Source organism: Struthio camelus, chromosome 1, assembly GCF_040807025.1.
Source record: "Struthio camelus isolate bStrCam1 chromosome 1, bStrCam1.hap1, whole genome shotgun sequence".
NCBI lineage: Eukaryota > Metazoa > Chordata > Aves > Struthioniformes > Struthionidae > Struthio > Struthio camelus.
The window spans coordinates 172,458,877-172,747,234 of NC_090942.1; the positions used below are offsets into that span (position 1 = coordinate 172,458,877).

The 288,358-nt window shown below is 37.3% G+C and overlaps 1 long non-coding RNA gene across 1 annotated transcript; it reads right to left on the bottom strand.

Moving 5' to 3' along the window:
• Window positions 1–13,038: 13,038 nt before the first annotated feature.
• Window positions 13,039–157,760, bottom strand: LOC138065814 (uncharacterized). The gene is made up of 3 exons (XR_011138882.1): window positions 157,685–157,760; window positions 139,150–139,231; window positions 13,039–13,173 (listed from the first exon to the last, which is right to left on the bottom strand). It is a non-coding gene; the product is annotated as an uncharacterized lncRNA (long non-coding RNA).
• Window positions 157,761–288,358: the final 130,598 nt, after the last annotated feature.

Sequence of the window (288,358 nt, forward strand, 5' to 3'; positions counted from 1 at the left end):
AGAATGAGAAGAAATTCATCAGGAAGTAACTGAATGTTATGGTAAAAGGAGTGTCATCGTAAGAGAGAAAAATGGGAATAGACACCTGACACTGTAGATTAATTCATAACACCATAGAATCAATCACTGAGATCTGTAAAGTACCTTAGACAGGGCTGATGTCAGCACCAGCAGATTAACACCTCATGTAGTCAGTTGTTGACAATGTTATTTTACAGAATAAAAATGGTAGGAAGACATCGTGTTACTCAGTATCTCAGCTCTTATTTATTCATGTCCTGCTTTCATTTCATGGGCATGCATGTATGACTTTATTTCGATTTGGTATTCTAATACATTTTTTCCATTCCCTTTCGTACTGTCATATACTTTACTAAAGCTTTTCTAGGAAATGTTTTCAATCTTGGTCCATTTTTTTCTTCCGGCAAACCAGTGTTTCTGCTAGCATAATAAACAGAAGGTTTCCATTTCAGCGTGTTTTCCACACCTCAGCAGATACTCTCTGCAGTTAAGTCATCTGGACAAATGAAATGAGCTCATACTTCTTGTGAAAAGGTGGCTGAACCTCTCCCTAACTTGCAGGTTATTCATTTTCAAGATTTTAACGTATGAAGAATTTCCCCTATGCAGCTTCAAAATTGTTTTATAGTGCAGTTGTTTTCCCTTTAAAAAATGTTTTCAGCCCTTCTCTCTTCCTCAATAGACATGGGAAAAAGTTGAGCAATTCAAAAAGAAAATCCAGAACACATTTCATGACTTTTTTATTTTATGAAGTGCTATAGGAACTAGTTCAGTGCAAATCAAAACACTGCACTGATATTCAAAGACAATCTGAAGATTTTTTGTGCATGTATTTAAGACAATTCACAGTGAGCTATAAATTGCAGTGTCTTAAAAGTCTTTTTTCCGATTCCTTTTTTTTTTTGTTTTATGCAGTCAAAAACTTTAAATGACTTAATGCATTATCATATGAATTGTGATTTTCTACAAGGCTTATCTTTTTTTTATTTCCATACTTCATACTTTCTTTAATGAGGATACTTAAGTGAGAACATTTTTGCACTCTAATCTTCTGATTTTATGAAATCACCATACCAAACAGAGAGATAGTGGTTTAAATATTTTGAGTAAGACTGAAAGAAGAAGCAGTTTTCCAGGTATACTTTGACTACTTTGTGGAGGGCAGGAGGAAGTGATGAAAACGCAAGGGAAGTGTCAGGGGTTTTAAGGAAAATTGACATTTCTTGATTAAAACTACTGATATCATGAAGCAGTGGTGTGTAGGTTTTGTCGTTTTTTTTTTTTTTTCCTCTTATGATCTTCTTACTCATTTTAAAGTTGTGAAGAGCTTTTGGAACAGATATCTTTTTAAGGCACGCCTATTTGTTATAAACAGTGACTTACAAAAATATCCAAGATATCCTGCTGGATGAAGACTAGCCATAAAGGCATAACGCTCTGTTCAGTCTAATTTCTCTTGCTTGTCCACACTGAATTGTATCCTACCACTAAGTTTTATCCTTATTGTATGTGCAATGCATGCCATGAAAGGGTCTTGACATAATGGAACTCTCTTTGAACTACCACTATATATATATTTTTAGTTATTAATGTGTAATGCTTAGGTAAAGAAAGGAATAAAGAAGGAAGACAATTTATTCAAAGATGAAAAAGATATTCTTCTGATCAACTGTATTCCTTCACTGTTGTCTTGAAAATTTTGGTGAAATCTCAACTGTTTTGAAAGAGCTCCTGGTTCAAGTATATCTACTTTAGCCAGGACTAAAATGGCTAACATTTAATTCGTTATTATTGTGCAGTCCTTCCAACCTGAATTACTAATTTCTGTAAATCTAGTATTTACTTCTCAGTGACATCTCAATGTTACCAGCATGCAGATATTTTGCATACAAATACTACTGCTACTCTTCTCACTACTTCTGTTTTGATTTGTTTCTGCTTAGTTTCTGATATTTTGCTCTAAGACACTTTCTGTGAGTTATCATTTCAACAGTACCTTGTACAATATTTGTAATATCTCACCTGCTTGACATCTGTGTCTGTAGTATTCGTTTAGTGCATGTGTACAGTCCAGAGAAGTAACTACCTGAAACTATATTTCTTTTACTGTTGTGTATAGCTTGGGAAGAGATAGGACGGTGATTTTAGTAGCAGTTCTAAGTCTGCTAAAGCTGACCAAACACTTATATGCTGCATATGAAAGATATGACATTCAAATATAATTTTCTTCTCAATATACCTAGACATGAATGCTATGAGTAGAGTGTCAATGATTTTCACTTTTTCAGTTTTGTTTTTCTTTTTAGCACAATGCAAATGCAATGAAGCCATTCAGCAAACTACGGCAATGTTGTGTCACCATTACAAACTCTGAAAGCTCTGTCTTCCTACTGGTCATGGTAACCAAAGGTACTGTTAAAACTACTCCAATGCTTTAAATTTCACTGGGTAAGTGACCTTTAAAGTCTGGATCCTGAAAACTGAAATTATTTCTGGTTTGATTTCCATATAGATAATCTCATTGATGGCACACTGAAGCACTGAGAGCCATCATTATATTAAAATATTGTAATCATGTTCTAACATTGTGTTCAAACTAACAAAACTTCTCAATACTTTTGTAAAGGTTCCACAGAAGTGAATGTAACAGACTTGTTCCTATAACTTCATGGGAATGGGAACTCCTTTATAATAGGAGTGAAGGTAAAAATAATGAACAATATTTTTGTGGATTTTTTTACTCGTTCTGTTGTAAATAACTTATTGCAAATTCTTTTGCTTTAATGTCTTGCTTATGAGTTCAGAAGCTTGTCTTTCTCTGTGATTGTATTCCTTTAACAGCCGCAGCTGCTGTAGGTCACCTTCAGCAGAAATTGAAGACTTTTACTCGGTTTAAATAAATTAGCAGGTACCAATGGCCCATTGCCCTATCTTACTCTTTAGCCTGAAATTTGCCAGGGCTACTAAATTCATATATATGAATCTTTACTTCACTAGATTTACTTTACTGAATTCCTACACTATGAGGTACATTTGAGTAGTATAAAACCGGAAAGGAGGAAATATCTCTCACCCAAAGAAGAAAAATGTTCACAACACATTTCAGTAGCTTTAAACATTTTACTAAATTAGAAGAATTTGTAGGTAGTTCTTTAGAGCTGCCATATTCATCTTATACCTTCTGCATTTTTAATTGCTGCTCTTCAAGATAAGTAGGTTAGGAAGAAATGCTCTGAGATTGCCTCCAAGCCCGCTTTTGGTTCTACCAGTCTCTCTTAAATTCTCATAATCATGTTCCAAAAAGCTTTGTCCTAAGAAGGGACGAATATCAAAAAAGAAGTACAGTGAAGTATTGTGTGGTTTTTAGGACAGTGCAGTTTCCTCCAGCTCTGAATGTTCAGCCTGTTTCACTGACTATCACAGGCAAAAGTAACAGATTAATTCAATTTTATTCCATCCCCTTCCACAACAGAGACAGTTCTGCACAAAGGAGTCATTGTCAGACAAAGAGTAACACTATGCTTATGTAGTTTTGTTACTGTTTGCTTGTCATTTGAAAGCCAAACTCTTCAGAGTATGCATGAAATCCTATCTCCTTGCAAGTCAGAGAGAAAACTCCCACTGATTTTATTGGAGTTACAATTTCACTCAAGGATTCAGGCTAGTGCTTCCCGAAAGACCTTTAACAGGTCCATAGCCCTAAAAGTCTCCTTTGCTTGTGTCAGAACACCAGAAAAACAGCCTGGTGACTGCTGTCTCAAAGGGAGGAAGGCGTGTGGGGGCTTTTCAGTAGTAGTAGTTGATGCTCCCATCCCTTACAACAGGAACAGCACAACTGGCTCTGGAACTCACCTCTGACTTTCAAATCCAGTCCCAGCTCTTCTTCCAATATCTTTCTTTTCTGCAGCAGTAGAAACTGGCATGTGCCCGAGCTTTTCATCTTTCCAGTGAAAAAAAGCCTAAACTTGGCCTAAATGAGCACTCAGGGTCACAGATCTATCTGGTGATAAATGTAAACACACCAGCCAGGTGAAGGAAGACAGAACACCTCTCTTCACTGCAGATCTTTGGTGATGTCTGATGTGACTTTCTCCAGGTAGATGAAAGCAAGCTGTTGCGTGACTGTCAGGTTTTTCCACGTACATTTTGTGGAGCACGAGGTCTTGCCGAAATGTGTTTGCAATCTGTTATCGAAATTAGACTTTCGGTGTCCTCTGATTTATTTCTTTAGATTATAAAATACTTTAAAAATAATTATATTTGTGCAATGCCTATGCATTTAAACATTAGTAGACATTCCTCAAACCCCCAATGTGCATGACTGTAGTGAAACATGAAAAATAAAACATTAATAGGACTATTTCAGGCATTATGTGTACTAATGAATTAAAAAAAAATCTTACTTTACAGATGCATTTCTTTTCTCCACAATTAGAAATATACTGACCAGAGACCCTACTTGGAAGAGCTTGTCTCAGTCACAGGACTCATTTGCTACAGCCTTCATTTCAAATGATTCCTTAACCTCTAAAAATGATTGAGTTGAACCCCATACATAAGCACATTTAAAAGCCATAACCTACTCATTAGTGGGGGGACTAAAAAGAAAAAAAAAATCAAAGAAAGCCTAAGTGAAGATTGGTTTTGCATGCACTTGCTCACCACATGTATCTGAGAGTTACAATGCTACAGTTGAGAATAATTGCTGAAGAGGAAAGAAAAGTACGGAGGGCTGAGCTGAACTCTGTGAAGTTCAAGCACACAAGCCCTCTCAGCTCCAGAAGCAAAGTGACATTTTCTGACTTTGGTGGAAATTTGCATAATGTGGAAAAGCTTGCTTCTTATCTTCACATAGTCATATTTGTTCTGGAAGGATCAGTTTTCAAGTAGCATTTCAAAAATATATGCAAAAAAGGGCTGCTCTTGAACTTCTGTAATGCCATATCCATTTGGAATACACATCAGGAGACTGTTAAACCTCTGACTCTCCTATACACTACTTATATTACAATAACTGACTTCTTAAATAGTTACCACAGACAAACCATTAAACTAAGTTTAGAAAAAAATAAATCATTCAAGAAATCAACTGAATGTTTGGAAACAAGGTCACACTGTGCATTTACATGTTTCTGGCATCATGTTTATTGGAAAAAACTTCTATTTCAGAAAGGACAGGGATGGGTCAGGTAGACAAAGCTGTTTTAATGGTATCTGTGTTTGTTTTTCTAGTAGAACATATGGCTTTTTATCTCTCCATGTGGATTCTGCAAAGAATCAAGATGACTCAGTTGCAGATATGATCAGCAATCGTAGATATCTCAGAGACCTGAAATAGTCCTATTAATGTTTTATTTTTCATGTTTCACTACAGTCATGCACATTGGGGGTTTGAGGAATGTCTACTAATGTTTAAATTGTTTTATTAACACCAAAAATAAGTAGAATTTTGCTGAATTGATACAAGATTTTCAGAAGCTAATATAGAGGTAAGAACAACCTTATTTTTGTTTTTTCCTCCCCCCCCCTCCCTTTAAAGTGGAAAACGGAGTATTTATCTTATTTCCCAAAAAGTCATTAATCTAATTTCTCTAATTCTCTTCAAGCATTACTCTAAGAAGAACTGAGGCCAGGGAGACTCTCAGACATTAAGACATTTTCAGGTATTCTGCTTTCTGACATCTATGTTATTTTAAGCTTTAGGCCTTGATACTTCTCTAATGCAGTTTCCTAGTTGTAAACTTGGGAGAGTATTTTACTTCTTCCAGTATTTCTTCCAGTATTATGAGAATAAATAACCTAGAAAGGAATTCTGATGCTTCAATAGTGAGAACAATGTAGATACCTAAGTTGGCACAAGTAGTTCTGAGTTGTAAGTTACTTTACTGGAGATAAACTAAAGGATTCAGTATTACGTACCAGATATCACAAGACTTCTCTGCAATGACACTTGACAAAGTACCCTCATATGGGTTCACACATTTCATCTATGATACAATAAACTCTGAAATAGCATGCAATCACTTAACATTCACTCAAATTACTGTACACTGTGACTAAAGTTTCTAAACAAAAATGAAAGTTTTTCGCCAGATTTCTCACACCCTGCCATTTCTTATTATTCTGATTAGACAAATTAAGTTTCATTTTGTTACCTGAACATTTTGTACTAAAGAATTTGAATAAAAAGATTTAATTTTGAAGCTACCTATGAAACATCACGGACAAGATAAGGCACAGGCTTCTTTTGCTTCCCTGACTTTGTATAGTTGTTTTTGGCAAGATGAAATACATGAAAGGAAACATGTGCTGTCATCATTACCGAGCAAGCTCTGATGGGCTTAGCTTGAGGTTAACATTAGACAAATCTCCCTGAATATTACAGCTTTCTTTCTATATCCAATTCTCAATTCAGTAAGTATTTTTTCTCCCTCTCTCCCTTCCTCCAAATTGATGTAAACAGAAACAGATTTTGTTGAAAGACCGATACATTCTTTTCTTTAGTTTTCATATATTTCTCCCAAATAGCAAAAATAAACAAAACCCTTTTACATTTTCTTCAATTTTTGATATAAAATTCTACTTTCTATGTTTAGGGGCTCTTTTTCACATATAAAGGCAGACTTCTCCTGATCCTTTCCTTGATAATAATCTTTTTTAGCAATTAATAGTACTATACTACTACCATATCAATGCAGCTTTTCATTTTTGCACACAGTTTCAGTTTCTTACACATAGAAAAACATTATATTAATACATTTTTTTTTTTCAAAATGTGAATGAAGCAGCTCTATTTCACAGAAATGATGCTATAGAAATTCAGTCTATTTGTTCTGTGCCAGCGCTGGGTCAGATATAGTTGCCATAGACAGATCTCCATCCGTTCATCATAGAATGAGTCTGGAAATAAGCTCACATGCTGGTGAGTGGTGCAGTACCATTTCAAGGCAGTCCCTGTACATCAAGGTCAGGAATCTACATGTACATGTCACACCTTTTATTCAGTCTGCGTTGACACGTTGCTTTATGTAGAAACTTAACTACAGGGTAGGAAATGTGATGTGGTTTGGGAACATGATGGGAGACACATCTGTACCTGAGAACCCAGAAGCATCTCTGTTCCCAGTAATACAGTAATATGCAGCCAGAAGAGATTAAAAAGTAAGTCAACTGAGAATAGTTACATAAACCTTCTTTAACAGGTTAATTGAAAAGGGGCTGAAAATATACAAGATTTTAAAACTAAGAAAGGGAAACAAGCAAATGAAGAAATAAACTCTGAGAAAAGTGACTTTTGGAAGTCAGCCTCCATAGAGAAGATAAGAATAGAAACATTCCTGCCTTTTTTAAAGAAGATTATCAGAGGTCTGCAGTTTGCATTTGGGAGAGAGAGAATGATGTAATCATATGCTGATGCATAGTTTGTACATATGTCTGTGAATAACCTAGAGGCATATGTTAGGTGGGACTCAAGATTAGGACATTTAACTGTAATATAAATCTTTACATGTAAGTTAATCTCAGTTGCCTCAACGTAGATGTCTAGTGCCATCTTTTCTGCTTGAGAGTATCCCACCTATCTTCCAGCTGCCATTTCAAAGAGGGTAAGTTTCCTGAAGTCTTGTGCCATATCTGCCAACCTGTGCAGATGACACTAAATATGTACATGTGGACAAATTAATAAAGCCCGTAATTGGTACAGGCAATGGGAGCTCAAAAGCTATGCAGCTGACCAAATGAAGTTTCTAACTTGAGGTGACATTAGCAGCTTTCAAGGTTATATTGAAAGTATTGAGTAAAGGCTTGATTTAGGTATGCACATACAGGCACCTTGTACCCTCTGAAATATTCTAGGGACTCGGACAGATGCATAGGGCTGGCAGATGCTATCGAAGACCTGCAGAAAAACCATATTTTTCTGTATGGGTTATCAGTGGCAACTGATAGCCAAAGATAAGATTTGAGGATATCTCAAACTGTATTGGCCTACTGTCTGTGGGAAAATTAACAGTCGCAGATCTCTGCTGAGTGCAATAGAAACTTAAGTGGCTTATATATACAGACATCAGCATAGAGAATTGTAGGTGTGGGTGATTATTTGTACAAACTGAATCCCAACTGTTGTGATTAAAGCAAACAAACAGTAAGTAGGAGTGTGGTGAATAATTTACATCCTCCAGTATACCAACTTTCCCATTTAATTTTCTTTCCTCTGAAATTCCCTTAATGCTCATAGAGTCCATCTTGTTTCCAGCTAGTTTTTCTGTTAGGGCTTGATTCAGTTACCTACTCCTAACTGTTTACAGCACTTAGGATGTCAATGGGTAAATATTTCCCACTCAAAAGGACTTCCTTGTACATGCCAGATGTTCCAACCTTTACAACTATTGTTTTGTTATCACTGTTTCTGTTTCTTAAAAAGTAAGAAAGAAAACAAGCTTTCACACAGTTGATATGTTTCTTTTCACTTTATACATGATGAATGCAAGCAATATTCTTAACTGATATTTCTGGGGTAAGAAAATGTGGTGGTTAACATATCAATGACCTGACTCTCATTTTCATTAAGTTAATACATACCTCTGTATTAGTGTTCACAGAATCACAAAATGGCTGAGGTTGGAAGGGATCTCTGGAGATCATCTAGTCCAACCCCTTCCTCAAGCACGGTCCTCTAGAGCACGTTGCCCAGCATCGTGTCCAGGCCAGTTCTGAATATCTCCAGCAAAGGAGACTGCACATCCCCTCTGGGCAACCTGTTCCAATGCTCAGTTACCCGCACAGTGAAGAAGTTTTTCCTCATGTTCAGACGGAACTTCCTGTGGTTCAGTTTGTGCCCGTTGCCTCTTGTCCTGTCGCTGGGCACCACAAAGAAGAGTCTGGCCCCATCCTCTCGACACCCTCCCTTCAGATGCTTATACACATTGATAAGATCACCTCTCAGTCTTCCTTTCTCCAGGCTGAACAGGCCCAGCTCTCTCAGCCTTTCTTCAGAGGAGAGATGCTCCAGACCCCGCAGCAGCTTTGTAGCCCTTTGTAGCTGGACTCTCTCCAAGAGCTCCATGTCTCCCTCGTACTGGGGAGCCCAGCACTGGACACAGGACTCCAGGTGAGGCCTCCCCAGGGCTGAGGAGAGGGGCAGGATCACCTCCCTCCACCTGCTGGTAACACTCTGCCTCATGCACCCCAGGATCCCCTTGGCCTTCTTGGCCACAAGGGCACACTGCTGCCTCATGCTCCACTTGTTGTCCACCAGCACTCCCAGGGCCTTCTCCGCAGAGCTACTTTCCAGCAGGTCAACCCCCAGCCTGTCCTGGTGCAGGGGGTTATTCCTCCCCATGTGCAGGACCCTGCACTTGCCTTTGTGGAACTTCAGGAGGTTCCTCTCCGCCCAGCTCTCCAGGATGTCCAGTTCCCTCCAAACGGCAGCACAGCCTTCTAGTGTGGAGGCCACTCCTCTCAGTTTTGATTTGTGTCATCAGCAAACTTGCTGAGGGTGCACTCTGTCCCTTCCTCCAGGTCATTGATGAATATATTGAACAAGACTGGACCCAGGACTGACCCCTGGGGGACACCACTAGCCACAGGCCTCCAACTAGACTCTGCGCCATTCACCACAACCCTCTGAGCTCGGCCATCCAGCCACTTCTCAAGCCCCCTCACTCTCCACTCATCCTGCCCACACTCCCTGAGCTTCCCTACGAGGATGGGATGGGAGACACATCCCATAAATTGCTGAAGTCCACGTAGACAACATCCACTGCTCTGCCCTCATCTACCCAGCCTGTCATCCCATCAGAGAAGGCTACCAGGTTGGTCAAGCATGATTTCCCTTTGGTGAATCCATGCTGACTACTCCCAATCTTATCCTTGACATGCTTAGTGAGGACCTGCAGGATGAGCTGTTCCATCACCTTTCCAGGGATGGAGGTGAGGCTGACAGTCCTGTAGTTTCCTGGCTCCTCCTTCTTGCTCTTTTTGAAGACTGGCGTGACATTGGCTTTCTTCCAGTCCTCAGGCACCTCTCCTGATCTCCAGGACCTTTCCAAGATGATGGAGAGTGGCCTAGCGATAACATCCGCCAGCTCCCTCAGCTCTTGCAGGTGCATCCCTTCGGGGCCCATGGACTTGTGGATGTCGAGTTTGGACAAAAGATCTCTCACCCGATCCTCCTCCACCAAGGGAGAGTCTTCCTTTCTCCAGCCTTCCTCTCTTGTCTCCAAGGTCTGGAATTCCTCAGGACTGGCCTTAGCAGTGAAGACGGAAGCAAAGAAGGCATTCAGCAACTCTGCCTTCTCTGTATCCTTTGTTATCAGGGCACCCGCCCCATTCAGCAGGGGGCCCACATTTTCCCTAGTCTTCCTTTTGCTATTGATGTATTGGAAGAAGCCCTTCTTGTTGTCCTTGACATCCCTTGCTAGATTTAATTCCCAGTGGGCCTTAGCCTTCCTTGTCGCGTCCCTGCACGCTCTGACAACGTCCCTGTATTCCTCCCAAGTGGCCTGTCCCCTTTTCCACATTCTGTAGACTTCCTTCTTCTGTTGAGTTTTGCCAGGAGTTCCTTGCTCATCCATGCAGGTCTCCTGCCCGCTTTGCTGGACTTCTTCCTCAGAGGGATGCACCGATCTCGAGCCTGGAGGAAGTGACGCTTGAATATTAACCAGATTTCTTGGACACCCCTTTCCTTTTAAGGCCCTACTGTTGTCCCAAAGAAGGGTTCTTTCACCCGGTGTGCTATGAGCCAAAAGCACACAGAGTCGAGATTTTTGTTTAATTCATTTCTGCACAGAGATGGGTACTAGGTGGTAATTACACAAAGCTAGCACACCTCATTGCTGCACAGCTTACACTTTATACAGTTTAAGCAACTAAATTAAGTCATCCTTATTCTTATTGGTTCTGTTAGGTCTCATCTTCATTTAAAGTCACAGTATCCTCTTTTTCTACTATGCATGCTCTATAGGGATAGGGCTTCGATCAGCAGAGGGCTTCCCTGCTTGTAGGTGGGTTTTTTATTATGATAATTAGGATAGTTCACCCATAGTTCAAGTAGTTCTTTCCTGTTTATCAGCTGTTTTTGTTCTCTTCAGGTTTATTTGGGTACTTCCTTATCTGGTTGCCTTATAGTGTTGTCTTGCTCCTTTCTTCAGGGCCTTATTTTGTTAACTACCTGTGAAAGACTGAATAATACCCTAATCTCCTTCCCCCTCCCCACACCTTCAATACTACCCCCTGAGATTCCTCCAAGAAGGTCCCTGAAGAGGCCAGAGTTTGCTCTCCTGAAGTCCAGGGCTGCGATCCTACTTATTGCCCTCCTTCCTCCTCACAGGATCCTGAACTCCACCATCTTATTGTCACTACAGCCAAGGCTGCCCCCAACCTTCACATCTCCAACTAGACCTTCTCTGTTCGTTAGTACAAGGTCTAGCAGTGCACCTCTCCTCGTTGGCGTCTCCACCACCTGAGTCAAGAAGTTATCATCAATCCTCTGCAGGAACCTCTTTGACTGTTTGTGCCTGGCTGTGCTGTCTTTCCAGCAGATGTCAGGGTGGTTGAAGTCTCCCATGAGAACCAGGGCCTGTGATCGTGAGGCTACTTCCAGATGTCTGTAGAAGATCTCATCGATGACTTCCTCCTGATCAGGTGGCCTGTAGTAAACCCCCACAACAATGTCACCCATATTAGCCTGCCCTTTAATCCTTACCCACAGGCTCTCAAATTGCTCTTCCTCCATCCCGAGGCAGAGCTCCATACATTCTAGCTGCTCCCTCACATAAAGAGCAACTCCACCACCTCGCCTTCCTGGCCTCTCTTTCCTAAAAAGCACATAGCCATCCAGGACAGCATCCCAGTCATGTGAGCTATCCCACCATGTCTCTGTCACTGCAATGAGATCATGGTCCTGCGACCGCACACAGATCTCTAACTCTTCCTGCTTATTCCCCATGCTGCGTGCATCGGTGTACAGGCATTTCAGAGAGCCAGTCAAGCACGCAAGCTTCCCAGGAGAGGTGCAAGAGGATCCTCCATAGCCATGTTCCATGCTGTCTCCCCTGGCTGCATGCACCCGCTGGAGGCATCCTGACTTGAGCGGTGTTTTACTGAGTATCGTGTCACTATACCATTCCCTTTCCCCATCTTGCCTAGTTTAAAGCCCTCCTTACCAGGCTGGCCAATCTGTTGGCAAAGACACGCGTGCCCCGCTTGGTGAGGTGGATCCCATCTCTCTCCATCAGCTGTCAATCTTTAGACAGGGTCCCGCGGTCATAGAAAACAAAACCAACACCAACACCAGTGGCGCAGCCAGTTGTTAACTTGGAAAATCTGTCTACTCCTCCTCCCATCCTTTCCCCTCACAGGCAGGATTCAGGAGATCGATTTAGGTGTTGAATTCACTTAAATGAAATGAAACAGTTCTAGGGTTAATTCACACTGTGAAATTATTGAAATAAAAATGAATCCTTAGGTTTTCACCACCGTATACTTCTGCTGAGTCCTGACTACAGTTACACATTACATGGCAGTCTAGAGGAAGTTACTGAAATTCTACACAGTGAACCTGTGGGAAGAATGATACTCAGTATTTCAAGAACCATTTTAGGATTTTTGTTCTTGGCATGCTATGTAGACGGAAAGAGAGGGAGCACGATGCAGGTCGGTTTACTGTTTGGATAGCTGCATGCTTGAAGTTGAATGTATGCTTAAGAACATTTCTAATTTTACTGCTTTGATTTCCAAACCATGGGGAGCTGAGCAAATGGAGCTTTGTGGACACTTCACTCTCTCCTATAAATTCAGAAGGATTATTTTGGGCTGCAAGGCTGATAACCTAGCATTCTAAAGATTTTTCTAGAATTCTATCAGTTTCTATAGCAAATTCCCATAAAATAGAAGGGAAAGATGTTTTTTTATTTAAAAAAGGTATAAAGATAAACTTTAGAGCTCTGCATTTGTAGAGCATCCATTTTATTAAAATAAAATAAAAAAAAAAAAAAACAAGACAAAAACAATGACACTTTACTGTGCAGTAGCAATTTGTACTAAAATTCTGTCATGCTTCCAGCTTCAGGGAAGTTGCTGGTGGACCTCTTTCTCAGGTCAGCATGATCCTTTCTCTCCATGGAAATTGCACTGAGTTGTAATGCTGTTTTCCTGAAAATGAAAAGAAACTATATAAGAAATGTTTAGGGACTGAAAGTGTTTTAGAAAGTAAGATCTTTTTAATATCTTCAAAATAATGAAATATTTATCCTCTAGTATATTTAACATTTAGAATAAATATATGACAAAGCTATAAAGAGCATGTTTTAGTTAGTGCAACCAAGTCTGTGTATCCCTAGGGCCATCTTTAATGTAAGCAAATTAAATGAACTTAGAACCTTTCTGAAAAGCCCTCTGCATAAATACAGTCTGATTCACATTACCTGTGAAAGGAGAGCCCTTTGCTGAGGAAAGATGTGATTATGGTCTTAACAAGGGAAATATAAAAAGTTAATTCGCTCCACTGTCATTCACCATAATTACTATATTGCTGTCTGAGTAGTTTGACAGAAGAGTGCAAGATCAGTAAAGATGGCAGGGTCTCATCCTAAGTTTCAGTAAAACTCCCATAAAGCAGGAGATAGATTCACTTTTATAGCAAAAAAATCTAATATCTGACTTATGCCTTCATCTACAGGATAAAAGCAAATATAGAAGACACAATGATATGAAAAAAACCCAGATTTTTAGCTTGGATAAAATTGCTCTGTAGAAGCCTGAATGTGTACACAGCTGTTATTACACTCCATGTTACTTTGTAAAAATCTGTGATACATTAGCCACACAATAGAGGTTGCTAAGAAACTGAGGATCAACTCCTTTGTTATAAGGGAAGCTTATTTGAAACCACCAGAAAAGAAGGCTTATCAGCTTTTTAAAAAAATCAGGGAGGGTAAAGGAAACTTAGACCATAAGTATGTTGTACATACAGACAGGCACAGCAGCTGTGTTTTAAAACGTTGATAGACATGTCATTCACATACTTCATTACAGAGTGGAGTCCTAAGGAGCTATTACAGCATTGTACTGTGTGTTCAGAGGGATGGAAAAATATACTTAACTTATTTTCCTATTTTAATATTTTTGTAAAATTCTCTTTACAAGGCTGAAAAGCTCTCCTAAGCAGAAGAAATATAAGATTAAAATGAAGGAAGGGTTTTCTTTTAGGAGCTTAAAACATTGATTTTCAAAATATAAAAATGGAACTGTTAAAGAAGCTCAGCATCAGCATGACAAACAGATTTTTTTTTCTTTTTCTTGTTTTTAGTTGTTACTACTACCTCCAAGAGCTCTCTACTCACAGGCTGAAATAGCATCATCCATTCAGAGAAAGCTTGGTTTAATAAATTTTGTGACAATCAGGAGGCCAGAAACACCTGTGTTGTTATGCTCTCTTTGCCAACGACTTGCTGTGTGGCCTTCAGCCACTTCAGTGCTTCATATCTCAATTTCATTACCTGAAAAATGGGAGGAATAATAGCTACCTATGTCACAAGCCTGTAGCCAGATTGGTTAGCCAATTTTTAAACAGTTCCTTGAACGGTTAGAGTGCTAGGTCTTGCCAGTTCTTGGTTTAGGAGGTGGAGTTGGGTTGTTTCATTTTACATGAATTCTGGAAGTGCCTTTATAGAAGTAACTGATGTATCTGTAAGCAGAACAGACATCCTGAAAGGCTGCAAGTGCTGACTGAGTTGACAGGGTAACCTAGTCAGGCTAATGTCAAATTTGGGGATGGATGCAAGAACAGAGCCACACTCCTCAGTGACATGTAATCTAAAATTTACTTACTGAATGGGATGCATGTAGCAGGTGGTAGTGATTTCTGTTCCAAGATTTATTTTTTTACAATACATGCTGCACATTCACACAAGTCAAGGTCCAACACCCCTGGTCCATCCTAGTTCAGCATCATGGATCCAGGGGAACAGGATATTTACCCTGACCGTTTGATGTGTACCACCCCTGCCTGGAGGCCTAGCCCCTATGTGGAAGGGATCTGCCTTGGACACCGTGTCAGAAATCAGTGGATGGGTTCCTCACTAGCAGCTACTGCCTTTACTTTCTATGTTACATTGCAGCATAAACCACCAATGGCCTCTCTAGTCTCGTCACACTGGCTCATTTTCTTTTACTTTGTCCATATATGCCAATTCAATGGTTGTCAGCATAGTTTCTGTCACCCTATATCTCATGCCCTGAGTGTGTTATACAAGGTTTGAAGTTATCAACAGCTATATAACAGAGTTCAAAACTTGCTTGTTTTTCAACTCATACCAGATTAATCCAGTCACTTAGAGCTGGGCAGATGTAGTCAAGGCCTCACTTATCCGAGCAGTGCTTTCACATAGGCTGTTACGCTTGACAAGCTTCTTGTAAGAGTCAACATACGTCCAGTGATTCTACAATCAAATTAGAGATGTGTACCTGCTAAAGATCTTTTGAGGAGATAAGCAGATTCCTTTCTTCATACCATACCGATGCCTGACTGCTCTTCTACTGCAGATCATGGTCACCTAAATTTACCATTTTATAAGGCATAGTCTACCTATGATTTGCATGTCTAAACTGCTGTTACAGGCAATCGCGGTTTAGCATAGGATGCTGTTGCCTAAACATAGTCATCTCTTGCCCTTTTAAATCCTCAAAGTATCCTCCTCCAACTGCTATCTGGACAAATGCAAGTCTTCCTTAGGTCTCCTCTAGCATCTCAAATGTTACCCAGTTCCTTTCTGTGAGCAACTGGGTCATGTCCCAAATCAATATAATCAATGGAATATGATGAACAGTTCTACTCTCCTCAAATTTGACAGATTTGGCCAGCAGAATAGCTCCCCAGACTCTACTTTCCAGTCCAATCCAATCCAATTTATTGACTAGATTAAGTGAGGCTTAGCTTAGGGGATCTCAAATTGGATGTTTCCTATACTTAAAAGAATGGTAATGAAGCTTCTTATGGTCAGCTCAATAAAAGAGTAAAGTCTATATTCCAACTACCTTTCCTAGTGATGAAATTATTTTTTGTAACATCTTAAGTAGAGTTAGATTTTTGTACTTCCAAGAAATACAATTTTCTGTTTCCCAACTGATAGTTTTAATAGTATTATGAAAATTAGCTATTTTATTTTATTTTTTAGCTATATAGTGATGTTGATACTGTCAGTGGCCTCTCCATATCCATTTCTTTTTGTCTGCTTGTGTCAAGAAATTGACAACTTTTATTTGAGAAGCAAATACACAGTTTCTATATCAGGCTGTTGTTGTATTCCCAAAACACTTAAATGTCTGCTTCCATTCACCATATAACTATTCTTACTGTAGCATCTGGGATATTTCACGTGCATGATTTTAGGCATTTTTAAGTATACCATCTAACCAGAAACTATGTGTATTCACTCTGATCCTAATAAGGAAGAGTGTCTTTATAAGGGTCAGCTTCACCTTTGTTCTGAATAGGTGTTTTAATGTTGGTAATGTTAAGCTTACCAAAACCTGATCAAAATTTTCTCAATGTATTTACTGCTTTCACTGAACTCTGTATTTCAGCTCCCCTAAAACTATTGGCAACACTTTCCATTGCTTAAAATAGTGGAGGAACACCACCAACATCCATTAATGCAATTCTTATTATTATTATTATCTTATTATTATTATTATTATTATTATCTTATTATTCTTATCCTTATGTATCTGCAGAAACCTAGGAGAGCCTCTCCTTGACATGAGACTTTAAATTGAACTGAGAGAGGTTAAAGTCATCCATACACTGTTTCACAAAAAAATAACATTGAACTTTGGAGTTTAACTGCTGTTGATAGCTAAAGTGAGACAAACAGTAAAACAACATTTTACATTGCATTTGCAAACTATAATATCACCCAGGGCCAGCCACTTGAGGTGTTGTTTTTGCACTGCTCACAGAAATAACTTCTACAGGAATTGTAAATAATCTGTTATTTTGTTTAAGGAAAGGTACTTACCAATATAAAGCCAATTCCATAGTTCTAAATAACCATATCTTCCAAAACATTCTAATGCAGAAGCGTCTCCATCTACCTGTACTATAGTCTTTGCTTCATTTCACATCTTTACTGCTTGGATTAAAATTCCATCTCAAAGCCAAAAAGCTATGCGCAAGAATTAGCTCATTACTTTAAGCAAAGCATGTACTGACAAAACCACCTGTCTTTCTGCAGATAGCTTGCATGTTTGCTGTAGTTCCCCAGATCATTCTCTGTATTGAAACTGCAACATTTGCCCTTCTTTAGTCATCAGGGACTTCCTCTGATCTTCAAGATCTTTGAGAGAGGGTAGAGATGGTAGATGGTTCACATTATATTAGTCAGCTCTTTCAGCACTCATGCGTATTTCATCTGGCCCCATGCACTTATGTGGGTCAAGATTTCTTAAGAGATCCCTGACCCAATCTTCTTCCACTATGGCTGGTCTGTCTTTTCCTTGAACCTTCTGTCTAGCCAAAAAGGCCGAGGATAACTTGTCAGTGCAGACTGAGGCAAAAGAGACACTAAGTACTTCAGCCTTATCACTAAATCACTCACCCACAGTTTTTGTGTTTATTCTTTTACTGCTCTTGTAGCAGAAGCAGCACCTGTTTTTGCCCATGATGTCCATTGCCATTCTTAACTCTAGAGGATCTCTGGCTTTCACTGCATGCTGGGCATTTTTTCTGTAGTCCTCCTTTGCAGCCTATTTTCACTTCTGCCATCTGTATTACTTCATTTCGGATTGGACTTCAGTTGCAAGCCCCTTCTTGAGCCAAGTTGGTGTCCATATGTCTCTCTCTCTCTCTCTCTCTCTCTCTCTCTCTCTCTCTCTCTCTCTCTCTCTCTCTCTCTCTCTGTATATATATGTATGTGTGTGTGCATGTGTTTATATACACACATGCATATGCAGATATACATATATATATCTATCTATGTCTATATATACATACTTGCTTGTTTGTTTATTTTTCTTTTCCACTTCAGTGTAGGGTACCGGGATGGAATATTGCTGTGTTTGGAGGATGCTGTCCAACTTTGGAGGACCTGCCAACTTTACTGAACTCCAGTACTCTTCAGAGCTGCCGCCCACAGGATCCCTGTGGCCCAGTTACCTGAAGTATGCTTGCCTAAGTCCAGGATCTGTACTGTGCTGCTCTCCTTTCTCACTCCACTCAGGATCTGGGAATATACTGTTCCATAATAACTACAAACAAGGCTGCTATTGATTATCACTTCTTCAATCAGTTCTTCCTTGTTTGCAAGCAGCAGATCCAGGAAAGTGTCATCCCTGGTTAGCCCATCTAACATATCTGTTAAAAAGTTATTACTAACATCCTCTAGAAACCTGCTGGATTGCCTGTTTTGCATTGTGTTGCCTTCCAGGGGATGTCAGGGAGGTTAAAGTCTCCACTAAGAATCAGAATCTGTGATCTGGAGATTTCTTCAAGTTGCTTCCAGAAGACTTCATCTGCTTCACAGTCTTCATCCAATGGTCTGTAACAGGTTTATACTGTGATGTTACCCTTACTGACCTTTTCTCTGATGTGATCCACAGGCTCTCAACCAACCTGTCATCAGTCTCATAATGAGCTTTATATATGCAAGCAGCTCCTTCCCCATCCTCCTTCCTACCTGTCTTTCTGTTACATCACAGGAGCTGTATCACCACATCATAGTTATTCCAGCAGTGTCACAGTTCTGCATGCATATATGAGGCTTCAGCTTCTCCCGTTTTTTTCCCAGGCTGCGTGCATTTGGATGCTGATACTTGAGGTGGGCCCCCTCCAGCCTGTTCTATCCTTCATAAGATCTCTCTTGTTCCCATCACCCTGCCCAGCATACTCTTGTCCTACCTTCCCTCATTTACGTGTAAGCTGTTATCACCATTTGCTGATGTGCCTAATTTAAAGCCCTCCTTACCAGGCTAACCAGCTCTGTTGGCAAAAGTACTTTTAGTGCACTTTGTCAAATAGCTCTAATGTCTTGACAGCAGTCCTTGTACCTCAGGAAGAGGCCTATAGTCACAAAAGCCAAAGTATTGCCTGTGACATCAGCCATATAACCAGTTACTAACTCTCAGGATTCATCCACTCCTACCTGAGTCTTTCCCCTTCATCCATATGATCAAGGAGCAAACCAGATTTGCTCCTAGTGCTCTGTAGTCACTCTAGATTTGCTCCAGATCTCCCTTGGCAGTGTCACTGGTGGCACATAGATGAGCAAATGGCCTGCATGAGCCTCGACAACCTCTATGAAACATCCTCGATCTAAACCCCAGCAAGCAACAAACCGTCTATGGCAGCAGGTCTGTTTGGCAGATGAGTGCCACCTTCTGCTGCAGAACAGAGTGTCAAAACACTATCACCTGCTACTTCCTCCTGGCGCTTGGGTCCATTCAGGCCCAGTTGTTTCTGAAGTCTCTGTTAATGGAACCTGTTCTCCTTCCTTGGCTAATAGGATGCTGTCCTGCTTCTGTAAATTCAGAGTTGAAGGCAAAGAGGAGACTTTCTCCTGCTCCCAAAAGTCACGTGCTCCCAGATATCCCTATCTTGGTATTCCTTTTGCAAACTCACCTTCAACAAGTGAAGCCACCTTCACCCCCTGCCCTTCACCCCAGACATGAGCAGCCTCCCTGCCACCCACACTCTGCCTGGCCCACAGCCTCTGATGTGCCAGGGTGCTTCCTCCAGCCAGCAGTGAATTCAAAGCCCTGGAAGGCATCACCACCACTGCTGGGTGGTCCCACCCTGTCTGGAGCAGAGCTTCTGGGTCCCATTTGCACCCGCTGCCAGGCAAAGTGCACCCCAGCCAGTCCAGGTCCCCATTAGCTGCCTGTGTCTACTGAGCTCTGGGCGCTGCAGTCCTACTCACCAGCTACAGGGGTGCTCCCATGGGCAGGGAACAACAGATCACTCCCTTGTCAGCAGACCACTATTTAATAAACTTGTTTACACCAAAGATGATTTAAACACTTTGTTTTGTTTTGTTTCGTTTCGTTTTTTTCAGTATTTCCTAATACACTAACTAGAGAATATTATTGATTGCCTTTTTTTATTGATATTTTATCTTAACTTCAGAAATATTTGAGCTTATGCTTTTTTTATACCGAGAAGATCATGGATATGAAAATGTTAACAGCAAATAATTAGACTCAGGGCAGATACGTGCACTTCATAAAATTAGAAGTGGTGACTATTTTAAAGGATGTAGAAAAGAGGTCAGGGGGGCTTTGAAGGATCTTGTTTCCTCTCTCAGTTTTACAGGATTATTCTGGCACAGTTTCTAAAGATGACTAAAGTAAATCTTGCTGTTAGCATACAATTTCCTAGCAAATTGATTATTATTCTTTTCAATTTTCAGTGACGTAGGTAGGAGTTTCTGTTTTTAATCTTCCTGCAATCTCCATTTTTAAGACCCTATTTTCCACTGCTTACAAATTTTCCAAGCCTTAAAAATTTGGAGTGAAATAGCCCATGCATACTGCCTCCTCCTGATAAATATTTAAGAAAGTTTCAGTTAAACACTTCAAATACTTTTTTTTTTTTTTTTTTTTTTCCCCAGAAAGGGGTATGGGGGAAAATGTAGTAGCTTGCTCAAATGAAAACAAATTAAAATAAATAAATAAATTAATTAATTAAAGCAAAAACTCAAACAGCTTTCATTTGACTTCTTGAGAAACATGAATGTCTTCACTGTTAATTGTCCAGAATGTTCATCTTGATATCTTTCACATGCTTTTTATTACCTAGTTAATACCATCAAAGTGTAACAACTAGGAAAATTTAGTTGTGTGTATTCAGAGTCATGTTAGAGTACTACAGCTAAATTTTGAAATTGTAAACTGCATTGAACATGCACTACTTCTTTTTTTTATATTGATTGATCTGAGCATATACCTTTCTCTGAGAGTGATTAGGCAATCACTATCCCAGTAATTCAAGCAGTAAGGAAAATTTTCCTGAAATCATTCATCCTGAATGCACAATTTAACTCAGAAGCTGTTGTTTTATGCTCTTTCTGATTCCCCCGCTAGTATCCAGAGAAAAAGAAGGAGAAAGAAAAAAAATCTTAATTAAATCCAACAACTAAGGGAGAAATGAGATCATCATTAAGAAATGTGACTGAAGTGGAAGACTGAATCTTATATTAATTGAATTTTAACTTAGTTTTATGCTTCATAACCAGTTTCTTTCGTATTTTAACTGTTCTTTCATATTTTAACTCTGATAAAGAAGAATATTAAAACATGTGTTTTGAATCTTATAATTATTTCCAGAAAGCTCACTGAAAATACTTTGTTGCTTTAAACAAAACAGTAAGCAAAGACGTACGTGTTCAATGCTTTTTAGGTTGGGTTCTTCTATTTCCCCGGGAGTACCTAAAATGTATTTACTTATTTATTTATATTTTCATTACTTACAGTGAAAGATTGCATATTTTGCATGTTTAGTTAGGCACAAACAGTAGAGTTACGTTAAACACCTTAGTCCTACAAATGCTTACAAGTTCATGAGCGTATGTGTAAAGTGGAAAACATAGACTGACGCAGACCGCCTGTTGTTTCCAGCATTTTTAAGATTTTTCAGATACGTCACATAATATGATGTGTAGTTTCTAAAAGCTTCAATCTGATTTGATCAGTTTAATATTAGCAACTTAATCAATAAGAAATCTTCAAATAAAAATGATTATCTCATCCTATAGTAAATAATGTAGGGTTTCCTATCTAGATAATATCACTTTTGGTGATCTTCTAAATTATGTAACACAAGCCTACTATTTTGTGTGGAGCAAGAATTCTGTCCTTGACAGACTGTAAGTCAGGAATTCTTAGCAGTGAAGGAAAACAAAGAACTGATAAAATCAATATTCAATTTGCCTAGGTTATCTCAAAGGGAACATACAGCTTAATGAGGTTTGGAACGGTTAGGTCTCCATAATGGCTATTATGGAACTCCAACACTTGTGAGGTTAGAAGATATTCTCCAAACTATAGTTTAAAAAGGGTTAAAACTATGAATGAAAATTACTTTCTGAGATTACCTATTAAATATTAATTAAATTAAATTAAATTAAATTAAGCATTAAACAATTAAAGCGTAATGGAAAATTGGATAGTGTAGTGCCTCAGTCAAACTAGAACTAAGATTTTTTTTCTTTTTTATCACAAATATCATTAAAAATACACTGTGTGAACAAAATATGTTCTTAAGTGTAGAAAAGTACAAAGGATCAAGAGTTGCTAAAAAGAACAAAAAGTCTGAACACCGGCACATCTAACTGTTCTTTCTTGGAGGCTGGGAGTACGCTGCTCCGTTCATATTAAAAAATTTAACAAGGGACAACAAATATTAAATTTCTGCTCAACAGACAGAAATGACTTTTGTGCATAACCTGCTGTGTTCTATCTTTAAACAGTACAAGCTCATGCCTTCCAGATGAGATATGACAGCAAAGTTCACAGTGTTCAGTAAAGATCAAATTGGTACACTTTTAAGAGACAAAGTTCCAGACTGAGTGTGGTTAAAGTTTGCTGTGAGCCAGTAATATAGATTAGGGTTATTGTTCTTTCAGCGTCTTTGAGACCCTCACTGGCTTCCAGTGAAATCAGTGGAAAAAAGTCCTGACTGACTTGATGCATCTTTGAGCTCTTAGATTCCTGCTCCATCTTGTAAAGTCAGGTAATAGCATTATAGAAAAGGTCAATCACATACATTTTACCCATGCAGCCAGTAGCTTTGCAAGTGAAGGTAATTATTTGCATAGCTAGGGTTTCTCAGATGGGTAATAAGGATAAAAAGATAAAAAAGGTACATATCCGCAGTTTCTTTTTAAAAATGAATGTATTTATATCTCTTCAGCAGCAGCAGCTGAGAGTTTGGCGATACTACTCCTTACAAGTTGCACTTATTATTTAGATTTGTGATAAAGAAGAGACGGCAGATTTACCTGCTTTGATTGTTAGTTCTAAAAGACAACGCTTAATTAATGATTGTTCATTTATTATATGCTGACTAGTGAAAGAGACGTTAAATACATTAATTCGGTATACTATACTATAGATAAACTGGTATCAGGTAAACATACAGTACATCTGACTTTTGTAAAAAAATTTCTAGTGTTGAGAAAAAACATATTTATAGGCATGTTATAGATATGGGCCTTGGACAGAATCCTAACTCTGAATATCCCTGAGCTTCAGATTTGTAATATAAATTATTGAAATATTATTATGATAACCATGATACCAGAACATAAATTACAAAATACAAGAGATTTCAGATTTATTTTAGCTTTGCTACAAACTCAAAACTCAAAACACAGGTTTAGAACTGTAATTAAAGTACATGAGAAAATAAACAGAGGTAAACGCTTATTTCTGAAGTGCAGAAGAACGGAGAATGCAAAAGGTATTGTGAAGAAACATGAAGGTATGAAAAATCTCTGGCTGTTAGCTTTATATGATGTAATGAATAAAATCATTCTCTTTTTAAAATGCCTTAATTTTTCAAATTCTTAAACATCTCTACAATATAATCATCATTAACAGGAAATGTCACAGCAAAGATAGTGATGACCTCTCTCTTTCATGGAGAAATAGTGGAAATAGTTCAAGATTTTCATTGTCAATGGCATTCTTTTGATTTCTTCTCTGTAACCTAGAAGAGCACTTCCTAAGAACATTATGCTGGATGACAGTATTCTATTTATTCTTCTGCTTTTATAGGATCATTTGGGGATAGTGTAAGACAAAAAATGGAAACAAGCAGCATAGGAACTATCCTTTAGCATACTTGTAAGATAACCTTAAGCATTTCTTTTTATCTTCACCTTTCTTTATAGTGACAAATATATGATAAAATAGTCTGCAAAAACACCTGCTTCAGATCATTTCAAAAGCTGCAGACAGCTAGAAATATTAGGATGACTCCCCTGACCCAAAGAGAAGGGCAAAGTGCAGCTGTGCAAGCAAATAATATTTTTTCTGTTCAAAAAGCATTTAAATCAGTCAGCTATTTGAATCACTCCATGGACGTGACCCTGAAACAAAGAAAGTAAGGGAAGTTTTATTTTGATGATCACTGTTTATTAGCTTTTGTTACAATATTACCATCATTACACTTCTGCTTTATTTTACATTATAATCTTTTTAAATTATTATTTTTTTAAATAATTGTGTACTAATCTAGGTTGCAGGAAATAAAATGCACAGCAGAGCAAATAATTTTTCCAGCAAGCACAGCTTTTTTCCCTCTAAGAACGGTTTTATTTCTCAAATAAGTGCTATGTCATCCTTTATCTGAGTTTTCAGGACAGAATATATATTAACAAAAAGTTTGTTTCTTTTCCAAGACATAGAATTTCAAAGGAGTAAAAGTAGGGACAACTTTGAAAATGGTTTATAACATGCAAATCTGAATTTATATTTTAATTTGGGATCACTGGTGTATGATGTGTTTCTCTATTTATTTCAGATAAATTTGTATTACTCAGGATAGTGAGAGTATGAGAGACACAACATTGATCATAAAAAGCTGCACATAAGCTTCCAGCATTTTCAATTACCGCTTTCAAGTCATTGAAATGTGATGGTGAATATTCTATTAAGGGCATATAAAAAAAATTACATACCAAGCAGTATGCCTATTTGCTCATTGAAAGAACAAATTACATAAAAAAGTGTAATTTTTTTTTTTTAATAGAGAGAAAGCTCACCATGGAAGGAAGACTTATAGAAGAATATATTGCCAGGTAAAGAATATATTACCAGGTAAAAACTAATGGCCTTTAAAAATTAAACCAGAAAATAAATTCATCACGGAATTTCATGGTTTTTATGTTGCATGTATATGGTGTTGGCCCATTTATCGATGTGAAATTACTATGCATCACCGTTAAACATATGATTGCTTTTCTGCTGAATAAACCAAGGCAATTAATATGGCATTTCTGACAGCTTTTTACGTTATATTTTTCATAGCAGCAGTGTGTGCATGGATGCACTATAGCTGACCTGGCATAAAGTTATACTGGTGCAGACTAATAACAACTGGTCTGACATCTACCAACCTATGATGATTTCACTGCACACGTAGTACAAATTTGAATAAGCTGGTGAACTGGTGATTTGGTGAACTGCACCAGCTCCGGGTATAACACATAAAAAGGAACATATCCCTTTTGTTCCATGTGTTGTCACTAAAACCTATTTTGTTCGACATTCAAGGCTGCGCTCCTGTAGTGACCAGTAACTGACTATTGCGATTTGTCTTTGTATTTTGGGATCTCTGTTATCATCCTATGTGTGGACTCTTCAACCCCGCATTTTAATCAAGAGCCACAAACAGTTTTCTCCACACTTGATATTACTGTCAGTTAGAGCTAAACTCAAACAACTTTAGGAAATAGTCACTTCACTGTTAGACAATCACTATGTGGCCAAAATAAGCTAAAATCAGCTCACACCATGGCAAGGCCTGGTAAGTCCTGAGGCCTTCGCTAGTGGGTTAATGTGAAGTCTTTGACCTTTCATGAGCAATGGCAAAAATCAAATTTATTTGGCTATATTATCAAAAACATACAGTTCATTTTTAGAGTCAATATCCTAACCTTTAATCAGAATGAGGATTTGAAAGATAGTTAGCTTGAGGAACTTTTTAGAGCACTTCCTCAATGTTAGATATGCAGGGGGATGTGAACATGGCTCCCTAAGTTAAATATTCCTCAACAGATATATATCTCAATTTCAATCTGCTTGTTAAAATGGAATATGCACAAAATATTTCCAGATAAGATGACTGAACTTTCCTATTTATCCCTCTTCTTCTTTCCTTGTTACTATACATAATAGTGTTGACATGTTATTAATAAGATGATATGATGTGATTATTTATAGTGGAAGAAGGTGAATGCCAAAGACCCTTTTACTTCTGCATCTTTTGTTCCTGTGTTGAATTTGACAAAGTCATTCTAGATTTAGGAATGTGCAGAGATAAATTACTGACAGACAAGGAAAGAGGAATCACCTCATGCTTAAGTCCACACAGATACCTAATCCTACTAAATGCTTTAATAAGGTGATATATGCAAGTATATCACTTTCCACTATTTTCTATGCTTTCAAAAATATGAAAGGAATATATAATTTAGTATGCATATATGAATTCAGAATAAGCATATCAATCTTCTAATTGTGGTAGAGCGTATGGCAGGATCAAATGAAGAGATTTATGTAGTGAGTATACTGATTTTTCAGTAGTTAGATAGTTTGATTTTTCCCTAAATTAAACTATCATAAAGATTTTGTATTCATCCTTATTCTCTTATCTCCCTTTCTAAATTCTCTTCTCTATAGTAACATTGTGAGATTTTTTTTTTTTGTTTATAAATAACTTTGGTGTTCCTTCCAAAATTTCTGCTCACATGCCATTGTAGCTGCTGAAGTAATTTTACTCTGGCATTTACTTAAACCCTGTAAATGTGTTATTTTCCTTTCATCTTCACAATCAATAACTTGTTAAATTATGCAATTTGAATTTTTGCTTTAACTTTTGCTCATCAATCATTCCTTCTAGCATCTTAATAATTTGTATTGATTAAGAGTCTGACTTTTACTTGTCTGTAATATGGGGCAGGATTCCAGATTGCACAAATCCAAACTTAAAGGTGTGCAGCTCCAGATGGTAGACAACTAAATTTAGGCGTTTACAATCTGGAGCTGAATTCTATTTCAGTTTTGGCTGAGTATCTGGAAGATCAGAATATAATCTTGATTGATTTCTGAGGTTGTTTAGCATCTAAAATTAATTTTTTGTTCTCCTTTTTTTTTTCAGGAAGGAATAAATGAATGTTAATCCTAAACTGAATGTTCTTCTCATACCAAAATCAACTGACCCTTGGGATATATTTACAGTTCATTAATGCAAAGTATCAGTGTATCAGAGAACGAGAGCTAATAGTCAGAACCAATTAGCTGAGTTCTGAAAAGGTTAATTCACTTTGTTTATCCTGGTTTTTAGAGTAAAATGTAATGACTTTGCACCTAAACCTATACAATATTTCTATCTTCTTCCTACTTAGTTGAGGAATGTACTCATGGATAAAGAAGATGCATACTGGGGACCAATTTCCTGGTTAATATCTATTCTAATCTATAGATTTGCCTATCCTCCTTTCAGGGGAGTTAGCCAGGGAGTTAAACAGGGCAGACTTTGAGCACACGTTCAGGGAGCCTTGAATCTTGCATAAAGCAGTACAATCACAGTCACTTCCATTTGAAATCATAGATGCAGGAAATGGATTATCCTTTTCATTGGACCATTTATCCTGAAAGTAGGGTGTCAGGTTCAGTGATTTTGTTAGCCAAAACAATCTTTTCACTGCTAGTACCCTATCTGAACTTAACATATTCTAGATCGAGTCATTTTTCTCCACTTGTCCTGCTGATTAGTCAGATGACTCTGCACAGCTAAGGATCCCAGACCGGCAGGTGCAGAAGCAGAACAAGTGGAAAACAGCATGACTCTTCTGTCTAGCGGGCAGCACGTCATCTGGGAGATAGAATAAGGCTCTTTTGCCTGGTTTATCTGTGTTTTGCTTTTAATATAACATGCATAAACACAACTGTGAGCAGGACTCAGATCCTTTCATCTTACTTCTTACCAAGTGACTTAACCACTTAGGATGTCCCCTGCTATTATAGTCTTTTCCTAAATACCTTTTACTCGATACTTTTACTTTCACTATAGGGAAAATATTGAGATAAATGAATCCTTTCTGCAAGCCTCTACGACAGTCCTTATGAACAATAATTTGAGGAAATTTTTCTTAATTATTATGGGTGCAGTTTCCCACATACTTTTCCACCACACAACGCAGTAAATCTATTATTTCCTCCAGTTAGGGCTGAGACAGCCGCCGTAGTGAAAAAGTACAAAGGCCAGAGATGGATATAAGCCCCTTACTGTAGTGGTCATTTTAGCAGGGCATCTGAAAAGAGGACAAGTGAGCATGGTCAAAGGGATTTATCTTTAAGACAATGAATATATTCACAATTTGCAGAATTAAGAAAATGCATAACTTTTTGCAGACTCATGGACTTTCTCCTTCAGGAAATCTAAATGCAACTTACTGGACTTCTTTAGAATACCTTATTTGCCACTGCACAGGAGACAAATCCTGATGTATTCCAGCTCAGCCAGGTATATGCAGATTTTCTCCAAAACAATTTTCTTAAGAATGGTAATGAAAAAACCATAACACAGAATAAAAATCATATAAAGGGAAAAACATTCATTCAGGAATAAGTGCAAATTAGTCCTAAAGTAACATGCTGTCGTAGAACGCTATAGATAAGGTGATTTTTTTTTTTTTTTTAGTAGAACATCTTTCATTCAGAATGCAGTTTCTTCTGCTTTTAAATGATCAGTGGAAACACACTATTTTGATTATTATTTTTAGGATTCCTTTTATGACTAAAATATTATGAATGTACGTGAATTGTTGATGAGAACAAAATGAAACATTTTATGAATGTTTTACTTTAATAATTAGAATTTAACCTTTTGACCTACTCTATGACTAAACCACATTGTGACGTCTCAGAATTTTCTCAGAATTCTAACTCGCAGATCGACCTTAATGTCATACTTCTTGTTTTCTCTTCAGATAGTATAATGAAGCCAGAAGCTTTCTGTGACATTTCATACTGAATGCATAAATGTATCAAAGTTAATTTCCAATACTAATTATGTGTCTGATAAAGTGAACCTATACCTAGGTTTCAAAAACCTACTGATCATATTTCTTCTTGTCAGTAAATTCTGTATAAAATGCATTAACTTCCAGGTTTTAAGCTACATAGATTGCAAGATTTTAAACATGGAAATAATAATTTTAAAAAAGGGTTCAAATGCTATATCTTGAGCTTAGCTGAACTAATTTTCTAATTACTATTGCAAGATTTTCAGTGATTTGTTAGACCCTAGTACTTCAAAGACTCTGGCTTTCAATAAACCTGATAGAATTATAAATTCAATCTTTTGTTTAAGATCTGTTCCTAAATATAAGTCCAATAGATGTGAGGTTTCCTAAACTTTTTGTGATGCTAAAAGCAAAAATAAACTCAAGTATTTATTGGAAATTTCTGTCTTATCAAATACAACAAATACAAGGAGACCTTGACTAAAAGCTGTATGACTGAATGACACATTAGGATGCAATATTTATTAGCAACATTAGAGAACGCAAGCAAACAGAAGGTCAATCCTCTTTCAGTGACCTGATATCACACACACAAAGACACAGTTATTACTCCTTCACTTCTTCAGAAAGGCCTAGGCTAGGAATAAGGACTGCATATAACTGACTGCAGTACTATTCTTCATTTTAAACTGCAAATGTGATGCTAGTTATGCAAGTGTTTTTGGTGTCATATCTCATCTGATTGTTCAGCTCACCTCTAATGTTGTGAAGTTCCTTAAATATAAGCTAACATGGAGTTTTTAGGGGGAACTCTTTAACATAAATCACTACAAAATATAAAGGCAACTGGCCAACATATGTCAGAGACAAAATATCATGCATGCAAAACTTTCTTTGTACTGTGAAACTAGTTGTGCCTTAGGTAAAATGTGTTAGATTCTGTCTGAAATATTGATGATGAATAACAGTCATAGTGCAAAGATCAGAGCTACTCTGAATTTTTGCTTTCTCTGCAACAATATCATTAAACTTATGAAAATAAGCTGATGAGTTTCTCTGTGCTTCTGACTTTTTCATGTTTATGGTGATTATTGGTTATTTGGAAAATGATGCAACAGCTGTTGCTTTTGGGGGGTTATTATTATTATTTTCATTAAATATTTATATATGATAGTATTATCATAGCAAACTTTAAAATCTTGTGCTAGCTTAGATTTCAATTGATTTCTGTTGGAAGAATCGGATTAGAAGGGGTGAAATCTTCCAATTTTGTTAGCTAAAATAACGCAATATCATAAATATTGAGTATTAAAATTATCATTTTTGTCACTTTTTTTTTTTTGCTGTTCTATGAGATATACTTGTAGTTAAACAATAGTTGATTGAATTAAAGAAATAACCTTAAGAAGAATGCCGCTTCCTAGTGGACATCCTTAATCAGAAAAGCTCGACATCACAGTTTCTCCATGCTTTCTTTCTAGCAAAATGAACTATTCATTTTCTCCAAAAAACTGTCAGAGCCGCAATACGAGGGGCAGAGAGCACTGTGTTTTAAACATATTGATAGTACAGTTATAAGAAAATGGAAGGGAGGAACCCCACCTACCTACTTTAAAGGATTAAATCATAGGGATTCCTTACTATTGGAAATTCTTTAAATATCATGCTTTCTACCGTAATTTATCTATTGAAAAAGAGGAATGGAGAGCTTTATACTCTCTTTCTTTGCAAAGTTTGCTCTGAGGATGCCTGCTGGAAAACCTCTGTCTGTAAATTTAGTTGAAGAGATCCTATTTTAGGCAAGATACGAACAAAAAATAGAACAACTGAGGTCCATCAGTTTGGGGAGACTCTTGAATATTCCCAACTGTAAGGGCTTGATTTAGTTGCCTAAATATAGATGCTTAGGCTTTTAAAAGTCATAAGGTGTCCATCTGGCTTCCAGCTGCCAGTTTGGAAAGGGACATTTCTGCTGGTTGTCTGCTATCATGTCTACTTCCCTCATGCAGATGTCTCAGATCCTACAAGGTTTCTCAAATGACAGTGGAAGCTGAAGTTTAAGCAACTATATAAACCCTCAAATGTCTGAGAAACATTTAAATCCATCTAAAGTTGAGGAGCAGCTGGTGGTAGGCTTGTAGGACTGCAAATTTTAGTTTAAGCATTTTTATATTCTAAGTTGATGTTTTCCTTCATTGTATTACTTTCACAATAGGGAATTACTGAAAGCACAAAAAAGACAAAACTCTGATGTCTCTTCCGAATCCTAGCTCCAGGCTGACCAGTCAGAGGAAAAGTAATGAACTTGCACCTGTAACACTTGATCAGATGGCAGCTGGCATCTTAAATATTTGTAATAGCTGTAGGAAACTTTACGATACTTAGTGAAACTTAGGGATTTTAACAGTTAACTTCTAGCAAGTATCTACTAAGAATATGAAAATCACAGTCTCAAACTAGAACAGCTTTCCATAGGAATGGTAAAAGCGAATTGTAAAAGCCATTATGTAAAAGCCAATTGTGCACCAAATTTCAAGCCCCTATCCTATGACTTGGTGCTGTAGCAGCATTACAAAGAATAGATTTTCAGAATTCCTGTTAACATTCAAAAATACTGTATTTTCCTAAGTTTCATGCAGTAGCTGAAGTAGTTTTTGCCAGAAGTTAAAAATATGCCCAGCATCATCAAAATTTCAGCTTGAGATGTTTCTTAATTTAATTGGTTAAAGTTTGAATAAGTCATAAGCACCTGAAAACCAGTCCTAAAATCAAAGTTTCAGGGAACCTTGAGAACAGGGTCTAATAGACCTGCCTATAACAGAGCAGAATAGAACAGACAAGCCGGAACAGCACAGTTCCTTCACGGCAGGCACCTTTGAATTGATAAACTCTGTGTATAAATCCCACATTAAACAAAATCCACATTAACTCAGCAGGGAGTTTGACGCAGAGTCTATTTGTGTCAATTAAGTCAATGGGACTAACTGCTAGACTAAAACTGTTAGGATTTGGCCTGAAAGGTAGAGTAAAAGAGAAACATTTCAGTGAACAAGAATCAATCCATCAGCATACTTTCTAATAATAAAAAGAAGTTCTCAGTTGTCTCATCAGTGAACTTTACCTGTTTCACCCATTCCCAGCAGTTGGTTTTTCCCCAGTTTAAAATTTATTTTCAAATTGATTCACACTATCTTTTGATGGTATAAAGCTAATTTGTAGACAAGAAAAATCAGAGAAAGGCTTTTTATTGACTTGAGGTGCAGCTAGAACCTGTTCATGTATCAGGTCAAGACAAATATCGCTAAAGAAATGTTTCAGAAACATGGATCCTGAAAGATAGCTTCATAATATTTCTACCGATAAATATTTCCTGCATGTATATCACAACAATAGGTCCCAAATTCATAGATATTATTTACTGGCAAAAAATATTTTATTCTCTCTGATTTGAATTTCAATTATTATTTATTATTATTCTGTGGAAAAGGCTCCCCCTTATTCTCTTCCATGGCTCTCTTCTCATAGTTTCGATGTAGGACGATTGTTAAAATATAAAGCCGTTAATTTCATGATTTCCTCCCATTCAGACCCAAGCCTTAAGAATCTAGGAGAAATGGTACTGACTTAAAGCTGAAAGGATGACAGAGCAATACATTAAAAGCCTAAATAATCTCTGCAAATTAGGACTGCGTGGCCCCTCCATTTCTGTTTATTATAACAATAAATGGCAACTATTTTCTCAGTGACAATGAAATTAATAGTAATTGTTTTGTATCACAGAATAAAAATGGAAAATAGCTCTATTTATTTTTGAATTCTTTGATTGCACAACTCATCACTTGATGTTCATTTTTCTAGGACAGTTAGATAGGTACTAGAAGAGATAAAACACTAAGTAACCTGGAGCAGGTTTGCAGTCAGGGTTGAAGAAGTTCGGGTTATTAACATGTATCAAGTATAGGAATGCTCAGTGGATGAAGGAAAGGGATTTAAAGGCATAGCTTTGGCTATTTTTTTGCTGATAGAGCTGGAAATAAGATGTTCCCACATTATTCCATTATATTGTATGCTGTTTTGTGCTCTGGAATTCTTTTATGTTCCTGTAGTAAACACAGCTACTCATTTTCTGAGCAAATTTACTGATGATAATCACTACCCGGAGTCATCCTGGTTTTAGGTACTATGTCCTAGTTCTTGAGTTTTGTCCCCTTGTAGCTATTGTTCTATTTTGTCTCTTATTTTCATAAATGTTTGTACTTGGCCATAGCTGTGAAATAATCAATCACAGCTGTGGCAGACTGCTGTAAATATTAGTCTACTTCAGCATTACTGTAGAGGTGATCAACAATATTTGATGTAACTTCAGCCCACCTGCTTTGCACATTCTGTTCCCAGCAGTCCTCTGGCAGCCATTCTTTGTAAAGAGGTTCCAAGCATTACATTTCATTAAACTAAGGGAAAGTTTTTAGATTGTTTGGTTTTAAATATTTGTAGAAAACAGCAATGTGGGGAGTGGGGAAGAATGGCAAAAAGTACATCCATTTTTTGAGAAATTATTAAGAAGAAAATTCTGCAAGAAATATAACTCTCAATCCCCTAATATTCATGCAAAAAGTGAGATTGCCACTCATACCAAAAACACTGGAACATCAAAAGGCTCTGCTATGGTAAATCTATGTACTTATTCATTCAGTGAGTGATTCAGTTTTGTCTGCACCACTTAGAAATTTTGAACCGATTCTGGTAAATTGATAAATGAAAGTGAACTTGACATTATGAAAGAAATATTGTCCACTTCATTCCACACTAACCTTAAAATGTTTTTTTGCGCCATATTGGATCATATATCTTGCGAAGAAACTAGAATTAAGTTGAAAGAAGCAATATCCCTGAGTCCCAGACATGCACTTGTATATAAGCGTACCAAAATCTGATAAATCTTTGGCATTTTTGTGCAATACTTCAGTCCAAATGGATTGATGTCAGTAACTTCAATAAAATTAATGGAATTTGCCAATATACCTGAGAAAACACTGATAACAGTTATGGGTTTTTTTAATGTCAACGTTGAAGAAAAATATATCAAAAAGTAGTTTTTACTGCTCTCTGTTTCATTAAGATCCACACAAAGGAGAGATAACTTAGAGAGCTCGCTTCATCTGGAAAGGTAACATTTGTGGCAGTGTGAAAGCTGTCAAAGGACAAGAGCAAGCATCTTAGCAACTAATGAAGAGTTTAGACCAATCATATGACACCTAATTGTATGAAGAATTTCCACAGATTTTTTAGTAACCGATGACAAATATATGCTTATGAAAATATATAACTGCTATTAAAGTACATGTCCAAGACCAAGAAGAGAAGGATTTGGATGAGTTTGCCCTGTTTTGCTATAATGTTCTGGAATGTCCTTGAATATAAAATATTAGCTGCCCAACATAGGTTCTGGTTGCTGGATGCATCTTCCAAATTTACCACAGTTTGAAATCATTTTTCATGTCTGTTGTAATATTCTTCATATCTCAAGAAAAATGCCTTGCAACTCTTCTGAAAGTTTGGCTGTGGTTTCCTCATAATCAGCATATAGTTTTCAGTTCACAAACCAGAATAAGAAAATTGTAATGAAGATTTCCCAAATATAAGAAATGCAGTTGAAGAACAAAGATAGGAGAGATTCATCAGGCTTATAGTGAGTGGAAAGTTGAGAGGAAACTATCTACAATGGTTCTGTTGACATCAGAGATCAATGACATAGCTCTCATGTTTATACCACTTATTTGGAAAGAATGGACTTACCAGAAGTGTATGACATTTTCTATTGTGACCTCCTAAACCTTAAGAGCAATAAGACTGAAGCACTGATGAAGTTTTAGAGGCCTTCCTTCTGGTGTTCTAGAACGACAAAATTTCACGTAAGAATATTTTACCTATATTTGAGTTTGTGGTATCTCTGCATGAAATTGACGTTAAATTCTTTCCATTTTTGTTTCATTTTCTTTCTAAATTATTATTATTCACAAATTTCAGCATCCAGAAGTTGACACCTTTACCCAAAAGAAATGGACAACCATATAAGATGCATGTTTCATGGTGTTCACAAGTATTTAGCTGTAGAAAGATCAGCAAAGGAGAAAGAAAGAAATCAATGTATATTGATTTATATCAGACAAGACTCCAGGAGATTGTCCTGATTAGCTTAACTTCCTATGAATTCCTAGGGAGATGAACTGGGAAACCTGAGAAGTTGATATTCCTCACTTTTCCTTCATGGAACAAAAATAAAGTGAGGGAAAGTACTTTTGTACTATGACCTTTCTAATCACTCCAACTTGCACTGTTTCTCAGATATATTTTCCCTTTTACATGCTATTAGTATTGCTTGCTCGCCACCTATTACTCTATCTTCTGGCTCAACAGTAGAAAACTGTTAAATAAAATGTTCAAAAATTAAACTCCAACTTAATGGAATGATATCACAGAATGGTTGAGGTTGGAAGGGACCTCCAGAGATCTAGTCCAAACCTCCCTGCTCAAGCAGGGTCAGCTAGAACACATTGCACAGGACCCTGTCCGGATGGCTGTTAAATATCTCCATTAAAGGAGACTCCACGACCTCTCTGGGCAACCTGCTCCAGTGCTCTGTCACCCTCACAGTGAAGAAGTTTTTCCTCATGTTCAGATGGAACTGCCTGTGTTTCAGTTTGTGCCCGTTGCCTCTTGTCCTGTCGCTGAGCACCACTGAGAAGAGTCTGGCCCAAAAAAATAGATCTTGGTGATCTACGCTTTGATATCAATGGAAAGTGCAGGTATTCAACATCACTGGAATGCATCCCTGTGATCTGGTTGTTAGTGAGAGATAGGAAAAAGGAAAAAAATCAGGCAAAGACTACGTTAATCAGAGTTCCAAGGCAGGTTAGAATTACCCAGATATTTTCAATATGAAGGTTACAAATGTGGAGCATTCATACATCTCTACACAACCTAGCATTTTTTGCAATATTAATAGACATGAGTAAAACAGTAAATGATGGTGTTTTCTTACGATATGATGGTGTCTCTCTGCATTCCCTTAATGTTTGATATTTTGACAAAGAAAATAGTGACAGTCACTGCAAGGCAGTATGTCTAGATTTCAGAGAAACAAGACATTAGGAAAAGAGTAAACAAAATGTAGGGAATTTGTGTATTTGCACATTTTGTTGGGGTCTTGAGGCAAATCATGTCTTAAACTTACTAAACACAAATGGGATCTGTGAGGCAGAAAAATAAATTGGGACATAGGAAACCGTGTCATAGGTGACTGCAAATGTCAGGTGACAGTGCATGTAAAGAATGCAAAACAATGGCAGAACATGCAGTAAATTTGTAGCTTATATGTTTGAATTTCCTTTCCAGATTTATGAGTGAACTTATATTTATTTATTTCTCTATGTAGTTATCTGTTGAAAAAAAAAAACATGGATACCAATTTGTCCTAATCCCAGAAAGGCAACATTGGGACATAGGCACACTTAAAATACATATACATAGCATCAATACACTACTATTCATCTACTGAACAGTTGCACTGTTTGCAACACTTAAGAAAATGAAAAAAGAGTGAGTTGGACATTTCGGGTCAAATTTTCCAAAATTATTTGCAACCATGTGAAACTTAAGATTTCAGGTATGCTATAGCAGAGATCATTCATATCAAAAAAAAAAAAAAAAAAAAAAAAAAAGAGAGATGCAAAGTAAAGATAATCACAAACTTTGTGTTGGAATGATTTTCCAGTGGACCACATTTCCCTTAACAAGAATTTTTTTGATTTTCTGCAGAGGAATATAAAAATAAAAATAAACTTTAAAATCTGAAACATTTTGCATGGCAGTAAAAAAAAAAAAAAATCTGATCAGCCTAGGCTTAACATTGTCAAAAGTTTGTTCCTTTTAAAATAAAATTAAGTAAAACTATTTAAGGATTACGATTGGAAGAAGGAGAAATTCCAGGAAATGAAAAACAAAAATGTTCTTTACGCACTTACAAGCTCCACATAATAATATAGTACTATGTGTAGATAATACTGCATATAGAGGAACATCAGAAGTATGCTGTCTAATGTAGACTCAATTTTGGATTTGCATACTTTATTCTTATCAAGAAGTTGAGTATTATATTCTGGGAAAAGAAAAGACAATATGAAATTCTTACCAAGAAATACTTTTCAATCACCCTGGAAATGTTTAAAGAAATTTAGAAATCAGAATATGTTAAGCAAATCAAGAAATCAGAACGAATAAGAGTGTAGAAAACTTAAATTCAGAATAATAAACAACAGTTAAGATGAGGTAGAAACGAGTAAGTGGACATGAAATGTAGAAGCCAGGAAAAAAAGAAAAAAACCTACAGAAGAGCAACTGAACTTATGCCCAATGTCACCAGATATTAAAACTTAGAGATGTTCAGAAATTGTATAGAAATTCAAAATGAATCAATTGGCTCAATAGCATCTCCCTACTGTGAAAAAATATTCCAGAATATCTTTGCTCTGTGAAGCCCAACCTGTGAAAAATTAATAAAATATATTTAAGGCAGGCATACCTGTTCCAAAAGCTTAATCTTGGAACACGTGAGCTTTGTGAGAAGCAGCATGTTTGTCAGACTTAGTAGTCATCATGTAATTAACACGTATTAGGGACAAAATGCATGTTCTAATTTGAATAAAAGCTTGTATTAACTTAAAAGAGAATAGAAATTCTTGTAGCAAAGTAGTTAAAAGAACTGACTTGCTTCCTAGGGTGAAAGATGGTTTGAGCGTTTCACCTAAATTGATGTGCTATTTCCTATGCCTTAAACATAATAGCTTCATGAAAAAGGTGGTATAGATTCATCCTAAACCACCACAGAGCTCTATGGATGTAAGATCTAACAAACTGCATGTCCAAAATCAAAGATCAGCTGAGCTCTGGCATTATTTCTTCAGTTTTTGTAGCTGCAGTATATACAGTGAGACATATAGAGGAAGACTTTGCAAAGTTGGCGCTGAATCACAGCGAAGAAATAGTGCTTGACTCTTAACGAAGGTTAAAATGTTCTATAAAATTTCTGTTTGAAGTTAGGTGTTCAGTTTCATATTCTTCTTGCATCATGTGAGCTACTATCTTCTTGGTAGCAGGGTGAGAGGAAAAATAAGCCAACAATTGTCATACTGTTATTAATTACGACTAATTCCAAACAAAAAGATTTTGTAACTGCATTTTGTCAATCTAGTTCTCTGTTTAAAGTGTAGAAGAACTGCTAGAGGAATGAGATTAAATTTACTTGATTACTTCTTATGAGTAGTTGTGGTTAATTTTAAAAGTTATGGCAGAAAGTGAATGGATAGCTACGAAGACACAAAGTACCACAGCATTGCATTGGAAATCAAAAGACCTGTGTGTTACTCTTCATTCTGTCTCCTGTTCCCAAGGCACTTAGCCTCTCTCTACTTCTTTTTCCTTAAAATGGGAATAATGATATTGCGGCCTTTTTGTGAAGTACTTTGTGATCTACACAAGAAAAGTGTTACATTAGGCTAACTTGTATTATTATGTTGCCTAAATTGCAACTGGTGTAGTTGCGGTTTTTAAACCTGTTCTAGTGACTAGTTAAACGCTTTTCATCTTCTTCTTCAGTAAAGATAGCTTTACTGGTACTTTTGTCATTACTATAATAAACTATACTTCTATGGCATAGAAACCGTACTTCTATGACATGGACAACTGCAGAATGTTTATAGCATATTTTCAGGTTTGTGGTGTATATGCACATACTTACACATGCATGCATGCATGTACACACACACACACGCACACACATGCATGCACATAAATGCTTGCATGCAAGTCTTGTGCCATCTTTTCAGGGTAATGTGCAGGAGTATCACCTATTCTTCATTTATTTTTCATTTTAAGGACAGATTCTTATACTCTTATTCATATTTAGTACTACTTCATCATTAGTCTTACACAACACCCACATACCATTTTGAAAATGTGCTACACTTTCTCAAGCGTGAAGCCATTTAAGTGACACTTTCATCTATTAGCAAAATGCTGTTTTAACATTATTTCTATTGCTTTCTGGAAATTAAACGTGGGAATAAGGAAATTGAATCACTAGTTAAAAATAGTTGAGGAACTTTGTGTTTTTGTTTTGTTTTATTTCAAATTTGTTGTGATTGTGTAGTTTAACTAGAAATTAACCAAAGTGTGGTAAGCAAGAATCTATCTGTTGCTTTATATGTCCCCAGAGTTTTCTTCAAAGTAAGAGCAAAGTGCTCCACTGCTCCATTTCAAACTGCTTAATAAGAAACAAACTTATAATGCTTCATTGCACTTAACTTTAGAAAAATGTCAGTTCTTCTGATGTGAAGCTCACATCAGTTCCATTACAGTGTATTTAGGCAGACAGAACACCAAAGCTATATTTTGGTTTTTTGCTGTTCTTCTTTTTCAGCTCTAAACTGTTTTAGCTAGTGAGAAGTGACGTAAACTTGCATTTGCGAGTACTTCGTTGACTTAGTCAATTGACTGTAGTGAATGTTACTTTTTTTTCCAACAATTTTAATAAATGGTAAGTGAATTATGCAGCCTTTTTTTTTTTTTTTGATAAATGCTGAAATACTGCCTAAAGTTTCTGTTGAATCTAAGTCATTATTAGAAGAAAAGTGATTTAAGGTCACAGTGTTTTCAGCTCCAACACCACCTCCCATCACAGTATCTATTATGTTGCTAAGTCTCCTGCAATCATTCATCAACATCATATTTGCATGCAGCTGTTTTAGAAGACAGATGGTCATCTGTTCATTTGCTGCAAAATTGATGTAACACTAATAAAATGCCTATTGATTTGAGATGGAAATGCATTTAGAGATTTGTGCAAATGCTCTTCACTGAATTTTCATATTTATCCTCTCTATCAGCTTGGAAGAGTAATGGATGGTAAGACTGAGTGCAGTCAACAGAGGCAGCGAACAGATGCAGCAGTTTGCGCAGCAGTGTCTGGGCTCTGCCTGGGCCTTTTGTGGGCCTTGTTGGAAGTTGTGGAGACTTTCTGGGGACCTCCAAGGAACTAGATGGTGCTTTCTGCTAGCAGGAAGGGAGAGCTAGGCAAGGACTCCTGCAGGGGACCTTGACTTAACTTCTCCTGGGAAGTTCTAGCTAGGTGGGGCTGCTGCTAACGAGCTCTCTGGGCTGCCCTGGTCAGAGGGAGTTGGGGCTTTTGTTTCAGGTGGCTCCTGACTGGGTGGGTCAAACACCCTTGTGAGTCACTGCTAGGCAGAGGCCTATATAAGAGCCAGGCCTGGAGCACAGCTCCCAGAGCGCAGCCAACAGAGGCAGCAAACAGATGCAGCAGTTTGTGCAGCAGGGTGCCAGAAGGCAAAGAAGGCACCTCTCCAGGGCATGGTCATGACATGCCGCAGAGCATGTTCCCCAGTGGCTGCGGGAGGTGCTGCATTGGCTGTGTCTGAGGCTTCAACCCAGACAGACCCTCAGACAGCAGATGCAGCTCTGCAGGTATCAGGCTGCAGGGAGGGCCTGGGGCCTCTCCGTGGGGCCTGGGCTGACAGACAGCTCTCCTGTGTGCGGTGTGCTGTGGTTGACCAGTTGCGTCACCAGATAAAGGAGCTGCAGGAGGAGGTTAGTAAGTTGCGTAGCATCTGAGAGGATGAGCAGGAGATTGACAGGGTATTCTTGGAGACTGTTCAGCTCCAGGAGTCCCCACCCACGACTGCAGTGGAGTTGTAGGAGGGCTCTGTACTGTGTGTAAAGGTGCATCATAACGCTTTTGAAGAGGGCTGGAAGCTGGTGACCTCTCGTAGAAGGAGAAAGGCTCTTGCTCCTCCTCAAGACTTACCCTTGAAGAACAAGTTTAGTGCCCTCCAAGCTGAGGAGAGGCAGGGCATGGCTCCAAGGGAGGCAACTGGCCTGGCAGACCCTGTGCCGTGCAGGAACCCCCGGAAGAAACGGCGAGTGATTGTTGTGGGTGACTCCCTGCTGCAGGGGACAGAGGCACCTATCTGCCGACCTGACCTCTTGTCCAGAGAGGTTTGCTGCCTGCCAGGGGCTCAAATAAGAGATGTCGTGGAAAGACTGCCGAGGCTTGTCCATTCATCGGACTACTACCCTCTGCTGCTCTTCCATGTGGGTGCAAACGACATGAAAGGCAAACTGGAAACCATCAAACAGGACTTCAGAGCTCTGGGAATGGTGGTCAAGGGTCTGGGAGCCCAGGTTGTTTTCTCCTCAATCTTGCCTGTGAGGGAAAAGGATGGGAGGAGGAGTAGATGAGTTTTCCAAGTTAACAGCTGGCTGCGCCGCTGGTGTTGGCAACAGGGCTTTGGTTTCTGTGACCACGGGACGCTGTTTGAAGATCAACAGCTGATGGGGAGAGATAGGATCCACCTTACCAAGCAGGGCATGCGTGTCTTTGCCAACAGATTGGCCAGCCTGGTAAGGAGGGCTTTAAACTAGGCAAGATAGCAGAAGGGGAATGGAATAGCGGCAGGAGAGTCAGTAAAACACCGCTCAAGTCAGGATGCCTCCAGCGGGTGCATGCAGCCAGGGGAGACAGCATGCAACGTGGCTATGGAGGATCCTCTTGCACCTCTTCTGGGAAGCCTGCGTGCTTGACTGGCTCTCTGAAATGCCTGTACACCGATGCACGCAGCATGGGGACTAAACAGGAAGAGTTAGAGATCTGTGTGTGGTCGCAGGGCCATGATCTCATTGCAGCGACAGAGACATGGTGGGATAGTTCACATGACTGGGATGCTGTCCTGGATGGCTATGTGCTTTTTAGGAAAGAGGCCAGGAAGGCGAGGTGGTGGAGTTGCCCTTTATGTGAGGGAGCAACTGAAATGTATGGAGGTTTGCCTAAGAATGGATGAAGAGCAAGTGGAGAGCTTATGGGTAAGGATTAAAGGGCAGGCTAACATGGGTGACACTGTTGTGGGGGTTTACTACAGGCCACCTGACCAGGAGGAAGTCATCGATGAGGCCTTCTACAGACATCTGGAAGTAGCCTCACGCTCACAGGCCCTGGTTCTCATGGGGACTTCAACCACCCCGACATCTGCTAGAAAGACAGCACAGCCAGGCACAAACAGTCAAAGAGGTTCCTGCAGAGGATTGATGATAATTTCTTGACCCAGGTGGTGGAGACGCCAATGAGGAGAGGTGCACTGCTAGACCTTGTACTAACGAACAGAGAAGGTCTAGTTGGAGATGTGAAGGTTGGGGGCAGCCTTGGCTGCAGGGACCATGAGATGGTGGAGTTCAGGATCCCGTGAGGAGGAAGGAGGGCAATAAGTAGGATCGCAGCCCTGGACTTCAGGAGAGCTGACTTTGGCCTCTTCAGGGACCTCCTTAGGGGAATCTCCTGGGGTAGGGCCCTAGAAGGAAGGGGGGTCCAAGAAATCTGGTTAATATTCAAGCGTCACCTCCTCCAGGCTCAGGATCAGTGCATCCCTCTGAGGAAGAAGTCCAGCAAAGTGGGCAGGAGACCTGCATGGATGAGCAAGGAACTCCTGGCAAAACTCCAGCAGAAGAAGGAAGTGTACAGAATGTGGAAGAGGGGACAGGCCACTTGGGAGGAATACAGGGACGTTGTCAGAGTGTGCACGGATGTGACAAGGAAGGCTGAGGCCCAGTTGGCATTAAATCTGGCAAGGGATGTCAAGGACAACAAGAAGGCCTTCTTCCAATACATCAATAGCAAAAGGAAGACTAGGGAAAATGTGGGCCCCCTGCTGAATGGGGCGAGTGCCCTGATAACAAAGGATATAGAGAAGGCAGAGTTATTGAATGCTGCCTTTGCTTCAGTCTTCACTGCTAAGGCCAGTCCTGAGGAATTCCAGACCTTGGAGACAAGAGAGGAAGTCTGGAGAAAGGAAGACTCTCCCTTGGTGGAGGAGGATCGGGTGAGAGATCTTTTGTCCAAACTTGACATCCATAAATCCATGGGCCCCAACGGGATGCACCCACGAGTGCTGAGGGAGCTGGCGGATGTTATTGCTAGGCCACTCTCCATCATCTTGGAAAGGTCCTGGAGATCAGGAGAGGTGCCTGAGGACTGGAAGAAAGCCAATGTCACGCCAGTCTTCAAAAAGAGCAAGAAGGAGGAGCCAGGAAACTACAGGACTGTCAGCCTCACCTCCATCCCTGGAAAGGTGATGGAACAGCTCATCCTGCAGGTCCTCACTAAGCATGTCAAGGATAAGATTGGGAGTAGTCAGCATGGATTCACCAAAGGGAAATCATGCTTGACCAACCTGGTAGCCTTCTGTGATGGAATGACAGGCTGGGTAGATGAGGGCAGAGCAGTGGATGTTGTCTACGTGGACTTCAGCAAGGCTTTGGACACTGTCTCCCATCCCATCCTCGTAGGTAAGCTCAGGGAGTGTGGGCAGGATGAGTGGAGAGTGAGGTGGCTTGAGAAGTGGCTGGATGGCCGAGCTCAGAGGGTTGTGGTGAATGGCGCAGAGTCTAGTTGGAGGCCTGTGGCTAGTGGTGTCCCCCAGGGGTCAGTCCTGGGTCCAGTCTTGTTCAATATATTCATCAATGACCTGGAGGAAGGGACAGAGTGCACCCTCAGCAAGTTTGCTGATGACACAAATCAAAACTGAGAGGAGTGGCCTCCACACTAGAAGGCTGTGCTGCCGTTTGGAGGGAACTGGACATCCTGGAGAGCTGGGCGGAGAGGAACCTCCTGAAGTTCCACAAAAGCAAGTGCAGGGTCCTGCACATGGGGAGGAATAACCCCCTGCACCAGGACAGGCTGGGGGTTGACCTGCTGGAAAGTAGCTCTGCGGAGAAGGCCCTGGGAGTGGTGGTGGACAACAAGTGGAGCATGAGGCAGCAGTGTGCCCTTGTGGCCAAGAAGGCCAGGGGTCTCCTGGGGTGCATGAGGCAGAGTGTTGCCAGCAGGTGGAGGGAGGTGATCCTGCCCCTCTCCTCAGCCCTGGGGAGGCCTCACCTGGAGTCCTGTGTCCAGTGCTGGGCTCCCCAGTACGAGAGAGACATGGAGCTCTTGGAGAGAGTCCAGCTACAAAGGGCTACAAAGCTGCTGCGGGGTCTGGAGCATCTCTCCTCTGAAGAAAGGCTGAGAGAGCTGGGCCTGTTCAGCCTGGAGAAAGGAAGACTGAGAGGTGATCTTATCAATGTGTATAAGCATCTGAAGGGAGGGTGTCGAGAGGATGGGGCCAGACTCTTCTTTGTGGTGCCCAGCAACAGGACAAGAGGCAACGGGCAGAAACTGAAGCACAGGAAGTTCCGTCTGAACATGAGGAAAAACTTCTTCACTGTGCGGGTGACTGAGCCCTGGAACAGGTTGCCCAGAGAGGTCGTGGTGTCTCCTTTGCTGGAGATATTCAAAACCCGTCTGGACACGATGCTGGGCAACGTGCTCTAGAGGACCCTGCTTGAGCAGGGAGGTTGGACTAGATGATCTCCAGAGGTCCCTTCCAACCTAAACGATTGGAAAAAGTATCACAATACTATGAAGTATCACAGTAGTGCTTTTTTTTTTTTTCTTAAAGAAAAGAAACTAATTTCCTAAGTGTCATTTTTCCATGAGAATTTTTCTTCCCCCCTCAAATACCTACCTTAAACTTCCTAGCCATGGTCTTTTCTTGGGGGTGGGGGGGAGGAGCAGAGAAGGGGAGGAGGTGTTATACCCTCCAACAAATCACTTGTTTCCTCTTTCCGCAGAGGTATGGGATGACCGCCACTGTAGGCTTCCTTCCTGGGAAAAGCAGCCTCTCACTACCACTCACCACACAGAGATGCAATGCTTTTTTTTTTGCAATGCTTTACAAAGCAAATGAAAACGAAAGAAAAAAAAAAAGCCTTTACCTGGTTGCACTCCTGTCTTTAGCCTTTCCCTCTGCACTGTCAGAAGGCTTAGTTGTCCCAATTTCCTGTCAAGATGCAGTCAGCAGCAAAGTGACGAGGTAGAGAGGCAGAATAGCAGCAAGGTAAGTGAAGCAGTGGTGTGCCCGGCCAAATCATTCGCGGGAGAACAGAAAGGGACAAAAAGTCATATTGTTACAGATATAGAATATATATAGTCCATACTGTTTAATAGCTTGTATATAGAGAGAATATAGTATATAGTATTTATGTGTATATGTTTATGTGCATGTGAATGTATATCTATATATGTATGCATATAGTTAGTGTATGTAGTAATGCAGTACTTAATAATGTTGATATTTTTGGTATACTGATATTAGTGTGCTGCATGACAGCTCTGGAGATTGAATAGCTTGATCATTTCTTTCAATCTCATTATATCCATCTCAGATCTGATTACCGGTCATCTGAATATGGCTGTTGGGTATGTGATGCTTAGTCTTGAAATATCCACCTTTGAAATGCTTGACCGCATGGTGAAATTAGTGAGCTGTAGCTGTAGATTCATACATTTTTTTTTCCTAATTTTTTTTTTTTCTAACTAAAAAGTTAGAAACCACAATGGTAAGAGTTGCAATGCATAACTTCAATGACATTGCTGGGTTGAAAGGAAGAACCCTGTATTTGGCTCGAAAATTAGCTTTTTCAAACTGTGACTTGCAGGTACATTGATATGACTATGAGTAAAATCAGTATTCTAGGAAGTTATAGCTTTATTTTTAAAATGAAAGAAAATTCAGAAAATAAAATGGATTGGGTTTTGGTTTTAGAGGCGCAAACCAGACTCATCCTATCTAATATTAGGCACATAAGAAAAGTACCTAAGCTAGAAATTAAATAGACAGTAAGGTAAAAGAATTGACATATATTGTCAATGGAGAGACAGGGGATTTTTGGAAGGTGATTTCAGTTTTTAAAAGGATTTAGAGTGTAAAAGGAATATAGACAAATGGAACAAGATGAAATTAATCTAGGTCAGGCTATATAAGCCGAGGCAACTGACTCAAGGACTCACATTCCCTGGATGGAAAGTTTCTGAAGACTTCATGATATTACTGTTCTGTGATGCCCCTCAACTTTGCAGCTTTGTTGCATTAGCCTCAGACCATTCCCATTGAGGTCTGTATGGAAAGATATCTGGAGCTTAAATAATATGCAATAACCATCCATGCTGACTCATTTCATGTTAATAATTGCAAAGGAACAAGTACTGGTGTGTGTAACTTTTTTTTTTGGTATTTATAATAGTCCCGTTTGTTTTTGCAAGCTGTGTTGCTTCTGGTCTTTGTGACATTAGCAAATAGATAAATTAACATTAGTACACATTCATGGCCTGCCTATGATTTAATTGCCAGATACATCATTACTGCAGCAAATTATGACATAGAAAAAATTATGAATTTTTTCCTGAAAATTTTCAGGCTGTTTCCAAAGTAAAATTTATTTTTCTTTCAAAAAATTTTGCTTTAGGTGTTTACTGCCTATGAGAACATCAACTTTTATTAAAAAAAGGAAGTGACTAATCCTGAAAATGTTCAGCCAGGGCCCAAAATATTTCAATTCGTTATTATTATTATTATCATCATCATCATCACCATCATCATTGTTTATCAAATAGTGCTAGAGGCTACAATGGAGCAAGTGCTTTAGGACTACCAAGCAAAACAAAAACCAAGTTGATGATAGCATCATGCCCTATCAAAGATTACAGTGCACTTTTATAATCTCCCTATCTTCTCTGCACATAATTGAATTTTAAATTTTCATCTACCTGTTCAGTGAAAGAATGAAACAATCTGCCTGTTCAGTGAAACCTTATACTTCCATTCTCTCTGGGGTAAGTTTTAGTTCCTACATACAGATGTAAGTGCCTTTTCAGATGACTTAGTATCTGAGAACAACCACATAAGGCTAAACTTTGATTTTTGTTCTTTTATCTATTGTTCAAAATAACCACAGAAAAGAGAATTTCTTGGTATTGGAAACTTCAGAAGTCACCATATAGTTTGTCTAATCAAATGCAATCAAAGGACAAATTTAAGAATAAGACAAATTTAAGGGCTAATTTTCACTGTAATTCAACTTTGAATATGAATTTTGAACAGTGTTTACAATTACAAACAAAAAGTGATAAGATATAGGAAAGGCTAATAATTAATCCCAAATGGATGACACTCCTACTTATAGATTGTAATACATCATGCCTGAATTATTTATAAAGATGAAGTCCAATATTTAGTAAACTCTAAAAACCTGCAGTCACCTTTATCCTCTCATACTAATTGAAACCAGATGTACTTATGGTACTATGTTGTAAGCTGAAAATTCAAAAATGTAAAGCAGAGTTGTAAATATCTACCTGAACAGTGTACTACCACCAGGATAGCCAATAATAATTTCCAGAAGACTAATAGGTCTACTAGATCTATTGCTGCTTGGAAAACAATTTAATCTGCGTGTATTGTATTTTTGTTGACAATGAAGACTCTGCATAGTGAAGCTGTGCACTAAATACTTACATGCTAAAGAATTTAAATATAGGACAATTTGCAGTAAGAAATGAGATCAGAGATTACTCAGGAACTGAAGAATGTCTAGCTGATGAATAATGAGTGAGCCATGCCTACATTAATCTGATCCTTTCTAGCTTTGCATATATTATAGAAAAGCACTGTGTAATAAAACACAGAAATAAACTAAACATGCTAAACATGTTTCTTGGAAAGGTCAGTAATGTTTAAAAAAGAATCAGTATTTTTTGGATAACAATTTATCCCACAATTTTTTCCACAATTTGTTATGTATTCCTCTTAACTACCTTTACAATACTCATGTGTTTCTCATGACTTCCCGAGGTCTTAGAAAGAAAAGTAGTAAAAGATGTGAATCCTCTCCTTGAGGAAGCATTGTTTACGTACACTTCCAGTGTTCCATCTTAATCAGATTACATATGTTAAATCATAATCCCGGTGACAGAAAGTGAGTGTTAACGCTTAACACAACTAAAACATTTAAGTAAAGAAAAGAAAAAAAAAAAAGGGAGTGTTTCAGAAAAATGAAAGACCTAGAGGACTCAACCCAGCAGATGGATAAATAAAGGATCCAGAGCAGTGCACGTTCTAACATATAGAACCAAATTATTGTTAGAAATAAGTCTGGGCATCTGGAACAGCTGAATGTTGAAGCAGGAGAAAACTCAACAGGGAGGATCAGCTGCACCAAGCAGTGAGAAGATCAGAACCCTGTAAAAGTCTTGGAACTGAGGCAGATTAAGTAACTGAGGAGAGAAAATCAAACAGATGGGTAGCTGGAAGGAGAATATCAAAGATTTCCTATACTACTGCAAATGAAGAGGGAGATGACTGTGCTAGGGAGAGTTGTCATGGATATATATTCTTAGAACATATTCATAAAATGTATTTTAAGGTATACTTCCAGATAGAAGTAGATTAGATTAATAATCCTTTGCAAACCAGCCACTGGGTCCATTCCTACTCTCTTGGGCTACTGTGACACACAAAATAACTTTGCCCTAAACAGACTGGTGGATTTGCCCAACAACAGCTGTTGGAAAGTTTATTACCCTTTTCTTCCTTCTGTTTGCTGTGCTTGAATGAAAAGGTGTTTTATTCTCATCAACCAGTAAAATGGATCTTTGATATTGCTGCAATCCAGCTTGATTAATAGCACCACTAAGACTACTCTCAATTATGTTGGAAATCAAGGTAGTTTTCATAAACCCAAGAATTAGGAAGTATAGTGATAGCTTTACATTTATTAATGTTAACATTTGCAATTTGATAGGATTTGTAGAAGTCAGGAAATGGAAATTATGGAAGGTGTGGTAGAGTGTTTTGAAAATGACTGCTCCAAGCATAAAAAAATCACAAAGATAGATACTTATCTGAATGCATAGGTGACACAGACTTAGTCAGTTGAAGAGGAGAGAGAGAAGATAGGATAACGGAACAGAAAAATGGTAATGATTTTAGAGTGAATATTATCTTGACATTGTCAGTTAAGACAATGCTAGTATCACTCTTAAATATTTCTGTGACTGTCTTTAGACCTCAGACTTGAGAGAGAAAAATTTGTATTTTCTATATAGTTTTTCTACTGACATTTCATTGTCTTTAAGACATGAAACAAATGAAATATTTTTGAAATACTGCCTGAGATTTTTTTTCACATTTCCGTGGGTACTCTTAGGCAAACAACCACATTCCATATGTGACAATATGCTTTGATATATTGAATTCAATTCAGCACAGAATTTCTCAGATTACAGAAACAGATGCAGACTCAAAACTGGGCAGGAAAAGAACCAATTTTATGAAATTTTATGAAAGTTTAGATGATTAGAAATGGAATTGGACTTTGCTTTCCAACATTTAAATACTGATGTCTAACATAGGTGTCCCTAGCTAACCTCCATGTCTGCTAACCTCCATGTCTAAGCCACATAACAATGGAAACTTGGGGGATTTGATTGCCTAAACGTAGGCTTGCAGTGGCATTTGAGATGCTCTAGGTTTTACCAAGGCATCTGCACAGGGCTAATAGATACAGTTTCCTGCCCAAGAGATACACCTCCTTCTAGAGAAATGTGGAAGGTAAAAAAAAATTCTCCACACTACCTACAATGGTGTTAGATGTCTATGTTTAGGCAACTGAACCCTACCTGTTGTCAACATAGTCAGGGAAGGGTCTAGAGAGATATTTAATAGAACAAATATAGGTATTCGTACTACTTCAAATTGACTTGAAAAGCTCTCCAGATATCCCTGAATATAATTCAGTCATTCAAACATAGGCATCTAGCACTATTTGAGTTGCTATAGGGAACTTTTCCTAGCCCCAGCTGCTGATCCAAAATTATGCGGATTTCCCATAGGTCCTGTGAGCTATGCACAAGTCCTATGCGGATATCTCAGAGGATATCTTGAAGATTTCCTACACTATAATGTTGATCCTTAAATGCCCGTAGTCAACAAAGAAGGCTTTATTGTTAAAACAAACAAAAAAAGAATAAAGTTATTGCAGGGAATAATGGAGACTGGTAGCTAGGAAGCAGAACTGACAGACTCCTCTCTGGAAGGCAAAGGTGTTATAAATAAAATTAAACTAAATAAAATAAATAAAGGTGTAATAGATAAAATTAAACTAAAGGTATTTTTAGTTGTAATTACTTTTTTAGCATGAGCATGGGTAACACTGAAACAATATACCTAATTGGTATACTTGTTTCGCTACTGCTAGAAGAGGTTACTTCAATATTAGATATATTTTACTTGATTTATATGAATATATGCTCTAATTCAGTCTGGTTATTGGACTTCAAACACAAATTAATTCAGATTTTCATTAGATAATGAAATTATTGTACAAATAATCAGACTAGGTCTTATGACACACATTTGGATTGGGATACTGGAACCAGTATAGTGTTTTTCAGAGTTCAAGGATTTTGGGGGTACTGTTAGAGAGCTAGAGGGCAGAGGCAACCAAATTTGATACATTTTCATCTGTAATTTATGTGGGAAACAGTATCTGCAGAAAATTTGGGGGCCTTTACCATCTTTTGGTATCTTAACAATTCTTAACGGATTCAAAGGCCTCATTATGCTTTAGCCACACAAACACAGACACACATGCATATTATCTCTTGAGTCAAGAACTAATTAATTTAACTAATAGGAAATAATCAGGATGGATCTAGTCTCTCAAGAAATCAGGTATCTGACCATCTGACTATGTCCAGGTACGACCCAGAAGCCTGACATCTTTCCCATCTTGTCCCTAGCTTACAAAACTTGAAAGAAGAAGAAACTAAACTTCAGTTGTATACAGTCCAGTCTGGCACTATAATTAATACCATATTAGACTTGTTCAGAAAAGAAAAAAAGGAGAGAAGGAGAGGAGAGGTAGAGGAGAGGAGAATGTGACTGAAGGTGAAGATCACAGAATAACAGAATGGCCAAGGTTGGAAGGGACCTCTGGAGATCATCTAGTCCAACCCCCTTCCTCAAGCAGGGTCCTCTAGAGCACGTTGCCCAGCATCGTGTCCAGGCCAGTTCTGAATATCTTCAGCAAAGGAGACTGCACAACCTCTCTGGGCAACCTGTTCCAATGCTCAGTCACCCTCACAGTGAAGAAGTTTTTCCTCATGTTCAGACGGAACTTCCTGTGCTTCAGTTTGTGCCCGTTGCCTCTTGTCCTGGATATAAAGATATAAAAATATAAGAGGGAATACAGTTTCAGTCTGAAAGTAGGATCAAGGATTGAAGGTTCCCAAACAGCAGAGCAGCACTTTTAGCGAAGTAACGACGCAAGAAGGAATCTATACTTACTCACTTCCATTGACGTATAATTGGAAAATTTTACCACTTTTACTACTTTGTGTATCACAACTCCTATTTTTACTGTGAAGGTACCTGAAGTAAAGGTGACAATTCAGCAATGAATGTTTCTTTTGCAAAACAGGGAGGAAGGTATCTGCAGGAATGCTATAAATATCCCACACGTTCCACATGAAGTACTCACTTAGTATCATTTCTGAAACACTTCAGAAAAGCACAAAAATCCCCTTTCATACAGTCTATCACTAACCAGGCACAAGCAAAAGACTTTCTGCAACTTTGAAAACACTTTCTCTCTAGTGAAGGTGTTGAAATGACAAGATTTAGGGCCATGTTGACCATTTGTGTCTATCCCAGGTGCTTATTATTACTGATAAGAAAAATTTGGTGTATGCCTTACAGGATAGTTTGTGCATATGCCATCTTTTGTGTACTATTTGAATTTGACAGTCTGTGATTTCCTAGACAGACAATAGGAATGTAAGAGGAAAGTTAGCTATTACTCACAGTCTGCTGTCAGTTTAAGCATTCACAACCTGTCACATCTTCTGAGAACTGAAGATGCAAATCACTGTCTCTGCAGCAGCTCAAAGAAATATGCCAGGTGGAATGTTTTCCTTTATATGCTTCAATTGCTTGAAAAGCAGCATAAATCTATTAATAAATGTGCATTACTATCACTAATGAGCTCCTGCATACCCTTGAGAAAATATAGAATATACATTGCTTAGAAATCTGCATTCACCTTAAAGGACACCTTCAAGCCTTCCCTGCTGAACCAGACAACAAAATATAATTAAATTATAGGACTATCTTACAAATTTACATTTTTCTAACTCAAAATTATATGGAATTTACCTGTTTCATTACATTTTCTCATTCACTGATTTTTCTCATTTCCACTTCAGCAGTGATTCGAAGATGAATTAGTAAGTGTTTTATATTTTGGCTTTATAATTCAAGGACCTTCCTAAGCTGCCCTTTTTCAAAGAAATTGTCACAAAGAGACATAAAAGGATATATATCTATTTATCTATCCCTTGATATATGTAAACATAGTCATACTTGTGTTTATGTTTCTTCAGATCAGACCTTTTTGATCCTTGTATAAACAGTACCTAACACAAAGTGCTCCCATTGATGTAAATGAGACTGTTCTTTTAACAAAACATAACCTCTAAGCAAGCTTTCTAGTTTAAAGCATAAAATAACAAAGTATGCACACTATTTTTCATTATTATTATCAATAATAAAAAAACACATTGTTCTATGTATATTTATGTTTTACAATTGTGTAACTTTGTGTAAAGTTTGTGTAACTTTACATTGTGTAACTTTGTAAAATGGTCTTTGATTTTATGAGGTATTAATCCACTAATAATGGTCACTACAATATCCCACACTTTAAGTCTGAGGAGCCTTTTCTTTGTCATCTAGGATCTGTCTGGCCATATGGCATTTCATAGATGAATTCTTAAAGCTGAAGGAAATAACAGATATTTTCAAAGATCTGTGACAACAGAGAAATATTTACTTTTCTCCGAAGGATATCTGCCATGCCACTTATGCTATCCAGAGTGAAGACCCTTTTATTTTATATTTAATTCTTCCAAATGCACCTTTTATAACATGGGTTTCACTGTTTTCGTTTGATCCTCTATCACCAGTCTTCCTCACCGTTTCTGAGAAGCTTAAGTTAGGCCCTCACCTTTGCACTTAGTTCTTTAACATGATTTGTACAGTTTTGCTAACAGGATTGTTACATTTTCTTTTCCTGGCTAAAAAGAATAACTTAGACTTCTTGATTGATAGGATTTGACATAAGCCCAGAAAAATCTTTCACTCCCATCTGTTTTCAAAAGTTTAGGTTGTGACAAAAAAAAAAAAAGGTTGTAATCTGTATGGTTGGTATGATGCTCTCGAATACCACAATGAAGTGAATAGGTGATGGACAAGGAAACAATTTAATATAAGCAGAATTAGCACAGCTTAACAAAACAATTAGGAGACTTTTCTTCATAAGCTTTCAACACAAAAGTTAAGATCAAACCTAAGAAAATAAGATTCCCTGAGTTTCAAAGAGAGATGGTTGTCTAGCTTTCTAAAGCTCTTTTGATAATTTTATTCTCATCTCACCAAATTTGAAGTGGACTTGCAATTTCAAAGTACTAATTAAAAGATTTTTGCATAGAAGAAATTAAAATTATATATTATTTTTATTATCTAATTTGATTTCATAACACTGAGAACTGCCAAGTACTTTTTGAGAGCATTTTGTAGACATATGGTGCAGTATGCTTGCACTATTGAATACCATCTGCTGTCTAGGCTTAAATGCACACTGATTTTACTTCTAATTCATAAAGAACATGAAGAATGGAAGTGACCCATGTACTGCAATTTGGCTCAGCCATTGGCAGGTGCGCATTTAAGGCATAAAACATATTTGTAATTATAAAGCAGCTATTCACAACTTCCCAGGTGGGTGAGTAACCATTAGTAACAAATAAATGCATGCCAACCCATTATACTCCCAACCACAGGACTGGGAAAATAAACTACAATGATGAAAAGGCAAGACATTCCTTTACTAATCCAGTATAACAGCTACATATTTCTCCTGCTAAATTTAAATCCAGTAATGATTTTGAAAAGTTTATTTAAAGTGTAAATGCAGCTTTGCAGTCACAGAGTCAGGAGCATCAATAAAGTTTAGTGAAGTTGTAACATATTTCATGATGCTATCACTACATTTCAGAGGTACGTTTGTCAAAGTGTTAGTGTTTCTAGCAACTGCACATTTCTGAACTTCATTGGTGCAATATTGGTCATAGGTCTGGAGGGGGACACTACATCATAACAATGGATAGAAACAATATGTTACTAAATATAAACTAAGGTCACAAACGAGACTGAAATTTTCCAAAAGCTTCTGTTCAACCCAATATTTTATTCACTTCCAGTGAACGTCGGGTGGAGTTACAGGATTACAGAATGTCCAAGGTTGGAAGGGACCTCTGGAGATCATCTAGTCCAACCCCCTTCCTCAAGCAGGGTCCTCTAGAGCACGTTGCCCAGCATCGTGTCCAGGCCAGTTCTGAATATCTCCAGCAAAGGAGACTGTACAACCTCTCTGGGCAACCTGTTCCAATGCTCAGTCACCCTCACAGGAAAGAAGTTTTTCCTCATGTTCAGACGGAACTTCCTGTGGTTCAGTTTGTGCCCGTTACCTCTTGTCCTGTCGCTGGGCACCACAAAGAAGAGTCTGGCCCCATCCTCTCGACACCCTCCCTTCAGATGCTTATACACATTGATAAGATCACCTCTCAGTCTTCCTTTCTCCAGGCTGAACAGGCCCAGCTCTCTCAGCCTTTCTTCAGAGGAGAGATGCTCCAGACCCCGCAGCAGCTTTGTAGCCCTTTGTAGCTGGACTCTCTCCAAGAGCTCCATGTCTCTCTCGTACTGGGGAGCCCAGCACTGGACACAGGACTCCAGGTGAGGCCTCCCCAGGGCTGAGGAGAGGGGCAGGATCACCTCCCTCCACCTGCTGGCAACACTCTGCCTCATGCACCCCAGGATCCCCTTGGCCTTCTTGGCCACAAGGGCACACTGCTGCCTCATGCTCCACTTGTTGTCCACCAGCACTCCCAGGGCCTTCTCCGCAGAGCTACTTTCCAGCAGGTCAACCCCCAGCCTATACTGGTGCAGGGGGTTATTCCTCCCCATGTGCAGGACCCTGCACTTGCCTTTGTGGAACTTCAGGAGGTTCCTCTCCGCCCAGCTCTCCAGGATGTCCAGTTCCCTCCAAACGGCAGCACAGCCTTCTAGTGTGGAGGCCACTCCTCTCAGTTTTGATTTGTGTCATCAGCAGACTTGCTGAGGGTGCACTCTCTCCTTTCCTCCAAGTCACTGATGGATACACTGAACAAGACTGGACCCAGGACTGACCCCTGGGGGACACCACTAGCCACAGGCCTCCAACTAGACTCTGCGCCATTCACCACAACCCTCTGAGCTCGGCCATCCAGCCACTTCTCAAGCCACCTCACTCTCCACTCATCCTGCCCACACTCCCTGAGCTTCCCTATGAGGATGGGATGGGAGACAGTGTCCAAAGCCTTGCTGAAGTCCACGTAGACAACATCCACTGCTCTGCCCTCATCTACCCAGCCTGTCATCCCATCAGAGAAGGCTATCAGATTGGTCAAGCATGATTTCCCTTTGGTGAATCCGTGCTGACTACTCCCGATCTTATCCTTGACATGCTTAGTGAGGACCTGCAGGATGAGCTGTTCCATCACCTTTCCAGGGATGGAGGTGAGGCTGACAGCCCTGTAGTTCCCTGGCTCCTCCTTCTTGCTCTTTTTGAAGACTGGCGTGACATTGGCTTTCTTCCAGTCCTCAGGCACCTCTCCTGATCTCCAGGACCTTTCCAAGATGATGGAGAGTGGCCTAGCAATAACATCCGCCAGCTCCCTCTTAGTCTTTTAAATTAGAAAATTTAGTCAGGATACAGTGCAGACGAGTTAATCCATTTCTTTGACCTTCAAAATTGATCCAGAATCAGTTTTAATGTCCCACATGGAATTTGTTATCAGAACTAGAGCAAGATTCTTTTTCAGAGCAGCAGTACAGCATGGAGGTCCATTTTTAATCACTCCTAGTAGGGCTGTTTCTCTCTGTATAATTATTTCTAATAATTTAGAGAAATTCAAAGGCTTTAAACCTCAGTCTCTGTATCACAAACAAATGCTATTACCAGCAGGCCGTCTGTTATTCTGGGCTGGCAGAAAGACATTATTCCAGAATTATTACTAGTACTACTACTGTTACTAAAAACTACAACAGAAACAAAAAAGCCACAACTGGCTAAACTAGGACAGAGAAGCATCTCCTGAAATATCAGAAAATTTCACCGAATAAGGAATTTATTTCCCAAAAGTGCTAATTTTCAATAATGGCCAGAAAGAATGCTTCTCAAACACATGATAATACAAGAACAAGAACTAAATTTACAAGATATTTAGTGCTTTTAAGTGATGTCAAAATAATCTGGGTACTTTTAGCATCTTAAAGAATAAGGCAGAAGGGATATACATTTGGGGGCAACTACTGTCAGGAAGCAGTAAGGGCGGGGGAGCCGGGTGCTGAGGATGCCACCAGTGGGAGCCATGGCATTTCCAGCAGGTGCTGCCCCTCAGTACTTGACAAGGAGAGCAGGGCAGGGGTAGAGAAAATGACCAGGGTCACCGAGAGTCCAGTGGCCACTGGGCAAGTCCACAGTGAGGAGGCAGATCCAGGGTCAGGACGAGAAGTTATGTGCCGGGGTCAGGCTCAGGATCCAAATCACTAGGGTAGCACCACTGTCTCAAACATGCTTTAAACTACTGATGTTTTGCACTTCTGGAAATTTAGCAAAACTGTCAGAGAATTTCAGGTTCCCTTGAGTTCTGGCAACAGGAACTAGGGAAGCATTAACCATGTGGATATATTTTACGCACCTATGAAACCCTATTTGTAGGGCTATACTTCTAGACATTCACTGCTAATTCCATGTATATCAATCTTTTTTTTTTTTTTTTTCTCTCTGTGAATAAGAGATATATTTAGGAAAAAATGTCAAAGACTACAGCTAAAAAGTTAAAATAAAATAACAAAAAAAAATTTAGCTCCATGTTAGAAAAGGTAGGATGTGAATTTAAAGCATGATGATCTGTGTAAGATCCCAGATATGTTTGCTGAAGGAAAGCTGGGTTTAAGTGAAGCCTAAGAAGCAATTTCTCATATCAGGCAAAAAAAAAAACCTTATATAATATTGTACAACCATAAGTCATTACTTACACAGACTCAAGACTGTGAGCCAGGATTAGTGGAATATTTGTATAAGGGTTGATCCTGTTCCCATTGAAACTAGCGATTTCAGTATAGCAAAATGAGAGTCTTATGTGTGATCCATCTACCAGTAAAGTAAAAGTAAATGCTCTTCTAAACAATAAACTGGGTTTAAACACAGGTGAGAGGGGCCAAAGAAATGTCTATAAATAGCATAGAGGTATAGCAAGTCAAGTCCAAAATGGTGTAGTTTTACATTTATCATTCAAGAATATTAATTACTCATAATATCAAAGAATAAAATTAAATCCTGCAATGTTACTGGCAGTCTGCTTGAATGGAGATTTTACAAGGAGAAAGAAAGGATTCTGCCTGGCTTCACAGCTTAGCTGGAGACAAATTTCTTTCAATTTGAACAAGCTGCACTTCCAAGTAACAAGTAAATAAGGGGAGCAAAGAATGATGTGTGTTAGAGAGGGAGAAAAATATCAATATCCTACCGAACCATATTTTAATCTGAATTCTCAGTTGCAGTAAAGAAATTGACCTCTTCATAGATCTCCAGTTGTTCTGCAGCACAATAATATAACAGGTTTCTAGTATATTAAAGATGTTTAATTGTTACTTTGAAATAGTCTATGCAACTAGCGCTTATGGTCTTTGTTGTAGCTCTCTACCAAGTCTTTGAAAAAGGCTAACGGAATCATAATTCAAAATAAACTGCCAAAAGAGACATTTTATATTTGAAGCTATCCTGAATAAACACTTATGCCAAATAATTTAAAGTCTTGCACACTTTAGTTTACAGAGTGAAATAGAGAGTGAATTTTACCCTTACTTTGATGAGAAAAAATCAACTTACAAAAAGTTATTGAAGTAAAAGACCAAGGTAGTAGAAATTAAAACCCTTACCATCATTTGAGCTGATTAACTTTAGAAAACAAAAGACATACAAAGTTTCAATGAAAAGCTCTTCTAACTAAAATCAGCTATACTTTAAGAGATATAATTTAAGATTTTTTTGTTGTCAATATTGAGATCCCAAAACACTGCTAGAGAATTAATGAAAAATTAAAACTCTAGGTAAAAAAAATTGATAAAGAAACTGATAATTTAGTGAAGGAATAGTAAGAACGGAGAGCATCAGAAATGTAATAAGACCTTGAAATAATAAAGCATTTATTAAATAAGTCTCAAATGAAGCTAGATTTAGGCATAGTGCACACTGTTGTGAAAAAAAAAAAAAAAAATCTTTCGAAAAGCAAAGAAAACATTTCTCTCATTTTCTACCAAATTCAGCCTACAAAAACAATTCTAGTCCTGTTGTCCTCAGCTTGCGGACTATGAATGTGCAACATACTTTGCTTGAAAATCTGCCTTAGAACTTAACTGTATAGCAATCAAATGCTCACCTTGAACAAAAATTGTCCTATGTCAGTCAAAATATGCTGTATAAACAACTACTTTCATTGATTTTTCACTATTTTTCTTTCTTCTTTTCTTCAAGAGCCTTTCTACTTTCCAATCACAAAAGAAAAAAGAAACACATTACTGTCCTTCACCTATAGATGTTGCAAAGGGCTGACTTTGACTTAAACTTATACTCACTTAACACCTTTATTCTCACAGAACACTGAAATAAATGTTATTCCTATCTCATGAAATATAGGCATAACTCCATCTTCATGCTTTCTTTATACAGGGGTGCAACTTATTCAGTTTTTTTTTTTTTTTTTTTTGCTTTTTGTCTTTTTTCAGTAATGGATTATAACTGCTCACTTCTAAGGTACTGTAAATGTGGGATCTATGTACCATGAACCATAAATGGAAAGTATAATGCATAATTGTTGCAAAAAAGGAGGTGATGGGGAGAGAGATCAAGATGAGGCCCATGCAGTTTTAATTATTGAAAATGAGACTTGAGAACATAATGAAAAATGCAACATTTTATTATAATAGTAGGACAGATTCTGTCCTACTGTCTTCTGTCAACAGTGCAGCTCTGTAGAGCAGACCCAGACAAAAAGACATTCCTGAAGCAGACTAGATGTTATGTCTGCATTAGCACAAAATAGAAGAGGCTCTGTAACATGAGACCCAGATGTCCACATCATATGGAATGGAGAGTGGTTACTCTTTGAACTAGTTGCTGTCTGGTCATGTAGACTGGATGTCTACTAAAGTCCAAAAGACACTGGAGGCATTTCTGGAACACTTCTTCCCGTATAGTTTTATTTAAAAGCAATCTGGTTTGCCCTTTCAGACACTAATCTGTGACATGAAGCAAAGTATGGTATGTGGGTAAAATATGAAGATTTAAAAAGTACTTTTCTAATTCAAACTAAAGCACTTCTACAGATTCCTATAGTAGGATGCATCTCACTTCACCTTTTCCATCATAAGGGTGAATGCTTAGTGTAAACACTTGTGTAGATTCCTTGCATAGTCAACTGTCAGCGGGTACCACCCGAAAATAGGTCACCAATTCCCATCCACATATAGGAAAGTTACGTGAAATCAATCCCACCCTGTGTTAAATAATTATCAAAATGCATGCATATCTTCTCCTCTAAGATAAAGATAGTTGCATTTGCTTGAATAATAGTAATGTATTTTCTTAGGATATGCTTACGGAAGTCCTGAGCTGACTTCTGCTTTTGGCAGAATAAGAATGTTCCAGAAGCACAAATAAGGGCTAATTTTAATTAAAAAATAAAACTAAACTATTACTAGTGTTTATTAGAAATAGATAAATCATTTTTCAAGAAATTAAGTAGCTAAATTTGTAACTATTGAATTCTTCTAAGTCATTATTTCTGTATATTGCAAGGGTCTAAGCAACATGTGGATATAAACCTGATTTTTTTGCATTTCAATTTAGGTCCTTAAACTGAGAAGCCTAAGTTAAATGAGTAGTACTCCACATTCATTTTACAGACCTTGGAAAGAGAAAAAATCTCCAGAGGGATACTCCATCTAAGATCCAAATTGCCTATTGGAGATGCTTCTTTCTCTTTATTGATTACATAAGGAGCTTTGGCACCTGCCTTAAGCTGCTAGTGCTAGGAAGGATGAATCTGAACAGCAGTAACTGCTAACATTCTATTAACTAAATTAATTATACTTCCTGATTTTGTTTTTATTTCTTATCTCTGGCTTTTTTTGATCACTGTTTTTCCTTTCTCATTGAAAAGACTTATTGTGCATATATGTTAATAATGATTCACTGGAAATCTCTTGATATTAATCAAGTAAAGAATTAGATATAGATATGTAAGTAAGTTTCATGGTTATTTGAAAAACTCCTGCCAATTCTTTGTCTACCAATAATGTAAGTACCTTTTCTGTAGTCTTTTCATTACATTTTTTTTTTTCCTGAAGCGCAATGCTAAGAAAATAGGGGTTTTGCCCTTTTTGCCTAGCATGGAGAGATATGGTACATCTTTCTCACAAAATTTGTTCTTTTTTTTTTTTTATTTTATTGATCTAAAGGTTAAGAATCTCCTAATACATTTTTTAGAGAAACTTCCCTTTTATAGCAGTCTAGATCATATTTTATAACAGGTTAGACTGTCTAATTAGTTAGAACTGATTGGGTCCTTTAAAGCCTGAATGCTCCTGTCTTTCATGTGGGCTTTGAAATTTGACTTTGTAGATCATAGTCTTCTGCTACTACTTTATCACTTTATCTTCGTCTTTCCTGACAGCCTTTCTGTTCAGCTCCTAGTCTTGCAACAGAAACCTACACTATGTAGTGTTTTAGGTACTCATCTACACAGTATCTGAACAATTCATTATGTTTAGTATTTTTATTCTCAAAACAGCCCATGAAGTATAAAATACTCTTAGTCTCATTTTCAAACAGTTAATTATCTTTAATGTTTTTATTCTTGAAATGTCTCATGGGGTATAAAGTACTCTTAGCCCCGTTTTCAAATAGTCAAGTGAGAGAAACATATTCACTGAGAACTAAAAAGCTAAATCCATCTGCCTAAATATAGGCATTCAGTGCCATTTAAGATACCTTGAAATATTCATTTCCACTTTCCTCTGACTTTCCAGAAAAGTTTGGGTCTCCTGTAGGTCCTGTGCCATGTCTAACAGTTCTGTGAAAATATCTCAGGTATCCTAAGGCAAGTTAAATAGAATTAAACAGTCTTTACTGCTAAGGCGCTGGCCTCAGGAATTCCAGACTGTGGAGACAAGAGACAAAGTATGGAGAAAGGAAGACTCTCCCTTGGTTGAGGAGGATCGGGTGAGAGATCTTTTGTCCAAACTTGACACGCACCAGTCCAAGGGCCCCAATGGAGGTGCCTGAGGACTGGAAGAAAGCCAGTGTCACGCCAGTCTTCAAAAAGGGCAAGAAGGAGGAGCCAGGGAACTACAGGGCTGTCAGCCTCACCTCCATCCCTGGAAAGGTGATGGAACAGCTCCTCCTGAAGGTCATCACTAAGCATGTCAAGGATAAGATCGGGAGTAGTCAGCACGGATTCACCAAAGGGAAATCATGCTTGACCAATCTGATAGCCTTCTCTGATGGGATGACAGGCTGGGTAGATGAGGGCAGAGCAGTGGATGTTGTCTACGTGGACTTCAGCAAGGCTTTGGACACTGTCTCCCATCCCATCCTCATAGGGAAGCTCAGGAAGTGTGGGCAGGATGAGTGGAGAGTGAGGGGGCTTGAGAAGTGGCTGGATGGCCGAGCTCAGAGGGTTGTGGTGAATGGCGCAGAGTCTAGTTGGAGGCCTGTAGCTAGTGGTGTCCCCCAGGGGTCAGTCCTGGGTCCAGTCTTGTTCAGTGTATCCATCAGTGACTTGGAGGAAAGGAGAGAGTGCACCCTCAGCAAGTCTGCTGATGATACAAATCAAAACTGAGAGGAGTGGCCTCCACACTAGAAGGCTGTGCTGCCGTTTGGAGGGAACTGGACATCCTGGAGAGCTGGGCGGAGAGGAACCTCCTGAAGTGCCACAAAGGCAAGTGCAGGGTCCTGCACATGGGGAGGAATAACCCCCTGCACCAGTATAGGCTGGGGGTTGACCTGCTGGAAAGTAGCTCTGCGGAGAAGGCCCTGGGAGTGCTGGTGGACAACAAGTGGAGCATGAGGCAGCAGTGTGCCCTTGTGGCCAAGAAGGCCAAGGGGATCCTGGGGTGCATGAGGCAGAGTGTTGCCAGCAGGTGGAGGGAGGTGATCCTGCCCCTCTCCTCAGCCCTGGGGAGGCCTCACCTGGAGTCCTGTGTCCAGTGCTGGGCTCCCCAGTACGAGAGAGACATGGAGCTCTTGGAGAGAGTCCAGCTACAAAGGGCTACAAAGCTGCTGCGGGGTCTGGAGCATCTCTCCTCTGAAGAAAGGCTGAGAGAGCTGGGCCTGTTCAGCCTGGAGAAAGGAAGACTGAGAGGTGATCTTATCAATGTGTATAAGCATCTGAAGGGAGGGTGTCGAGAGGATGGGGCCAGACTCTTCTTTGTGGTGCCCAGCAACAGGACAAGAGGCAACGGGCAGAAACTGAAGCACAGGAAGTTCCGTCTGAACATGAGGAAAAACTTCTTTCCTGTGAGGGTGACTGAGCATTGGAACAGGTTGCCCAGAGGGGATGTGGAGTCTCCTTTGCTGGAGATATTCAGAACTGGCCTGGACACGATGCTGGGCAACGTGCTCTAGAGGACCCTGCTTGAGGAAGGGGGTTGGACTAGATGATCTCCAGAGGTCCCTTCCAACCTTGGCCATTCTGTGATTCTGTGAAACATCTATATTTGGGTCAGTGAATCAAGCCCTAAAAGGTTGAAGGATGTTTTAAGACCAGAGGAGAGATTCAGTAAAAACTCCCTGTTTTAATATAAAGCTTGAAACATATCAGATACCTAATATTTATTGAGTTTTCCAGGTAGATGGTTTGCTTGTTTAACTGAGCAGTTAACTCATGCATTTTAGGCTCGAGAATCAGGCAATCCCAAGCTTAGATTATTCTGACGAGGTCCATTTTCTACTGAAGCCAAATTCAGGATGACTGAATGCAGCTTAACAAAAAGTATATAATGATGTATTTTGAATACTTGTCGACGGTTAAAGCACCTGGATGGCATACCTCCCCTAAATCTGAGGTAGTTTGAACTCATATCCTGAAAGAGTATCTGAGCCTCTAGACTAAAAGGATTCTACTATAGTAGCTTTCCTGTTAAACTTAAATCACTGTATAGTGATGAAGCAATAATCTTGGATTCAGGAAGCCTATGTTTCTATCTTTCTGATTACGGGAAGGATTCTAGTGCCTACTCCATCACCTGTTGAAGTGTTTTTTTTTTTTTTTGTTTATATTTTAAAACCACTTGCTACCAGTTTTCTTATGCTATGTTATAATATTATAAATATTTATGATCTAAATATAATTAGTACAGCAAATCTTCTGTCTCCTGAGTACCTTAATCGATCAACAATAGGCTCAATTAATTTGGTCTATTTTCCCAATAGGGCACATTTTCAAAAGTGCAAATTCCCTCTTTCCTTCCCTATCACCCTCCCAGAAAAACAGCTGCTTGGCATGTAGTGGAAGAACTCTTGTGAGAGCTAAGAATTGCATCTTTGAATACTCTGAATCCACAAGGTCATGGGAAAAAAAATCTAGCTACATTTCTTCCTGAGAGTTTAATGAGTAAATACTTAACAGGGGATAGTATTGCTTCTTCCTTTGGCTTTGTTTCTCTTCCTTTTAATTTTACTTTATTAATTTCTTAAGGTAGGCTTGACAACTATGTTGTGTGCAGAGTCAAGCTTTAAGCTAGGCATGTCTGCGGCACACCTACCAAAATTGTGTGATCTTTTGAGCAACTCAGGCTTAGACAAGACATAATTCAACAGTCTACTTGGGACTGGTAAATGGTAGTATTACTAGAAAAGTCTAGAGAAAGAGTTTTGGAAATATGGAGAAGAGACTATGCAGGGAAGGGGGTCTACCAAGGATTTTTGATAACTTCAAACATCTAAAATATTTCTAAGTTAGTTACTCCAGGCATCCTTCAGGGTTAATGGAAAGAAAAAGTTACCTCCAGAAGGCACTTATGTTGGATATTTGTTTTAGGAGAAAATAAATAACCTACTACTGGTACATTACACAATTCACAGCTGAACGTGCAACTCGCAGTTGTTGAGTTAGGGTAAGCATCTACTTCTATTTTAGATGTCTATGTCATTTTAGACACTCGTGACTCAGTAAAGTCTACATATGCCCAGCCTGACTCTAGTTCCACATGTATGTCCTACTTTTCTTCCTGAATATTTCAAAGTCCTGTTCTGGGAGACTTTTTATGAACGCAGTTTGTGTCTGCACAATAGCCAAAGAGAAAGTAGCAGTGAGAAGGCAGATTATAGGAGAACAGGTTAGGAAGACTTACAAGACCGTATTTCAGCAGCAGAGACCCAGCAGCAGCTGCAGCTGGTATAGAAGCTCTGAGATTGAAGGGTTTTGAAAGCAGAGGAAAGATGAGAAAGCCCAAAAGAAAAGACTGTGGGATAGGATTTAGACAAACCTTAGCAGAAGTGTAGATGCAGAAGGCAGAAAAAAAAAAAGGAGAATCAGAAAACAGTTTGGAGAGTAGAGTAGGAGGAAATGTATGAGAAAATGGAGTATTGAGTATTGTAGACTAAGGTAAGAAGGGGTAAGGGAATGAGTGAAAAAACAATGATACTTGCAGGACAGGGTAGATGATAGATAAGAAGGGGAAAAAAAACAACCATACTGCTAAAGACTGAGCACATCTTTGTACCATATACATTTTCTTTCTTAGTATAATCTCGGAATTCATATGCAATGAAGAGTTCCTCCTGAGTTTAATAGATAAAAAACAGTTTCATCATTGATGAAATTATTGCGTCATCTTCACAACACCATCTGAGAGAAGGATGCATTACTGTTATCGCGAGGCACTGCCTTCTCGCCCAGTAAGAAATGGGACTCAATTCTTACCTGCATTCTTGTTACTTTTTTTTTATCCAGTCAACATAAAGTAATTGGTAGGCCAGCAGGATTGACTACAAATTTTAAAGAAACTTTCTCATTGGCATAGAGATTCTGCATAGTAGCTAACTTCTACTTTTACTCTTCTTTCCACAGAGTTACTAGATAAAAGATTGTCTTTGCCTTCATGGCCAGAGGGAAAGTATAATAAGAAATCTTTCCATTCAAAAGTCTATTTTAATATGCTCTTAATAAATGAACAACTAACTACAATGAAAAACTGAATTTTACATGGTTTATGTAAAATAATGGTAAGAAAAGTATTTTGTCCTTACATTTCTCTCAGGCCTGTGCCGCTCATTTATCAAATAAGTCAGACAATATTATTTTTCATACATAGAATGTTAAATTAGAATTAATATGTATTCATTAACACCTATGTTAATATAGTGAGCTTTTTGACTACCAACACTAATTCACAATTTCTCTCCAGTACTTCAGATAGCAAAACATTACAAAAGATTTCATTATGGGAGTGACTTTTTAGAGATTCTAGACATTTCTAGAAATGCTAGAAATCTCTAGAAAAGTCATTACTCAGAATTTTTCCAGTAGTCTCTTTCTCCTTGGGAATTCATTACAGTCATCATGGAGATCTCTTTACTACTTTTGCAGCAGATATGCATTCCAACAGCAAGCAACATTAATGATGGTCATTTTCTGTAGAATATCTTACAAAGTCCTATTGAGTTAAAAACAAGTCTTATTTTCTACCTTTCACAGATCTATCCAATCCAACAAGATATTTATTTAATCATTTATTTTTACTATGTCACCACATGTACCCTCACTAATTTTCTCTCTTCCTGGGAAGAAGGTACTCATGATACATAGCCCAGTGAATTATATGCTGTTTGTGGCACATACTCTACCGAAACTGAACAAATATAAGCTATATATATTATAAAATCACTGTATGCATCATGTCTTGTTTGTCTATCAGATCTCAAATTTAGAACATTATCCAAAATAGTTTATATTAAGAACCTGATGCTGTTAGTGACTTTAAGAATTTCACTCTAAACAAGTCTTCATATTCTACCTGCATTTATTATCATGATAATGATACAATAACTTCTGTAATGTTTTCATAGTTGCACATCTCCCAAACCACAGTTTGATTTCACATAACCCTAACCCTAACCTGGAGACTGTACCAAAGAACAGTGCCAGTATGCAATGGAAGAAATAAAACATGAAATACCTGAGTATCTTTTGAAACATGTTATAAACTGAAATTTCAGTTTGCTGATTACCTTGATGCTGACCTTAGCTTCTCTCAGATGATCAGACTATTTAGAATTCTAACTCCTATGTGCTCTGAGTATTTAGAAAGTTATCTGGCTTCAGTCCTACTGTAGTCATCACTATGGGGTTTGTATTTTAAGTAGTAGAGTTTAAGCATGGGGAAAGTATTGTTCTACAGTGCCTCTTGAAGATAGAAGTATGAGGCATGTCTGTGATGAACAGCATTGTTTTCTACGTTGTTAATGATATAAAAAGGGAAAAGATTATTCCCTTTCATTTTTGTATTTTTAAGGCTTAGGTAGAATAAATATCTCCTGATAAATTTTAACTGTCATTGAATGTAGATTTTACTTGCTAATTTCATGCTGCTGTATTCTTATTTTAATATGGATACATATTGGGGTCCTTACGAGCTGAATCAAAGAAGAAATAGCTAATCTTGATTACATTTTTCTTCTTCAGTGATGCTGGAGGCTGAATCAGTCTTCAGCTTGTTTGAGTACCTTAACTTTTAGATCATAGTCAAACTTCCTTCTGTCTGCTCTCCTTCTGAGTCTGGGCTTGAAAATGGTCCAGCTTCAAGCAGCTGAGGTAGATGCAATTTTTTTTTGCATGGCCTGGTAGCTAAGATACCTTTTTAGCATGTAGAAGAAGATGTAGGTTCAACCTTCCTCAAGATGAGAAAACTCTAGGATCTAGTTCTTTCGCTTCTACTAATCTGCTATCTAAAATAGTCACAGACTTGACTTTAGTCCTAACCACATCAAATTTTTTGGTCAGCTCCAGTTGAAATATTGGCATTTATCTCTCCTGAATAGTCATGTGTGACTATGGTTAGATGTTCTGGAAGCTTTCAGGGTAAACAAGAAAATGTCCAATGAAATTAGATTCCTATAGATCTAGAAAGTCTTATAAAGAAGACAGATTGGATTATTGTTTTGGATTCAGTCATCTAAAACACACCTAAACTGGATGGAATTTAAGCAATTAGGAATCTCAGATTATTATGTAGTCAAGTTACTTTAGGTCAAAAATGCTGGCAGCTGGCCAAGTTGAAAAATCTGATAATAACTATATCTTTTTCATCTTTAACAGCTCATTGCAGAATAAGAAATGCAACTCCCTGCCGCAGGTGGTATTCACAGGTCGAGACCAATATTTGTTAAAGTAATAGTATACTTTTGTTCCATGCTTTCCGTTTACTGTGATGAAAGGAACAGATGATTGACGAACTTAAAAGAATACGGACTACACTCCCTCTTCCCTCAAACGGCTATATTGATAAAAGAAAATTCACACCCTTCAGACACTTTTTTGTTTAGCTCCTTAGAATAAATCAGGGAAAAGAGGTAATTTTGGTTTAAAGATAATTGAAACTGGCTGTCATATTACACAAAGCACAAGAATGCTGCTGGATACTGAGTGCAACCATGTAATTTCCTGAAAATAGGCCTTAAAGGATGTACTGTCAATCAATGTTTCATTTTCTTTATTTTACAAAAATTATCTTCATTCTTTTTTTTTTTTTTTTTTAGAGAGCAAATTTGTACCATATCCTTGATTCTTCCTACCCTCAAAAGGATATGGAGTATATCTTTTAAAAACAGACTAAGGGATATTGGTAAATCAGGGAAATTTATGTATCTTCATGAACTCCTTTCCTCACTCAGTCTCTCTCTTGTTTTCTCAGTTGTTATTGCATAATCTCACTCTAACTTAACAGGAGTTTAGCCTAAGTATAGAGGGATATTTTGTCTCATAGAAACCAGCATCACAGGCAAGTAAAGTGAAAGTCAGTGTCTGATGCCTTTGCACATGCACTAGTCCTTCATTCCATGAGTTGCCCTCTTGGGTTGGATTCATGTTACTCTACTTTGGCCACAGAATAGTTCAGCATCTATTCTAAGCTTTCTACCTAAACTTAGGGGAGAAAGAACAATCAGTGGAAAGAAGTACTTCCAGAGACAGAATCGCTCTATCTTAGGATAGACTGACTGAATTCTGGAGGAAAGAATTCATTTGCACTAATTTTGAACCTGTGAAAGCTGGATGTGTAACTTGAATTAGCATGTCAGTCTTCCATTATAGTTAATGGAGAAAAAAAGTGCAACTGAGTTGCCTAAAAGTAGGTGCCTACTGTAATTCTAAGTACTATAACACATTCTGGCTGGCCTCCAGTTTCTGTTTCAGAAAGGCATAGATTTCCTTTAAGTGCAATACATACAGCTTAGTCCCTTGCAGATGTATTAAACAGACTAAAGCATCTCAAATGACATTAGGCATTTATATCTAGGCAGCTGAATCCTATGTAAGCAATTTTTGCTTAGAATCTAGAGTGGCCGGTTTAGACTTTGATGGAACACCAAAGATTCCTATCTCTACTAACTCTTGGGGAAGATCAGACAACTAGATTAAATCAGAAAACTACATGACTAAAGCTACATGAACTGTACCTGAGCTACTTGATTAAATATTTCCTGTAGATGCATTCATATATATAATATGGAAATATATTTTCTGTTATGCCTATATCATATCTATAGTATTATGCATTATAGTTATTTTATCTAGAATAATACATTTTATGTATATAACAATATTATAGATAAATATAAATTATATATTATAGATAAAAGAGGCAGATATATCTATTGAGCATTGTGATTAAGATATTCAGAATAGATCCCTCTGCTTTTTTATCATATAACTAAACAATTTGTTTGACCTGAGATGAAGTTCAGGTCAGGCTTGGTGTTATATGGACTAATATGTCAAGTTAAATCCACATACCTCAGTCTTTCTTAGCAAGTGATATGATAAGCAGTCTGTAATAACTTCTTTGGTATTGGAAGAAAAATAAAATAAAATAAAATCAATGTTCCTACTTTAATAATTCAGTTGTCATTATGTAAGAGTTCAGATATTTTTTTTCAGAACTGAAAAGAAAGCTATGAATCTTTTTGTCCAGATTTTAGAAGTGATATATGCAACATGGGATTAAAATTTGAGGCTACATTTAATCCTTTCTCATGAATTAACAGAAACTCTTCTTTTATAAACTGGGTAAAAACTTTAGCACTGCCTAAGTAGAGACTCTGGAGGTTTTAGATATGATAACAGCAGTTTGCAGTTGTGTAGCTCTCTTATTCCTGATGGCTGATCCTGTTCTAATTGAATTATGATCTTAAATTGCACAGTAGCATCTAGTTTACTGCATTTTCTGAGTGTTTTCTTGGTGAAATACACATTTTTTTCTGATCAAAGAAAGGTGTCACTGCCCTGTGGACCCCACTTCCACCTGGGCCTGGGCCCTGACCCTGGCCCTGTTGCAGGGACCCTGTCTCTTCGTTTGGCACCTTGGCCCCTGCTGCGGTTTGGCCCCAGCTCCCACTGCTGCCACCAGGGGCCCCTGGCAGACCCAGCCTGCACCCAGAGGCTGCAGGACTTCACCCTGCTTAGTAAGGTCATCACCTGTGCTGGGGTTACCCTCAGTTCTCACTTTGTTACCCGTTGTGGAGCAGCCCTGCTCTTGGTGCTCTCTGCTAGAGGTCAAATCATAATTATGCAATGTATTTATAATGGAGTTAAAATAAATCTCTCTGGTCTCATTGCGTATGGCATACAATATACAGCATATTCATTGGCTAAGATGTAGAAAACAAAGTAAACAAAAATATGTCTTTCTGTAATTTATTTTCAAAATTTGGAGAGCAGAGTCATGAAAAAGAAACATTAATATCTATGATAATTCTTTTCAGAAGGACAATTTCAGAGAAGGCAGGAGAGTGACACTTCACCTCAAAGACTTTTTTTTTCTTACAGAGCTGTATACAAAGTTTTTTGCTAACAAACGAAACAAGAAAGCAAAAAGGACGCAAACTAAGAAATGCAGTTAATATTCCAGTCAGACGCTAGGCATTAGATGTGAAATGTGAGGTTTGCAGCTTACTGTGAGTGTCATCCTCCCTGCAGGAAGGTGAGGTGATCCCAGGCAACGGGCTTATGTCCTCCAAAAGAAGGAACTGACTCTTAAAACCAGGATGGCTGATCGAAACGAACTCTAGAAGTTGTAGAGGTTCCTCAGCAATGCCCTGAAAGATGCATTTCAGCAGACGAGCATCCAGGACACTAACACCATTGCTGCTGAGAAAGAGGCAAGGGAGGCACAGAAGCTTATCAAGGAAATGTATGAGGAGAGGAGCAACCTTGTCTCCAGGACAGCATATGCAATGTCGTGAAAAAAGGACTTCAAGGAGACTTGAGGGACGAACAATTCCAGTGCCAATGTTCTCCTCTGAGCAGTGATCATATATCCCTTTGCACAGATGATATCTACCAGAAGTCAGGAATATTCTGATTCCATTATCAAGCTCATACATAGTTAGGTTTATGACACCAGAAAGGTACGTGTCAGCCACATCCAAAAGTGAAGGACTTTTTTAAGCAACTGAACACTCAGACTAGTAAATAATAGAAGTGCTTGTTGAGCTGTCTATTTTCGGTAAAGCTAATGACGTCGTAGCATAATAGAAACTTTGTTGAAGAAAGAGGGTCTGTAGGGGTCTAGCGTATCAGGTTCAAAGCATTCTGGAAAGACAAGAGTTCCCTTTTCTGGTAGAAGAATGTTTCTATTTGTAAAAGGGCTCTTTAATATTCCGTGTCAACAACATTTGAATTGCTGTCCTAACTGGGAAAAACATAATATTAGAAATAATTTAGGAGCTAGCCAATGAGAATTGTAACAGGAACTGTGACACACTGAATTAAATCATCCAGGCTATGGAAGAAGGAAACATAGTGTCATGTGTTAATAAGCACCATGTAAGCAGGGCTAATTCCAAACGAAATAGGACATAGAGTAAATTTTTAGACAGTCCAAAGACAGCCCAAAAATGGAGCAGCTAGTCAGGCACCTGAAAATGCAAAAGTAATTATTGATTTGAACCTGATCAACGCTACTGATTCAAAAAAAAAAAAAAAAAAAGTCTGTTGTACTTAATTCAGGGAAAATAATTTAGATTACATTAAAATTTAGAAGCTTATAACGAAGTTGGTAAAGTAAATTTAGGAAAGAGTAAAATATTTGTAAATGTTAGGAACCTGGAGAAGATACCACATCAGAGGTTTGAAAACAGTACATACTGTTCTGGAAAAGTCTAAAGAACATATCAAGGAAGGTGCCCTGGCTAAATAGCAAGGAAAAAAAAGTTATTAAATTCAAGTTTTCAAAAAAATGATATTGTGCTAAAATGAGGAACATAGGATAGTAAAATCTGGCAGGTTAAATTTAAAAACACAGCAACTCAAGACAAAAAAGCACTGAGGAAGTACTAGAAGGATGCATGAATGTCAGTCAGTTCTTCTTCAAGCAGATGAGGTGAAAAAAGCTTGATGGGTTTTTTTATAGGGTCAATAGACAACCAAAACATGAGAAGAGTACTCAGAGAAGATAAAGACAGAGCAGAAAAGTGTAAAGATTTTTGCATTTTAGTTCACAGTGGAGAAGAGTTGGAAGGTTGCCCCATTGGGGCATCCCCTTTTCTTGGAGGAGTGGGGTGCACCATAGACACATCTGGAATTTTTACCACAGATTAAAATTATAAGAAAATGAAAATGTGGGAAGGAAGAGCTTTCCATAACTAAATGGCACTCATCCAAAATCCTAAAGGAAGTTAAGGCTGAAATAGCTGAATAACTGTGTCTTACAATCTCACTTTTAAAGTTGCCTCAGTACCAGAAGACTGGAAGATGGCAAATGTGATGACAGTCTGCTTAAAGGTTTACAGAGAAGAGCCAGGTAACTACAGACTGGTAAGAACATACATGTTATTGACTAAATTAACAGAATATTTTAAAACAGATAGGAATGGGAGCCTGAATAAATAATTACATTCTGAGGAAATGTCAAGATTGCATCAACAGAGGTAAATCACTTCTTGCAAACGTAGTGGAGTTCTTTGAAGAAGTCAGCAAACAAATAGACAACAAAGATCGCATTGAAAGAATTATCCTGGGCTTCCAAAAGGCTTTAAATATGCTTCTTGGGCTTCAGAGAGTTTCATCGCTCCTGAACCAGATATTTAAACAAATTATCTTTACTCCAGAATAACATTAGAACAAAGTATGGTTATTTCTTCATCTTTCTTTTGTTTCCCATGAGAAGAAAAGGAGTCTGCATCAGTCAAATGGGATTTGTAATAGAATCCAATAGTATTCTTACTTTAGTTCATCAAGTCTATGGGATGTGCCACACAGTGTACCTACCAGACAATAAATAAGTTTTGAAATATACTTGATTACAGGCAATAATTTGTCCCATCTACTAAAAAAAGTTAGATTCATTGCTCTCCAGAAGGATTTCATTAAGTGCATAGGAAGTGTAGGCTGGTAAAGGACTAAAGTTAGATCAGATTTATCCTCTTATTAGAGTTGGATGTCTGAATCAAATGGTAAAATCAACCATTTTAATGCTATTGCTTAAGAACGATAAGCAGAACCATAAACTAGAAAGCTGTAATCGATAAAATGTACAATAGGAGGACAATTAACTGAAATCTCCGTTGACTAAGAATTAGAGGTAAAAAATAAAAGCTAGGGCCTTTCAGAATGGCTACGGGGAAGCTAACAAAGAAATATCTTAAAAAAAATCAGGCATACAAAACTCTGATTAAAGAGAGCTAATCAGCTCAACATTATTCAGCATTCTTTATCAACAACATAGGTTGCCACTGGTGACAATATTTGCTGATGACGCAAGATAGATGAGTTAGTCCTGTCTTAGATGAATAACCTTGTGATGGCTAAAGATCACCTAAATGAATATGTACCTAAGGAACTGGAAGTTCTTTACTACTCTATTTTCTTTTGATAATAAGATGCCAACTATTAAGTCACTTCTGCATTTTGAAAATATTACTTATTTTTAAGATATGAAACACATCTATGGAAAATTCATGGATACCATAAAAAAATAGTTTGCTTAATGAATTGTCCTATGGCACTCAAAAGCAAAAAAGAAAACCTGGAGTATTACTTGAGTTCCTCTCACAAGATGACAAGAGAGCGTAAAGTAATTGCAGAGTATAATGATTATTACTGAGAAAATAATAAATTGAATTGATATGGTCACCTTTTTCATTTATCAAAAAAATGTAGACTGAGGAGTCTATGCAGTCCTGAAATGTAGTTCTCTTCAGATAGACTTTGAAACTAATGTTCTCATTGAATTTGGATTTTTAATTACCAGCTTGAGGCAGATTCCAGCTATTAAGTAGACAATGAAGGAACCAGAAGTTTAGTAGTTATTACTTAACCTGAGCAGCATTATTACTTAAAAGCCTGGAGACAAAAAAAATCAATACCCTAAGTAGAATCAATTGGAACATGCTATTTCTCTTGGGCTTATATTGTCATCAAGCACCTTTTGAATTAATAAAGAGGACTATTTTCTATTCAAAATACAATGTAAGTATCTATTCTTTCTTCATCAAATTTACAATAGAAATTCACATATTAATGTGAATTAATATGTGTGCATATCTATATGTGTATCTATATAGATATATATGTGTGTGTGTGTGTGTGTGTGTGTGAGCTTATTGGAAGGAAAAAAGTTTATTGGTTGACTTGTATTTGTTACGTATGTTTTTCAGGACAACTGTGAGGGATGGAAGTGAGCCACCAGCAATATTAACATTAAAAGCAGGAAAATTGAGAGATTGTCCATTCCTTGGATTGTCAGAGTGTTTGAACTGACATTTTTTGTCTTCTATTTTTTTTTCATTAAAATTGACAAATATATTTTCCCTGTGACCTATATAAATAGGTGCAGCAAACATTCCATGCATATCAAAGACTGAAAAAAATCTAAATTCCTGATTTTACTTTTCTAAAAAGGTATCTTCAAAACAGTAGTAATTTCATAATGTCATTCAATAGAAAAAGTAAGAGGTCTCAACATGTGAGAATAATGGAGCAGTCTTGTAAACCAGTTCTGTTTTTCAGATATGTCATTGAACTTCTGATATATGTTCTCCTGCTCCAAAGATGAGATACTCTGATTCATTGTTGAGATTATCTTTGCATTTTGAAGTTTCTTGGCTTAGGAAAGCTCAATTAATTCATTCTGTACAAATTTCCACATCTAGGTCTTTTGGGATCAGTTCTGTAAGAACAGTATAGAATTTTTAAAAGACATTAATCATTTTTAAAATTCTTTTCCTTGTTTATTTTTATTCTTTTTTTAAAGAAAAAGTTTATATTCTTATTAAGAAGAGAAAAGTCTGATCAGATTACTGGGAAAACAAAAGGGTTATGAGTCAGTAGATCAGATTTTATCATTTGTGTTTGTATGTGTTCAGTATTATCAGTTCATATTTGGAAGCCTGAATTAAGATACTTTGTCAGAGGATAGCTATGGTGATCTCACATCAACTTCAGTTGCATCTTAATTGTGAAATCCTTAAGCACTTTTCAGATGCCTTCTCATCTCTTTCTGGATACATAAGGTTGTACATTAGGGGTCTCCTGATTTCAGTCATCCTTATTTCCATAAGAAAAATTGCACATGAAAGGAAGAAGTGGCTGTGAAGTGGCTGTGATGTGCTCAAATACTTGGGTTGGAGGAATAGGACTGTGATATGTACCTCAAGGAATTTTTGAGTCACTGCTAAGACAATCTTAGTTCAGTTCGGCGTTAGCGGCACTACCGTTATTATAAGCAGATTACTCAATTTATAATAATGGCCTTTTCCCACATTGTTTACAGTAATCCCCATACACTGAGTGTGATTTGTCTTACCTAATTTTGGCCCCGGAAAAATTAGATTTTTAGGCTGAATTAGTCGTCTAATCTCCCTGTTTAATCAGTAAGGAGAGTTAAGTGTTTTCAGAGGGTGATTCATTCTATCACAAAATGATTGTCCAAAGGCAGGTGGGATGGCTTCCTCTCTGGAAGTTAATATGTCTGTCCAGTGACTAAAGAGAGTGCCTTAATCATTATCTCTTTTGAAGTTCTCTGAAAGGAGAGTCATTCCACCTAAATTAGATACTTAAATTACTAGGAATTAGCAGTAAGATGTCTATAGAAAATTTAAACTCACTAGCTTTAATTATCTAAAAAGCCAATGCCTGTTCTAGATTGGCATAAATTGCCCCTAGAGTTGTCTAATTCTCTCTGTTGGCACCAAAGGCAGGCCAGAGTGCCAGGTTGGACATCAAATCTGCAAAATGCTAAAGTTATATTAGAAATTCTCACCTGTACTAATTTTGAAAATATTGCAACCTATCAATTATTTTGTTCTATTTAAACACAACTATTAATTTTAGTGAATTAATATTTTCTACTGCACTGGTATTTTAAACCATAAGTTGATAAATATGTTAGCAAAACTCTTTGTAACTACCAACAGAATTCCAAATGTTCCAAATGGAGAATTAATCTGTAATTCTTTAAAGGAAAAAAAAAAGTAATTTCATCTCAACTCATGGGAAATCAAGATTGCCTGCAAGACCTAAAAGAAAAAGAAATATATTTTGCATAAAATAAACTAAAAGAAGTATGGTAAAATATACCATAAGATAAGACTGGATTCTTTCTTCCTGTATTTGTTTACACGATCAGTGACAATTGAGTGATGAAGGAAAAGATGATTTACACAAATGCATCTTTTTTGGTATTTTTGAAGAAAAGATGTTTTCCATTTAGTAACTATGAAAACAATAACCATTTTGTAATTTAAACCTGATTAGATTCAATCTGGAAGTAATTTATCTTTCTCAAGCAACAGGAGAAACAAGATGCAAGGAGCTGAAATCATCAACTGGTGTATCTGTAGAGCCCATCTGTACAACTTACTCCTCATGCTGAAGATAATCATATGGGAGTGTTTCAATTGCCTTGCAGTCAGTTCCAAACGTATACAACTAACCTGTCTTCATCTGAGGGGGATGTTTTAACCTACAGGTCATTTGTTAACATTTCGTTGTTATCATTTCAGACTTAATAAATAAATAAATTCCACACGGTCCCTGATAGGCCCCAGAAAAAAGTCCGCCTGCAGACAGGATTTTGCTCTAGTATAAGTTATTCTCTTTTGCAGCAAGGAAAGTGGCAGACAAACGATATGAAAGAGATTCAGTGCATCTGCCTTTAAAATTCTTCTAGTGGGCTTCCAATAGTACTTAGCTTACAGCCTTCCCTAACCACTCCCTCGCCTTTACACAGAGTAAAAATTGCAGCATAATCAAGGCTGAAATACTTATTCTTAACAGTAAGAAGGCAGTGCTGGTCAAGTGTCTTTATTTAGTAATAGATTCCAGATAAACATGTACTAATCTCAACTGGACAAATTGTTGATAATTGTACAATGGAAAGTAATTGTGTACTAGTCAAGACATTTACTTACTTGGTGGCTTAAAATATCCTTCCAGTTAAAATTTCATTTTCTATGAAAAATATATAGAATTTGTATGGGAAAATGCAGAGGAATGTCAAGAAGATCGGCGACGGAAGCTAGCCAGACCGTTCCGTGGGAAAAGGAGCATCAACAGGGCATGTTGACCCATAGTCACGCGGCTGAGCCTGTGCCAGTGTGGCACTGCACCTGGGCTTTGGATCGGAAGCAGCGATGAGCTCAATATGCTTGCTGTGCATGGATGTAGTCCATGAAAACCTCACGTAGTGCCCCCTCACCGGCGTTCCTTGCCTTGGACCGACGTCCAGCAGTGCCAGGGACTCTCCTGCTCCATCATTGTCTCGATCGGGAAATTGCTGGGGAACTCCCGCTCAGACACAGAGGTTTTAAACGCTCAGTATCGACCCTAGTGTGACTTGTGTTTGTGTATCTGTCCCTGCTGGAAGGAAGTCCAAGCGGTGCCTCCACCTTACCCTTACACAGTTGGATATTTATCTTAGAGTAAGAGAATGGGTTAAATGCTAAGAACCTGGCTATAATTATTTTGTATTTTTAGGGGGTGTACTTACATTTATGCAAACAACATTTGCATATACTGGTGAATTGTGGTAAGGAATGGAAGGAAAGAAGAGGAGGGAGACTTTTCTGAGTGAGATGGCTTCCCTCTGGACTACAGAGGGATCTGTTGAGTGTGCTCCTTGACTGCAGCTCTACAAAGCAGGATCTTCTAAACAGAAATCTCTAGTTCTTGCTTCAGTGCCTTTTGAGGTGTTTCATTAAAAATGGAATATTAACGGCAAAGAATGAGAGCTGCCTAGCTTATAGAGTATTTGGTAATTCCAGAGAACATGAGAGACAGTCAAAACTTCTCTCATAGAGCAGGAACACATTTTTCACACATATGATTTCCTTAATTTGCGGCTCACTTAGTAAAAGGAAAACGCTAATATTTTGGTCTCCTTTTTTTAGGATTTGTGACTAGCCTTCCCAGAAATGTTTTTTTTTTTTTCATCCAAAACCTAAATTCTGCTATATTTTTGACTAGTATTTTTTAAAAAATAGATTGGATAATTTAAATCATTCAATCCTACTGACATGCCTAAATCACAAACTTGAGATTTTTTTGTTTTTTGTTTTTGTTTTTTGTTTTTAATCTACTAGTGGACTAAAGATTTCCAGAAGAATATATTTTACTGATCAAAGACTTCTATCAGACATAACTGGTAAGAGAAATCCATGGGTTCACTGATACTAAGGAAAAAAAAAGATCAGCAACTATGCCCCATAATATAAAGACAATGTAAACAAGTTAACACTGCGTGTTTTAACTAATGAAGAAGTGAAATCAGAATATAAGATGTCAGTGAAATCACTTGGTTCCTGCATACTGGAGAGAAATAGATAAATCCCATATGTTGTGCTGTCTGATACTTCCTAGTGTAAGCGTAGTGGTATGCTAGGGATTTAAAAAAAAAAAAAAATGTTTGTAGAGTTTTCAACAGACAAAATTTGACCATTTCAATTATTACCTAAAATATATCCTTTTACATATACATATTCTTAATTTATAAATCTATGGGACCTTAAGATCTTCATGAGGACTCTACTTTAGAAAAAGTAATATGTGCAGCTTAAATATGGTTGTTTTTAACGTTTCTATTCAGCACTAGGTGGCACTAGTGAATTTAAAGTGTAATACAAATTTTCTTTTCTCTTTCGAATACAGGGAACACGTTACCTTTGTTCTATAATTAAAATCCGTCATACAGATTAATCAAATAATTTTACTTTTCCCTGACTGCAGTAGTAGAATGTCTCCTAAGGCCTATTACTATACTATCAAATAATAAAGAACATAAATGAAAGAATCAGTCAATTTACAATATATTGAGATACTCTCAATGAAATTCAAAAGCTTCTTTAATCTAAAAAACCAAAACATATGATGCTCTTTAAATGCTTGTTACAAGACTGTCAGTTGTTTAATGTATAAAATTAAAAACCTTTAGGACCCAAATTTAAACGTAGCCACTAACCTGCATAATGGAAACAGCAAGAACTTGATAGAATTCTCAGTGCTGAGTATCTGTAATTCAGACCCAATACACCAAGCCATCTTTGGCAGTTAGCTTTATACAAAGCTACTCTGCTGAAAATGAGCTTTGGGATGCATAATTTACATAAGCAAAATGAAATGGTAATGTAAAAATTAAAAACATAAAAATAAACAGACTATACCCTAAAACCCTTAAACATACTATGTATTCTAAAAGATAATTTCTCTTTGTATTCTATTATTTAGCAGGTGATTATATATACACATATAAAATATATATTTTTTTTCCCTTTGGAAGTAGTGCTTTGTGCTAAATGCTGCTGATATCTTAAGACACTTTTATTTGTAGCATTTATTTATGGATGTTCATTTTTTGGGCTATCCATTTATCTGTGCATATTTCAGTGGGACTTTCAAATAAATAAAACAGAGATAAAAGATCTTTGAATAGAGTTTTGGAAGAGGGAGAATTTCAAAGTGAAGGTTACATACACGGTTTTGTTTTCTGAAGTCCATGCATAAGAAATAACTTAAAGACACCTGAAGGCAAGTGCATACCTCAGAACCAGAATTTAAGAACTTAACTGCACAATAAGGCAAAGCATTCAACTGCTGGAGTTAGACAGGAGTAAACTTCTAAATCCGTACACTGTGTTTATAATGCCCTGTGGTTATTACAGGATAAGGTTAGTTCTCTATTAACTCAGCTTCTACTCACAATTGCTTTTCTTGGTCCTCTGGACTTTCATCCAAGGACATCTAACTTTCAGGTATCAACACCATACCAGTACTGTCATATTTCAGTCTCACTTTGTATGTAGATTACTGATCTCAGTATAACCTGCGCTCTATTATCTGCTGCCTGTTACTAAGTAAAGATCTTTCATTCCCTATAAAGAACTACATTTTATGCATAGAAGCTAGACACAGCTATGTCTCCAGATGAACATTAAGGTTCAGATGTAGTCAAAAACTGTCTTTTACAGTATAATATGTTAAAAATTATATTCTAAATCAAATAAATCAGTTTAAATACCCCAGAAGCAAAACAAAGCAGGCCAATCTCAGATAGTAAATAAACCAATGTTGATTAGTTATTCTTACATTATATTAGGATCATAATGGGTTTTCCATTAATCCCAGGAAAAATGCACTGTTGATGATTTCCATCATTAATTGCTTTTATTTATTCTTGCCTTTACTAAAACTTGTGAAGAAACACTCTTTTGAGAAATGAACCATTGCAAGCCTTGGGGCTTGGGCTTTCTCTATAAGATTATATCACATTTAGAACACAGTGAAAAGTGTCTTCTCCACTGGTCTGATATGCCTGCAATTCTTCTGAATCAAAAAAAAAAATTAATGTAATCACTTCTCAACAAGGTGTAGTAGTCTATACGGACCTCTAAATCAATATGGATAGGCTGCTTCCAGATTCTGGGCTTAGTCAGTCAAGTCTAGCTTAGGTATTTCTGCATTGCAAAGTAGGCATTGCTGTGGGAATCACAGACTGAAATAAGTTCTGACATATTTTCCATGTAATTATCTAAATTTTCAAATTCACATGGCAACAAAATGCATCATATATATGCTTCGACCTAAATACAAAAGGTAGCAATGAAAGATCAGGAAAGATTAAATTCAAGATATGCTGCTGTTACATGTCTTAGTTCAATATACCTCCTTTTTCCAGAATTTTAATCTTTTTTGGTAGAAGATGCAGGTTAGAATTCTTCGAAAGGTCTTTAATGAGCCAAATATTTTAACAATGTTAACAGCAGCCATATCATGCTATTACAAGTGTAGATATTTGTAACATTTTATAATAGATAGAATCCACTTAGATTTAATGAAATTGCATTTTCGTATAAACTACTTTTTTCTTGATACAGTTATAATCATATACTTTGTTAGAAATAGAGGGAGATAAAGCTCCCTCAGAAAATGTTGATACTCCCAAATCTGAGTAATAATTAAAACATATAGTGGATTTTTTTCCTGTTTTGATAATTACTCTTAAGAAGGAAGCATAGCTACATTTCTCAGGGAATGTCGTACTGCTACAGCATAATAGTAATGGCAACTGCTAGTATTCAGAGATGGTAAAAACCTTATAAAAACAAAATATACTTTTATACATATACATATACACATACATATGCATACACATATACATATACTTTTGTACATGTACACATGTACATATGTACATATATGTACATATACATATACATACATATATATGTTCACAGCAATTGCATAGGGAATAGATGGAAGCTGTTGAGAGATAAATAATTTTTGTAATGGGTACACTGATACAATCTAGGAAATTTAATTTCAAGTTTTTGCTCTGTCACATGTCATTTGCTAAAGAAGAAAGACAACAAACTTCTCAGTTATTTACACAGAAAATAAAAATAAGACAACAGAAAATAGCAATAACATATTTCCAGTCTTCAATGTTATGAGGAGAAAAGAAGAAAATGAGTTTTGAAGCGCTTAACAGATTAACACAATAACATTCCTGTGAGAAACCAAGCCCATATTCTACTAAGCATGAAGGTGGTAGCACAGAGATACAGTATCTAAGGAACTGGAAAGATTACGGTGGATTATCACTTCTTGTTGGAGCTACCTCAGATATTAAAGTAAATATGTATGCCTCTTCTAAAAGTGGTTTCAGAAGGGTGATGAAAAGGAGCGTTTTGGCAATATTATCTGTCCAGGTGGATAATTCCTACAAACTGGAAATTAAATTGACATAGGGGGAAAAAAAAAGACTTAATTTTGATATATATGTAAAAGCAGAGGGTTATTCATATCATTCAGCTAACCCAGTCATCTAGATTCCCTGTATAGCCAGAAAAATAAATATTTTCAAGGCTTAATTCTATTCTGATTTATTTTAGATGCACACATTAGGATGAGATGATTACAGAGGGACTAGCTAAAATGTATATATCTATACTTTAAATACGTTCACGTGGTCAGGTGTACTCCATTCTCAGAATTATCAGTATGAAAAAAAATAAAATGCTAAAGTGTTTTTCATAGTGTTTTGTTTTGTTTTGTTTTTCTTGAAGGAATATTCTTGAAGGAATATGCAGTTTTAAGGGACCGACATTTTGTCTAAAGGTACCAAACCTGAGAAAAAGTAATCTCTAATAATTTTCCTATATATGTATATTCATGAGTAAAATTTGCCCTAAATACATTCTGAAAGGAAAAATAATGTTTGTATGCATTTTAAAAAGGCAATTAAAATTAAAGAGTGAAAATGAATGAAATTAATATAATCTATTTTTTTTTTTTAATTCAGTTTTATCATACCAGTCATATCTTCTCAGGGGCGTCCAGCGACCAGAAAAGAGGCAACAGGCACAAACTGAAGCATAGAAAGTTCCATCTGAATCTGAGGAAGAACTACTTTGCTGTGAGGGTGACTGAGCACTGGACCAGGTTGCCCAAAGAGTCTGTGGAGTCTCCCTCTCTGGAGATATTCAAAACCTGCTTGGACGCGATCCTGTGCGACATGCTCTAGAGGACCCTGCTTGAGCAGGGGGATTGGACTAGATGATCTCCTAAGGTCCCTTCCAACCTCAGCCATTCTGTAATTCTGTGATATAATTCTACAAAAAATCTAAACTCTGATTGTCAGAGTAGTGATCCTGAAAGTTTGTGCTGAGCAAATTCCTACTCTATTAAGTCACACTTTCTATCGAATAGCCACAAAATTAAACCAGCAAAGCCTCCGTAAATGTTGAAAGACAACTAAGTTGTCCACTTGAATAAGATTCCATTGAAATAAAGAGGTTGTTAAAGCAATTGTAAGTTTGAAAGATTTTCTATGACTGAAAAGAAAACTGATGTAGACAATGTGTGACTAATTTCTCTCAAATAAATTAATTCATGCAACACAACAGCTACTGTTAAAGTTACATTAAATGGAATGCAAAATAATGCAATGATATTTGAGATCCTAATAAAGTTATGGTGAAAGAATCATTGATCATTGTCAACCTACAGCAGTTATGAATATCCATGAAGGATAAATTTTTCAATCATATTACTGAAAATGCCCGAAAATCAAATCTATATCAGAATATTATTGATATTTGCCTGCCACAGTGGGTAGAAATTTAATTTACATTCATTTAAAATGCACAGAATACCGACGTCCTAGCTGATTCGATTCGTATCAAACATATCTAACAAGATCTCTTACTCAGTTTTAAAAAGAGAGGAACAAATTTTTATTCAATGTGAGATTCTTCTGCAAGTAATAATCTAAGTATGGTGTATAAAATGTGAGATGAAATTTACAAGCTTGAAGAAAATGAAGTGCATTTTGCACAATATTTCAAAGAATCAATTTTACAGTAAAATGGTATTATTTTAGAAAATTTTCTGTGTACAAAATATCTGAGGACAGATTTTATCCTAAGTCATTAGTGAAGACAGGAGAGAGGAGGAACATAAACAAAAAATAAGCAAAACAAATAATCTATGTATATGTCTATGTATATAATCTATATGTCTATGTCCATATGATACTAGTTCCTCTATGTGCAAAAATGCCAGACCCATTCATTAAAAAATACAGCTGCTATCAACACCATTATTGTTATCCTCATTATATTTTCAGTATTTACCTTTGTCCTTTACATTTGAATGTCCTTTATAAGAGGGTGTAAATATTTGATAGATATCTATAGAAATGTGTATTATTTAATTTTAAAAGATCATAATTTCAAGAAAGACCAGAGTCACGACAAATACAGCTCATATCCTTAACTCCGTAGCCTGTTGCCCTATGGACTGTGATCTCTGGAAGAGTCTTAGATAAAGTGATTAATGGCTGCTGGTAGAGATGAACTTTGAAGTATAAACCTAAATTTCATCATATGAGTACAATCTTTTGAACTGAATGTCTTCTTGTTGTCAGAGTGCCATTTTTTGAACCTATGTTTTGGTAGACTTCATATCAATTTTGGCGTGCTCAATACAGGCTCTGATGTTATTGCTTATAGTGAGAATATCCATTTTTTCCAACAACAGCTCTAAAGAGATATTGATATGGTTATAACACACTTAACACATTCAGTATAGTATCATAAAATCGGGCAGATCCTTTATCCTAAGGAATTTAGATTCACAGGTTTATTTTTGAATATGAAATTTCATCATTCTCAATATAAAAAATGTAAATACAGATTCTCAAAATCTAAACATATAGTTGTTTGTATGACTAACTCCTGGCCTACCCGTATTCTGTTGTGACTCAAGTTTCTCTATGGCCTATGTTGTAAGCACCTAGGAACATAAGTAAGATAAAAAGGATGTACAGGTCAGTTAAGTGATTCTTACCAGTTGCTGCTGACAGATCAGTGCCACAAGATTTAAATGTACTACTATGCTATCCTTTTATAGGAGTATTATCTCCCCTTTAGCAAAATATGCACAGGGGCATGTGTTTCTACTCTTCTGCTGTCCCAAGGAGCAGTTCAATTATACATCTCCTCTGATACAGTACATAGCGAGGACTTTGATCATCCCTGTACACAGTGATGGAGAGTTGTAAAAAACTGATGAATAGTAGCACTGAAGTGAGGTACTTCCATTTCTCTGTTTACTACAGAACAGGTTTAGGTGCTTTCATCAAACTCTTCAGTGCTCACCAGATAAAGAAATTCTACAGCAAGAGAGTAAAAAACAGAAGGTGCCAAGGTGTGTCAGATCAGTATGCTGCCCACTCCCTGCTGGTTCACAAAATGAAGCGCCCGAGGGACTGGAGATTGGCATCATCCCGCTGAGTTAGGAGAACTTAAAACTAGATCTGATTTAAGTGTTTTAACAACTAAGATACTAGATTTATTACAGTAAGTTCTGTTTTAGCTCTACTTTTCGTGCTTCTGGCTATGTTTTGAGCTGAACTTAATGCTGTTTAAATGAATTAAGTGTTTTTAGACCATGCCTATCCTATCAAGATCCCCAAGTGAATTATACGCATTTTTCATACCTCTTTACTTATCCCTGACTCATAATAGATGTAGGCAGTAAGCATCTAGCATGAGCTATGATACTTCTAAACATGAAAGGGAGTATATGAGTAAGTGTTCAAGAAATGAAAGCAAGTGCCAATTAAATGTGAGTATCTCCAGAACCTAGCAGTCCTGCATAGTAGGTGGTCTGAATCATGTTTTTAAGCCTGTAGGTAAGTCCCCCCCCGCCCCCCCCAGTCTGTTTTAGGAATGCTAATAGACAATCTGAACATACCCTATGTGTTTGAAGATATGCTTCTAGCTATGTCAGCATTACCTTAGGTTTCATAAATTGACATCATTCAATCTGTGAGGTCTGAAGCAGTAGATATGCTATTAGCTTGCTTACCAGCTCAAGCTTTGATTGGCATTTCTGGATAATAAAGTAAACAGAAGCATGCTGTAATTTTGAAGGAAAATGGTGAGGCGTTTTATTTTATTTTATTTTATTTTTTGTCTGGCATTTCTCTGTATTTTCTATTGCGACCTTAAAACTGCAACCTTAAAGGAAATTTTTACTTAGGATGATTGCTATTCTTTTCTATTCAGATATCACATTAAAAAAAAACTTGCATTGCTCCTCAGCATGGCTGGCTACTCCAGTTCAAGACCCATGCCAATGAAACTGTATCAGTTTTGGTACCCGTGTTATTTCTTCATTATGACATACAGTCAAACCTCAAGAGAAAATATAGATTAAAGGGTAGAAGTAAATCAGCTAAATCTGGCTTAAGACAACACATAGAATAAACATGACCTTCAAAATAATGTTTTCCTCTTCTACGTATAGCCTGATGGATCCATCATAATTCATTTGCACATGAGTTTTTTTTTTTGTCATCAGTGGTTTCATAAAAGTGATCATTATTTACATTGAATTAGCTAAGAATTTTCAGGAGATCATCTTTTTGGAAGCTCACCCAGGGCGAATGATTTAAATCAATGACAATGGACACACTTTTAAGAAGAAGAAGAGGAGGAGGAGAAGGAAGAAGAAGAGGAGGATCAAATTTTCAGTCTAAGCAATACGACCCAAATTCAGTGAAAATATTGCAAAACTAGAATACCTGTTCCAAAGCTGTAGTTCATTTAATTTAGGAAAGAGTCACAAACGCTGTATTGTATAAATAGTTTATTTGAGAATTATGGAAATGAGAAGCTGTCTTGCTGAATATGTGTGTATGAAAAGGATTGACCTTACACCAGTGAAGACTTAATTACGTCTCCAATGTCCTGCAATATAACAAGATCCACAGTATGACAAGTTTTTGGAACATGATGGAGGAAAGTTGTTTTGTGGTTTGTAAAATAGAAGTAGCTATTTTAGACTTGATTTCAGTTTAAATGAGAAGGACCAATTGATAATCTAAAGCTGCAACGTAATTTTGGTGAAAGTGATCACAGAGAAAAAAGCTTGCTATTCTGAGTGAAGGAAGGAGTGAGAGCTGTTGAATAAAGATAACAGAGTTCAAAAAGTAGGCTTCAGCAAGCTCAGGGAACCAGGTAGCAGGGTCTCTTGGAAAGATAATCTAAAGGATAAAGGCATATAAGAGCTCTAGCAGATACTGAAAGAGTGCTAAAGACACAACAGCAAACTGCCACAGTGCAGAGAAAAGATAGGAGTCATTGTAAGAGACCATTATAGTTACGTGAGGATCTCTTTACAGACCTGAAATTCAGAAAGGACTTGTATAAGAATAGGATCAAGGGAGAGTGACTGAAGATGAGGGCAAAGAAATAGTAAGAGCAAGCAGAGCTTAGTTCAGAGGGCTGGATAAAGTGATGAAAGAGTTGTAATTAGCAAAAGAAATAAAAGATGACAAGAAAAGCTTCTGTTTACTATGAAGGAGAGGAAGGTTCCTCTGCTGAATGATAGAACAGAAAAAAAAAAAAAAAAACAGATGATACAGACAAGTTTGAAGATGGCAATGCCTTCTTTCTTCAGTGTTCATAAAAAAGGTTAGTTTGGGAAATAATTAAGATAGCAGGGAAGGAAAAAAAGAAGAAGAAAGAACAAGTCATATCAGATAGGCATTTTCAAGATAACAATGCTTTAAAAATATTGTAGGCACTTAAGAAGTTCTGACTCATTTTTTTCAAGATAAATTGGAGAATGAGACTATCCCAGAGAATTGAGAAATGCAAAAATGTAAACAAAGACAAATGACCTGGCACTTTAATATTTGTAAAGATACTGAACAAATTGTATAATTTAATTACAAATGTTTAGAAGGTTAAAGAAAAAGATGCAAAATGGATTTATCAAGAGAAAGATGAGTCAAAGAAAAACACATTGTGTGATACGAAGATGGAAGTCCTACTTCTTTAAAAATTGTCATAAAAATTAGTCATCAGACTGGTAGAGCATTTCAGTTGGGATCCCATAGGGTAGGTCCTTTGAGATGGTTTTATTAAATATTTCCAATAACAATCTCGATGATGGAGTAGAGGAAAGGCTTATAGAATTTGTGAATGACATCAGGCTGGCAGAGGTTGAACGTAAATCAGAAGATAAGATCAAAATTCAGCATGATAAATTGGGGATGTGGTTGATAATCAACAATCATAAATTTAATAAAATTGAAGTGAAAATTGCTGCATTAAGGAGGAGAAAATAAATTAATAAAGTTTAAATTGGAGATAACCCAAAGGCAAAGCATCAGTATTGGTGAGAAAAAATCACAGTGCAAAAACTGTTTGTTCATCAGCGTTCTGAAGGTAGTTTAGTTACCTTTTTTCAAAGCTAATGACATTAACTTGAATACTGCATTTACTTCTGGGCACTAAAATGTTGTCGTAAAAATTCCACATAATTAAAAAAAAAAAGGTCAAGTTGGAGAAAATCTAGAAGAGGGCACTAAGAGCACACAGAAGCTGGAAATGAGCCTTCAGTTATGGATCAAGAGTAGGTTTTAATCTACAAATTAGAAGACTAAAAGTAGGGGTGAAAGGAGATGTGGAATAGGATTTGATAACAGTATCTCAGCATGTAACAGGTTGTTAGAAAATAGGCCACTGATCAGTTGTGCTCCATAATCACTGAGGTAGGACTAGAACAAACAGATCGTGTACTCTTCCCTTTACCCCTATAAATAAGCTTGTGATGTTGCTGAAACAATAGCATATGGGAAATATACATGCTTATATCTTTCCATCTCTAATGGGAAAGATCTCCACATAGGTTCCTATCACCATCTACAGTTACACTGATAGTTACACAGCTCTTCATCCATCACTGAAGGCTAGAAACTATTTGTTGGAATGGTTATTTTTTTAAGAAAATTCGTCTTCCTTAGTTCATGTAGGTCTCTAGCTCTTAACATCCTATATACCTAATATATCATATTTTTCATCTGAAAATTTCTTGAAAAAAGGAAATGAATGCCAGAACATTTAATTCCTTGTCTTTCAAGCCAGAGGTAAGTATGTGCTTGCTGAAATGCTTCATTTGCTCTTAGCACAAATTGCTCTCTCCAGACTGTGTTCTGTCTCACCTTCTTGATATGTCTCCTTCCCCATTTCCTCTTGCTTTGGGTAAAGCTATTGGCACCCTTTACTTCAGTTAGCTGTGTTGGCTGCCGTGCTGAAGGGCAGAACCTGCAGCCACTTGTTCTATAAGGAAATGCTCAAATAAGCAGCCACAGCACAGTCTGTACTTCATTGTGCCAAACCTTGTGCTTCAGCAGGATGTACTCTAAGTCACAGCCTACATTAGTTTTCTCCTCCGTCTAGTGCACATGATTAGTGAGCTCTAAGCCCTTGACACAAAATTAGTACAAAATTAAAATGATAGTTTCCAAACATGTTCTTCCTAGATTTTCTGACTTTCCTCCTACGATGGTTCATTGCCACTTTTTCTTCATTTTCAGAAATCAAGCTTCTACTCTGAGAAGGGAATATTCCTATCTAAGTATTTTATAAAGAATGACTGAAACATTAAAGCTGGAAGAAATAATTACATGGAAAAAAAATAATTGCATGTACTTGCATTTTTCAACAACTATCAGCGTTAATTTAGTCAAATGTTCCTAAGATTTGAGTTATTTGAAAACATAAAATATATTTTTCTTCTGAGAGAAAATTATTTCTATTTTAGTTTTTCCATAACAAATTGGATTTGTCTGGAAAAGCCTGATTTCTTTTAAATATTACATTAAGCCCTTGTTTCTAAATCAAATGAACAGTAGGACTTGTTAGACTGAGACATATGTTATGAATTTTTGATTTGAACAAATAGTAGAATATTTAAAATATTTTAAAATATTTTACCTATAACAATTTAATATTTAATAATATCCATATATTTTAATAATTTATCATAATTGATAACATAATAGATTTATCTACAGTAATAGCAATTCTATATGTTAGTAATAAAGTATGCCTATTAAAACCTCAAGAGGAAAGAATTTTAGCTATAGAGACATGAAAATTCAATTAGAATTTATTTACTACCAAAATAAAAAAGTTGTCAAAGTTGAACTCTAACATTCCTCCAACCAGTCAAAACAGGGAAAAGCTTGACTTAAGGCAAAGCACTTGGAATATTTCTCAATTTGAACAGTAGCTCCGTGTTTGTCAGAAAACAGATGCCTGAACCGTTAGATGATTTTGACCAGGAAACCAGATGTCAATATTCTTTTCTGAAGAAAAAGATTTAAAGTAAGTAAGATGGAGAATAAGAGTGACATAACACTAATGATATTTTCAGGGCAGAGTGGGGATCCACCACAGGCCTCCTAGAGCTGCTTCTCTATTCCAGTGATGCGAAAGATGTACGGTGGGAGCCTGCTGGGGGAATGGAGGTTTCCCCTTAAGAGGTGAACCATTCCAGAGCCTTAGGGTGCTGTAGCTAGATCTCATCCTAAACCAAATTGATGGGTTTAAAATGGAAAGAAAAATAATATTCCTAATAGTCCATAATTGTAAAAAAGAACAGCAGAGCCTAAGGACAGCTGGGTTTAAATGTGGAGTTGCTCTAATTCATCCCAGTGACCTCCAGCCAAGCGAAGGTTCGAAGTAGGGGTAAATGCGACAAGATCATTTTCACCAACACTTTCCAAAATAATGCCAATTTCAACTTAAATACAGCCAAAGGTAAGATCCAGACAATGAGGATGGTAATAAAAGCCACTATTAGCAGTAGTGTTTAGAAACGGCAGACACCTTTAAAGTAAATGTAGCCTTTAGGTATGTAACAAAGTTATTTACAGAAGCCTCAGAAAACAATACAATTTAATGGTACTCGATTGCAAGGCAAAGCCAAATAATGTGTCTTTTTTCTTCTTCTTTTCTCCTTTCCATATACATGTGTAAGGCAATGATTTTGATAAGCTTTATAATTCTAATGAGATACATGTAATCAAAGTACACCTAGTACCTAGGTTATTGGGGAACCTCACAGTTTCATTTGCATAGAATAAACAAACACAATGCGGTAAAAACAAATTTACAAAAAAAATCTAAAATCTGTCAGATTTAACAATTTATGCACTTTAGAAATTATTATTTGTAGGAAAAAGTGTTATCATAAATACGTTGTCGCTCTGCAAGGAAAAGATATCAACTACGACTGATGTTTGACATTTATTTTGAATGAAACTCATTATACAAGACATTATTTTTACAAGTGTCGTGAAATTTCTCATAGGAAAGTAGAATGAAGTAAATTAATTTTAAGCAAAATGCTTCTAAAAGGTGCATACTTTTAAACCCAAAACTATTTATCTAGAAAACTGAGGCATCAGTTTCCTATCTGAAAGCAAGGTGAAGAACCTTCATATTGAGGTTAAAAAAAAAAAGGCTGAAAACAAACCAACCTGAACTGGACACCAGCTTCTGGAACCAGTAACTTACAAGTTTTCAGTTTAACACTGTACTAAAATAATGAATACTTGAGAGTGCTATCTCTTATTCTATTGCCCATCTCCTTACTGAAAAATGCAGAATGGTTTGTTCACTAAAGTAAGAGGAACTTTTCCTCAAGATGACCTAAATTTGAATATGCTTGGTGTAAACTGCAAGAAAAAAGAGGTTATACTTCCAACAGATAATTACAGTAATCAAAAAAGATGAAAGTACAATATATTTAATAAACAGTTCAACAACTGCTGGTGAAATGATTAGATCTTTCACCTTTGTCTCTTAACTACGTTAACATATTTAAAAAGCCAAATTCTACACTCAGCTTTCCTGGTATATCTTTAAAGAAATTAGCCATTTTCATTGAAAATTATGTCCAAATCTTTTTTTCAGTTCCAGCATAACTCCAAGGCCATAAGTAATTTCCATTGAAATTCATGTTAAATTAGTAACTGATTTCAGATCGTGCTCCTTCTGAGGCTAATCAAAGTTGTGTCTATTTGTAACAAGTCAAAATCTGTTCTGTATTTTTGCACTATTTGTTATTACTATTGAAAGAAAATTTGTTAGAGTAGTTCCGACTTGAATGAAGATAAACCATGCTACCATATGGATCCATGAAAAGCTAAGAAAATGGTCTCACAGGCTAACATGGAAAGAATTCTTCCCACAATTCCTAGTTACATAACTTGCTAGAATAAGGCTCACTGCTTTTAAAAACAGCTGGATTCATATGGAATGCACAGCAAATAACTTTGAAATCTCTTTGCTTCTTATATTTAGAATGGTCTTTTAGTTCTTATTTGTTTTGAAGTCAAGTAATGGAAGAGCAGTAGAGGCAGAAGTAGCGTTTCTGTGTTCAAGGAGTTTTTCAAAGAGCTGTTTTCTGTAGAGTTTCTATTAGAACTATTCTATTCATTCTATTAGAGTTTAATTTTCCAGGAAAAGTGGAAAACTGAGGCTTCAAGAAAATTAAGTTCCTCATCACCAAGGTTTTAGTCTAATCAAACTCTTATCCACTAAGCTTTCGATACTAAAAATATTTCATAAAAATATACTCTACTTTTAGTCCTTAGCCACATGGCGGTATGTAGAGGTGACTTTATATGTAAAAGACTCATAGAACTGTGAATTGCAGTCAGCATTTGTATTTAATAAAAAAGCTCTTTAGAAAGTTCAAAAGTCATATTTAACTGAACACTTCTTGAATTAACATTTTGAACCAACTATATAATTTATTTTATGAGGAATTTTTATTTTTTTTCTAGTTATGAGCAAAGATATAATAAGACATATATTTTCATCTAGCATTTTTGGGTTGGACTTCAATCTACAAGTTTGTTTAATGATTATGGGGGGTTGTTTTAGGCATTTTCCTTGAAGAATCTATGCTTCCTTTGTAAGCTATTTCATCAAAATGAGCTTTTTCCTTTCTTCTGGTAGAACTTATGCTGAATGGTGACCGTCTGTTTCACATGGCTTCTTTGAAATTTTATTTTATCTTCCTATAATGGAGATAGCATTGGTTATTAGTAGTTTGCAGTTCAGGATGATCATAACCCCCATCAGCTTTTTACTTCTCTTCTTGTCTTTTTTCAGATCTCAAAATGCCTCTTTTCAGGAAACTCATCTGGAGCACAAGCCTACATATGAAAGCTGAAAGAATTGACCTGCTCATTAGTGTTTGGTATCACTTTGTTCAACAGACTTGTTAGATGCCAGATCTGCAGCTCCTCCTCTCTGGGCCAGCAGAGACTTTATTATAATTAGCCTGTCTGATTTAGCAGCTTTGACAAGTTTCAGAGGGCATCATGTCCAATACACCATCAAAAGGATGATAGGTTCATTGTCAAGCAATTGAAGTTTAAAGTAGAAAGAAGCAGAGGTAATACTGAAAGATAAAACTTATGTTTTACCATGTCCTATTATCAGGATCTAAAATAGATACTCCTCACCACCTGAGATAGTAGTACTGATCGCTCTAGATGTAATGAGAGTATAAATATTCATAAATAAGAAAATGAAATGTTGAATTGTCACTAACATTTTTTGCCCACTGTGCTGTTTTAGTGCTTATATAAATATAAAATTTTTTGTTAAATCAACCAAGTGTGCTATTCTTGTGTGTGTACTAGGTTTGTATTCCAGTTGATAGTATGGCAGGGCCAGCTACCTTTCACAGGTTTTCTCCAAAGTAGTTAACATAACAATTCATTTGATTTTTATCAAAATAGTAAATCTTGGTATAAATATTTTGCTGCAAAATGTTTCTGTATATTAGCAATCATACCATGGTCCCTAGTTTCATGCTTATTTAATTTAATGATTCTTTTTGATGTTTATTTTCAAATTACATATTTTTCAAAATTTTAATTTTATCTTAACACCCTGAAAATCTTAGAAGAGATTCTTAATTATCTATTATTACTTTCAGATTGCAAGAAAGGTTGAAGTATCTACAGAACTAGTGGTTCTCAAATTCTGATTAAGCTTCACATGTGGCTATTATCTAGGGAAATGAAAGATTTAAACTAGAGATAGAAGAAAAGCTAACAAATTATTTCTTTTCTACATGATGATTTAAGGAAGAAGAAATCAGGTGACAGAACGTTTACTGAAGCAAGAAAAGATAAGGAAAAACATGAGCAGATGATAACCTGGGCACCTGTTCCTAAAATACCTTGGATGAGTGATGTATTAAAACTGAAACAAAAGAACACTGGAAGAGGTCAAACAAAAGAGAACTTCACAGAGATATGTCTAAAATAAGCAAACAAACAATTAATGCATTTTTCCACTGTGGACTTGGAATGAAAATTTGCAGTTTAAAAAGCGCATGATCTGTCTGATATTCAAAAATGTGGTATTGGTACTTTTAAGATTATAATTTGGAGGTCTATACAGAGGGAGATGAAAGCCGCCCTTTCAAGAACTACAAGAGCCTTGCAAAGTATTATGGGGATGGGCGTTTTTATTTTGTTTTGTTTTGTTTTTTGAAAAGAAAGATTTCTTTGCTTTTCAGAAATCTGAGATACCAAATATTGGGATTGTACCATATCTATTAAAAAAAAAAAAAACCTGGAAAAGTGAAAAGCAAATGGGAGTTATGATTGCCCTGAGTTACAAAATACAATTAAGAGACAGTATCTCTATTATAGGAAGATGGTATCAGGTGACTGATGGGACTTCTGATGACCAAGATATAAGACAAAGTTAATATACATTGTATTACAAATATCAATCATTTTTACAGAATACTGGCTGTATCAGATGGGATAATCTGAAAAAATATATCTGATGACTCAGAAAGTCTGGATTCAGTTCCTAGCTCTTTCAAAGACTTCTTACTTGACTTGCATTATTCTTAGGCTTTAACTCAAAAGTCAGTCATGTGCTCTATATAAACCACATAAAATATAAAATTATGCCTAGGCTGCAGTATATTGCTAGACTGAGCTTCAGCTTCTATCTTGTATGCACTCATTTAAAAAATAAAGATAGGAATACTTTCTGCCACCAAAAATTTGAATTGTATTCAGATACTGTAAGGGTGCAAATGTAGATGTAACACCTGCACAGATGTATTGGAATATATGAATGATATATAGGACCATAAACAACTAGTAATGATCAAGTGACGGGCATTGAAAAAGCACAACCTCAAGAGTTGGGAAAAGAGTACAGTCTGTCTGATATTAAAAATGTGGTATCGGCACCTTAAGATTATAGTTTGCAGCTAATTAAAAAAAAAAAAAAAAAAAAAAAAACAAGCTGAGGAATAGGATAAGGGGCCTGGAAAAGTAACCCACACCTGACTCCCAAGCATTGTGTAGCGTATAGGTCAAGGCAGTGGCCAAAGGGTGGGGCATGTCTAGAAACTTTGAAAGGACAATGTCTCTGTTGTCAACAGGCCCAGTCTAGCAGAGGGCATATTTATGCTTTGTCGTGCAAGATAAGAAAAATTTCCTTTCCGTTATTTATAAGGGATTTTCCAATATTTATATTTATATATTAATATTTATCTGTTCCTAGCCCCCTATTCTACTCAGTCCTTACATGTCCTGCTCAGTGTGGGATCTGTGGAAAGGAACAGATCCATCACTATTTCAGTCCCTCATACAGCATAGCCAAACCTGAAAGAGACCGAGAAAACAGAAAAAAGGTCTGGTGGAACGCAAGTGTACATGCCGATATGAATTTGTATAATGTGCCATTTGCAGGTAAGTAAACCTCCCTCTTTAAGTGAGTTTCGCGTGCACAGGCTAACAGTGGATAACTCAGAACAGTCACAATTCTACCATATGTCTGCCAAAGGATCACAGAGCCCCATCGTACAAATAGTGATTGCAGTGCTGCCCTGTTGAAAGCTGTGTCTTCTCTGAATGTTCAGGGAGAGCACAGATGAATGATATACATGGGGCACAAGCAATATCAAGGAATAGAGCATTGTAGTGGGCTAGGCACCCACCACATGTTCATGTTTTCTATCTGATACTCATGGTCCTGAATAGGATATTCATGGCTGTTTCATCTAGCCCACTCTTTGCAGTATGCTTTTGATCTGTGGACCATCTTTTAGTTTGATTAAAATACACCTATCACCTCTGCACAGTGTCCCTCATGATTCGGGTCTTAGTGAAGTACTTTCACGATTCACAACCTGTCATTTACAGATTGCAGCAAATGGAATTAACCTCCGACAGCACAATGGCTACACTGGAAGAAAGTAGTATAAAAGCAGTATCCATGAATATGTCTGTGAAGGAGTGAGCTTGCAGGCTCTCACCTCAGACTTGTCCAGAGTTAGCGATGTTGAGACAGGGATGTTGAAGTTTGGACACTAAGGAATATGCCTCACTTGCACATTTACCCTCCACAGTAATGGTATGAGCCCAGAATATCCAGCTAAGTGGCATGCCCTGAAAAAGGCAAGGGAATACATGTGGACTAATTTGAAGAAAAACTAGACATCATCTTCAAAGGGATCTCAATTCGGGTCTCGTAATTCCTCAGCCAGTGGGTACAGTGCAAACTTCTGGTTTATAAAGTAAGATACATCAAACTACACAATCACACAAATTGTGCAGCTAAACCATATCAAGCTGCTCATGTTTTCCCTTACCGTCACTGCAGATAATACAGTATTTGCGGATGGTGATTTATATCTTAACACAACAGGTTTTAAGATATACCTAATGAATGGTTTTATTTTTCTGTCTGGATTATAAATGGAACATTGTTCATTTGTCACATGTAGATATCTATATTGAGGCTAAGTTAGGTGAACTAAATTATAGCCACGGTCTTACTTCATAAGTGCACAAAACACTATTGTTGCTTTTTCTAAACTGAATTATCAATCTAGTGCTTTTATCTTCAATAATGTCTTAAGCCATTAGCCGACATTTTCTGCTGCTGCTTACACTTGAAATGTACATATGTTCATCTAATACACATTTAATTCTACATGAATGTACAATTTCCTTGTACTTTCAGGTATGAGACATCCTTTTCGGTGCAGTATAATTTTGCTAGCTTCACTCATTTAGCCTGTCTTTTTTCTTCTTCTTCGTTTTGGCCAAGGTGTTTGTCTCAGATTAAAATATTAGAAGACTTCATCTAAACAGCTAAAACACATCTCATGCTTTCTAGGAAGCAAGCAGTGGTAAATGCTTGGCATTTTTTTACATGTTTCACAGAGAAGCATTAGTCTGGAAAAACACGGGACATAGTTCATTTGTTGTGTGCAAATATCTATGCTGAGGCTAAGAAAGGAAAGCTTTCACACTCAAAGGCCTTCAGCCTTTTTCATAGCATTGCCTGAAAGCTTTATGAAGCTGAAAGTCAAGCTCTCAGCTTTGTCCTTCTTTATTTGAATTTGAAAGTCATCTAGTTTGTTAAGTAGCTGTTGCCCCCTTCCCTGCCACCAGCATTTCTGATTGTTGATTTTCTGTTTAAGCTGATTCAGCTTCCTGGATGTTAACACATTCCTGCATCTCAGGGATAATTTCACAAAGTTTCACTATTTTAGTGCTCATCGTTTCTAACTTATTTATATATTTATTTAGCTTACTTCCTTGGCAAATGTTATGTAATCTTTTTGTATCACATTTTGTATCACATTTTGTCCTCCTGTACACCTACAAAATGAGCGCTTCTCCAAAAGTGATTTTTGGCTTCTGCAACAGCTTCCTTCCTAATCCTCAATTTTCATATTCTAGAAATTTTCAGGTAAAAGTCAATCTCTCACCGAGCTGCAATTAGTCTTCAATAATCCCTTCCTGAAAAATTATTCTGAGATCTGTGACTCTGGGCTATAATAATATGGATAATTTTTTTGATGATTATGAGATAGTGTCTCAGTTTCACTATGATTTGCTTTCAACTCACTTACAGATGATTAATTCCATCAGTAGCTCTAGCCTCAAGAAGTCAGGACAGAGATCAGTCAGAGTACTGTCTCTTCCTTTGAGCTTCTAAGACTAGTTGAAGTTGACTACAATCTGGCCCAAAGTGTGTAAGTTCAGCAATGTGCTTGCTCAGAGCAGAATATGCTTTTGCAGTGAATCCCTGGTCAGCTTCACTTACCGCACTCTCAGTTGCACTTTTCAGTGGTACTAAAGTGCAGTAACTGGATTATATTTGTACGAAGCTGAACTACAAGATGTGTTTCAGGGCTGTAATGTATACACTCCACGTATTAGAGCGCATTCAGACTATGGGACAACGGTAGCGTTATTTCAGCATAAAAGCCATGCGATAAGTATGACGTGGACATCAAATCCTCAGCACTAGCTGCTTTGCTTTTTGGATGTGCGCCTGTTGGATGATATTACTTGTTAACATAGACAAAGCCTTTGATGGCCTTATTCCTTTTACATGAGTTCACAGTACCTAGTTTCCTCAAGCTTTAATTAACAGTTCTAAATGACAACTGACTGGAAGCCCCCAGTATGGGAAATTCTGAAGTACATAGACACGTGTGTGAGCATCTTTGTGCATGTGCATAAATATACACATGCACATTTGCACATAAAGTTCTGGATCAAAACAAACTAACATTTTGATTTTTTCTTATGCTATTAGATTAAGCGGGATTTCCTAAATGTTGTTTGGAGAAAAGTGAACTGATATTTCGGAGCTTTCCAGAATGAGCTGTTTCCCTCTCCCTTCACCCCATCATGTCCAGGGACTCTAAGGCTAAAACAACTAGGTCTACCATTCTTAAACAGAGAGATAAATCAGATCACAAGTGGACATAACCGACAAGGTCCTCCTAGACTGCCACTTGACCATTTTGGGAAAGGAAATTTAGAAATCTTACAGCCCCTCAATCCCAGTACCTATTCTTATGAGGGAAGAAGTCACATCAGATTGGCATTTGCTTTTGGGAAGCCATTTCACTGGCAAATTTTGAACAGTTCTGTTGTCAGTGCTCTGTTTCCATCTATGCAAAGATGCATTTATGAAATTCATCCCCCTTGTACATATTGATATGACAGGGCATCATGGCTCCAATGAAGCAGTAACAGAGTATCATGTCAGCAGTTTGACAGATCAAGGACTCCCCAAGGACTCTACAATGAAGAATACACCATTCACTTTTCTCTCACGTATGCATACTCATTTTAGCTTGCTCAAAGTTTCTTTTTAGTCTCTCTTAGAACTGTAATGATGTTACTGAAATTCAGTTTATACTGGGTAGATTTTAAGCTACCATTAAAATTAAAACAAGTTTTGTTTGGATCAAATATAATTTCAGAAAAAATAATGTAATACATTACTCTAGAGAATAGAACACTTGTGCTCTGAGTGACAATTTTCTTTTAAAAATAAAGCAGAAGTGAAGGCTGCAAATTGTGTTTACATATCATCAATAGTTTAATTTACGTCAATGAAAACATGCATCTTTAGAATTAGAGCTCTGACATTCAGCTAAACTCTGCCCTTGTTTCTCAGTAGGCAAACTCACTTTGTTAGGGATTGCTATCAAAGGCTATCACTTCAGGGATTCACATGCTCTCAAAGGCAGAGTTTACCCCTCTGTTCAGAGCTCTGATGTACCCAGTGCTGCAGAGAGCTCTCAACAGCATGTGAACTTAAACTGGCTGTGCCTCTGTGGGTGCAGGATCATACATTTTTAAATAGCTATAGAACACATGCAGAATGATAAGAAAAATACTAATGCCATAACTTTCAGAGATCTTGCCAACCCTACAGGGCAATTCTAGAAACAGAAGCTTTCCACCCTCAGTAGGTTTGTGTTCCTCACAATTACTGACTTGTAAGTTCCAGTTCATAGGATTCAAGCCTTGTGGTAAGATTGTTAGCCCACATTCATTAAAAGCTTTGAATTTTACACATTTTAGGGCAATCATAGCCTCATTGAATCCAGTCTTCACTGAAGTAAGTATCTGCTTCCTTGCTCTTATTATATGTAAGGGAATGACTGTTGGCTTAAGCTACATGCTAGACGTTCTAACACTCACGTTACTTACTTTTGCATTAAAAATACAGCTATCCTTAAACCGTTTAAAAACTGTGAAAGATGCAAGTTGGAAATGTGACTATAAAACTGTTGCCATAAAGTGTGCAATAATATACAACATAACACTCTAAGATATTATTAAATTGATTTCATGTAATATCATTACTGAATTATTATATTGTGAATACAGCTCTTTTTTAACAATATAATAAGATTTATGTGAAGCTAGCATTTAGCATACATATTAATTGGGCTGTGAATAGAAAAATGTTCCACAAAATACAATTGAAGCATTATATTCTTTTATTTTGGGTATTTTTTTCCTAGATGAGTTTATACCATGTCAGCAGGGATAATCTGTGAATATAAAATAAAGAAAAGAAAAAAGAAAAAAGAAAAAGAAAGGAAAGCTTATGGAGATTTCTGTGGGAGTTAATAAACTGAGGGGTAATGGTATTTGGGAATTAATGTATTACAAGCAAAATTCTATCCTCTATTTTTTTGATCTCTGAATGAATTCCTGCACTGTGGCTCTTTCTTATATATATGTTTAATTGGCATAAATTACATTCATTTTTATGGCTACTTGTAAGTTCTGTCAACAATCTAAAACTTTTCCTTACATAATTTCTTACCCATGGCATATTATTCCTTCATATAGAAAATAAATATTAAACATTTCTTACCCCCAAATCATATATTTATGCTGAATATTGTTTAATTATTTTTTCTACATTAGCTCTGAGAATTTTATCTGTGGAGCAATGTTATGCCCTTTCAGCCTTCCTATTCAACTTCGAGTGCAGCTAACAGAGGCAGGAGTTTGTACAGCACTGCCTGGGCTCTGCTTAGAGCTTTTGAGGGCCTTGTTGGAAGTTGGAGGGCTTTCTGGGGACCCTTGAGGAACTAGACAGTGCTTGCTGCTGACAGGAAAGAAGAGCTAGGCAAGGACTACTGCAAGAGACCTTAAGTTTTCCTCCTGTGAGAAGCTCTAGCTAGGTGTAGCAGCCACTAGCAAGCTCTCTTGGTTCCCCCTGATCAGAGGGGATTGGGTCCTTCGACCCATGCTGCCCTTGATTAGGGTGGGTCAAGCACCCTGTGAGTCACTGCTAGGCAGAGGCCTATATAAGAGCCAGGCCTGGAGCACAGCACCTAGAGTGCAGTGAACAGATAGGGCAGTTTGTGCAGTAGGGTGCAAGAACGCACCTTTGTTTCCAATACTAGTAGTGTACACTTCCTCAAATATGATTAGGACGTGCCGCAGACTGCGTTCCCCAGTAGCTGTTGGAGTCCCTGCATCAGCTGTGTCCAAAGCTTCAACCGAGACAGACCCTCTGACAGCAGATGCAGCTCTGCAGGTGTCAGGCTGCGGGGAGTGCCTGGGGCCTCTCCGTGGGGCCTGGGCTGACAGTCAGCTCTCCTGTGTGCGGTGTGCTGTGGTTGACCAGTTGCATCACCAGACAAAGGAGCTGCGGGAGGAAGTTAGTAGGCTGCGTAGCATCCAAGAAGATGAGCAGGAGATTGACAGGGTATTCTCGGAGACCGTGCAGCTCCAGGAGTTCCCACCCCCCAACTGCAGCGGAGTTGTCGGAGGGCTCTGTACCATGTGTAACAGTACATCATAAAATCGTTGGAGAAGGATGGAAACTGGTCCCTTCTCATAGGAGGAGAAAGGGTCTTGCTGCTCCTCAAGATCTGTCATTGAGGAACAAGTTTAGCGCCCTCCAGGCTGAGGAGGAGCTGGGCATGGCTCCAGGGGAAGCTACTGGCCTGGCAGACCCTGTGCCGTGCAGGAACACCCAGAAGAAGCGGCGAGTGATTGTTGTGGGTGACTCCCTGCTGCAGGGGACAGAGGCACCTATCTGCCGACCTGACCTCTTGTCCAGAGAGGTTTGATGCTTGTCAGGGGCTCGAATAAGAGATGTCATGGAAAGACAAGGCTTGTCCATGCATTGGACCATTACGCTCTACTGCTCTTCCATGTGGGCACTAATGACACCAAGGGCAAATTGGATACCATCAAACAGGGTTTGATGATATCCAATTATCATTGGATAATGATAATTGGCTCTGGGAATGGTGGTCAAGGGTCTGGGAGCCCAGGTTGTTTTCTCCTCAATCTTGCCTGTGAGGGGAAAGGATGGGAGGAGGAGTAGACGAGTTTTCCAAGTTAACAGCTGGCTGCGCCGCTGGTGTTGGCAACAGGGCTTTGGTCTCTATGACCGCAGGACCCTGTTTGAAGATCAACAGCTGATGGGGAGTGATGGGATCCACCTTACCAAGCGGGATCCACCTTACCAAGCCGATGGGGAGCGATGGGATCCACCTTACCAAGCGGGGCACGCGCGTCTTTGCCAACAGATTGGCCAGCCTGGTAAGGAGGGCTTTAAACTAGGCAGGATAGCAGAAGGGGAATAGTATAGTGACATGGTGTTCAGTAAAACACCACTCAAGTCAGGTTGTCTCCAGCAGGTGCATGCAGCCAGGGGAGACAGCATGGAACATGGCTATGGAGGATCCTCTTGCACCTCTCCTGGGAAGCTTGCATGCTTGACTGGCTCTCTGAAATGCCTGTACACCGATGCACGCAGCATGGGGAATAAACAGGAAGAGTTAGAGATCTGTGTGCGGTCGCAGGACCATGATCTCATTGCAGTGACAGAGACATGGTGGGATAGCTCACATGACTGGGATGCTGTCCTGGATGGCTATGTGCTTTTTAGGAAAGACAGGCCAGGAAGGCGAGGTGGTGGAGTTGCCCTTTATGTGAGGGAGCAACTAGAATGTATGGAGGTTTGCCTAAGAATGGATGAAGAGCAAGTGGAGAGCTTATGGGTAAGGATTAAAGGGCAGGCTAACATGGGTGACATTGTTGTGGGGGTTTACTACAGGCCACCTGATCAGGAAGAAGCAGTCGATGAGATCTTCTACAGACAGCTGGAAGAAGCCTCACGATCACAGGCCCTGGTTCTCCTGGGGGACTTCAACCACCCTGACATCTGTTGGCAAGACAGCACAGCCAGGCACAAACAGTCAAAGAGGTTCCTGCAGAGGATTGATGATAATTTCTTGACTCAGGTGGTGGAGACGCCAACGAGGAGAGGTGCACTGCTAGACCTTGTACTAACGAACAGAGAAGGTCTAGTTGGAGATGTGAAGGTTGGGGGCAGCCTTGGCTGCAGTGACCATGAGATGGTGGAGTTCAGGATCCCGTGAGGAGGAAGGAGGGCAATAAGTAGGATCGCAGCCCTGGACTTCAGGAGAGCTAACTTTGGCCTCTTCAGGGACCTCCTTAGGGGAATCTCATGGTGTAGGGCCCTAGAAGGAAGGGGGATCCAAGAAAGCTGGTTAATATTCAAGCATCACTTCCTCTAGGCTCGAGATCGGTGCATCCCTCTGAGGAAGAAGTCCAGCAAAGAGGGCAGGAGACCTGCATGGATGAGCAAGGAACTCCTGGCAAAACTCCAGCAGAAGAAGGAAGTGTACAGAATGTGGAAAAGGGGACAGGCCACTTGGGAGGAATACAGGGACATTGTCAGAGTGTGCAGGGATGAGACAAGGAAGGCTAAGGCCCAGTTGGAATTAAATCTGGCAAGGGATGTCAAGGACAACAAGAAGGGCTTCTTCAAATACATCAATAGCAAAAGGAAGACTAGGGAAAACATGGGCCCGCTGCTGAATGGGGCGGGTGCCCTGGTGACAAAGGATACAGAGAAGGCAGAGTTATTGAATGCTGCCTTTGCTTCCGTCTTCCCTGCTAAGGCCAGTCCTGAGGAATTCCAGACCTTGGAGACAAGAGAGGAAGGCTGGAGAAAGGAAGACTCTCCCTTGGTGGAGGAGGATCAGGTGAGAGATCTTTTGTCCAAACTCGACATCCACAAGTCCATGGGCCCCGATGGGATGCACCCGTGAGCGCTGAGGGAGCTGGCGGATGTTATTGCTAGGCCACTCTCCATCATCTTGGAAAGGTCCTGGAGATCAGGAGAGGTGCCTGAGGACTGGAAGAAAGCCAATGTCACTCCAGTCTTTAAAAAGGGCAAGAAGTAGAACCCAGAGAACTACAGGGCTGTCTGCCTCACCTCCATCCCTGGAAAGGTGATGCAGCAACAGGAGGTCCTCACTAAGCATGTGAAGAACAAGAAGGTGATCAGGAGTAGTCAGCACGGATTCACCAAAGGGAAATCATGCTTGACCAACCTGGCAGCCTTCTGTGATGGGATGACAGGCTGGGTAGATGAGGGCAGAGCAGTGGATGTTGTCTACGTGGACTTCAACAATTTATGGGATGTGTCTCCCATCCCATCCTCGTAGGGAAGCTCAGGGAGTGTGGGCAGGATGAGTGGAGAGTGAGGTGGCTTGAGAAGTGGCTGGATGGCCGAGCTCAGAGGGTTGTGGTCAGTGGCACAGAGTCTAGTTGGAGGCCTGTAGCTAGTGGTGTCCCCCAGGGGTCAGTCCTGGGTCCAGTCTTGTTCAGTGTATCCATCAATGACCTGGAGGAAAGGAGAGAGTGCACCCTCAGCAAGTCTGCTGATGATACAAATCAAAACTGGGAGGAGTGGCTGATGCACTGGAGGGCTGTGCTGCACTGGAGGGCTGTGCTGCTGGAGAGCTGGGCAGAGAGGAACCTCCTGAAGTTCCACAAAGGCAAGTGCAGGGTCCTGCACATGGGGAGGAATAACCCCATGCACCACGACAGGTTGGGGGTTGATCTGCTGGAGAGCAGCTCCGCAGAGAAGGACCTGGGAGTGGTGGTGGACAACAAGTGGAGCATGAGGCAGCAGTGTGCCCTTGTGGCCAAGAAGGCCAGGGGTCTCCTGCGGTGCATGAGGCAGTGTTGCCAGCAGGTGGAGGGAGGTGATCCTGCCCCTCTCCTCAGCCCTGGGGAGGCCTCACCTGGAGTACTGTGTACTCCACAGAGACATGGCACTCCTGGAGAGAGTCCAGCGGAGGGCTACAAAGCTGCTGCGGGGTCTGGAGCATCTCTCCTCTGAAGAAAGGCTGAGAGAGCTGGGCCTGTTCAGCCTGGAGAAGAGAAAAGTGAGAACGGATCTCATTAATGTGTACAAGTATCTGAAGGGAAGGTGTTGAGAGGATGGGGCCAGACTCTTCTCCGTGGTGCCCAGCGACAGGACAAGAGGCAACGGGCACAAACTGAGCTACAGGAAGTTCCATCTGAATCTGAGGAAAAATTTCTTTGCTGTGAGGGTGACTGAGCACTGGAATAGATTTCTCAGAGAGGTAGTGGAGTCTCCTTCGCTGGCGATATTCAAAACCCACCTGGATGTGATCCTGGGCAACCTGTCTAGAGGACCCTGCTGGAGAAGTGGGGGTTGGACTAAATGATCCCCAGAGGTCCTTCCAATATCATCCATTCTGTGATTTATGCAATAACTGAAGAATACCTTCCACTTTTTATTGTGTATCTCTGAAGAAACCCAGTCCCTCTGAAATACGATAGAAATCACCTGCTTCCCCCCTTTATAATCTTGGCACTAGTGACCCCTATGTTTTTTGTACTGATGAAACTGAAGGCAGATATTGACCCGTTATTAAGTGAAGACGGTGCATGTCGTCTTGAGATTAGGAGTATGAATAATCTCATTTAAGTCTAGGGGAAGGGATTCTATTCACCCCGACTTAGACATCTACTATATAAGTAGCTAAATGTAAACTATGGTTGCTCACTTTGTGTAACCTTCATGTAGTATGTGTGCGAAAGAAAAACAACTTAAAAATAAAGACAATAATGTATTAGTTTCAATGAAATCTTATTGTAGCAGTTATTAGTCCATTTACAGTGACACTAACAATTTCACTCAAAATTAGCAAATTAAAAAGCATCATTATTAATAGAATTAATTATGTTGTTCCCTGGGTAATTAACTAAAGAGTGATTAACACCCTTTTCCCCAGTTTTAGGTTGACTCTTTCAGTGTCCCCCTGACGGTATTGATCTCTCCAGGAAGGTGGAGGGCTGGGAGGTGGCAGCGAGCCATGAGCGCACCCTGACAGGAGGAGCAAGATATTGATGCTGGGGGGGTTCTTCTTCCCCGGACTCAGGTTTGCCCAGGGCTGTGTGCTTGCTCTGACTCAGTCTGTTTAGAGAGTTTCTCTCTTCTTTCTGGCCAGTAAGTTACTCACACAATAAGTACTTAGTTTTGTTTTTTGTTTTTGTTTTTGTTTTATATATATATATATATATATATACACACACACACACACACACACACACACACACACACACACACACACACACACACATATTTGTAAACCATATTATTGCAGAGTCAACATTAAGCTTTAGCAAAGCAAGCCAATTGGCTTAATCTAATAGGTTTAGGAAATAGGCCACTGCAGAGTCAGCTTTAAGCTATAGGAAATAGCCTAATCAATGTTTGCAGTTTCAGCTAAAATGGATCCACAACTCCTTAGTACAATTCCTGATTAAGTCCTGAGGCCTGAGTTAAGTTAGTACAAAGTTTGTGGTCTACTGATAACAATAGCAACATTGTTTATTCTGGTCTTTGCACGATAGTCCTTGGAATTCTGGTTAATATAGGCAGTGTAGTTGAGGAAGGTATTCAGTCCACTGCAGGCAGACATCTACATTTAGGTCAGCTGAATAATTCCCCTATAAAGGATATATAAACACCTTTCATAACTGTAGACACCTAAACTGTAGACATCTCAAATGAGACAGGCTGAATCCCATTCCAAGGGCTTGATTCAGCCTGCCTAAATATAGCTACCTGGTGTCACCTGAGATACTTAATGGTGTCTGAAATATCTTTGTGGGATGAGCAGATAAGAAAAAAGACATGCATGAGACTCTCACCTATCTGGAATGCCAAACATTGGTGTCTAGGTAATGGGGTCCTGCCTTCACACTGTCAATATCCAAACTGCAGTTCGAATGCCTAAGCACACATTGTCTGGCATGGCCTAGATCTCTCTCTCGGGCTCCAGCTGCCACTCCAAAATGTCATAGACCAGCCTTAGGAACTCTCTTATATCTGCCAGCCATGAGGATGTCTCGAACATCATAGAGTAACTCTGATGGCACTAGATGTGGGCAACTGAATCCTAGCATCTGAAATAGTAACTTTGGCTCCTTTAGTATTCATTGAAAAAGAATAATCACTTACGGAGTAGGATTCATCCCACTGGAAGGTAGATATCTAAAATATTTCTGATGACGTACCCCCAGAGCATCTTCATTGCCTATAAATTATTCGCCAATGACTATAAAGAGAATGCGGGGAATAGTTAGACGTGGGCATCTACTCATTAGCTGCATAAGATTAATCACCCTATGAAGAAATCTCCTGAATGATTTGGACTCCAAAATCAAGCCAATCTGCTAATACTGATTATTGTATATTTAATAATACCATGATCAGATCAGATAACTAAGTCAGATGAGTTTTGTATGTAAGATACCAAAATTAATTAGGTTTCAGATCTTTTTGGGTTAATTTGATTAGGTAGGATCAAAAGTTCTTCTCCCCTTTTAATGCTGGATTATTGAACTAATGCAAATCTTATGCTGATTTAGGTTCATCTCTGATAAGTATAATAGAGACATATGTCTTTTTTAATACTATATTAAGCTTTGGATATACTTAAAACTGACATGTACTAAATGTATCTTGTCTTTTCAGTGCATGTGACTTGATTTTCAATAGCTCTGTTTTTTAGGTCATTTAAAAGTGTGTGTGAAATAACACTGCAGTGTGAAATTACTCCAGTTAGCTCATGCAACATCTGATGCAAATGGCCAAGTCAAGGAATCATGGAGTTCTGTATGGCCTAAATTAACTTCCTGGAGATGTTTGTTTAATCTGATTAGCGTACCTCTAATTTTGCTGTGGCATATAGACTTAGTTATTCTCTGACCTGATGGCATCTGCACTCATTTGAAGTTAAAAGGTGACAGCTGACTGTCTGCAGGGCAGAGAATAGCCATGATCTATCTGTTCTCAATGAACAAATATTTAAATGTGTAATGCATAATGGTATAAAAAGTAGTATTTGTGGTTTAATTTTCTTCTTTTTTTGCATTGAGGGCAATCTGATGAAATGTCCATGCTATATCCTCCTAATTTTTGATGAAAGGCTGACTATTTTGCTGCTAAATATTTAGCAAGATGATGTTTTATTCAATCCAAAAAATTGGAATGCTTTATGTTAGAATGAACAGAAGCATCAATTTAATTAAGAGAGTACTGATTACCAGCAGAATCACAAAACAATGAAAGTGTGCTTTACTGTCCTGTGCTTTTACTGTACCTATTAAGTCAGTAGAAAATGTCTAAAGTAATAGAAAGTAAAGAGCTCATTTATTGGTCAAAGGAAATTCACAGTTTTCATTTTTGAAGATATTCATCCAAATTCTGATAGACAAGATGGAAAAGGAAGGAAAGAGCTCCCGGCCCCACACAGTGCTGACTGGAAGGAGGTAGACAGTGATTCATTTGCATCATCATCATCATTATCACTATTACTATTGCATGTTAGTATAAAGGCTTATTTCAGATGCTTATTAGACAAAATAATTTACATAGGGTTGGACTGTATAGGGACTGAGATTTTTGTTGTAAGGATTCTTTGATTCTGTAATTCCATGGCCATATTGGTAGTTCATAAAGTTACATCTACACTATCATGTAAAATAGGGCCAGGAAGCAGCTTTTAGCACCCGACCCTGGTGTATCCGTTCTACTACTTACCATTCTCCAGCTCTGTTTTTGACTGCTGCAGGTAGCACTTGTCAAAACAAACGGTGCTAGGGAAGGGACTAGTCCCATGTAATGTGGATATGGACAGGGCAGTATCATTTGACCTCAAGTCTAGGAACTGGTTCTTGGTTCTCCTTTATTTACTGCTACGGATAGCTACAGTTTTCACTGGAAAATGCTGTAACACTGGTCATCTTCTGGTTCGGACACCTGTCTTTGGGAAGGGTTGAAACACAGTCAATAAGTAAAGATTTCCTCACACTGCTGCTATGCAGAGAAGACTTTTGGCCCCCAGCCCCAGCAGCAGTGCTGGGGGGAAGAAATGATCTCAAGAGGCCCTGAGCAGGCCCCGGTCAAGGGGGAATGAGCTCCCACCGTAGGCTCCCCAGTCCTCCTGGTGGGACCACGGGTGCCAACACTCGCTATGACACTTAACAAGTGCTGCCAGCCATGGGAGCACAGGCAGGGCCATCAAGCGCCCATGAGGAGGGGGTGGCATTTGGTTTCTCATGTAACAATTTTTAAGGGCATCAATATCAATGAGGCTTTTCTGTTTCAATTTGTGTTGTAAATGTTATTGTAAGTGGAGTCATGATAACTTTGTTGCATTTTGATTAGACTCTTAAAATTGTAATTGGGCTATCAATTCTTGTCTCCACACTCACACACACGCACAAATACACACAGACACACATACATATATATGCTATATATCTTTTTTCCATAACACAATTTTGAGTGTCACAGGCTTTTTACTGAAACTACAGAAGAGAGCAGAAGAGAAGAAGGAACATTTTCAGGATCCTCCAACATAGTGACTAAATGAATCTATACTCAGTTTAGATGGGACTACAGGACACTGTAAATGTTTTAAAGAACAGTAGAGAGGTCTGCCTATCTGTATATTGTATCTTGATATGCTATACCCTGTCAGTCAGTAAAGACTAAGAGGTAGTAAAAGAGGAAGGCAGGAGAAACTAAGGGGAAAATATGGCATTGCATTATATGGCTGCTTTCGTGTGGGTGGACCACTTAGAAAAATGTCAGAACTGTGTGTGTTATTAACCAGGCGTATAGAAAGCTATCACAGCTACATTTCCCCAAATTGCTCCAATTTTCCTTTTCTTCCCTAAAATAGTTGTCTTTGTTTTGCATTTTGTTAGTAGGAAAGCTATTGCCTACGACATGCACCAGGAAGATATTTACCGGTCTTAGCATCTGAATGGATCAGGCTGTTGAAATTCCATGCAGTTTTAATCCACCGCTAGTTGCTGTGGGGAGCACTTAGTTTATCGTCCTTAATCACTGCCTACATAAGCCTTATTTGTCTGTAGTGTACACTGTATAACGTGCATAGGCACAATATGCTATACCCTGTGGTCTTGTACCTTCAGGATTTTCTCTGAAAATTTAACTTTTACTCTAATTTCCTCCTTGGAAAGAGGAACCATTCTGAGATCTTCTCAGGTTCCCCTCCAACCTATCTTTATGTTCTTTGCAATATTACCCTAAATATCCTCTCACCTACATACACTATGTTCCTAATAATTTCTGACATTGTACAATGAATCTGCAATGTCAAGGAGACGAAGCAATTTGTAGTGAGGAGATTTAATGTGCAAGCTTCTTGGAAAGGTGACTACACACATCCAAGGCCAGAATGATGGATGAGCAGAGGTATGAAATTGTCTAATATTTTTAAATGTATAATACACTGTTAGTACGGACTTGACATATTAACGACAAGTAGAATCAAAGACAACTGAAGAGCTCTTAGCCAGACTTGGTTCTCCTTCTGCCAAAATAATCTCACCAGAAGAGAAGATATCCATAAAACTAGTTTATGGGATTGCAGGTTCTTTTCAGCATATCTAATGAATATGTCTCGTCAAGAAAGATTTCATCTAAAAATCTATGATATATGTCTTCCTATAGATGACAGTGTGTTATGAAATGTACAAAAAAATTGTCACGCATTGTCTTTGATTTAATTAGGTTTTTAATATTAACAGAAGGTATGGTAAGTAAAAGGACCAACTTTTAGCAGATACTATGCAAAATATTTACATATATATTTAAAACAGATTGGAAATAGACTTTATCATGGTTTCAAGTTGGCTTTAGGACAGTATAAACAACCTTAGTAGGGTATAGACGATTTCCAATTACAATAGTAAGTTCAGAGTTAAATTTATTAGGAAGAATATCATCTTACTGCTTTAAAATATTGTAATGGAGATAATGTATCTGCTATTAATGCCTAGGGAATTTTTATACAGTATTAAAAACTTTTTAGGTTATGATATAAACTAGTGGTATTATCTTCATTGTACATGTGGGAAAATGAAACACAAAAAGGATACTGAATGATCAAATTCATTCAGTAGGTCAATGGTGAAACTAAATTCATTATCTCTGGTCTCATAGTGTAGTGTTTTCTCCATGAGTCCGTTAACATAACTTTTTTTTTTTTTTTTTAATTTTTCAGTACTGACTAACATGGTAGATGATGGCTTGCACAAACTGTGGCTTGTCTGAGGTTATATCTTCTGGATTTTCAGCTTTTAAACCACGTAAGAACATGAGTCCATTTCTCTAATGGAGTAACTTCCCTAATAATTACATTTTTAGGGAGGGTTGTGTCCTGAGCTACATTGTTAAGAGATGCTCTGCTTCAACCTTTAAGTTATACTAATTTAATTTACTCTAGGGATGCATCTCAAGGGCTTTTTTTCAGTTTTTAATAAAATATTCTATCGGAAATGAAATGCAACTTTTAAAAGCCTCTTTATAGTTACTGATATTTTTCTCAGAAAGTAAATATGAACAATACACCACACCACCTATAAAGTGAGAATTATTTTCCCAGCAGGATACTGTTCTTACAAAAATGTAAACAGAAATCTGTGTGTTGTTGCTCATATAGCTTCCCGCTTTCACTCTTTTTTATTAGTTTAATTATACCGATGATGACATAGAAACGTTGAGCAAATTTTGAACCTTGGCAAAGTATCCTTTACTAAAACAAAGATCTTAATAATTAAGTCCTTTATTACTAATTGTCATTTGTCAAAGTTGTTCAAATACTTCATGGTAAATGTAGCACTTTGTCAAATTTTTGACTAACGTGAAACAAAACAAATTTGAAGATAACCAGTCTTAATACATATCTCTCTATATATCTATTTATTCATATACACCTATACATAAGAATATGCTTCTAAGAGAAAAAAAAAAAAACTGTTTAAAAACAACAAAAACCATGAACTATAAATTTATAAACTCTAATAAATGCCAGCAACTTGCAACAATTTGCTGACCATATGTCATAGTAAGTAGCTAAGATACACGAGCCTGATGATTATTTTTTGGTATACTTGTTAAAAATCACATTCTTCCTCAAGTCAATTGAGAAATAAACAAAGATTTGGAAGCATTTGATATTATGCCTCACAAAATTAGACTTATGAAATTATTTTTCCCCTGAGTTATCAACATATGGATTGAAGCTATCTGAAATGCACAAAGGGTAAATTGCACGGTTTTAAATAGTATGAAAACTTTTCCATTGAGGTTCTACAGCAACACCATTATTAGATTTAGTCTTTGTTAACTTGTTAATCGGATAAAACTGGAGAAAAATCAGATAGTGTTAAACTGGGAGATGCTTCAAAGCTCATTGAGAAAAAACTAACAGGGCTTAACCACATCATAAATATGGGTAGAAGCAACAAAATGACATTAAATCTTGAAGGAGATAGGATAATACCTCCAGAGGAAAAATAATAAAAAAAAATAGGTGGTACTGGTGAGGCTGTGCCTGCAATAGTGCATTTAGTTCCAGGCATCTCACTCCTTGAGAAATTCAGAAAAAATGTTCAAAAATGATTAAGGGACTACAGAAACTGACTTAGTTAAGAGGGAAGACTGTAAGGATTAATAATGTATATTTCCGACAAAGCCTAAAGCTCAATCCTTAACTTTATAGAGTAAATTTCAGCCTGTACTATACATGTACACAGTTATGTTTATACATGTAATTAATGTTCATTAATTGAAAGGTGAAGCACAAGCCTTCACTACTAGTAACTTCTTATTGTGCAATATGCCTTTTCTTATATCACTAAACACACATAGCCTAAATTAGTGCCATTAACTGAATAAAAATAAATGGTTAAATAATGACAACAGAATATTGTCACTATCTAGGGAATTTTAGTTATAAGTTATGGTTAAGATACGTCTTTATCACATGACCTTGGTGACAATGTCTGCTATCAACATTGCACTCCTCTTTCATAAGATACTACTTAAAATTTTTATCATATACATGATTTTGATTGAGTCTCTTTAGGCAAATAAAACAATCTTACAACAAGATTAGGTGTTTAGAAGATCCTATTACTACAAAATAAACACAATTAAATCTAGTAGATCAGGTATTTTTTCAAGAAACAATTACAGCTAGATATACCCTAGTGAACTTCTAAAATCCAGGGTTTGGGTTGACACACCGTCCATGTCTCATCTACATATGAGACTAAAAAAACCTGTGCTCACTTCCACCCTATAATGCTTGGTTTCTGTGGGAAGAAAACTGGGCATGGGTCACCAACTGGAATTGTCTTCAAGAGGTGTCTATCACAAATAATCAGGGGCCAGTGTCTCTAATTAGACCTTGCATAACCAAACAGATAAATATGGGTGTAGCCTCAAAGTACGGCTCTGGTTCCTGTTCTCCTTTCAGTTTTGTTGCTTCTTTGCTGTGGACACATGCATTTTTCGCCCTTTTCTTCACAAAAAGGAATGATTTCTTCAAGGAAACTGCTCTTTCATATATATTGCTACCTGCAGTTATGCTAACCTGCTGAAGATAATAAATTACCTAGTGTTGCATTGGCTTTCTCGTATGGGGAATCGAGCTGACATATACTTGAGTCATATATATTTTAAGTCTCTCATATGTCATTCATTTCTCTCCTCCATTTGCAGTATTTGACATCAAAAAGGCAGTTTCACAACCATTACTTTTTTCATTTTTTTTTTAATTCTATCTCTGTATGTAGCACCATCAAAAATCACCATGGGAAAATAATTGTCTTTTTGATTGAGATAAGGAAGATGTGATTTGCTGGATTACATTAAAAATTTACTGATCTGAGCTGTAAGTAACTAACTGTTAAAAATGGCAGGGGAATGGAGGAAGCTGCTACTATCTCCTGGCAAATGAAAAATGACAAAACGTTTGAGAGAAAAATAAAAAGTTAAAAATTAATTTCTCTTGGTTAGTTCCAGATGGGGAAACAATATTAGGTTATACTTTAAGATATTTTTTATTTCCTTTTCCATTCTCCTTTTCATATTTTTTAGAAAACTCTAAGGCAGCAGGTAAAACAACCTGTCATACAAAAGAAGCTATTGAACAAAACATTTAACAGCTTGCCAGACACAGCTGTTAAGTTTATTCTCAGTGATGCATGGAGACTGTAAATAGGTATCATGTTTTTATATTATTTATTTTTTACACATGAGCTTTACCCTCTTCCCTTTAAGGATTGCTAGAAATGGGGTTAGGGTTTAACCCTGGCCTTTACCTTCAAGAAAGGCATTTTTGACAGGCTGAGTGGAGAAAAAGGGCATTATGCTACATCATTTCTAGAACAAACCTCCTCAGAGGGGAACGAATGCAGCTGTATCTTTGGTGTAGATACCACAATCAAAGGTATAAAAGGGTTATGCTGATCTAAGGTAGTGTCTGAGGTCTTGTTCCCTTGGGCTGATGGTGACTATGCTAGGCTGGCCACTCTTTCAGACTGCAATGAGCAGCTGAAGGAAGGAGAGGGCAAGAGTTACAGCAAGGAATGGGAGCTTGCAGCTTATTTGGAAACAGAGAGAAGGCTGTGACAAGTGGGGAACAGATCAGTCACCCATTAGAGATCATGGAAAGAGCTTTCCCATGGAGTAGAGAAGACAGAGCCTGCTGCAGAAAAGCAATGGCTTGACTAAAATCAAACTAAGAAGTGGGGTGTGCCTGCAAAAACACAGTGAACGGGGGCAGATTGATCATACTAATTTTTATTTGTCTTGTATAGTCACTTTGAGATTTCTTTATCTATAAAAATGAAGTATTGTAGTTCATATTCAAATAAAGTCTGGGAATTTTTTATTTAAAATGTCTTTTGACCGTCTCTGAGGAGCATTCTGTGAGAAAAAAATTAAAGGCAGATCAATCTCAAAGCTCTGGCTGACTTTGGATCTCATGACAGGTCACTTCATGAAAAACAGAAAACCTTTCTTCTCCTAAGGAGTACAGAAACTGGAGTTATTGGTAGACCAGTCTTCCCCAAAAGCAGACTTTGTAGCTTAGTCTTATGATGTAATTTTGATAATATTAGGAATCTCTACAGATTTTCATTTTTTCTGTATGAGTTTGTGCATTTACGTTTGCTAACCTCTGAACTTCATTGTGAATAAATGACCTGTGCTTTCACTCTAATATTTAATCTTCTTTCTGTGCTTAGATCAAGAAGAGCAGAAGCACAGAACTAATTGTAAAAGAAATCAAAGGTTAAACCAGAAAAACTATAACTAACCTGAAAAACAAAATAATGCTTATTCCTATTGTTACCCTCAAAGTCCTGTTGACAGCAAAAAGCAACACACCTTATATGCGGAGTGAAGAATATGGTGAGTTTAATTTAAGATCTAGCAGTATAATCTAAAGAAGAATAGGTGAGAGTTACAGCAAGTTTGTAAGTGTCCTGAATCCTTTGCTAGGAGGAGTTAGATATTACAGCTGGGGTTCCCGTCACCTTGTCTTGGGGGCTGTGTGAGGCTGTTTGTGTGTTGTCTCCCACCTGACCAGCTGTCTTCTCAGGGACCCTTCAGGGGCAGGGCAGCAGGTGCTCTCTCTCTGCCCTGCAAAACAAAGGGCTATTTTTGTTTTCTGGCAGGGAGGCCCCAGGGTCAGTCAGGCTGTTACCACAGGCAGCAGACACAGAGCTGCAGCTACAGCAGGCAACAGTCACTTGACCGTTAGACAGTTATCGTAGCTTGTGGTTGTACTTGTGAGGGCAAAAATTGTATGTACTGGCCTACACTGTGGAGGAAAAAAATATTTCCAGATTGATCTTTATTGGCAACACAGTTGCCTGAAGGAAGCCTGACTGATCATCTGATGGGAGCTTGAACATCTTTCAGATGCATCAAAAGTTATAAGGAAAAGGTCAGAGACATAAGTAATTCATCTTCTTAAACTGTTTTCAACAGCTCAAGTGGAGTGGCAAATATCTACATTGGAAAAACAGTCATCTGACAAATGGAAACCCCGCCTTTATGAATCCTGCTGCATTCCCAAAGTCTCTCTAAATTAATTATTTATCATTAGAGTTTACCCTGCTCTTGTAAAGTTTTTTGGAGGAGGGTTGTTCTTTTTTTCCACAGATATTCTATAGCCCTCATCTCCAATAATCTGACAAAGGTAATGGAAAATTCTCTTAACCACTCCTAGCAACCAGTGACATTGCCTACCTGCTGAAGTCCTGAATCATGAGATTGTTCACCTGCAACCTCATCTATCACCAGGACCTGTCTAATTATTGTCTAACAGCTACTGCAGGCTGTGGAATGTACATCTAGATGTTTGAAGGCCTTCAGTGTCAAACTTCAGCCTGGTATCTTATTTCTTTTAAAATTTTTTTTTTCCACTGCATCATATATTTACCTGTAAAAATAGACGGCAGTCAGCAGAAAGAATGAAAGCATGAAGCACTAATGCAACCAGTTTTTATTGAGATGTAGAAGAATCTAATCCTGGTAAATGCTCTGAAAAAATGTTTAGTCACAATTTGCTATTTCTGCAAGCTGTAATGTGGAACTATGATTACATCAGGTGCAAACAATAATTCATTCTGCATCTCTGCCACCAGCGCTATTTTCCTCTATTTGCCTCTAAATCTCTGGATACCCCATACGTTTAATCTCTGCAAGCTTAATCCTGTAGCCCAGCCTCTACCACACAAAGCAATCCAGACCTGTAATTCTACAGAGCAAGTCATAGTTGCATGGATTTTGACTATTCCTTTGCTTGAGAACTTCAGAAATTATGACTGTAACTTATCTGCTGGAAAAAATGAAAAACACAAAAGTTCGCTACAAAGTGCATGCTGAAAACAAACAAATAAGCAAAAGAACCCCACATTATTTCAAAAGCTATGAAACTTTGAAAAAGAAGCTAGTGGGGCATTAGATACAAGAACTTTTTACCTGAATTAATTTCTGGTAAAAATCAGGTGTCCTGATGTTGTCTGTACAGGGCTTTCTACAACCCACCGTTTCTCCAGTGAGTGTTCTCCATAGGCTGGCTACAAGATACACAGAAGATGGGTTACAGAGGGCAGGCATGCAAGGGAATCAGAAAATATTGAACATACAAGAGTTACTGAGGGGAAGATAGTTTTGAGATTTACTTCTAACTTGCATGGTCTTTTTCATAAGAGTGATTTTTCATAAGAGTGATCAAATGACTATTGCTTTTTCACTTGCAAGTATGTATGCCCTTGACTGATGCCTCCATGTTAGAATAAAAGAATCAGAATAATGCACAACCAAAAGGAACTATGGAGAAGTCCGCACACACACACACACACACACACACACACACACACACACACAAACACGCACCCCGCCCCAGGCCAACCCTGAAATTGGATCCAGCTTAAGAATTAGCTCAGGTTTCTAAGAGTCTGGCTCAGCTGAGTTTTTAATGGATGCAATCAGTTCCACAATTTCTTTTTGCAACTTGTGCTGTTCCTGGCAATCCCCACTGCAGAAAACAGAAATAAAACTAAAAAATCTTAATATTTGACTGGAATTTTCCTTGCTTTAACTTCTGTCTGCTGCTGCTTGTTCTTTTGCTGTACACCTCAAGAAACTTGCCTCCATCTTCTCTGTAAGCTGCCATTAGGCATTTGTGGACAGCCTTGTAGACACCTTTTCTGAGACTGAACAAACCCAGTTCTCTCAGCCTTCTTTGTACATGATGTGCTACAGTACCCTAACCATCTCAGTGGCTCACTGCTGGGCTTGCTTCAGTTTGCTGGCATCTTTTTTGCACTGGGTAGCCCCAGACTGGACACAGGACTCCAGATATGGTCTCACAAGTGCCAAACAAAGGGAAATAACCACTTCCCTCATCCCGCTGTCTACATTCTTGCTCATACAGCCGGTATGCTGTGAGGGCACATTGCTGATTTGTGCTGAACTGCTTGTCCGTCAGTGCAAAGCTGTTTTCTGCAAAGCTGTTTTCTGCGCATGGCCACCTTGTACTATTTCATGGCTTTATTTCATTGGTCTTAGGGGGCACTACTAGTAACTGGCCTTAAGGTGGACTTCAAACCATTGATGACTATACCCTTTGAGCCAAACCAGTGTAACCAGTTTTCCACCTGGCTGACAGTTTTCCACCGAATCTCACCATCCACCAATCCTGTTGCTAGCTTGTGATCCGTGGTTGCTAAGGAATGCTCCATTCACTGCAGGACAGCATATAATCACTTTACTTTATTCTCTTTTAGTACAGCAGCCTATTTGTTCATGCTGTTTTCGTCTCACCATCCTCTAAGCTGTACTTATCCTTGGCTGCCTGTCTTTGACCACAGGAGTTGAAACTTCATAAGAAAGAGGATGTCATTATTTTTCTCTCCCATCTTTTGCAACTACATAGGTAAATAATGATGATATGTGATTTTTGATTGTGACATGCTGGTGTGTGTGGTCTTGTGGCATCAACAACAGGCAGAAAGAGATGGATTTTGGAAAATTAGTGATGATACTGTAGACTCATTGCAAGCAGCCATGCAGTTGGATGGAATTATACTACTCAGTATCACTCCAAATCAGTGAAATTATCTCTTCATTTAAGTCAAGGAGAGACCAGTGAATCTGTCTTGAAGTGTCAGGTGCTTGAGGAGAAACTGAATTCTTAACCAGAATAATCAACCTCTGCAGGATAATCAGAGGAACATGATGTCTCACCAAACTGTTAGGAATGCTAATCAACTGTTTTAAATATAGTCCATTAGATGATATTGTAAAAAGGAGGGAAAGAGAGAACAAATGTGCAGGTCTATTTAGCTTAAATTCACCAAATGCATGTTTGATTGCCATTCAATAATTTGTTCTATGTCGGGCCTGGGTCTGCAGTTTTTGTGTTTTTTTTTTAATTGCTGGAATGGGGTTAGATGGAAATATGCCAAAGTCCCTGTGGTGAGGTATTTTGAAAGGTCATATTCCTGACCTCAGAAAGACCAGTGCATGGCATGTAGTCCAGCCACGGCGTCAGCGTGGGAATGGCTGAACGCAGTGCATTCTTGAGGCCTGACATAACCCAGATAAGGCACGTGATGTAGCCCAGTAAGGATCCTAAGTTAGAAAGATGCACTGAGGTACTGGTTCCTTGGCTACAGCATAGTGAAAGTCATGACCTCAGTCAAACCTCCTCGCAGGGGCCTGATAGAGACTTGCATCTGGGCATATGTTCTCAGTCAGGACAGGGGGATGATATAACTATCATGCTACATGGACCATTTTCAAAGTTCAGGACATGGCTACGTACTCAGAGATTAGAGGAAAAAACTAAGGCAGCAAAGGGATCTTAAAGTAGGCTTCCTTGTCTGGGGCACACTGTCTACTCCTTTGATCTTTGGGTTCTTTCTGAGGAGCGGGGAACTGGAAGAGGTTCCCATATCCTTCCCTCATAGGAATGTAGCCATTGATCCTGACACCCTCCCTCCAGTATGGAAGAAATGAAACGTCACTCTACAAATCTGAAAGCCTTATTTACTCTGCCACGGTAACCCTGCAGTAATATGGAACTATATCTGTGACGGACTAAAGAGCTAGTAAGCCTCCTGACAGCATGGGCAGGATGTCCTCCTGGGTCTAGCTTTTTTTCAGGACTTTGACAATTTGCAGGTCCCTTTGCGCTTCATGTTAAAACTAACATTCAGAACTACTGGTAGCAGCAGTAGGTTGTGGTGTTAGTATTTTTGGCCAGTAAGGAGCAGTGAAAAGAAGGCCTAGCAGGTTCAATACCTCTGCTATATTCCAGCTTGATTCGTAACAAATACCTCCATAAATCTGCATCTGGATGGCATAGGTGTATTCTACAGCAGGTCTGGCTCTGGTTCAGGGACCAGTGTCTAGATATTAGTCAGCACTAATTCTAGGTACTCTTTTCTGAAACAGAGTTGGAGTCCAAGACCATAGTTCATTGTAAGAAAGGCCTGGGTCCCAAATCTGCATATAAAGAAAGGTAACAGCAATCTCCAGAAATGCTGCACAGTAGTGATCTTTGAGGACCTAGTAGCGTGAGTAGGAAGGATGTGTGAAAGGGGTAGTTCTGAGGAATCCAGTAACCATTTACCACAGATTTAAAATAGTGGAACCAGTATAGAAATGCCAGTATGAACTTCTCAATGCCATGTTTTCCTAAAAGGAAGATAAGTGCTTTTTGCATGCAATTTAACTTAAAAACAATGGGGGTGGTCTTAACTTTACGGTCATCTTCTTTCATGGTCAGTATGTTAATACGACTGTGCAGTGTAGAAGGTCCCCTGGTGATGAATAAGCACAAACATTCCCAAAGCAGCCTGAAATTGAGTAAAGACGTCCTAAAAACACACCATTACCACTGTTTTTCTCACCTGCTTGCAAAGACATGTGGTATATTGTAGCTCAGATAATTTCACTGCAATTTTTGGTAGTTTATGTAGTTCCTGAAACTTGTGATTGAATTATAAAATGGTAGACTGTATGAAGGTGAGAAATTCAAGCACAAAAGGGAGCGTATCAAAGAGTATAAGTGCAAGAGTAAGGCGGGGGCACCGCCTGGACTCCCTCTCGGCAGGGACAGATACACAAACACAAGGCACACTAAGGTCGCTACTGAGCGTTTGTTACCTCTGCGTCTGAGCGGGGGTATCCCAGCGATTTTCCGATCAAGGTAACAATGGAGCAGGAGAGTCCCTGGCACTGCTGAGTGTTGATCTAGGGTGAGGAATGCTGGGGCAGGGGGGCACTATGTGAGTTTTTTATGGACTACACCCACGCGCAGCAAGCATATTGAGCTCATCGCTGCTTCCGATTCAAAGCCCAGGTGCAGCGCCACACTGGCACAGGCTCAGCCGCGTGACTATGGGTCAACATGCCCTGGAACGGTCTGGCTAGCTTCCGTCGCTGATCTCCTCGACATTCTTCCATGTTTTCCCATACAATAAGGATAAGTTATGATACAAATTTTAAACTCATGATGGTACTGTATGCCAAAAAATCTAATAATTGTGAGGTTGGGGGGAAATATAAAGTGGTGAAAGCAAAAGCATGAAGATGGAAGTCAAAATAGCATCTTTCATTAGCTCACTTGATTCAGAAATCATTCAGTGGACCCTAAAAGCATGCTTCATGCTTACATGAGACAGAAGAGCAATCTATTTTGAATTTAATGTTGACCGTACTTTGAGCAGGAGGTTGGACTAGATGGTTCTTTCCAATCTGAATGATTTCGTGCTTCTGTGATTCTAAGTTGTAGAATTTGTGTTTACTCAAAGAGGAGATAGAAAGCCAGTTACATGAGAAATCATTAAACTGAAAGATTAAGAAATATCATAAGCAGAAAGCATTCCACAGCAAGAAGGCCATTGGCGGTAGGTGCATAGGAACGATGAATTATCCTGCTTTTTGTCCTTGGCAAAGAACTTTGCTTTGCCAACATTCACCTTAAAACTTCACCAGAGTCATTGCATTCCAGCAGTATGTGACTGGACTATGTAAAGGACAGGGTTATCTGCTGAGCCAAATGAGTAACGTTGTTGAAACACCAGTTTACAGTGTTTAATAGATGCAAAATCTGTCAAAATAAAAACTTTGGAGAATGAAAAAATGCACGTTACAGTAATGCTGGCAATGTCAACAGATGGTGCAACCACCATATGTGATCTTAATGCATAAAACAATGCCAAAAGAACTGCTGCCTACTGGAAGAGTTGTTAAATGTTAAATCAAGGATGAATGTCTACAAATTTACTGAACAATTGGCTGGATGTCACTTGGAGTAGGAGATGTGTGCTGTCAAGAAAAAGAGGAATGCTCGCCCTAGAAGCGTTCAAAGAACAGCTGACACCATCAGTGAAGAATACCATCACAGAAAGGAATATCAATCGTGTCATACTGGGAGGAATGATGTCACAACTCAAGTAGACTATTCAAAGTATACTCAAAATGGATGTTGACAAGGGATCGTGCTTTAACTCCTACAAGGAAAATAAAGAAGCCTTATGCTTCACAGCTTTGTCATTGGACTAAAACAGCAAGGGATTGGATAAATCCTGAAGTTGCGGCAAGGGATTTTAAAGAAATGCTATATTTCAAATTCTATAGATGGAAATAAAGATTCTGAGCTGGAAGAATAAAATGAAAATGATGAAGACACTAACATTGAGAAAGAAGTCGAAGACGATAAAAATACTGACAGCAGGGGAAATGATGAAGAGGTGTGACATGTAAAAGCTGAAAGGCAAGGGTAAAAAAATACGAGAGAAGAAAATAAGCTAACTTCATGGCAACTCATGAGTGAAAGGTTTTTATCTTTTGTTTTATGCATTGATTACATGTATGTAATAAAATCTTTCTGTATACAACCTCATTTTTCAGGGGTTGATCAAGTTAGTATGGTACATTGGATGTAGTACTACACCAGATCAGGTTCTTGTGTCATTACATTACAACATGACAGGTTCGGTATTAGCATACGTAAAGCCAAATTTATCATCTTATGGGAAGAGGGATCCATACCATGAAGGAACTCTACTCTCCAAAACTTACCCAATTTTTTCCTGAATGTCTTAGGAAACATATACATATATTTATCCAATAAAAAATAATTATTTTTCATTGCAAACTCTATCTTATTTAATTGCTTGGCAGGTAATACCTTTTCTTCTGTGTAGCCCGACGTACAGGCTAAATCAATGGAGTCCTAGTCAAAGACTGTGTTCTGTGGCACTAATATAATATTGATAAGTACATTTTAAAATATAAACTGCATAGAATGGTAGAAATAGGCTATTCACATGGCATTTTTTCTCTCACATTCTTGTTTTAAAAGATGACTCCCAATACTATCCTGTAATGGCAATCCATGGGCTCTCTGGTTCAGGAAAAAAAATAAAAAATAAATTAGTGTAATTTTGACTGAATTGCATGACAGTCTAGATTTGTATGTTATTCGTTTGCAGAATTTCAGAATCTATATTATTTGTTCCATAAATGAATTTCTCAAGTTCCTTTCATGTCAGTTTTCCCAGTGCTAGTTTTAAGGCTCTGTATGCATTTCTTTCTGTCATCTTCTAAATTAAAGGTTTCTTTGAGACACTTTTTAAACTTTTTATTTTCTCCTTACTCTCAGTTGTTTCAGTTAAAAAATTAATCATGCAGTCATAGCTAGGATGTCTTCACCTCTGGTAGCGCTGTTCTCATTTATGCTCAAGTGAGATGATGGAGGGTAGATTAATTTAAAATGAAAAATACAAACAAGTAAATTGTAGTTTTCCACTCCATGGCAGAATCATAATGGAATAGATGTGCCAGACACAGAAAGAATGCTTAGGAGAAATCTTAAGCTTAAGCTGTAATCACTCTGTTTCGTAGAAATTTTTACTCCATCAAGACAGAAAATAACACTTCCTGGAATGAAAAATTTTGCTTGCAGTATAAGTAGTGTGAGTATTTCATATTCAATGCCTACAAAAATTATCATACACACCAAAAAGAGATTCAAAAGAGAAAATTGTTTTGATAATGGAGACTTACTAATTTTGCTATCATAATTATGGTTAGAGCTGAATATGATTTAAAGAGTCTGAGCATCCCTGGCTTCCTCACATTGATTTAATGTGGTTTAAGTGTTGATTTTTTGAAGCTGCAGGAAAAAAAAGGGAAGAAGAAAGGAAATTATTATTAGTGTACAGAGTAGCTCCTGAATTGGATTAATTTATCAGCTATCATAATTTTATCCTACACTCATCTCCCCTTACTCTAACAGCCAGTCTTCCTTCCTTACATGATTAAAATAGCATCCCTCTAGCTAGATTTTCATTTTGTTTTGTATCGTTCCCTGTGTTTATGCAGAACAGCTTTTGCTACTCAGTTTAAATAAGTATATGACTCTGTTCTGAGAGTAAATGTGCCAAGCTGAGTAAACATGTGAGATCATGGTTTTCTCTACTGTTTGTAAGACAAGAACTTGGTAACGCTGTCAGACATATTATTACTCCTTGAATCCAGATAGAGAAGCACATATTTAAACTATTAGACCATATTCTCAGCGGCATCTGTGAAAGATGTGGCCAGCATCTACAGGCGGTCAGTTCTATTTCCACAATATATTATTTCATAAACACAAGTCAGGCCCGATTTGGTACCTGGTTTCAATGAGTATAGACTAGGTTTCTAGACATGGACTGTGTCTCTGTAGATGGTAAATGTGCTTCAAGGTAGTGAAATAGTTCAGATAAGTTTTGGGTTCTGAATTTTGCTCTCATTCATAAATTAAAATTATTGTTGTTATTTTATTTCATCTATCATAAAGCCACTACACAGATTAGCAGGTGGAGCTAAATACTGTCCTCTAGAGCACAGACTGTTTCCAGTCTGTTCCCTTTGGATGGGCACTGACATCCCAGGTGCCTCCTGACTACAAAAAAAAGTCAGAGGTAGGTTTAACTGGAGCAACAACAGATTTATTGTCCTGCTCCAAATGCTAATGATCGCGTGCAAGATTGCTGAACATGGACCCCTGGACAGATTTGATCACACGATTTGCTTCACCTTATTTTCGCTTGCTTCACCTTTTTTTCATCTCCCAAGTTTTTCAACTCATCCTCTCTCAAATAAATAGTCTACCCCTGTTCACCCTAGCCCTGTTGGCCCTTGTTCTGTTGATTTTATATTCTTATTTGATATTTGCAATATATTTTGCCCTGATCATTTCTCCTTCATTCATCAGTTAACTAGCTAGTAACAGTTAATTGGCACCCCTTGTCGTTTCTGTCGTGTTCATCCCTTTCCATGCTATATCTTGTCAGCCATGCCATAGGTCAGAGTCGGTCATCTCCATATAAATTAATCTCCATTTGTTGTCTGTAGCATCATGAAATTCCTTTTGTTGTTACCTTGTTAGTACACCACAGGTCAGAATTAGCCACCTGTATGCCCCTGTACTTTACTACAGACTATTACACAGAGATTATAAAGTCATCTTTCTTGTTGTTCTCATTGTTATGTTTTGATTTTGGCAAACTTTTTAAACCAAATAAATATTACTTTTTCATTATTTCATTTTATCAGATCATTGTCAAATCCAATGTCAACATTTATACACGTTCTGAACCGTCAGTGACATAAAAAAAGATTAATTTATTGCCATGGAAATTATTATTGATCTTTATTTGGCTCAAATTAAGGAGAAATGATTAAATATTATCTGGAGCTACTTAATGATGGTCATTCCTTATGTTCATGAAGAATAAATTCTCCTGGAGTGCTACTTAAAAAAGGATTTAAATGTCTTTGTCTTTGTTTCCTTCATCCCAAGAACAATATATATTTGAAGTGATCAGTTTGAAGTGATTTTCTAAACCTGAATGATTTTCTAAAGCTTCACTAGAGGGTAATTTCCCCTGGATAAGAAAATCTTAACTTACTGTCAGCTCTTAGAGGATTGGCCTCTTGATTAAAGCATCAGTGCAGATGTGTTATCCATAACCTCCCGTTTCACTTGGAAAATCAGAAGATTCCTATATCAAGAATTGGATTCCAATTTGCAGATTGTGAAGTATGCAGCAGCAATTTCATAAATGACCAACTGCATCTTTTAAACTGGTGGTATTCCCTATTATGAAAGTATTTTGGTGTATATTCATGCAATGTAAACATCACTGTGCCAATATATTCACAGGAAGTTAGTTGTTGAAATAATATATCATTTCACTTAAAATATAGTTTATTTTGTAGAAGAAGGATGGTCTAAGTCTGCTCTGAACATCATCCATCCTTCTAGTGAAGAAATTGAATGATATTCTACCAACATTTTATCTCTGAGATTTGGCAAAAGGTACCATCTGAAAAGTGCTTCAAATGCTGGTTTGTATTTTTGCTTTGTTTGTATAGCCTTAAAATTTCCAGCTGATTAAAATCAAGAATGGTATATCTTTTAGCATAATTTTCTGAATGTACTTTAACCTAGAAGTCTTTCTGTCATTTATAACATGATTTATTAGGTGTCTGCATTGCCACCTTCAAATAACTTTTCTGACCCTGTTACATGGTGCCACATTGATCATCTGTCAGCAGAATTGCAGCTGTGTGCATTACTGTACTTTTTTCTCCTTATTATTGAAACATGTTGCTGTTCACAGCTTATTATTAAAATAACAATAGTAAATGAAAATATATTGGCATAAATACAACTTTTAATTTCAGTAGATCATTAAGAGAATGCTAATCTCGACTAGTACATTTACAGTAGTTAGACATCCCGAAGTTCTGCTTCATGCTAGTTGGTTTATAATGACTCTTAGATCATTGATACTAATGTAAATACAGAATAGGTGAACTTCTACAACAGCTAATTATCGGAACTGACCTCGGGTCAATCCTGTACTGCACAGCTTTATAGAAAATACAGCAGCTGGAACAATTAGTGTATGTTTTTTACAACTGTTTCAAGTACATATCTTGCCTTTTTTATGGAGAAGAAACAGGACAAAAAAGGGTATGCTAGAACTTCCAAATGCCCATATTGCTACTTGTAAACGTCCATATTTTCTCCTATAATAAATAAGATATAGCAATTTTATTTTTTTAAGTGTAGATTTTGTCATCTTAAAATAATTTAATTTTCAGTGTGTTTATTCAGTCCTCTTTTACAAATCAAGCCGATGTATTGCAATTATTGCTCTGTCCTTAGGATAAATAGTTTTACAGCTATTTTAAAAAGTCTCTCAGCCATTCACACATGAGATAGATAACACTGGTTTTCATTCTATGTTATATTTTAGAAAAATTATCTGAACATTCACTTTAACTCTCACTATTTGCTACATGTTAATAGGCTTAGGTTCTGTTGCATGGATCTGTAGAAGAAATGGCTCTTTAGACTTTAAATTCAGAAGAGATACCCACCAGTCATCCAACCTCCAACAGAGATTATCTAAAGTATTGTCAAACAATTATACCAATGTTGGCCTAAGGCACTCCTTATGTTGTGTTAAATCTCTTAGTACAGAGTACCTTTTAAAATATTTCTGAAATGTAGTTCATATCATAGAATATTTCATAGTTTTCTGCAACTTCAATAGCAGAAAACCCCAAATGAAATTTTAAAAAGTTTTGTGTTCAAAGTATTTCCTCTTCCATGTCTTCTTCCAGATTATATTGTTATGGGCCACTAATCAATATTATGTGGCAGAGGCTCAAAATCTCCAGGACAAAAGAAAGTGCTAACATAGTAGGATTTTTATTAGGATAAAATAAATGAAAAATAATAAAATCTTACATAAATCATAGAAAGATATTAGTGCTGAAATAAGGATTAGATAAAGACATATATCCTGTGTAAGGCTAGAGACGTGCATGAACTGATACTTCCTTGTAAACAAGAGTGTGGGAATAGTTAGTTTTAGAAATAAACTATTAACAAACATATACATGAGTAAATAACCGCATATATCTGAAATTTATCAATGCCAAAAATTGGGAAATACTGGTATGTGTCCAAATACCCAAACACTAAGCCAAAAATTTCCATTTGAATCAACTTCTCTCATGTTATATGCTTATTAATCTGTTAACATTCCACAGTGAACTTTTTGAACATGATCATTGCATTTTTTTAATAATATAGCTTGACTTAAAGTCATAACACATTTTTAAAGAAACTATTATGCTTGAAATAGTCTGTGAAATTTTCAGCTGAAATTGCTAAAATAAATGTAAATTGTCACTAGGGTAATGCAATGAATTAAGAGGATACTGTATACTAAATGTGCACATATTATCTCATTTAGGAAGACAGGTTTAAAAAAAAATTAAATCTATTAAATATATCAAATGCAGTACATTTTCATACTCAGCTGAAGATATATTGCATGCAAACTTTTGTTTCCCGTCCATACAGTGGGTAAGCCTGCCTGCTTCTTAAGTTATGTGTAACAGCTAACTGAATTTCAGACTAGGAGCTAGGTAATAGATAGTAATACTTTCAAATACTTCCCCAGCCTTTGTTTATCTTAAAAAATACTTGAGCTTTAAATCTTTCCGAGCAAGTCTTAGGTGCATTAAAAAATCCATAACATTTTCAATCCACTTATCACTAAAGTTCATTTTCATATAGCTTGTCTACAACAAAGATACTGCACTTTATAAATTTTGAAAGTTAAAATGTAAGTTAAATTTTGAAATGAAATACTATAACGCCATATTTTAAGGCATTTACTAGATGTATAGATTATATACTTTTGGTGAAAAGCTCCCATAGAGAATGGAACTAAAAATATATTTTTTTAAAAATCAGGCTAATAAACATAGTTTCACAACACAGATGTAAAGACTAAATTTAAGAATTATCTTCCTCATATTTATCTGTTTCTTGATCAAGTAACTTGTTAATCATTGCTGTATTAGACTTTTACAGAAGGCCAAAATATATTCCACTTATGTCAAGAGGTGAGACCAAACATTTTGATTTCCCTGATTCCATATAAACGCTTTTCCTTAAAAGTATCATGCCCGTGCTGACTGTGAATAACACTCTGAAATTCTCTGAAATACTCTGAATACTCTGAAAGGTAAAAATTTGATCTTTGCTGAATCTCAGCATAGGTATGTTTAGATAGGTCAAATATTTAACAATTTCATTTAGTTTGAACTTCTTCATGAGGACAGTTACATGAAAGTATCTTATATGCTTTGTGGACTAAGTGTATGAATATCATAGATACTGAAGCTCAGTCAATGTACACTAATGCACAAGGACACACTTACTTTGCTAGACCTTCTAGGGCAATTGAATGAGCTACAGCTGAAAAATCAAAACCTTCAAATACTGCTTCCTAAAACATATCCTATAAATTTTGGCAATATTTTATTCTATGAAATTTATGTATCTCACTATTTCTTTTTTCCAGACACTTTTCATTAAGCTTTGTAATATTACTGGGAAATATCAAATTAAAATATGGATTAGGGCTGTTTTTAACTAAAATTTACTTATTTACATTGCTACTGCAAATAAAACAAATAATAATGTGTGTTATTACATGAAATACATGAATTCTGGTTTTCTATGGTGTCATGTTTTATACTTTAAATCACCTCCACTGCAATCACCTTATTTCCTCATCATTCCCTTATGATTTTATATCCTCTACAATAGTGTAGTCCTCCCCATACCCTTCAGCCCAACCTTTCTCCATGTACCACCACATACACAGTTTTTACAAATGTCTGAACAGAAGGCAGGGGACAGTAAGGCTGGTTCCAAGATCCGTGTGTGCTGGCTGGCCAGGAGGAACAGAAAAACTACTGATTTCAAAGCAAAATTTTTCCCTCAATGGGGCTGTTAATTTGACTCTGTTACATCTACTGAGCTGCCAGTTGCACAAAACTTGCAGCAACTTAATAGTTTCTCTTTGGCATATCTACTCTTTATCAAATTTGACTAAACCTGGACAGCAAATGAAAAGTTCTGGTGAGGAAAATCACAGTTGCAAAAAACTTTTCCACGGAGAAACCGCTGAACACTTGTTATCATGGAATTTATTTGCAACTAAAGACATCTTTGATATAGAATCAGTTTGAATATGTGAAATAAAGTTTCTTTCAGTAAGGAAAAAAATGTCAAAAGATGCTAAAAAGATATGTTGTTTTACAGTGCATATAAAGGTAATAGTTAAATACTATTTTAAAAGAATTTTTGATGAGTATTGTCAAAGACACAGTCTGAAGGTGCTTAAAGAGACATCATCTTCTTGAGATATCCTTTGATTTCCCATATCATCCTCATTGCATTAAGTGCAGTTTCCTCCTAAAGAAGTCAGCTTATCAGAAATAATTTACTTAGTTCAAGAACAGGCCACTTTTTGGAGCAGGTTTTGGATGGATTCCTAATAATTTGTCTTTTTACTTAGTGAGATTTATTTTCCTTGAATTTCTAAATTTGTTTTTATGTGCTTAATGGGAGTTCCTTACAAAGGCACTCACCCACAGTGAATTAGTTACGAGACCTGATCGGTGGTTCCACAAATAGATTTCTAGTTTATATTATTGAATTCAGGACAGGTTAATCATGAACAACACACTTTTGGGGTAGGTAACAATAATAATATTTGTAACCAGGCTTGCTGACTTTGCATGAATATTAGTTATAAGACTACAAGGTATTCTTTCTTTCAAAACCTCTTCTGTCTTTACATGATTTGCACAGTGGAGACATACTGATGCATTTAGCTGAGTCGTCTATGTTAAGAGTCACAAAAAGACATTTTTGAGATAGATGCTGGTATCTGAACTGCAGAAACGTCTTAGAAGAGCATTCTACCTTTCAGGACACATATATATAAATGCTACCTATTGTTTATCTCATTTGGAAATAAATAAATACTTTTCTAAGTTTTTGAATTTAGTAACATGAATATCTTCTTTTAACGGACTGATAGATTGTTAAGTTATTCATCTGGAATGCAAAAGATGCTCCTTGAGAACACATTTATCTACTGCTAAATTTGCGCAGAACCCCGTTTTAGCAGTGACTTTTCACTTTTTTTTTCCAGAGAGATAGCAATCCACAAAAAAGGTCCAATTTTCTGGATCTCACATTTTCTAAGAAAAAATGAGTGTTTCACGGAAAAAAAAAAAAAAATTACACTCTTTTGGTGTTTCTAGCTTGTTTGTAAACAACAGAATAACCTCAAATTTGCCATTCTTAGGATTCACCTATCTGAAATGTACATAGCATGTTCAAGAAGTACAGACTGAGATATACACTTTTTTTGCTTGTTTCTGAAATAACTGAAGATTTGGTTTTATGATTAGTTTATGCTAACCAAAGTTTCTGCTATTAGTAAGAGGAGTGTTCTCCCTCAACTACAGCTGCATATTGTGTTTTATATAATTTTTGCAGCCATAAATTGTCGTTTGCTTTTCTGTCTGTGTATTTGTTTCTGAGCACAGCAATAAGGGGCACTTCCAAGAAAGGAAGACCTGTTCTTCACCTTTATTATTTCTTGCAGCTTAAATTTGGAATCAAAATTAAACCAACAGAATTTTCATTTTTCATGAAGTATTTATATTGAGCATAGTTTATTGTAAATATTTTTTTTTGAATTTTAAAAAAGAAATCATCTCAGTAAACAAAATACTACTGAACAACTACCCTGAGAAAAATCCCTCTGAGTGTGTAGTTCATTGATAATTCTCTGTAACGTATCTTGCCAACATCGTTCTTTCTATGTCTGCTTCATAAATTAATGTGTCATTTATCAGATTTACTAGACTTGAATTTAAAGATTATGAAACTTCTCATGCCAGTGACATGGTACCAAAGCCACCAATTCATAAAAGAATTCCTATAGCAGTTGACTTTTTTTATGCCGGTTTCCCATGCTTAGAAAACTTTCATAGATGAACACCAGAAAAAGTCCAAATGTGCCCTCTGGCTTGTACTAGGTAATTATTTGGTTGTAAATATTAGAATATATAGTCATTCTTACCAAAGTTTTTAATCTATGTTTGAAAGGAGGAAAACAAAAATGCTATCATAATTAAATGTCATTTGGCAATTTGGCTCATTCATGACAAATCTAAACAGAAATCTACCAAGTAAATTTTTAATGTTGCTTAGTCTGCCTTCTTTTCACATGATGACTCCTCATCAGCATGCAGTGGTAAAGGATAATAATAATGGAAGAACAGATTATAAGAATATTATATAGACTTCTGAGTTTTACCACAGGATATTAATCTAACTGAAATCTTTTCACTTTTCTTCAAGTTACTATCCCTGCCAGAGTGTTGTATAAAAGAGATAATAGTATTTCTCCCGCATTTTTTACAACGTAGAATCACCTACAATCACCCTGTTCTCAATGCTTTTGTCGTAGTTTTGGTTCACTTTAACAGAGCCAATAATACACATGAACAAAGCTTAATAACCAACAGCAAGTAGCACCTTTCCCTGATCAACACATGCTCCAAATAACACTAACAGCATCATAAGCAGAAATCATAGGGAATTTGAGTGAATCCTGATGAAAACAATATAGTCACTATAGGGAAAAATTATTTGAAGGATCACTTGCTGCTGTGGAGAAAATGCTCAGGGTGTGATGCTCATCTGGGATCCTTGTTACTTCTGTTTCCAGTTGGCCATTAGAGAGAGTTCTCTCTTGTGTGTGCTGCCTCTCATTCTCTCTCCCTCACTCCACACCTTCTGCTTTTTTTTTTTTTCCTCAAAAGTAACTTTCACCATTAGAGAGGATGCAGGCCATCAGCTACAGACCTCTCTAATAAATCTTTGTTCATGTGAACTTGTCTTAACATCCTTTGTGCAAGACTTTGGAATCACACCTTTTTAAAAAACTTTCTTCTTTGCATCCAGAAAAGGATAAATTCTGTTGTAGGCTCAACAGGAACAATCTTATTGTAGTCCTGGTATATGCACTTTGAGCATGACAAAAGAGTTCCTTCAGCTATTCTTTTTTAAAGAGAAAATTCTGATTTTGGCTGTGGGAAAAAGCAGCTAGTAGGAAATAAACTCAGGTTTTTCATGACTCTTCATGAGCAATTTATAAACCACAATTCTCAAAAATATTTAACTGTCAGACAAGAGGAGTTGCAAGAACTGATGTCAAGATTTATAGATGTTGTACTTTTGGAGGTGCTTATGGAAACTTCTACACCTGAATTTATAATGAAGATGAATTTAATCAAATAAAATGTACACTGGCAAAGAAAGAAACCTGTGATGGAGATGGATCTGTGTGTCCCATTTCTGTCAGACTGCTAACTTGAAAGGATTCAGTAGAAACTGAATTGGAATTTTTCAGTTAAAAAAAAAAAAACAACTTCTTTTTTTCACAAAACTTATACACATACATATAAATATTAAATATTCACAGATATTGTATTATCAATGGGTTTAAAGCCAAGTTCTTTATCTATCCACATCATTGTGGTCACGGTGCATGTTGAGAGAGGCACACCAGGAGACTTAAATAAACCTGAGGGCAACCTTTACAGAATTATTGGCTGTTACCTCTCTGGTAGCCTACATGACTCCACAACTGGGAATGCTGCTCATTAGTAGTACCACAGACCACCAATGCATATCTCAAAAACGCGTATAGCAGAAAATGCTCCAATACATTCCCGAGTGTGGTCAGGTGCCTTCTCTCCCCCTTTGTCTCTTCAAAACCACCACAGCGTACGGAGAAGACCAAATCATCTCACTCACTAGACTGCCAAGGCTGACATGACAGGATCATCCTGCCTGTCAGAAAGGATATCCCCCACATGACAGAAGAATCCCATGCTAAATATTCAGTATCCATGTCCATGAATCTCACTTTTTCCTATAGCAATGAGCGCAGATTTACTTGACCGGACCCATCTGGATACTTCTTAATGGCAGAGTCTCTCTTCAGAAGAGAGGATTATACATCTATGGTCCTCAACAGTGTGTTGTGGTCTTGCTAGATCCATCATTCCTGATTTCGGTAACAAACTAACCCATCTGTACTCCAGCCTGGTTTTGCTGTGCCATAATTCATACAAAGTCTGCTTCCCAGGTAGGAGTGAGAAAATAGGCTGTATTAGTTTATAGTGCAGGCTATTTGAGGACAACTATTTCAGTTGCATGAAAGGGAAGAAAGAGGGGCCTCCCTTTACCACTGCAGGTCATGCAAGATGTCAGATAAAATGAGCGATACTAGTCGCACAGAGATTTCCGTGCTGATAGCTAACGCGAATCTTTAACAAGTTCATAAAAAGTAAGCTAAAAAAACCACTATATTCTACTCTGCATAGAAGTTTAAAAGAGATATTTTAGCAATTCTTATCTAAATTAGTTCTCTAAAAGGCCAGCTACCATAACAAAATATATACAAGATCAATCTGAAAATGCTAATAACTGTTTCCTATTTGTGACGAAATACATATATGCTTGTTTCATCTACCTCAGTCTTTAAAAAGCTGAGAGATGAGAAGATCCTCCCACAGTTCATTCCCCCAGAAAAAGGAGTGGTTACGATGGATGAATTCAGACCAGCTATCTAGCACATAAAGAAGGTAACATACTCTCCCTCCCCTCCTCCCCCCCCCCCCCCCGCCCCATCCAGTAGTAGGCACAGATAATAAAAATAAAAAAAAAAGCTGGGAATCATCATCTGGTAATGAGACAAACTGGTATACTAAGCTCAGTGCAATATCAAAACTGTCATGCAGTAGTTACTGATCTTAATAAAGATTTAAGTATGCTCATATGAGTCTCAGTTAGAAACAAAATATATAATGCTAAATGAAACCAAAAAATATCCTTGAGCTTAAAAAACAGCTCATGAAATGATTAAAAGCAGATGTTCAGCACTAATCACCATCAGAACTGTAGTACTGCAAATTGTATTGCTCAAACTCTCATTAAAAAAAAAGCAAGCAAATTCTGGTTAGACATTTTGACATTGCTTAACATTTTGAAATAAATGTGACAGATTGAAAGAAAAATCTTTAATAAATAGAGTATATACATTAGTATAACAATGGACAAAGGGAAATGGCACAATTTCATTACAATTAAATTTCTCAGTAATTTTGTAAATGTAGGACATTTATGCAAATTTTAAACAATGATTCTTTGCAGATTAACAGTACCATTTACAAAACATGGAACAAGATAATTCTATGTTTTCTTAGCTACAGCATGTCAGTTGCAGTTAACATACAATTAATACATCATTTCACGCTTGATGCATGTAATTTAATTTGCTTTCATTAAAACACAAAACAAAACAAAACAAAACAAAACAAAACAAAACCACAGGCTTCTTTCCAGGAAGCTGTGAGAGGTCAGAATTATTTTTAAACAGACAAAAAGTATTAGTAAACTGGAAAAAAAAAAAAGTTAAATATATGGGTTCTTTAAAGGGTAAATGGGCCCAAATTCCCCTTCAAAGCAAGGCCAGCTCTCAGATCAGACCAGGTGGCTCAGGGCTTTGTCCAGATGAGTCTTGAAAACTTCCAAGGACAGAGACTGCACAACCTTTCTGGGCAACCTGCTCCACTGCCTGACTGTCCTCATGGGGAAAAGTTTTTCCTCATACTGAGTCTGAAACCTCTCTCATTTTAGCTTATGTCCATTGCTTCTCATCTTCTTACCACATATCACTGTGAAGAGCCTGGCTTCATCTCCTTGATGATCCCCCCTGTGCGTACTGGGGGCTGCTGTTAGGTGCCCCCAAAGCTGTCTTTTTTTCCAAGCTGAACTAGCCCTGGTACCTCAGCTTCTCCTCATAGGGCAAGTGCTCCAGCCTCAACCAGCCTAGTGGCCCTCCACTGGGCTCACCCCAGAGAGACATCAGTTTTTCATGTACTGGGGGTCCCAAAACTGGACCCAGCATCTTTATCTTAGATGTGGTCTAACAAGTGCTGAGTAGAGGGAGATAATCACTTCCCTAGGCCTGCTGTCTGTTCCTATGCTAGCACAGCCCCAGGTGCTGTTGGCCGTCTTTGCTGCATTACTGGCTCATGTTCAGCTCGCTATCCCGCAGGGCCTGTTCCCCAGAGCTGCTCCCCAGCCTGTATCACTGCCAGGGAGTCTTCCTTCCCAAGGTCAGGATTTTGCATTTGTTCTGGTTGAATTTCATCAGGTTGCTGGTGGCCTATTCCTCCAGCCTATCTGAGTCCCTCTGGACGGCAGCCCTGCCCTCACGTATATTGACCGGTCCCCCCAGTTTGGTGCCATCTGCTAAGCTGATGAGAGTGCAATATATCACCTCCATTTGATGAAGACACTGAACAGAAGAGGCCCCAGTTCAAACCCGTGCAGTACTCCCTTGTTACTGGCCTCCAGGCAGCATACAACCCATTAATCGCTTCCCATTGAGCCTAATCATCCAAACAGTTTTTTAGACATCTAATTATCCACTTCTCTAGACCACAATATCCCAACTTGGGTAAAAATATGTTTTGATATGGATAAAAACTTCAGACTTACCTAAAAGATTAGGAAAAAAATGTTCAAAATGTGTTCAGACCTTCTCTTCTACTTGAATGCTTTATATTAATCATTCCAATAGAGATTTGATAAAGCTGCTTTTAAGAATCAGACCTGAGTCACTGCTAAGGAACTAGCAGTACAGAAATGAAACGTAAGCTCTATAGTCTGCATAGGATAGAGGACAGACTTGATGAACCATCCACCCTTTTTTTGTGTAGGTGATACCTACAAGTGGAATAAATCTCTAAATCATGCAACTATTTATTCCCTTTTCCTCCTTCTCAGCAAAATAAGAAAACTTAGAAAAAGTATGATAAAATCAAACATATCTCATCTTTAACGAGAAATGTAAATTTTGACAAATGTACTTGTCTTTGAAAATAAATGATATTCATGTATGTTATCAATCTGGGTCGTATTTTAAACAGTGGTTTAAAGCCTCTTTTTAAAGGGTCATTTTTATTAACTTCCTCAACTACTAAAACAAAGATCATTCTCAAATTAAATAGACTGTTATTTAGAAGTATGATGGAGAAAAAACGCACACACAGTGGAAACTAATTAAATCAGTTAATGTTCCTGCTAGCAGGGGTTATTATAGCTCCAGATAATCTCTGGCACGCTTGTATAAGAAGCAAAAAATTAAATAGTTTTCTGATGACAGAAATAATTTTATTATCTCTTTAAAATAATTTTATTATCTGTTTAGGGAAGCAAGAATTTTGTCATTTTTTGTTATTTCTGTTCACCTCTTTCGTTTGAAAGCTGAGGCAACTCTTTATTTACATAGACAGGAAGTCAAAATACTTTTGTGAGAAAACTCATCTATTCCAAGTACTGAGCTAGAGTGACAAAAAAGAACTGATTAGAACTGATTTTGTGTTGAGACATTAAGCCTGACTTTGCTCTTAAAATGTTAATGTGCTAGTCCCCTTAATACTTTATTTTGTACTGTATTGAACTGTTGAAATTTGTTGTCTATATTTCTCTGAATTTTGTTGTCTCTCTAAAGCAAATGTATTTGCCCTTGGTGATAATTATTCATAATGGATTTGTAATATGTGATGTTAATGGCAATTCACTTATGGAAATCATTAAAATATCAAAATAATAAAGCTAGCACAAAAGGCAAATATATTGCTAAAGTGTACATGAGTATATGAAAATACTCTAGGCCATATTTATATTGTAACATTTCTATCTGATATTAGTGATGTCAGAGAAAGAAGAAACTAGAAAAAGCAGAGTAAAACGACTCTGAAGCAAATATTTTTAACAAAATTCAACTAATCCCTTTCTGGACTCTGAATAATATTGGGATTATTGCAGACTATTTAGTAATTTTAAATGAACAACACATGCAGCTACTGCAGCAAAGAAACAAAAATTATGAATAGAGAAAAGTTCTTCTAATTAATGTCAGTGGACACATCGTTACTTGTTCCTGTTGACTTTTTAAAATCCAATTGAGGTTCTTAAAATACAATATGATAGGAATGCAATATTATTTGGGCTTCTTGCATCATCTCATTTCTCATGTAAATAAATTAACAGTAGCATTCAAAGGATTTATTCTTCATAACATTCCTACACAGAAACGCATATTACATAAATGCTATTGGAAGTTATATTACACAAAATGATAGAATCCTATCACTATACACTATAGAACAACCAGTTTAAAAATAAGTAAACTTAAAAATAAAGGTACTGTAAATAATACACACAAACCATTGTTCCAGATACATAATAATAAATAATTTTGCTATTTATTTATTATTTATTATTAAATAACTTTCATAGAGAAAGCTGCTTGTCCAGTCAGAAACGTGATCTCAAATTTTTGTTCTACCAAAGTGAGTTAGGTTTAGGAATAAGTTTGCTGAAGACCAAAAGAGGAAGACAGAATACTACTTAGACCAAAAAGATTGAGATATGTTTAAATGGAAAAAGTTCCACTGTAAAATTATGCTGTTTAGGTTTTGGAACTGATAAAAAAACTTGAACTAAGAGTAGAAAACATTAACTGAAAGTATGCAAAGTGGCAAATTTCTATAACTATCAAAGTTTCCAGTTTATGCTGAACTTCACAGTGTCTTAGTCTTACCTTTTCCTCAGGTACTACTTTGTAAATAATTTGCATATTTATAATTCCCTTATAGAACTTTTTATTTGCAAGATTCTAATGTACTTTATATTTTTACCCCTTCACCCCCTCTGGAAAAAAAAACAAAAAAAACCAACTCATTCTGCGTGTACTATATAGAGTAGTTACTTTGCTGTCACAGAAACAGTAATTTCTGGACAGGACAATGATAATGTTTGAATGTACATGACATTGAACAAGATATGGAGAGTATTATATACATCCTATAAAGCTTTAAGAGATAGAAAGAAATTATATGAAAATGGCTGCAGTTAACTTTTCTGCCATTATAAAAAATCACTAAATCATTAAATATTTTGATTACTCTAGAAGTTTTTCTTTTTTTTTTTTTTCCTGCATTGAAATGCCAGAATTTTAAGATTGCATTTCTTTCTTTGCCTCTTCCCTTATGGCAGGGTATTCATATAACAAGAAATAAGAGAAAGCATACTCCTTTTTCACCAAAGTGAATGCCGGTATGGTTAGGGATTTCCTTCAAAGATACCTCATCGCTTACCCTGTGCAATCTGACAAATGTACAGCAAAAGGTGGTCTGGCTGAAATCATAATAATGTTACTGAAGATGACTCACAGTTTTATACAAGGAAAGTATTAATCAGTAAATCCTGATAGGCATTTTTCTTTAAAAAAAAAAAAAAAACACGCTTCCTATCTCTGCTGTGATCACAAACTGAACAGCAGCTAATCGTGATGTCTAATTCTGAGCAAAATAAATCTTCTTCTTCCAGTAATCCACTATCTGATGAGTCACTTCTTACTTTTGGTCTGTGTAATAAGGCAGATCAAGAAGGAAATGTTTCACACACCAAGGTCAATAATATTGATATTTCAAGCCTGCTTAGGAGGCATGCTGTCAGTTACTGTGACTCAGCTTCAGCCCTCATCATGCCTCTGTCCCCTCTTAAGAACTGTTCTTATGACAGAAAGAAACAGCATGCTTTGCCATTTTTTAAAGTTCAGGAACTGCACAAATTTAAACTTTTCCAGTGTAGTCAGATTTACTTTCTACAAAACCATTAAGTGAGTAAGCATTGGTGACTTCAGGATGCCAATGGGTTGATGACAGTGCTAACAATTGTGGCCTTTGTATTTTTTTAATCCATGGAGAGATCATATTTGATTAAAAAAAGCAACATTAATTAATGTCAACTAGTACACTGAAAATTAACTTGCAATCAGTTGCAAGATTGAATACTGTATTCTGATTATCACCTTTTTCTGGAATCTGAAATTTGGCTTTGGAAGCTGGTAAATGAACTAGACTGCTTTACAGTAATAGTTTCTATGCCTTCTATGACTAAAATGCAAACAGATCCAACATATCATTGCTATGTGTTACTGAGCAACAATCTGAGCAGTAACCTGACCAAAATGAAACAGATGAAAATGCAGATGGCATCCAGAAATGCCAGTTAAATCCTTAGCTTTGCATGCAATGTGTAGCCTGTATATACTTGGTTGCACCTTACCCCCGGTTCATAGCATTTAACTTCAGGAATATGACAAGATACTCCAAACACACATGATCTACTACCCACTATGTACTCAGAGAATCATCTAAAGGAAAGTGAGGTAAAGGAAGTGAAAAGAAAGGAAGCTAGGTTCCCTCTTTTTATGCTTTTGTTTATCGTTTGTCTTCTTTCTCCTCTTTCTTTGTAATTTGGGCTTAATAACCCTCAAGCTTAGTTAACATGATAGTGTTCTCTGACAAACTGCTGAGCAGTGCTGGCAGGAGAAGCAGCTGAAAGCAAAGTTTTACACAGCTTGATGCGTCTACGAGTTTGCTTGGTCTTTGCTAGGCTGTTTAGAGCGTGTGTACTTCTCTAACAGCAAATTTACAACTTAAGTGTCATCACTAGCAAGCGTTACCACATTTTCAATCTTCCTGCTTCCATTTTGTGCCTTACCTTCTTTTTCTTCAAAGAAACTCCACTGCATTTAACCATAGCAGCAATGGCTCCAGCCTGTTTTCCCTGACTTCTTTTTCCCCTGGAAAAAAAAAAAAAAATCTTTGGCACTTTCATGAAATTTAAAATAATATAAAGCAATGCATCATACTTTATATTCAAATATTACAGAAACATAAAAAATATACACATTATATATAGTATGTGCATACATACATATGCATATGTATATCCCCATAATTGAAGGGAGAGAAAACGGTACACTCTTAACATAACTATATCTGACATTTCAGTGTTGCTGTCTCTTCATACTTTTTTTTATAGCTCTGAGAGAAGTTTTAAATAATTTTAAAGCAGTTTCTAATGAAAACAGGCCAAAAATGCCACATATAAGTAAATACAGTTTATTGTATCTATTTTACTGTAACAGCAAAGTATGACATATACGTGTAGGACTCCTCTCAGTCAAAAACATCCTATCCATCATTTCTTATGTATTCTGCTTCTGGTGTAGAATAGGTCCTGGTACTTGTAATTATCAGGTTTTACAAAAGTACATGTTCTTAAAGCAATCTATATTTTCAGTAAGTTTGCAAAAGAGATAATCAAAATATAGCTGATACGAATAGCTTCAACCTAAGAGTGCTAGGTAATATTTGCATTTTACATTTTACAGTTCAAAATCAGATTTGAAACTAATGTCTCATACTATTCACAGGTGGAAAATACATTTCAAACCCGATATCTCTTCAGTAACTGACACTGACAGAGCGCAAAGGATTATTGGGTTTTTGTTTTGTTTTGTTTTGTTTTCTGTTTGAACAGCCTGATTCTAGCCGAATTTTTCTGGTAATACTGTTATAGCAATGCTCAAGCACAGTCAACTAGCATTCTAACATGTTTTCTATTTTAAAGATAAATATTTCTGTTACCTTCAGTCTTCCTTTTTGGATGTAACACATTTAGATTTGAATTAGGAGCTAGTGCTCCTTGAATTGTGTGTCTCACACTAAGAAGTTACTCCAGCATCTAGTAAGAGAACCTATTGTTCTTTTCATCTTCTAAGTCTATGTGATAGCTTTATGGTGCACAGTAACTGCAGGAAATTTATAGTTAAGCACCCAAGCAGATTGATTTTTATTTTCCTGCATTCCTAAACTATTAAATTGCATGGATATCTAAACAGCATCCTAACATTCTTGTAAAAAATTCACTTCTGACGTGAGTGTACCACCCACAATAATAACAATGAAAAAATCCATTTCCTAGAAGCTTAAAATTGTTACTTTGTTTGTGCATGTATGTACGCCTCTATTTGCACATTACTCTAGATCAAAAAATGCAGCATTTTATTGGTTCAAACATAAAATTAAGAAAAAATTACATTTGAATAAGATTAAACTAATAACTTCCTATGCATGCAAACTGTTCAAAGCCACATCCCATCATCTTAGCTAAAGGATGTGGTTTGAGATCACTGAAAATGACACTGCTTTCTCCTGTATCTTGTGAACACTCACTCTTTTGTATTTTGAACATTTCTGTTGACTCTTTGAAGCATATAGAGAGCCCGAGGGCAAAAAAGTCCTTGATGTAATATGGCTAGTATTTTATTTTGTGATTTTAAACTGGCAGCTTCTATAAGTTCTTGTACTTTTAAGAAATACCTGTACAAACTGCTGTATTGTATAGATCATGATTCAATGTGTTCTCTTTCTAGATACTCTCTGAGGGCTGATTCTACTATCAGCTGTTATGATATATTTGAAGAGGCTTGAATGACATATTTGGGCAGAAGATAAGGTCAAATCTAAAGTACTTATTTTTATCCTTTTTTTTCTCCCTTTTTGTATACTGTATATATGATTGATAGAATCACCAAAAACTCTATTACAACAAGCATAAAAAACTGGAATATTTGTACTGTGCTTTTTCCAGTTAAAAAGAACTTACAACCATTTTGTTGAGGAAAGGACTTTATTCACAGCTATTAATTTCTTGCAAGCCATTTTACGAGACAAGCAGGAGCCACAGCTCTTCAGAGCTGAAAAAAAGCCTGCCAGTCATCTGATTAGTGGCATGTTGCATGTGTGAAAGACTTCTGCTTAGGCTGGCAAGATCTGGTTTCTGTAAGCAGTAAATGCTATGTCTAAACTGAGCTCCAGTCAGCATCCTCCAAAGAGTCTGGGTCTCCTAATTGTTCAGCCAGACAATTTTCTGTTTTCATAAAATCTGTAATAGTATTCCTTTCTATAAGACTGTAAAGCACGAGTGACGACATGCTGATACGTGCTTGTGTCTCACTTTAAAAGAGAGTTCAGATGAATCAATGCAGAACCATGAGAGCCTGGAAGGTCTTCAGGATCCACAGGACTGCTCTGCCCCATTGACGTCCAAATTTACGGAGAGCTGTGATCCATGACCTCCTGTGAGAGGCTGTGAATCACAATTTCCCTCTCATGCTGATTTCCTAACCCAATGGAAGTCCCTGTTTTTCAGTGGCAGATCTTGCTTGTGCAAATGATGTGGCTTTTACCTCCCCATTTCTACAGAACTCAGCACTCAGTATGAACTTCTGCCATGCAGACTCTTACTCATAAGAGAAGTTGTCATAAATCCTTCCTCTTTTACTACTTCTCATAAGAATCTTTACCTCACATAAAGCAGATTACTGTCTGCATATGAAAGCATCTGTCCCTAGCTCCCAGCACACACTGAGCTCTGTAGCAGCTGAATTCCTGTTGAGTTTGCATCTGTATCCTGCTTTTTGGCCCTACCTCATACATTGAGGATGCGTTGATATGCAGTTCCTGTTTAGTTTACCGTATAGACAGTCAGGTCTGGGACAAATGTATGTGAGGCAGTATGCTTTCAGGAAATAAATAATATATCAGAATATGTTTATTATTTTGACTTAACATTTTCTGCCTGACTGAATTACTTTCTGTTCTTGCAGGATGTGACCAAGCAAGAGAATAAAAATATCACTTTGTATTAGGGTATTATACTGTTTTATATTGCAAATAGTAACCATCAGAGTGAACCTGCAGCTTAATTCAGTCTTCACTTTCTGGAGAGTAAAGTACAAAAGTGTCAGGGAATTGCTATAGAATATGGTATTCTTTCACAAAGGGGAATTTCCATAGACTATCCATTAGAGAGTTGCAATATTTACAGTCTGAAAGATATAGAGGTTTCAGTAATGTTACTTAGGAAAAATAAAATAGATAATGCTGTTGTTTAGGGTTTTCCTAAGCAATATTCTATAAATAACATATTGTCATTATTTGTGGCCAACTTCTATAACGAGATGTTAAATTCATCTACTTTTATCTAATTTTAATTTCATGCTTCTCTATTTTTTGTCTCAAAGTAATACAATTTGCACTTGCTAAACTAGACCAATACTTGCTCAGCTCTAGGGAAATGATCAACTGAGAAGAAAATGTCTTACTTTCAGTTTCCTATTACATGCAGCTATGGCTTACATTGTGCATGATGAATGCATATTTCTCTTTATCAATCAGTCTTCACAAACCAATTTGCTTACATCCTGCAGTGAGTTGCATTTACAAGGGGTTTCAGTTCCTAAGAGGGTTATGTGTCAAAATAAGATATAGTTCAGTAACGAGCAGCTTTGTAGGAGCAGCTCAGGATAACATGTAGCTAAAGTCTATCGCATCATAAGTCTTTGTGTACCTGTCTATATCTCCCCCTCTATCTTTTAGTTAATATTATTTTTAAAATTAATTGTAGTTGTTTCCACTTTATACTATCACGGATTAAATTTTTAGCTGAACTGAATTTTTCTACATCATAAGATTTTACAGATTCTTTCTAATGACCTTCACTTTTTGGCAGCAAATAAGTTTGCACTTAGAATTATTTTGTGAGTTTGTTAAATACATTAAATAACTAAATCAAAGCAAGCAGGCCATAAAATACTGAATGATGAGAAATGACTTTATTAAAATAAAGTGTAATTACTATACTCACAGAAGAACAACAGATTTACATGCACTTATTAAGCCTACTCTCATTTCCGAGATTTGCCGTTGACTTCTAAAGGAATTGGATCAGGCCTGTAACGAACGCTGTGAGGCCAAGAGTTACGTTACGTGCAATCACTGCCAGGCATCTGAGACAAGTTGATTACGTGTCTTATACAATATCTTATAGCTTCTTTCTCTGTAAGAATAAATTGCACTACCAGAAACATTCAAAAGGGAAAACCGTGACTCTGCCAGTGGTATACATAGAACCAAAACTCTGCTTTCATAAATTGTATAGACAGAACCAAAAGTCTACATATGTAAATGATTTTACCCTATATAGAGTTTGAAGATCCAATGTTTGTCTTTCCTGATCCCGTGTGGTTCCCACTGATAAAAAGTCAGCACGCAGAAGTTACGTCATAGAGTGGAGAGCATATTTTAGTTTTGATAGGTCTAAGACTTCGCCCGTAGAAAATTAATTGCATGATCATAGCCAAAACATTAGCTATTGAATTCAAATTTGTATTTATTTCTTAGTTATATTCATCATAAAGTAGTATAATTTCTGATGAAAGCAGTTCCTTTCCTTCTTAAGCTGTTCTTAAGCTGCAGAATAAACAGCTTAGCTTATTCTATTGCTATATTCAGCTTCCCTTTCAAGACCTACCGATTAACGTGTCTTTTTTCTGAATATTTTCTAAATTTCTGGATTTTTAGTGTCATATATTTTGTCAATGTTTCTGAAAAGACTTACACTTTTTTGTTGGGAATCATTAGCTATTTGTACTTGTATATATTCCACTTCTTGGGTGTTTGTTGTGAATCTTAAGAAGATATCTTTTAAGATGAAAATGAGGACACCATTACAAAGATTTAAGTCAATGCAAGTTATTTTTAAATATTTAATTAGGATCCCTACAGCAACCAATGCATCACTGTAATTTGTTAGTAGCCAGAGTTCAAGAAGTTTCGAAGTTTTATAAATTAGCAATACAGTAAAACTTCTATCTTTAACTTACATTGTAAAAAACAGTATGATATAATGTCTAAAGGTAGAATCTATTCTTAGATGCTAGAAGAAATAGAAATATGTAAGCAGTCTGACTTCAGAAGGTGTTATCTGATTTATAAAATAAGACATGATTCACTTCCCATCATTTAATTTGACTCTCACTGTGTATCTAGGAGTTCACCCAAAAGCAATGAAAATGTTGGTTTCATATACACCAGTATGTGACACTTTTTCCTTTTAATTATTATAATTCTGTTTTCTTACTAAGCATGCAAAGTGATTGCTCTACATATCTCTACCTCAAGGGATGCAATTTTTTGGTTTGATAGCTCCAAAAACTACCCTGGACAGTAATATACTTTTTTTTTTTTTTCTGGCTCTTCTGGCTCCCTGGCAAATTGTAAGTGGAAGGAAAATAGAAGATCATGATGTATGCTAAGACTTTCCTTTAATAATGTGCTTGCTGCCTTGACTCCCTCCTTGAAAAGCTATTTTATATGACTAACTATTAACTTTAAAATGTAGGTACTTCATTATTTAGGAATTAATATAAGAAAAACATAGCGTCATTCCTTTGAGAGCAATCAGTTGATGTTTTTTTCCCCCTTTCTTACAGCAGATTGTGCACAGTATCTTCCTCTGAGGAATGGCTTAGAAATAAGTAATAAATCTCAGGATTTGCTTTCAGTTAAATTAAGAAGAGTACAACTGAAAGTCATCTTTGTGTATCAGGGACTTATTTCACAATATTTATAATTAAGATATCGACTCCTCAGGAAATATCCCTCTAGAGGAACCATCCTGGTGATAACCCGTTCCAGAGAGAAACCTGCAACTAGACTCCCATCAGTTACCCTTAAGTTAAAGGAAGAAATATATTAACTGTGAGGTAGTAGCATGCTATAACATCACCGGGAATGGCAATTTGAGGGATATGCAGTCACTGTCCTTTAATCATTATGGCCTTCATACCTGTGTAAGGAAGCTTTTTATAACCAATAGATGTTTGTCAATAGATATCAACAAAGGTTTGTGTTGCATCTCAGTGACTTTTGCAAGAGAGCATGAAGATAAAGGCAATGCCATTATTTGTTAGAATATCCCTATAATTGCCACCGCTAAATTAAGTGTATTTTCTGCACTATGGACTTGTCTACATCAGGAAATTACAATGTAAGTAAAATAGCCTATGTAATTTCAGCTAGTGAGTTGAACTGCAGACAATTTGAAAAGACCTAAATTAAAGGTAGCTTTTTCTACTTTGAAAGTAGAATAAGCTACCTCAAATGTAGTAAACACTAAGGGTGCATGCTTGGGAAATTAGTCCAGAAAATTTAGCAGCGTATTAGCATCCTGGCTTATTAAGCATTTTTCATTTAGCTAATCCATGAATGACTGAGATTCAATGAATTCTGTCAGCTGCTGAATCATCAGTTTCTCTACTCGAAGTTGATGAAGATCATGATGAGAGTACTGATCTATTGATCCTTAGTGTCTCTGTAAAGAAAAGCCATAAAAACAACCTTCTTCAGCTGTGAGATGGTTGTCTAAGTCAGTCACACATTTGACAGCATATTATATAGATGCAACAGAGAAATTCTTCAGTCAAATATACAGCTGAGCTAGTTCTCCTGTGCTGTCTTCATACAGAATGAATGAATGGATACAATTCTAGGACATATTTCATCCCATCTTAATGTAGACATATAAAATAGTTTAGATGAATTGTGCCCTAAATGAGTCCATTTCTCTCCTTTAACCTGAAAGGAAATTAGGATGACTAGCTCATTTACAACTTGGATGTCAAGGATAGGTATCTAATCTTAAATGTTAACCGTAAGTCTTAATTTCAGATATTTTTGTTTCTGTTTCCCCTCCTAAAAGAACAAACTGAAATGTGATTTTAGAAGATTTCAGTTTCTATGAAGCTTTTTAAAAGACACCTCAATAAAGTGGCTATATTTTACATGTTCACCTTCTAGAAAAACATGTTTTTTTTTCCACTTCAGATTATATTCTGAAATTGTGTATGGTGTATAGTAATTTATTATGTAATTTCTCCTTTAGAGGGACTTTAGAGTTCCTTCAGAACTCTTAATACTTCAACTGAAGGCCAGTTTACCAAAATAATAGCACTGAGTTATTCCAGTAAAAACTTTCCAATTTTAGATTAACATAACAGGTGCCTTTTGAGAAAAAGTATTGATTGCAAAATTATTTTTGTTTACAATACTTTTAAAATTAAAATGACAGAAAGAAGAAATTACAACTCAGAAAAAAAACTTACTTCTTTCCAAGATATTCATCTGTCAGTATTATGTGATACTGCTCTAAACTACATTATTAGCAATAATAGCAAAATTTAAGCATGCACTCAAACTGAGAGCTTTAAACTCCTTTTCAGCAAATAGTTTTAAAGATAATGCTGCAAGCACGACGTATCTGCTGACATCACTTTTCGATAAGAAGTGAGAACATTCAGAAGATGCCAAATCAATTTATCTCTTTTTATGAAGCGATCTAAAAGTGAGTTAACATAGCTAAATATACTATTTATTTTCTGATAAATCAGTTTGGTCTTCTAAATTTCCTTTAGAGAAATCTTTACTTCAATTACAGGAGTCCCATCGGAATTCTTCTAATTTTATAATATACATATACATTCTTACGGTTGAAAACATATTCTTAAGCAAATATAATTCCTGATCCTCCAACTAAAAGTATCAACGACTGGGTACCACAGTAGTTTCACACACTACATATTTCTAAAATTAAGTTGGATAAGAGAATAAATAAAAATGTCCTTGCTTTCAGACCAGATCTACTAAGACTGCTGAATGAAATGAATAATATTGTATGATGCACACTATTACCAAGGTGAGTTTGCCTTCAGAATATGGTTTCCTTCTGAATTCAGCATTAATTCTAGATTTATATTCATTCTCATGAGTGCAACATTGTAAGCAAACTTAATTGGGAACTGGCTCATAAGATTATTTCTGCATATGAACAATATCTGGCTGTCCATATTTATACACAAATTCACTCAAAAGATCAAAAACATCAGTCATAACTATAAACATTGACATAAATTGGCATAATAAGGCCTGAAAATGTTGATTTTTTACAAAGACTTAGTAATTTAATGTTCCTGAAATTGAGTCTTGAAGAGGTATTCTTGAAATCAAATTGTTGCCTGATCAACTTCAGATCAAATCTACTCAATAACATAGCAGTTGGAGTGATTTTGTGAAGTTTCATTATATCTTGAATAATGCCAATAGGGGGAAAAAAAAAACTTTCTGACATTGCAGCCTCTATTAATTTATAGCAGGCATTAATTAAAGTCGTAGTCTTTTTGGTTAGTTGACTTGAAGCATGATTAATTATAATATTTAAACATAATAATGGATTAAGAACACATTAAAACTAGTATTCCTGTTACATATTTAAAGAAGATTTAATTATTTTATTGTTTTTAAACTTATTTTAAGTACTTCACAAAAAAAATTGTATTAAAAAAGAATAGTCCCATAAAATATTCTTATAAAATTATAACTGATTTTATAATGTTTACATCTGTTTATTGCATGAGTAAAAGTAATTACTTGCATATTATTTAACCTTTCATAGTAATGTTATAGTCCTGTAATCTGGACCCTGGACTAAAGTTACAGGAATTTCCATTTTCAGTTAGAGCTGGATGAAATCAAAATGTCTGCTCCACAGGAATTCTAACATTTAAGCTTATTTTTTTCCCTAAATCATAAATATTGATATGTCTTGTTTCAGTAATCCCTACGGAAATATTTAAATATTGCCAGATCACAATGTTTCATTTTAATCTTTTGATTTAAAATGGTCCTGTTTAAACTGCACCTGGACACGTTTATAGTTTTTTTGCAGAAGTTTGGTTTGGATCCTTTGACCAGAAGCAATATCACATAACTCCTGATATCCATAATGTAGATATTTTTCTCTAAGCTAAGTATATGGACTCTTTTTATAGCCTGTAGTGAGAAATAAATGCTTTAGAGAGTAACTCATTGCATTTGATTTAGATAGCTACTCAAGATGGCATGAATCATGCCTTAGACATGCCTATTTCTCTTCACTGAATGTAAAAGGAATGCAGATATTCAACAAGCTCTGAGAGAGACTCCTACGTTCCAGACATTTGTATTACGTCAGATGGACCACCATCCCTCTGTCCTTCTTTGTCCCTCTGGACTAGGCTACATTATGGGGGGTTACAATATGTTATATAACCCTAAGAATAAACTCAGTTCATCCAGAGAAAAAGAGATCAAGAAATTATTGGACATGCAGTCAACATACCTTTTTACTAGAAATTTAGAAAGTGCCCTTCTCAAAATGTTCTGATTCTTTCTCTTTAAAAAGTGACAATTCCAAATGAAGAAGGATGAAAAGGCTGAGGAGAAATTCCAGGTCAAGCAGTTCTTTTGTTCATCTATATTGATTTTTACTGTTTGAACGCAGAAGTTTTGCTCCACAATACAGATCATTATTCTATCACTTTCAAGCTTTCATTAAAAAAAAAAATCAGATATTTATTTCAGACTTGCACTTAACCTTTTAATCTGTTAGCCTATTTGAAGGATTCCTTAAGTAATGTTTTTCAAACAAAAACTGTATTCAATTTGAAAAAACAATTTCTGTATTTTTACATTTTAAAAGGTGTATTTATTAAATTTTATTTTTCTTTTTTAATTAGGATAGTAATTTAAATTCTTCCTTTCTTGAAAAATCTTGCTTTCTGACAAATTCCTTAATTATAAGGACTATTTTCTGGGAACCTCTGACCAGTTATGCTCAGGTCATAACTCTATGCAAGGCTGACTCTAATGACAGAGGACTGTTTAGCGGAAAGGAGGATACAGTCTAAATAAAAGTGGAGGGAATTGGGCTGACCAGAAGCTCCTTTTTTTCCCCTCTTTGTTCCAATCATGAGTTGATATTTAAGGAGAGTGCCACTGCATATGCCTGATATCAAGGACAGGCCCCCATACAGGACCACCATTCCTCTGCGTAAAATACATAAAGATGAAGAGCCGAAACAGTGCATGACACCCCACTAGAACTGAAAGACATCCCAAAAATGCAAATGGAATATTGGAGAGAGTGATCAAAGAGATAGACTTAAACACCCTTAGCTTTATCTTTCTAGAAAATCTACAAGTATTGTCTGTTTTAAAATAAAATCCTTTTTGATGCAATTTGTGACCTCTGCTCTGTTGATTGGATGAATTCATGATGAGACCATGAGCTGATTGAGAGCTATTATTGAGTAAGGAAATAACATACAGGTATATAAATGCTGGATTTGTTTTTATATGGAATTATTCAAAATGAAACACTGACTTGGTTCTTTCTTAATCATTTGAGTATTTCTCAGTTTTTTTCCAGAAATTATTATGTGAGCAAAGACAAAAAATATTTTTGCATCAGGTTTATGTTCTTAAAATTGCATTAATCCTTATATGTCTGATTATATGAATTATTGTGGACACTGTGGTCATCCTTTGAGACCCTATGTGCCATTAATAATTCTACATATAGAAAAAATATTTTAATTGCTCAGTCATAATTGTAACTGTGGAGAAAATGGAAAGCGGCTTTTTACTTTTTATCTTTACTATTGTTATTTTTAAAGCAGATTTTTTCTGAAAGAAATCACACAACAAACAACTTTAAGCAAAAACAGAAACACTGTCTCTCTAGATTTTAAAAGTATTAATATTGAGCAGGTGAGCTGAAGATTTTTTCTTTTTCTGATTTTTTTTCATTTTTAAAGTTCTTGGAGTATTACATAAATAATTTATAATAAAAGTTCTCACAGTTCTAAAGATGATTTGCTTGAAATTTTTAAGCCTATCGGAGAAAAAACATTCTCAATTACAATATTTGAGGATATTATTTGTTAAAGCAGCTTAGATGAAGTTTATTAGAAACTTTCTCATGATGAGTAGGGTATTCTTGGGGAGACACTCAATGTTTTCTTTGCCAAGCTTTACAATTTCTTTAGCTAAGGAAAATGATTTTGGTTTCATGTTATAGGAGCTAATATCTCAGAGATAAATGTGCTGCAGTGACTTGGCTGGAGTTACGGAAACCAGAGGGAAAGACAAGGAGAAGTGACCAATTGATGAAATAAGTCAACTGGAAGAAAGAAGAAATTGGCTCTATCTTTTCCGCTGTTACAGCAATGATACAACTCTGATTAATCTCCCAGGAGCCAGTTGGTTGAGCTTTTCACTGACCTACTAAGTCTTGCAAGGTTTTAATCCAAAATGTTTCAAACACAGTAGTAAAAATACTATAATTTTCCTCCTAAGATACAACCTTCGGGAGAAAGAAACTGAAAACTTGCTGCCCCAGACAGTCCAACTGGTCAGTTCTCACTCTCCATCTTGACTTTGCTTTGTATACAGTTGGCCTTCTTTCACGTAAGAATTATGTGCCTACTTTTTTTTTTTTTCTTTCTTTCTTTTATATATCTGCTTTTTAACTTTGCATAACCAGTCTCAAAGGAGGATATCACAGGTCTCTCAAATTCGGAAGTACTGTAAGTGTAATATCAAGGAGCACACTTTTAATATTTGAAGGCTGAGGCATCTGCATTCACTGGAGAGACTCTACCCCCCACTCAGGATTTATGCAGAGAATCCTTCCCCCCATCCCCTGCATCCCCAAGCCTGTTTTTGTGCACATGGTGAAGTTATTTTAAATAGTTATATTGCACACTCACATATGGAGCAGAGACTTTATTTAACTTCCAAAAACAAATACAAAATATGTCTCATGTTTTTTCTACATGTCCCAACAAAGCAGGGATGGTACACCTCAAGTGTGACTATTGCTTTTTTTAGTCCTTATCACATAGCTCAGGACTCTGATGCTGTGATGTCTATGTGATCATTTACAATCAATCTACTCAAGTTTTAAGGTTCCAAAGACCAACTTCAAATCATAGGCTTTAAGTAGACAAACTAACAAATAAATAAACGCTAGGACGTGTCTTCTTTTGAGTACACTGTTTACCAAGGTACAACAACATACTGGTTTAAGACCCAAAAGTATAATCCTCAATAACACAGCAGTAAGCAATTAAAGGACCACTGTCTCAAGAAGACAAAAACTAAAAGGTTTCAGGATGCCACTGAAAAAAATCCAATGTAATGGTGCCTGGGAATTTTTTTGTGAAAAAATAGTTTGATAGAATTAAATTGTTCTACTTTGAAAATTTTCTAAGCGAGTTTCCAAATCCTTGTTATCTGTGATTCTGTTACAGTAAGGTAATTCAGGATGTCTAAGTTCCAAGGGCTACAGCTTTCTATCTCTAAAACAGTCTGCAAAGTGCACTACTCCAGAGAAAGCAGCAGAAAGCACTCACTGTATGATGTTCTACTAGGCTGAAGGCTGAGAAATGCTTTGAAGAAACTGTCGTGAAACAGAATTAAGCTTCCAGATAAGCTTCAGGACTCCGATTTGAAAGTTTCACTTTTTTTTCCCATGGTGCTTTAAATATCATAATAATAAATTATAAACCACCCTAAGAGGATGAGATGGTAGTTCTTAGGACTACCTGGGCACAAAGGTAATAATTACAAGCTTTCCTCTGGTCTGACTGATTTTACTAGCTCAGTTTGCATTCTTCATTATGCATGTAGGAAATGTTTCATTATGCTTTTACCTTCATTCTCACATTTTATAAATAACCAGAGGATATACATAGAGTCTATATACGCTTTGGACTCATTATCAGGTGAGCAACTACAAAAAAGTTACTTGTTAAACTCCTGTGCTTAAGACTGTTGAATCAATAAATATACAGAACAGATGAAAAGATTTAAGTAACACAGTAACCTTGGTTTAAGTAATATAATAATAACCTGGGTAAGTGTTAGGAATAGCTCATCTTGTTGAGATAACGTTCAGGCAAAATATATTTTTGATCAGTATTTTTAAAATGTCATCTTGTGTTTTTTTTTTTCCTTTATGCAACCCTGAATATCAAAAATAAAGGTGCTTTAACTGAAATTTAAATCTTTGTATTTGAATATGACATTCATCTTCACTGGAGGTGTAATCTAGCTTCCTTTATCTTTTTTTCTGGCTACGCAAGGGCACACTTTTTTTTCATGCAATTGTATACTGCAATGTTAGGCTTTTTCCTCCTCAGAGATCTCTGATTTAAAAACACTTATACTATTAGCATTTGTAGTTATCAACATAACAAAAGTCTACTCCGCTGTGACAGTGATTTTCATTTTGTTTTGGATTGTTTACGCTCTAACTCATGTCTCTATTTTGAATAGTGAAATCAAAAAAGTCTAGGGAAAAAGGTGCATGAGGAGGAATTAGCTCAATTTCTGGAGAAAATCGGTTATATTAAAATTATTTATATATATATATAAAGATACATATATCAAATATAGTTTGATTTTTCAAATGGCTCAGCACGATAAATGAACTTTACACACGTACATTTACTTCAAACAAAACAAAACAAAATAAAACAAAACTACAATAACAAAAATACAACTCATTACCTTGCTAGAAATTTGTATTTGCAGTGTTACGTGGAATAACTGCTGAGTTAAGTAGTTATTTCATATATATCAGTTGTCTTACAGGTGCTTTATCTCTGATGACATTAGCTTGTTAAGTATAGTTAGTTTTTTGTTAAATATTTTTGTATTCAAATGGGCTTAAATATATAGATGCTTTCAAAGTGGATTTTGCAAAACTTGTGTTTCCATGCAATCTACTTTAACTCTGATAATATTTAGAGTTCATATTGTTTTTTTCTTTTTCTTTTTCTCTGGGCATGTGTAATGTCACTATATTTTGTAGCATTTACTTCTTGAGGGTAGACTTGTCATTTATCTCTGGAGATTAAGACACTTCACAGTAGTTGTATGAAATAGCAATACAGCCAAACTGATTTTACAGGCTTCTGGATGTATTTGATTTAATTTGATTTTTTTTCCAGCTTCTGACACAGTTGAAAAACCACCAAGCTTTGCACATCTTCTGAGGTGTTGCAGAATTGCTTGTACCTCTGTGCTGAGTTAAGTCATGTGCAGCCATCAGTGCAACATTTTTCTCCCAGTTCCCGAATACCACATATCTTGTACTTTGGATTCACTTGTTTGTTCACAGCGGAGTCCCAAGTTAAGTGATTGAACCCTGGATTATATATCCAGAATTCTGTGCCTTTTCTTTCTCCTTCCTTTTCCATTTTTTCCTCCCTCCTCCCTTCTTTTAGATCCTGGCCTATTTCAATTTTTTTAATTCCTCTAGAGTACTATTAAATATTTTCCTATATAGTAAAGCATCATGAGCAGTTGTCTATAACTGTAATTTTCTGTATTTTACCATTTGAAATACACACAGCTCAAGTACTCACCATTTTTTATGGGGTGAAAATCATGAGTCAGGTTTTAGTATTCCCCTTCTGTTCTCAAATTGGAAGTATATTGTGGTCCTGGCTTTAGCTCTCACAATAGCTATTCGAGCGACTATGCTGTTTGATTTCATTCTTTGTGCCCTGTGTTTTCACAGTTTTTATCTATGAATTGCTCGCTTCCCTTCAGTGCTCACACAATCTCATGAAAGCATTCTAAATAGGCTTCAAACATACACAGTTATTTCCTTATTTTCTTTACTAAAAAATACTACATAGTAATGTAATTACCTTCATCCTGGCCTACCTTATAACTGTTATTGCCCAGCAATGCTAACTGTCATGGCCATTTACATCTTTCTAGAATTTAGTAAATGAAAATATGTTCTATTTCATTGTCTAGTCTGTAAGCCTTTAAATTATATAATACTCTTTCATTTTTACAAACTTTTACCGCCAAAAGTACAGAGAAGTAATCACAGAGAATTCCAGACTCCGTGATTCTAGATTCTATGTTTACTATACCATGTTTTGTACATCGTTATTTCCGTATGGATGGAGAGCAGTTCCATCCTTTTGGGATGACATCATATTTCATGAAGAATTGCATAGTTTCCTTCAGATTTTGGGTGGAGAAAAAAAGAACAATTCAGTTTTCTATTTAATTAAAGGGCAGCTCTGATGCCATCGATCTAGAAACTGACAGTTTTGTTGCACCCTCTAGAAATTATGATACTCAAAATGCTGAGATCACCTCCAAGAGGTAAAGCACTCGAGTGTACTTATGAGGACAAAAGAAACAAAAGAATTGTAAGTCAGGTAGCAAAAAAATAAGGGCTAGACAATCAAGGTTTTGCCAAATTTTACTTTAACTTCCTTTTCTTCCTTGCAGAAGAGATCCAGGGTGTGAAAGGATCCTCTTCCTCAGTTTCAAATTAGCTTCCTTAACCAGTAAAATGAAGCATTTCTCATTTCTTGGTTTTAGATAAGATATAGGTTCATGGGGGAAAGGAATATCTAAGGGGAAAAGAAGTGCTCTTGTAACACAGAAGATTTTCCAACGTTTACAAGAGACTTCTAGCATTCCACTAAGTAAGGAATGAGGGTTTCAGCTACGCCAAACTTAGCTATTTAATCTTCATTAACCTTCTATTTTTAAAGTATAATGAAACATTTCAGTGGAAATTTTTACAATTTCTCAATTTATAAGCAAACCCAGAATCTTATAGTGAAAATCACTAGAAAGTTTTAGTAATAGACACTATGAATTTTTCTAGGTATAATATATACAAATACATTAACAAATTCTCATTTTATAGTGATTGAATTAATGTGACCTTACAGATATGCAAGTTCCTAAAAGGAATAAAAGACACCAAATTATGATGTTCTCCTTAACCATCCATGATTGTCCAAACAGCGCTCCCCCACCGGTCCTGACACATTCCACAAGTTAACACATCATCATCCATTCACAGGAAAACATACCACACTATCATATTTATCTCAGTGTAACAAAATATTATTTACAGCTTTAGCAAAGTAGTGGAAAAATGACAAATAATATCAAAAGAAGAACTTGAGGGAAATGTCAAATGTAGAAAAGACATAGGACACTATTATTGTAAAGCTTTGCTCACAAATACATTGTGGAAAAATAAATCTTACTTTATTTCAAAATAACAGGTCTTATTTCATCATTTACTGCCCGAAGGCTCTCCTAGCACAGATACAAGGCCCAGTGTAGGTGAACAGAATACTACCATCCACCCAAAGTAGCTAGCTTACAGAGGCTATTTCTCTCTCCCTCCTTCCCCCCTCCCACCCTTCCCCCCCAAAAAAAAAGATCTTGGGTTTTTTTTGTTTGTTTTCAGAAGTACCTGAAGAAAACAAAAGAGAACTCTCAGAAGAGGTGGAAGAGATAAAGCAGGATGTATGACAAAGTTCATTAGGGAAAAGTGCTGGAAAAAAAAAGACACAAAACTATACAGAACATGGCTGTTTTCGTAATACAAAACTCACATCTTGGCTATACTGACAGCCTTTTAGATAAAATCCCCATATTCAAAAAAAAAAGTGTATAAATGTTCAGAAACAATGCAGGAGCTGTATGTTATTTGCTCTGCAATTAGCCAGGTTTGTAAAACAGTAGTTTTACAAAAAATGGATTTAAAAATTGACCTGGAAAGAAATATACTTAATTTTAAAAGAAAGAAAGAAAGAAAAAAAAAAAAAGTACATGAAGTAAAATTTCTTCCAGAGCAACTTCTTCACCTGTGGCTGATTCATCATAGGAGATAAAAGACACCGGGGAGCCCAGTCTCGCTTAGTTATTTTGAATGCCATTCCTTGTTCTAGTCCTAGCGGTGTTCTTAGGGGCTTCTGAACTCTGGTAGGGTGCTTATGCCAATAAAGAAACGTTGTAGTAAAACCGTACCATGGACTTTTTAACTCTTACGATGTCGTTTTCTCCAGCAAAGGGATAAAACCACAGTGCTCAGCAATGACACCTATACGTCAGAAGAAAATTCACCTAAGATAAGGAAGCCTTCCACAGCCATTTGCAGCTAGGCTACGGTTTCATTTATAGCAGCTGAGTGGCACAGTGGGATGATAACTATATTCAAGGATGTGGCACAATATTTCCCTGAGGTGTTTCCATTACTAAATTAGCTAATCTACTATATGTTTTACTTATTCCAAGATCTATTATAGTTCTACAAAACAAAAAATGATATGGAATGATATTTTATCTTTTTCTATTGCATATTTTGTAAATATACATATATATTTTAATTTTTCAGAACTTTTGACACATTCTAGCACCTCTTTATTACATTTTTATACAAATTAAACTTTCTAATAATACCCTTTTAAGTTCACCAGGTAGTTATAAATATCCAGTTTTCTGGAGATGTAGTCATAATCTGTGGGAAATAAGCATGCTCTGGCATCATACCAATTATATTTCTGGAAAGATTAGACTCACTCTCCCCCTCCCCCAGGGGAATGGTACATATTTATGTTAGTAATTAACAAGAACATAATGCTCTTCTTTCCTATTTAGAATATAGATTTACAGTGCTAGTTTGGCATTTTAAGATACCAGCATATGTGGTAGAAACATTGTACTGCACACATTTTTCTTGGTTTATTGACTCTAACCTTAACAAACTAACAGAAAAAAACAATTTACAAAGGGCAGAATAATTATATTAAAGCACCTTTCTTTTTTTCTCCTGAAACTGATTCCTAGAGTGCTGCATTATGTATGTCTCAGAAAAATACATATAGCTATCTGATTTATAGATTCCCAGGCTTGATCAAAAGCTTTATTGCATTTCATTGAAAATGAAATACGTATTTTTCCATTCATTATGAAGGTATGATAATAAGTAATATTTTGTAAAACTATCTGGACAGATCTTTTTTTCCTGTAGGTACCTACATAATAGCTGCAAAGAAGTGAAAAGCTTGTTTTAAAGACATATAAAGCATCTTATGAAATACTTTGGCAATTAAAAAAATGAAGCAATCATGGTATTACTTTTACTTATTCCTATTTAGAGCTTTGTGTTAGCATTTCCAACAGCTATCTTCCCTAAAGTAGAGATTTGGGTTTAGTCTGGATCTGTGGCATCATAAGAGGAAAAGCTGCCAGAAATGATTTTAATTCATTAAAAGAAGCTTTATAAAATGATGGAGTCACAAATTACAGATGCCTTTTGCCAAGTCTCACTTTTTTCTTATACATTTTCCTTCTGTTTTTTTTTTACCCAAAAGTATAACCTTTATTTGTTCATTTTGCAGAACTGTTTTGCTCATGATTATTTAAAGCTGCTATTAGATATCAAATTAAGGTAATAAACATTGTAGGAATAACATGCCATTCTGTAAAAGAAAAGGGTAAAATATAGTGCTAATCTCCTGTAAATTGCTGAGCTCTTCCTGAGAGATGCTGAACACCCTCAGCTGCCCTTGAACTCAATGGAAACTATAACTGCTCATGACCTTTTCTGAGTCATAGCACTGAGCACCTGACATCCCTGCGCATCCTATTTGGCTAGGGCTTAAAAGAAGTCAACTCGAAGCACTTACTTGCAGTGTATGCTGTGCTGTGATGTAGAGAGGTCCGACTAAGCTGTAAAAAAGCTATCTTGAGCACTGGAAGCAGTTTAGTAGAAAGGAATTGGGATTTTAATTCCCTGAGGTACCTTTGGGTATTTGCTCCCGTTCACCACTAACTCATCAGCTGATTCTAAAATGCTTCTGTTAAAGTTAAAGGAAAACTGACACTACTTTCAAAGGCAAATGACTGTGCCTGGTAGGATTATTCTCATGAGGTAGGTAGGTAAGTCCTTATAGTGAATTCTGCAGCTGTGAAGGAGGTCTCTCCTTACTGCCCACGGGCCAGCCAAGGCAGTTCACTGAGGCCATTCTTGCTTGCCCTCATTCCCAAGCACTCCAAAGTGGCTGTTGGATAGATCCACTTTTAGGATAGTGACAACCATCGGGGGGAGGGGAACAGTGAGAAGACTGTCCTATTGCACGGTAAATATATACCCAGCAACCTATTAGGGAGAGGAGAAAAACAGGAAAAGCCTAGAGGCTGACTGGTAATAGCACAATGATTCATATGGTGTGCAGCTTGCTCCCCATTTTCTAAAGAGAAAAAAAGGTAACCCACATAGCGCATCCTAGATTATTTTGTCAACAGAAGCTATTTCTAGGTACTGCTTTACAGGAACAATGTCTTTTTTTGGCACAGACTTGCCTATGCAAAACACCATGTGTGGGGACTACAAAAACCATACTGCTTCCACGGAGACTTTGACCTATCACACGTTACCTCAAACTACACATTAGATCAAGCTGTGTACAACATAAAATCTGTCATACAGAGGTGCTGGGGCTGTATGGTGGCTTTTGCCTGCTAGTGATGATCACTGTCTCACCTGGCTACAGATCTTTAGACAGAGTCACTACCCAGATTTTTAGACATTGGCGCTAAGATTCACTCACACTTGACAAAAGAAGTGATGTAGGTACATGCCAAAAAAAGAATAAAGAAAAAAAAAAAAACTCAATCATTCTGAGAGAAAAAAATAAGGAATGGATGCATTATGAAAAATACTTATTTTGCTTTTTTATTTTTTGTCTTTAAAATTGTCCTAACAGGTAGAAAAATTAATACCATCTTTTATTATTAATGATAATCAGGAGATTCACAGGAAAGAGTCAAAAATATTCTCAGATTCATTTTCCAGGCAATTTTCTTATGAGAAAGCTGAATTTTCACTGTTGCTCTTATTGTTGGAGGAAACAAAACAGAAAGCTTTTATTTTAGGAAAGTAGGTAACTTCAATCAAAAAAGTCAGATTCACTTTTTGGAAGGAAAAACAATAAATTCTTTTTCTCATAGCTCTGTTTCATGGATATGATCTGGGAAAATAAGAAATGAAATGATATTGCATCTGAGATATCTTACTAGGAAGAGATCCATAAGGTACTTCTGGCAACTGGGTAAATTATTATCACTGAAAGAAAGCAGTTCTAGATTTTTCTTTGATTGTCATTAGGCACAACAGGAACAAAAAGCTCAGGTAAAATAAGAATCACAATAAAATATTTATGTACCTCACAAGAAAAAAAAAGGTAATATGTTAAACTAGAAATGCTTTCCTCTTTGACCTTTCTGTAAATAGAATAAAGACTATTCATTGTGATCACTGAGAAAGTATTCCTCCTCTAAATATTGGATAGGCATCATTTTGTGCAGTACTTGTAGTTGCTACAAAAATTATGCGTTTATTTTACTGTTCTATTCAATTCTATTGTATGTCCAAATGTCACAAGTTTACAGAGTTTCAGAAAACTTAAGAGAGATGAAACTTAAGTTATATAATTTTTCTTTGAATAACTTAAGCAATTTTGGGGATTATGTAGTTGTGAAATTTGTAATGCTTCACCTAACCTTCCTATTCTCCACACAGACATTTTGAGCTTTCATTATCATTTCCATTAATACGCAGTGTGTTTTGACTTTTTGATTTTTTTGTCAAACTAGAAAATGCTACTCACTATGCAGTCATACAGTACTGAAAGCCTGTGCCTACATATATTTAAGTATAACTCCTAAAGAAGTGAGAGAGAAAGGCAGATTATTAGGAGGTCACCCAGCTTGTTACTCGTAGGACTAAAAATGTTTGTGGTGGCTCCTTATTATTTACAGATCTGTATCACTATATCAGCCAACTAGGAAAAGTTTCAAATTGCAAGTTTATTTTGTCAAATAATAGGTATGCTAGGGTGGATATGGCTCAGAATACATTCAAGAGGCAGGGACAAGATTGGTGGTGACCTTGCTGAAAAAGAGATTAAAAGTCAATAGCAAGTAATAAACGTGTTGGATATATACCTTTTCCCTGACTTTTGATTTTGATGGTTAAAATGACTTTTATCAAACATTGCCCCTCCTGCCACTGTGTCAGCACAAAGCTAACTTCTTAGGTTTCTGCTGATTTTATTGCTCTGTCTCAAAGAGATATTTTGAAGCATATTTTGAAGTAAATATGGGGAAGGAAAAGGCTGCTACTAATAAAGATCACCCTGGGTGCAAAAGCCAAAGACTTGAAGCTCAGAAAAAAATCTAACAGTAAGGTTAGAAATGAGGGTCTAAAATAACATTTCATATGGACTACATAGCAGGTTCCCCTGCTTTAAGATGGAGCTTAAAATTACCTATGCAGGAGTAAATCTGGGATTTCATAGACTTCTGGAGGAATGTTCTCGGTTGGAGTAGTTTACTAGATAATGTCGACTTAGCATAGCTGAACTTATTCCCTTGATATGTCCTGCTTAAACAAAATTCAGGGATGTATCTAAACAGAAAATTCTCTATTCTGATGATGTAATGCCAGTATAAGGGTCCCTCCAGACCTTGGAGACAAGAGAGGAAGGCTGGAGAAAGGAAGACTCTCCCTTGGTGGAGGAGGATCAGGTCAGAGATCTTTTGTCCAAACTTGACATCCATAAATCCATGGGCCCCGATGGGATGCACCCACGAGTGCTGAGGGAGCTGGCGGATGTTATCGCTAGGCCACTCTCCATCATCTTGGAAAGGTCCTGGAGATCAGGAGAGGTGCCTGAGGACTGGAAGAAAGCCAATGTCACGCCAGTCTTCAAAAAGGGCAAGAAGGAGGAGCCAGGGAACTACAGGCCTGTCAGCCTCACCTCCATCCCTGGAAAGGTGATGGAACAGCTCCTCCTGGAGGTCATCACTAAGCATGTGGAGGACAAGAAGGTGATCGGGAGTAGTCAGCACGGATTCACCAAAGGGAAATCATGCTTGACCAACCTGATAGCCTTCTCTGATGGGATGACTGGCTGGGTAGATGAGGGCAGAGCAGTGGATGTTGTCTGTATGGACTTCAGGAAGGCTTTGGACACTGTCTCCCATCACATCCTCCTAGGCAAGCTCAGGAAGTGTGGGCTAGATGAGTGGAGAGTGAGGTGGCTTGAGAAGTGGCTGGATGGCCGAGCTCAGAGGGTTGTGGTGAATGGCGCAGAGTCTAGTTGGAGGCCTGCAGCTAGCGGTGTCCCCCAGGGGTCAGTCCTGGGTCCAGTCTTGTTCAGTGTATCCATCAATGACCTGGAGGAAAGGAGAGAGTGCACCCTCAGCAAGTCTGCTGATGATACAGATCAAAACTGGGAGGAGTGGCTGATGCACTGGAGGGCTGTGCTGCACTGGAGGGCTGTGCTGCTGGAGAGCTGGCCAGAGAGGAACCTCCTGAAGTTCCACAAAAGCAAGTGCAGGGTCCTGCACATGGGGAGGAATAACCCCATGCACCACGACAGGTTGGGGGTTGATCTGCTGGAGAGCAGCTCCGCAGAGAAGGACCTGGGAGTGGTGGTGGACAACAAGTGGAGCATGAGGCAGCAGTGTGCCCTTGTGGCCAAGAAGGCCAATGGTCTCCTGGGGTGCATTAGGCAGAGTGTTGCCAGCAGGTGGAGGGAGGTGATCCTGCCCCTCTCCTCAGGCCTGGGGAGGCCTCACCTGGAGTCCTGTGTCCAGTTCTGGGCTCCCCAGTGCAAGAAAGACATGGCACTCCTGGAGAGAGTCCAGCGGAGGGCTACCAAGATGATTAGAGGGCTGGAGCACCTCTCCTAGGAAGAAAGACTGCAAGAGCTGGGCCTGTTCAGCCTGGAGAAGAGAAGGCTGAGAGGTAAGCTCATAAATGTGTACAAGTATCTGCAGGGGGAGTGTCAAGAGGATGAGGCCAGCCTCTTCTCTGTGGTGCCCAGCAATAGGACAAGAGGCAATGGGCAGAAACTGAAGCACAGGAAGTTCCGTCTGAACATGAGGAAAAACTTCTTCACTGTGAGGGTGACAGAGCATTGGAACAGGTTGCCCAGAGAGGTGGTGGAGTCTCCTTCGCTGGAGATATTCAAAAGCCGTCTGGATGTGATCCTGGGCAATATGCTCTAGGTGACGCTGCTTGAGCAGGGAGGTTGGACTAGATGATCTCCAGAGGTCCCATCCAACCTAAACGATTCTGTGATTCTGTGATACGCCTTTATAACTCACAAAACAGCCTGTAGGATTCAGTTTAGAGAAGGTAAAGATTAAATGAGATTCAAGAGGAAAAGAAAAATTATTCATACAGTACTGATAGAATTTATGAAAGGCAGAGGATAGTCCTGTGGTTAGATATTTAAAAATAGGAAGTTTCAACTTTTATTATGACTGTAAAGATTTTGTGTTGGACCACACAAATTTTGCAAAATGTATACCGGAAAAAGGAAAAGACAGCAGTTTAAATTAGCTTTTAAGTTGTAATGGCTGGTGTTATCAGATGGCATAATTATAATAAAATCACAATAAGGTCAACCTTACTGTACAGTACTAAAAAAGCATTCTAAAAACAAACAAGAATATTAAAACAAACACTTTCCCCTCTACCCCCCATTAATTAAGACTAGAAAACAAAAAAATCACATCATTTTTCTAGCAGTACTGTGTGTTATCCAGAGCTCCAACACATGCAGTATTGCTGGCAAAATCATGGAACAACCAATGGTTTGAGATCAGGAGGTACTGTGCTTCATAATTTTAACTTTCATGTCAAAAAGCCTTTGAATGATAGAAGTAAAATCCTTTCAGATTTTCTCCCTGTTAGATTTCTAATGTGATACATGAGATTAAAATATATTACACATCTTATTATGGCTATTTTGCCTGTGGTAAAAGAAAATAACTACATGCATTTTGGTCAAACTTATCAAGTAAGCAGAAATGAAAGATGCTGATTTGTAACAGAAAAAGTTCTATTCCAGCACTAACAGGCAATTATGATTGCATTTATTTTTCCTGTATCTTTTCTTTAAGAGCCATCCGTGGTAACATCAGCAACGGTTTCCACACAATTTAAGCCAGTAGAAAGAAATAGGGTATTCTAGTGGTTTAGTAATAACTTGATGATTGCATAACTTCCTGCTTGAATGATCTTAGTTTAATTCTTTACTGTGCTACAGGTTCTCTCTGTTACTCTTTGTAAATTGTCTAGACTTTAAAGGGTAAGTAAATACCTAATAATGCAGATATTAGCTTTTAATAACTCCTTTGAGAATAAGATGCATGAGAATAACCTACTCTGTCCAGTGACAATTTCTCAAAGACTTTGACATAAAAGACTGTGATTCAGCTCAGCCTTTCTCCCAACCTCTCTGTATGGGAATGCGCACCACAAAGTCTACTTAATATCCCGCAGGCAACAAAAGCCTACTCTGCCTTCACTCTGAGCTCACTGGAAGATGTGTAGCTATTTTTGTACTGCATAGTGTTTAAACTCCACCACGCAGAAGGACTTATTAGCTTTGGACAAGAAGTACTGCAGCAGTCACTCTTAAGTGGCTGCTGGAGAGGCTGGTGCATATGGCTAGCTTATGTCTGTCTTCAGAAAACATTCCTTAAATGTATGATTCACTGTACCACATCATTTCACAGTCCAAACACATTTTTTAACAGACAGCCTATACACATACAGTTATATATATGTGTGTCTGCGCACGCATGTGTGCATATATATGTCACAAAATTCCAAAGCCCATAACCAACCTACCAACTTTACTAAATGTACACTCTCAAAAATAAGTTCAAAACTGTTCTTTCTTAGACTTACCGGTCTTTACTGAAATATAGTATAATTGTTTGTAATCTCATTAATTTCAGCAGCAACTTATAATCGTTACATCACACATTTTCAGGTAAAATGGCAAAGTGTTGCCCCTAACCACTGTACGTTTTGCAGGAGAAGGAATTATCTCTTAATCTGAAGAGTATGATCATTACAGAGGAGAGAAGATGGAGAAAAGGACAACTTTATATAATAGCTGGGCAATTTTACTTTATATCAGTGGTGTGTGCTCAGTCACGTGTGAGTGTGCTCAGCACTGAGCACTGACTATGATCAGTGCTATATGGTGCTTTGTACCAACAAAGTGTTCAAGAATTAGTGACTTCTCTGCAGTACTTATTGCTTTTTTCTTTGTTTCACCAGCTGGTTTACATCTGTTTCTTCATGCTTTCACATGTTCTTCTAAGTTCATTGTTATTACAAGCAGGCTACTTCATTGGTAACATCCTGCAGTTCAGTAACTCAGCAGAATCAAACTAGAATTCCGTAGCTTTTTTCGGAAGCTGTTATAATACTTTTACTGTATATAGCAACTTCATCATATCCAGAAATAAAGAAGTGCTTCCTTCTCCCTTCTCTCATCAACTGCCATATTTAGCACATACATAATAGCACATAGAACATAAGCTTTCATCTCTTTTAAGTCATGAGAACTGCTAAGGGACAAATAATGGAATTTAGAATCAGATGGACTACTCTGCCTCATTTACAATAATCATATTAAAGTACAGCATAAAAACATTTGCAGGCTGATTAGTATATTTAGAAAAAAAATCTGTTTCACCTCATGAAATAGCTTTTAATCTATTAAGTCAAGTCATCTTTTAAATAATGTAAGCAGCGAGTCAGGTCTGTCAGCTACACATTAAAAATAACAACCCTCAGTATAAGATTCTGTCGAGGTAAGGCCTTGGTAATGGCTAGGTATTTGCTATAATTCAGTTTTCAGCATGCTCAGTGATGTCACTTTTTCCATTTGAGTAATGAGCTGAAAATGAGTATTTGCAGATATTTCTGAATTCTACACCAGTGCTAAATCAGAGTTTAGATTCATCCTGCATTTTAAATACACAAAATTGTGCATTAAGCTTCATTTTAACTTTTTCACACAAACATTACTTTTTATTAACTCAAAATCAACAAAACCGGGCAGACGGGGGTCCACTCCAGACGAATGCACACAAATAAGGAAATACCTAAGGGACAGCATGATGGGAAAGCTCTCTCCCTTTTCCTGGGAAATTAGCTTGCCTGATTGCCTCTCTGAAGTGCCCATATGCTAACGCATGCAACATGGACAATAAAGAGAAGAAATTAGAGGTGTGAGTGCAGCTGCAGGTTTATAATCTCAGTGAGATCATAGAGATATGGTGGGATAGCTTACATGACTGTAGTGCTGCAGTGGATAGATATGGGCTCTTTAGGAAGGTCAGGCAGGAAGGTGAGGGATGGAGTCACCCTTTATGTGAGAGCAGCAGGAACACAACAAGCTCTGCCTGGGGATGGGTGAGGGGCCAGCTGAGGGCTAATGAGGCAGGATTAGAGGGCAGGCCAATGGGGGCAACCTTATGGTGGGTATCTGCTACAGACCACCTGATTAGAAAGAAGTAGAAAATGGGGCCTACCTCTCCATTTGCAGGCCTTGGTCATCATGAGGGACTTTAACCTCTCTGAGACTTCCTGGAGGGGAAACACAGCAGGGCACAAGCAATCCAGGAAGTTTCTACAGTGCATTGATGATGACTTCCTGAAACAAGTGATCATGGAGCAAATGAAGGGAAGCACCCTGCTAGACATCATACTAACAAACAAGGAAGAAATGGTCAGAGACATGAAGTCTGAGGGTAGCCCTGGCTGTAGTAGCCATAAGATGCTAGAGTTCAGGATCCTGCAAAGAGGGAACAAGAAAAATAACAGGATCACAACCTTGGACTTCAGGAGAGCGGACTTTGGCCTGTTCATGGACATGCTGGGAAGAATCCAGTGGGAAACATTCCTAGAGAGAAGAGGAGCATAGGAGAGCTGGTTGATTTTCAAGGATCACCTCTTCCAGGCTGAAGAATGGTCCATCGCAAAGTGCAGAAATCAAGCAAAGGCGTCAGGAGACCTGTATGGATGAAAAAGCAGCTCCTGGTAAAACTCAAATATAAAAAGGAAGTGTACAAGAGGGAGAAGCAGGGTCAAGTGACCCAGGAGGAATACAGAGAAACTGTCTGATCATAGACGAAAAGGGCTAGGAAAGTTAAAACCAATCTGGAGTTGAATATGGCGAGAAACATGAAGGATAATGCAAAGGGCTTCTACAGGTACAACAGCAACAAAAAGAAGACAAGGGAAAAGGTGGGCCCAGTGCTCAATGAAGCAGGAGAACTGGTGACAAAGGACATAGAAAAGGCAGAAGTATTTCTTTGCTGCAGTCCTTACTGGTAAGGTTTGCTTTCAGGGATCCTAGGCCCTTGAGACCCATGGAAAACTCTGTAACAATGAAGACTTACCTCAATGGAGGAGAATCAGATTAGGGAGCATTTCAACAAACCGGACACACAAGTCCATGGGTCCTGATGGATGCACCTGCAAGTGCTGAAGGAGCGAGCGGATGTCACTGTGAAGCCACTCTTGGTTATCTTTGAAAAGTTATGACAACAGGGGGAGGTTTCTGAGGACTGGAAGAAAGCAAATGTCACTCCAGTCTTCAAGAAGGGTAAGAAGTAAGATTGGGGACATACTGGCTACTCAGCCTCACCTCAGTCCCTGGAAAGGTGATGGAGCAAATCCTCCCGGAAACAATTTCCAAACACATGAAAGAGAAGAGGTGACTTAGAGAAGTCAGCATGGGTTTATGAAGGGGAAATCATGCCTTATCAGTCTTACAGTGTTCTACAATGAAATGACTGGCTCAGTGGACAAGGGGAGAACCATGGATGCTGTTTAACTTAAGTTTAATATGGCTTTTGACATGATTTCCCATAACATCATCACGCACAAAATGATGAAGTGTGGGCTAAGTAAGTGCACAGTGAGGTGGACCAAAAACTGGCTAAACTGCTGGGCTCAGAGGGCTGTGATTAGTGGCACTAAGTCCAGCCAGAGGCTGGTCACCAGCAGGTCCCTCAGGGGCCAATCCTGTTCAACATCTTCATTAATGACCTGGATCATGGCACAAACCTCAGCAGGTTTGCAGATGATACAAAACTGGGAGGAGTGGTTGATACACCTGATGGTTGTGCTGCCGTTCAGATGGACCTCAACAGGCTGAAAATATGGGCCAACAGGGACCTCGTGAAGTTCAGCAAAGGGAAGTGTAAAGTCCTGCACCTGGGGAAGAATAACCCCATGCACCAGGACAGGCTGGGGACCAGCAATCTGAAAAGGAGATCTCCATAGAGATGATTAAGGAATCAGAGCATCTGTCACATGAGGAGAGGCTGACAACTGGGATCATTCAGCCTGGAGAAGAAAAGGCTCAGTGGAGGATCTTATCAATGTGTATAAATACCTGATGGGAGTAAAGAAGATGGATCCAGACTCTTATCAGTGGTATCCAGTGCAAGGAGAAGAGGCAACTGGCACAAATTGAAATACAGGAAATTCCACTTAAACATAGGAAAAAAATCTTTGCTGTTAAGGGTGGCTGAACACTGAAACAGGTTACCTAGGGAAATTGTGGAGTCTCCATCTTTGGAGATACTCAAAACACGAGCGGGCACAGCCCTGAGCAACTTCTTGCAGTGACTCTATTATGAGCTGGAATAGACAATCTCTAGAGGTCCATTCCAATCCTAAAGATTCTGTGATTCTATCAAAATTAAAAATGCACATTATTTTTTGATAAAAAGAGTCACATAAAGAACATGTAGATTTTTGAGACATAAATAATAAAGGAGAATACATATTCATCAAACTAACAAAAAGTACAGGAGAAAGTCAACTGATAGCATCTTTAAATATTAATAAATAAGCTTGCTAACAAAAATGCACTAAATAACTCTGCAAACATACGTTTTTGACAAAGAAATACTTATACTTTATAGCAGAAGAAGAAGCATGGTGTCTTTAAGGAAGAACACTCCTGTGTTTAAGACCTCTGCCATGCTATATATCAATGTAATGATCTTTGTCTAACTTATGTTGAAACAGCTCATAGTAAACTATTTGTCCCCATACTAAAAAAAATAACAAGCAGAATCAGAAAGCAGATATTGAGAAAGTTGTTTATAAATTGAACAATTAATTATATTACATAAACACCTTTAACAGGTAAATTACATCAAGCCTTAGAAAATATTTCTAAAGTTGTTTTAAATCAGTATTTTTTTGTTGTTGTTGAGGTTTGTCTTGAATGCTAGAGATGACACTATTGATTTAAAAAAAAACTAGCATATTTATTAGTTATGTTTCTCAAATTATATTAAATCTGAAATTCAGTATTTCCTATTTTACAACTATTGAATTCACTTTAGTGAAATTTTGGTGAAATTAGATTACTAGGTAAAATTTCCTTAATTCTTATCATATTATGGTTATTGATTCCACCCCATGAAATAGGTGAAGGCAGGTCTATCATATTCCTTGTTCACCTGAAGGTACTGTCCTTTATTTCCTATTCAACAAAGTAAATGACGTGTGTAACTTTGCTATTATTATTATACAGTTTATTCTAGAAACACTTTTATTTGCGTTGTTTCTGGGTATCTCTGGACTACTTGACCCATAAGTGCTTCAAAGTTGCTAGGTTAAGACATCTATCCCAGCTACGGCCTGAACTCACATCGAGACAAAACTACCCTTGTATCAAATCCCGCTTCTCATAATATTTTGGTTTCTACGGAAATAAAGCCCAGGCATGTAGAGCTAGTAAGAATAACAGGGCCCTAAATTTGATGATAAGATATCCAGAAACATAACCTAAAGTTCAAAAAATTCAAAATAAAAAAAAAAAAAGGGCTCCAGTAGTTTCAAGCTTCCCTCCGCCCCCATTCTCAAAGCCTCTGCCTTTGTTTGCCGCTTATTTTTCGTCTTTTGTTTAAATCTAACCTCAATGAGATTATTCACATGTGTATGGACTGTCTGAACTTTTAATTGATAGGAAGTACGAAGACTGTGCCTTTTATTTCTTCTCTAATACCTCAAGCACTTTTTACTTGTTATATAAATTTTTAACTACTTGAACATATCTTATGTACCAAACATTACTTCTATGTTTGTAAGTGCATGGATAATTTTGGTATGTACTCTTTCTTTCCTTCTCTTTCTCCTCTACCTATCTACTTGTTGGAGCATGGAAACAGAGGAAAAAAAATGCACAGACTATGCAATTGTGAAGTTCTCCTTTCTGTTGTCTATTCAAATTGTGAGCTAAGAAATCATAACTGGTCAAAAAGCTTTTACTTCCAGGATTGAACAGGAAGACAATATGCATGGAGGGAAAAAATATGTTAATTGCAACAAAAAATGAAGGGAAAACTTTGAAAATGCCACTTAGTGTGTCTCATAATTATTGATGCTAGTGTCAAAAATCATACAGAAACTTGTTTAAGGTCACAAAACAATATTAATGGAACCTTTTTCTATTCCTTCTATGATATATGAGAGTAAAATATCTAAATTTTAATTCTAAACTAAATTTATTAAAAACAATAACCTATTTTCTTTCATCAACCTATTTTATATATTAAATTGTGATTAATTCTCTATTCTGATTTTCCTAAGTGAAAACTACCTTTATCTGTAAGCACAGAAAACACAGATGGAACAAACAACATATTAAAATAGTAAAAATGAAAATAAACTTAAAAATCTATGTGGTAAAATTGTAAGCTTCCAGTTGTCTCTGCTTCTTTCTTAGCACATCTGTTCCACATCTTGTATACAAACAGAGGTAAATGAATTTTGAAAATACGTTGCTTTGTTAAAATAAGTATTCTCTCTTCCTTGCTTTTCCAGCATGCTGCTCTCAGCTCCCTTGTCTTTGTGCTACTATGCAATTTTTTTTCTGTTTTCAGATTTCCCCTCCACTTGCTAACATGCATTACTTTTCAGGAATTCACACGAAAGAATCATTGGCAAAATAGAACCTTTGAATCTCAAAGGCTTTTTTCAAGTTTCTAAGTTGTAAAGATAATTTTAGAATTCTTGAAAAACAAATATACCAAAAAAAAAAAAAGATGGCCACTTCCTAGCTTTGATCTGTAGTGACTTTTTAATTTATCTTCAAACGTGTTTTCAGATTTTTAAATTAAAAGCACCAGTAAGGGCTAGTTATATTAATACTATATTTATTAACATTCAGATTTGCTTCAGAAATGCTGTTAAAATGAGGCATGTGTGTCTAATCTTTAACTATATTTAGTCTTTTTAGTGTCAGACTGAAATATTACTTTTTACAGCCTCTGAATTTTCCATTATATTCTTTTCTTTTTTTCTTTTTTTTTGTGCTCTGTGAGTGTTAAATATTTGCATGTGATCATTATTTAAATTTATCTTTGGATAAAGCTTTCATGTAGGTGTCTCTGATTGTGTCTTTAAAGGAGGTAATGTTCTCTGAAGTTGCCTTAAGGATGACAGAAGCTCTTGGAAAAGCAGGTGAATAAAAGTATGGATTCTTCCCTTTCTTTAACTAAACCGTATAATTTCATGTCACCCCACAAAACAAAAAGGAATGTGTCAAGGAAAGTAGAGAGTGAAACACTAAAGATTTAAAAAAAAAACATAACCCTTATGCATTCTTAAAAGTTACCTTTTAAATGCATTCCTGATATTGATCACGTATCATCAGTCCATGAATAGGTTTGCTCAAAAATTCCATTACACTTTCTGAAAAACAACACAATTATTAAAGTAAGCTTTTAAGACAAAAGGAAGTGTATTTTTAGTTCAGAATTCTAATAATATAAAGTTCCTAATATGGAAATAAATCTTAGAATTAAGATAGCATTTTAGTATCAGAGGTTACTTGCTTTTATTCTAAAATTTTAATGCATCACAGATATAGTTAAAAAAAAAAAAAAGAAATTTGAATGTATATGTTGAGATATCTCCAAATAGATGAGCTATCCTATGAAAAAAATTAATATATATCAAATAATTTTTTATAGAAGAAAAATAAAGAATGCACTCACTTTTAAATTAGATCATAAGCAAAACCTGGCTGATTTATAATAAAATGAAATAAATTCTTACAAATTTTGAAGTGCATTTTCTGCCACTGTAATTTCAGATAAATCTTGCTTTGCTTGAAGCTGAAATTCCATTATATACAGCAGACCCTTAAGCTTTTACAGCATCAAAAAAATCTGAACATCTCTTGAGATTGGTCTGTATTGCACAGTACCAGATATTAAAGAAAGATTCATGAATTAAAAAAAAAAAGTCCTATAGTTTAATTTGCAATTATAAAGAATATAATAGCAGAGTATAGTGTTTTGAGGGAGGTAACAATTTTTGCAATGAAAAATTATATCCACTGCTACATTTCCATTTTCAAATAATGATGCCCCACTGAAGAAATGTGATTATTTTTGCCTAGTGTGTATAAGGATTTTAGTAAACTAGGTGGACATTTTTGAAAAAGCTGAAGTTTTACATCATAGTAGGTTGAAGTTTTACATCATAGTAGGTGTAACAATATTCAAAATGATGTAGATTTTGAAAGATGCATGCAGACATCTGCTGGAAAACCTTAGCAAAATTTCTGAATTTACTCTATCTACCTTCATATACTGCTAGTAACATATTAAAGTAGATTTTGTTAATAGTCTAGAATCTGAGGTTTCTAGTTCATATTATTTTAGATAAAATTGAAACAAGTTATGGTGAGATTATTCTGTTGTTCTTGTTTTATTTTAATTTGTGTAAAAAAAACACTCTAGACAAATTATCTACTTCTTTAGGTATAGGGATATATTTGTAAATCTTTCTCTGAAGGTATATTCCCATTCCTATTAGCCTTAATAGCCAAATTTCAATGTACTTTAATAATAAGAGATCATATAATAATTTTGAGAAGTATATGCTTGAGAAACCAAGCTAGTTCCAAATGATTTATTGTCTTTTAATGTCTCAACTTTTTGAAATCCCACAAAAACGATCTCCTGTTCTTCAAAGGCTTATATAGTTTTCCAATGGAGGCGCATGCTTGTTTGCCAGGTTAGAATCTTAGATAGTTTGAGCCATTTTATGTTTAAAATGGAATTCACTTAATAGAAGAATGTAATTCTGCAATATGAGGGTCATAAAGGTGACCATAAAATATGATGATATGGATAAGAATGGTAGCTATGAGACTGTTATTCCTATTCTTCATTTATTCCGTGGCTGAAAAATCTAGATATACATTTCCTAAGAAGTTTCAGTTAAGACTAAGGACCTGCCATGCACACTTTTTACTAGATCTGAGAAACTTCTATAAGTTTGAAACCAAACAGAAAATATAGCTATGCAGGCAAAACTGACTGATTCTGTGATATATTCTGAAAATAAGCTCTTCATAAATTAAAGATAAAATCAGCATTTTTATTCTTTCATTCTACAAAACCACCGAGAGAAACTTTTGTCACTGATTAAAGTGATGGGGGAGGGGGAGAGGAACAAGTGAAGGGAATCCAGGAAGAAGAGATGAGAGAACCTTTATAACCAGTTAGCAAAGACCTCTGAATATAAAGCAAGAGTAAAATTAAGTTCCAAGGCAAATTTTCTCCACTGGAGAAGAATTTGAAAATATAGACTTTTGTCAATGTTATTAGGAAGGACAGCAACTCATAGCTAGAAACTAACACTAGAACTAAGTTTCAAAATGTTATCAATTTTTTTTTTTTGTTGTTGACTCAGATGCATTCAAAAGGCTATTTAGTTTTCAGGTCACACTGCTATTCACGTTATTGGCTGAAGGTAATATATAATAGTCGGAAATATGTTGATATACTGCATTTTCCTTATGACTCATGCTTCATGTCTTGATATTTACCATAGATTCAGCTGCATACTCTGTTGAGTTTGTGCCTACTGTACTGATTAAATTGAATATTTTAGTAATAGAATTTGCATGTACATTGATTGCCCTGTGCACTTGTATTTTTTTATGAGGGAAAAAGTAAAGAATGTCACTTTCATGGTTTTCTATGATGTATGTTCCCTCTGTCTGTCTCCTTTGATATACATGTGATTAAAGTGTGTTTAAAACATTTACACGATCTTTTCCATTCCCTAGATATAGTGTCTTTAATTTAAATACCTAAATTTAAGCCTTTTGTCTTTAGAAAAAAAGCAGAAATGAATAGTTCTCTTAAAAGTAAACAGCTAGGTTCCCTAATATGATCAAAGAAGAGCGATAACCTTTATCAGACTTTTCTACTGAAAAGCAGATACAAGATTTATATGGCCAGAAACAGGAACTGTTGCACATTCCTGGGTACACATATGTAGTTTGATCCATCTCCATCCTGGAGGGACACTCAAACATCAATTCCTTCTCCATAGGAAAAAAAAAAAAAAAATCAGATCATATGGACCCACTGTGCTGTTAGAAGCACTAATAGCAGGATACTCCTGAGTTTTGTGTATGCCTACTTGCTAATAGGTAACACACAACCCACACGTTTGGTCAAGGTGGATCTGAGGTAAGTAGAGAACTTACCAGTGACTTCTTTAGAGAAAAATGAAAGGATAATTTAGCTTTGACCATTTGCCATGTCCTTGTGATTAATCATTTATTGGTGCTTAATTGCTTTGGGATAAAATTAAAAGAAAAAAAAGCAATAGCAACAAAACATAACCCCAAAGACTTAGTTAGGAAATGTATTCTCTACACCTTTAGGAAGACTAAAACTGATATTGTGGATGTGTTTGGATAGTGGTTTCACCTGCTATGTAAAGTAAGTATTAGGCTCCTTTTTCATAAACCTGTAATTTGATGTTCATTACTGATTTTACAGTAGATACTATGACAGCAGGTCACTGTTTGGAATGCAGAGTTATTTCTTTTTCCTGGTAACTTTTCACTACCTTCTGTTTTCACTTCCACCATTTATGTTCTCCAGCAGGTCTGTGGACATGTACATGCTTTTGAACATGTATGTTATTCGTATCTTCATAGAAGAAGTTGTTACTGAGCATAAATACTCAAATTAGGCTCACTATTTTGCTTATCTGTATTCATACCTACAGGACAATGCAACTGAGTTAGAAAAGACGGTCCTGCAATGTACGGCGTGCTGAGTAGTGCCAGGGTGCAAGTCAGTCTGAATCCCTTATAGTTGAACATTCTTCAGAACTGAAATCATCGCTCCTCAAGGAAAATTTTCTGTTTGCTGGGCTATTATATTACATGTTATCACTCCCAAAAGAAGTCCTTGTTTTATTTAGCAGAAGAGGCATAGCCTCAGGGGACCGATGCACAAAGTTGTTGAGCTCGAAACCAAAATAGTCTTGAGAGTAATGGCACATTACATTTAACCAAGATGATAGCATTATTGAACATTTGTTTGAGATTAGTTCTGTAACTTAGTAAGAGTAAATTTAGGCTTCAGTAAAACTACTATGTCTTAATGTATCTTAGTTTAAAACCAAGAAACGAAAAAGATGAAGTTTGGAGTAGTCTTTGTGGTTCAGTTTCAGGCTTTGGGGACAAAATTCCATCTAAGCTTTGCTTCAGGTACTAAAGGGCTCAGTTGTGTAAAGCAAACATCACATTTCTTCATTTCAAATTTGTATTTTGATAGTCCTTAATGATTTACAATGCAGACAATAAAAACAAGTCTACACTGGGAATATATGTTATGTTCTTTTTTTTTTTTTTTTTGACATTGGAATGTACATGTGAAGATAGTTTTTGCCATTCTTTTCTCACTCTGGAGATAAGATATGTTGATTTCTGCGTTTCACACTTATGAGAAACCTAAAACATAACTACATGGCACAGTTTGTTATCATATATTCTCTTGTAATCCATGATTTTTGATCTGGTTCTTCAATGAAATCAACAGAAGGATTCCAATACCCGCAACTGTTAGTTAAATTTGATGTTCTTTCCAGAACATAGCACTTACTTGAATGCCAGTGTTCTGTAGCGATGAAAACACTTGGAATATATGGACTATATATATGGCCAACCTCCTATATAAACCTCCTTTACAGCTTCTTCTTCTATAGGGATCCCAGGTGTCAGATGTAGACCAACATAATATATATCTTGTATTAAAATGAAGTTGACTAATTATTTTCTTAGCAGGTATCAAGAAGTAAACATTCAAATATTTTATCTTTTTTATGACTGTGAATAATTAGAAGACAAAGCAGTGCATTAGGCTCAATATATTCAAAAATTATACAACAAATGCATAGATCAGGGCCATAGTATTAGTCTGATTCAGGAAGTCTGGAACCAGGCAGCCCTATAAGCAAGCTAGTATTAATAGTAATGTATTTTAAGCCTCAGCAACTGCACTTTTAAAGCATGCAGCTGGATTGGTGAAAGGTACATCTGGAATATCAAAATATGCATATCCAGAAGTATACTATGAAAAACTTAAAATGTTCCTCTATGCAGCTGAATCAGCAAATATTATTTGTTGATTAAATCAGCCATCTGTGCTACAAATTAAATGTAAAGCTCAAACTACTAGAAAATAATGAGAAAAGAATTCCTCAATAGAAGAGTAAATAAAATTGTCTTCTGATATCTACTGTTGACCTTATAAATGGATAGACAGAGAGTTATCTAGCTAGACTGATAGCAAGAAACCATATCCACTTTAGTTAGGCATATATGATAATTCACTACTTGGTGATTGCCTAACTGCACCATAATAGGTGAAAAGTGCTTGGAAAACTAATGGTTATTGAAATTTAATTCCATAAGCAATAAATAATAAACAATATAAAAGAGAAGAGTTAAATAGCAGAGGAAGAGGAATCTGGCTTTTATATCCTTGTGAATGCATTATAATTGTAGTATTTTTAGGGTTTTTTGAGCTTTGTAAATGCTTGATGTGATACTATAGGATGCTCCCCAGAGATACTGAGTGAACTCACTGCCACTGAAGTCATTTCTACAGTGACTACATAATTTAACTTTTAGTGAATCTAAAAGCAGTACTGTCCAAGATCCTGGTCCCCTTATCTTCTCATGTTAAATTTCCTAACTGACAGATGTACTCAGGTTTTCTATCAGTAGAACAAAGACATATTAGGATGGGAAGGTGGGTAGAGAATATAATGGGGAAGCACGTAGAAAGAATGTTTTTTATTTTTTGGGTTTTCAAATCAATTGGAATTTGGAGGTATTGAAGCACAAGCACAGATTTGGAAGCCTCAAAGATCTTGTGATGTCTTACTTTACACAGAAAGTTGCAGATAACAGGATTTAACTATTAACAGGACTTTCGCTTGAGCATACTGTGCACGTCATGAAAAATCAGTAAGATATATATAATGTGCAGAATATCAAGAAGCTGTGCATTATTTTCATTGAATAAAGTAAGCATTCATTTTTATAGATCTATTATTTTTTATTATTGCTCACCATGGCTGACAAGATAATTTCCTGTTTGACAAAACAAAGTAAGAGGTTGGCATTACTCAGGTGGACATGTCTGTATTGGCACAAAGGAACTACAAGAAACTCAACATTGTATTGGTGTTGATTTAACAGTGCAATGAAAGATGAATGACTACATATCAAGTTTTAATGGCTGACTGATTCAGAGAGAATATGAAAAAAGCATAACTAGAATTTAGGATAAAGAACTGTCTCAACAAGATATTAATGATAAAAGCTCTACTTCTCAGGTATGAGATAGAGATGAAGTCTCATACTCCTGGAGATACGGCGGAGCACAATACTACCAATATGGACAAGAAATCTTTTGTTTTTCCATTCCAACCCATAAAGTTTTACGATCCAGTTGAGTAATAAAACCAGACTTGTTTTGAAATGCTATCCTATATCTCATCATAAATCTGCTGGTTGTATAGCCATCAAAGTAGCAAAGTTTATAATAAAAGTTTTAAGTACTTTTGGAATTGCTATGATAGCCAATGAGAAAAAACTGATGTACAGACAAAAGCCCTACTCTCTCAGCAGTGGTGATCTGAGTCTCTATCATTGCTCACAGTTGAGAGAGCTGGGATTGTTCAGCCTCGTGAAGGGAAGGCGCAGGTGAGGATCTTATCAATGTGTGTAAATCTCTGAAGGGAGGATGTAAAGAGAACAGAGCCAGACTCTTCTAAGTAGTGCTCAGTGACAGAGAAGAGGCAATGAGCACAAACAGAAACACAGGAAATTTCATCTGATTGATTATAAGAAAAAACTTTTTTACTGTGGTGGTGACTGAGCACTGGAACAGGTTGCTCAGAGAGGTTGTGGAATCTCCATCCTTGGAGTTATCCATCTGGACACAATCCTTGGCAACCTTCTCCAGGTGACCCTTTTTGAGGAGAGGAATTGGACTAGATCATCTCCAGAGGTCCCTTCCAACCCCAACTATTCTGTGAATCTCTGATTTTATGAATTTATGGACTTAGACCAGTTTTAAGCTCTAAAGTTCTCAAATTCTATGAAAATAATGCTAAACTATCACCTGGATGCTCTAAAGAGGAACTTTGCTTTTGTTATAGTTAGTGTGAAGCAGACTTGAGCTTATCTATTTCCAGCAGAGTGAGATAGGCTTGTGAAGAGAGGATATAATCTATGTCACTTTTGTGAAGATCACACTGTGCACATTGATCTCAATGCCTCTGTGAATTTGTGCTGTAGGCTACAGAATTCCTTTTTGCAAGATACTGAAGAGATTAGTCAGATATTATTCGAAGGCCTAGATTATTTTTCTAGCTGTGAAGACTCTGTCAATCTATAACTATATTCTGTAGCGATTAGAAGCAAACAGAATGCTCATCTAAAATGAGAATGCACTGTTCAACAGTGAGGAGTCTGGATGAAACACACTACATATTATGGTCATGCTATGAATATTGAGATACAATTTCTGAATGAAGACTAGAGGGAAATCTGTATGTTGAACATTGTGATTAATCCACAATGAAAGAAAAGAGAAGAAGCTTGTGTGAGAAATTCCAAGTCTTTTACTCTATAAATTTCTTTAGAAGTCATCCACAAGACATGCAATGTTATTTATAAGGTTTTCTGTTTTGTGTTTGATTTAACAGGAAACATTTTGATGGTCCCTTCTGGAAAGCTATCGTGAAGATCCACATTTTAAACAGACATCTGTTTTTTTCCCTTCAGGAAATAGTTAAGTTAAAGTGCATGATGAAAGACAATGCTACAGTTTCATATAATATTGCCTCAGCATCTTTCTTTCCTCCTGTCTCTTGCACCTGTTTCCCCTATGTATTAACGAATCTGCTGCTCCAGATGGTATTGTCTATCCTTTAAAAATCTATTTATATCACTAGTTTAGGAAGCTGAGGAAATAGAAGTAGACCTTTTAAAAAATATTTTGATTTTAGAAATTATACCTCAGGTTGCTTTTGACCTTTGTCAAACGTGGGTGGGGTAAAAATGTATCCATTTTTCTTTTCCAAGTAATCCTTATTCAGGAACTAGCCGCAGTTGAAGCCTTTTTCATTTTCAGAATTTCCCATTTAATGTCCGTTGAGGAATGTTCAGTCCCCAGGGAAGTAATAGGGTCACGGATAAACCCTTGAGGCATAAAGCTTCCTAGATATTTGAAGGGAGGGCAGGGCAATTCTGTAACCTAAGCAATATAGCAGCTAAAAGACCTAACACAGTGCTTGATCAGCCTTTCACACTGAGACAAGCTGCAGGAGCAGGTGTTTCAGGGTCTCTGATCTGCAGAAGCCAGATTTCTTAAAACCTCATTTGCTGAATCTGCCTTTTCCATCAGAAGATTAATCACTTCAACTAAACAGAAAGAAACACAGTGCATGGTGCATCACGAGCCGTGCTACAGTTTGTTTGAAAGTTAATATATACAGATTGAAAGAAGTAAACAGAATTGTCATGAGCCTAGTTTATTTATATATTTCCCACTGTCAGTAACATCAAGAAGCAGAAACTGAATCTTCACTACCCAGCAAATTAGAGTAAAAGCATTCCACTCCTGCTTTGCATCCCTGAGACAGCACAAAGTACATATCAATGTAGAATACGGTCTTTGTAGAGCCTAACTCTCCCATGAGACCTTACAAAACCCTTTACCTTCAGCTCTCCCTTTTATCAAATCTTCTGTTCTTTCTTTTTCCTTCTCACTCTGATTGACTATAAAACAAGGAAGGACCGCAGAAGAAACCTGGGGTGGGATTTAGTTTGAGATAATTAAGGTCCCCCCATGGAACCTGGCGTCTAGACCAATTATAGTCCATGGAGAGCTCCCCAACACAGCAAAAGAAGCCTATGGAAGGATCACAAGGATCAAGCACTAGGTGTATGATTCATCTACTTAAATATATTGCAGTGCATTAGGGCATCGAAGATATCTGTATGGAGCTGGTAGACATGGCACAAGAAGCAGGGAAGACTTGCATTCTTTTGGAGATTGGATGCCAGGCAAGATCAAAGGACAACTGAAGCAGCACTAGGTACCAGTCTTTACATAGCTGAATCAAGCCCTGATTGAATACAATGGCAAATTAGAAAAATTGTTCTTATGTAGGCATCAATGTGAGAAAGTAACCTGCCAGGATCTTACCCTAAAACTGCTTTCTATAGGGAATCTATAATCTGAAACTTGTAAGGTATTCTGTTTAATGTACGGTGATGTGATCACAACCTCTGCCAGCATTACAAAAAGCTGCCTTTATTTTTCAGAGTAGATGCTTTGCAAAAGATTAATAGGCAGATATTTTTCATTCAATATAATTGCTACTTCAGCACCAAACTGGAATAAAATATATTCCCACACCATTTGGGTTGATTCACATTATTTTTTTCCCGTTAGGTTTGTATTCCCCTAATATTTTTCTTTGGAACAATCTAAAAAGTGAGATCAACCAGTCATTTTCGTCTAACATATCTTAAAAGATGTGCTTTCATTTTCTTCCTAGAAGGTAGAGAAGACAGAAAACTGCATGGAAATAATCATTTTGTTCACACTATGACATTCAACTAGGCTAAGAAAGAACTTCAGCAGTAATGCAGCAGGGAGTAATAAACTCTCAGTTTCATTATTCTGAAGCTGAGTAAAAATAATGTGTATGTGAATGGGACACTGCCCAAAACTTTCTGACAAGGTATTTACCCAAAACTGATAATGCTACAGAGGAAAGCAATTATGACAGAGGTTAAATAGTAACCAAGGAATTGCACAGAGACTTTTGAAACAAAGGAATCAGCTTGGAAAGAAATAGAAAGAAGGCATGAACATGTTTGATGAGGGAGACAGAACAGGGTACCAGAGCAGCAGTTAACTCCTGTTTTGACACTGCCAGCAGTTGTGCCGCTGGCATCATATCTTTCCATCAGGCCAGACAGAACAGCCTCCCCATCCAACACTATGAGTAACCTGCATCCAGCTAATGTCCTGACAGCATGGGGTGCAACAGGTAGGGACCACCATCACAGGTATGGGTATGTGGCTTTATGGGGGACTTCTCACCGGTGTGTGTATTTCCAGGTTGTAAGAAGCAGGATAGAGCAAGAGCACCCATGTCTCCCACAGGACGTTTATATAAGTAGGTGAACCCCTACTCCCACGAAAAGGAGAAGTGTCTGTAACCTACACGTCCCGGGGCAGGATGGAGTGTGTGTGTGTGTGTGTGCACGTAACTGTGAACGTGTTGGGGAGTTTAGAATGTTTTGGCATTTGTTACAGAAAGGTGTTTAGACATTTGTAGGATTTTAGTAACATTTTGAAGTGTCTAGTAGCTACTATATTGCAGATACTGATTCAGAACACTGATTGCCAGTTGAGTGTCGGTAATAAATCAATAGACTATTTAAATCGTGATTTGATTTAAACTGTGTGGATTGAACTGTTTTCTCCCTACTTTAGCAAGCTCTCTATGGCTCACCAAAACTCTTGGCCCAGTAACAACTTGGCAGATGCTATTAGAAGGCCATATAGGGGAATTTCTCATGAAAGAAGAACTTCAGGTGATCCCAAAGCAATTTGGGCAGCCTGCAAACACTAAATCATTGCAGCTTGAACAAAGATGTTTCTTTTGTATATGTCTGGAGAGTAGCCTTCCAAAAAGTGACCCTACTGTAAACACAGTCAGCACCCTGCCGCTGATCTAAAACACCCACTTCAGTTTCTAACTGCCTCTTCAATCAATAGTTGGTTTTCAGTCCTCATTCCACACTTCAAACTGGCAATAGATAAAGAAGAGAGCACAAATAAAAAACTCTCTCTTAGTGACAGACAAAGACCAACTCCTCCCTTCTTTCCTCTTTTTGACTGTATCCTAATGATTTCCCCATTTCTCCCTTTTTCCCAACAATATCACTAGCAGGTTCTGTTACTGTACAGGTCAATTTCATCTGATCCCTATATTTTACTGCATGTTCTTGACACCTAATCTCTTGTGACTTGCCTTTCTTCAGAGCTTGTAGGGTTTTAGGCACTTATTGGTGACACTTGGCAAAAAAATACACAAATCTAAATTTATATAAATGTTGCTATCACATGAAGAAAAAATTCATAATTACAATAGAAGTCTAATTAGAGCTAGTTAGCAACACTTATTTCACATTCAGGCTCCTTTTCCTCTTCTTCCAGAGAATATTGTTCTTGCTAAAATGTAGCTATCGGTGTTCTAGGAAAGTTTTGCAAACAGTATATGTTATTTTGAGATAACGGCTCCGCAGTGCCTTCCTATACGCAGTAGCATGGAATGCTTTGGATATAAAGCTAGAATAGAAGGTAAGGGGAATGTGGTTGCCACCAGCTGCTCCATGACAAAGATCTTTGATCTTTTCTTCTTATAAAGCTTCTTAACCATACAATATATATTTCAGAGAGCTGCAGTAGAGCATGCTATGACTGTAGTGACTCTACTACTAGTGAAAATTACAATGTGGTGGCAAAATCATAACTGTTCTCCGAGGAAGAGTCTTTTGGCAATACCTGAGACAATTGCTTAGACACCCTCAAGTTCTGCAAATAAATTTCTAGATTTATTGCAAGTGTTTCCGTTAAATTTAGGCCTACACATATAGGTACATTTTTCATGGTGAGATATTCAGCATTTAAAACTGAAAAAGTTCTAAAAATATATAATAAAATGATTTAAACAATCCAATTTCAGTCATTCTTCCAGTTGGCTGAGATCTCTCTCAGGTAGAAGAAAGAATACAAACAAGTTTGGAAAAACACATAAATATTTAAATCCCTTCCCCCGTCCATCTAAATAAGATTTAAAATAAGCTAAATAATTGCAGATATTTTCCTAAATACTGAATCAATAAAATGGAAAAAAAGCTAAGACTGACACCACTTGATACAGTTACTGAGGAATTTATCTCCCAGTAGTAAGTTTTCTTTTTTCAGTGCAACTGTTAATTCCCTTTTCCAAAAATACTTTGCCTCAAATAATAACTTACTACTTGCTAGTAAAAATAAGGTTGACTAAAAGCCATTGAATTAGAAGAGGTGCATAATGCATTACTCTTTTCATGAAGAAGAATGAAACTAATTAAGGTTTCACAATAAACATCCTATTAGCTTGACTTGAAAGAATAATTTCATTTCTTCTGAATGTCCATTTACTGGGCTTGTTTATAGATAGGAAAACAAAATCTTCCTATCAGTTTTATGTGAGATGAGGGATGCAGGACAAAGACAATGAAAATGGTTTATTACATATAAGAAGGAGCTGCTTTGTGAGTTTTTTTTTCACTAAGTAAATTATAATATTCGATATTGTTGTTCATAGAACGTCAATCACGAGGGCATTTTAACGTGAGCGCTCCACAACAGTTGGGTTTAATGAATGACGCAAATTAGTCTAACACTGTATCTCCTCAAGAAATCTAAAAAGTGGGCAGCAAGTTCCTTTACTACATACAATACCTAAGGTTGAAGTTTGAACTGTTTTGCACTTACACTTTTGTAAATCCACTCTAAGTGCCATTAAAACACTGCAAAACAACACAGAATCACAGAAAAATGCAGGTTGGAAGAGACCTCTGCAGGTCACCCAGTCCAACCTTCTGCTTAGTGCAAGTCTGTCTTCAAAATTATATTAGGGTGCTCAAGACCTTATCCAGACAATCTCTTAGGATAGAGATTTCACACCCTCTTTGGGCAACCCGTTTCAGTACCTGACCACGCTCATTGTGAAGAACTGCTTCCTTATTGCCCCTAGTGATTTTCCTTGCTGCAACTTGTGAGTGTGTGATTTCTGCTATGTGCCTCAAAGAAGAGTACGGCTCTGTCTTCTCTGTAACCTCCTTTTAGATAGTGGAAGACTGCAAGTGCTCTCCCAGGCCTTTCTTTTCCCCCTAGGTGAGACAAACCCAGTTCTCTTAGCCTCTTCTTGTACTTGCTTTAACCATCTTAGTGGCCCTCTGCCTATCTGTCTCCTGTCCCTTAATCACTCTCTTGTACGTGGGAAGCCAAAACTGGTCACGCTATTTCAGATGCAGACCTAGCAATGGCTAACCAGGGAGAATAATGACTGCCCTTGATCAGTGGGCTATACACATCGCTGTGCTCTTGAAGGGTAGCCTACCAACATGAGTACTCAATCTGTGCATCTTCGAGCATTTTTTGTGTGCTATGATCATAAATCAAGCTAGTAATCAGGACAGTTATGGAAAGGATGACTTTTCCTTACCTTTCAATGCTGTATTAATTATTTTAACAATGTGGCTAGTAAAAATACTTGCAAAAGCATGAATCTCCCTTTTCCCCAAAATACTATCAGCTAGTTTCATAACCTGCTTTTAACTCAGAGACAACATGTATTTCTACAAAGACCAAAAACTACAAGGGATCCAGTATTTAGTTTTAGAGCTACAGCACTGAGCACTATAGTATGTGCAAAACAGGAATCAAAAGGCTAACTGCACTTTGAAAAGTAATTACTTTGTTCAGTGTTTTGAAGTCAAAGGCCAATGTGATCTCTGTGTATTCAAGCATTTTCTGTTTACTGAATGTAATCTGTTATGAAATCAATTTGAAAACAAGAAGATGAAAACAGGTAGCATAAATTTATTTTTTAAGATTAAAGTACTGTAGTATTTCAAAATAGAAAAAAATCTTGCAAAATGTATTCAGACAAAAACTGTTACATTGGAAAAAATAATGCTAGCTCTCTCCATATCTGTCAGTAATACTTGAACACTATGTACCCTTTTAGAAATGTTTATCTTTAATACTTTGGATGCCATTTATCATAATGTGACGTGTCTTCCAAATAACAGTGAACCTCTGCAGAAAAAGTATGCATTATGTATTGATGCCACATTATGAGGGCCTGTCTCCAAGCTGTCAGGAAAATAATAAAGCAGCTAGTATAGTATGCTTTCAAAAATATGAGCTTTGAGCAGAAATGTTAAGGACACTTCAGTTTACTGAGTAAGAGAATTATCTTGTCACTAAAATAGGAAATTGAAGCGAATAATCATCTATTCACTGTAGATTAGAGTAAAAAATTATTTAGGCTGGAGTAAACTACAAGAGACTTTCTTGCATGCAAAGTTACATTCAATATATACGCTGGTTAACAGTTTTACAACTTAAATAACTCTGCAAATTACCACAGATTCCAGCTCTTCAAGAGTCTTGTGAAATTCCTGCTGACTTTATTATGTTTTGAACACAGTTTAAATTGAGTTAACAACTTTACGAACATTACACAGCAAAAAAAGACCCACACCTGTGATATTGCCAAGTGCCCTCATTTCTCACTAAAGTCGGTGGGAGGTAGTAGCATTCAAAATATTTACAGATTTAGTTTCTAATACAAATGTTGCACTGTGAAGTCAAGGAAAAAAACAAAGCATTTTTACATTTACAGTCACAGAACTATCACTCAAATTCCACATGTTTTTGTCTTGGAGTTTGAACGAACGTTTATAAATGTTAATTTAAAATCGTTTTTTTTATTTGGATCCAATTCCAGTAAAAAAATTAATTCTAGAGTAAAATTCACTTCCACAATAATCATATAAAGACAGTCAATAATGGTAATTTCTGGATCAGATTCACTGATACTCCACAGCAACTCTTTAATGGTTCAGTACAAAGAAGCTATAAAGCTGATTCATTTGGTTTCTGAGGATTCCCTACAGAGATACTGAAATGGTGTGTGTACTTTGGGTTTATGCCCAGAGAAGGTTCCCTTATAAAGTGGGGTTAGTCAAAGATCTCTTGCTGCCAGAATAAACCTACGGGCTGTGACAAGTACAAATAAAAGTAACCTTAAGGCAAGTGAAATTATATCTATGACTGGATTGAATCATGGCCAAATCTCACTTCTGAGAGAATGGGAAAGGCGTTCAGTTAGTACTCAAGCCCAGCATAATGAGGCTGGAGGATCTTGTGTTACGAGAGTGGATGTGATCATTTTATTTATTTTTTTTAATCAAATGAAATTTAAGTGTTAAAATGGTAAAACCACAATAAATATAAGGCCTCATTTATAAAATAATGCACTTAGAGAGACACCCAAAATGTTTGTAACTCTTAATAAACTAATAATTACTGTTAGCATTTTACCCTTAAATATGAAATATCAGTAAATTCAGTGTCTTAAAAAGCAATTTCATTATTTTATTCAAAATATATTAAAAAGTAAGATATAATCTCCTTCCTCTTTGTTAAATGCCATTTTCATTTTGTGGAAAATTTCAAAAATGTTTCTACCTGCCCTCAGTTCCTAGTACATCCTTCACTTTTTCCCGCAGCATATCTGACGAGCAAACTCTTTCGGACTGGTGGATTTTCTTTTCTTCTATTCTGCAATGCTTTAATCTTACTTGCTGTTTTTGCTTTTTTCCTGTTCCAATTCATCATGTCCAAAGTTTATTCATATATGTCAATACTCTTACTATTTTTTCCAGTTTGTCAATCATTCAGCTATTGATCCTGGTAATTTACACACACACACACACACACACACACACACACATACACACTTTTATTTATAGATTTGAATTTATTATCATATAAATGCAGGTCCAATCTTACTCTGGTTATCTTCATTTCTCTGGCACACATAATTTAGAAACTTTAAATTCCAGCTGTAATTACGGAGAGAGATAAACTCTTCCACTAAATTAATATCTTCACTTAAAATTTAAATTGTCAAGGAATAATACTTAATACAAGCAAAAATCACCTCCTTAAGTTTTGATAACTAGTCTCCCTTTCAAGATTAACCTTGTGATTTTTTCCATCATTTTACAAATAATTTAGTAATATTTGACAAGGATTTTCCCTTTTGAACTGCAGCACTCTTTTTCTGTTTAGGTCTTGGTTACTTAATAGAGCAGCTCATGCCAGCTCCTGGCTCTCAGCTGGTAAACTGAAAATTCTTTGTAAAGAATTGAAGATTCCCTTGTTTTGAAATGTTACTTGCAATTGGTGACTGGTGCTTCTTTTTATGTTTTTGTTATTGTTGTTTTCCAGATGTTAAGCTGGGTTTTGAATCAGCTCTCTCTGGCCTGTACTTTGAATGAAAAGTTCTAATTACTGTGATTTTTGAAAGCCCTTCTGGTATGCCAGTTTCAAAAACATGAAGCACAGAAAAAGTCTTATCATCTTCCTTGTTTTTCACTCTTGTTCTTTTGTTTTTCAAAAAGGAAGTGGCTTACAAGAGGGGAAAGTAGGCTATTCAGAGTAGCTTCAGATGGTGGTACAGTAGATATCAACACCCATGTGCATGGAAAGAGATGTATTGCTAAGTCAGACGTTTCGTTCTTGGAATACTGATAGTATCTGCTGAAAAATGTTGCAATCTTATTGATATCACTGTGAGGAAGTGTAAAGTTCTAGCAACTATATAAACTCTATTAGGAATAGAGATCATCCTACTAGATCAAACCAATAGCCCCCTCCCAACAATAACAGCTGGAAGGAAACCTGAAGTGGACTCAGATCAGGAGATTGTCTATATGAATTTCCAAAATAAATTTATTCTTTAATCCTGTACAGTTTATTACTGCATAATTTTTATTAGAGTTTTTCTCCTAAAAACAACCATTTATTACTTGTCTAAATTAGCATAAACAGACTTTGTATTTGTTTTTTTTAGGAAGGGATGCAGGATGCATGCTTGATACACATATGTGCTGCCCCAGAGCAGCAGAGTGCTCAGGGCTCAGGCCTTTGTCTGTTGCTTTCCTGCTGAAGGGCTGTAAATTGGCAATTTTCTAGAGTCATTACTTGAAATGGAGAAATGAGGAATATTTTCCTTTGGGACTGAATAGTGACATGGTATCATTTTCTCTGAAAGAACATATGATGTAGGACTGTCCTGGACAAACTGTGATTTTCTTCAGCCTAGCATATATATATTTTTTTTACTTTTACTCTTGGAAATAGGGACAAGCTTAGAGCTACAGTGAAACAAATTTTCACAGTTCTGTGGCTATTTTATGATACATTTAAATATAAGCATATATTTGATTTAGATACATTAGTCACTTGTTTCTGAGGAAGGCTATTGATCTCCCCTAAATCAGTCATTTCTTAATTTCTCCCTATAAAAACTGAACTGAAAATATATAATTTCATGAACTTGAAAAGAAATCTGATATTTGATTTCTGTGGATACTGGAAATAACTTATCTTGAATTTGGTAAGACTCATGCATTTTACAAGGGACAAAAAACTCTGTGACTAAAAACATATCTTTCCTTCTTTACTTGTCCGTGGTAGTGGTATGTCCTATCAACAGTCAGAAGTGGTTTTGCCTTGAAATATGTGGTATCTTTCTATTCTGGCTTCAGTAATGTTATTTCATAATTATTCATCTAAGAGTTTTTTGCAGCTTCACCTAAAATAGCAGTGACCAATTTATGGCCTGACTTACATGTGATCTATTTGCTTTATTGGGTGGAAAGTTTGCTGGGGAGGAAGAGGTTCTCAAACGCAGGGCAATGAATTTGCTGGTAGAGTCTGTCTGTTCCCATCTTTTCCGGGTGCTCTGCAGCATATCCTCATCATTATTAAATATATGAGCAGGGCTAGGATCCAAGGATCCTTTATTTTCACATCATACGTAAACATTAAGTCAATCTGCAGTTCCCCTGCTCTTTGAGGCAGAATGCTTCCTGCTGGTTCCTCTGGTGGACTTCAGTCAAGTGGGAGTGGATTTGTTATTGTGTTTTCCAATGAGCATTTGTAGACTGCCAGACACCCTCTCAAGTATTACAATGATTTTCGGGGAGGATAAAATCTGAGTGGATCTTACTTTATAGTGTCTTTAAAACTGTCTTCTCTTTGAGTTATCTTCAAAGACAGGAGGGAATTAAATCACATCACTTTTTCAATCCACAAATACCACTTAGACATCTACCTCCCATAGTTTAAGAGAAAGCAGCGGGTATTTTAAAGCCTGCACATCCCTGACTTAAAGAACAATCAGAGGTTGCTGAATGTGCATCACTGGTGATTTCAACACTTGGAGTCCTGGCCTGGCTTACAAATGTGAAGCTAACCAACATTTATCATGGTATGCTTTACCCTAGTTTAATTCATTGTATTTCAGAAGTATACACCACTATAGAGCATCTGAGGCTATAAAGCAAAGTGCAATCTCTTGAAACTACTTGGGAAGCTGGGATTTCATGATAAAAACATGCTCTGCTTTGTCACACAGTGTCAAATAACATGAAAATGCCAGGCACCTTGGTGTTGAAGAAAATCAGTGCCATATTTTCTGCTATGGATGCCACAAGCAGCTAAGGCCTACATTGGTTTTCCAGGTAGCACAGAGCCTCAGATTGCCTTTAAGGAATATTTGCCTCAGGCGTTTCTCCTGTTATTTATTATCTGCTGTTTGACAGCAATACAATGTCAGTATGTCATGAAATATGATAAATATTGTAAGTGCTCATGATTTTGATATCCTTTCTTTTGCACTTGAAAGGCAACTGAACTGAAAAGCAATGACTAAAGCAGATATTAGCAAAATCAAAAGATAAAGCCTAGTTCTTCATACCTCTTACTTAACTGCTCCTGAAACATAACACTCTGCCAATCTTACTGTTGAAATCACTAGCAGTTTTGCTTGGTTTTAAAAAAAAAAAAAATCAGGAACATAAAGTGAATGGTAAAACTTTTCCTGAATGGCATCCTAGCAGAACAGAAAAATTATGGAGATCTTCTTCTCCTCTAGGAAAATGTTTACAGGAAGATATATGTTTATGCATATAAGACTACAACAAAATAAGTTAGGCCTAAATTTACCTGCATATTTTGACTTTGACTTGAAACATGATTACTGATTATTCCTCAGGCTAGGAAAAGCAGATCAGACAACCGTTTAGATGATTCAGATCATATGATACAGATTCTGAACTGTCCTTTCAAAAATGGAAAGTGAAAGACTTTTCAAATAGCGGGAAAGGAAAAACTTCTTTACATTTCCAGTCAATTTGAATGTAAATGGCTTGCTTTTTGAATGTTATAAGGACATGGTGAAGCTCTCCAGTTTTGTGTAGCTTGTTTAAGTCAAGCCTCACTTCAAATACCATGTTGCATTTTGAATATAATTACAAAATTGTGAAATGCAGGCTTAACTAAAAAAAAAAAAAAAATGTTTCCAGTAAAGGATTTAATGTCACTTTGAAATACTAATCTTAAAAGACAAGCTGATTGATCTGTGTATCTCTGCTGTCAAAGGAAAGGAACTGAAAACTAAATGGTTGTAAACAAAATGTAAATGCATTTAGCTAGAAGCTGTATCCGATGGGACAGTTCTAGGAACATGTGCTTGATTTAGGAATATTTAGCATCTTTATCTTTCAGGAAAATAAATCAGGAAAAACAGAAAGTTAAGGAAATTTCTAGTTTTTATGTAAATTGGGAGATAGTGAAAACATTAACTGAGACTACAGGTCTACAAAACTACAGGTTATAAAGAATTACTCATTACATTAGGGAGAAACAGTCTTGAGTGATATTGAAACTTTATTTGAAGCATTGATATTCAATTCATTGAATATCAATATCTGAAGCATTGATATTCAATTTATTTGAAGCATTGATATTCAATTTAAAGAGAAAGATTGGAGAACATTAAGACTAAAGGAGAATAGGAGGTGTCTATTGCAGGACATTTGATCATGAATTTGGAGTTAGGCTTACCCCACATAATCAATAGCGTTCCTCATAAACCTAGCAATGAAGAACCCTTTTGCATACAATATTGTGGAAAATATAGCTGAAAATACTTCTGCGATCCTGTGAACGTTATAAACAGAACCACACTGATAAATCAAAAGGCACTAAGAAATAAATTGCAGAATGATCAGAATGATCAGGACAGAGACATAATGGAGCGGAGACAAGAAGGAGACATTAATATACTAATATTTATAATTAATTAAGCAATCAATAAGGTTACTGATGAATAGCCCTAGCATAATTCTCTCTAATGCAATGCTAAATTTTGTTCCAAGAAGACAGGATTATCATATTAAACAGCTTGGAGAAGCTTAGTAATGACACGGGCACCAAATAGATAGGAGAATAGAAACTCTTAGGAACAAAGGACATGTCCTGAGTATGACAAGATTGGAAATAAAGATATTGACTTAAAAAAAAAAGAAAAAGTGTAGAAATCTTTTATGATTGACTGATACCTTTGGAGGAGGTAAAGGCTCTGAAAGAAAACAATGACATGTATTTCTGGCAGACTGTCATCCAGACTTCTCAAAATTCCAAGATGCACACAGTAGGGAAAAAACATGGAAGATGATTAGGAAGATGGAACTGATGAACTATCAGATTATTACCATACAAATGGCTATGCATCTGTGTAATACTTGTAGATTCCTTTTAAAATCCAGTGCTCCATAAGTAATCAGTATTTCAAACAGTAATCAGACGGAGGACCTGTCACTGATTTCCTTTACTCAAAAAGGCTCATTACAGAGCTTGATTGTAATATTTAGAGCTACCACTGAGATATACCAGGCTAAAATCTGAAGTGCCTTGTCTGCCAGAGGAAGAAATCAAAGGTTATGATTTCAGTAATGCATATTATTAACTTTTTGATTTAATTGCAACAGTGCTTTTAGTACTAGAAATACCTACATGGGAGGAGGGATATTTTCAAGTTAAAAGTAGATTCATGAAGCATATTCCCACATGAACATGATTTAAACATTACAATATTTTAAAAATACATTTAAAGCCATTAAGTGTTTTGGTGGGTGCTAATGTGAAAAAGTACAGTGCCACTGTGCTATTTTGTTGATCCAAGCTCCACTTACCCTTTTGACAGCTTGGCAAAGGGGTGTCTAGCCTCATGTCTGTACACACTTGTCACAAGACCTACAGACACCCTATTATTTACATTTAATGTTATCTGTGTATTTTATTCGCTGTCCTATACTATATAACACCTAAGGAGTCCCAGAACATGGACAACGACTCCTCCATGCTTGTCAAATGGAACAACAGTGAGTGAAATAAGACATTTCTCCTTTGCACTTTTGACAAGTTGGAAATAAAGCCTCTAAACAAAACTTACTCTGTGTTTACTTTTTCCCATTCAGGTGTAACAAAAGCTTTATCGTAGTAACTTGGCCCACTCTTGGTAGCATAGTGGGTTCTAAAACTCTGTACTTGGGAAACAGGGGTCTGACATCATTGAGAATCAAAAATACAAACTGGATTAAGATAAAGCATAGTTTGTTACCAGAGTCCATATTCAACGTAAATTCACCCTCTAGCTATGTGTGCAAGAACATGCCACATAGCCTTCAAGCATGCTTTCACTTTTTTAAACATCCATATTATGAAGCTAATCATGCAGCAATCATGCAGCAAGCAATACATACCTTTGGTGGAAATAATCTCCCTAGATACATTTGCTTATGTATAATTAACAAACACGCTGACAAACAGTGATTAGGAGACACTTCTCAGGACTTGAATACTGGGCACTTTGTGCTCTCAGAACATGAGGAGGAGTTTAAGAATTATGGTCTTAACGCTGTCTCAATTTTTGTGAATGGTCAGGGCTGACCTTCTGGATCTCAGAAGTAAAGACTTATCTATAGACACAAAATATGGGATTCACCTCGCCTAATTTGACATGTTATGTAGGTTATCTGTCTGGACCTCTCTTACAGTTAATGGAAAGAAATAAGATTTTCCAGAGGTACTTCATATAATCCTAAAATAAATCTGAGGAACCGTGTTCTAGCAGTTCCTCTACTTAATTTTAGATAGTGCTGATGACTAGCCCATATCTAGAAGTCTGAAGTTAGGAGAGATGAATCCTAGTTAATGCTTTTTAAGGTATTTGTTTAAGGGTGGCATAAACTAATGAGATGGGTATCATATAAGTTTACAAACATATCATTATATAGCGCTGTTGTTCCTGCTAGCAAGCGTTAGATTAAGCGATCCAAGACATCCTGTAAGTGTCAGGGCCCTGAGTGCGCTAATAGGTCCTACTAGCCACTGCCCTGCCTGCCACTTTATTGCTCCCCGTGAGGCCTTCCTCCTCCTGCCTAGTACCAGCCCCCATCTCAGTGCAGCCCAGGGCCATCAGTCTCTGCTCTGCGACCTCACAGCAGTGCTGGCTCCAGCCCCGCCATGGCCCAGCCCCTGCCCAGCTCCAGCCCAGCCGCAGGCCCTGGCCTCAGCCCCAGCCCCGGGGCGGTGCCCGATGCCCGCCCTGGGGCTGGGGCTGCCCCAGCTGCCCCTGGGACCCTGCACCTTCAGGGCAGGGGGACAGGCCCTGGTGGCCAGCACTGGCCCAGCCCCGCTGGCAGCCCTCACCACCAGCAGCCTCCATGGATCCAGGACGCTAAGGATGAGCGATTCATACTGCTAAGACCTCATTCTGTATATTTATCCCGAAATATTTCTAATGTGTATAGGAATGAAATGAGATGCTGCTGCTCTCAGGTGCTGAAGAGTTCAGAAGATGATACATAACACTGTGGTCCATCTGCAAAGGAGGAAAAATACCTAGCTAAATAAACAACTATTTTTGCTTAAAAACTACTTGTAGTATTTCCTGTGTTTTATTCAGTCATCATATGAATAAGGGATGTTTGTTTAATAATAAACTACATGTTTTTTGAAAAGTAATTTGGATCTCCAAAGAGCAACTTGCTAGAAATGTTTATAGAGTATATATCTATAAACATATAGAGCACAATACTTACAGAATTATGTATATAATGTGTGTGTATGCAATAAATATATGTTATAGTACATCTATAAAATACATGAAACTAAGTGTATATACAAATATTTATAAATCTGACTATTGCTTTTCTAAAAATTCACATAGATATAATTGCCATATATTTCAATATTAACACTACAGGAAGAATCTGTTTAAACTAAAATTACATTATTGCCATCTTAGCTGCTCTGCCTCATGGGTTTTTTCAGAATATTCTTGAATGGATTATCATAAGACAAGTGATGTCTGTATAAATGGAAATATTGGCAGTGTATGTGCCAAAAAAGAACCAAGGTATAAGACTAATGAACAAATACATGAAGCACTTTATGACCACATGTGCTGAACCAGATCTTCAGCTGATACAAATCAGCTGATTTCTATCAGTGGCAAGCTTTGGAACTTCTCTGACTTATTGACCATACAGATCTATCTTAATCACATCAATGGCTCATGAACAACTAGATGGCTAAACTGCATGACAAGTCAATCTATTTTTCACACCTACTTTAGCGTGTTGGCAAGTATAGTCTCGTAATTTCAGTAGACAGTTAAGAAATCAGAAAAAAATACATCTTCAATTCTCCCCGGAAAAGGTAATAAGAATACAAGTATGTTTCAGTCACACATTTGGCCAGGCTTTTTTAAGAACTACATTATTCCATTGTTACTGCACCGTGAACGTTAACAGTCATGTTAACTTTTACGAGCATTATGATGTTATGAGTTTATGAGCATGTTAACATTATGAGCAAATGTTTCTACTTTAAAAATTATTTCTACTTTAAAATATTTCTACTTTAAAAATAAGTCAGTTCAGCTTAAACATCAGTGAGGCTGAGTGGCAGGGTTCAAGCTGCCACTGAGGAAACTGGGGCCTGTGGGGTTACTCAGGAGCCTAGGGCTGCCACAGTGGTCAGAGCTGTGGGAGAGCTCCTGCCCAGCTCAGATGCCAGCTCAGGCCCCATGATGCTTGGTTCACGAGGCTGCGTAGGGCCTCAGATGACTGTCAGGAGCTGCAGCTGCAGCTTACGAGGGTCCACGGTGGGCGAGGGTCCACGGTGGGAGCCGCAGCTGAAAGTGGCTCCCAAAGGCCAAGTGGCCCCTGGCTACAGCTGTCCCACAGCGCTTCCTGGCAGCCTCTCCCTGTGGCCACCAGTGGGATGGGAGCTTCACACCACTGTCCTGGCCCTGCCTTGTCCCTGAACCCCCAACCAAACCTTGGCAGGGGAGAAGGAATATGCTGTGAAGGTCCTTACATTAATTCCCATTGGGATTTAAGGTTTCTCAAGAAATAAGTACTTAGTTTCTGCCATTACTGAAGGAGAAATAGTTTCTTAGTAACCCATAGATATTGTACGGGAACAATGTCTGAATATGGTTCTTGAGCTGCTATTCTAACAGCAACACTGAAAGACTAGGCACATTAGCTTGAGGACTTACATTTTATGTGGTACCATTTCAATTGTCACAACCAGTCTAAAACATTTGGAACTGGGTATGAAATAGAAAGTTCTCAAGGGGTTGGAAACATACCACTTTTGGCAGATGCAGAGTTGTTTACTATTTATCATACCATTCAATGAGTGTCATGGAGAATTAACAGTACTTGTAATTTATGTTATCCGCAATGCATTATTACTTCACTGTAGCCCTTACTTTCCATTTGCAGTGGCTAACATTGCCTCTTTTGCTTTTGCTCAATACTGGGATAAGGATCTACTTCTCAAGGAATGTGTTAATCCTTAAAGGAACACAAAAACAATGAAGCAAACAAATAAAAATCAAGGCATCTGTTAAAAGATACTCACTCCATATTGGTTTCACGTTACTCCCTGATTGACCTCATTTTCAAGACTTTTGACACTTCAGGCAGACCAACGCTGCAATAGCTGGAGCAGTTGTGTCACAGTCATATCAGTAGGGTGACACAGATTCACACTGGTAAGGATTTAGCTCACTGTTGACTATGTTTCTGCCACTGTAAAGATTAGAACAGTGGTTAAATTAACGAAAGCTCTTGTAACCTTCGGAAGTGCTTCAACTCACTTATTTCTCAGACTGTGATTGTTCAGCATTTTGTATCAGTCTGCAGAGTTTTACAGTGTACTTAGTGAATGAAACTAGTGTGCCTAGCTGTCTTGCTTCAGAACGCATTAAGTCAGTAGAAAGATTATGTGGAAATAAAGATGCCTCAGCATCATGCATTTATTTCATCAGCAGCAGAAATAAACATTACAATTGCTCTCCAGGTAAAAATAATGAACCTGGGAGATGCTGTCTTTTACTCCCATCCTTGTTTGCTTCTTTTGACTACTTATTACAACCAGGGCAGAAGAAGAGCAGCTATAGGAAGAACTGATGCTAGCAAAGACGAGGAAGACAGATGGGCCACAAATGCTGCTAATATCTGAAAAATTGTTTGATTTCTTTTCTTAAAAGATGGGCAAGCTGAGTTAAAAAAAAAAAAAAAAAACGTTTTCCTCATTACAAATTTATTGTTAGACTCAAAACCAAATTTCAAATCTCTGATCTTTGTGATTGCTGTGCAGGGTTCTCTGCACTTCTGAAAGCAGAGAGAAGACAAATACTGTAGAACAGGCCAGGAATAATGGAACTGATGTAGACGACCTTCACTTTTTTTTCCCTTCTTTCTCTGTGAACTGCTTCAGAAATGGGAAGAGCGGAGAGGAAGCAGTCATATTTCAGTTTTTACCTGTGAAGACAGATGCCTCAATGTTTATTACTCCACTATCTCAAAATAATGTACATAAGAAAAGTAGCACAGAGAAGGGGATCTCCAAAAGGGAGCTTACATAGAAATACAGCATGGATGAGAGTATTCTCTGTCATCTCTTGCTATGCCTGCTGTGGAGCAGGGAAAACAATATCCCAGAGTTACCACCAGCTCCTCCCCTTACAGTCCTGCACTTGTGGCAGCTACAGGCTGCATTAGCACCACAGCAATGACTGAAGAGCTGTAAGAAGCATTGGTGAAAAGGGAAACTGGGGAGCTAGAAGGAGACAAAGAAGTAGTGACACCACACAGTGAAATGGGAGACTGCAGTGCTTGTTAATAGCATCCTGGCTAAAAGAATCTGCTGTCACCACTGGCTGATTAAAGCTGCTGTTTCCTTTTGACTTTCCAGCTGCAGCCACAGCCCCAGGGAACTAGAAGAATTTCTGAGGAGCGGGTGTGTGAGAGCTTAGCGTGAGGTGAAGAGATGATGAAGCTGGAGAGGGGAAAATGGAAAGGAATAATAAAGAGAGGATGTTCAAGACATCAAAACAGCATACTGTGTCATTATTTAAGAGTAGGGTGCTTAGGGTTGAGATTTCCAAAGGCAAGCATGTGACTAAGTCCCTTAATTGATTAGAAAAAATCTCAGGTATTGTTTGTTTGCAAACAAACATTCATTTGTATTTTTTTGTTAGCATTTAGCAAAAGAAAACAGGCAGACCATAGCTGCATTTCTCCCAGTTATCTCAGTATAATTGCAAATGACAGACACTATCCGGATGGCCCATGTATAGTGCGGGACCATCTGCCAAGCTGATAAACTAATGTCCCTGTACACAGGTGGGGAAACAAGCAAGGAAGACAAAAAGAAGAAAACATAACAGTAATCATTTTATAGAAAGATTTTGAAAAAACTCCAGTATTTACCTGTGTAATTTAAGAGACTTACTTATGTATGATAATTTCCATTTTAGGAACCTATTTTTGTACTCTGAATAAATCTCTCCTGCTCTCTGAATAATACTTGCTTTCCTCTTCCAAGGAAAAGATACTTTAATATGAAGTTAAGGATAAATATGTGTTACAAACATGTGCACATGAAAAAATGTTATTGCAAATCTCTTGAAGATACAGATTACTCACTTTACTTCTTGTCCCATTAAGTCCTCCATGACTGTAAAAATCTTTACTTGCAGTTGCAGGTCCATGAATTTCAGAGTTACAAATGGGAGGGAGGGAGAGAGGAAGGTAATATTTGGGAATACACAATATGGACAGCCAAACCATAATTCTGCCGTATCCTGAATTCCAGCAATGCTATACTGTCATGAATAATACATACCCCATCTGAATCCAGACTAGATGCAGGTTTTTTTTTTACTTGTCAAGGAAAAAAATGTTACTGAGGCAAACCAAAGTCAATGAAGACAGATACTTTTTATCAAGGTGGCAAAATTTTATGTCTAGTGTTCTCAAAATAAAGATGTTTTATGCTTAAAATAGGTAGTTCGTGATTATAATGCAATTCTAGGTAACTTACAAAGCAGTCTAAAAGCACTGACTTCTGCCAAGTGTCTCTTAGGATAAATGGATATTTTGACTACATTTATTTTAATTGGAGCATTTCGATGTCAACATGTTCCCTTTTGAAATGGGACATTTTGATTGCTCAATTTGAAATCATCTTCTGCTATGAAATGTAGTTCCTATTTCGCAAAAGGTCAGAATCAAACGCAATTGACTGATTCTTACCTAAATGCAATTTTTTTGTTAGCAGTAATTATTTTATATGTCTTTCTGTGGGAAATTCTGAGAGATTGCTTTTATTGAGAGTTACAAAGGAAACAAATTTTGAAATCATAGAATTTTACGAAAACGGAAAAGCTGTTTTCTGCTTGTTTCAAATTCATAAAAAATACTGTCATAATAGCCCAGATCTATTATTTACTGCTCTTAAATACAATTTACAATTCCCACTGTTCAAGGAAAATCACTGAGATTACTCAGTTGTCCAACCCTTTGGTCAGAGAATAAGTAACACCACTTTCCAAGAGCTGTCCAGCAAAATAAAAACATTAAAATAAAAACATATCCCCAGGGGATGAGAGTGCTGGCACAAAATCTGTCCTGGGGCAATCAACTGTATAAATGTAGCTAAACATGTGCCATCTGTGGAGGAGTTTGTCCAGCAAAATCAGCAGTAGTTCTCTTACAAAACACCCAGTTGCTTTGGGATGCAATTCTATGCAGGTAAATTCAGGGTATCTGAAGCGGTTGCCAAACTGTTATCCTGAAATGTCTGAAACTATTGACTGCATTTTGTGTGGTGGGGATTATTGCAGAAACGATAACACAAGAGAAGGTTCTTGATGCTTAATCCGTTGTCCCAGTTACTTGTTTACTCCTGAACAGATGGTCTTGCAACCACAGCATACATCAGCTGACACTTTTATTACCCTAACAAGTAAGGGAAGGAACACCAACAGGTTTCTACCTTGTTAACACAGTGGGACACACAAACTAAAGAGGGACACTGCTGAACGCCAAAGGTAACGAACGAGACGCGTCCAGCCGGAGTGCAGCAACAGTTTCACCTGCATGATTATTTTCTGAGCCTTGATCTTTGTGTTGCTACTTAAAGAATACATAAAGCTAGTGTTTTTTTTTCTTATAAGAGGATCTATGGTATTTTTACATACCACTATTAGTTGAAAGCAGCTTTCATTTTTAACCTGTTGGAGCCTTTATTTCCCCAGTGAAATATCTTTGGATTGAATCCCTCCCCCGCCCCCAGTGATATATAGTATATATGGCTCAGCTGTGGCCCACAAAAGCTCTAGGTAACGGGGTAGTCCTGGCTTGAATGGGAGTCCTTCGAAATATTATACCAAAACAAGAGTTGGTAAGGTGTGTGCTGTAGGTGTATCTAAGCACAAAAACATACCTCTGCCATTTCCCTTCATAAGGCTTATTACCTTATAAGCTAAGTCTGTGTGGGGCAGTTCCCACACCCTTCCCCTGCGGGCGACCCCCACATTAGTGTCATAACTTCCACGGGCAATAGCCTTGGGGCACACAGGGCAGATTCCTTAGGGATGAAAATAACCTGCAAGTTACACACCCGCCCCCGCACCCCGCAGCAACGGGGTAGGCGCAGCCGTTGGGCCACCTCTTCCTGCAGCGGAACCACGGCCAGAGCCAGTCGGGGCCGGTTGGAGCCGGTCGGGGCCGGTCGGGGCCGGTTTCCCCCTCCCCCGTGCTCACATGACTCTCGCCCGCCCAGCTGGTGGCAGCTGCCCTGGCTCGCCTGGGGAGCGCTGCTGCCAGCCGGGGACAGAGGCCCCGCAGGCCTCCTCTCCCCTGTGCTGAGGGAACAATGGCCCTTTGGTGGGGTGGGGGGAGAGAAACAGCCCCGAGAGCCCTGAGCGGGCCCGGGCAGAGAGGGAAGGAGCCCCCGCCGCGGGCTGCCCGCTTCTCCCGGCGGTGCTGCTGTCACCTGCCACCGGCCTGCAGGGGCACGGGCAGGGCCGCCAAGCACCCGTGAGGAGGGGGAAATGCTAGGAGCATTTTTGTGTAGACGCCTTGGCTGTGTTTTTAATGAGGCTTTTCTGCATTGATTAGATAATTCGGACTATCAATCTATTAAAACATTAACTGGACTAACAGTACATTCATAGCACTATTTATAGGGGGCGTTCCTGGGGCCCAGAACAAGATTTGGGATGCAGCAGTTAGTTACCTTTTGGGCAAGGGTTGAATGTGCCACAAGGGCTCACCGGGCGCTCACCGCCTAGCACCAGGCTACAGCTGGTCCAGAGGAAAAACTGCTCAAATAACATAACGGGGTGGACGCTGCGTCCTCAACAGCAACTGCTTCGCTTACCGGCTTGGTTAACGCGAGCACAGCCTGACTGGGAGCAGCAACATCTGAAACACAACTGCGTCTGGAAACAGAATGCGTTTGTCTTGATAAAAGTGTTTCATCCCGTTGACTTGACACAGGTAAAAAAGTTTACAAGAAGAAAACACAAAGAAATTTATACATAGTTTCTGCAGTTCGTCTGTACAAAAGTTAGGATTTTTGGCTACGCGCATACTGTTCACATAGTGCTTGCCTCACGACCAAGCATGACTTGCAGTCTCTGTGACCGCTTGGGCACACTAGACATCTAGCACCTATGTTTATAGCTGTGATACAACAGGTGTAAAACAACATTTGATTTCTGGCAGTCTGTATGTCCTAAACTGCCTACAAACTTCTCTGTGTGATTATTTACTGTAATTATTTCACATCCATGCAAAGGTAATTGAGTCAGACATATATTCCAGTATGCTGGAGTTTTCTGCTGAGCTAAAGGACAGGTACAGCACAGCCTGTGGCAGTGTTGGCTTTCTTCTGCCACTTTTTCGGTAGTTTAGCCCTGAAGGTGCATCACTGAAGACATCTTTACTCTGATATTTCCGTCAAAAGCAGTTTTATTATTATTTTCTTTTCTCTTTATATTGTCATTAAAATACAAGGAAAAAAAAATAATCACTCAACTGTGAAAGTAAGCATTCCCTCCTTGGGAAAATCTGCCCCAGGGGAGTTCCAAGCCCAGAAACTGTGGTCAAATTACTGTATACCTCAAGGAAAATATTTAGTGCTTTTAACAATCAAACTTTATTCCAGAAATAGATATTTTTATGCATGTCCAATTTTACATGTTAGATATTTAACTCAGGAGCACCAGCAGTGGTGGCAACGTGGAAGATACAAACTTCTTAAAAGAGGAGTATTCATTGAATCCATAAAACTTGGACTATAATTGAAAGTACTGTTGTGATGTGTAACAGTTCAATGTATGTATCTGATTAGGCAGAATGCTGGCATCTCCCAGGCCCTAGATGGCACTGTCTGAGTGAAGTGGCCCTGAGAAGCTTCCTGTACAGTCCTTGAGATACTCGAAAAAAAAGCGTACAAAAAGAAATTAATAGCAACACTGATAATTTTCTAATTAATGTTAATGAAGAAATCAGAAACAATACTGTCAGGCTTCAGTTCCAGTATATTACACTACCTTTTCTCGATAGCTCTTTGTTAAGTGAAATTTCATTCATTTATTTGCATCTACTGAAGCACATTCCTCATTTACAAATTGCAGCCAGCTAATATTTTTATTTCTGCTAGTGCTGATATAGTCACACTTTGGGGGCCTTGCTGACATCAGCATTCAGTTTTCCCTAAGAGCACACAGGGTCGTTATTTTTGCAGTATTATTCAAATGAGAGAATTACTTCTACAGGTCCTGTTAGCCTTGCATTGAAGGTGGTTATAAGGCCACGACCTCCAGTGGGCTCCAGGACCTGGGGGTCCCTCCTGCTTGGGCACTGGAGCCCAGTCCATTGCGCCTGGAGACTTAGAGCTCTCTGCATCCCAGCTGATGGATGTGATTGCTGCTCAGCAAGTAGCAAGGCTGAGTCAGCATCCTAGACACACACACGCACATGCACACGCACACGCACACGCACCCTTCCCTGCCCCCCCCCCGCTCTGGCTCACAAGCACATAAACATTTGCCCTCAAATGCCACTGTGGCCCCTCTGATATCCCGCCCGGACGCTGGGCCCCTTTGCCTGCTATATGGGCTGCTCCTTGCCCGCTAGTCCAGCCTGCAGTTTGCTAACGAACTACACACACGTCCCCACACTCACCAGGTTAGGGAAAAACAGAAACACTCCGCTGCTCCCCCCAGCATCAGCTGCCCTGCAGGACACAGGCCCTGCGACCCTGGGTCCTGCAGCAGGCACTGGCGCTAAGGCCCTCACCCGCTCCCCTTGCTGGCACTGCAAACACAGGGGCCACCATCATCCGAGGTCTGAGTTCTGCTGCTGGCCCCAAATTCACTCCCACTATCCCCCCTGGTAGCCAGCCCTCCTGACACAGCCCCTGTGTCACCACAGCACCCTGTTGCTGGGACCCTCACTCCCCCCAGGTGCTGGCACCAGACACAGGGGCTGCTGTCATGCAAGGTTTGACACTAGTTCCTGGTCCAGGTCCACTCGCTCTGGTCTCTCCGGTTGCTGGCACATAGACCTTACTGCATTTACATATGGGATAGAGAGAGATTACACAGAAAGGTAGTTAAGAAAGGATTTGGTAAGAAGCTAGGACAGACTGTGGTGACAAGGTGAAGGGCTTGGTCAGATGAGTGTGCTGACCAGTGACTGCTGACACGGAATCAACTCCTTTTATACCCCCTCCTCTCTATTCCCCTGCCACTTTTTCCTTAGGAGTTTCACATAGTCCCAAAGGCTCTTCTATTACCTAAAAATCCTCATGCTTATTGTATTTCTTCCTTCTAATTAGTGACATAGTCCAGGTTGGCCATGTCCGCAGTTTCTTAATGGCCCATCAATTAGTGACTGAAGGATTTGCTCTTTTTCACTGCCTTCCCTTATTTCTTTGTCTGCCAGGTTTGTGTCTCTATGTGTCTTGTTTAGTGCTTCCCCCTTTACTTACGGTCCCCTTTGCACCAAAAACGTCGTTGAATGGATAACATTAATGCAGGTGCTCTCACTTTCTACATACCTTTACAGGAATGCCTCTATATGTATTCCTATATGAGTATACTATTAGGATTCTTTCCTTTTCTTAATGCAGATTTTATTGAAAGAAGAATGTAGATTTTACACAATCAAAGAGGTTCTGCTTAAATGCATACAGAATATTTTGCAATTATTCCCATTAGAGCAACCTGCCCAGTGTTGTATAATATACTATCTCTGCAGTATCCACAAAACCTACATATGGCTGGCAGATAGGACACAGTTCCTATGGGAGACGTACACTTCTGGAGAGGCAGCTTGAACAAAGTGCATCCTTAGGGCATCTCAGATGCACTGGGAAACTATGTTTAGATAATTAAATCAATCCCTAGGTGGCTGGTGAATGAAATTATTGTCTAGGACTCACTGATCTTATTAATTATATGTCCAGAACACAGATCATTTCCTAAAAATCAGTGAATCATTAAAAGATTGAACCCTGCAAAAGCATATCCAAGTATCCCATAGAATCCAAGCAGCCAAAAGATCTTCACAAGGTTGGCAGATATGGCATGAAACCTGTGGAAGATATGAAAAGGAGAAAAGACAAGTATAATAAAGACCAGCCTCATCTTTCTACCAGTTGCTAAATTGACAAATCTATCTTTTGGAGACAGTATTAGAAATCAGATAAAGCCTTTGAAGTGTGAGAAAAGTGATAAATTATATAAGTAGGAGGAAACTCAGCATCTGACAAGAATGTGTGTAGCACAACACTTCGCAATCACAACTGATTCTGTTAATAGAGAAAGGGAACATACCTACAGACTTTCAGCCAGCCCTTCAGTTGACCATAGAAAATTAAAATTATTTCTTTCATGATAGAAACATGCTGGCATAGACTGTATATTTTTTTTCCCCCAAAACAGGATTTTGTAATGGAGAAGAAAGGCAGAAAGCAGCTGTAGAATCGTTTAGCATTCCATACTTGACTTGCCCACTTCTGAATGTCTGCTCTAAGTGAATATTTAGTAGTGCAGCTGGCATTGTTATTCATTGAAGAACACTGCTTATTGCACTGAGCATCTTACTCTCCTGGAAGAGTATCTTACAGCTTCTTATTCAATTTATCCATCCACCAAACTCAAATTTCTTGGGCCTTCTCTTCTCTCCTCTCCTGTCCTCTCCCCTCCTCTCCTCTCCTCTCCCTTCCCCTCCTCTCCCTTCCCCTCCTCTCCTCTCTTCTCCCCTCCTCTCCTCTCCTCTCCCCTCCTCTCCCCTCCTCTCCCCTCCTCTCCCCTCCTCTCCCCTCCTCTCCTCTCCTCTCCTCTCCTCTCCTCTCCTCTCCTCTCCTCTCCTCTCCTCTCCTCTCCTTTCCTCTCCTCTCCTCTCCTCTCCTCTCCTCTGCCAATTCCTGCCCATTTTTAACAGATTTGGATATTTACTTTTCAAATTATAGAAAGTATGGAAAATATGCCTAAAGAAATTATATCCATTGATATATATGGAAAACTTATCTAAAACAGGTGGTGAAGTCCGGAATTTCAGAAGAATAAATAACTTAATAAAAAGTTACTTTTCAAAAGGCATAGAGAAAAATATTTGTAAAATCTGTATCAAAATAGTTTTTGTTGATGCTTATATAATAGTATGCCATACTGTACTTACTTTACTGTATTTACATGCTTTACAGTTTCAGTATGCCATTTCCCTTAAATGCTTATCACTGGAGATATAATTTGTACTTAATATTAAGTCACAAACATCATCAACTAAATAAAACTACTAGGGATAATTCTCTCAACAGATATATGTCAAACATAGGTACAGTACCCTGCACTTTAACCTTTTAATCCTTTAAATTCAAATTGAGGTTATCTCAATTTAAACCATATTGACTGAAAAATGTTACTATCACATCACTAGTTTCGGAAATAATTCTTCACAGAATCACAGAATGGTTGAGGTTGGAAGGGACCTCTGGAGATCATCTAGTCCAACCTCCCTGCTCAAGCAGGGACCTCTAGAGCACGTTGCCCAGCATCGTGTCCAGACGGGTTTTGAATATCACCGGGAAAGGAGACTCCACAACCTCTCTGGGCAACCTGCCCCAGTGCTCTGTCACCCTCACAGTGAAGAAGTTTTTCCTCATGTTCAGACGGAACTTCCTGTGGTTCAGTTTGTGCCCGTTGCCTCTTGTCCTGTCGCTGGGCACCACAAAGAAGAGTCTGGCCCCATCCTCTCGACACCCTCCCTTCAGATGCTTATACACATTGATAAGATCCCCTCTCAATCTTCTCTTCTCCAGGCTGAACAGGCCCAGCTCTCAGCCTTTCTTCAGAGGAGAGATGCTCCAGACCCCGCAGCAGCTTTGTAGCCCTTCGTAGCTGGACTCTCTCCAAGAGCTCCATGTCTCTCTCGTACTGGGGAGCCCAGCACTGGACACAGGACTCCAGGTGAGGCCTCCCCAGGGCTGAGGAGAGGGGCAGGATCACCTCCCTCAGCCTGCTGCCAACACTCTGCCTCATGCACCCCAGGATCCCCTTGGCCTTCTTGGCCACAAGGGCACACTGCTGCCTCATGTTTACCTTGTTGTCCACCAGCACTCCCAGGTCCTTCTCGGCAGAGCTACTTTCCAGCAGGTCAACCCCCAGCCTGTACTGGTGCAGGGGGTTATTCCTCCCCATGTGCAGGACCTTGCCTTTGTTGAACTTCATGAGGTTCCTCTCCGCCCACCTCTCCAGCAAGTCCAGGTCCCTCTGAAGGGCAGCACAGTCTTCTGGTGTGTTAGCCTCTCCTCCCAGTTTAGTATCATCAGCAGACTTGCTGAGGGTGCACTCTGTCCCTTCCTCCAGGTCATCGATGAATAGGTTGTACAGGATTGGATGCAGTACTGACCCCTGGGGGACACGACTAGCCACAGGCCTCCAACTAGACTCTGTGCCACTGACCACAACCCTCTGAGCTCTGCCATCCAGCCAGTTCTCAATCCACCAATCTTATGTTATTACAAATGTCAAGTGACATAATGTCAAGTGAAGTGAAGCGAAGCAGAGAACCAAATGTAGCAATGACCCAAATGGTGTCCGTAAATGCTATTATCTAATAAAAGGAATAAAAGTTCTAAATTAATGTTTCCTCATGTTGACTTACTTTTATCCTTAGTTAAATGCTCACCATCCTTGCTTTATTCTAGATGTCTGTGTGTCATGCTTTGGCTTAAGCCATCATTTCTTTGGCTTAACTACAAAAATAGCAGAAGTACCAAAACAGGGTTGTGTTGATATATTCTTACTATTGCTGAAGATGCAATTTCAAGGCAATATTTTAGCTAAATGTATGGCAGCATAGCCAAAATTTATTTCTTCTATATGTACTGATAATATATTGTTTTTACAGTACTTTTTTACTTGAATGTTACTGATATTTCATATATCAAAATTAAATGATGCATATGATATACATTACGATTATAATATGCAATATATTCAAAAAATGTACAAAAATGGATCAGTTAAGGTGTTGTATTTTAAGTGTTAAACAGGAAAATATTTCTAGTATAAATGAGCGGTAGCAAAAGCAGTCTCCCAAGAGAAAATAGCCAAAATGTCTTTATGTCTTTATCTACAAGTCCAACCTGATGACTAAAAAAGCAGATTCTTTGTAGGGGACTTGAGGTATCTCTTGTAGAATTTGCTGTGTGATGCCCAGCTTCTGTATTGTATTTTGTTCTATGTAGTAGTACAATAACAGGCACAATAGGCCTTTGATTTTAGAAGTGTTCCTAGGAGTTACCTTTCAAATAATCTTAATGATCATTAAAAACTTCTCAACCTTAATGTAGAAAAGATACATTTACAGACACTGTACCCATCTTAATAGATAATAGACTTCTTTTGTAAGGTGGAATCATGGGATGTAAAAAGCAAGATCAATTGCTATTTTGCTATGACTTATTTTAAGCAGGTCCTGTCTTTCCAAACCCTGCTGACTGCACTTTTCATTTGTACAGGAACAATTTCATTTTAATGGTAGAGGTTTATTTAGTGCAAATTCAGAACCTGATGGATGACTAAAATCTTCCAATTAATCAAAATGGAAATATAAAAAATCAACTTGTATAACTTCACTTGATGGGTGCTTTTTCTGTTTGTTTAGTTTGTTAGTTGCTTTTTTTTATTTCAGATGCATTTTATGAATCATCTTCATTGGAGAATTAATTTTAATTCCTGTGGGGCAGAAAACAAGACTCTCTTTCTGACAAAAGTGAAATATCAATCATGACTTCTCTCTAAACTACACAGCTATATGCTTTTGAGTATGGAATTCTAATCTAAAATCCATTCCTTATCTGAAGAGATCTGTGCTTTAATTGGTATTACACTACCAAATGCTGTACTTTGTCAGAGCCAAAAGATTACAGTGACAAAAGTATGTTTTGCCTCAGGGTGAGAATGAAGTACAAACAATTTAAACTCCTTTTCTCATTTTCTTTTTCTTTTTCTTTTTTTTTTTTTTTGCCTTTCGGCCAGGTTTGTGGGTGTAGTGTCTGCAATCATGTTAAAAAACAATAGTGTAACAACAGAAATCTTTTTTTTTTTTTTTTTTTTTTGCATGTATGTAGGAGGAATTTCCATTACACTCTGGGAGGTTATTTCATTTAATAGTTTGAAACAGAAGAAGTAGAACAATAAAATATAGGAACCAAAGTTAGCTTTTCACTACCTAATGACCTTAGTACCTCAGAACTCTCCTCCACAATTTCTTTAAAATTATTTTCTTTTGAGCTATCTACTTCCAGCTTACCAGCCTTCTTGTCTAAGTCCTTTTAAAAGAAGTACATTGTAATGTAATTTAAGATAGAATCTTTTAAAATGGGTGTTTACCTACAAGTTTTTTTGTTTTTTTTTTTAAATGGTAAACCTCTTGCTAAATCCCTTGAAGTCAGACTGGCCAACTAGCCCATTTCATTGTAAAATCTCCCAAAGCCTGGATATTTGATTCATAGAAAAGTAATTATTTTAGGCAAGCTAGAAATACAGCAGTATGCAGGTAGATACAAAAGTGGCATATGGTTGCAAAGCCTTTTTCTTCCAGTTTTAGATGGAAGTTATATTCCCCTTCTATTAAGTCTAAATAATTAAGTAGTTCAAATAACATCAGTAAACTTCTTTTAAAATGTTATTTCATATGAATACATTTAAGGCAGCCTTATACCACTTGCAGATGTTTTGTAGCTCTTCTATATTTCTTATCTGCCTTGTTCTGCAATCGTAAGACTAACCATGATATTTTTAAGTACAAAGATTCATTTTCAGTATTGGCTACATTTATAGTATTTAATAAAGACCCACAACTCTTTTTTTAGATTCCAAATTATGGAGGATGATGGCCTCAAATTTTTAGGCTGGTTGTCTCCAGATGGTGATTCATCCTATCCTAACATAAGCATCTAATTTAATGGAAACAAATCACTCTCTCTGTACCTGTTTCTCTTCTTTGGCCATGGAGTTATAAATGAGTAGGTCAGCCTTAGAGTCTACTTTTCAGACATCTTATATTAAGTGAGAGGATTCTACCTCACGAACATATCTGTCATACTCACAGAAGTAAGAATAGACTAGCTTATATTGAAATTCAGGCTGCTGTGGATAGTTTGTTGTAGATATTTATGATAGCTTAAATAGCTTGACTTGATGCCTGTCTGGAGGCACGTACAACTGTAGTGAAGCAGTAAGCAATGTGGCTGCTGTCAGATCGTGTGACTGAGAGTTCCTACACTGACCAGGAGGTGCTAATACTGTGAACCACAGCTTTTTAATGTATACAAATTTCACTGTTACCCCATGACTTGTTTTTCTAGGCTCATTTTTTTATAATATATACTTTTTATCTGGAAAAATTTCTTGAGAAAATGGCAATCTTGGTACTAATGCATCAGAATAAGGTTTTCTGGTGAGATAACAATGCAAAAGCAGTTTGTATTTTATCGCATTGATACATTGATAGACTAATAAGTGGAGAAACCTATAAAAACTTATAAAACTCAAGATGAGGTGCAATTTAAAGAGCTGACTACATATATAAAAAATTACAATTTGTTATGTATCCGCAGGAGACTTCACTAGTTTTCTTATTAAGAATATTTGTACAAATTTCAAGAAGGAAGAAAATGAGAAGTCTGATGACAAAATACAGTCTCTAGTAATTGCTGAAAAAATACAGTGTACTAATTGCTGAAATATGACAGTTTTTTGGGGTTTTTTTTTCATGCTCTACAGTTCTGAAACAGGCCATTGTCAGAGACAGTCAATCAAGATAAGTGGACTGGAATTTAGAAAGAAAGATAGGCATCTCCAGGAGGCAATCATGTCATCCTAAAACTCGCCTCTAAATTTAGTCAGATGACTCACTCTTAAAAGTGCCTCCGTTGATTATAAATGAAGGCATGAATGAATTAACCCGGACTTAGGGACTTAGGTACCTACCTTTAAGACATTTCAAATCAGGTAAATGAATCTCATCCTTAGTCTGATGTCACATGTGAAGTTTAGACTGTTAAAACATGATTAAAAAAATGTAATCTTAAAGGGTTAGCTAGTAAACTGCTTTTATTTATATAGTACCTGAAATAAGTTGATTTTTCCATCATTCACAGTCTGAGTTAGGGGTTCATACCTTTCAAAAGTGCTATGAATTTTTATTTGCTTGCTGTCTACTCAAATTTAAAAGTATGTTATCTAATTATCCTATTGGGAAAACACAAGTGTTTTGGAAAACACAATTTTTTATGCTTCACACATACACATGTGCACGTGTGCGCGCACGCGCACACACACACACACACACACACACACACACGTAGCTATGTATATGTATATGTATGTCTTGATTTCCCATGGTGTTTAGTGCTGTAAAGCTTGCTTTAATAGCCAGTGGAGAAAAGAATTGTTTTTGCCCAATAGGAGTTGGGTCTTTGTTTCTGCTCGGGATGCTTTGCACGCTGTAAAAAGCCAGTAGAGTAGGTTCCCTGAACAAAATCTTAAACTGGCACACTGTTTCCCTCCACATGCTGTTAAACCTCAGATAGAGTGAAAGGAAACATGAAAGAAAACTCATGTTTTCCAAAATATATCTGGAAAATTCAAAATTTTCAGATACCAGAATGACTACTTTAGGGGAATGAGCAGAACAGCCTTAAGGTTTTTTAAGTTTGATCAGGAATCTGTGACCTCTGTGATCCTTCTCCCTAGATTTCAAAATCGTGATGGCTGCATATCATCCATCTTTGCCTTCCAGACTTTACATCCCAGTAATTGTACACTAAATAGAATTAATCAGAAAATTAGGAAAGAAAATATGTATTTGGCCAATACTAGTACACTTTGTTTTGTTCTGTTTATTGAAACACTGACAGCTTCTTTATAAAACTCTTCTGATATTTATAAATCCAGCGCTTGCCACCAAAACAAACAAAATAATTAACTAAATAATGTCTTTGATTTAACAGTGTTTCTATGAACATCTTGTCATCATCCAAATAATAAAAAACATTTTAAAGTTTATTGGCATCCACTATATTCCCATACAAGATTATCCATTCCCTTTAAAGACTTCTCTGAGCAGCTTATATTGTTTCTGTAATATTCCATTCACTTGATGAGTTGTTGCTGGGGTTTTATTTGTTTGTTTGTTTTTATTTGCTTCTGTTTTGTTCTTATTTAAGTGTTTTTGTTTTGGATGTAAAGTAACAGAACTGCTTCAAGGAAAGTGTTTTTCAGTAAAGTTTGTAGCTTCATACTAGAACACTTTGCAAAAGTAATTATTGAGACAATTCTGATTGCATTGCATTTTGATAGATTTTTTCTAAATTCATTTTCATGTTAAGATCATTGACATTAATGTTTCTTTTTCTTTTTCTTTTTTTTTTTTTTTTGGAAATTGGCTGCTTAAAGTTATTATTAGTCTTTCTGCTGTTCAGGTTCAGTTCAGAGCATAGAGACAAGTTCTGTCATTACAATAACTAACTGGATAGGAATACATCAGAGAAAGGATTGTGGGGGAAGGAAGACGGGAGATGAGTATGATGAGTCCAAATCCCGTATTTGTACTGTCTGGCATTTCATTCTCTCAGGTGCATAATAGTATTGCATGTGGGTCCCTTGCACACCTGATTTGTACTGTAGCTGAAGCAAGCCTTACAGAGTTCCTGCCCTGTGAGGAGGAACTTTTTTGAGATCAGGAGGAACCTAGATAAATTTATGGGTTTTTAGATGAACTCAGCTCATTTCAGACACCATCTCTTTCCTCCTGAATGGTGCTTATAATGGTGTGACTGTCCTGATGATGAACAATGGACCTTGTTGCTAATTCCTTCTAAAGTGTTACAATACTGCCAGCATTTACTTCACCAGTCCAGATGCAGGTGCAAACTAAAAGAAGAAAAAAACTCTAGAGCATTAGGCCTGACAGAGGAGTTAGCTAGGGTCACAGTTCCAGCAGATTCTCCCACCACCTCTATTTATATTGCAAGAGTTAAATAACTGCTACTGTGTACCCTCATCCCATTTCTAGCACTGGAGACCTCACCCCCGTTGGCACTCATCTCTCTGACCCTTTTCTTTGGATGTTGAAGACACCATCCCTGCTTATAGCTGTAGTGTGCTTCTGTCATCAATCCTCTCTGGGACAGATGGGATTCCAAGCACTCAGAAGCACTCCTGGACTGTCAGGTTTGTAATACTCTGATCTCACCTGTGCTGATGTGGTCATATTGATGTATATCCTATGAGTTGGAGATGACTGCAAGCAGAGAACTTGTTACTTAAGAGAGAAAGGAAATGTAGAAATGAGTTATTATGTACTGGATCTCAGTTGATTCAGAGGCCCTACAAATCCGATAGCAGAATATTTTTGAATGTTTAGTGCGGATACTGATAGATAAAGTTTTGGCTGTGTTTCATATCAATAAACATCTCATGGAGAAGTAGTCCCTTGTTCTAAAAAAATAAAAAAATAAAAAATAAAAATAAAAAATAAACAGTGTTATCCATTTGACTTTCAACAGTGTATCTATATAGTTTTCTAGTGCATGTAGATTCATAAACTAAGAAAGTACCTATCCTGAAGTTCCAAGTGGGAAATCAGGGACTCTGTATGACATTTCTATATTAGGTTTATACCAGAAAGATTTTTTTTTTTGCAACCAAAGCAACAGAATGTATAAATATTTTAATCAGAGATCTAAATTTAGTATAGCTATCTTGACAGTACAGATGTGCGACTGAGTCATTTAAACTGAGTATTCATTGGTGTTGCATCTATACAGTCATTCCTACTTTCATAACTAATCAAGTTGACATTTCATATTTGAGTCCTAGGTGGATCTGAAGTCTAGCTGCTGACTCCTTTAAAGAGTTGTTTATGTATGTGATGCGCTACTGCAGTGGGCTAAAAGATGTTCACGCTCTATGCCGTGTTATCAAAACAGAAATGAATGGCCACTTAAAAATAATAGGATTACAATGTAAAAATGCAGAGCTTTTTTAACCTCTGCATTCAGTGTTAGCTGAAGTAAAGCTTTTTAGATAAGAAAGTCATTCAGATTTAATAAAACTGCAGGTTCACTGGCACAAAACAGGTTTGATTTCATTAGGCGAGCATATGATATAATCATGAAATAGAATAATATGTGATAAAAGAGTTTGCTAGATCTTGTGTATCAGATACATTTTTGTATCTTAGATGTTTTATATCATCTGTACATCCAGGGTGAGGCTATTTTTGCTCCTCTATCTTTAAATCAGAAAACTGAGATTCTATTCTATACTAGAGTTGCTCCATCAGAAAGTTGCAGTGCTAGATATTTTTTCAGATGTAAAATGATTTTGTTTAAAGTTCTATGTCTTGACTAAGAGCAGAAAAATCTTAATATGACTGACTTACCTCACAAATCTTATGAGAATTCTTGATTCATAGTAATATGTACCATACTAATGCTTTTTATTCTAGACTATATTCTATAGTTGAACTAAAGGGCCTGGTCCCTTAATTTGATAATGGTTCACTTACACGACCATCCACTAAAACACAGATGAAACACCAAACTGTTACTTCAGTTGCTGTTGAAGCCCAAGTCCAAATGGATGATCGTGACTTTAGAACCAGTTATGGCACAGGATACACAAAGAAAATCGAACAAAGGAATAGAAAATCACACAGAGGAGAAAAATACCTTTCAATAAGCTAAGTTATTTGAAATGCATTGTTCATATGCACATTCTGCAGTCTGTCTCTTTTACTGAGTTAATAGCAACTGAGTTCTGTAGATAAAAGGAAACAAAGGAATGACACAAGAACTAAGAAACAACCTGCGTACATAGGTACTTGTTAGGTCTTGCTGACCAAAACAGTATTCTCAGCTCAAGGCTGTAAGTTGCATGATCGATCACAGAAGAATATATATGCACATTAAGCATAAATAATTCTGATTATTGTATAAGAAAAAGATTTTCTTATATGAAGAAATGTAAACAATTCAGCGAACTTTGAATATCATTAAATAAACAAAAGATAAGAGTTAAATTGCATATGTTTACATTAGAACAAACAAAACCCCTCAGAAAGTTGTCTTTGAGTTTTGATGAAGCAAAACTTCTTATTATATTATTTTGACTTTGGAGAAGATTTAAATACCTTTCTTCTTCCTTTTTCCTTCATTGTTCACCAACTGTTCAAACCATGCAGATGATGATGTGAATGATGGTTTCTTCAAAGATATTGTGGATGCTTCAGACATACTGTTTCAAATAAGCTACCAGGAAATGCCTTTTATTCAATCTGGTATCTTTTTAAGCACCCTAGGTGTAGAATCATCTTTTGTACTAGTTGAAATAGAAAATGGTGATGTGGTAAAATTTGTCTGAACAGCTGTAAGAGCAGCCTGAAGCAATGTGATATTGTCATGCCAGCTTCATTCAAACCTAGAGGTGCCAGCATGCACCTGGCACCTTCTGTATGGTCTCATATAAGGCTGTTGCATTTCATCTTACAAATATGGTGAAGTTCGCCTTTGAAGATAAGCATAAAATTTGCTGGCACAGCCAATGTTGCCATGCACTCAGAAGCTTATGAAAAATAACAACACAAACCCCCTTTTTCTATTTTCTGTTGGTACGAACAGACAGATGGCAATGTGGCACTATTGCTAGCAAATAGCTTAATACTGATGCAATGGAGTTAATGTCAGAACAGAGACATATAGAATATGTGGCCCTGTAGCCCCCTAAACACACTATTGTCATTGGCCACAGTAAGTCACAGGCTTTGTACTGACTTTGCAAGGCCTCAGAACTAAAGTTTACCAGGTTTTGTCTAGGCTTGTCTTGATCTGCCTGGACTTTCTTTTAGCATGTCTAGGTACAATAACATCTTTTTTTCTTTTCTTTTTTTGTAAGTGATTAAGTGGTTTTGCCTTATTGTTACACTCTTGCAAATCTTTGAATGGCATAACTGTAATTTGTGTATAGTTAGTAGTAACAAGTAGTTATTCTGTGTAGCAGAATGATTTAATATAGAGGAATATCTGCATAGTATGATAACAGAGGCCTTGGATGTGGGGACACAGGATATAATGCAGAGAAATGTAGGTGTGGGATACTAAAGGATGGGGATAGAGGCTAGCACTGGAGTCTCAAGCCTACAGATAATTTGCCAGTGGTCAGTTAGAGAAATGCAGACTTGGGAGCAGAGCAAAACTAGTTTTAGAGATAACAAAGGAAACAGAGCAAGTGTCAAACAAACGTCAAACATTTTGTGTATATGGTAAAGTGAGATGTAATGTGGAGTTGCAGACCAATGAAGAGAAAGCATGCGTGCAATAGCTTGTTAGAAAAAAAAAAAAACCACACACACACAAATAGCCCCAAGTGTATCCTAGAGTGGGGAAGAGGAAACCATCAAAATCATTTACCTCCCGGCGAAGAAGCCCCTCATCAAAATCACACTTAGGCTGGACCAGAACTGACAGTACTGAGAACTGACTAGCTTTGCCCCCAAAACTGAAGCCTTCAACCGTTGGACCCAGAAGGGAAGTGGGAGGGTGATCATAAGAGCAAAGAAAGGGATATTCACAAGGAAGTATGTTTGCAACTGTTCTAACTGTACTATTTTTCTGCTGTAGTAGTATTCTAGTCTAGTCTAGTCTAGTCTAGTCTAGTCTAGTCTTATTTTTTTCTGTAACCATTAAATCTGAACTGATAATAATTCTTTGATTTTACTGATTAGGTTTCCGTTATGCTAACAATAAATTGTTGGCTTTCCTTTTTGTTGTGTTCTCTTTTTGCTGCATTTCCTTTTTTCCCATATTACATTTTGAGTGTAACAAATACTCATTATATTACATGGCCTCGGGTGGATTCTGCCTACCTTGGCAGATGAAGTGAATTGAGATGCTTAAGCACCGGTCTCATGCAATGAATGTACACAAGAAGAATATGGTACTATACTCTATGGATTCTGCAAAAAAGGTGTGAAGAAATCCCAGGCCATACCAGGGATATGCCCTACCTATGCCAGGCATCAGTTCTGCATACCTTTAAGTCTCACCTTCAACATAGCCTTTCCAAGTTCCTCATACTATGTTATGTTAATATTCAACTACACGTCCTTTAATAAGAAACCTTCCACACAAAGGACAGTTCCTCTCTCCTCCCTGCAACCTCTCCCCGCATGCATAACTTGATCCTTAGACTTCTGTGTTACAAAATTGATCCCAGAAGTATCCAAACATTTAAGGAAAATTCATTCCTGGAATGGAATTGGTCATCCTGCAATATTCAGCCCTGATCTTTGCCTCGCTTCCGCTTTCGCTAATACCATGTAAGAACATTTTCATGCCATTGGTTTCCACAAACAGCTGCTGTACAGTTTGTGGAATATTCTGAGGACAGAAAACATGCCAGATGGCAATCACAGCAGGTAGTGGAGCTGCCAAACAGTGTACAAGGACATAATTTTGCACTCTTCTTTTCCAAAGGGTTCTATTAAACATGAGGAAAAAAATAGGAAAAGGATAACAACATGGTGACATCATTCTGGATAAGAGATGACTATGGGACCAATTCTGAACAGTAGATGTGCTAAATTACATACCCCCGTACATGCACGCATACACCCATACCCCCACGCACTGACACTTAGCGAAAGTAACTGAGATCTATTCATATATCATCTAAGATGTACTCTCAATTTTTTTTGCATATGCAAATGTGGGTAATATATAAAGGTAGGCTTTTTAAAATTTAAATAGTCTTTCAAGCCTGTTTTTTATCAGATGTGATGATTTCTAAGTCACTGTCTCCAGGATAAACTGATGGATGTCTCTATTCTGACTATTAATGTTTTCAACTTGTGCCCATTTTTTCAAGGACCTTGCTCTTAGTCCTCGCTTATACGCAAGAGAAATGTATCAAGTTGTTCAGGTAGCAGATTGTAGTCATGCTAATAACATGTCTCACTGGCCACCACTGGGCCTTGCAGTATGTCAGGGCCCCAGGCGGTCTGCTGAGGCGCAGGGAGGGGGCTGGTGAGCCCACGCGGCAGCAGCCAGCAGCAACCTGAGGACAGGCTTCCTGTGGGGCATGAGCACAGAGTTAGTCTAAGACAACTTGCCTGCGACTGGCAAGGGCAATGCTGTTTTCACTGGGCTGTTGGGTGACAATCCCTGCTTTTTCAGTCTGCGTGCAGACTTCTGCAGGCTCTTGCTCACTCACTCACGAATCCAGCTAAGATGTTGTACACGCTTCTATGACTCATGGCTCCTAAGCAGGACTGAGTAAAGTCTCAGAGATGATTTGATCTCTTCTGTCTGATCTTACCTGTTAATACTCAGTAAAGGTCTGAAGGTGGCCTGTAACTCTTCACGTTGCTCTTATAACCAGTTATTGCACGCCAAGGTAGCTACTACTGAGTTTGCGCAGTGTTTGATTTTATTACCAATACAATTTGCAGAATTAATCATACTATAGAACAAAATCAAATGTATTAACTCATAAAGTTATATTGTTATTTCTAAAAGTATGGTAAAGTTAAAGGTACGTCTTTTGACAATGGCTATGTTACATTACATACATATTGTCAGCTAACCTACACACTGGAATATGATAAGATTACAATCATTTGTGCACCCAAACACAAATGGCCAGTCATAACTTCTGAGCTATTGGTTTGCAGTAATAGCAAAAGTAGAATGGCAGCAGCAAAATCACAAAATTCTCCGCAAAATAACAGTTACTTACAGAATAGCATGGTTACTTTCCTATATGTTCTTTAATTAAAGATGTATGCCTCTTGATTAGCTTTTATTCAAGGTGTTAAACTTGAATTCTGTCACTGGTTTTCCAATAACCCATATAGCAAATAACTTTGCTACAGCAGAGAGATGTGCTTCATATATACCAACGTAACATGATAGTCATAATAATACAGATAGTGGTATTATTAATAGTACAGCAGTAGAACAAAATATTAACAAATTACCTAAATACCAACTTTGACATGCACAGTTATGCACTTGAACTCCTATGACTGGGTGTACAGAACACCAAATTCCTTCTTGCATTGTTTTTAAATTTAAAACTCTTAATTCTTAAAGGAAATGTAGAGTTTAACACATGAGCTAAAATCATGCATTTAAGAGTAACCTTTCGAAAATTTTATACAGGGGTTACTGGACAGGGCAGATGTATTCTAATACTTATCTATGTAATTTTTCTTCAGTATTACTTCTGGTTCAGTCATAAAATTTTACTACTCGTTATTGTGCTCTCAAAACTCCAAATAAACATACTTCACCCACAGTTCTCTAAATTTTGAGCTATTTAAGTACAGAAAGCATATAGTTCCTCATTTTAAACCTCTCCTTTTCATTTCTGCCACTGATTTTGTAGCCAATGCATACTCTCCTAGATTCCTTCCTTGCTTACACATGTGCTTGAAAAGCCCTTACTGAAATGAAAACTACTATCAGTAGATGCTCATCTTCAATTCATTGCTCCTTAGAGGATCACTGTAAAACAAAACAGAAAGACTTATTAAGACCTTTAGTCCTCTAAGTTATTACCTTTTTGGAGCATATTTCCAGACCTGTAATTGTAATTGATGATATTACTTCTTCCAAGCTTGGTTTGTTCTTTGTTAAGCTTGGTTTGTTCTTTGTTTAGGTACATCTGCCTGATATATCATAGGACTACCTTTTTCCACAGTTACATCTGAGCATTGCAATTCCCTAGAAAGTCCTTTTGGAGCTTCAGTAAAATGCTGATACGTGACTGGATCTCCTACATTCCATTCTTCGTAGATAAGGTGCTTTCCAAACCTCCCCCCCCCCCTTTTTTTTTTTTTAAGGTTGCCACCTAATTGGATAGTTCTCTATTTAATTCTGCCATTTCTTTTATTAACACGTACAGCCATTGATCTACAGTTAATATTTTTGGCTGCCATTCATCAGGTGCTTCATTATCAATTACCATTACCATTGCCATTGCCAAAGATGTTCTTATTTATCAGCCTATCTTTGCTATGTGAGGAGAGAACACATATACTGCAGGAACAGAATGTACAAGAATGAGTTTGGGATATGTAGGAGACAGGGCATGACACTTCTTCAGCCGTTGAAATACTTCTGTCTCTTCCAGTCCCCATCCCCATATTTTGTGATTCCTGCATGACATTGCAACAGAAGATTTGCTGCTGCCAACATTTTCATGCTCTGGATTGCAGATTAGAGCCCCTGCTCTACCTCTCTTTTGTTTAACAGCGTAGACACAGCCTCAATGTCTTCTCAATATTTTAGATGCATGCATATTTTAAATGAACACTCCACTGAACCTCAGTTAAAGTTTCCACTTTAAAAATTTAGGAAAAAAGACTAAAGACACCCTAAACAACAGAAAACTTTAAAAACTACTAAACCTTTAAATAGAACATGCAACTTTTTTATATTTATTAAAAATCTATATTTTGAATTAATGTTTTGAATTTATGGAGTAGAATCATAGAATAATTTTGGTTGGAAAAGACTTGTGGAGGTCATCATGTCCAATTCACTGCTCAAAGAAAGACCAGCAAAGTTAGATGAGTCTTCATCAAGTCAAAGAATGAATAACTGCAAGGGTGGAGATTCTACAGCCTTTCTGGGCAGCCTGCTCCAGTGCTTCGTTTACTGTGCACCTCCAAGAAGACTCTTCCTCTGTCCTCTCTATAACTACCTGTTAGGTAGCTGAAGGTAACAATTAGATTCCTCTTAGCTTTCTCTTCTCCAGGCTAAACAAACCAAGACAAAGCCCAGGAACGGTTATAGGGTTTTTTCACTCTAGGGACTGCTTCCAAAAAAGTAGAATGGACATCCTTAAATAAACGTTAATGGACATTTGGCTGAAGTACATGAAGTACAAATGTAATTTGAGTATTTTACACTGCCAATATGATGCAAATGAGCCTCATTGTAAATGATAACATGATTCATATTTTCTTCTTAAAAAACTAACTTAGGTTACAGAACAAGTCAGTAGGGAATCTAGGATGAGATCAGTGTTACTTATATTGTAAGGCGATACAGAATTATGAAAAGCTACATCTTTTCAGTGACGCTTTGTATCTTTACAGGTTTGTGGAGTTGGCTTCCGTGGGTCCGTCAACAAAGTAATAACTGTTAAATATGACTTCAACTTGGAATGAATAAAATCACAGAAATACGGCTTGATGGCTTAGTGAATATTCTTTGCACAATCTTTTCATTTTTATAACTTGTCATTTGTTATTGTCTTTACAGAGACTTTTTCTACTAGAGAAATCCTATTGGTACATATACTTAAAATGTTTGTAGCACTAGTGTGGCCAGTGTTTAAAGAACAGTTTTTTGTTTTTTTTTTTTTTTTTTAAAAAACACCTAAGTATTTGACTGTAAAATCCCACTGTGGAAGACACACTAATGGATTTTTTTGAGGTTCAGAAGTAGAAGTTTGCTTGCCTTTTGCATATGAGAGACAAATTTTCACACTGAGCTTAAAATATTCTGCTACATATCACTCAATTTATAATGTGTAAGTGAGAATGATTAGGGGAAAAAATCTATTTGGTCAGTTGTAATTGAGCTTCCCCCTTTCTCAGTAGTTTTAATTACTTGTTAGAGACTTCACAGTGACCACCACATATTTCTCATGAATGTAATTGGAAGAGTAGTAACTGATGAGGACTGATTGACGCTGGCTGTTACAAAATTAGCATTTCCATGGAAGCCAGCATCAATTATCATCAACTACGGGATGCTCATCTAGGAGAGTCTGAAGAACATTGCAGTATAAACCAAATTGCTTAGGTTTACAGCAAATACAAGACAAACATTAGCAAATGAAAAAAAAAACAAAACAAATAGGATTGTCATTGCAAGCAGTATGCTTTCTGCTGTAAACAAAAAAAGAAGTATCAGCAGCAAGGAACAAAATATAACATTTTTTCTTGTTATTTTCACTAGTATCTCTTGCAAATGTAATATATGTTATCAAAATGTCTTCCAGAAATATGTATGCAAGGAATGTGTTTTTTCCAAGGACAATGTGATAATATTTTTTTCTTGTTATTGAAGTTTTGTAATTCTGTCAGGTCTCAGAGATGTACGAGTCTTGAATATGTATATTCAATACCCGCATATTCTTTGAAAGAAGAGATCACTGAGATCTTTTGTTGAGTTTCTCAAATCTACTACTATTCTATAAGCTTACAATTGAGTCTTGAGTACACCAATCCAAACTTGGGTAAGCATCTTAGGTACATATTTCTTTTAAAAAGAAAACTAGGACTTTGAGCTGAAAAAGAGCTTCAGCATACATTCATTTTAGGTGTACCCTGAACAAGAAAGTTCAAACTCATAACTGGTGCTAGATCAAGTGTTTATATTTTCAGATAAAAGTATTTGGGAAGGGGAAACAAAGTAAAAAGTTTTATTTTCTTTGCAGTTACATTTCCAAAAGAAAATTAATCTGACTTCTTTTATACCTTTTTTTCTTCTTTTTACTTTTGGAAAGAAACTGAAAGCACAATCTCTATTTAAATGAAATATACTTGCAGTAGCCAAGGCCAAAAAGAAGGCACTACAGTATTTACGGTTAACAGATTAAAGTAGTTAGAGTGGAAAATAAAACTGGGCAGGATTGCTAAGAGTTTGAATAGACAGGCTGGAATTTTCCTGGGATAGGAAAGTTCATATTTCTGTAACAGCACTGACTCCAGATCATTCACATTTTTGTCTGAACTTCAGTCAATATAGTGGCTTTGTGACTTAACTATCATTTAATATATTGGGATAATATTAGCTAGCATGGCATTAGCAAGCATTAGTTAGCATGGTATGCCCTTCAGTTGGCCAGAAACCAGCCCAGTTTCTCACAATAGTTCTCTAGATGTTGAGCTTCCTAAATTATTTTCAGTTTGACAGACAGACATAAAAGTAAGAGCTTATTGGGTTAATGCTGAAAATCGAGTTTTATTTATTCTACTTTCCAGCCTTACAGGAAAGCCCTAAATTATGGGCTGTCACCCTTGCTCAGCAGTTGTAGCTTGTAGGAGTGGTATTCAAAGCATAAACTTCTGCAAAATTAGGCATAAACTGTTTTCCACAAGTTTGATTACAAGATAAAATAAGCCAGAGTATTACTGATGTTGTTAGTTTCTGTCATCTATGTTGCTGTCAAGCAGTTTAGTGACAGTGCCTCGTTCAGCTGTGCCGACTCTCAGACAGAGAACATAGGATCTGAAGCGAATATATTCCTCTCAGCAGTCTGAGTACCGAAGCAGGTCCATAATCATGCAAAAGCAAACTGCTTATGTTCAAATTAGGGGTGGTGATTTCCAGTTGCTCCTTGTAGTCATCCTAACTAGGAGAGACCAGTAGAAAAGCAAATAGTAGAAATAGTCATTAGTATTTTCAGAAGAACTCTGAGAAGACCAAAATTCTAATTGGTATTCAAAGATTTTTGAAATTTGCTTGATTTCAGACCTTCAATAGTTTCAAGAAAAAACTTAAAATGTTTCCAATAAAATTCACAGGTTTGTACAGTTTCAGATTTTTAAAGTTTCTTCTTGTATTCCAAATCAAAAAATTCTTATCACTGATTTTCAAGTTTCCCTTTCCCTTTCCCATTCATATCCTACAGAAAAGTAAAACTGGCAGGTCTCCATGGGTATATCTAATCTATCATCTGAATGCTTTTTACCAGCTTTACTGTTCAGCTTTCATAATCAAGATTTTTGTTCATAAATTAGCATTATTAATCTTATGTCAGCTACATAATAGAAGACTGGACTCCTTAATTTGGATCTATAAACTTTTATGCTTTATAAATGTAAATAATTTTAATTTATTCAACATATATGTTTTTATTGAAGAGAAATGTAAACATTTGGAGATTTTCTGCTGTTTATAGTTTTATTTTCTATTGGATTACAGATCTGGTTGATGGAGGTGACAGTGACAATTCAGTATAGTTCGATTTCTCCAAAGCAGATGACTTCTATCGTATAACATCATATAAATTATGTTGAATTGTCAGCCTGTGTATTGGATGAAATAAGAACTTACTGATAAAACCCCAAAGCTACTTGTAATGGGAAGTTATATATATATCTGGTTTTATGGAGCCCTTGAGAAATCAGTTGCTAAGCTTAGTTATTTTTGTTTTGATTTGTATTTTTGTTTGTTTGGTTGGTTGGTTTCGGAAGATCTTTCTTGGAGAAAAAAAATCCTGGAAAGTTACTGAGAGGTTATAGAATTGTTTAAAAAATAAAACAAAACAAAAACACTAATTGATTAAAATAAGACCTGTTCTGAACCAGATAATGGTTCAGAATAAACCAAATTATTTGCATCAGTTATGACAATTCAAGGATATCTGTTTTAGATGAAAAAAAGAACAAGGTGACTTATCAAGGAATTAGGAATACTAACTATCCTCAAAAGAAGGGTCACTTTATACTAGAACGTGGTGATATTTTATTATCGGGAATTTTCTTTGGGTCACGCATTAAGGTGTACGAAATTGTTATGGATATCCACACTGTAACAGCCAGGCTGGCATACATATCTGTCCCAACTAGATTAAAGTTCCAGTCAAACCCTTTGATAGCATGGTGGACATAACCTGTGTCTGCTATCATGGATGTTCTACATGAGCACTCAGTGCTATGTGGTAGCACTGGAAGTTAGTGCACTCTTTGCAATCTGTATGAGAAGGACTGCAGAAACTAGAAATCAAAAGGAAATTGTACAGTTACAGTATTATGACCAGTTCTATTCTACAACTAGGAAGATTCAACCAATAGTCAAAAATGATGCAAGGACTAAAATACCAACCTCAGAAAAGCAACTATGTGTTTTTCAACAACTTGCCCAAAAGAAGAATATAAAAAGACGTGACCACAGTGCATATGTGTCTTTACATAGAGAAAATATATGACAGTGGCTTCTCAATTTTTAAATAAAAGTGCAACAAGACTCCCAGTGAAAAATGGAAATGAGAGCAATTCGACCTTGGAATAATATGAATATTGGAAAAATATAACATTTCCGTACAATGGCAGTGATTAAGTATGTTGCATAAATATTAGTTTGTTAGGACTACCATATTTTACAAATGTGTTAGACTGCAGACAGATACGCATTCCTCTGACCTGACTTACAGCCAACTGGATAAAAGTCAGGTTTGCTCCTGAAGCTGTTTCACTGCTTTAGAAAACAGGGAAATTTCTCGTAATCAGCCTATTCTCAGAGCACTGTATTAACAGAGTTAGATAGCTTTGAAACCAAAGCTGGATTATGTCCAGGAGTTCAGGCAAAAGAGATCTAGCCTGTTTATATAAAGGCAAGTAAAGGTAACTTAGAACACCTGGGCTTGGAATCAGATGTGTGTGTGAAATGTGCTGTTGTATATTGTATTCATAAAGTCCAGTGAGTTGATATTGTGTGTGGACTTGGATTTCTATGTCTATATCACTAAAAAAAATAAGATGAAGAACTCATTTCTAGCACTGAGGTCAATTAAGACCAACTTGCTTACCTCCCTGTTGCATAAGCCCAGTCCTGTCTATAGCAAATTTGCTCTGAACATAGCAATTTGAGTGGTCCATATTGGATCCAGGAATTGAACTAACTGTTTAGCACAGTGGACAACAGTGTCCACTGTTCTAGCTCATTTCTTGACCCTTTTTTGGATGTACCTTTTGGATATAAGGCAAAATCCAGAAGTAGATGATATCTTGCTAGCCTGGATAATAGAAGTTGTTTGGATGTCAATGAAAGAGAGAATAAAGAATAATAAATTGCTTTAAAAACAATCCATTGCTGATAGATTTTATTCCTAGAGAGAAGACTTAATTGCTTAAAGGCCGATTGGAAAAGCTGTGCAGGAATCTAGTGGGATGTTATAACCCATCAACGTAGCTTTCCAGATGGTTGAACTTTCTTCCTCCACTATGAACTGTGAAACTCAAGTTCAGGAGTAGATACAGATGCCAGTATGTGAAAGCTCAGCGGAGAACTGTTGTCTTGAGGAAAGAGCTTTCAGTTTTCATCTCCTGTCTATATGTCCAGCTTCACATATGAAGTGTGATTTTAGGCTAACCTTTTTGGCAGGTCAATGCAGTGAAGGTCTAGGAGAGAACTTGACAGTAATTGTACAAAGTGATCTTAAAGCTAATCCCTGTTAACAGTAAAGCAGAAAAAGTGGGTGAGTTATGACGAAAGTAATTATGATATTCTTATGTGTGAGCTGCAGATATATTTTCCCACATAGTATGCAATCATTGAAGACAACTCTGTTCACTATTATGAAAACCATTTATGTATAGCTACAACTTTTATGTAAAATTGACCAAATAATGAAATGAAAGCTGTTCTGAATAACTCTGCTTTATTCTAAAAGAGCAGCTAATTGCTTCCGGATAGATTAGAGTTCATTGGTATTGTACAGATGTGCATAATCACTGCTTTGCCCTGCTTGAATAGCAGCCATCTGTTTGTCTTTGGATGATTGCAGCATTTAATAAATACACTTCTGTCTGTATCTGAGAAGCAGTCACTCTTTCTCTGCCAATGTAAGCCGGGGGGCCTGACATATAGTAACATTCATCATTTAGTACTGTTAATGCACGTAAGCGTTGTAACTAGCTTAAACCAATACAACCTTTTTTGAAACAGCACCTATGATTCAACTAAGTTAACTTTGCTAAATAAACGTGTCAATTAATTATGGAATTTATAGCAACCAGAGTTTGGATTTTTTTTTTAAACTTTTTCATCAGTAGTGGATAATTTCCTAAGAATTGCTTAGAAAAATATGGCATTAACCCAGCGTTCTAATTATTTAGCTAAAGGAGAAAAAGGGTGAAAATGAAAATTTTAAGTCATTTCACTAACAAATGCACAGGTACCTTGGAAGCCAGAAATTATGTTGGTCAGATATGAAAGGGTGTTGGTATAGTATGCAGTACCTGTGTGTAATTGTGGCTCCTGACAGATCTTATTTTAATATTAAATAATACTTCAGAAACATGAGTAAAACACATCTAAAGAGAATGCAAGATTTTAAATAAATTAAATAGCAATTTTTTAATCTTTGCCTATTTTTCCCCTGTGTTAGAGTCCAGTAGTCTCTGACCAGGTTCTTTTAGATATTCCATACATATGGAGAGTGCAATGTTTCATATAAAAGTTTATTTTTGAGGGAATTTGATGTTACGTGGGATTTTAATTTAGCAGTGATTCAGCAATATATTGAAATCACAATTCAAGTGTATCACGATACAAGTGCACACACTTAACAAAATCTAGCTAGACAGTTCAATCACAATACCAATGTGATTGTCATTACCAGTCTCATATATGCTCGTCATCATGACGGTGGGCATCCCCAATCACTAGGAAGACACAAGTGGGTTGAAGCCAGCTCAAGCCCATTGCTCTCTTTGAAATTTCTTTGTTACTTGTTGAGGTTTTATAGTCTCTGTTGGGTTGAGCAACATATACATAAAAAAAAAAAAAAAAAAAAACACTTATACCAGGTCCAGGTAATGGATATGGCTGCTTATCTAAGACGAAGGCCACCCTTCGGTCCCCTTTGTCTTGAGATAAGGCCAGTTCTCTGTGCAACAGCTGCGGTTAGTAAGCCGCATCCTACACTGTCCTTGAGATTTAAGGGGCACCTTGCCCTCTGAGCCTTCTCCCATTATAGGGGTTGTTGGTTGGTTACACCCTGAAACACAGGTGTATGTGAAAAGACTCTTTATGCTGCCTCTAACTTTCTCAGTAATATTTGAGTACTGCCACTGAGAAGCACAAATTGTATGAGATATCAAACAATTACTTTTAAAGTTTTGACATCAGAATTCATTTTTGAACAATGGACTGAGACTTCACTTAAATTAATTTTGAAATGTGCAGTAAGTTGCAATAGACGTCTCTAATTTGCTTTTCATTCCATGAATAGTTAGAGTTCGGTAGAGAAACTTCATTTAACATTTTTGAAGTTACATGCACAAGCTGTAAAGGAATCACCATGTACATGATGAAATATGATGGACAGTGAATCATTTTATGGTTGATACTCTCATATAGTTGCTCTTGATTTCAGAAGTACTCAGTGTTATTAATAAGTACTCAATTAGACTCTTCTGAGCATCCTGTTGTGATTAGTGATGTGCAAGTTGTAAAAAAGGCAATTACTTCTGACACAAAATGCACTTTTTCCAGCTTCCTTCCCTTGACACTGTCCAACGCCCCCCCGGGGATGAGGATGCCCTGGTGTCCTGCTCCCTCAGGAGCCACTGGCAGCCCCCACCAACACTGGGCCCCAAGGAGCCGCCAGCCCTTGCAGAGCCATGACAATCTGCAAATCGGGAGTGTATATGGTTCTGTCTTCTGGCGGCTGTGCAAAACAACATTTGCAAGTGTCCACAGTTTTTCTACCATTGAAGACTGTAAGTAGTAGTTCACAGATCCTTAAATCTGTTAGACCAGGAGATCCTGTTTTTCCTTCCTTCCTCTCATTCAGTCGCCATATTCATGTCATTATTTTAACCAGTAGTTCTACAAAGGTGATGCAAATGAAAACTGTTTAATTTTGTTCCATGAACCCTCTGTGAACAACTATTAGGACTTTGAGTACTTTCTTGGGTTCTCAAAGCCCAGTTTAAGAGTCACAATAATAGATAAGTGGAAGGAAGACAATCCCTAAGTGAATAAATATTTTCAGGAAATTGTTGGTTACAGTTCCATAAATTAGGCTATCTTTGGTTGAACATACTTTGATTGGAATAAAAAAATGAAAATTTAAAATCAAATTTGTTAAGATCAGTTTTTAATAAAAGTGCTAATAAAAATTAAAATAAAATCAAATTTAGTACAAGTTGTGTTTAACCTTACTTGAAGTCCTTCACTGAAGGCCACTTCATCTAAGTTTCACAGAATCACAGAATCGCAGAATCATTTAGGTTGGAAGGGACCTCTGGAGATCATCTAGTCCAACCTCCCTGTTCAAACAGGGTCACCTAGAGCATATTGCCCAGGATCGCATCCAGACGGCTTTTGAATATTTCCAGCGAAGGAGACTCCACCACCTCTCTGGGCAACCTGTTCCAGGGCTCAGTCACCCTCACAGTGAAGAAGTTTTTTCTCAGGTTCAGATGGAACTTCCTGTGGTTCAGTTTCTGCCCATTGCCTCTTGTCCTATTGCTGGGCACCACAGAGAAGAGTCTGGCCTCATCCTCTTGACACTCCCCCTTCAGATACTTGTACACGTTGATGAGATCCCCTCTCAATCTTCTCTTCTCCAGGCTGAACAGGCCCAGCTCTTGCAGTCTTTCTTCCTAGCAGAAGTGCTCCAGCCCTCTAATCAACTTGGTAGCCCTCCGCTGGACTCTCTCCAGGAGTGCCATGTCTCTCTTGTCCTGGGGAGCCCAGAACTGGACACAGTACTCCAGGTGAGGCCTCACCAGGGCTGAGGAGAGGGGCAGGATCACCTCCCTCCACCTGCTGGCAACACTTTGCCTAATGCACCCCAGGATCCCATTGGCCTTCTTGGCCACAAGGGCACACTGCTGGCTCATGTTTAACTTGTTGTCCACCAGCACTCCCAGGTCCTTCTCGGCAGAGCTACTTTCCAGCAAGTCAACCCCCAGCCTGTACTGGTGCATGGGATTATTCCTGCCTAGGTGCAGGACCTTGCACTTGCCTTTGTGGAACTTCAGGAGGTTCCTCTCCGCCCAGCTCTCCAGCCTGTCCAGTTGCCTCTGAATGGCAGCACAGCCTTCTGGTGTGTTAGCCTCTCCCCCCACTTTAGAATCATCAGCAAACTTGCTGAGGGTGCACTCTGTCCCTTCACCCAGGTCATTGATGAATATATTGAACAAGACTGGACCCAGGACTGACCCCTGGGGGACACCACTAGCCACAGGCCTCCAACTTGACTCTGCACCATTCATCACAACCCTCTGAGCTCGGCCATCCAGCCACTTCTCAAGCCACCTCACCGTCCACTCATCTAGTCCACACTTCCTGAGCTTACCTAGGAGGATGTGATGGGAGACAGTGTCAAAAGCCTTGCTGAAGTCCAGGTAGACAACATCCACTGCTCTGCCCTCATCTACCCAGCCAGTCATTCCGTCATAGAAGGCTATCAGATTGGTCAAGCATGATTTCCCTTTGGTGAATCCATGCTGACTACTCCCGATCACCTTCTTGTCCTCCAGATGCTTAGTGATGACCTTCAGGAGGAGCTGTTCCATCACCTTTCCAGGGATGGAGGTGAGGCTGACAGGCCTGTAGTTCCCTGGCTCCTCCTTCTTGCCCTTTTTGAAGACTGGCGTGACATTGGCTTTCTTCCAGTCCTCAGGCACCTCTCCTGATCTCCAGGACCTTTCCAAGATGATGGAGAGTGGCCTAGCAATAACATCCGCCAGCTCCCTCAGCACTCGTGGGTGCATCCCATCGGGGCCCATGGATTTATGGATGTCAAGTTTGGACAAAAGATCTCTGACCTGATCCTCCTCCACCAAGGGAGAGTCTTCCTTTCTCCAGCCTTCCTCTCTTGTCTCCAAGGTCTGGAAATCCTCAGGACTGGCCTTAGCAGGGAAGACGGAAGCAAAGGCAGCATTCAATAACTCTGCCTTCTCTGTATCCTTTGTCACCAGGGCACCCGCCCCATTCAGCAGGGGGCCCACGTTTTCCCTAGTCTTCCTTTTGCTATTGATGTATTGGAAGAAGGCCTTCTTGTTGTCCTTGACATCCCTTGCCAGATTTAATTCCAACTGGGCCTTAGCCTTCCTTGTCGCATCCCTGCACACTCTGACAATGTCCCTGTATTCCTCCCAAGTGGCCTGTCCCCTTTTCCACATTCTGTACACTTCCTTCTTCTGCTGGAGCTTTGCCAGGAGTTCCTTGCTCATCCATGCAGGTCTCCTGCCCTCTTTGCTGGACTTCTTCCTCAGAGGGATGCACTGATCCTGAGCCTGGAGGAGGTGACACTTGAATATTAACCAGCTTTCCTGGACCCCTCTTCCTTCTAGGGCCCTACCCCATAAGATTCCCCTAAGGAGGTCCCTGAAGAGGCCAAAGTCAGCTCTCCTCAAGTCCAGCGTTGCAATCCTACTCGTTGCCCTGCTCCCTCCTCGCAGGATCCTGAACTCCACCATCTCATGGTCCCTGCAGCCAAGGCTGCCCCCAACCTTCACATCTCCAACTAGACCTTCTTTGTTCGTTAGTACAAGGTCTAGCATTGCACCTCTCCTCGTTGGCGTCTCCACCACCTGAGTCAAGAAATTATCATCAATCCTCTGCAGGAACCTCTTTGACTGTTTGTGCCTAGCTGTGCTCTCTTGCCAACAGATGTCAGGGTGGTTGAAGTCTCCCAGGAGAACCAGGGCCTGTGATCATGAGGCTACTTCCAGATGTCTGTAGAAGGCCTCATCGATGACTTCCTCCTGGTCAGGTGGCCTGTAGTAGACCCCCACAACAGTGTCACCCATGTTACCCTGCCCTTTAATCCTTACCCATAGGCTCTCAACTTGCTCTTCATCCACCCCGAGGCACAGCTCCATACATTCTAGTTGCTCCCTCACATAAAGAGCAACTCCACCACCTCGCCTGCCTGGCCTGTCTTTCCTAAAAAGCACATAGCCATCCAGGACAGCATCCCAGTCATGTGAACTATCCCACCATGTCTCTGTCACTGCAATGAGATCATGGTCCTGCGACAGCACACAGATCTGTAACTCTTCCTGCTTATTCCCCATGCTGCGTGCATCGGTGTACAGGCATTTCAGAGAGCCAGTCAAGCATGCAAGCTTCCCAGGAGAGGTGCAAGAGGAGCCTCCATAGCCATGTCCCATGCTGTCTCCCCTGGTTGTATGCACCCGCTGGAGGCATCCTGACTTGAGCGGTGTTTTACTGACTCCCCTGCCACTATACCACTCCCCTTCCCCCATCTTGCCTAGTTTAAAGCCCTCCGTACCAGGCTGGCCAATCTGTTGGCAAAGACACGCGTGCCCCGCTTGGTAAGGTGGATATATATAATATAATGAAGGATGATAGTTGTTTTTTTTCAGAGAACAATTCAGCATACCTTCAGCATACCTATGATGTAAATTGCTGTCTTGAGGTATCTGTTTTGCTACATGGACTGTCTATTCTGAGTAAGACAATATCTTCAATTAACCATCTTAGTGCCTAGAGATATAGCTAGACATTTTTCATTGAGAATGAGCTTTCTAAGCATTTATAAGTGATTATGAGTTGGAAGAATTCAAAACCCAACTCCTCCCAGAAATATAGCTACCTTATCAATCTTTTTGTTTCCTGAAGAAGAAAAAAAATCTTTAATTTGAAAGAACTTAGTCCTCAAATGTTATGCATATTTAAAATTCACTGTGCAGATACAACACAAGTTGTAGCTGACCAACTCATTTTAAGTGAGGTTATTAATTACTACCTTATCTAATAATACTAATTAGATTCCCAGATAAAGAATTCTCCTTGATCAAGACAGGAGTTGAGTATGTAAGTACCTCATTTAAAGAAGAAAACCCTCAGAAATTTAAAGGGATGGTGTAATTAATCCTTAGAAAATTCAGAGTTCGTTGGGATCTGAGGAGTAGGTGAGCATGTCAGGAAAAGTAAATGCATGTATCACATAACATAGAGTGATCACTAAGGCACGTTAGAGCTTCTAGTCTCAAATCAAAGTCTTAAGATAATTCTTATGGATACATTTTCATAGTTTCATATGTTTATGCTTCTTAAAAATGTACATATAACTGTGAAATTCCTGAATTTGAATCTGTGGGTTATGGAATAATTGCAACCATTTTTTTCTAGGTTTGTGTTTCTCTTTAAGTAACTGATGAATATTTTCAACCTAATTTCATCTGAGGGAACTTTAAGCTTGGGAATAGATCATAGCATCTAATTAGCTAGGCGTTCTGAGGAGTGGAAATTCTGGCTGACTTTCCCAAATGTGAGAAGACTCTTATGCAGAATCCATTTATTAACAGACTACACATGTCACCACATACCTAAACAGTTGTGCGTACTGCCTACTCTACTCTGCCCTTTTAGTTGTTAGTCCTACTTTTAAGGAAAGTGATATTCCTTTTCCCTTTGAACACAGATCAGTCAGCAAAGACTGGTCATGACCTTCACCTTTGCCTTTTTTAACTTAGACTCATAAAATAGAATAGTGTGGTGAATCAAAGGATAGAAAAATTCCACATTAGACTTGGCTGGAAACTGGCAACAAGTGGGGAGGGTTAGCTTAATTTGTTTTGCTTTTAAATAAGGGCTATAGTTGGTAGTCATCTATTCCCCATAATATACAAAGTTTTGCCCCTCTAGCTAATATGACATAAACCTGAAAGGAACACAGAGTCTATTATCAGTTGTCATGGACATGTTCAAAATGTGTTGAACACATGGCTCCTTCTTGGTAACATGGGGTGGACAGTAACACCTGAAAAGGTAGCGAGTGTAAACAGCGTGTGTGAATAGAATACCCAAAACTGCTTGGTCTGAGATAGTGTTTGCCCAATAACTCATAATACTATAAGGAAATTAACAATCGTAAAGTGTTCTTAAGATGACAGTCAACAAAATTAAATAGTAACCAGAAGATTACTGATAGTCTTTTGGGGAAATCAAGGAGTCAGTTTGAAAATAAGTATAAAAGAAGCATGAGAATTTTTGACTGTAGGATGGGACCTTGGGTTGGGAAAGTGGTCAGAGAGCAGCAGCCACACCTGATTTTACGCTGATCAGAACTCACTCTGTGGCATCACCCAAAGCAGCATTCTCTGCCATGAGCAGCCTGTGTTTCGGTGTGGGGTACAACAAGTAGACACCCAGATCTTCGATGTGTGTATGTGACTTCATGAGCAGGGCTTTTTCATGAGCTTGCAGATTAGTGGACTGTTGGGAGTGACAAGGGCAAACATAAAAATATGTATGATCACAGGAGGCGTGTGTGAATAAGGGAACCTCTGCTCCCACAGGACAGGGTATGTGCTTCTAGCCCACACTTGATGGGTTAAGAGTACATAGCTATGTGAATACTGAATATGGGGTGGGGGGGGAGGAGGGAGGCAAGATTAGAAATTCTTGCAATTAGTTATAGAGGGTATTTGAAATCTGTAGGTTTATACTTCGTTTTGTGCGTAACTAGCACAGCAGTTTATAACTAGCACTGTAGTTCATCCGTTGCCGATATTGATCCTGAGTGTATAGTTTACTGACTGTTGGTTAACTGAATGTTGTCATAATAGATCAATAACCTGCTTCAGTCCTTATTTGATTTAAACTGTGTGAGTTGAGCAGCTTTCCCCGTGACAATTTATAACTGTTTAAGTTTGCATAATTCCAAAATGTACTTAAATGCAATTAAAACAGTCTGATCCTCCACACCTAAGGACTGAAATTACTGCCAGCATTCTATGATGATGAGAAAATAGGTTATGGCTTTTCTTACTTCTGTGGCAGTTACTGTATATAGATTTTCTGGGCAGTGTACATCAAATTATTTCTGTTCATATATGAATTCTGAGAAGGATTAGAATACATTACCCTTCTAACAACATTTTCAATGTTACATATAGAAAGAATTTTTTTAATGTTGCATCTCTGACAAGAATATATATCACCTGATTAGATATTTCTGTAAACAGAAATAGTATTGTATACATCTATGTATACATGTACACATATGAACATAAATTAGTGTCTAAAACAGATGAAGTTGTAGAGTACAGAAAATTCAGTCTATTTTAAGGTTCAATGTGAAGGAAATCAGTTGAGAAAATATTTTCTCATGACTTCATCCTATACATCACACTGTTTTTTTTTTTTTTCTGGTTGTTGAGCCGACTACTGCTGATACAATTTCAAAAAAAGGTTTTGGCCAAGTAGATATGATTTTTGTCATTACTAGTAAAAGGCCATAGACTTTTTAAAGATCTGAGAGCACAGGGTCTCCAGACGTGTTTGGGCTTGCCTTGGCCTGAGCTGAGTTTAGCTTCTTTCCACAAGTGTCTGCTGGTCAAGTGACTATTCCCGACCTGTTGTAGCTTTTAGTCTGGGGAAACTATAATTGATAAAAATCTGACCAACTTAGGTAGTCACCAACACGCTGACCACTCATCATAACTTTCCCTTCCCCTGCCCATTCTTCTTAAGGGAGCTTGAAGCATCAATCTGAGGATCCAGAGGCACCCTGGATGAGCATAACACCAAAGAAAAGCTGAAGATACTGCATTATCTATAAAACTTTTTTGTAGGCAGTTTGGTATTAGCCTAGATCTTTGGTAACAGTCCAGGTGCTTGACTGTTAAAGCATTAATTAAATTAACAGTAATTCATTGGCTCTATAGGTATGATGTGTTCCCTTTGGCCTATAACAAGATTTGGGGCACAAAAAACTCAGGAGCAGGTATTCAGTTGCTAGAACTCTTACAGATACTAATGGAGCTATGACAAGCTGTACCCGCTGATATATTCAGAATTAGGTGATTTTGAAAGTGGTATTAACAATCCTCATTTGCATATTCTTTTATGACAAATAACAGAGCATACAAGGTTACTGATCTCAACATTGCTGAGAGTGGAGCAAAAGGACCCACGTGAGTTTAAATGCCAGGAACTGTATTTTCCATGTAAACCTGAGTTTCTATTCCTTTCCTTTATTGCGACTGTTCAAAGTAAGTACAAGACAAACACTCACACACACACACAAAAGGAAGAAAGAAGAAGAAGAAAAAGTTTTCTCATGCTAATCAGTTGTTTGGGTTCTTGTTCTTCTTAGAGGCCTTTCCTTTTCTAAGGCTCTCAGCAGTGACTTCCAGGAGGGATCTCATTAATAGCATTTCCAGTGTGCTTCCAGGACTTTAAATTACACTTTTTAATGCACATGCTGCTCTGCATATGAATTCTGTGGGATCAAGCCTCAGGAGCAACTCTGAAGACATTATATACACATAAATGCTAGAATGTGTGGAGCCCATTGAGTAACTGTGTAGACAATTTTTCTCAGCATCTTATCCCATGGTTCTGTATGTTTTTGGTTTTTTTTTTCTTTCATGTAACTTCTGAAGTATTAGGCTTTTTTTAAATTAAATTTGACAAAAGAATAGGAATTTAAAAGAGATTAACTCTCTATAAGTCTAGCGGAAATAGGCATCCAGGCAGAGCAGAGAAATCCTGATAACACTCTCATTGAGAAAAAGGATTTTAGATTGCAGGGCAACACTAAAAAATTTCCAACTGCAGAAACAAAACTTCAGTTATAGCTTGCTCTGCAATAAAAATCAGAGGAGTTAGTCCTACTTAGAATTCAGAAAAACAAGCTTCCCTGCACTCCACTGTTTGCAGCATAAACATTAACAGCAGTATGTATGGTGTAGGAATATAGTCTATGTGCATATATATGTATATATATACATTTTAACAGCAAAATAAACTAGTTCCACAACCCTTTAGTTGGGTTTCACCAAGTTGGTCTTTTGAAGGAAATACTATTTTCTCTAACTTTGATTCACATTCTGGCTATCCCTCTGAGCTGGAACTATTTCCAGAGGTAAGAGTTCTTTTCCTTTTAATGTAAATACACAGAGAGTAGCCATGCATTACATTTATGTGGTCCATTATGGCAACGTGTCTTGAGTACATATTTTGCTTAAGCATGTTAACTCTTCTTTATTTAGCTGTGCTTCTAGATCACCAAATATGTAAGGAGACTGAATTCATTGAATGCACAAGAGAAAGACTTTCTATAGCCTTAAACAGACAAAGACTAGTGTAGGTGAGTCCTGGTTACTCAATTTTTCACTCTTTTCCACTCTGACATAGCACAAATTGTTTTTTTTTTAACTTCTCCAACACAGATTGATCCTCCTAGAAGGCTTTATTTTGTACTAAGATACTATACTTTTGACTGCAAAAAATCACTCAGTTTATCAGACATGTTCTTTCTTGCATTTCTCTCTCATGCTCTTTGAGAAAGGGTGGATGTAGCATTGCAAAGATATAGCTTACGGAATTCTTTGTTCCAGGTATTTCAATAAGTATCTGCCTTAAGTTTAAAAGCCAAAAGGTTTATTTAAATTATACTCAGGTAAAAATCTGATCTATTCTGTTTTACTTCTTCAGTCACCTGTCTGTAGTATTTATTTGGATTCTAGTTCAAGGTCCATGTGTTGTCAGGCTACCTGACTTAGGTCCAGCCTCTGTTTCTGGTTTTGGCCTGTTATCTGGAGAAATCTTAAATATACAACTTGCAGTTTAATAGCCAAAAATGTCGTGTACCTAGCTCGACTATACCTACGCTTCTCCTTTGCATAACATAGCCTTTCAGGGGCATATAAAAGGTAAAACACATATTGCACACATTTCCCAGGGGATTACTAAAAAAAGACTACATTACATGTTGGTAATTCATAAACGATACATAGACCTTGTCAAAACAAATAACTAACCTACCATACACACACAATTCCATTTCCTCCATAGTTCTCCAGAATTTTCTAAGAATCTTAAAATTTCCTTTTTCCTCCCCATACTTCATTCAAACAACTTTTATTTTTTCTTAGTTATGGATTCTGACTATTTTTTCAAGATTCATCAAATCTGTCTGATTATTCTGTCTCAGAAAGCTTGTGCCTCTGGTGACCATCCAGGGCATCTTTTGCCTTGAGAATAGTGGAGTATATGCCATCTTTAAAATCCTCAGTAAAATCTTTATGAGTATTATTTCCTCCTTGCTCTTAGTGCATAATGTGAAGATGAACCTTAGCATTGCCATAATCGAGGAGAGAAATATCATCTCTTTTATACACACCGTATGAAATTTAGAACAAAGAGAACCAGAAAATATAACCACATGTAGGGAATATCACTTTAAATAACATTAATAGTTTTTATAAAAGTGTTTAAATTCATTTTTATATATTTTTATGTTCTGTAATATAATTATGCTTTTATTTATATATATTAATGATCTTGCAGATATATAATTACTGTTAGTACATTAGTACTTTGGAAATGATGATCTGAAAGTTTCATAAAATTTGCAGAATGATGAGCTAAAACTATATTCATTGCCAGTAACACAGAGAGGGACGGAAAAATAATTTTACTACAAGATGTATGACTAGTTAACTTGCTTTCTGCCCTCCCTTCTGCCCTCAAGTGCATTTCTTGACCTTATGCATGCACAAACCCTTTTAGTAATGATTTATGTTTGAATGGCCATCACTAAATTAAATATCCATACCTACAGCATTTTGATGTTTCTGGTGCATATCTCAAAACATTACAACATTGCTATCTCAAATTTAAAAGTGCAAATAATTCCACCCTTTCTATACCATGCCTTTCATTTAACGACTTTAAAACTTTATTAATATTTAAATGAGGAGTTATTCTGATGTCAAAAATGAAGACAGGAGTTAAGATAAATACACCTTTAAAAATTAGAAAGAATAAACTCAGATAATGAAAAAGTGAAAGCGATAGCTCTGACAGAAGTTCTAAATATGTTGTTATATACAGTTGCACTTCCTTAGGGAGAAAGTCCTTAAGTGGAACAATGAATAGCCACCTGGAAAATTAAGATCAGAATTCTTTTAAGGTGCTTTTAGTTAGGAGACATTTCTGTTAGAATTTATATATATATATGTTTCAAATACATCTTTCTCCCTCTATCGGGAATATAATTGTCATGAAATTGCTTTTGATAACATTTTCAATGCAATTTTTTTTCACTGCATGTATCACTTGATCTCCAGAATCAATACTTACAAGATTTCTCGAAACAGACTTTCTAATTTTGAACAAGTAGTAGTGGACATAATAAATTTTGTATATTTTAAGAAATTAAGATAGCTCAGTTTTCAAGATATGGTAGTAGATCATTTCCAAAAAAAATGTCTTTAAATCATGCACATACATTTTATTGAATTTATCTTGAGATAGATAACTAGATAGCTAAATAGATTATTCATCATGCAGTGTTTTTCTCAAGTTTTAATCATTCAACACAATTTCTTGAGAAATCGCCTTCTATCCCCCAATCTTTTCTCAAGAAAGAAGGCTTGAATGGGTTAGGAATAATTAATTTTCTAAAAGCAAAAGGTAAATTCTGATACTTGAAATGTGATTTAATTATTTAGAAAGTGAAGCTGTTTTTTTTATTATCCCTTAAGCATCATCATTATCAATAAAATTGCTTACCCAATATACAACGTACTCATCTACTGTACAAAAGCTGTTTCTAATAGATGGAAAATACTCTGAGATTCTTTTGACAATAAGATCAAACTGATGGTACTGTGATTCAGCATTCCCTGCTTCTATTGCAACTGATAATAAGGAAATCTCTAATTTTGGAAGATGGAGAAGAGGTGTAAAAATGTTGCTGTAACTTTGCAGTAGAAGCATAACTTCTCAATGTTTGTTTTATGCAATATATCTTTGGGGTAATTAGCTGGATGAAGTGTTACCTCACACTTTCCTTTCATCTTAGATGCAGTGGTGTCTCCCAAAGCCTTCAGTAATAGTTTTTTGGGTTTTTTTTAAGTGATTAGATACTGCTGAAGTGCACACAATTTGACTGTACATACTTTTTGTATATTTTCAGTCCTCTTAATATATCCCAGTTTCTGTCTTCCAATTAGTTGGACAAGCAATTATTACTATCTCCAGCTGTGGAATAAATTAACAGAAACATTTTGATGTATAGCTTGAGTCATAAGTGATCATACAGAAAAAATAAATAAAGAATTAATTTTATCTGTTTAATTGCTTTCCCATGGGAAAGAGATTGTTTTTATGGTCATGCATAAAGATCTTGTCCTACAGAAGTGCACAAGTGAGAAAATAGATGAATTATAAGAAAAACATTTATCTGCTGACAGTTGAATGATCTAATAGACCTTCTTCTACAGCTCAGTTTTGTTATTGCAGTCATCTCACCGCTTTTTGTATTTTCACATTTCTGTCCAAATGCAAAATTTTGTTTTTAGAAAAGCTGTAGAGTAATTTTTCACTATGTGCTCTATTTATGTACTACCCTACACCTGACAGTCACTCGTAAGTAAGACTAATGGCAACTGTTGCTATCTTTTTAATTCAAGAAAAATCATTTTTGCATTTATCCCAGAAAAGTGTGATGCTTCCTATTTTCAACCATCTATCAAAACTTCTTTGATGCAGTGAAACTTCATAGTCATTGTTATACTCATCATCCAAATAGGGATCTAGTCTGTCAAATAAAATATTTTTTTGAAAATACATACACTTAGATCATTATCATTTTATCTGCCAACAGACTACAAGTACTATGCCCCATTCAACTTATGGTATGAGTGATGGAGAAGATATACTATCATATGAAAAATACACATCTGAAAACTTGTTTCTTTAGCTGCAGCATTGTTGAGTGTATACGATTAACGTTCTGTACATATATTTTGAAATTATCTTATGCAGTTTGGTGGTGATAAAATAATTCTTCTTAAAGATGTGAAAAAAATGGACAGTGGTGGATAGCGGTGACAGATTCTGTAGGGTTCATGGAACTAAACCTGGTGCAGTCTCATTCACGTTGCTTTTTGGTGGTGTTCCCTGATATGAGCTGTCATCAGAATTGTGTCTGCTACTGTCTTGAAGTGAATTGCTTGAAGTTGTCCAAACATAGCCAAGGAGTGGGTTAACAGTTAAGCAAGGCACCAGTGATAAAGCTCACTCCTTGGTCATTTTTTATTTATTAGTGTAAATGTATCCAGAAGTTTTCTTTCGCATACTCTGTTTATTTGAGTTATCTGAAATTAACAATATATATGAATACACACACACACACGCACACACGCACACACGCACATATATACAAATAGATTAAAATTATATTTTTAATGGAAAAATATAGCTTTGTTTTTTTAGAAGTTAAATCTAGTATAGTCTTAGGAAACATGAAAGAATACCTTTAAATAAGTCTCAGTCACCCGTTATATCACTTAATGTTACTCTAAACAAGTTTGATTGATTGATTAAATTTTCTCACTGCTAATCTGACAAAGGAATAAAATGAGACACATCTCTTAAAATAAAGGTTGAAAATTAACTTTTGGGATAGAGTAAAGATATTAGAAACGTTCTCTTACAGGATGAATCCTCACCCTGCCCATGAGTAGAATAGAACAATGACTTAGAGGTGACCCAGAGGTAATAATTAGTAGGACTCAGCTGTCCATGCTTAGACATGTCATGTCATTTTAGGTGCTATGGGTCTTGCCTCCAGTGACTGCTCCAAAAAAAATGTGACATTTCCTATCTCATATCTGCCAGCTTATATGGGTGTCTCAGTCTAAGGTATCTCAAGAGGTACTAGATAATTCTGTTTAAAAATTTAAACCCTTCTAAGTCTGCCTTCTGGGGTGGATTCAGGTCATACCTTTAAAGCTAGGTGTTTATATGTGATGAAGGTGTCTAAGCTGCTATTAAATCAGTTATACGATCAGAGAACTAGAGACGGATTTAATTACACAGAAACAGAACATTTGAGATGCCCCAGGTCACCTGATACATTTAAGCAGCTGTATCAAACCTTAGTCAGTAGCTTTATCTATTGACTGCTGTGGGATTTTAGACATCCACCTCACATGTAAGAAGCTAAATTTAGATGTATTAATCTGGAACTCAGTTCGTTCTCTAGGTTTTCTAGGGAAACAGTAACCAGTGACTGATTTGATGATACCCGACAAGACTTTGGTGCTTGCTTTATGCTTGTGAAGTCACGCTGTCTGGCAAACTAAAGGAATCGGAAAGAACTTCCTGACCAAATAAGCAGAAGGGAGAGGAGAAATCCATAACCCAATTAAAGCTTCTCTCCTCTTTTGTCGCCTTGCTATGAAACAGTGAAAAGGGAGTGTTTAAACCCTCTAGCGCCCTAAGCAAGCATGTTAAAAGACAAGTGTGCTGTTCCACGTGTCCTTCAGTTCTTCTCTAAAAATTGCTACATCCTAATTGTGGGTTGTTTGTGCTCTAGGAATCCCACATTGCTGTTCCCTGCTAAGTATGCAGATCTTGTGTGGATGTGAAATGAGGATGTAGTTCAGCATCTAGGGAAGAGGCGCTCACATCGCTTGCCTTGCAGCATAGACACAACCAGAATGAAGCAGATTTGGAATCTATATACATAATGCCTACCTTTTTGTTGTTTCCAGTATCCTTCCACAATAATTGTCAAAAAGAACACTGCAGAACTGTGGATTTTCCACTATTTAAAAAATATATAATGCTAAGTTTTTGAATCCAGGAGTGAGAAACCTTTCACCTGATAAGTGTGTAGCTGTGACAGGTGAAAGGAGAGCAAGTAAAGCAGATAGAATGAAACACAGAGATGAAAAGAGATGATTAAGACATTTTTTACTTCAGGCTTGAGTCTATAGCCCTGGGGAATCTGGTGCTACTTTAATGAGTGCTGCTGCTTAGCCCTCTTACTTCTGTCTAATGAGAAGAATAGGTCCAGGGAGATCAGTTCAAAGATAAGTGCTTCAAAGATAGGTTGCATTTAAAATCATTTTCCCCTCAGCTTGCTTAGTCTGTCTCCATGGCATTTTTTTAATTCTGTCACCCAGCCTTCTTGAGCATGAACTGTGGGAAAGGTTTGAAATTTGCAGTTAAATAGGGATGTTCCTTGGCCAACACTTTTAAAAGAAATATTGCCCCTTGCACTTAATGTCTCTGTCCATATTTAATGTTCCTGCCTCCTGCCCCATTACCCCCTTGTTTCCCCACAGAGACACTAGTGGCTTGTATTTCTAGTAGCTGTGCAGCACTATGGATTTAGATCTTCCAAAATGAGAAGATGATTCCCTTTCCCTTCTACTCCTATTTTGTACACAGTGGAATTATGCTTTTATATGACCTGTAATCAGGAGACACTTTAAATACTCTGTATTAGAATTACCCAGTCACCACCTCTATCTTAGCTCTACACTTAATATCAGAGTTGTGTCCCTGCTTAAACTTACACAAATACATGCACATACACAAATAAATATATTAAGAAATACACCTATTCAAATATATTAAAGGAGAAAAGAAGATGTCATCTTACCATTACTAAAAAAAAACCAAATATATGAACAAACAAAACCAAGAAGGATACCCAAGAATATATCTGGATAGAAAAGGATTTATGAACTCTTCTCTAACAATATTTTTGATGGTTAATTTGACAGCTACAGATTTCAGGATATATTGCTTGTAAGATAGCTACTTTTCTTTCTTTCTTTCTTTCTTTCTTTCTTTAGGAGAGATACAATGCTAGTGTTCTGTTTCTAAATTCTGATTCATCTGAAAACATTAATTAACCTTAGGCTATCAAGGCATATATTGACCCACAGGTATAGTGGTAATTTCATTTCTTGGGACTTTGTCTGCATGAGGGAGCAATGTTGTGTCTTTCTTTAATCATTCCTGTAAGTGATGCTTTCAGAGAACAATAATTCAGAAAATGACATTTTTTTTAGGCTCAAAAGGCTGATTTGTTAGCTTCTGTAAAATCATTCTCAAAAGTGCTCCCTTAAAAGGGCACTACTTCTAGGAATGGCTACTGATCTGTAGGACTTAAAAGACTAGCATGAACAGAACTTTTAAACTACAAAAAAGGTTAGTTCTCTTAGGAAGTTCTGGACCTATCTCAGAATGACATCTGCCAAGTGTTAGCTTGTATAATAACATCAGTTATTAAAGTATAATCATTTCTAACACTCCTAAAACTTTTATAAAATAATGATTTCCATTATTTTATATTTTGACCACTTCTTAAGGTACCGTGATTTTTTCAAGTGAACTGTCTTCTTAAAATATTCTGTTTATTCTTACTATATGAAGATAGCTGCATATGTAAAGTAAAAGTGATCTATTGCAGCCTGCCTATTTTTTGTCTGCCTATCTTGTAGCAATAACTTGTGTTTAATGCCATGTTTCTAAGTCATGAAATGCATCGCACTCTTTGGTTACCAGCACTGTGCCTAACGCTGATACTGTAACTGGATGGACTGGGTCTGCTATATTTCCTATGACAGATAAAATGTCAGAAAAATGTTTCTCTTGCATATTTCTCTACTATTCTAAGTGGATAGCTCTACTTAACTCCCCCTTTTTTTTTTTTTTTTTAGCAGAAGGGGGAAACATGGACCTGCGGATTCGTCATGATCTTCAGAGGGAAAAAAAGTTACTTTTTTTTTTTTTTCCCACAAATGTGACAGCACTTGCTTTTTCAAATTTACTTATATGCTGATGACTGTGGCCAGAGGCAAGTGGATAGATCAACAGAAGATAAGGGTTTGCTGGGAACTTAGAGAGTGAGGGAGGAACATACTTGCTGAAGATTGCTCATGTAAGAGGCTGGACAGATCAGTTAGGATAGAGTAATTAAGTTCTTCCTGAGTTGGAAGGACAAATTAAAGAATGGTACAGTTTAGCTGGCAGAAAGCAAAGACTGAGGCACTTTGGTATGAGAATACAATATGTGGAGCTGCTGGGGTTTTTCTACATGGAAGGGAAGACCGTGGGAAAAGGGGGTCTTGGGAATAGATCTGCACTGAGGTACGTGACTACTGACAGTGCACCTAGCTCCTGACAATCAGGTATTGTGTATGTGTATGAGTATGAGCAAAATGATCAGGTGAGTCAGAACAGAAAAGCTTTTAATTAGTACAGCCATGTTCTCTGAAAGTGGCTGTGGTAGAAATGTCCTGGCTGAAAGGCAGCTCAGGAAGACCAGCACAGTGTATATATACCGATATTCTGCTTCTCCAGAGACAGCTGGTAGCTTGTTCCTCTCAGCTGGGGTGGAGAACTTGGACCTTTGCAGGCAAATCTTGGACATCTGCCTGGGTGATGTGTAATGATATAGTGCAACAAACAGACAGGAGCAGAGAAAAAGCACAGTAGAGGCAACTAACAACATTGCAGTCGTTGCAGCCGTTGTCGCAGCAGTTAGTGCAGCACTTAACACAAAGGGCCCCTGAATCTCTATCAAAGACTTCACAGAGATGATGGCAAGGCAGCACATGGCACAATCTCCAATACCACTGTTTTGCCTCGGGAGGTGCTAGTTCATCATGACCCCAGTAAGAAAGGCGCTCAGACTTTGTAAAGTATTGCCTAAAATGCAATTTATTGGAGCTAATTCTATAAGGTGGGAGGGAGGGGGAAGATTATTATAGATAATCTCACATCCCTTCAGATAATGGGAATCCTGAGTTGTGCAGCACTGAATGGACCTCCAGTCAGGGCACAGCGCACCCTGCAGATCCCATCCATACAACATTTTTGTCTTTTGACTCTTGAAGGATTTTCTTAAAGGAAAACAATTCTATTAATCATTTCTACTACCAAAGAGGAAGTCTGCATGAGAACTTGCTGCTGCACTTTTAGATAAAGACAAGGATCCAGAGGTGGTACAATCACCGTTGCCAAGTGAGAGCTGCCTACAGGGTCTTTTGTTACAATTAGCCAGCTGAGTTTATCCTGTGGCCAAGCGACATGTGCAGCACAACATAGGCCTGAAGGCCAAGCTGTATACGCAGCATAGTGCAACAAGGCACAAGCCTGCACCATATCAGGTTAACTCTTATGTGGATCACTAACTCCTCTGTGTACAATGCTCTTCTGGTTAGGATCACTACAGCCAGCTGGAACAATTGTCCCTAGCCCATCAGAGGACTCAACCCAGGCAGAACATCTTTGGAGGGGGCTGCCACACAGATCTCTGGCTGTAAGGAGGGCCTGGAGTCTCCCCTCGTGGCTGGGGACAGCATGCCCTAGTTCCCTGTGGGAGATGTACTCTGGTCATAACAATGATTTGCCAGGTGAAGGACATGCGGAAGCAGACTGTGCACCTGCCAGGAGGATTGGCAGGATCTTCACAGAACACAAACAGTGCCCAGAACCCATGCCCTGTGTTTCAAGGAAGGAGGGACAGCTGGAGGTAACCCTCAAGGGGGTGATGGATGGAAACTCACAAGGTGAGGGAGACTGTAAACTCAACACCTCCAGCAGTGCAGCAGATGCCCCTCTTCCTCTTCTAGTTCTGTGGTAGAACAGGAGTAATGCCCTGGGTACAGGGGATGAAGATCTGAATCTCTTCAAATCTAAATTATTCTATGGTCTTATGATTTTATAATATGAGGCCTTGGCTTTTAGGATGCATGCTAGACTGCTGATAGGAACATGCTTACACATATTTTTTAACAAGTTGGTTTTTTATTGCCATATGTGTTAAAGTGAAGTTAAGGTGATGATAATGATTGTTAGATCTAAAACCTACTGAAGACAAGACAAAGAAAACACAAGATGGCTTGTACAATGGGCTACAGTCCAATAATATTCCTATCCATGACTGTAGGCTGTAAAAGTATAACCCCAGTTTGGAAGTAGTCATAGATGAATCGCCTAATGAAGGTCCAGTCTGACATACATACAGAGAGGATTGATCCAGACACAAAATTGTACTCAAAATAATTAGTGCTGCTTATATTTAGCATACTGTTTGATTTATATCAGAAGGTCAGATCTCTATGACCATGCATGCTAAATTACTATGCAACTACATCACTGTTGTTTTCGTATGGTCGCTGTTAAGGTTCATCTAAAAGTTAGGTTAGGCTATTTTTGTTTCTTTTCTGCAGATGTCCTCTAACAAGAGGAGGCATGCAAACAGTTTCTACTGATTTAGTCAGCCTTAAAAAGCACAATAGGAACATTTTATTTGAAAAGAGGAAAAAAAGTACAAAATGATGGCCCCTAAGGCCATGCTCTTTCTGAGCTGTAAATATGCAAGACTGGGATACTACAAAGGGTTTGATCTTCTCCCATTAAATTCAGTGAAAGATATTTATTTATTTATTTATTTATTTATTTTGTCTTCAGTGACAGCAATATCTACCACAAAACTGGATGAAAGATGAGTCCAGATTTCTAATCTGAAGCTCTAGAGCTGAGCATTGTCTTAATCCTTTAGGCTTGAAAACAGTTCTTTCTAGTTTCCTTAACCAAAGAACAGGTCTTAAAAATTGTCATTGGACCCATTTATTCTCATCAGAGGGTCTTTACAGATGCATTGTCTAATGAGCACAGAGCAAGAGAAAGAGGAACACAGCACAGGAGACAGGAGTGTGCCAGGAACTTGGCATCTACAGTAGCGGGGAATCGAAAGAGGCTGTGAGAAGTTGCCGGCTGAGCAGAAATCCATGTGGAGTGGAGGAGGCTTGCGTCTAGCTTCCTACTTGACTAACACCTAAGGAACATCTTTGACCAAGAGCACAATACACAGGAACAAGACACTTGAAATTTCCATTGGCATATAGGCTCATGCACAGGGGGTCTGGAGGTGCTGATCAGTACTTCAGAGGCTGGCATGGTGATGGTAATAATATGCCACAAGACACGGCCTCCTGCAGTAAGTGGTGTCAGAGGCCTCGGCCCAGATGGGAATCCCAGGGAAGGACACAGCTATCCAGTCCCAGATCCAGTCTCTGAAGGACTGCCTGGTGCTTTGGAAGCCAGGGCTTTGGGTGATGGCTGCCTCACCTTCAGGAGGAGTGCTCTGGTCAAGTCAGTCACCAGTTAACAGAGCTGAGGCATGAGGTGAGCAAGCAGCATACCATATATGCTCACTGCTCCGATGGGGCACCCCAAGAGTCTTTGCTGCTGGGCAGGCCTCAGTGAAAAGGAGGTGGAGTAGCCCCTGCACCTCCCTGCAGCAGGTCTTCAGCATTGCCAAGCTGCCATTTGCTCCTGGCTCCACTGATGCTACTGCTAGCAACAGCTCTCTCCTGACATCCTGGTGATTCCTAAGGTAGTTAAACTAGGTTCTTCAGGCACTGGAGACTAATACCTGCAAGTAAGTGGGGCAATGGAGGATTGCAGGAAGCACATGTGGGTCAGGACAATGGGGGGTAATCTCAATCCCCCCTTGAAAAAATGGTGTGTCTAGAGGCTTATCTGAATTGTGGCAGCATGGGAAACAAACGGGATGAATTGAAAGCCTGTGCTTTCAATTGAGGACAGCTATGTCCTCATCACACAGGATCACAAAGATGTAGTTGAATAACTAGCATGACTGAATTGCTGAAAGGGCACAGGCTTTTCAGGAAAAAAACAGGAAAGGAAGACAATGAGGGAAGATTGTGTTCTATGCAAATTCAGATGCACAAGCAGGCTGGTTGAAAGCTTGCAAGTTGGGATCAGAGAAGAGGCCAGCAAGGAGGACGTCACGTTGAACATCTGCTGCAAACTGCCCAATCAAGAAGAGGAACTGTGAAGCCTTCTGTAAACAGCTAACAGAAGTTTTCTACTTGCAGGCCCTACTTTTCTTGTGGGGCTTTAACCATCCTAATAACTGCTGGAAGCATAGTGGCCTGCAAGCAATCTAGGAGATTTCTAGAGTGTGCCGGGGCCAATTTTTTTGAGGTAGATCGTGTATGGAACAACTCAGGAAGGTGTTCTCTTGGGTCCACTGCTCACATCAAGGGAGGAACTGCTCAGAGATGTGATTGTCAGTGGCAGCCCCAACTTCAGTGTCTGAGAAATGATAGCATCTAAGATACAGAGGAAAGTGGGGAAGGCCAGAAGGAAAATACAGACCCCAGACTCCAGACAAAGGACTTTGGCTTACCCAAGGAACTTCAGGATCTCATGGGAGGCTACTCTGAAGGACAAAGGAGCCCTTTACACTGAGAGTAGTCAACCCGGGCAAGTGGCCCAAAATGTGGTCTCCACCTCTTGAGATATTTGAATCTTAACTGGATTAAACCCTGAGCAACCCAGTCTAACTTTGAAGATAGCATTGCTTTGAGCAGAAACTTATTCTATGAGTCTGATACTTGCTTTCTGGAATGTTCCTACATTTATGTGAAGCACTAAAAACAAAAACTTCTAGTCAGAATGTGACATCCAATTATGGTATAAAACAGTTATATAATACATTTTATACGCAAAGTTATGCATTTTGCATATTCCAGAGAACAAAACAGAATATTTAAGCAGAACATATGCTTTAATTTATGCTTATTCTTAACATTTTATCCATAAAAAACTCATTTTCACTCTAAAATAATGACTTAAATCAATGTGAGTATCATCACTGATGATAAATGATGTAAAATTCCATCCTGGATTTCCAAATACTTAACTAAAAATAAAAAAAAAATCAAAAAAATCAAAATAAATATCATCATCAACATATTTTCACTATTTGGAAAGTAAAAGTGTGGAATCTTAAGGGAAATGATTTCATCTTTTTTGCCATTAGAGGTATATCCCATGTTTGATGAAACACCTTTAAAAAGTTTCTTTTCCTCTCTAACAGCCAGTAGACGAAATCTGGATTACTAGTACAGGGAGTACATCCAGCTTTTATATTACTAAAATTAGGTGAGAAGAATCCCACACAAATGATAAAGATGTTCTTCACATGCATATTTTAGTTACAGAATAGTATATGCTACTCAGTGTCTTACTATCTTTGGATATGTGGCTTGCGCACACCTCTTTGTATCATATAACTTATAAAAGCATTTCCCCACCTTGAAAGTTTCCTTCTAGAAAGTGAGACTTGTTTAGAAGTTCTATTTCAAAATGTCATTCCACTCAATAGTATAAAATATATTAATTATAATTGAATAAGGTCTTTGTGAAGGTTACCCAATTCCCATAGGTTTTGCTGTGGGATTCATCTCACCATACTTAGATGTTGACACTAGGCAGCTACTTAAAGGATGAGATTAGTACATGATTTCCCTCACTGACTAGACTTTTAACTGAGGTTTAGACATCTAAATAAGGTAGGATGAATCCCACTCTGACTGTCCTGAAAGTAAAAAGCCTACCTAAAACTGTAGTCTTAAACTAGCAAGCAACATGTTCTATTGCTGTGCTTAAATCATCGTCCCAAAACATATTTATAATATTTATGTGTATAACTTAATAATATACTTTAATATGTAATATATGCAACGTATATACCATAATGTATGCTAATATATAATGTTTTGCTGTTTCTAAAGCATATTCAAAACTTATATTAACCTCATAAATATATTCTTATTGGAAACTTAACAGAGAATAGGATATAAAACAGCACTATCTCTATACTGACCAGATGTGATAGCATGTTTAATCAATCAGGATACTTTAGAGGAAAAATATAATCTTTTGCTACATTTTGTGTGAAAATTATCAAGCCAGTATCTATCTAGTATGTATTTTACATTAAAAGCCAGCAATCTGAGGACTTAAAATTTTAGCTATGCTGCCTTTTAAAAGAAGTTAGCTTTTAGGTAAAGGTTAGTTTCTATTTTTATATATGTATATGTATGTATGTATGTATGTATGTATATAAAAGAATGGAATGGGGAGAAATGCTGATATTTATCCCATTCTGGTTCTTGCATTCAATCAGTTGGCCCCCAGAAAGCACAGCTGGATCCAGGAATACTGAAGAACAACTTTGTCTGCAGATAAAGACATTGTCTTATTCACCTGTATTACACTGGAATTAATTACTTTTGAGTTGTAAAGCTTGTGCTATTGGCTATACAAAAAAACTGCCTTGGCTTAAGCTAGACACCTTCATCTGGAAGAGCTAAAGGTTTATGGGATCAACTTTATCCCAATTTTCATATAGAACTGAATTTCTTTATTAAATTAGGAGACACTAAGATTCACATAGCTATGCCTGAGTACATTTACTTAGCTTGGCCCTCCATTATTTCCAGGAATATCTTAGTATGGTACCAAAAGAGTATACAGAACATCTATACAAAGACTTCAGTGAGGACAAATGATAAGTTTTCTGCCTAAATGTACAAGGCGATCTGCTGTTCCAAGGGCTGCTCAAGCATCTTAATATCTAAGCCCCAATAAGCTGCAATCTCACACTCTGCCGTATGGCAAATTGTGTTTCGTCAATTGTTTGCAGATTATGCACCAAGCCAAAAAATGAATATCTACAGATTTTACACGCATGGAAACTGGAAAGCATGATGCGCAATGATAACTAGTAGCAGTTTCACAGCATTTATTTTGTTCAGTCCATTATGTACTGTGAGTAGGTACAGAGCTTGGGGAGTTTGAGCTGAACTGTAAAACCACCTGCTGCTGCAGCATCTGTAGTGTGCAATTAAAAGGATACAGTGGGATATTTGAGATCATTAAGCACAGAGCGTAACCATGAGTATGGTGATACATGTATTCCATGAGATTTCTCATGCGCTCAGAGGAAGAATAAAATATATTTTGTATTTAGACATAGAGTGATTACTGTTTTACAAATTTTAGATCTAGATCAATTTCAGATTAAAAATAGGTGATGTTTAGAAAGTTTCTAATATCTTCCTTTCTAAAATAATCCCACTTTTTTTTCTCCCAGGGTAAAGGACGTACAGAATATGTCCTAGGACAATGTTTTCCCCCCAGATTCTCTGTGAAAAACAAATAGCAAGAAAATACACTTTTCTTCTGTTAAAAAACAGAGAGAGAAAAAAAAGATAAGAGTGAGAAAGAGCAAAAATTAAAATATTCTTTCAGAATATTGACAGGCGCCACACAGGCCAGAGAGGGACTCCGGACGGTGCAGCCCATAGAAGAGGGGCTTGTTCTGAGGTGCTGTCCAAGACAAACAAATCCCAGGTGCACCACAATCAGAGCCACCACACTGTGGCGCTGCTGCAGCCTGGGGGCACACCCTCTAAGGACCCCATGATTGACAAGTCCTGACAAAGGAGAAGTGACACTGCAGACCCATGCCATGAACATAACTGTGCTGTGGAGCCATTCCTTTCTAACCACCCCTTCATGGGCACATTGTTACCAACCAAGCAGCGCTGTGGGCTGAGCACAGGTTACCTGGTAATGTGCACACTGCTATTGCCTAGAGCCACACAGCTTTGATATAACTGGAGGCTGGCATGGTTTTAACTGGGTATAAAAGCGTGTAAGCTACATGTGTTTGCTGTGGACTCAGATCCACCACGGTCAGTTGGCCTGCAGACCTGAGGACCCGTCAGTGGGGACGCTCCTGATGTCAATAGCATGCTGAGGAGAATCCGGGGAAAACTATACTGGATGGGTGGCCCGTAAGGGGTGACAGTGGTCACTGTACTGTGCACCCATTGCTTAACTGCAAAGCTCTGATATGTATATATATTTTCAGTTCTATTTCTAGCTTTTAGCTTTGTTATAACCTTTTCTATCTAATAAATTCTCATACTTGAAAAACGATGATCTCTCCAGTTCACTGCAGCTAATCCTGGAACATGAAAGAATCCCAAAATCCAAAAGAATCCTGGATGCCCCTCTATTGGCACATCATAAATATTTTGTTTGTTCAGATTTTCATAAGCTCAAGATTCATAAGACTAGACGACTGCAATGTTTTGCAACTTAAGTACACACTCTACTTCAAGATAACCATAGAGAAAATCAAATGTAAATTTGGCTGTACGGACTCTTCTTTTGCAGTTCTTTATCTCAGCAAAAATCCTGGGTATTAATAAATTGGATATTCATCCATATCATATAAAAAAGCAGGAAAGAAATCCTATATTTGTTAATTAAAATAATTTATTTGAGTGCTTATCTGCTGTAACCATTCTTTCTCTTATATGCTTCATTTTTTCTAACTAACTGTGATAATTGGCTAATTGTGAAATATACTATTTTAAATTTCTATGTTTATAACATTTAGGTCGCACTGTTATGTAAATGTAACAATTATTAATAGATACACTCTTGCTATCGGAGGATCCAAAGGCCAGAAGATGCAACTTGTTCAAAATGCAGGAAGATATGAGAAGATGTAGCTCTTGCCCTGGAGTGTTTATAAATTGAAAAGAAATTAGAGTAATTTTAATGATTTAGGTTGAAATTCTAGCCTTAGAAATCTTAAAGCTGTTGAGTATAGTAAAATAGATACATTGTTTTTAATTAGCTTGTTATATTTTTCTTCTAAATGTCTACTAGAGGCTACCAGCCACTGCTTTGGTCTGGTCCAGCATGGAAAAGTTTATGTTCTTATGAAAAAAGACGCTAAAAGGAAGAGGAACCAGACTACACTAAATGGAAGAAACAAAGGTTGGACTATGTGCCAATGAGCACCTGAGTAATCATAGAATTGTGGAAGAATTTAGATATGAAGGAATCTCTGGCGTTTAAATTAGGGCCAAATTCAAAGTTAGATCAGGTTGTTCAAGGCCTTGTCCAGTTCAGTTTTTAGTATCTCCAACGGTGGGGATTATGTAACCTGTCTGCACAGTCTGCCAGAATTTCCCTTGCTGCCAGCTTTGCCCATCGTTTCTTGTGCTTTTAGCTGTGCAGCACCAAAAAGCCTTGCAACATCTTTTCTACAACTCCCTTTTAGGTTGTGGAAGACTGTCTGTCACAGGAGGCCCGGGAGGGGTGGCTGAGCCCACAACAAAGCACCCTTACGCTCTGGTCCCCACAGCGCTGCACGCCACAAGAAAGGTTTGGGTGGCAGTACAGATGTCCCTGTCGCTTGTGAATGGGCTCACAATTAACGGCCAGAAACAGATAATAAAGTTTAATATGTAACACTGGTAACAATAACAATTAAAAGCTGGTAATAGCAACAACAATCATAGCAATAAACCATTAATCAGTCAGTAACCACACACTGAACTCCTCACACAACATAGGACAGGAACAATTACAGTCATTACAAACACAAACACAAGCTCAAACTGGTGAGGGCAAAGGTACCTGGTGGGTATGCTGGAAGATGGGGGGGGGGGGAAGAAGGAGGAGGAAGAAGAGGAGGAGGAAGGGACAAGCAGGCCATGCCAAGGGTGGGGGTTAGTGCCGTTGCAAGCCGGAGGACTACTGAGCAGGCTGTACCGGGTGCAGTGCGCCGCCGCCACGCGCGCTCTGCAGTGAGCAGGCCACAGCCGAGCTGGTGTGCTGCTTCGGTCACTGCTGCCCGGAGCGGGGAGGGGGGCAGTACTCAGGTGCCCACCAGTGTCAGTAGTGGGGGGGATCCCCAGCTGCCTGACCCGGCGTCCCGGATCAGGGGTGCACGGCGGTGCTGGCTGCCCGCAGCCTGCCGGGGCGGAGAGCTTCCCTCGGTGGGGCGGGGGGGCCTTGGACAAGGCTGCCTGGCGTCTTGGAGCCTTGGGAAAGGCCACCGAGGCTCCTTCTTCCCCACTGCTGCTTCCTCAGTGATTTCAGCTCTCGGTGGCTCCTTCTTTGCCGCCGCTTCTTCGGTGAATTCAGCTCTCTTCTTCTCTCTGCTGCCACCGCAAAAGCCGCTGCTGGGCTGGCTTTTCCCCCTTTTATCCCTGTCCCACTGTGGGACCGCAGGCAAGCGATGGGTTAAATTTGTCTAGACCCCCGCTCTTAGTGGTCCGGTTTCGATCCCTAATTGCAACGCGGACCTGTTTGCAGCCGGCCGTGCAGACTCGCCTTCCTTCTGGAACATTCTGCTGCCCGACCGACCGGTCCGGGCTGCTGGGGCATGTGTAGCCCTCCGCTAATGATCCTAGATGGTGGCAGTGGGGGGTTTCTGCAGGCTAACCGGGGTTACAACAGGACAGGGTGATTGGCACCTTGTACCCATTGTTCAGTAAAAACCCATTTTCTTAACTTTTCCCCTAAACCAGACCTCTCCATGACACTATCATTAGGTCGTTGTGTTAAATTTCTCTCTTGCAGGCTGAATAAAACCACTTCCCTCGGCCTCACCTGTTAAGTCATATGCTCAAGCCTGCTGACCGTCATAATTTTCCCCTACTAGGCTTAGATCATTTGTCAAGATCTCACTTGCAATGCCCCCCCCCCCCGCCTCCAGTGTGTAGTGAGGGACACAGTATGTCAGAGGTGGCATTGTGAGTGCTCAGTAGAGGAGAATAATCCCTTCTCTCAACTTAATTGCAGTCTTGCTAAAGCAACCTAGCATGCATCTGGTCTTCATCACCTCAAAGACGCATGGCTGACTTAAGTTCAACTTGCTGCACACTGGCATCCTAAAGTCCTTTCCTGCATTGCTGCTACCTGGCTAGTCAGTCTCAGCCTGTGCAGATAATATGCTGTGCTAGGTGTAGCATTTTGCATTTGTCTTGGTTGAACTTCACAAGGTTCCCATAGTCCCATTCTTTCTGATTGTCAGGGTCTCTCTGAATGTAAGCACTGCCTTGCAGTGCATCAACTGTTCTGCCCAGTTTAGGGTCACTTGCAGACTTTTATTCCACCCCATATTCCAGGTCAGTGATGACAATGTTAAATGCTGTCATCTCAGTATTGGTCTCTGAGGAATGCCACTGATACCTGACTGCCAGTTGGACTTCAAAGCATTGACTTCTACCCTTTGAGTCCTGTGATCTTGCCACAAGGTTTGTTCACACACCTTGCATCCATCCATCCAGTCATATCTCCCTGATTTGGCTAAGAAGGTGCTATAGAAGACCATATCAAGCATGTCAAAAGCTTTGCTAAAGTCAGCATCCATTGCATCACAGCATCTGCAACATCACTGTTCTCTCCTCATTTACCAAGGTATTTGTTTCATCATAGAAGACAATCAGATTGGCCAACCACAATTTGCCCTTTAGTAAATCATTACTGTCTGCTGCTTCCAATTACCTTTCTGTCCTCCATATGCCTGCCTGGAATGGCTTTCGGGAGGATTTGCTCCATAATCTCCCAAGGACTGAGGTGAAGCTGACCAGCCTTTGGTTGTCTGAAGCGCTCATCTTGATTATTTTGAAGATGGGTGCAACATTTGCCTTTTTCCAATTGCTGGGAACTCCCCTCATCTAGACCTTTCAAAGATGATAAACAGCCTCACAGTGGCCTCTGTCTCTCCTAGCTGCATCCTCTCCAGTCCCATATATTTATGTATGTCCAATATATTTAAGTAATACCTAGCTCAATCTTCCTCTGTTGTAGGTAGTACCTCCCAACCCTGAACTTTACTACTAGATTAAGGGACCTGGGAGGCCTGAAAGCAGACCTTGCTGGTAAATATGGAGGCAAGAAAGGTCTTAAATATTTCACCCTGTTCCATATCCCTTTCCATGTTCCTTACTACCTCAGGAGAGGACCAATACTTCCTTTGTTTTTGTTTTACTGCTGAGGGTTTGTAAAAACCCTTCTTGACCTTCTCAACACTCACAAGTTTCAACTCAAGCCAAACTTTTGTCTTCCTAATTCCATCCCTGCATGCCAGGCAATGCTTCTGTGTTCCTCCCTGGCATCTGAACTCCATTTCCAACTTCTGTGGACAACCTTTTGCATTTTTTCTCAGTCAGAAGCTCATAGTAAAATTATTGCACTGTATAGTCCTAAAGGATCAGAAGGAGTTGGCTATTTCAATTGTTAGCTATCTATCATCATCTTTCATCTTATCTTTACTGTTCTTTTTCTACTGTGGGGCAAGTGGAGGGAGGATATTAGGACAATAGTGAAATGAGAGGAATTTAAATTGACAAGCTTTCACCAGCTATCATTAGAAAACAATGCAAAAGCATAATGGTGTATGATATAGGGTGAGCATACATTAAATTTGAAAAGAAATACTAAACATCAGATGGATGGATAAATAATAGCAGCAGATGATCCCATAAACTGAGCCCCCAACGCTCATTCACCCAGAATACCTTCTGAACACTCTCTAAAAATCAGTTTGCTCAAAATCAGAGTAGACAGAAAGAAAACAAGCTGCATTGTTCTTTTCCATTCTGATAACAGCCAGCTTAGTTCATTTCTTTCAGAAATAAATCAGTGCAGCAGATCTCTCCTGAAATTATCAACTTCTTTGTCAGGATATTATTACAATCACTGTGACTAACCTCTGAGTTGTGAAGAAAAATTTCAGTGAATATCTAGGTATCCTATGCATCATTTTTTGCATTATTGAGTCCTAAAAAGAGAAAGAAGTGTTTATGCAGCCTTTGATCATCTGTTCTGAGCGCTCATGAAAAAGCTGGCAAACTTCTAGTGTATATTTTTAAGGATAATTCCTGGGAGACGCTGATCACCTTTTGATACTTTGTTAGTCCATTTTACAAATAATAATGACTTGTAAGATAATATTGTTATTTATGCTTATGAGTATACCAGATAGCTTAATATTTGCTTGTAAGAGATAGTTGCCAATACTGGGATTTATTCTGACAGGCCTGTAAGCTTGAGTGGCAGCTTGCTTTCACGGAGTTTCAGCCGTGTGTCTGGCTGTTTTCAGGTGAAACACAAAGATTTCTGCGTATGGTCTTTGTGTGTTGCACCAGCATTTGTAGCACATCTCTTCTGAGACTTCAGTGGAAAAGTGGAAATAAGTCAGCTAGAACAGTGCTTCAGGGATCACCCAACCTGAGCCAGTAACAAATGAGATGGACAACATTGCTGGGTACTGTGGTTTCTGTGGTTTTTTAATCACCTTATCCAATGGGTTGATTAAAGTTTCTACATTATGTATAAGAAAATTCAGGTTTTCACTAAATTAACATTTAGCAATATTAGCAAAAGAGCCAGCATTCTGACTGGGAAGCTGCTTCCGGTTAGATACTAGGCAAACAATAAGAATTAGCGTATCCCAAGTCCTCCTCCTTTTGAAACTTAGGAGCCCAGCTTGTCTTACTTTACCTTTGATGGAGGGATTGATGCCCATTTTAGCAAGTAAATATTTCATGTTACATGTGTAAACAGTCTTAGGATGTTCCTTCCTAGGGAAATATCCTAAACAAGGATACTATCGTTTAAGGTTATTCTCATTCATGTTCTCTATTTCTTGCCTAATTAATCTTGCATTCTATTTTGAGCACTGAAACAGTTTTGAGAGTATTGATAGAGAATGCTTCGTCTGTGAATAGTCCACACTTTGATGCTGAAGTATTCTCAGGGAATATTCACAAGCAGAAGTGGGTAACTGAATTTATGTTGCTTAGAAGTTGTGTGAGGGTAATAAGCATAAGAATACTGTATAAGAGCAGGAAGCACTCTCCAGCCAATTTTTGAAAGAAAGTGGCAATTGCCGCTTTATGCAGTGTACAACACTGTAGGTTATTCATGCGTAAGACATGCCTAATAGCTTGAGCTTCTTTGTGGATGAACCTCTGAACTTCTTTGTGGATGAACACCCAGTTTCTGCACATTGATTCAATTTAGTCATGATATAAGTATTGAATTCTTCTACCTGTGAAGGTGAAACACTTCTGAGCATATACGAAAGGAGAAAATGAGAACTCTTTACTTTAGGGTAAAAATCTTAAACTTCATTAACAGCTGTACGTTTTTCAGGATCACAGGTTTGGGCTTAGTTATTTAAATTTCTACTAAACTTTTACTTGAGGAATCTAATCTTTTAAGTATCCCACTAAGGATTTTTGTGTTTTTTTTTTTCCTTTCTCCAACATCAAGAAGATGTTCTTCTTTGCAAATGTTCCTCGTCCAGAATTATCAAGTTTTTTTTTTTTTTTTTCCTTCTACTAATCCTGGCATTAGCTATTTTTAATTACACCCAGAAACATGGTGGAAATATATAAGTACTGATAAGAAGCTGCAGACTGATTAAACCAAATGGGACTTTTACTTTCCCTGCTGTTATAATCCTGTACTGTCTAATATGATTTGGGAAGATACAGAAGCTAATATGAATGGAAGATACAGAAGCATGGTCAGCTTTTAAGTTGTTATGGTTCATGCCAATCTCAGAGTGATAACTAGCAAACACTCATTTTGATAAGATAATTACCTCAGCTTGTAATACACTAGAAATTAATAAGTTATTGTTTTCAAAAAAAAAAAAAACTCAGAAAAACCTCAGTTGGTGCAGGTTGTCTCAACTTCTTCCTACTTGAAAATTGAAAGAAATTTACCTCATGCCATCCCAAGAAATCTGTTAAATAGAGCTGGCAGTTCCAAATAGTCCAGTTTATTATTCATAACACACTAGGGAAAGAAATTTGTAGAGTCTCAGGGATTACTCAGATTTATGCAAAATACTTGATGGGTAAAGTCTTTGCATAGCATATTCTTCTGAATCTCATCTTGTTTTTCTTGTGTAGCCTTAACATCAAATGATTGCAGTAGAACTTTTTTTGAGTGTGCATAACAATTTTGCAGTGTGAATGATCAAAGCTACAGTGTCTGATCTCAATTTTTCACAGACTTTTCTTCAGTAGTGTAGACATAATCAGTGAGTCTAAACTACTCTCAGTCTCACCATACACTGTAAGCCATTTCTTAAATGTGTGAACTACATTTTAAAAGCAGGTAGAGGGAATTTCCCCGCTGTTACAGCAAAGAGCATTGTTAGCTATTTCTAGGGTACTACCACTTAGCTCAACAATTTAATAGGAATCTGCTTCTAATTTGCAACACAAATTTATCCTTGGTATTATATACCTTCTCATTTTCATGCCAGTATTGCTCTTTTGTTTACATTTTTCTTCTTCCCTGGGGCTTACTCTGCAGCTGTATTTATAGATAGCAGTAATATCTTCTCCCTACCTCTGTTTGTCCGGAGTCAATAACAGAAGTTTTCCATTCAGTGGAAACTTGCTGGAAACAGCCCTCTCCTGTTTAAGGAAGAGTGATACCATAACCTTTGGGACCCAGAAGGGCAGTGAAAGAGTAAGCATAACACGAGAGGAAAAGGAGTAGTAACTAGGAAGTGTGTATATAGCAATTTTAACTGAATTATTATTATTATGGAGACTCCTTCTAAAGCAGTATTCTTCCTTTTTTTCTTTTCTGTAATAAATAGATCTAGACTAATAATAATTCTTTGACTAAACTGTTAAGATTTCCATTACTTTCCTTTTCAATGTGTTTTCTTTCAGCCTGTGACAAGATTTCAAGCATAACATTTCCTACACATAGGCACCTATGCATATGTCATTTGAGAAGTCCTGCAGTGTTTCACCTGGCTTCTAGCTGCTGTTTGGTAGGAAGAGGCTGTCATGTGCTGTGCATCAAATTTATCATCAATGCTTTTGATGTCTTGAGGCAGCTAAAATGGCACTAAGTACTTACATGTGAAAAACTGAATTAACTCTCCCATCTTTTGACTGCATCTTGGGAAACAAACACATTCAACATAGGAAACCTATGAAACCTGAGTTCTTTTAATTTTCACGACATTCCTGAAATAGAAGGATTTCTTTTTAATCTCTTTGCAGATGAGCATCATTAGTGAGGAAACAAGGTTAGAATTACGCTCAGTTATCTTATAGCCTCTAAAAATTATCTATTTGAAATAAATCTTTTGGATACCTTGTAAAACCAAAGGACAAGATCAGACACCCTCAGAGGGCCTTTCTGCCCTATCTTATTGTATCGAAGACTAGTTTATAAGATATATGAGTGGAGCTGCTCTTAGCTTAGATGACAGACTTAATCCAGATGTTTATTTAAAAGGCTAATGTTAAAAGAAAATATTCTCACTAAGAAAGAAAATTGTAGAGAGAAAGGACTCTTAAATTCTTGACCAGTTCTCAAGATACAGTGTTACAGTTGATCAATAGTTTTCAGGTGAAACAATTATACTTTTGAATTCTGGTCTAACATGTTGTTTCTTTTAAATTTCAAATGCTAAGAAGATAGACAAGCTGCCAGCTCTTAAATCTCCTCACTTCCAAGCAGTTTGGCTTACCAGATTGATAGGCTAGCATTTTGAAAAATTCGGTTTCTTCTTTTTCAGAATACCTGAGTTTTTGTTCAAATTCATATATGCAACCCCTAGCATATGAGATTTTTCTCTCTCTCTCTTTTTTTTTAACTTCTACACGCTCATTCAACTAGATGTAGTAAATTTTAACTCTAGTTAATAAAGTTAAATTTGAAAGATTGATGTTTGAGTGGAAACATATATAAACAAAGATGTTGTCCAAGTCTTGAAATGGTAGACAAACTAGAGATGTCTAACTAAGTAGGCAGGTATTTAGGAACTTTTCAATACATGTTTTTTACCTAAAAATCCCATTAATCAAAAGCCAGCATGTCACATGCCAATGATTAAAAAAAAATGTTTAAAATATTGTTTGGGGCGAAATATAACAAAATATAAATATAACGGCACCTGTGTGCAGTTAAGATGAGATAATTCCTAAGGAGTATGAATATATTTTCTCCATTTTCAGTAACGATAATGGTGTAGATCCCAGAGATAAAGATGAGATAATCAAAAGAGTTTAATGCAGTTAAGTGCAGAGGCCAGGTAACCTCCGTCCCCAGATACTGGAAAAAAAAAAAAACAAAACATGATATTTCAGGTCTAGGAGCTAGCATATTTTAATAAATCTGTAAAATCAAGGTTATCACTCAAAAATAGCAAATATATTGAGTATATTTGAAAGAGAAGAAAAAGCCATCTGGCCAAACCTATGTATGTCTGACCTCAATGTTACATAAGGCCTTAAGTTTGTTTGTTTATTTGATTTTGTTTTGTTTGTTTGTTTGTTGGCTAAAATACATTGGGGGGTTACAAAGACTTTATGCTAGATTGTTCTGACAACATTCTTCGGAATGTAACTTTTTTAGATTAACAAAATTCAGTTGATGTCACCTATCTCAGCTTTACTAATGCATATGTTGCAAAATAAGAATCTACTAGTTGTAGTGGAGAAGCCTGAGCCTAATCTCAATTGTGGGGGAGTTATGAAGTGCAGGTTCAAAGCAAACAATATCAGAAAATGCTGAATAGGAGATTATGGTGCAGAGAAATTATCTATGTCAAGAATCAATTGCTTTTGAAAAGAATTAGCTTGAGTATGGTCTTTTAAAATATTGTCATGAGTGACCTTTGCACAAAAATATTGAGGTTGGCAAATTTGCTGATAGTGGAAGTTTGAGAAGTATCATAAATGTAGAGGAGGGTTGTATGGAAACTCTGAGGACCATAACAACATAGGGAGGATAAACTTTATTTGGAAAACAGAAGAATTTATACAGACATGTATAAATTGGTAGTAAATTCATTTAAATAGGAAAAAAATCTAATCCTCATAACAGAACTTTTCCTGGAACAAGTTCTGATGACAACAGTGCTTGTTAAAAAACTGCTTTTAAGGTGAAGCTCAATAAATTTGGTAAACTTATGGAATGGATGATAGAGCGTGGCTAAGTGAGAGTAGAATATTCATCCGTGAGGTGATTCTCTTTGAATCTCATGTTTCAACCATTTCCAAAATATGTATCTGCTCAGATGCCTTTCCCTTCAATTAAAGTGATGGCATACAGCAGAACAAAATGGGCTGAGGAAGCAATGCTCGGGCACACATGCATATATGAACAGGAATTTAATTTACTATAAAACCTACGACATTAGAGTATAATGAAAAGTCCAGCTTCATGGTCCCACAACTGATCACCAGCAGGTCTTACTGCTAAGCAAATACTTCTAACATGATATCAGTTCATGTTTTATAGCAGCTCAATATCTAGAAAGCGCTATATAAAAGTGATTTTTTATTCCTGTGTCTTAGTACGTAGAAACATAGTCGTGCTTCTCTGTCTTGCTAAGGTTATAAGGTGGTCCTCATAAGTTTTGAGGACTGCTTCAGTGATGAAGCAGTCAGTGGATACATCAGTGGTGAGGACTCATTGGGTACATGTGTTTCCTTGGGGGCAGCACATTTTTACCACCTGAGAATTTATATATATTTATATGTCTTTATGTGCATGTATTTTTCACCGTCTCTGAGCATGTGTTTGGGTTTTTTTTGTTTGCTTGATTCCTTTCAATTTTTAGTCTGGACATTCTTGTCAAAATATGTGAAATGAACAACAGTGAATTAATTCTTTTGAAAATAAAGTGTACTAAGGACCTTTTGAGTAAAATTACATATGCACTGCTGTATGCTTAATTTTTACTCACAAATGCTGATTTCAGACACGTATTTTGCATATAATGATTTCATAGCTCAAATATCCTTGAAAATAGAAAAGTTTTTTTTTTTTTTTTAATGAAATTCTAGTTCATGGAAAGCACTGTAAAATGGTTTGCAATGACACGTAATTGAATTACGTAAGTGATGACTTTTAATGGTGAGTGAACAGGGTGCACTCAGTTCAGTGAACCTCAGTAGATTTGCGCATAGTATGTAAGCACAATATAATGAAGATTATTTGTCAGCAGAAACACAACTTGCAATTATTCTACCACACTGCTGACATCATCAGTATTTTCTAGCATGCACTGTATTACAGTAACACCATTCATGCAGCTACAGTTTAGAATGTATTGGTATTTCCATTAAAAATCCATATATTAGCAGGGTTATTCAAAAATCATTAGCAAAGCTTAACAGAGGAAGTTGAAAGAGAATCCTTAATAATATAGGCTTATTAATATATAAAAAAAAGAATTATAACTTTATAGGCATTTGAATTTTACAGTGCCATTCCTTGATATTTGCTCTCTAGTACTTTTCTAGCATATACATGAAAAAATTCTGAGGCTATATACCCATAGTTATTATTTTTCTTAATCTCCCATGAGCTGACTTGGCTAACTCTTTGAAGTACACCTCTCGTTAAATGTTTTATTTCTGAAGGACACTGTAAAAAGGAAATGTTTAGATGTTCTGAAATTTCTTGAATTGTTTCCTAGTCATCATTGCTTAGAGAAGTGTGAAGCTGTCCTTCCCTCCCATCACTCCCAGAAACATGGACTTTTAAATTAATACAAGGCATAGCCAGCCAAACACCAGCTCACTTGAGGAATCCGGTTGCACAAGAAGTTCTGCAGTGGTAGACAACTGGTAATTTTCCAGTAACAGCCTAAAAGTTTATTTAAGATAGAGTGGAACTGACTCTGATTAATATAAGATGGGAAGAGTGAAAAAAAGTTGTTTCACAGATAGACGGATAATGAGACTGTCAGTCAGGACCAAATGACCAGATCCAAAAAAAGACTTGATGTCTGAAGTGGAAGGAAGCATTTAAATCAAATGTTGTGACTCCTCTTTCTTCAGACATTTCCTGCGCATAAAGACATAAGCACTCCATAAACACTTCATGTACGGTTTGCACCTGAGAATTAACCTGAGAATTGCTCACAGGTTCAGAGTGTTGTCCCATCAGTCGGGCTTAACTGACTCAACAAGGCTGAGCACTCCAGCTCTATTTCACATTTGCACTGAGCAGGGACCTAGAAATTAGAAATAGAATTAGTCTGATCTAATTTTAGCCAAAAACTTTGTGCATCTAGTGTATTACAGTTATCGATGGCTCCATTTACAGTTAAAGAAGAAAAATAAATACTTCCAGACAGCAATTGATCCTCTCTTGAGACAGACAGGATGAAAACACCCTCTGGAGTTGTGTATTTCTCTTCTTTGAATATAAAAGAGTTTTTGAGATGTAATTCTTCTTCTCTGAGTCAGTTTGTGCACTTTTTTGGTGTGCAGTTACTCTGCAAGCATGGCATATGCAACTTAAAAACGTAAAGCAGTTAATTTTTAGATAGCACAAGAGCTAGGTAGGCTTTAAGGAGCTACGAAGCTAAGTACTAATATAGTAACTACCTTGACGAAATGGTCAAAGAATCTTTACTGGCCAAGCAGGCATTTGTCAGAAGGGGAAGAGCTGGCCTCTGCGGCTCCCTGGAGTGGATTCTTGATGCTGGGGTATATATTTTTAAAATTTTTTAAATATTTTGCAGGCAACTGTCTTTGACTAAATTCCTAATATAAGATAGGTAAAACTAGGTGAGATGAATCCCACTGCTTCTTTTGGGTGTCCTTTGGAAATAGTTTGGAAGCTGAGTACTGAAGATGACAGAATCCCCAGCAGGCATTCCTATGCTGAAGTCCTCCGAAATATTTAGCATTATGATATATTTAGCAGATGATATGCAATGAATACCAAGGGATCATTCTTCTCACAAAGTACAGGAGTAATTATCATTAATTTTGGTTTAGTAGGTTTGAACATTCTTTTCTACCTCCCTAGCCAGGATCCTAATCACCAGGCCCAAAGTCTGCTGGGTAGGAGTGCTTTCTGATGCCTCTTTTTGAAGGTGTACCACTTACAATATAGGTCATAGTTTTAGAGGTATTTAAGGACTGTGATGGAAGAAGCTGTTTCATAGTGCCTGCAACACTTAGGGAGAGTTCTCGGTTTATGCCCTTTCTTCATTGACTACTTCTCTATTTTATTCCATAATTGGTTAATGTAAAACATAGAAACAATTCTGGGAGCTCTTACTCTGGGGGATCTTAGTCTTAGTCTAAAAGAGAGCTCTTAGACTTACACATCTGATATAAATGGAGTGTAAGTATGTCTTCTGCACCTCTTGTGCCTACTACAAATCTCTTACAGAAACTCACATGTGTTTGGGGAACATTATTCTAATTTCTAACTGACTGTACTCTTACAGGTCCTTGTCCTTCAGATGAAATTGCTTGTCTCATTTCCTGAATTTACACCTCAATATAGAAAGAAAGCATGTCTTAGCTTTCATTCTGGTAGGCAAAGTATGCAAAGATGTTCCAGGGTACTCTTATATGAAGAGCTGACCTTCCCCTGAACGATTTGGTAACCCTTCTTTGTACGAGCTCTACTTTGAATTCATTGTTTGTGGACTTGGGTGACCAAAAGTGTATTATTTTTCTTGTTTTATCTGTTTTAACTCTTACCTCTTCCTGTTCAGATTAGAAAGCCTTATGACAGGAATCCTGAATACAGCACTTTCTGTAAGCCCCTCATGCAGATCTAATCTATTGATACTGTCATAAAATAAAAAAAATACCTGATAACTTGATAGTTTATATAATATCAGTCATATCATTGCACCCTGCAGTTCTTCTGCTTATTTCTTTTCAGATTCTCTGGATATTTCACAGGTAGATTTTTTTTTTCTTTTACTAATCATTCTATTTATTTTTGTCTATGAGAACTAGTTATCATTTACCTCTTCAAAATATAACTTTTTTTGTGCAACATAGTTTTTACCATTTCTGTGAAGAGTTTTGAACTATTTTTGCTTGAAGTGCAAAGGCTTATTACTATTTTTTCTGTATTTAACAGGTTTCTGGTTTGAATTAATCTGTCTTGTGGGTCAAACTTATGATGGACTGAAAAAGTGTGTTCTTTAGAATAATAGACTTCTGCTAATAGAGAAAGTTCAAATGCTCATTCTACCTGGTCTTTATTATCCCTATTATTATTTCACTAAAAAAAAAAAAAAAGATTTGCCTATTTTCTTTTAATATAAATGCAGAAGGCTTATTACAGCATTTGAGAATTCTGCTCGTGCCGTTCTATAGTAGATATTTTTAGCCCTTTCCCACAATTTTATGTAAGTAATATTTAAATTATGATAATTAGCTCTAAAACATCAGTATGTCCGTGATGTAGAAGCTCAGATTCAGAAGTTTTCATGTTTGATATAGTTACTGCTAAAATCCACAAACTACAAATAGAGAAGAAAACCTAACTGTACATATATCCTTTGCAGTAAAGCCATTCTTATTATAATTACAAAAATATAAAAAAAATTAGGTTGCAAAAGTAAGCAGTCAGAAATTAAGACAACCAAAATTTAAATTTTCCAAATATTTTTTTCCTTTTTTTGTTTACCAGAGAGATTGTCTGTAAATATATTATTAAGTACTATTTCAACAATTTTACAGAATAAAAGGAAAGAAGGAAGACATTGGAAACTGTTAGAGTGAAAGAAGGAAAGTATTTTGATTAATCATTGTAATACACAAGAAAGATGCAGTAGCTGAGAAAATAAAATGGGGACTTGTCTACCCTAACTTAGCCAGGTAAAACTTGGACTTTTAAAATTTAAACTAGGCGGATAGCACTCCTTAACAGTCAGGAGAACATAAGCACCTCCAGAAGTTGATTCATCTCATCTTGAACAGGTTAGATGAATAGCCCTTTGGAGGTGACTACTTCTCTCTACTAATTAGAAAGGAAAATCCAATAATTTGCTTTAGTTTTGACAGCGAGTTTACATTAGATGGATCTTAACCTAAGTGAGACTACAGCATGACCTGGGTAATATTTCAGGTGAAACTAATGCTAGGTAGCAGATTCATTCTGATTACTGTAATTCTTTTGAAATCACTCTCAGTTAGGGTTATTCAGATGAGGTTAGAAACCTTCAGATATTTTTCAGCGTCCTTTTGTGGTCTAGGAGTAAAATACTAATAAGATATGTGACAATACCAGTCCAAGTGTATTTGCCATGCTGGGATTGTGTTGTGCAATCGGATGCAGAGCTGTTTTGCCATGAGGGCTGATGGAAAACAGTCTGTGGGAAGAAGGGATTTCAGGGCTAACATCCTCTAAGTTTGGGATCAGTTTTGCTCCAGTGATTCCTCACACTCACATGCTCAGGTGTCCTGGAAATTATCATTATCTTCACCCGTTCCTAGAAAACTCTGCCCCCTTCATTCTTCACTGTCTATAGCTTGTGTCCTGTGGATCTTGGCTGTGTAAAAAGGCTAACTTGTGGCTTCTAGTTTCACAAATATAGGTCGCTCCTGTGTAAAATTCAGGACAAAATAAAACTGGTAGGAAAGGACGAGATGGAAACCATTAGAATAAAAATTTACTACCAGGTTATATATCACTGGAAAACTTTGATGCCCAGCTTTCAAATGCAACTAGTTTGCACCTCTTGTGGTCCATCATGTATTTTAAATTGATTTTTCCCTGAAATTACACTAATAGATGGGCCTGCACCAGCAAGACAGAAGGCTTTTATCCTGTATATCATCTTGAAATCTAACTGTATCTAAATATTTATCAGCTGAGCTCCTCACAGATCTGGATGTATTTACAGTGGCTAAATCTAAATCACATCCTGACAGTGAAAGTTGCAAACATTTGTAAATGCATCTTTTTTATGTATCACTACCACAAAAATATACAGAAAGATGAGAAATGCATTCTTGTGTAGGGAAACAAATAATGGTGATACAGGAAATATTTTTTTCCCTCACGTACTCTATGCCTCTCATTACTTCAATATATCACTATGCTTTTAATTTATTTAAATTCCCACAGGCTATTTAAACATTCTACAAATGCCAAATAACACAGTATATGCTAATGGATGCTTACCCATTTAATACACTGTGACCTTAGGTCTCAATAATTCCTTATCTTTAAACTTAAACAATATTTATATTCCAGTTAGTTCCTGTGACTGGAAGGGCTGGCCCTTTTATGTCTCCCCTGCGTCTAATTATTGATTGAGTGGTTTGGGGTTTTAACTAAATCAGATGAATAGAAATTACAGAATAGTAGTCTGGAAGCATTTCTTTCCATAAAGCAATACTTTCTTTAGAAAGTGAAAAATATGTGTGCCCTGGATTTCTGGAGATTTAGAGAGACCCATTCAGCTTGGAAAACTAGAACATAATAAAAGGATAGAAGGGAAATTTCTGTGAATGGAGGAGGATGAACTGCGGGTGATGATGGTCCTGTGAGAGAAACTCTTTTTACTACAAGAAGAAAACAACAGAAGACTTTCAACTGGAGTTTAGTGATGAGTAGAAAAAAAAATATTAAACAAAACTACTGTTATCATAAATAATGCTTTTGGGTTATTGAGCCTGGAGAAGAAGGCTAGGAGGATATGTTAGACAGCTGTTTATGTTAATAAACTGACTGGGAAGAAAATAGATAAATAAATAAATTACATGTCAGCTTTAGAGGCTTTCTGATTGGGAGAAATGAATCTGACATTACTGTGATAAGATCCTGTTACAGTTCCTTTAGTGACCCCTGCAAAATAACCTGCAAGTTTTGCACTTCATTTAAAAATGAAGCTGGTGAGGAAATAACCTCTTTACTAATCATTTAATCTATATGTAACTGTATTCAAAACATAGTGGATTAAAAAGCCCTTTACAGCTGAGGTGGCCTGAAGCAATTCTTTTACCATAGAGCATAAGTAACTTAAATTTTAAAAAGAGCACATTGAAGGTTTACCCTCTCAAAGAAGAGGTATAAGAACACTTATTTAAAAGTGAATAGTCTTGATAACACAGCTATTGCCTATGTTAATCACCATATTGCTCATTCAGAGCAAGTCTGGTTCTGTTCCTCTGAGGCAGGAGAACTGAATGCAAAATCATTTTTTCACTCTTCAACAGTTTCTGAGCCCTCTTATGATTTCCCATTAGAGTCCCTTGAAGTAGCCTCTTGTCAGTTCTTCTAAGTGAATCTTGATCTTAGGATCACTGAATTTTGTTTAATGTGATTAGAGCATCTCTTCATATAGAGATATACTTCTATATTGCAGATGTGATTTTTTTTTTAATCTACCCTTTTCTGTTTCCTCTTTTCCAGGGGTTTTTTGTTTGTTTTGTTTTGTTTTGTTTTGTTTTTTCCTTGACAAAGATTTATGACTGGCATGGAACTCTGATATCAAGCTACCAATCCAGGAAAATGTGGGAGATTAGTGATTCTTTCAGAAAACTTTACCAATTCAATTAAATAATAATTGAATCTTAAGACTAAAATGTTGTTATAAAAGTTACTGGTACACCACTGAGCTATTCAAATCTTACTTGGTAAAAACTATAGTGTCATCAAAGGTTGTTTTCTGTGAAATGGAGGTTACTGCTTGATTTCAGCACTAGAGATGATAAAAGGGAAAGTTCATTAAAACCAATGTGTCTTAAATTTTGCTCCCATCTCTATTTGCCTAAGTTAGCATGCTAAATGGAATGTGTAGTCACAGAAGCCCAAATATTGATACTCAAACGTAGAAAAGGGCACAATGACTTTATGTTCACATTGCTGCAACCCTGTGCTTCCCTCAGATTACCAGTACAAAATATTTTGTGTTGTGGGCTGCAAGGTCTCATTCCTTAGGGCAACTGCTCTGACAATTACCCTGGCAACCTCTGAATATTCAGAGTGGGATATTTCAGCTAATGAGAAACCAGGGTGCTATCATCAATATATGCAATGAATATATAATATGCAACTTTAATGCTAGGGTTTTCCTTCTTTTCTTGCTTAGTTCTTGCTAACGAACTCATGGAACTAGAAAGGATCATAAAGTTTAATAATGAGCTTCACTGCTAAGGTTGTCCTGCAAAGCTCCTCCATGATGTCACTCAAAATTTTCTTGTCCTCTGCTTCTAGGCTCAAATTTTACTTCATAAAGCAATTATTGCATCTGAATAAAAGTATATCCTCCCACCTAAGCAGCTGCCTGGATGCAACTGAGAAGAAGAAAGCAAGCATGACAGTTCTCACTAGTCAAACCAAAGCCAGTGAGACAGTATCTCCCCAGTGCTGCAGCCTTGCATCTGCAGCCCTATTTTAGGCTTATCACTTCAGGATTTACATCCCAGCAACATTATTTAGCGAATAGCTTGGACAGCATAGTGGACAGCAAATTATGCGTATTTAAAAAGTCAAACAAACTGGTAAATGAAGGAGGGAAGAGTGACAGCTAGTTGATGTCCCCCCTACACCCGTGATGGAGGGCTATCTATGGGGTAGGGAAATTGTCAGAAAGTCTACAGACATATTCCAGGGTTGTAAAGTGATATTTTTCATGACGATAGATGAAGGGATGGAAAGAAAGAAGAAAAAAAAGGTGAGGGCTTTATTCAAGAGAAGTCCTAGAAAAAAAGCAATCATAGTTAGTACTTCTCTGCTCATACAAGACAAAATCAGGACAAATGATCCTTCAGTCTAACAAATGATCCAACAGCAGAGTCTATGATGTGCTCACTTGCATTTTAAGCATGTCTTGTGCCACTCTGAAGCAACTCCACAACACTTGATCATTGATTTACCACCAGAAAGCAAGAGGAGGACTATTTTTTTCCTGTTGTTGAAGTGCTAACTGCAAAGGCAAGCTAGGCTTTCCCAAATAGAAGCAAGAACAGAAAAGCTGTGTTTTTATCTCTTGTTTTTGTTTTGTTTTGAACCAAAATATTAAATACTTACAGGAATAGCAAGCCCTATGTATTTTGTTTGGACGTTATTAGGTGTAAGGAGACCAGAATATGGTTTATGTGGTTTGGTGTTTCAGTCAAATTCCTTCACAATTTTATTTTGGTGCCCTGTATATACAAAGCCACACTGATTCCATTCCCTTAAGTTTCTACTATTCATTACTTTTGCAAGAGGAAGAAGTTTATTGTCCTGTCTGGGAACTATTAGCTTATAAGTTCATGTCATGGACTGCTGTGGGTACAGAGTTACTTTATCTTTCTGTTGTCCCTTTTTTAAGTTAACATATGATGTGCTTGTGTCCACGTATTTTAAAGGTTTCCGTGACTTGATATCTCCTGATATTTGAACTTTCTTTACCTGACAGCTGATTCCTTCAGGAGAAAGGACATTCATATTTAAGGTCCTTAGTAGGAAGTAAATGTTAACAGCTCCAGAAGATGATCTTACTTACAGGAAAACAAAACAAAACAAAACAAAAAATAAGTGAACGCCAATGGCTAAATAGGTATTATCCTTCTGAAGAGAAAATTGCTGGGTGGGCCTAATGTAATTTTCCTCTATTGTAGCCTGAACAAAGGCATAGTGAATCTCAATCCTTGGAAAGTCATTAAGCCAAAAACTGGAAGGAAAACCTCTGTCTGTTTTTAGACTGCAGGAAAAAAAAAAAAAAAGGAAGTCATCTCCTTGAGTGAAAAAATTGTTGACACATAAAGGCTTACATGTGGCTATAAAAGGCAGTATAGCTGTAACCACAGGACCATTTCTGAGATCAGATGATAGAGGGAACAAAGATGTTGAAATCTATCCATGGAAATTAAAGACTACCAAAACATTACAAAATATATATGCTAATGTGTATACAAGTCTGTTGGAACAGAGCAGTCATGTGTAATCAAATGATTGTCAGATATCCTTAAACTACTAATATTTAACTTATGAACTTGTTCTACTTTTTTATTTTCCTTCTCCATAAGCTATTTGCTGTTCGTTACTTGTTTTATGTTATAAAGCAGAAATTTCAGTGGTATGTCATGTACTTCAAATAAAAATGCATATAGTTCAAGTAATCAGTTTATGAAAAGTTTATGAGCAACCCACAGTACAATTGCTATATTCATTATATTTGAAACCTACAAAGAAGAGAAAAGATAATCACAGGCTTTGGGACTAGATTGTGTGTAACAGCACTAAATGATTTAAATATTGGATTCAGAAGTACTACTGGAGTAGTTTTAATTGCAAGAAATTTGGCTTTCTGTACTTCAAGCAAGATGAGAACCTACTTCACATATTTCCAGATCACAATGTTAATTAATAATTGCCTTTTTTATTTGGAGGATTGTTTCATTTTATTTCTGTAGCATTCACACTCCTCTACGAAAAAGTGAGACCTCCTTCCCAGTAGGACACGTCCCAGTGTCCTACAAGGATAGATTCTATTTCAGTCTAAATGGGGAAGGCTGTGAAATTTATGACCTCAATAAGTGATGTGTGATGACACGTACTGCACAAAACCGTGCCAATGGGGATAAATCTGTATCTGAATACAGGCCAAGTAATCAATTCATGAACAGCAACCCACAGTACAAATGCTGCTATTTAAGATATTTAAGCGCTTGTGAAGGAAAAAAGTAGTCATGGACTTTAGGCTATTCTATTCATAAGAAATTAAATTATGAAAATACTGTACATGTATACAGTGAGAAAAGCCGCAAGTGAAACGTTCCCTTCCTCACGTGGCTGTACAGTGGTGGCCTTGCTTTGAAAAGCACCGAAAAGTCTCTATGCACCAGTCCAGAAACAGCACCAGAGCACTGGGGCAGTGTTCCTCAAACTGTAGCAGGGAGAGCTTGCGGATGAATGCAAACTGGCATCCAGCTATGGGAAATGTTTTTTTTGTACACACTGTTTTATTGTGAACCTCAGGTGCAAAGGCCCAATTCCTCCTTCTCTGCTTCTAGACCCTATACTCTTAGAAACAGTTAGCAAGGAGCACCTGGGATCTCACTGTGGAGGCTCTTGTTCATCCACTCACTGTAGGGAATTTCTTATGCTCTTTTCTCTCTGTGCAGTAAAGGCAGGGCTTTTACACTCTGACTCTGAAAAAATGTGCATCAGTGAGTGTGAACAAGCCTGAAGTAGTGAAGAGGATCTGTTTGCAGATAATTCAAAGAGAGAAGAACCTTTTCTGCCAATTTGTTCCAACCTTCTGAATACACTATTCTTCTTGATACCTCCTGCTTTAAATATATATCTTAAAATCACATAGCATGGATGTATTCCAAAAATAGAGAAAGGTGTAAACAGAAGTGTCAACCAGTACATCTGGCTCTTGAAAAGACAGTTTGAATTAAAGTGAGAGACTCTGAAAACTATGAAGACTGCCCGAGGAGGGAACTGTCGGAATGTGTGTCACACGAGAGTACAGCTTGCTGGTACTTGCAAGACCAATTCTCATCTCACAAGGGAATAAGCTAAAGAACAAAGTGACTCTGATGGAGGTCAGTACAAGATGAGCACTTTCCCGGGGAAGTGAGTAGCAATATCAGTGAACTCACAGTCCTACTCCTGAGCATGTTATGACCTTTAATATAAGACAAAAGAAAACATAAACTACTGTTAACATTACAAGCACTTGAGAGTGTCTCCAGCTGCAAGGATCTGAAATGAGTGAGGAAAAAAGACATCACCTGAGACATCGTTATTCCCATTGCCATCAGGTGCCAGTAAGCTAATGCATCAAATAGGTAAGTAGATTACCAAATCCAACGTACTGTTTAAATCCACGTTTGTTCTGCAGAACAACATCTTTCTTTACCAATAAACAAAGTAGCCAAAAAATGAATTTACATCAGTTATGTACAGCAACAACTTAGCTAGAATCATAAATTATTTTAAGTGTATATGTGTCTACTCCCTCTTGCACTAAAATAATAACACAAGTTATTGAGCCAAATTCTCAGCTAGTATAATTAACTTAGCTACACTGAATTTCTTTGATCTATGATTATTTGCACAAGCTGCATATCTGGCTCACTGTACAGACTGACGTGGTCTGTGCAAAAAGCAGATAACAACCATTCTTGCAACTGTTGCTTTCTCCTGGATCGGATGGTGGGCTTGGGATCATTTGGGGAAATAAGTTCAAAACTTACTTTTATTAGCTTTTGTGAAAGCACCATAAAATCTTATTGCTATAATGTTCATAAAAAGGACCTGAGCTAAATCTTACCAACTTTCCTATTGATCTCAATGGGTTTTTGTAGCCTAAAGGGGAAAGAACATAATCCTGCATGAAGTAAAAGAAATTCAGGTTTAGATTTTTATGCATCTGAAGATGGATATATTACCTTACCACTTTATTTTGTAAAAGTTCAAAGAACTTAGAGTCTCTAATTTATTGAATTTTTTCTTCTTTTCCTCTGAGGGGAACAGCACTGCAAAATAAACCTGTTATGAACTGCTGGAGGATACCGAAACAGAACAATTATTTGAAATATAATACATCATAATGGGATTTTTACATGGGTACTATCATTAGCCAAATACCTGTTAGAACAACTAAGAGGTATTATTAAAAAAAAAAAAAAAGTATAATTGTTTTGCATCCAGTGTATTTTTCAGCAGATAGTAATTAAAATATTTGTTTTGTTCATTTGTTTGTTTAGGCTATTGCAGTTTCAGCCATGTGGCACAATTATAGCTACCGAATTCATTCTAGTCTACTCATTAGGACTATCAGCACCAATCTTGCAACTCCTTACATAATATCTAGATTTTATACTTGTTTAAATTTAATACAAATAACATTTTCACAATTTACAATTCATAATTTACAGTGGTGGCTCATCTTGAGTAAGTAATTTTTACATTTCTTTTAGATTGTCAGATAATATGTGTTACCATAATCATGTCTATCACTAAAAAGAAGAACAAGTGTAGATTTTATACCTGTACTAGTAAATGTGAGTTACAGTTTTTCAAGGTGATATCATTGGCATTGGTTTGGAATTGTTTTACTCATAGCTATAAAAATGAATTCTTACTTATAATATTATGTCAGATGAATACTGTTAAAACTTAGAAACTAGACCAAAAAAAATTTGACCAGGACTAGATGAAATTAATTACGTCCACAAAAAACTATGGTAAGGTGCATAGAAATGTGCTTGGGAATGGCATATTATCCTCCTGCATCCACTTGTGAGAAATAAACCAGAGTCTTCCCCTAAAGACTAGCATATGAATTTGAAAGACATAAGTGGATCTGTTTTAAAAGATTGTGATTGTGCTGCCATATGTCTTTTAAATAATAATCCAGTGGGTAGGAGTAAATGCATAGGAAATAGATATCTAGATTCTAGGTTCCCTTCAGGCTAAACATGTTCATATCTATACTTTCCATCTCCTAGGGGCTAGGTTCTTTTGGATAACCGGGACATACTTTACTCCATCAAGTGAAAATGAGTCCCTTTACAGCAGAAAGGGTAAGGCTTGTAAACCAGAAAGAAAATTTCTGGAAGAATCTATGTTTCAGTGGCTGAGGCATTCATCTAGGAAGTCTTCAGTGTCTGCTTTCAGGATTACCTATTTGTCTTGCCTGGGTTTGGGGTGTTTGTTTGCTTGTTTTGATTTGTTTTGTTTTGTTTGAGATATATGTTATGCTAACATTGCTTTTAATTGAGAAGAAATGAATAACATGTATGGGGAAGAAGGCCTGGAGCCCAGCCTTCTGTACAGCTTAATGCTCTGGACGCTTGACTACCAGTTGCACTCCCTCCTCCTGCATGATCTGTGTTCCTGCACCAGGACTGATCTTCCACAGAAATCTTGACAAGTACTTCCTGGTCAGAAACACCTATAACCTGGCGATTATGGCTCTCCTCCCTCATATGTGAGCCAAATATATAATAATAAAATCAGAAGTTTACTTCCCTTCAGATCTTAGAGTTCAGCAAATCTTTTATCTTCCATTTTGTCAGCAGCCAACCTTCTGTAGAAAAAGTGAGGAGCTGTCCACTGCTATCATATTCTATAACGTGTTCATTAGGTTTGCTCAAATGAAGGCAACTGGCTTTTGGATTTTGAGTGTTTGGACCTTTGAATTTTGTGCATGTAACTAAACTGTAGAATATTATGCTTGGCACAGTGCTAGGCGGATACTGTAGCTAGGTTACTCAAATTTAGACCAAACAGTGGGGAAATATATAGAGTTTTATGGAAGGATTAGGCACTTGCTGAACAGATGTTTGCTGTTTATTTGTTTTGTAGCACAGGTATGAATATGTTCCTAAAATATCTGTTTCAGGTTCTTAAATAGTCTTTTAGGACTGGTCCTCAGTTGCTAGTAGTTAGGCTGGCATTTAAGGAACAGATTCCTTTAGGGTATTTTTTGTACGTTCTCGTAAACAGATTTTTTGATCTTGAAAAAAAGAATTTTTGGCTTATGTCTGTACTGTAAAGACAGAAGAAAACATGGGTTTTTTTTTTTAGTCTAATACAAAGGAATTTAGGAATTATATTTACCCTGAAATTTGAAACTCAGCTAGGATAAGTTAATTTTGTTTAATTACTCTCTTTGTTTCTTTTTTACTTCAGTTCAGCTGAGATGCTAATTTCCCACACGTACATTTACAGCCTGGCATCGGATTTTCTTAGTATAAGCAAAGAAATTGCAAATGTTTGAGTCTTTAAAAATTTAATTGAATCTATTTTTGAATCTTAGTCTGACTGTACTATGCCCAGAGGGAGCCACAGAAATATGTTTAAATGACCTAAAATAGCATTTCTGTACATAAAAATGTCACAGTTTTACAGTCCAGTATCTCACAGCTCTGCATGCTAAAAGTGAGTGCTGCTCTCTGGGGCACAGTCTTCTTCCCAGTGGAACAAAGTGCTTCTCTACGGGCTTGCAGAAGAAAGAGAGATCAAACTTTTACCTTAAGGAAAAAGAAAAAAAAACACACACACAAGGAAAGGATAGTTATAAAGAAATCTAGATATTAATTTTACCTTTCCTAAGCGTGTGGTGGGAAGACAACAGTTCTGGAATTGTTTTTTGGCACTGACTGAATGTTCCCTTGACAACGTAGTCACTGTACTATAAACAAGCTATTTGAAGCTGTTAAGGGATCTGAATATAAGAAAAATCCTATCAAACTAACCTAATGGGCAGTTGCAGCTGTCAGAATTGTATACGATATATACTGTCATCCCACAACACATATAAAATAATCAGTGATGCCATCTGTATGTAGGTGGTGTATATCAGTCCAGTTTCGGGGATAACACTACATAGTCAGTTGCAGACGTATTATTATCTGCAAAAACTATATGTATTTATCTCATTCCTCTCCCTCCTCCACTTCTCAGAGAGAAATGACAACAAAGAATTGGCACCTTTTCCATCACAGCAAATTTCAGTGATGACTCCATCTTCTCTCCTCTTTTCAACCTCCTCAAACACCCTTTGTTCATTTGTGCAATACCATCATTCAGTATCTTCTAACCATTCCTACTCCTGAATATCACAACATTAATCTTTAAGGAACCCTGACTCCTATCATCCTTTCCTGTCCTTGTCTTAATCCAGTAACCATTTCCTAAAATATTTTGTTTTTTAATTCTAACCATATCTCCTCCTCTTTGCATTTTTATATATAAAATGCTACTGTATTCTTTCACATTACAGTGAAGTATCTTCTAACTGATGTTTTAAACCCTGTTCCACCTCCAGGCTTTATTTGAACTCTCTTTACCAATTCTTCCTATCAGCTTGATCTCAGACACTGAATGAAGGCAGACCTGGTAGCTTCCTGGGCTCTGAGTGGCTACTGAACAAATAAGAGTACCAAAACGAAAATGAACTAAAACATCTATATATGTCTATAAACACGTGAATCAAATTAGTTTGAGGAAGTTTAAAAGCTCACCAAATTTCAAATTTTTAGATAAATCAACGATAATCAAAACGAGATTAAAAAGCACTTCACTAAGTAAACAGGGGGTGCCAGTAGGAAAGAAGACAGCTGGAAGGTGGCTTAATTTCTGAGAAGAGTTAACTGGAAAACAACTGATATTTTTAATAGCTTCAGATAATTCTGGCAGAGGAGGTTAACTACGAATCTATAACACACGAGGAATAGTTCTGTGTGAATACAAAACAAGAGATGCTTTTATCAGGAATTAAAAATAAATTTAAAAAGTGTTTTAAGCTGATGAAAAAATATCAACATTAGAAATGCGTTGACCTGCTGATAGTGGATAATGTTGTTATTAATATTTGAGACTAATTACTAGCCAGTCTAAGAATAAGCCTTTGAGAAAATCTTTCTAGGTAAGGGTTAGCTTGGCTAGTCTGAAACTTACGTATCTGTCACTATAGTACTTTAAAGAATCAAAAGTTAATACTTTTGACTGAAAGATACATTGAGTTCGCAAAAGCAGCCGGTGCAGTTGTACGCTTCAGTTATATCTGTACTGTGAACTAAAAACAGCCAGACCATGGCCTGAACACTGCCACATGGTTGTTTATACTGTTAAATTATTAGCATGGGCATTGGAACCATTTGGGTCATGACAGCTCACACTGTTTCTGGGACAGAGCTTGGGATGACGCTGCATAGTGTAGCTGGGAAAGCTGGAGACATGCAGACGTGCCACTACTCTGAAGGGCTGCAAAATGGTCCCTGACCTGCCTTATCTGCTAGTGTAGCTGCAGTATTTCTAACACATAACACAGCATAATACAATGCCCAATTTCCAGTCTGGAAATAGGGCAAGAAATGTAACAGATTACATCATTTTTCAAAAACCCAGTATAAAGTGAAAACTGTGGAAAAGGAGAAAGTTCCAAAGAAATTTCCACGGAAATAGTGGACATCATTGCATCAGAAGATAAGTGAGCTATTATTCTGAAAACAAATAGGCATCTTATTTCGTTAGTCGTTTTTACAGTTTTACTCAGGTGCACAAGCTGGTGTATTACCAGAAGCTTTTTTAGTTTTAAAACTAAAATAAAATAAAAATAATAAATGTGGGAAAGTAGATGGGTAAAATACACTGCTAACAATAAGGCGTTTATCCCTCTTGAAGGCATATATAAACTAAATATACAATAAATATCAAATTGGATAATGAAATAATTTAGAATAGTGTCTCAGCAAAAGGTTCTACATACAGCAGGCTCAGGGAGTCAAAACAAATAAGGCAGAGCTTGCTATCTTCCAGGGGGTAAGGAAAATCTCAGAGTACAAAAGAAAGCTGACAGTTCATGGCCGAGGAGACTTTTTTGGCTCTAATACGCAGCCTAGATTAGGAATGCCTCTCTAGGAATCTTAAATGTAAACAGGTAGCTAAGGAAGTGGATACATAACTAAGCGCTGCAGGAAAACAAGCAAATAAACAAACAATTAAATAAAAGTTTGATAGAAATATTTGGATAATAAATATCATAAGGAAAGATGTGTCTAAACAAAGTCCAAAAAAACTTCAAAATGTCATATAGCCACAAAATGCTCAAGAGTTTTGAGATGTTAGAATTAATAGAAAATTTGCAGAAGATAGATAACTGAAACAGTCCAACTCCTGCGTGTCTACCACTAAGTGCTATCCCACCTTCTGGTGAGAGTATTGCAACCCTAGAATGCTCCCCATTAACTTCCTTCCAGCTCTCATTTCATATTTTCCAGACTGATATTTGTTCATATGAACAGTCAGTATACAGGAGGAACTCAGCGCTTCCAAGCCCAGAAGACGGTGCAGGGTGAATTATTCCCCATGCCCAAATAATCTAACAACACTGCGTGTTGCTTTGCTTTAAGTATGCTGCTTAGCCTCAGTGGTCAAACGTTGCTAGTTTATGGTTTCTGAGGCAAGAGTATCCAGTAATCCCCTTTGGTTATCTGAGCTCTGCCTTTTTTGGAATTGTCTTCTATTGTGGAGAGAGAGTTACAGCTGATGCCTTAGGCTACAGGAGGCCAAAGTATGTTCTGCTGAGTCTACAGGGCGCTAGCAGAAGAGCAATGTGTGTATCCCTTATTCTTTCCCATCTGTCCTGTCTTCTTGATATGTTTGTGAAAGTCTTGCTGAAGTCTCAGTAGTACCTGGTGTCTTAAAGAAGGTGCTGCTTGGAGTCCAGATGTTACGTTGCTTTTTCACTGGGGGAAACTCAGCTAGCTGATCCTGTTAGTACGATCGAGTGGTATATCGTTCTGTTGAAACAAAAGTTAAGGGGTACTAAACAGAAGGAAGGAAAACAGACAAACAAACAAACAAACAGTGACCTGCGTAGGAATCAGAAAACACCAAGCTAATTGTAACAAAGATTATCTTATTTATCAGAAAAGAAATGTTAGTTTTTGATAGTTCCTCCCAAACATGTTCTATTAATACCACAGTTAAATATTGCAAAAGGGAATCTTAAACATAGGACAGACCTAAATCAAAGATGAGTCCATTTCTAACTTCATTACTTCTTTTGTCTTTCCTGTATGTCAAGATCTGGACCCAAGACTTGTCTATGCTCTTAAATAAATTTACTGCCTCTCATTCACTGTTAGTTCAAATATAAAATAGTTTGTTCTATTTCATTTAGAAACTATATTTTTATATATTTTACCATCAATATAGAACATTATTTTCTTCAATTAAACACTTTAATTTTACAAATAAAAAATCTCAACATAACTACTTCTCAATGCATACCTCTTTTTACAGACAGGACACTCATTTATTAATGTGTTTTAAATATGTACACACACACACACACACACACACACACACACACACACGTATACACTGTTCTTTTACTGAGATAACACTACAAAAAAGCATTAATAGATATATTATGTATCATTTATTTTCAATGTTACCTACATGCAACTAGCAATAGAATATTTTTTCTGCCTTTCATTTGATAATTCAAATTACTAAGTTTATTAGAGAGATATATTGCTGATATCTAAATACCTACTGTATCTTCATTTAATGATACATTATATTTTTCTAACGGAAAGATAGTATTCTTCAGTCTTCTTCACAGATGTAATATGGGACTTGAACGTTGTCAAATTCCTGGGTTAGATTTTTTTTTTTCCTTTAGGCCTTTGTTGTACAAGCATTTTTACACACAGCTATGTAAGAAGTTTAAGATGTCAGGGGGACTCTGATTTGTAATGGTATGCAAACTTGTAAACATTCAGAGCATTGGGCATATTTTCCTTTCAAGTTCTTTTGTGTTTTTTGAGAACGTGTTGGCTGTTGGACATCTTGCAATAAGTAAATATTTCTACTCTCTTCAGTCATGAAGATTTAAAGAATTTAAAGAATGAATTTAAACTTCTTTCAATATTTTTTCTTTATTCACTCCTTCCTTAGTATTTTGTCAGGAACATGACTTGCTCTGGTACTTCCAACTTCCGTATATAAAGTGATACAAAATGGTAGTAATATGTACTTCTAAAGTATCCTTTTGTTCTTTACATCTCATTTCCATCTATTTAACCTTTTTAATTAATCTGTTAGAATAGCAAATTTATTTACTGAATGAATTATTTCTTAGTATAGAAATAGGTGAGTTTATTCATTCCCAGTTTAGGAAAGAAGACAATGTTTGTCCACTTCACATATACTTTTTCTTTCCTATGAACCGAAGTAGTAATTATAAACTGTATTTTAAGTATCTTTGTGGGGAATGGGCAGGGGAAGGCTACATGTCATCAAGGTATGCAGATTCCTGCTATAGTGGATGGGAACGTAACCAACATGTTATTGCTGTCAGGGTAGGATTTAGTTTTCTGAATAGAGGTGTCTACTGCCAGCTGAGATAACCTGATATAACCTACCTCTTCTTTAGTGGTCAGTTCAGAAAAATCTGAGCCTCCAGTAGTCTTTTGTGCCTATTGTTCAATTCTCTATAAACTTATCAAACACCCTGTGCTGTTTAAAGTGATCATAGATATCTGTGGTTAGTCACCTGAATCACTTCCTATAAGGTGGACATTTCCTACAAGCTATTTGTCTAAACTCTCCTTATAATCAAAAGAATGAAACGGTCACTTCTAGAGTATAGTCTAACATAAACATTTTAAATAGTTCAGATAAATGTCTTCTTTTTCTCCATTGACTGAAAAAAGAAAAAACAACAGCTAGGTTTCTGGCTCAGAGGTAGACACCTATGCTGTAGTCATCTAAAGTTAGGCAAAATACATCAATTTTTTACAGAAGTTGCTGAATAATACAGAGAATCAACTTTAGGGTATCCAGTTAATAGAATCTACAAATGAAATTTCTAATTTATTTCTTTTGTTAAGACTAAAATTGTGTGCAGTCTTTGTCATACTTGTAATCCATAAATCAGCCAGAGATGAACAGGATTGATTGTTATCACCCTTGTCTAATTATGATCTGAAAATAATAAGTGACATGGGGCTAACGTTAATATATTTCAGAACAGGGTGATTATATGCAGAATTTTGATAAATAATGTGTTTGCACTGATTTGGGAGCTTTAGCCTGTTTCCATATAAAATTATCATGGGAAATATGCCTGTGTAATATTTTAAATGGCATTACACTGAATACTACTTTGCAGATATGTCCTACACAGCAGATTGTGTCTTGTTCTATTTTCTCTTCATTTTTTAGATGCATGTGTTTTTTTTCTTCACACTTCTGTTAGCTCTTTTTCACAAACTCATATGTGAGGATTGTACTATGCATGCTGTAGTAAGATTCTTGGTTATCTTTTTACAGTTTATAACAGACAAGAAAAGAATTTCCTTTGAAATGTCTGTCACTGAAGCACAAGTATTCATAAACAGCACTAAGCTTTAGCTATCATTCGAAATATCTTTCAGCTGGAACCTCTTTTAAATCAGGAAGAAACGAGCTTTATTTATCCAGCACTATGTCATTTTTCTTCTTACTGTAGTAAGTAAGCAAGCTATGTTTTTCTAACTAGGGGAAAACATGAACTTTATTTTTAACTGTTACGAGACTAGGCATAAGTACACCTTAATAAGTGTTTAGCACTCGGATAAACAACGTTAAGATCTCAGACTTCCCTTTTTTCTCCTCTTCGATACATGCTGCAGATGGAAGAACATTAAAATAGAATGAGACAAATCACAGCATAGAACCTATCTCCTTTTCCATGCGTTTTAGTGCAATTTGTTACACATACAAGGAAATAATTATGGATCAGCACAGGAGCTGACACTTATAAAACATGGAACCAAAGCCAGGCTTTGCTGCTACCTCAAAAAGAGTTATCTCTTGCAGAGGCAGCACACACAAAATCATTGCTAAAGCATTTTAAGCAAAGCTACAGCAACACAGAAGTAGAACACATTTCTACGTTCTTACCCTGAATTTCCTTCTGTTCTCTTCTGAATATTTGAGAAATGGAGTGAGTATGTGAGACTCTTTTAGAAACATCCGTGTTATAAGTGAATAGGTAAGTCTACATGCCATAATGCCATGGTGGAGAAAATAGCCGGGTTATAGGAGGCCTTTGCAACAGGATTGAGTAGGTCAGGTGAATTTGTGTTTTGATGTTCCTATATTATTTTCCAGTTCTGCAGTTAACACATCTGGATCGAGCTTATGCCATTGCGAGCAATGATCCCTCGAATACTACCAAGGAGACCACGGATCCCATTAAATTTTACATTTTTTAATCTGAAATATTCCTAAATGAAATCTTTTATGGTCATTTTGCCCACTATATGCAAGCAAATTTGATACTGTTTAGTACATAAGCTGTACAGAATGCAGGCATGTATAAGAAATGGAAAATCATAGGAAAAATGTTCCTTTTTAATTAATGTTAGAAGACTGCTCTGATTTGTCTTTATTTTGTTCCCTTTCATGAGCAAAGGAATAACTTAAATAGTAAGGGCCTTGGTAAATGTAGCAGCTCTGGCAAGTTGGTGTCTCTCATAATTTTTCATGATGACAGCTTATAATGACATACGCTGTTATGTTGCCAGCTCTTATTAGTGTAAGCTAACAGAATAGTAGTGCTGTCATTTTCTTAAGCCACCCTGTTTTTGCTATGGCATGGCATGGCATCCTTGTTTTAAATCAAACATCTGCTCTTTGTGCTTATAACCCAGCTAAAGAATGCTAGCTGAATAGTATAGTGAGCAAAAGCTGACGATTTACATTCAGATAAAGAACAAGATGATGTACAAAAGATATCTTCTTTTCTACATCTTTAATTCCTATACTAACTTTCTTCTTATGTGTGAAACTACTATATTTTATGCAATATTTATTTGTTTTACAAAATAACTAATTCATTAAGACTTATGAAAAGAAATCATTCCTTAGTGACATTGTATTACAAGCTTTTGTTTGGATTTAACCCCTTTGGTTTATTGTTCTGGTCCATTAAATTTGTGTGAATTATAACTACAGCATGGTTCTTATTAATGTTAAATTGACTATCTTATGGCTTTAACTTCTAGGAAATGAATGAAGAGGATTGTGAATAGTTTTTATTTTTTTTTCTAATAAGCTATAATCTTAAACTGAAGTTTAATTATGTGATTAATGCATAAGAAATAACAGGCATTACAGTGATTTCATAATATGAAGAAATTATCAGCTGATCCCTTTTGTTCTAGAATATTGTCATCTGCCTGGCACTAAAAAGAATGGATTTCCTGCCCATTTATGTATGAGGAGAACAGTGTCTGAAGTGCTTCAGGAAAAAGAAGAACAAAATCGAAAACTTTCAATACAGAAAGTAATGATGGGGATTGTTTGATGATTTCCAGTAAGGTTTTCTCTGTATGAAGAATAATTTAAAAGAATTGATAATTGGAGTAGATAAAATGTGTGAAGAATAATTTATGAAAAAAAAATTGACTATTTTTTAGTTTTTTATTTTTTATTTTTTATTGAAAGCAGTAGGCTCAATTTTTAACATCATCTTCACAGCTCAAAAGTAATTCCCCCAAAAAGCTATTAGAAATAGTCCATGATATGTGCCTTCACAAAGGAAACAGTACTCCATGATTCAGTTGCTAAATAAATCACAATCAGGAAAGTGTGTTTCTAGATGAAAAAGATGGAATGATGTTGAGCTTTAAGGAGGTTTATGCGGTTAGCAGTAAAAAACATATAATGGAATTCATTAGAGTTCGCTGGGGAGCTGTTAACTAAAGCTGAATTGCTGAAATATCAACTTTTTTGCATACGGAAAAAGAACCGTTTAGACCAATCCTTTAGTAGGATGGCTTTTTGATGGACAGTCTTTTTAATATGTAAGGCTATAAAGTAAAAGCCCTAAACTTAAGCCTTTGCTCTGAACGTCAAACATGCCATGTAGTTCCATAATCTACAGGCTATTCTCAGGGTATTGGCATAGGGAGATTGGAGAGAAAGATTTTAAAATCTTTCTGGAAAAAAAGATAATAAATTCTCATGTTAATTTTTCATAAAAAGGATTTTTTACATTTCTTCTGTCCTGACCCAGGATAGAGATTTGTGGAAGAGATATCATTTAGACACAAGCAAAATTGAAGAAGGGCAAATTTCAGATCTAGAGCTCCAGCTGAATTTTAGTAACTGATCATATGACAGCTCTTCTCTATGATTTTTTATTTCTTTTGGGTCCAAGGAGCAAGGTTATTTTAGTTTGACCATTTATTTTCACTTCATTCCCTCTGTGAAAAAGGGCCAACTGCTCTTGTCCATCTAAAAATGTAGAAAGAAGAAATACATCATCCTTTTATCATCCAAGAATTTTCATATGTTTAGTAAAATTGGATCTTATTCTACAACAGACTGATCTCTATTTTGTGAAATAAGGGTGAAATAATAGGCAGTTAAAATTCTTCAGCTGAGATGCCATGTTTTTTCCTCATCTACCTTTTGGTGAAACTGGTATGTTAATGTATTTTGATTTAGTCTGAGAATGGCTTCTGTGTCATGCCTGTTGATAACACCATGTTAACTAAATAAAAGTGAAAAATATATTTCTCAATGATTTGCTGTGACCGAGTCAGTGTTCAGTGAACTAAAGGTGAGAGCAGGAGGCTGGCAGAATGCCATCCCCAAGCTAAGATCTTGCTGAAGTGCATACAGTTCCCATTTGGGTCTGATTCACTCACTGATAGCCGCAGTGAGGCTAAGCCAGCAAAAGCAGCTGCAGGAACATGAGAAAAAAGGAGCTAAAATTGTAATGACTCCCGTTTTGAACTAAATGGATCAGAAAAGGTTTGATGTATTATCGGGAAGGATTTGAATAATACCCAAATAAAAACAGAAAATAAGTTTTGGCTGTAAAATGACACACACAATGAGAAATACAAGGAAAACTATGACATGAAAGAATAGGTGATTGCGTTAAATTAAAACAGGAAGAATTCTAAACAGAGTGCATTGACTAAAGACCCCCCATATACGTAATAAACCTCACTTGTTTTTTATTCTGAAAGCCTCAGTTCTTATAAAAGCTGTCATGGAGTTTTTTATTTTTGAATTACTGGGGTTTTTTTTAGTTTAAGTTAGATGAAGGGTTTAAATTTTGTACTATATCCTTGAATGTAGACTTTTTAAAGGTTAAAATTCAACCTCTAAATTAAAAGTGAGTGACAAATAACTTTTCTACATCTGACGGATTCAACCTCTTTACAGGTATTTAATACGGATCCCTTGGAATAATATATACTTATTAGATTGAGCAAGCATCATATATCTATACATGAATCTCATCAGAAAGGCTGAGTTGGATGTATTTAATCTATGCATGTGTATATGTTTATGCACATACATAAACATATGTATAAATATATATATGATATACACATACATACATTGTATCACACACATACACATATACAAATGTGTATTAGATATCATATGTTATACAAAAGATCCCAAAACGTTTTTAGTAGCCAACTTCTACTTATCTTCACGTGGGGTAAAATGTCAGCTAATACTAAGAACTGAGGCTGAGTATAGCTAGTGTCTCTGCCCCTCTTGAAGTGCTTTTCATCCTATGTTTTCTGTCAGTGAATTTAAAGAAGGCAGTAGAGAGCGAGTTTTGAATTATTATCACTGTTTATTTTTTAGCTCTGAAGACGCCTTCCATAATGCATTCCTCTTTTTTTCCTTTTCTTTTTTTTAAGTTATTGGTCATTAAAAGATACATTAGGAAAAATGAACAGATATTACTCGCTATGTCCTAGTCTTTTACAAATGCTTAGTTCATAAAAATGGGGAAAAAAATCAGGAAACCTTCCATAAAGTAAATAATAGTGAAAATCATCCACTGTACAAAGAAGATACAGTGCTTTGGCATTCTTCCAGGATTTTCAAATTTTCAAGAGTCTAAAGCCAACCATGGCTTCTAAGTTTAACAGAAATAATATATTTTTTTTTCCTAATAGCCACACTTAAAAAATAAAAAAGGAGGATTGTGATTATTGCAATGATTTTATCTGAAATTTGGTTGCTCTTATCAGGAGAAAGGATCTAGCCCAAAAATATGACATTGCCATTCCTAGTAAAAGGCTACAGGCTTTGTGTTGACCTGGCAGTGCAGCATCTCAGGACTTGCCCGGACTTATCTTGACCTGAGATGATTTTAACTTCTTGTAACTGTGATGACAATTGTCTAGAAATCAAGTGGATATTACCTAAATTTGTTTTACCTTTCATTTACTTTTGTGTAATTGTACAGTGTAGCATGTATTGCTAATTAATAGGTAGCAATAACAAGTAGTTTTTCTGAGTAGCGTGAGCTATGACCCTAGAATAAAACCGTAGTATAGAGTAGTACAGGCACAGGATGATACCAGAAGCCCCAGCCTATAAACAGAAAACACAGTGGTCAATGACCCATTAATAAAGGAGTGCAACCTTGTGAGTTAGGTGAAGCCTGGTTTTAGGAATTTGAAAAAGAGCTGGAGAAGAAGTACAACTTGGAACTAGGAACCAGTGAAAAAAGCCCATGTAAGCAGATTCTATTGCCAAATATATATTTAAAAACAAAAACCAAAAACAATAAAAAAACCCCATACAAGTAGACCTAAGACAAAGGAGGAAGAGATCAGCGCCATCAACATCATACTCTTCCAAGCAAGAACCTCAGGATACTGAATTGTCTTAACAACCCCCTTCCCCAATTTTTCTTGAAGAAGACTCAAGCCATTGACCTTAGGACCCAAAGACATCGGAAGTGTGAACGTATGAGATAAAAGGGCTTTCTACTAATGACTATAATATGTATGTATTTGAATTGTATTAGTAACTATAAGTGTTAATCTCTGTGTAACTGGACTAATAATAACTCTTTGCTGTATTTTGATGAGACTGCTAAGACTTTAATTAGACTAACAAAATATTATTGGTTCTACATATGAGGAGTGTTTCCTTTTACTTTTAACAGAATTTTGATTGTAGCAGGGAGGAATAGCAGGGAAGGAAGGAGCATTTTACTGATAGGGATGCAGGACCTACTAATTCCCTGCAATCCCATTTATCACTAAGATATCCTAGCCGCATGATAAGAATCCTCTCTTACTCCATCCTTCACAAATTTTCCTTCCACCGTCTTTATAGTATAGTTTTTAAGGTTTCTTGAATCAGTTTACAGAAAGCAATAACTAGTCAGCTTTAGCAGAGCAACAGAGAAGATCATAGTAGTCACCTTGCAGTCAAAGCTTTGATTTCTAGGGGGCTAAGCTATGTGTTAAATCTAGAGTTAAAAGGTATTTTATGGGAAACAGACTGGTTTACAAAAGATGGCTTTTTTGGCTATTCATATGCTAAGCACTTTGCACATACACCTTTCTGTATATCTTGATTAATAGGGGGGTATATTTTTTGAGGCTACAAAATTAGCTTCTACCAGTAATGTGCTTTTTTTTTTTTTTTTTAATCCAGGTTCTTTAAATTTGGTAGTTGCATTTGAATTCACAGTTCATAACTGTGAGAATTAGGAACTCTCCTGTGTTTTACTGATCACGCATCAATTGAGTTACTCTGATATCTGTTGTTGTGCAACTTTTAGCCAGAGGAATTATTACTGCCTTGTGCAGCAGCAGCAGAAGCAGATGCTGGATTTGGTTTGGTGGCATGCATCCAAAAAACTTAAATACAAAACAAAAATGATTTCTGACTTTTTGCCAAGTGGTCCAACTTTTTCATCTGCTGGAGAGATTTTAATTTGTAATCAGATTTTTTATTTTCATGCTTTTGGGCCTTTGCAGTCATATTTCTTTTTAAATGCTGGCTTGACTGGCAGCCAAACTCCATTTTGGTAACTGTCTGAGGTTAGATCAGCTTCTTACAGCATTGCTGGGGCTCTCTACAAGCATGACTGAGAAGTACTTTGGGTCAATGTCTAGTGATCCTGAGTGACATGTATGATAATCATGATGAGAGGTTCAAGGCCACTGTTGGAATAAAAAGTATCAGAAGCTTCTTCCTTTAAAACACCGGGCTTGTAAGTTCAACAATAAGATAAAGTCTTTCCAGGCAGTTCATCTTGAACTCAAGAGTTACAACTGACAAAATATGAAAGAAACAAGGATAAAAAAATGAGTTTTGTTTTTTTATTCAGACTATAAATCCAATAAAAACATTTAAAAGCTAGATTTTGCAAACTAGTGATTACATGGAATCACAGGTTGTAACCATTCAGTAGCAGAATATTACTTTTCAACATTCTAGCAATAAATCTAAGTACCAATACATCTCTTGTAATTTTCTCAGGACTATTTAGGTTCAACATCTCCAAAAAACTCTGTTGGATAAGCACTTTGCATCATTTCCTGAAGGTCATTAAAACTGTTCGTATTATTAGACATTAGGTAAATTGCAATAATACTAAAAAATGCTAAAAATTCATTTGAAATTAAGATAAAATTGATTACTGAGATACACTTTTAAGATTGGATGACTGCTGCTTCCCCTTCTACGATAGTTTTTAATTTTATGCTGAGTTTATTTTAAGTGTCTTTACTTTCTTCCTTTCGATATTCCTATGTATGTTGATTTCACATGCATGCTTTCTTTATTATAAAGTTACAAAACATCCACAAAAGAGTTTTATTTCTTAAAAAAAATTAAGATATTGTTTTGATTTGATGTTTAGAACGGAACAGCTGAAAGAGTACCTTCTGTTATAAAATGTTTCAGAAAATGAGTTATAAAAAATGATAATAGTTGGGTACGACATGTGATAACTAAACTATGAATTTGAAATTATTCAAATTAATGAAGCTTTTCAATATTTTATTTCTGAGAACTATAAATTTATTTCTCCTTTGCCTTTTCAAAAGCTCTAGAGTTTAGCAATATTCAATCTGAAGTTGAGTTTTGGGCCAGGTTGTTTTCAAAAACCAACAATAATGAATGCTCTGGATTTCTACCATGAAAAGTTCAAAATTCTCTGAAGAAAACTCATGACTGCCACCTCGTTTTTCACCTTAAATTTC